At 38.5% G+C, this 288,358-nt stretch overlaps 1 protein-coding gene, 1 long non-coding RNA gene and 1 pseudogene across 2 annotated transcripts; all 3 read left to right on the top strand.

The window, feature by feature from the left end:
* Window positions 1–18,109: 18,109 nt before the first annotated feature.
* Window positions 18,110–62,019, top strand: LOC147578443 (uncharacterized). Its single transcript, XR_015255196.1, has 3 exons — window positions 18,110–18,289; window positions 18,587–18,718; window positions 58,207–62,019. It is a non-coding gene; the product is annotated as an uncharacterized LOC147578443 (long non-coding RNA).
* Window positions 62,020–88,376: 26,357 nt separating this feature from the next.
* NXPH2 (neurexophilin 2) lies at window positions 88,377–201,230 on the top strand. Its single transcript, XM_086718487.1, has 2 exons — window positions 88,377–88,522; window positions 198,708–201,230. Exons 1-2 carry the CDS (start codon window positions 88,472–88,474, stop codon window positions 199,449–199,451), a joined length of 795 nt encoding a protein of 264 aa, XP_086574613.1. The 5' UTR covers window positions 88,377–88,471; the 3' UTR covers window positions 199,452–201,230.
* Window positions 201,231–232,156: 30,926 nt separating this feature from the next.
* Window positions 232,157–232,622, top strand: LOC112869615 (peptidyl-prolyl cis-trans isomerase A pseudogene; annotated as a pseudogene).
* Window positions 232,623–288,358: the final 55,736 nt, after the last annotated feature.

Below are 288,358 nucleotides of genomic sequence, written 5' to 3'. Positions count from 1 at the left end.
TCCTTTGTGAGGCTGGAGAGAGATTAGAACTGGGATAGAGCTGGGGCACCTGGGTGGCTCAGTGGGTTGAGGATCCGACTTCAGCTCAGGTCATAATCTCACAGTCTGTGATTTCAAACCCTACATCTCATGGTTTGTGAGTTCAAACCATGGTCTGTGAGTTCAAAGCCTGCTTCAGATTCTATGTCCCCCTCTCTCTCTGCCCTTCCCCCACTCTCACTCTGTCTTTCTGTCTCTCTCTCAAAAACAAATAAACATTTAAAAAAACTGGGCTAGAGCTCAATTAAAATTAGGATTGGGGGGGCACCTGGGTGGCTTAGTCGATTAAGCATCTGACTCGATTTTGGCTCAGGTCATGGTCTCATGGGTTCATGGAATCAAGCCCCATGTTGGGCTCTGCACTGACAGTGTGGAGTCTGCTTGGGATTCTCTCTCTCCCTCTCTCTCTGCCCTTCCCCTGCTCCCTCTCTCTCTCTAAATAAATCAATGAATAAGCCTCTAAAAAAAAAACGATTAGGGTTTGAAAAGGTGACACTGCATGGTACATAGAAAAGTTAAGAGAGTAAATCTGGAGCATTCTTATCATAAAGAAAAACATTTTCCCCTTTTTTCCTGTCTTTTCCTCTTTTTAAAATGTTTATTTATTTATTTTGAGAGAGAGACAGACAGAGAGTGTGAGTGGGTCAGGGGCAGATTGAGAGGGAGAGAGAGAATCCCATGCAGACACCATGCTGTCAGCACATAGATCCCGAGGCAGGGCTCGATCTCACAAACCGTGATGAGATCATGACCTGAGCTGAAATCAAGAGTCAGTGCTTAAAGGCTGAGCCACCCAGGCACCCCTTTTATTTCTTTTAATTATATCTTTATGAGAAGATGGATGTCAGCTGAACCTGTTATGATCATCATTTCATAATTTATATAAATCAAATCATCAGAATGTATGCCTTAGATTATACAGTGATATATGCCAATTATTTCTCAGTAAAACTAGGGGAAAGAAGATTAGAGTTGAAGAGATAACAGCTATAAAGATGTGCCATCTTGCTCTTTGTTCTCAGCTGGAAATTTAAAGTTCAGACATCAGCCGGGGTGAATTTTGTCTTCTCCTGTTAGCTACTAGAGTCACAAGAATATTGCATGCTTAACACATGAGTAGTTATTTGTTGAAACCTAATAATACACGCCAGACATTGACAACCAAATATTAAAATGAAGAATGTGAAATAGCTCCATAATTTTTATATTGACTTCATGTTGAAAGAGTAACATTTTGGATATATTAGGTTTAGTATAATATATTATTAAAATTAATTTCAGTTATTTATTTTTGCTGTTTTGGGGTTTTTTTGTTTTCTTTTTTTTTTTACTTATGTATTTTGTTTAAGAGAGAGAGAGCAAGTGGGGGAGGGACAGAGAGAGAAGGCGAGAGAGAAAATCCCAAGCAGGCTCCATGCTGACAGACACAAGGCTTGATCCCATGGCCCTGGGATCATGACCTGAGCCAAAATAGAGAGTCGAATGCTTAACTGACTGAGCCACCCAGAAGCACCTATTTTTACTCTTCTTAACCTGACTACTAGAAAATCTTAAATGATGTATGTGTCTCATACTGTATTTCTACCCAACAATACTGCTATACTGTTATCACCTAGTTATGTTTGTCTCTCTCTCTCTCTCTCTCTCTCTCTCTCATTGCATAAATTTTAGTTCCTTACATTTGGTTACTCTTCATAATGTCCTTCCCTAAGTTCCCTACTACATGTTCACCATTCCACAAGTCTCTTTCTATAATATTCTCTGTCACTCTTAGTGTCCTCTATTTTAACATCACTGCTTTGATGCAAAATACATGGTCCACTGAAAACACAGAAAGCCAAAAGTATAATGACACCCAGTCTATAATCACTCCTGTTTGGAACACACGCTCTGCTTCTAATTTACATTTTTCATATTCTCTTGCAGCACTGAGAAAGTAAGAAATGCTAATTCTTTTAAAGTGCATGTAGCCATTCAAAGTGATAGGAATTTTCACAGGCATTCTATTGAAGGGTGAGCAGATTTTGGCAAGATGGCTACACTCACAAATTATGTTCATGTAAAAATATCTCATTTTTAGTGAGAAAATGACATACTGATTTCATACTCTTTTATAATGTAAGAAATGTATTCATGGTATCTTGATAATAAAACTGAGCATCAAATAATTGTTACACACATTTGCGGCAGTTATCTTAGTGCTAGAAATACTAACCCTAACACACAGCCTTGCTAAAACTATGCCATATGATGTGACATGAACTTCCAAGCAGAAGGTCTGCCCTAGCCCCTGTAGCTCAGCAGGGTGAATCTGTTACCTTCAACATGATGGGAAAAAATACATACAACCACACTAGGCTATTTTTATGAGAATACTAAGATTTTCTTTTGATACCAATGAATTACACAGAACTCTCGGTGGCAAATAACCCAAATCTAACAGGCCTTGGTGGAAAAAGGGACTTTATTACTTATAATGAAAAAGCATTCTATTGAAGTCATATAAAATCTGTTTCTTGCTATCTCTCAGTTCTTTCTTTGGTATTACCTTAGCTTTCAGAAAACCTCTTTCCATGTGTTGACAAAGATGGTGACAAGTCAATAAACACATATAGTCTACAGCTTAGCAACACAATCAGAAAGGAATCATCTCTTTCTGGAAAGCTCCGAGGAGAAGCCTCAGACCAAACTCTCACTGGGCAGAGCCCTACCCTTGAGCTAATCAATCACTGTGACCCTGGTTGACCAGGCTGGGATGACGAGTCCAACTCTTGAAAAGGAAGGAAAAATTATTCTTGAGAATGTGGAAGTAACATTTCCCAAGAAACAAGGGGGACTGTATCAGCAGAGTAAGGGATATCAGACCTGCCAAATTATCAGATGTGCATAACAACAAGGAGATAAGCAAATGAGAAGCTAACATGAAAAATAAAGCCCTCTTTCTTTTAATCCAAATTGCTTATGATACTTCATAGGCCAAAATTCTTCAATTCTGTTTAGCCATTTTTACAGAGAGAGAGAGAGAGAGAGAGAGAGAGAGAGAGAGATTTTATCAGTGAAAGTTTGAGAAAGGGTGTTCTTTCCTTAACCATTAAGACTAGACTTGATTCTGAATAAGAAATGGGGGGGGGGGGGAGGGGACGAAAGAGGTGCTCTAAATGTATCCTGGAGAATCCTGATGAGTAGGAGTAGAGGATGTTAACATTTTCAAATCTAAAATTTTAGGTTCAACCCAGTTGTGTCACTCAACCTGATTTCTGTTTGATACTTTGCTAACTTGATGATCTATCTTTGTCTAGCAGCACAGAAGCAATCCTGGACCCAGAATGCTGACTGTGTTCAGATTATTGTCAATCCACAAATAGGCTCTTAATGTTTGCTATGGGACTGACACAATGCTCAGTGCTCTGAGCGATGCTAAAAATGTCTTAGACATAATCGTTACCTTTAAAGGGCTCCCCTTCTGGGGCGCCTGGGTGGCTCAGTTGGTTGAGTCCGACTTCGGCTCAGGTCATGATCTTGTGGTTCATGAATTTGAGCTCCGTGTAAAGGTCTCTGCTGTCAGCACAGAGCCTGCTTCGGATCCTCTGCCCCTTATCTTTCTGCCCCTCCACCTCATCTCTCAAAAATAAATAAACATTTAAAAAGCACACCTTTAAAGTGCAGAAATAAATCTAACGTGCTTGAAACAAAACTGGACAGTCTTGAGCGATGACAAAACAGGGCTAAGTGTAACTGCCACAGGCCACTGCTCTGGAAACTCAGGGCAGAAGAAAATCAGTGGTAGTTATAACATGAGAGTTAAGAGGCCACTACTTTCTGCACTTGATCAGGAAAGAGTGAAGAGGAATGGCTAAATTATTAAATTCTGACTTCCTATCATTTAGCACTTTATTTCCTAACTGTTTACAAGAAGTGCATAAACACTTTTCTAAGCATTCTCTTTGTTTTTAGATTATTTCTATGCCCTTGAGCCTGTTAAACATTTATAAATACAAGATAAAGTGAGGTGCAAAGAAACAAAGAATCAAAGATAAAAATCTTCAAGCAGATTGTTGACATGTAAACAAATTTTTTTCTTAGAGTCGTAGTCAATTCACTAATTTTTATTTAAAAAAAAATTACATCTGCAATAGCTGATGTAAGCAAAGGGTGGGCTTTTGGTACATATTTATTGCATACAAAATTTAAAAAAGTCGTTCCGTAAGAAGTCATCACACCGGTTAGAATTTGGTGGGTATATTGTGTATGTCATCTCTTTCATTGGCTGAAGCATGCATCTGTTAGGGTTGCTCCTAGGTCAGGTCATTTGTCTCTGGTCTCTGGAGCTGCGGAAGGTCCAACCTGTTATTGATCCATGTACTAGGCTGGTATTCTCTACAATGATTGGCAGTCTGGAAATCTTCAGTGGGATGTACATAATGTGTAAAGCTTATAAAGGTAATTTGCTAACTAGCAAAACTGTATTACTGTTTTGAAGACAATAATTGTGAAGAATCACAAAAGCTACTCTTTACCCTTAATTGCATTTCTACCTGATTGCTGAAGATGATCAGGAACCTCGGAATGTGCTAATTAATATGTCATAGACATATTAACAGCCAGAAATATGAGTCTTGATGTTCTTTTACTTTTAACCTGTCATAATAACTTTTTTAAAGTCCTTTCTTAATTTATTATATCAAATGCAAATAAATGTTGCTCAAGGTTAAAATAATTTTATGCTGACAGAAATCAGATACTTATGCATTATTTGATATAGAGCCTAATATTATATAGTATACAGCAGCTTGCACTTATTTCTATTTAAAGCAGCACTAAGTGACTAGTAATATCATATGATTTATATTTTCGTATGTATAGTAGAAAACCTACAATTTTATATACTTAAGGTTTAAGTATGGGTTACAAACTACAAATGTTCTCCATTAAGAATCATATTTTATTAACAAAATAAATATTTCTGTCTTATTCTTAAAGATGCACATTAGTTTTAAATCTAATCTCTTGCCCACAGAATTGATGTAGTTTCATTTTTATTTAATAAGAAGTTTCTTTAAGAAAATCTATCATTATCTTTTGAGTGTTCTGCTGTATTCTGATAAGCAGATATTTAAGCTTTGAGTATTATTTAGCCAAGTCTGCTGCCTGCTCATTTCTTCTATTCATGGCTCTCCCTAAAAATGCATAAAGAGATGATTTTTTGGTTTTATAAATGCCAGCCCCCAACACTGAGGTTAAAGAATGAAGTTGGCTCTTTTCAGGTTAGTAAGAGCTCTAACTTGCCTTTTGAATCCAAGCAGTTCTCAAATATTTTTGAACACAGTCAGATTTAAATTGGGCAGAACTCAACTGATCCAGTACTGAACTCAGTTGCACACGCCAGTAGTGAAAGAACAGCATGAAAAAGAATTTGAAAGGAGCTCATACAAATTATGTATCATTTACTTTTTAAAACAAGGGTCACAAACCTGTGATCTCTAGACCCCCCTGGCTCACCAACTGCTTTTGTAAATAGTTTTGTGGGTTTTTTTTTCATTTTACCACAGCCATGCCTATTTGTCTACATATTGTCTGTGGTGGCTTTTGTGCCACATCAAAGTTGAGTAGTGGTGATAATCTCCTTACAGTCTGCAGAGCCTTCAACCTTTGCTAGCAAGCTTTTTACAGGAAAAAAAAAAGTGCATATCCCTGGTTTAAAACAAGTGCAGTAGTATGTATATACACTGATATTATATGAATAGTAATTTTCTATGAACTTAATACTAACTAATTAACTTTATAAAGCATATCTTGATAGTAGTTTCAAGATACTTCTCAGCCAGACCATTGCCAATGAGCTGTCATAATAGAAGCAAAGTATAGGAGCACTGTGAATATGTCTGCTTTGAGAAGTTTCATACGGGTGGAAGAGTAGAGCATATATATCTTAAAACTTCATTTGGAAAAATGTAGAAGGATTATGCTGAACGATTAGCTATGCAAGAATTAAATGGTGATGATATAATGGCAATTTATAACTACAAAGCAAAAATAGCCACTGAAAGCCATCACTAAGGCATTATTGATGCTACCCTACTAATATGTAAGAGATCATCCCAATGACACATGTGTCTGTGCCCAGAAGCTTTCCAACAAGGCTTTGAGTAGAGTCCTGAATTCTGGGTCTCAGTAAACATACTAGCGAGGCAGTAGTTTTAAATTAAGAGGAGATGTTGGTAACCCTTATTAACATTCTGGTTTGGTTACCGGTAGGTGACCATTAGTCATCTGTGAAAGACGAAGTCTTTAAAATTATGAATTAGTTGCCTCTAAAGATGCAAAAAGTCTTGTCCGTGTCCATAGTTCCTAAATTGTGTACCAGTATCTCAATCAAGGCAGCTTGACTTACTAGGCCCTGATGAGGGAGCATAAGGCAAGCTGACAGGCCACAAACACCCCCCACCCCCACAACCAGGTGGGATATGTGCGATATTCCTCCGGCTGCCCAAGAACAAAGGAAAGGGGAAAAACAAAGGGTTAACTGATAGAGATGATAGTCCTGCAGGACCTAAGTCTCCATCACCCTTCCATAGTGATGTGGGAAACAAAGGCAGAAGGAAATGGCAGATAGAACTAAATTTCCTCAAGACCTGCAGTCCACTGACAAATACTTGAGGCTGGCAGACTAAAATGTTTCTCCTGGAACTCCTTACTGTCTTAATGTTAATGCTTTTCTAGAGGGAAAAACAACTTTAGTTTGACAATAGCCAGGCCTCCAACATCCTGTAAGTCTTTAGTATATGAAAAGCTCACTGGAAACTTTCCTTGGACTTTACCTCCCCCCAACTCCATAGTATAAAACCAGTCTCTCCTCATGATCCCCATGGACAGCTCTTCCTCCCCACGGGTCCTGTCCCCATGCTTCAATAAAATCACCTTTTTTGCACCAAAGACATCTTCAAGAATTCTTTCTTGGTCATTGGCTCCAGACCCCACGAACCCCACAGTCACCCCAAAAAACCTCATCAGCCTCGAGCAGGCTAGTTGGCTAAATTTAATAGCATATTTGAGGAAGGACTACAATAAGTCACCTTTATTACAGAGATATAGAAGACTATTCCATACTACTCCTCTGTGATTCTCAGTCATCCCTATCTATCAAGCCAAGACCTAAATGGAGAGAACAGTCCAAGACCTGGAATGAACCACAGCCACACTCCCAGCACATTTTCTTTTATCATGTTTCTTTGTAGTATGAACTCAGAAGAGATAACATCTCCACAAGCCCAGAATGCAAAAGTTATAAGGTTGTTTGATCGTGCCACAGGATGAGTATTCACAGCCAAAGAAAAAGTGCTCTCCTCAACCACAAGTCTCCTGACTCAAGGCTTATTGTTTTTTCTGCTACCAGTGGCACAGCCTTCTGGATGGCTTGATTGCTCAGCACCCAGAACACAATACTAGCTCTGAATTCTAGCAGGGAACACTTTGCCACCCCATTCTCTCTATCTACCACTGTTTTACCTTCCCATTTCATTAAATTCAAACTGCTCCAAAATCCAGCGAGACTTGGTCTATAAGCATTTTTCGGAAACTCAGCTACAGTCTTCTTTGTCCTGACACACTGTGGGCTTTATATTTTATGCATCAACTAAAATTATACATACTTTTGGATTTATTTTCTTACAGAAATTTGGAGAATTTTTATTTATTTTTTTATTTTTTTAATGTTTATTTATTTTTGAGACAATGTGAGAGACAGAGTGCAAGCAGCGGAGGGACAGACAGAGGGAGACACAGAATCCGAAGTGGGCTCCAGGCTCTGAGCTGTCAGCCCAGAGCCTGACGCGGGGCTCAAACTCAAGAACCATGAGATCATGACATGAGCCAAAGTCGGACACTCAACCGACTGAGCCACTCAGGCGCCTCTGGAGAATTTTTAAACTGCCATGCATTATTTTTTCATTTGGTTTCAGTTCTTCTTTGAAATGGACTCTTTTTCTTAAATCCTTTGGTTGATTGTCCCATGGCAAAAGAATCTTTGTCTTGCACATTCTCTAATGAAGGTTATCTAGAAGGGGTGATGTGCATTCCACTGTCTTCAGATGGAGTGCTGCAGACGGATGGAGGGTGCTCAGGGGAAGAAGAGAAATGAGAAGCTGGATCACACTGTGTATTTCATTAGTATTTTGTAGAAAGATTATGGTTCAGTGGGTTGAGAATATCACATACATCTATTTCCTAAATGGTGAATAAATTCAAAGACTGTGCTTAAACTAACTTCAATTTTATAAATGTAATTTGAAAACCTTCAGTGTGCACATGGTGGCATATACTTGCACTGCCCTGGATCGAATATATGAAGCAGTAATTCATTCGTTGGAGGCAGCACAGGGTGGTGAACAGAGCACTGGCCTGCTAGATAGAGCACCAGAACTCTCAAGCATGCCTGCCACCAGCTGGCTTTAGGACCCTCAGCAAGTTGCTTGACTCACCTTGGACTCAGAGTCCCCGTCTTTAAAATGAGATAACTGATTAGCGATAACCACAATAGACTCTTTCCAGCACTAACATTGTATAAATCTGCAAATTATCTAAAAGTCTTTGCCCTGAAAGAAATCCGGACCCGACCAAAACAAAACTAGGCAGTGCCTGTTGCTAATATTCCCAGAATTACTGAAATGATTCCAGGGAGTCTGAGAGGGTAATGAAATTTGTTTCAGTCTAGTGAGAGTCAATTTGAGCCTACTGAGTAGGTTAGTATAAATGAGTAATCACCTTGGGAATACAAGTAGCCAATTTGATACTGAAGCCACATAACTGGGAAGGGAAATCACTTTTGATTAAAGCTTGTATTTCAGAAACCAGAAAATTATTTTAGTAAGATGATCACCTGAATTTCTACTACACAAACATTCTCAGGGCACCTGGGTGGCTCAGTCGGTTAAGTGTCTGACTTTGGCTCAGGTCATGATCTCACGGTTTGTGGGTTTGAGGCCCACGTCGGGCTTTGTGCTGACATCTCAGAGCCTGGAGCCTGCTTCAGATTCTGTGTCTCCATCTCTCTCTACCCATCCCCCTACCCTGTTCATGCTCTGTCTCTCTGTCTCTCTCGAAAATAAACATTAAAAAAATGCAAAAAAAGAATCCTTGTACATTCTTAAATCAAAGTCTATATTCTTTCAGTTGTCCATGTACTATAGATGTATGAAGAGGATCTGGTAACAAAGGGGTGACTGGTCAAACCAGTAAATAGCAGACACTCCATAGATATCTTTTGGTAAGGTGACTAATGCCATCACTTTAGAAATTTTGCTACAATTATTAAATTTTTGATCAGCATCTTTTATTTTCATTCTTATTGTTTGGTTATGAGATGCCCATAAACTCCAGTGCTGGTTTTGATACCATTCAAGAACAAAGCTACAGGAAATTTATTCTTATATTTGTTTATTCATCCAAAAGAACACATTGTTGAAATGTGCCAGTCTATGCATCTGGTAAGACAAGTAGAAAAATCTCTCTTTTCCACCATGGAACAGAGGCGTATCAAATGACAGCAATGTTATCAGTGTTATAATAAAGATATACAAGAGGTTGATTAACAACCGAGGAGGATGCATTTGATTCTTTTTGGTGTGGGCAGGAGGGCTTCACAGAGGAGGTGCCACTTAGTGTTAGAGTGTCAGGGATTCTACACAAAGGAAATAGTATTTACAAAGGCGAAGAGGGAATTCCTGTAAGTAAGGCACCATTAAAGAACTGTTTGCATTTAACATCGCTGAAGCACAGGGACAATTGTGGTGCCAACCGTGAGAGATTATCCTGGGCAAGAAAAGTCTCAGTCAGGAAGGTTTTATAGACTATGCTAAGGAATTCAGATCCCATCTATCAAAAGGGAAAAGATTACATCATCCAGTATGCAGTTTAGAAAGAATGTGGAGGGAAGATGTGGAAAACAGATTGCAAGTGAGACAGCTGAAGAGATTACTTTACTTTATGCCATGTTTATAAAACCAAAAGAAACATTCTTTTTCCTGTAGAAAATGACTATGGAAGGAGCATTGTCTTTTACTCCATTCTGCCTGAATAAAAAAAGTTACAGCCACAGGATTGGTTGAAGCCCACTTGCTACTATTGATTTTACCCCTCAAGGATCCTTCCTGGGCTGTCTTCATCACAAAGGATGCCCTGGGGGTATAATGACTCCTATATTGGTCAAAGTCTCCATCTGAGGGGAAAGAAGAGAGTGGACATACTGCATTTTGACTCTTGGAGCTGAGATTTGGAAAGAATAAAGAGAAGATAAATAAGAATGAACCCATTAAGGCAGGAGTCAACTAAGCATCTCTCCCCAGTGCGCACTCACTCGGTTGCTTTCCAGAAGAGGAAAGGCTATTTTAATTCCTCACGCTGTCCAATGGATAGTGGAAATAGGCTTGAAACTAATAGCTAGATGACACTGAACGTGATCTGTAGAATATTTTCTATCTCCATTTGGTAGAGAGATTCTTGTGTTTGACTATAAAAGTAAATTTTTCTGCATTTAAAGATTTATATTTTGGTCTTGGTAATATAAAGTTCTAAGCATAGAAGCAGGTCCTCTATCTAATGGCATATACTTTTTATTGTAGTAAAATATGCATAATGTAAAATTTACCATTTTTAACTATTTTTAAGCATTCAGTTCATTGGTTTAAGTACATTGATATTGCTGTGCAACCATCATCACCTCCATCTCCAGAACTTTTTTGTCTTCCCAATCTGAAACTCTAAACTCTCCATTCTTCCCTCTCCCACAGCCCTAACAACCACCATTCCATTTTCTACCTTTATGACTTTGACTACTCCAGGTATCTCGTATAAATGGAATCATGCAATAGTCATCCTTTTGTGCCTGGGTTATCTCATTTGACATAATGTCTTCAAGGTTCATCCATGTTGCCCCATGTGTTAGAATTTCATCCTTTTTTATGACTGAAGAACTTTTCATTATACGTGATTGCAGTATAGCCACATTTGGTTATCCATTCATTAGTTAATAGACTCTTGGGTTGTTTATACCTTTTGGCTATTGTGAATAAAGCTGTTGCAAACATTGATGTAAATAATTATTCAAGTATTCAAGTCTCTACCTTCTCTTCTTCAAAGCTTTCTAATTCACTTAAGTGGAATTTCTGGATCATATGGTAATCCTACACTTACTTTTTTTTGAGGAACCACCATACTATTTTCCACAATAGTTGTTTCCACAATACATTGCCACCAGCAATGCACAAAAGTTCTAATTTCTCCACATCTTGTCAACAATGTGTTATTTTTCTCTGTGTGTGTGTGTCTATTTGTGTGTGTGTGTGTGTGTGTGTGTGTGTGTGTGTGTGTGTGTTTAAATAGCCATCCTAATAGGTGTGAAATGTTATCTCACTGTGGTTGGTTTTGATTTGCATTTCCTTAGATATTCTGCATCTTATTGTGTGCTTTTGGGCCATCTCTATATCTTCTTTGGATAAGTGTCTATTCAAGTACCTTGCCCATTTTAAAATAGGGTGATCTGGGGGGTTTTGTTGTTGTTGTTGTTGTTGAGTTGTAGGAATTCTTTGAATATTCTGAATATTAAGCCCTTATCAGATATATGATTTACAAGTATTTTTCCCATGCCTTTTCATTCTGTTGATAGTGTCTGATAATGCACAAAAGTTTTTAATTTTGATTAAGTTCAGTTTCTCTATTTTTCTCTCTTTTTGCTTATGCCATGATGTTATATCCAAGAAATCATTGCTAAATCCAAAATCATGAAGCTTCCCCCTATGTTTCCTTCTAAGAGTTTTATAATTTAATTCCTACATTTAGGCCTTTGACATATTTTTAGTTAATTTTTGTATATGGTGTAAGATAGGAGTCCAATTTCACTCTTTTGTATGTAGATATCCGGTTTTCCTAACACCATTCATTGAAAAGACTCTCCTTTCTTCATTGAATGGTCTTGGCACCCTTGTCAAAAATCTTTGACATATACTTTTAAATGACTCTTAACTTGAGGAAAGTAGGAGGGCAACAATATTGCTTTTGCTTAGTTTATGCCTAACAATAAGAAAGTAAATATGTCTCTCTTAGCTGTGGCCCACTCCCTCAAAAATGTGGAACACTCATTGCTAGGAAGTAGAAAAGAGAGGATGGAATGATGGGAGAAATGTTATTTGTCGTAAGATGTCATTTGCTCCAATAAAAGAGTAAAATCCATAGCAGAAGAATAAGGCTACTTCACACAGCCCCACCTCATTCTATTCATTACCAGTTTGTTCCCTAGCTATGACTATTGTCTTCGATCCCATCTTCTGGTCTGGAAAATGGGGTTAAGTTTGTTATCCCACAGGATTAGTGGGGATAAATGTTCCTAGATATTCTGTAAAAAACAAAAGGCCCCTCAAATTTGATATCATTGTTGTTGATTTGTTGATGGTCTATGTAAATTGTACTATCTCTTTCATTATGCTTCTATTTCCTTACTTAAAAATCAGAAACAATAATACTACCTTCTCAATAATGTGTACCATGTAACTACCTGTTGGACAAATATTAAAATGCCTCTTTCATATGTGACTTGAAGAAGCATGTCTCCTGCCACTCAATTTCAATTGCAGTAATATTTATTGAGAATTTACCTTATGCCAGACATGGTGATAGTTGGCTGAAATCCCAAGCTGAAAAAGCTAAAGTATCTGCAAATTATACCTGTAGTGTAATTTAATCCCTTTAACTTCTAAAAAAAAAAAAGTTTTACTGGCTTTTACTGCATAAATAAATACTTTCACTATCTTCAAATTTTATAAAGAAAACCATCATGTATATTTATGGATATATGCAGATATGCCCTTTTAATCAGTTGTGATTGATTTCAAACTTTGAATTCTGAACAGTTGTACCAATTCAAGTATTTTTAAAATTGTAGCTTTTAAATAAAAGGATACCTGCATATTGAAACTAGTTGTGTTTACTTTTTCTCTTCTGACAAAACACAAGGTTCATTGATTTCTCTGTATTAGATATATGAAAATGTATTCTGTAAACTTAAAAAAAAGTTTGAATTAACAACAATGAAAGTTTATTTCCACTTACATAATTTTTTTTTCTTAAAATAGACTGTGAGAGAAGATTCCTTTCCTGAGATTTACTTTGAAATCAATCAAAAGAAGTATAAAATCTAATGCTCTTCACAGAGAACAATGTGACATTGACAGCTGAACTGTATTTTTCCAAAGATTTTTTATAAACAATACAGATTTGGTGCTGTTTGTCTCTTGCAACTTGGGAAATCAGTTTTTAACCTGGGAATTCTTTCTAAATACCAGAGACTAGCAACCATTGTTCTAGTAGCCTAAGAAAGGACATAAAAGCATGGCATTTTTTATTACTTTTATATCCTTCACCTATCTGACTTCCTTCTTCAGTACAGACTCTATTTTTGAGAAATCTTCCTGACCTAGAATAATAGCCTTTGCCCGAAGACCAAGTATTTAATCTTTCTTCCACTTCTTTGACATTTATGCATTCATATGCCTTTACTTTCATTTCTTTATGTCTTTCTCCCTCACTAGACCAGAATCTTGTATTTATTTTTCATAGCCTCTGGCACACAGTAGGTACTTGATGTGCTTCCTAATGGTCCTCTTCTTCTGGGAGGTACCAACTGAGATAGAAGGGGGAGAGGTAAGGCAAAGAGTAGCTAACAGAGCTTGCAGATATAAACATAGGTCCATTTATTCATTCAAGTGATATTTATTATGCATGATGTTTTTAGTGTGTCAGACACTGTTCAAGGAATTGGGAATATATCAGGGAACAGAAAAACAATGTCTCCACTGTTGTGAGTTTACACTTTCGTGGGGAAAGATGGACTGCAAAATATGCATGTAGTTATGTACACATACACACACATTTCAAGTGCTGATGAGTGCTGGGATGAGATCTATAGAGAGATAAAATATTGTCGATGGCTGCTTTTTATATAAGGCACATGGAGGCTTGACTGAGGGCAGCAAGAGAAGAAGCTAAAAGACCACTTAGGAGGCTACTGTACCAGGAGGCTGTCGTCCAATGAGATGCATCAGATTGGAGCACTGGAGGTGATAAGAAGGGATCATATTCTGCGTGTAATTTGAGGATAAATTTAACAGGATTTGCTTATTGGATGTGAGACGTGAGAATAAAGTCAGAGTTGACATTAGGATTTTTGGCCTGAGCACCTGGAAGGATGGAATTTCCATTTACTAAGATAGTGAAGCTCAGGGAAGAAGCCGGTGTGGGGAACACAATGAGGATTTCTGGTTATGGACTGAACTGTGTCCCTCCAAAATATGCTTAAGCACTAACTCTCAGTATCTCAGAATGTGTATTTGGAGATAGGGACTTTTAGGAGGCAATTAAGATTAATTAGGTCATAAGGATGAGGCCCTAATCCAATCTGACTGGTATCCTTCAAGGAAGAAAAGGAAGACACACCAGGGATAAACACACAGAGAAAAAGGTCCTGTGGAGACATAACACAAAGACATCTATCTATAAACGAAGCAGAAAACCAAACCTGAGAAAACCAAAGCTGACAACACCTTAATCTTGCAATTCCAGTCTCCAGAACTGTAAGAAAATACATTTCTATTGCATAGGCCACCTAGGCTATGGAATTTTGTGTTAAGCCCTGGAGACTAATGCATCTGGATTTACTGCCTCTACTCACCACTTACAATTATTTAGAGGCTAAATGAATTCTGATGTTATCATATTTGTTCACTTGTTTAGTATTTGTTCACATGTGCTTGCCTAACTGTCTGGGAGGGTCACCCCTATCTATGACATGCCACAGGAAGGGCACACAGATACAAAAGCTTCATCTTATCAAGGTATCTTCTTCACCAGATAACATGTATTTTCTCTTTGCCTTGTTTTTAAATGTTTTTATTTATTTTTGAGAGAGAGAGAGAGAGAGAGAGAGAGAGAGAATGAGCAGGTGAGGGGCAGAGAGAGAGAGGGAGACACAGAATCTGAAACAGGTCCCAGGCTCTGAGCTGTCAGCACAGCCCAATACAGGGCTCAAATGCACAGACCAAGAGAAGATGACCTCAGCCAAAGTCATGATCTTAAATGACTGAGCCACCCAGGCACCCCGCTCTTTTCCTTTTGCATGAACTGGCTTTGATTTCTTGCTTCTCAAGTTGGTAATCATTTGCCATTGTCTTCACAGGGTATAGTTTTACAAAAGCATCACACATTTCCCCCCAGTGCATTCTTTCAGATAGGTTGCCAGCAAAGTGTTAACACTGAATTCTGGACATTAGCACAAATACTTGATAAACTTTTAAATCTCTGATTGAATGTCAAAGCTATTGCTTGCCTATTGTATTCTTAGTTATCTCCTGGTAAACACACACACACACACACACACACACACACACACACACACACTCACACACACTGGCTTTGACTCTTCTGTCTTTCTTGTATTATAATTTGAACTCATATTGGCTTCAGTATTTCTGGCCCTTCAGAGGAGTGTAAATTGTATCAGAGGTTGTAAATTGTACTGGAGATAGACGCAGGAGGCAAGAATGGGATGACACTATTAATTTGCTACCAAAGTAATTCAATTCTCCACCTAACTTAGCTTGTGCAAACCTGGCTTAAAGACCTGGTTTTTAGCAGCACCGTCAAGGCCATTCCTAGCAACTGGAGCATTTGCTAACCCAGACGTAATGGTTTCATCCCATGTGCCTCTTTCAGTATTGCATTCCAGAGGGTGCATAATTGCTTTGGTGAAATATTGCAAAATGATCTTATAGTGTGATTAAAATATTTTCACAACTGTTGTCAAGGGAACAGTGTAAATAGATTTTTTCGTGTGATCAACTAGATAACCCTGAAGCTTAATGATGTGTCCCTGGCTTAGAGTAGGTTAGCATGAAATTTAATTTGTGGTAATCTGCCTCAGACCAATGGAGGACAAACTAACCTCTAACTGGGATTTACCCAGCTTCCAGCACATATAACTCAAGGGTGGCATCTCTAGAATGATGCCTCCCTATGCAAGGAGGCAGAGGAGGCTGTGTTTTGCCATGAGAAATCATTCACCAAATTTTGTCAATTCTCCCTCTGTTATAACTCTCCCATTCACAGCTTCACCTTACCATCACTGTCACCTACTTGAGACGCTTGTCACTTTAACTGTGGGTGAGGAAATAGCCTGCATCTTGGTTTACCTACATCTCTCTGCAGTTCCTTTTATTCCACCAGATGAATCTTCATAAAGTATGTATTTTTTTCATGAGATTTCTTACTGAAAAACACTCAGTGGCACTTTTAACCTGGCACTTGAAAACAACTACCTTTCCAGACTTCACATCAGCAAGTCAAGTTTTTAGCTGTTTTTCTCTAGCCTAAGTGTGTAAGAACAGTCTACTCAAAACGTAAACATTTTAGCTGTTTCCAGGTCTTTCTCCCAGTGTCACACCCACCTTCTTTGCTTGCCTTTCTTCCCACCCATCCTAAAGGACAGCTAAAATTGTGCCTTAAAGCATTTCTAATTCCAGACTTGGCCAAGAGTAAATTTATCCTGGCTGCAACTGTTGTAAATCATTCCGTTTTAAGTATTCAGATCACAACAAGGCATTACTTCTACTACCTTCACCTTAACAAAAGACATATATTTTAAGAGATTGGTCTTTGTGATTCCAGCAGAACACTAGAAGTTTGTTATCTATAGAGGGTGAAATAAATAAAGATCAAGGATGCTGTGTTGAAGGCAGAGATTTAATTAATGTTTTCAAAACGAAATTTGAAACACTCTTTTGGGAAGCATCAGTCAGCATTGGCTTTCCACATAGCCTCTTGAAGATTTGTCTTTGAGAAATGTGGCCAAAAAGAAAAAAAGTCTAGATACTCTGATTTGAAGAATCTCCAATGAAAGATGCTGGTTCAATCAATCTACAGCAAAGACTACAGTCAAATGCCCCACATATGGACACAAAACTTGGAGCTTTTTATGATCCTCTCTTAAGTATAATGAGACAGTAGCCTAGCATTTCAGGAGAACTCAAATAATAAAGACAAAGCCTAAACCAAAGAGCAAGAGGAAAACTTGGAGAAAATAGAAATATGAAAACAGAAGAAAGATTCACATACATATAATTCTTTTTATTGTCCTCAGAGATAAGAAAAAGGATACCATAAAAACAAATATTCAGAGAATACATTGGAGTTTTTAGAAATCATAAGATAGGATACGCCTGGGAGGATCAGTTGGTTAAACCTCCTACTCTTGATTTTGGCTCAGGTAATGATTTCACCGTGCATGAGATCAAGTCTTGCCTTGGGCTCTGCACTGATGGCACAGTGATGCTTTGGATTCTCTCTCTCCCTCTCTCTTGCCTGTCCCCTGCCTTCTGTCTCTCCCAAAAAATAAAGTAATAAACATTAAAAAATAAAATATAAGATGAAGAAATTTAAAACTCTGAAGAATATTTGGGAGATAAATTCGAGGAACTGTGGGAGGGAGGGAAGAAGGAAAGAAGGAAAGGAAAGAAGGGAGGGAAGAAGGAAGGAAGGGAGGCAGGGAAGGAAGAAGGAAAGAAGAGAGGGAGGAAGATAAAAATGAAGGAAACCCATTAATGGCCCTCAAGACCTAATATCTGAATCCCAGGAGTTTCATAAAGGGAAAAGATTGAAAACAGAGAGAATAAATTGTATCCAAAAAAGAATGAAGTTAATTCTGAAGAACTGAAGGGCTTGTGCTTATACAAAGGGAGGGACCGTCATAAAGGATACACAAATGCAGGCAGCACAAGAAAGGAAAACAGGCACAGACAGTGCTGTCTCATCATTATAACATTTCACAACCAGCGGGCGAAGAAAAGATCCTCAAAGCTTCCAGGAATAAACATACATACCCTACACAAAGAATTGAGCAACATTGTTGCAAGAGGTCATCTGAATGACGTGACTGCAAATTGACCTGGGAGCTGAACGCTGGTAATGGAAGTCTCCTCGCCACCCCCCACCCCATTCATCAGGCGTGCTTGGGAAATGAGTTCGGCTTGCCTTCCCCATTCCCAGAGGCTGCCCCAAGGACACAGCCTGCAGATAGTGCTGTGGTCCTGAGACTCTGCGCGGTACTCGTGACTGAACCCAGTGAAGGCCTCTATATAGTCTTCTAAGATTTGGCAGGCGGGTGCAGAGATCTACCCCTCTCTAGCTAAAACCCCCAAGACAAGCCTCCCAAGTAGGTTCCCTTTTGCTTATTAAAACTGCCGCCACCGATCTGGAGCGGCCTGCCTCTTTCTTGGTTCTCTTCCTGTCTTCCGTGTACACTCGGAGAACACTGCAGAGGAAGGAGCTTGTGAACAAACAGAAACTAAAATACGCTGGAGGAGCAGCGTCCTTGAAATTCTGAGAGAAAATAATATCTAACTTAGGATTCTACATTCAGCAAAGCTAGCAGTAAATGGAAGGATGATATAAAGAGATGTTCGGGGATATGCAAAGTCTCAAAATTTACCTGGCGGGCATTTTTCTTCAGGACACGACTGCTGGAGAAATCCAGGAAACAGGAACGCAGGATACCAGAACAGCAGGGAATCCGATAAGGAGAGAGGAGACCCGCGGCAGAAGGCTGGTGGAGCAAGATTCCAGGACCACGGCGCTATACAAGGTAGGAGTGGAAACAGACCAGATTGGAGCAGGTTAAAAGGCTCAGGAAGCAGCTCTTCAGAAAATGAAAATGATAATATTGACGGTGTCTGAATATACTGAATGCTATTATACATCTGAGAGAGGATTGGGGAGTAAATTAGTCTACATAAATAAAAATAAATAAATAAACAGGGGCGCCTGGGTGGCTCAGTCTGTTAGGTGTCTGACTCTGTTGGTTTCGGGTCAGGTCATGACCTCAGGGCTGGTGGGTTCCAGCCCCACCTCCAAGTCTGCGCTGGTAGTGTGGAGCCTGCTTAGGATTCTCTCTCCGGCTGTCTGCCCCTCTCCATGTGCACTGTCTCTGTCTCTCTCAAAGTGAAGGAAGGAAGGAAGGAAGGAAGGAAGGAAGGAAGGAACAAACTTAAAAACAACTAAACAAATAAAAAATAACAGAAGACTGTTACTCCATACAAATAAAAGTTGATCAAGTTGGGAAAAGTCATCCTAATCAACTACAGAGCTCAGCTAGTGATTGTATTTACATAATCATAATAATGTAAATCCTGCATATTAGTGGAATTGTAATGATAATGGGAGTTTATTAAAAGTAATAGAAGACAGGTGCATGTATATGTGTGCAACGTTCACACGTGTGTGTGAGCATTTGTGTGTGGCTGTGTAAGATGTGTGAGAAAATGTGCTAAAGCCTCTTCTTTAGTAGTGGGAAGTCAATAGGTAATGCCTACCACAGAAAAATTCAGAAGTTGATCATTTATTATTTTGAGACATAGATAAAAAATTTTTTAAGTGTTTAAAGAATGGGACATATAGGAGATGTTTTGGGAGATTGCCAGAATTTCTGTAGAATAAACCATGTTCATGTATAACTTGGATAAAAATTAAAACTGAGTTTAAAAATTCAATTAACGATGCACACATGCACACACACCCATAGACACAGAAGAATGGAGAGCTTCCGAGGGCAAACTGGATTAATTCCGAGCATTAGAGCAGCTTGTCCCTACAGCGTTAGATCAATGCCATATCGATTTGAAGTTGGAAAATTCCCACAAACCTGCCTGGCCTGACTCCAGGGCAGAAATTGCTTACTAGCCCCAGGCCCTTGGCTGCCCTCCGCATGGGCAGAGTACCTCACCCTCTAGGTCACAACACACTGGTGTAGAAAGATCAATTAATCTGTGTGTCCTAAAGAATTTGTTAATAAAATACATTAATTTGTGAATGATTTTCTTTTTTGTAAATTATTACAGATGCAAGTTTTTGCACATGTTTTTATTATATTTTATTTCCTTAGGCGGTAGAAAAATGTGTGTACTGTAATTACACACATTATATACTATATACATATGTACATTACACACTATATTACAGTAGTTATGGCAGAAAATTGGCTTAAGCTGAAACATATCTAATGTTACTATACCAAAACATGAGTAGTATGAAATATCATCCATCATGTGTGTTTTATCAACTTTGTTTTTAAAAAGTGAGTCTCTTTGATGTAATTAGATGCATCAGTGTATAACCGTGAACTTTATTTGTTGCAAATGACAGAAACTGCTAAAAATAACTTAGAGGAAAAGATATATTAACTTTTGAAGTTTGGAAGTCAAGGAGTTATCCTTCAGGTATGGCTGGATCCAGGTGTATAGATTATATATCATTATGATTCTTTATCTATATATAGCAATGCCAATTCCAATTGATTGTTTTCTTTCCTAAAAGGGAAATATTTCTTCCATGAAGCTAAGATTGATGGCAGTTATATAATTCAGAGTTTCCTGACCTTAATTTAGCAACTCTAATAGGGAAAATAGGTTTTTTTTTTTCACGTGCTCATGTATGAATTTAAGTAAAGAATTCTGATTGATATGTATGAGCAATATGCCTACCACCTGGACCAGTCACTCTTTCCTGGGAGACAAGTTTCAGTGATTGACCAAGCCTATATTATGTACAGTCCTATGGTATACTAAGATTGACAGTTCCACCAAAATTACACATAATGGGAGTAGAGCATTTCTTTAAAGGAATGGATTATAATGTGCCCTCAATCCTATCACCCACTCCTCTACTGATGTATGCCTATCATCATATTATTAGAATTAAACACTTTGTTAAGGTTTTGATCTCTTTTAAAATATAAATATCACCAGGACAGGAACCTTTTTAAGCTATAGGCATATAAATCCTCTGTTCCAATCAAAGTGCTAAGAGCAAGTTTGACAGGTTGAAGGAGGAGCAGTGGGGATTTTTCATGGTCAAATTCTAAAGCAGAAGGAGAGACTACATGAAATTACTAGGAGTGAAGACACTTTAAATACTTTATTATTTTGCCTTGATTTCTGTTCTGCTTAGCTATGAATGCAAATGGTCCTCAAACCTAGGGGCTTAAAATGACAATAATTTTTCTCTTATCTCTTATGGGTATGAGGATTTATGGGTATCTACAGAATGATTCTCACTTGGCATCTGTCATCCAAGCATATGCAGATGGTCGTGGTGGCTGCAGTTCCTCAGAGCTCCTTCACTTACATACCTCGTACCTGTCCTGGAAGAGCTGGCAACAGGTCCACAACTCTCCGTGTAGCCTCCCCTACCCACCAGGTAGGGGCTTCTCTACAGTGTGCAGGGTAGTCAGGGTACTCACGCTTTTCACATGGCATCTGGCTTCTACCACAGTGTGTGACCCGAGAGAGCCAGGAGGAGCTACCACTTCTCTAAGAGGCCAGGTTGGGACCTGATTGGCATCACTTTTGCTATATTGTTCAAAGCAGTCCCAGACCAGCCATATTTAAGATGATTGACGAATAGATTTCACCCATTGATGGGAGAATGGTTGACACAGACAGGGATGGAAGGAGTTGAAGGCTGCCATTTTGTAGATAAGCTGCTACAACTACCATGTTCTGGAATATTTTCTGTAAATAGCAAGGATGAAATTACTTTGTACCCACCTAAAAGATGCAAACGACTATTGATTGTTCACTTTTAGCCCATTCTTCAATGCATCCTTTCACATTCTCTTTACTTCAGAGAGATAGATGTAAATTTTCATAACCAAAAGACAGAATTGTACAATACAGTAAAAAAATTGCATTTATTACAAATTTTAAAATAATGCAATTTTTGATGGGATTTTTTTTGTTTGTTTATTGATTTTATCACCCATCAAATGAGCAAAAGTTAAAAAGCATATTCAGAAGTGAAAGCATGATATGAAAGATATAGTTTCATATTTTATAGTTGGGAATATATCAGCAACATGGCAACGTAATGATGAGTGGAAAGAATATAAATTAAAGTGCCAATTTTCTTTGTCACAATAACTCCCATTTTGGGAAATCTATCCTTAGCAAGTTACTTGATAAGTATGGAGAAGAACGAAAAAGTTTTCATATAAAAAAGTTATTGTTGCATCATTATTTATAGTAACAAAAGTTTAGACTAATTTAAGTGCCCAACAATGGAAATATGGATAATAACTTTGATACACCAACCTAAAGGAACTTACGTCATCATAGAAAAATATATTTATAAATAATTTATAATATGGAAATATTTTTGCTTTCATTTTAAAAAAGAAAAAGAAAACAGAATACAAAATCATATATGGACAGCATAATCGCAGTATGCAATATGAATGAAAAGCTATGCCAACAGAAAAAAAGACAGAAACAAAACCTTCAAAAGATCAACAATGTTTAAATAGCTAGATGATTGAACTATGAGTAAATCATTTTCTTTTTCTGACCTTTTTTTCTTCTTATTTATTTATTGAGAGAGAGAGAGGGGGGGGGGGAGAAAAAGAGAATGAAAGCAGGGAGGAAGGGCAGAGGGAGAGAGACTCTCAAGCAGGCTCTTTACGGTCAAGGCAGAGCCCAATGTGGGGCTCAATCCCACCACCCTGGGATCATGACCTGAGCTGAAATCAAGAGTGGGATGCTCAACCAACTGAGCCAGCCAAGTGCCCCTCCAAATTTCTTAATGACACTTGATCTTAGCCAAAAGACTGAGAAGGATTTTTTTTACCTGCCAATCTGAATTTGGAAAGAAAGAGGTAGTGTGAAATTCTACCTTCCTCTCGACCAGGACCACAGATAAGGATATGGAAGAGCTGACTTTGGTAAGATTCTCACCCTTTATAGCTTCTGCCAGTTTTTTCAGAACCCTGTCTGCAGGCTCTCGAATGAGGGATCCCATCCTGGTCACCCAGAAACTATAGAGGAGGACAAAACTTACCCTCTTCCCTCAATGGTGAGTGCTTGGCTGAGACCCCTTTTTCTCCAGAACACCTAGTAAACAGCTTATCTAGGTTAAAGCTGCTCTGTGTGGGCACCTGGGATGAACTCATTTCGTTAAGTGCCTGACTCTTGGTTTTCACTCAGGTCATGATCTCATGGTTCGTGAGTTCTAGCCCCTCATTGGGCTCCACACTGACAGCGCAGAGCCTGCTTGGGATTTGGGATTCTCTCTCTCTCCCTCTCTCTCTCTGACCTTCCCCTGCCCATGCGCTCGCTCTCTCTCTCTCTCTCTCTCTCTCAAAATAAATAAACTTAAAAAAAATTTGCTCTACTCTGTGACCACTGTAATTCAAGTTTATCTTTGGTGATGCTAACCTGCATGTGCAGCCTTAAAACATAATGCTGTTCACCTGAGGCTTCACAGTGGACCCAGACCCAGTGGACCCAGTCCATTTCCAAGTCAGATCCCGTCCAACACAGCAAGTTTCCAGACCCAGTCTGAAAAAAGAAATGTTCTGGTGAAGTATGAAAGCCCAGAATGCAAACGCTGTAGAGGCAGGGTCTTACCCATCCTGGCATGAAAGCAGAAAACCCCAGGGGCTCAGTAGGCACCTTTGCCTGGTTGCCGTGGCTCCTGCCGGCCAATGGGGCTCTGTTTGGGTTTCCTCTTCTGACACGAGAACTATTAAAAAATAAACTGGGACATTTTAAACATTTTGAGTTTATTTGGAACAACAACAACAAAAATCAACTCAAATCAGTGGTTAGAAACCTAAATTTCTGTAATGACAAATGTCATTCATGTTCTTTAAAGAATGTGTGCAGCTTTTCTCACTTTGATTTTCATGTAATCAGGCAGCCTCCAAGAAGACAGCACCATGGCAAATGAAAAGAGATCCTTTTCTCTAATCATTCCAACTGGGGGGAAAAAAAGTCCAGATGAAGATGTCGGGGCACTTGACCCAATGGGAAGCAGAGTCTTTCCCTCTATCCTGGACCTAAAGTAAAAAGTGGCCTTTCAATACTGAAGTGTAAAGCCATTGAACAGAAACTGCAGGCATTTGTTAAAAGTTAAAAGGCCCTGAGGAAAAGGAGACAGATGGGCTTTAAATCATCAAAACACTATTTCATAGGCTGATAGCAAATCATAAATGATTCTGGAGTCTGAAAATTTTGCTGCTTTATAGACCTTGGCTGTAATTTGAGCAGAACTTAGATGAATTTCCACTGAAAGTTCAGAGTCTAAAATGTTTATGAACATGTCCCAATTCAATTCAAAAAGCATTTATTAGATAGCATGAAAACATTTTGTAAACCTGGTGTGTTAGACAGACATGAGGAATATATAATAAACCCTCACTGTGGCTGCAAGCTCTGCCCAAGCCACCAAGGCAGGCAGAGGTCATCCAGAGAGACAGGAGTGTCCCCATAACCTAGTGCAACCAAAATATGGCAGTGGGGTGCTTTCACCCCTCTGAGAAATGAGGGTAGAAATAGTGTAAGCATAATACATTGTGTCTTTAGTTGTGAAAAGCAAAGCATTGGCCATGTCCCGAAAGAAGGTGATATTTTCTGCTTAAAGAAGAGAAGCAGAGATTCAGTCCCATGTTTTCACAACAAGGACGAAAGTTTTCCCTGTTTTCTTTAGCACCTTAAAATGAAGTAAAGCTAGGTTTTTTGCAATTTGCCTTCTCAATTTTCTGATGAAAAATTATGTGCTAAACTATAACACATAGTCTCTTGGTAGGATATATTCCAGGTCTTAAAGCAGGCATTTAAGTGCTGTACCTATCAATGTTTGAGTGTATTGGGGGTGACTGGTGGCCATTGTCCATAGGGACAGAGTCCCACTCACTCCCACAGGGCAGAGCTGATGTTACACTCAAGACCCATGTATTTTGTAGGGCCCAGTATAAAATAAAATGTGGAGTCTCTTGTTTTAAAAAACTATTAAGAATTTCAAGGTGAGAAGAGCACTAAATGAAGCATTTGACCCTTCTGATCATGGAGCCCTTCTTAGCATGAGACTCATTTGAGTCAGGGGCCTGTATGACAGCATGGCTCACATGCCCATGAAGTTGGCCCTCATGACATCTAGCCTTCCAGGCTTGCGTTCCATATTCTTTCTTCTTCCAATTCTCTATATTCACACCTTAGGCTAGCCCTCAGCACATTTATAACTAGTGATTTCTGTTTCTGGCTCTCTTCTCCCTCTCGCACTCCTTCCCATGACTCCCACAAGTCAGTGGTGCTCTGTTATTGCCTGATTCCTGCAGTCTTCCTTTGTGACATCCCATACAGGCTTGACTCTTCAAAGATCCCTACTTATAAACTTTTTTCCTTAAAACTTGGCCAAGTTGTACTCCATTTTTTCACAGTAGGAAAAAAAAACCAGTTGATCATGCCAATGAAGATGTCTCCCAGAATATATACATTTACCCAAAATCACAGCATGTACAGAACTTAATGTGAGTAGACAAAGATGGCAGAAGTGCTGGTTCTCCCAAAGATCAGTTGGGAGGATTCTTACGAATAAGGGATTTGATTACCCCTAATCGTACTTCCATCTATGGCCGTAAATAACCACATTTAACCATGCCACTGGGTCTCTTCTCTTAAATGGCCTTCTGCTATGAGCACAAACAGGGAGATAAGCACAGAGACCATTTAATTGTCCCCAGGCAATTAAATGATGAGCCACTTTGTTGCAAAGATGATTCATTCCAACAGAATTGAATTCTCTGATTTCTCAATAAATATTCATTGAGCCCCTATTTTTCACATTAGCCATTACTTTAAAAAATATGCACAAGATAATAGTCAGCCCAAATAGTATCTAGACGTGGTTTACCACACCAGTTGTCTCAGGTCAAGTACCTTAGAAGCAGATTCTGAGATGGTGTTCTTTTTCTTTCTTTCTTTCTTCTTTTTTTTTTTTTTTTTTCAGTATCATTGATACACAATGTTACATTTGTTTCAGGTGTACATCTTAGTGATTTGACAAGTTCATACATTATATTATGCTCACACAAGTCTAGCTGCCATCTGTGCCGTTACATCATTAACATCGCTAATACAATATCTTTGTATTCCCTGTGTTTCGCTTTGTAGTCTTGTGAATCCCTCATTCCATAACTGGAGGCCTGTATCTCCCACTCCCCTTCACCCATTTTGCCCAGCCCCCCACTCCCTTCCCCTCTGGCAACTATCAGTTTGTTTTCTGTATTTATAGTTCTGATTCTGTTTTTTTGTTTCTTTATTCATTTTTTTTTTAGATTCCACTTATGAGTGCAATCATACGGTTTTTGTCTGACTTACCTCACTTGGCATAATATCCTCTAGGTCCATACATGTTGTCGCAAATGGTACAATCTCATCCTTTTTGATGGCTATGTAATTTTCTTGTGTGTGTGTGTCTCTGTGTGTGTGTGCGTGTATGATTTTCCTTATCCATTTGCCTGTTGATGGACACTTACGTTGCTTCAATGTCTTGGCTATTGTAAATAATGCTGCAATGAACATAAGGGTGCATATATCTTTTTAAATTAGTGTTTTCGTCTTTCCTGGTAAGTACCCAATTGTGAAATTATTGGATCATATGGTATTTCTATTTTTAATTTTTTGAGTAACCTCCATACTGTTTTCTACAGTGGTTGCACCAGTTTGCATTCCCACCAACAGTGCATGAGGGTTCCTTTTTCTCCACATCCCCACCAACACTTGTTTCTTGTCTTGATTTTAGACATTCTAACAGGTGAGAGGTGATATATCTCATTGTAGTTTTGATTTGCATTTCTCTGATGATTAATGATGTTGAGCATCTTTTCATGTGTCTGTTAGCCATCTGTCTTATTTGGAGAAATGTCTATTCAGGTCCTCTGCCCATTTTTTAATTGGATTGTTTGTTTTTTGGTATTGAGTTGTATAAGTTTTTCATGTATTTTGGATATTAACACTTCGTTGGATATATCATTTGCAAATATTTTCTACCATTCAGTGGTTTGTCTCTTAGTTTTGTTGATGGTTTACTTTTCTGTGCAAAACCTTTTTATTTTGATGTAGTCCCAATAGTTGATTTTTTTATTTTATTTCACTCATTTTAGAAGACATATCCAGAAAAATGTTGCTATGTCTGATGCCACAGAAATTATTGCCTGTGCTTTCTTCCATGATCTTTGTGGTTTCAGGTCTTATGGTTATATCTTTAATTCATTTTGAGTTTATTTTTATGTGTGGTGTGAGAAACTGGTCCACTTTCATTCTTTTACATGTAGCTGTCCAGTTTTCCCACTACTATTTATTGAAAAGACTATCTTTTCCCCATTGTGTATTCTTTCCTCCTTCATCATCATTTCTTTCATCAGTGTGTTTTATATTTTTCAGAGTACAGATCTTTCACCTCTTTGGTTAAGTTTATTCTTAGTTATTTTATTCTTTTTGGTGAAATTTTAAATGGTGCTATTTTTTAAACTTCTCTTTAAACAAATTTTTTGTTAGTGTATAGAAATGCTACTGATTTCTTGGTATTAATTTTATATCCTCCCACTTTACTCAATTCATTACTTCTAATGAATGGAATAGTGGAGTCTTTAGGATGTTCTATATATATATAGTATCATGTTACCTGCAAATAGTGACAGTTCAACTTTTTCTTTACCGATATGGATGCCTCTTCTTTTTTTGCCCAGTTGCTATGGCTAGGGCATCTAGTATTATGTTGAATAAAAGTGGCAAGAGTAAGCATCCTTAAGGTCATCTTGACCTTAGAGGGAAAGCTGTCAGTTGTTCACTTTTGAGTATGATGTTAGCTGTTCATATATGGCCTTTATTATATTAAGGTATGTTCCCTTTAACCCCATTTTCTTGAGAGTTTTTATCATGAATGGATGATAAGTCTTATCAGATACTTTTTCTGCATCTGTTGAGATAATGTGATGTTTTTATCCTTTTTTTTCTTGATGTGGTATATGAGATTGATTGACTCATGAATATTGAACCAGCCTTGCACTTGGGAATAAATCCCACCTAGTTGTGGTGAATGATCTTTTTAATGTATTGTTGTATGCAGTTTGCTACATTATATTATTTATAATATATTTAATATTATTATATTAATATAATTATTAATATTTTGTTAAGGATTTTTACATCAGTTTTCAACAGAGATATTGGCCTATAATATTCTTTTTTGTGTGTGATGTCTTTATATGGTGTCATATATATATATGTCTATATATATATAAAGTATATATATATATATACTATATATACCCTGATATAAAGTATCAGGGTAATCCTGGCCTCATGGAATGTATTTGGAAGTTTTCCTTTTTCTATTGTTTGGAATTGTTTAGGAGAATAGATATTATCTCTTCTTTAAATGTCTGGTAGAATTCACTTGTGAATCCATCTGGTCCTTGATTTTAATTTTTTGGCAGTGTTTTTATTACCAATTCCATTTTGTTATTTGTAAACAGTCTGTTTAGATTTTCTGTTTCTTCCTGGTTCAGTTTTGGAAGATTTTATGCTTCTAGAAATTTACTCATTTCTTCTAAGTTGTCCGGTGTTTTGACATATAATTTTTCATAGTATTGTCTTACAATCCTTTGTATTTCTATGGTGTCAGTTGCTAATTCTCCTCTCTTGTTTCTGATTTTAATTATTTGTGTCTTTTCTCTTTTTTAATTGACAAGTTTGACAAAAGGTTTGTCGATTTCATTTATCTTTTCAAAGAACCAATTCTTGATTTCAATGATTTTTAATTTTTTTAGTCTCCATATTATTTATTTCTGTTCTGACTTTTATTATTTTGTTTCTTCTATTCACCTTGGGCTTTGTTTATTCTTCTTTTTCTAGTTCGTTTAGGCATAAGGTTAGATTATTTATTTCAGTTTTCTCTTTTTTCTTGAAATAGGCTGTATTGCTATATACTTCTCTCTCAGAACTAACTTTCACTATATCCTAGAGATTGTGGACTTTTGTGTTGTCATTTTCATTTGTCTCCATGTATTTTTTTGTTATTCTTTGATTGCTTTATTGACCCACTGGCTGTTAATAGCATGTTATTTAGTCTCCATTTATTTGTGTCTTTCTGGGTTTTTTTTCTTGTGATATATTTCTAGCTTCATACTGTTGTTATAGGGAAAGATGCATTGTATGATTTAAATCATCTTAAATTTATTGAGGCTTTTTTTGTGGCCTAATATGTGATCTATTCTGGAGAATGTCCCATGTGCACTTGAAAAGAATGTATATCTTGTTGTTTTTGAATGGAATGTTCTATACAGATCTGTTACGTCTATCTGGCCCAATGTGTCATTCAAAGACACTGTTTCTTTACTGATTTTCTTTCTTTCTTTCTTAATGTTTATTTATTTTATTTTGAGGAGAGAGAGAGTGGGGGAGGGGTATAGAGAGGAGGATAAAAACAATCCCAAGCAGGTTGCCTGCTGTCAGCACAGAGTCTGACACAGGGCTTCAACTCACAAATCATGAGATAATTACCTGAGCCAAAATCAAGAGTCTGATGCTTAACTGACTAAACCACTGAGGCACCCCTCATTATTCATTTATCCATTGATATAAGTGCAGTGTTAGAGTTCCCTACTATTATTGTATTCCATCAGTTTCTTTATTTATGTCCAGTAATATTTACTGTATGTATTTAGGTGCTCCAGTGTTAGATACATAGGTATTTAAATTACTATATGCTCTTGTTGGACCTATCCCTTTCTCATTCTGTAATACCTTTCTTTGTCTCTTATTACAGTCTTTGTTTGAAAGTCTATTTTGTCTGATATAAATATTGGTACTCTAGCTTTTTTTCACTTCATTTGTTTGGTAAATATTTTTCCATCCCTTCACTTTTAGTCTGTATGCATCTTTAGGTCTGAAGTCAGCCTCTTGGAGGCAGTATATAGATGATTTTTGTTTCTTTTTTTTTAATTTTTTTTTAATGCTTTATTTATTTTTGAGACAGAGAGAGACAGAGCGTGAGCAGGGGAGGGACAGAAAGAGAGCGAGACACAGAATCCGAAGCAGGCTCCAAGCTGTCAGCACAGAGCCCGACATGGGGCTCTGATTCATGAACTATGAGATCATGAACTGAGCTGAAGTCAGATGCTTAACCAACTGAGCCACCCAGGCACCCCACGATCATTACTTTAAATTCTTTATCAGGCATATTGCTTGCTTATCTCTGTTTCATTTATTTCTTTTTCTGAGGTTTTCTCATGTTCTTTTTTTTTTTTTTTTTTTTTTTTTTTTGCATATTCCTCTGTTTCCTCATTTTGCCTGACTTTCTGTTTTGTTTTTGTGGATTAAGTGAAACAGCTACTTCTCCTAAAGTTGAAGGAGTGGTCTTGCATATGGTATCCCCTATGCAGACTGTGTGTGCTTGGTGACTTTAGCTAGCTGGTTGTAGCTGTAGCTATACATTCTAGTTACTCTTTTAAACCAGGCTTTTTATAGAAAAAATAAAGAAAAAATAATAAAATTTTTAAAAAGAAAAGAACAGAGAAAAAAAAGAAGAAAAGAAAAAAGAACACGAAAAAAAGAACAAAACCAAAAGAAAAAATAAAAATAAGACAAGACAAAATTTTAAAGTTAAACACACACACACTCACACACACACATGCAACTATGGCTTGTTTTCTGTGACCCAGCACCACAAGGAGGCTGGTGTGGTCTTGGGGACCCTCCACTCCCTGAGGTCACAAGCTCATTGTGAGCCAGATCTTGCTCCAGTCTGGACCTTTAGGGTGGAGGGGGAAAGAATGTTCCCACAGTTGTTTGAAACCATGGCTTTTTTCCATATGCCAGTGTACTTGGGGCTGCTGTGGGCTTGAGGACTCTGGGCTTGTTGAGATTGCAAGTTCCCTGTGACTGCCAAACCCACTAGTTATGGTGTCTGGATGCACTGTTGGGACCCACCAATTATGGTGTCTCAAGCTACCCCTTATGGCTTCCAGACCCTGCTCTGGTCTGGGCTTTTAAGGTGGAAGGGGGGAGAGCCTTACCACAGTTCCTCAGCCCTTTTAAACTGCCACATTTGTTTTCTGTGTCCCAACACTACTGGGTCTGGTATGAGCTTGTAGTTCCTGGGCTTGCTGAGGTCACCAGCTATCTGTGACGATCTTACTCACCTGGACTCAGGATCCATGAATCATGGGGTCTGAACCTGCCTCTTATGGCAGCCAGACCCTGTTCCAATCCGGGTTTTTGAGGTGGAAGGAGAGTGCTCCTACACTTCCCTGGCCTTTTTAAACCATGGCGTCTTTCTGTATCTGTGACTAGGGCTAGTATGGATTTGTGGAGCCTGGGCTCCCCAGCTCACTGAAACAACCGGATCCACCAGTTATGGCGTCCAGACTCTGCTCCAGTCTAGGCTTGTAAGGTGGGGTGGGAACATAAACCCTGTTGATCTCCAGTCCCTCTGACCTGAAGAGATTTCCCTGAGCTCCCCTGCCACTTGGCAGAGTTCTAGTGTTCTCTCTTTTATATGCTAACTGCTCTTTTAAGTTGCAACACTAATTTTTATGTGCCGAAGGACAGGAATCTGTTTCCGGTCCCTCACTACTATCCCTCCTCACTGCCCTTGTCAGCCTACGGAGAGGAAGTTCCCTTTGTTACCATGTCTCCATCTATCTTTTTTGCTCTTCTCTTGCCGTTCTCTCTATGGTTGTTCAGTAGCTGTTCAGTCAACCCTCAGTTTTTCAGGAGGAATTGTTCTATTAATAGGTGTAATTTGGTGTGCTCTGTAGAAGTGAGTTCAGGGTCCTACACTGCCATCTTGAACTGGACCATCTGAGATGCTGTTTTAACAGGTAGTTCACTCACTAGGGAAGGCCCTTGAGATCTCACTGAAGGGAGAAAGGAGAAGAAAGAGGCATTAGACAGAAGGAGAAATAAAGCTGCAATTCAAGAAAAATGTCAACTTTAGCCAATCCCGTGGGGTCTCTGGTACTAGAACTCCCACTCAGAGAAATCCCAAGTAGGAGCTAAAAGGCCAGACATTTATATTCCATCAGTCACAGTGTGCGGTCCTACTAAGGGATGGCTCTTTTCAACTGAGACAATACCCAAAGAAACTAACAGTCACATCCACTACACCAGTTGTTAAAACATTGAAATACTCTATGCTTAGGGTTAATCAACCACTGTTTTGCTGCCTGGGCCACCTCAGCATCTTCTGGCCTCCAAAACTCATCTAACCTTATAACTAGTGTCTGTTCTGACTGATCAGTGCTCATGCTGTACCAATTATCAAACGTTTTGGTTTGGGGTTGTTTTTTTTTTTTTTTTAATAAATCTTTTTGTTTGAGAGACAAATGAGAAGCATAAAATGAGGAAAGAGGTGAGCAGCTCTGGAAATACATTGAATCTAAAATATGTTGAATTCAAATTGTGGGAAATCCAAGTTTCCCAGTTCAATTTTAGATGATGAACTCAAAATTTAATTCTCTTTTTTCAATTCAGTTTCATTGATTACATGAAGTGCTCTGCCTTTCTGTCTTAATTAGAAAGATTGCTTAATTTAATTTGGGTCTACTGACCAAAAGACTACTGATGGGTATTTGAATTCATAACGCACAGTGACAATCAGGTTATAGGGATTTTCTCTAGAGTATTACAAGATAGATTCATTAAATAGCATTCAAAACATTTCATTAAACAAGAATTTCTGAATCACAACTAATTTTAAAATTTACATAAAATATTTCAGAAAATTTCCAAGGTCAAATATACATTTCATGATTAACTCTGGAGCTGAGGTTAGAAACCAGGTATCACTATAAGGTTGCCTTATCTCTATGAAAGAAATATTTAGGAAGAGCAGGTCAGAGATGAACATGAGACAAAAAGCTCTAAACACTTTATTGTCTCATTGGCAGACCCCATCACCTCAACTGCATTATTCATTCATTCTCAAATTCAATGCAGAGGCCTTCTGTAAATCAGGGAGAAATATGGAGCCTGGAACAGTTTAAGGCATTATTTCCAAATGGTGGTCCAATGAGCTTTAGGAAATATGCAAGATGCTCAGGGGAGTTCAGAGGGACAGAGGTGCTTCCCAGTGGGCTCCAAGCCTCCATTTCAAGCAGAAATGCTCTCCTGTATTTAGTTTTTAGAGAGAGACCTCTTACAAAATATTTACCTAAAATAAAGCAAAGTAGATTCTATGGTTTAAAAAATAAAAAAGGTTTGCAGACAATTGTCATAAAGTGGCTTAAATTATAATTAGAATAAAAATTACAAATACATGTCATTTTAAGACAACTAAATGTATGTAAGTTAGATGAATTGAGAATTTGTAAACTCATCATTTATGGCAATTCAATCTTAAATTATGACCACATTGCCTTTTTCACTATATGTGTGGGGGGGTGTGGGGGGGGAATAGGTCAGCACAGAAAAGTTCTGACTAGTCAAGAAGGAAGTTTCAAGAGAGTGACCCAATTTCAAGCTAACTTTACATACAGTTTGATATTTATAAGTGGCTCTGATTAAAGCAAGTGAGATGAGCCCTTATTTATTGTTAGTAAAGAGTCACATTTGTGTAATTGGTTTAAATGAAATATAATGACATGTCAGCATGTCTAATATAGGGATTTTTTACATTGCTGAGAGTAAACTTCCAATTCAATCTGAATTAATTATACCTAAATGTAGGCTAACTTAGTTAACAGAAAAAATATATAAATAAGTAATATAATCATTCAGGCAAAATCAGAGTACCTGACATTAGCAGCCATGGTAAGCCATAAAACCCTAAACTGAAGAATGGGAAAAACAACATTTGATCATAATAATGTTTGTTTTATTTAGAAAGTATCTGTTGAGTATGACACAGAAGAAAATGAAACCCAGCAGCAAAGTTAAACTGTGTGGATTTCAAATGTCAAACTGCTTGAGATTTGAAATGGCTATCCTTTGCTTCTGAGTACTTTTCTTTTTATTTTTTTTTAATTTTTTTAATTTTTTTTTTTTTTTTGAGAGAAAGGGGGGGGAGGGAGGGGCGGAGAGAGAGGGAGACACAGACTCTGAAGCAGGCTCCAGGCTCTGAACTATCAGCACAGAGCCAGATGTGGGGCTTGAACTCACGAACTGTGAGATCATGACCTGAGCAGAAGTTGGATGCTCAGCTGACTGAGCCATTCAGGTGCCCCTAAGTATTTTTCTTTAACTTTAAGTTAAGAAGGTGTTATCTTCCAGGAACAGTTTACAGGGAAAATAATAGTTAAATTTATTCTTAATGAATTATTTCAATATCTTAAAAATAAAAAATCATTAAATTTGAACCTAAATCTGATCATGACTTCAGTTCTAACAGTGAGCTTGCAGGATAAACCAGCCGCAGAGAAACATGTGCAATGAAACCATGGAGATGGAGACAGCAAAGTGCAGAATATGGGAAATGCTATTGAGCCTGGATTTATCAGCAAATAAACCACAAGGAAAAACAAAGAGAGAGGGGACTCTGTAGATTAAAAGAGATTTAAGAAACACCAATGAATTACAATGTACATTTCTTATTTGGATCTTCATTTAACAACCTGGACAAAATTTATACGATGGGGAAATCTAAATACAGCCCAGGTAAAGATTCTGAAATGTTAGGGATACATGCTAAAATATTTATGAACAATTGTAAGATTTCATAACTATGTTTCAAAAAAATCTTGCAAAAAGAATGGCTATTTCTATAAATGAAAAAAGACTGGCCATGTGTTAACAAATGTTGATAGTGAGTGATGGGCACATGGGGTTTATTATCTATCTCTCTGCTTTTGTGCTTGAAATTTTCTATCACAAAAAGTTAACAATAAAATGAAATAACAAGACAAGTAATATTTTCCTATGTAAAAATAAAATGATTGAAATTTCTATTTAGTAGAAGGATATTTTACATGTCTTATAAGCAGTGGAACCAGTCTTACTCTGTTTTGATTTCCATTGGTTATTTTGCATCAGCTTCAAACCCTATGACTTCCTTGCCTGAAGCAGGACATGGGAAATTGACATCAGACTTGGATCTTCCCATTAATGAAGTAAGCAGCTAAAAGCATATTACAGATAGACACACAATATTTCCTGAGAGTTTTCAGAACTGGCCTGCCGAGGGACCCCTAATTTAGTATTCCCAAACTCAATCCATGACTTGGCTCATTCTTTTCTCTTGTCCCCTCCCTGTCATCTCCTAGTCATTTCAATTCCGTGTGGACAGGTGTCTAGCCCAACCAACATTTAAATGTGCTTGGAAAGATAAGCCCAAATGACACCTGATAATATTCTTAAAAACTGCAGTATTGAGTGTAGCAGAAAATACATTTTCCCTTTCTTCCTTCCAACAGAACTTCTACATGCTTAATTAAAGGTCCTCACCTTTCCAGAGTCTCACAAGACTCTGACATATGACATAGCCCTGGCCAAAAAAACTTAAGTGAAAGATTTTGAAAGGGGATTCCCAGAATATTCTTTCAAAAAGAACCAACTCATTCTGTTCTTTATTTTCTCATTTTTCTGTATGGATTACAGCCTGATACCTGGTGCTACAACTGCCATATTAGAACCATGGGAACAATACCTACAGGCTAAAGATGACAGAGCAGGAATAGGAAGAGTGTCTCATTCTTTAAACAGCTGACCAACCATGAACAACTTACCCCCAGTCCTTATGACATGAGAAAAATGGATCCCTATTTTATTAAGCCACTGCAATGAGGTTCCAGCTATCTAGAGCTAAATGCAATCCCTTACTGACGTATATCACTTATTGAATGGCCAAAATTGAAAAATGTGATTCTTACTACTAAATTCTCAGGGAAAAATATCAAAGTCCAAAAATTAAATCTACAATATTTTGTAAGTATAAATCAAAGTGTACTAAAGTAAAAAATGCTATCCTAAAAATTTGTCACTTTGCTTAATCTCAATTAGAAGGTCCTCAACCAGATGCCTGGGAATGACATTTTCTACCATTTTAATATTCTCTGTGCCCATAACTCAGTTTAACAATCTTTTATTGAACATATACTACATCCTCACCTTTTATTTGTGCTGGAAGTAAGAACAGATGTGAAATGTAAGCTTCTAATAAGAGAAACTCATACTTTCATTGGAAAGAGAAACATGCAAATGTACTGATTTAAATAAACAATGTATTGAAGTATCCTGTTACCACACTGTAACATAAAAGGCTAGAATAAGGGGGCACCACTACTAGCCCATATCCTGGCTTAGTGCAAATTGTTTGAAAACTGTGCCTCTTATATGGAGCATCTCACTTTTATCTAATATGTATTACTTAAATGTACAAGCATCCTATACAAAATATATGATGCCATTAGCTCCCTTAGAGGCATGCAGTGACAACCTGCACAGGGTTCTGCCAAATCTGGAATAAGGAGAAGTCACCGTAGACTAAAGAAGTCAGAGAAGACACATAGGGGAACAGTTTGAGTCAAACCCACAATATATTAGTAAGACAAAATAGACGAAAAGTTAAATTTTGTGTTTGATGGATTTTAAATCACATTTTCATTATTTCAAGGAAGAGCATCTATCCACAGAAAACAGTAAGCCATACCTCCAATACTGATCCCTGTATCCTGCTAAGTCTGTAAAAGTAAAGAACTGTTTAATTTTGCTATTAGAAATCCACGGATGCCTACTTTCCCATGCCATAAATGAATTCACTCACAGAGTGGCAGTAAACCAAATTATAGAAGGGCTTTTTATGGTCTTGAGAATCACACATTTGCAGGGGAATGAACATATGTAGTGGCAGCAGAGGAGCAATTACGCATCCTATGATACTCCACATGCAGCTGTGAATATCTGCGTTGCCACCGGTGAGTCGACAGCTCTCCTGGCTGAAACACCCAAGCCAGGGTTTTGCTTTGTTTTGTTTTAAAGAATATAGCTTTCAACCCCCTCCTGAACAAGACTAAACAAAGCAGAGGGCCTCGATTGAATGACTCTTTCCAGTAAAATGCTCACTTGAGTGCTCTGGAAAATGCCCTTCTGAATATCCCTATGGCTCCTTTAAAACAAAAAAAAAAAAAAAAAAAAAAGGGAATGATCTCATCCTTGGGTGGGATCAGGTGGAAATTCATTTCTAGGTAGCTGGAGTCAAGAGTACTGAGATTGATAGAGCATCCAGAGCCCTGAGAAGTTTTCAGTGCAAAAGTTTTCAATGCCTACCTCACTCCTCTCATCCCTATATGGAAACAGGAGCTGTAATCTTTTAAGATCCTCATATGATTCAGGTTTTAGTCAGTGTGGCACTGGACTGATAGATCAGTTAACCTTTTAAAAACATAAACCATATAGTTATCCTGGCTCACATTTATTTTTCTTTATAGATGATTTTTTTTTTAATTTTTTTTAACGTTTATTTATTTTTGAGACAGAGAGAGACAGAGCATGAGCAGGGGAGGGTCAGAGAGAGAGGGAGACACAGAATCTGAAACAGGCTCCAGGCTCTGAGATGTCAGCCCAGAGCCCAACACGGGGCTCGAACTCACGGACCGCGAGATCATGACCTGAGCCGAAGTCGGACGCCCAGCCGACTGTGCCACCCAGGCGCCCCTCACATTTATTTTTCTATAGGAAGATGTTTCCCAGTCTTTCTTGAGCCATGTTCCTCATTGACAATAACAATATTTATAAAGCACACTGGGTAAATTGATGAGGTTGTTCACAGCCAGAGGCAAAATATCTGGGGATCTTGACACTGTAGTTTCAGACCAATCCCCCAAATGTTGAGAAAATCAGGAACCTATAACCCGTTCAAGTAAAAGGAAGAAATTTCATTAGTGTCTTGTAACTTAGAAAAAGAAAGAAAGGAGCCAGGACATTGGGGTCCAATGAGTTTTCCTTTCCTCCTCAGTCCCAGAAATGTCTTTAATCTTCTTTAAGCAATAAGAAAAAAAAATGTATGCCTAATGTTGTTCTGCCTACGCTATGATGTTTAGAAAATATCTAAGTTGCATTCCCTCTGGTTTGGAGTATATAAACCGAGCTGCCAATGAAAGTTGGCTATTAAAAATAAAAAGCATTGATTTTAGACTATTATCTAGCTGTAGACTTTAAAACTCTTAAAAACTCTACTGTGAACCTCAAAGACTAAGGAGGCTACTTTGTTCTGGATGGAATCTTCCTTCCACTTCCCTGGACAATACTTTTTAGCTTCAAGGCAAATGCCTTAACATAGAATACAGTGAGGTAATTTATTAGATTGTATTATTTATTCATTTATTAGAGATGGTATTTCAGTAGGCTACAAAGACACAAACACAATAAACCTTGATATGAACAAGAACATTACATATACTTGAGGAGAAGAACGTACCAAAGATTCTTGGAGGTCCTTAATTGAAGTGATTTTCCTAAAAGGCAAACAATATTTTGGGAGATATTAACCTGATATTTACTCATAAACATTCCTTATAAGCACATTACTTTTCATTTCAGAAACTAGTTCCATATGCACAAGACATAGCAATGCTCTATTAATTTAACCATTGTCAGTGAACAAGAATTGTGGTATTTGAGTTTTCCAGACAACTACAGCCTACCTCCTAAACATGTGATTCTAATTTTCTGCTTTATTATTTAACTTACAAATTTTTTCTACAGAATATAGCAAGACATGCTCACTGTGGGAGAGGTAAGGGGGGAATCAAAGCATATAATACAGTATAAAAGAAGAAAAAAGTACATAAAATATCACTACCTAAATATTAATAGCACTTTAGATATATCCTCCAGACATTTTTACACACATGGATATTCATGCAGAGTACTAAAATTTTTTAAAGTATTATTTAATATTGATGTTTAGTAACCTGCTTTTTATATTAAACATGTAATGGACATTGAAAGAGTGAGACTTTGAAAGGTTATCCAAACTTATTTAAACAATCATTTGATTATAGATTGGTTTTTAGTTTTTCATATTATAAGTAATCTGGTTATGAATATGTGTGCATATAGATCTTTGCATATGCCTTCGGGTGTTCCTAGAGAATTCAGAGTCCTAGAGGTAGGGTCTCTGGAGCAAAGTGCATTTACATTTAATAATTTGATAAATATCACCTAAGTGACTCCTAGACAGGTCAGCAAGTAATTGAGAATGATTGTAGCCCAATGCTGCCACCAACCCAACATTTCTTTTCAAATAGTTTGTTAGTTATACCAAATCCACTTAATGACAAATTTTATCTTTTGCCACTAATTTGAAAGGCCTCTTTTATCACACACTAATTTCCATATATTCCTGCAACAGAGCTCCATAATATGTATATATCCATATACACACATATACACATGTATACTGGTGTAATTTATATTTATATATGTATTATATATATATATATGTGTGTATATATACATATATATATATATATATATATATATATATCCTTCTTTTCCTGAATTAAAATTAGAATTTTGATTAGGATTATATAAGAATATAGATTTATTTGTAGAAAATTAATATTAACATTATTTCTTATTTCCATTCAAAAACATAAAATGTATAGTGCTTAGATAGTTCTCACATAGAGTTCTCACAGATACCATATTAATTACATTAATACACATATAACTTTTTTCTAACTGCTTATTTTGGATATATCAGGAAGATCATGATTTTAGGAGAGTTCACTTATAACCAATCACTTTACTGAAGGTCCCATATTATTTATAATGGGTTTCAGTATACTCTTCTGCTTTTTCTGGGTCAAGGATCAACGACTCCAAAATAATGATAATTTTCCCTCCAACCTTATAAAAGTTTTGAGCTGCTTCTCTCTATTGTAGTAATTACTCAACTGTGAACCAATTTTATTAAGATTGGGTATAAGTTCATGTTTTGGGGGAGCAGGAATGACTGTTTCCAATTTGTCCCATTTTTTGAGGGTTACATTGATAAATAAATGAGTATACATGTGGGGTTTGATAACTTATGACCTGATCTCATTTTTTAAATTATCTTTTTTTTCTAAATCAATCTACTGTCCAACAGCTTTTAATTTTGGTTGCTATGTTTTTCATTTATAAAAGTTCTGTTTGGTTCTTTTTTTCAAATTTGCTAAGTCATTTTGAAAGTATGTTAAAGCTCATCAATTTTTTTTTTGTTTGTTTGCTAATTTTTTTTGAGAGAGAGAGACAGAAAGCAAGTGGGAGAGGGGCAGATAGACAGGGAGACACAGAATCTGAAGCAGGCTCCAGGCTCTGAGCTGTCAGCACAGAGCCCAACGCAGGATTCAAACTCACGTACTGCAAGATCATGACCTGAGCAGAAGTTGGACGCTTAACGGACTGAGCTACCCCAGCGCCCAGTAAAGCTCATTGATTTTTAACTATGATGAGCTGAGTTCAAAATCTGCATATGATAATTCCACCATTTGAATTATGCATCAAACTTTTTCTAAAGTCTGTTATTTCTGCTGGTTCTTTTTCTGCCTCAGTTTTATTAAAAAATAATTGACATATAATATTGTGTAAATTTAAGGTGTACTGCACCATGATGATTTGATACATGTTTATATTGTGAAATGTTTGTCACAATAAGTTTAGCACATCTTTCACTCCACATAATTACCATTTTGTTCTTGCTGTTTTTATGGTGAGAACATTTAACTTCTTATAACAGTTTTCAAGTGTGTACTACAATATTGCTAACTACAGTCACAATAGTGTAAGTTAGATCCCAGGAACTTACTGATATTATAACTGAAAGTTTGTATCTTTTGACCAACATCTTCCCATTTCTCCCACCCTTCAGTCCCAGGCAACCATCATTCTACTCTGTTTCTATAGAAATTCCACATATAAGTGAGATCATACAGTATTTGTCTTTGTCTGACTTATTTCACTTAGCATAATCCCCTCAAGGTCCACCCATGTTATTGCAAATAGCAAGATGTCCTTCTTTTTATGGCTGAATAATATTCCCTTAGGGATGTGTGTGTGTGTGTGTGTGTGTGTGTGTGTGCATGTGTATCACATTTCTTTATTCATTTATCCATCAGTGGGCATTAAGTTGTTTTCATGTGTCAGCTATTGTAAATAATGTCGCAATGCACATGGGAGTGCAAATATCTCTTCAATACAGTGATTTCATTTCCTTTGGATAGCCACATTAGAAGTGAGATTACTGCATTACATGGTAGTTCTATTTTTAATTTTTTGAAGAAACTCCACAATGTTTTTCATATTGGGTACACATTCCTACCATCGCTATACCAAGACTCCCTTTTCTCCACATCCCCACTAGCATTTGTTATTCCTTCTATTTTTGATAATAGTCTTTCTAACAGGTGTGAGGTGATATGTCACTGTGGATTTATTAAATTAGTAAATTATATGTCCATGTTCCCTTGCAGCTCTCTGAGCATCTTTAAATAATCGTTGTGAATTCTTTGTTGGGAACTTCCTGGATTTCCATTTCTCTGGAGTTAGTTAATGGAAGTTTCCTGTATTCTTTTGGTGGTGTCATGTTCCCTGATTCTTTATGATCCCTGTAGCCTTGCATAGGTGTCTGCATATTTGAAGAAGCAATCACCTCTCCCTGATTTCAGGACTGACTTCAGTAAGAAAAGGCCTTCAGTTGTAGGTGGGGGGATGCCGGGAGATGCTGTGACCTAAGGTCTAGTGATGTGGGGCACTGAGTACAAGGGTGTGTGGTGGCTCAGGTTCTGGGGGGGGGGGCATGGTGTCTCATCAGCTCAGACTGCTGGGGTGCACAGCAAAAACAACTGCATGGTCCTTGGTGGCACAGTTGTGGAGAGGGGGTGCACAGTGCCTGCCAGAACTATTGGGTTCCTCAGCAGCATCTCCAGATCCAGTCATTCGGGGCTAAGGCAGATAGTGATGTGGGTTGGAGCTGGTGGTGTATATACACACACCAGCTGTGGGGGCTAATTACAGATGCTTGTGTAGTGGCCAGGGCCAGTCACAGACACACACATAATGGTGGGGGTCAGGGCCAGCAGGAGGGGCCAGGGCCAAATGCAGGTATGTTGGCAGCTGCAGAGGCTTTGGCTGTAGGAATATACCCCTGTGGCTGCAGGGTCTCCTCACAGATGAATGCTCAGCAGTGGAAGAGGTGAAGGGAATCAGGCCAGCATGAGCAAGTGCACAACTGGAGGGACTAGTTGTCAGGCCAGTGACTGGAGATAAAGCAATATCTGGGCCCACAGCAGTTGTAGGGCCTTGGCTGTCAGCGTGTACTTCTATGGATTCGGGATCTCACCACAGGCATACACACAGCAGTCAAGGCCAACGAAGGGAGTCAGACCAGCAGCAGCATACAGGTGCACAGCTGGTGAACCTAGCCTCAGTTGCACTCACAGTGGTGGGGGTGCACCACGGTGTCTACACTGGCATCTTGCACTCACTCAGCTGCAGAGCACTGGCTGACTGCCTGTGCAGATCCCAGGCTCCAGCTGAGGGGAGGGAGGTGGGCAGGGAGTCAAGTGGCTGGCATCTGTGAACGAAAATACCTGTAGGGTGAAAACTAATGAAATCTGCAGGAAGTTCATGGTAGTTATGTTGGCCATCAGTTTCATCAGTGGACAGAAGCTGTTGGGGTCCTTTCCAGAGCAGGTCACTGGGAACTATAGTCACTGTTGCCGTGTGGCTGATATTCGTAGATCTTGTTCTTCCTTGTTCCTAGCTATCTCTATGTGTCACCTTTGCTGTTTCCTGGGTGGGGTGAAATGGAAGCAGGTCCTTAACGAGGTGCCCTGAAAGGCTGGGGATGCTGGTCACTCACCCTGCTCTCTTTTCTGGTCTTGAACTCCTTCTGCCTTGAGAGTTCTTTCTTGGCACCAAGCAGTACTGGCCCGGAGGATGGGATGATGCAAGCACGATAGAGCCACACTTCCTTCCCTTTTTGGGTGGTTATTGTCGGGATTTTTGTTCCACTGTCTTGCTGAAGTTTCTTAAGTAGACTCCTGAGCAATCGCAGAGCTCACACATTGTTGATTTTTGCTGGGAGTGGGAATGGAGTCTGGGGTCTTCTTTTTTTTACCATCTTGGTGACATCACTCTTGTTTCTACTGATTATTTTTCACGTTGCCTTGTTTCCTCGTGCTCCTAGTTGTCTTTGATGGTTTGATGATTACTGCTCTTGGGCAATTATTTGTGAGAGTTCCTTGGAACCAGGATTTACTTTGCCCTCTGCCAACAATATATTGTGACTGCTTTTGCCAAGTGCCTGGGACCACTATCACAGGTGGCCTTTTTAATCCGAGTTCAAGGATAGGAGTTCCTTGACCAATTCCAGCAATGTAACCTATGACCATAAAATCCTAGAAGTTATTTTCTTTTTTTTTTTTCTTCTGTTCTACTCAGAGCAGGATAGCTTTCTTTGAAGTTCGAGGTATGAGGTCAGGTAATGGATACATGGTCCAGATTTAGCATTGATAACTAAAGTACTACACAGTAAAATGTGAATTGCAGATTAACAAAGAATCATTTTTTTAGGCATGGGTATCCCCTCAAATATTACCTGGAACATAATTATACTGAGAAATTTTTCATTGTTCAGCTGAAATTAAAACTTGACTAGATGTCCTGTATTCTACCTGACAGTCTTAATAATAGGTTTAGTTCCTGTACTTATCCTGGTAGTACCCACCCCAATCCTCAGGCCTTGGCTTTTCTCTGCCCTGCCTCAGAAGGCTGCAAATAAACTAGGGGTACAGCATGGACATATTCCCCCCAAAGCAGTGGCATTTGTGCTTGGATATCGTGCTTACATATCTGATTCAGGCTGTCTTCGCAAAACTTCTCTGGCAGGTAGCCACTATTTTTTTTAGCTTGTCAGTGTCTTTAAATAAATGGATTTTGGGGGGCGCCTGGGTGGCTCAGTCAGTTAGGCGGCCGACTTCGGCTTGGGTCATGATCTCGCGGTCCGTGAGTTCGAGCCCCGCGTCGGGCTCTGTGCTGACAGCTCAGAGCCTGGAGCCTGTTTCAGATTCTGTGTCTCCCTCTCTCTGACCCTCCCCCATTCATGCTCTGTCTCTCTCTGTCTCAAAAATAAATAAATGTTAAAAAAATTTTTTTTTTAAATAAATAAATAAATAAATAAATAAATGGATTTTGTTTTTTGTTGGTGGTAGTTGAGTTAGCTCACTATTTTGTTTATGTTGCTTAAGCAGAAGGTTTGACTGGAATAACCTAGTCCAAATTACCCAGGATGCTGGCGGCGGGGGGGGGGGGGGGGGGGAGAGGGCATTTTCCATCACTGAGGACTGAAGACTGTCTTCTAAACAGCGGTACAGTTGCATATGAAGTGTGTAAAAAGGGAGCCACTCCACAACAGGCATAGCTTCATCTGGCAGATATTTTTTTCATATGTGAAGCACTAGTAAACTCAACATGTAAAACTGGAGCTTTCCTCCCAGTTGGAATTCATTCCTCCTTCCTCAGGGCTTTCAGAGCAATTTGTAACTCTAATGTGTCACAGAACCCTTCCCTTGGGTTGTAGATTTATATATACATGATGTCTGCCTTTCCTCTTCAGCGGAGAGCTTCTTGATGGTATGGCTTTGTGTCCTCAGCCTCAGACCCCAAAGAGCCCTCAGAATGGTGATGGCTGATATACTTTCAGTACTCAAAATATGTGTACTAAATTACATTGAATGAAAGGAAAATTGGTATAGATTTTATCCAAAAACAGAACTAATACACTTCCTAACATTAAAAAAGTAGAGATGCAAACCGGCAAAGCCAAGTTGAAGACAGCCCTTATATGAATTCTCTAAGACAGGCAGCAGAGCTGATATATAGTATTAACACCTCATTTTGAATCAGTTCACCAGTGACCTAGAGGGGGACAGGACGGTGAGAGGATGACACAGAGGACAGATATGTTAATGAAGTCAGAGAAGGGGTATGTTTGGGGACTGGGAACCACATGACCTGTTCGGGTGCACAGTATGGGACTGGAGAAAACCATTGACTGCAAACTAGAGACACTAGGAAGCAGGATAGAGCAACAGACAAGAGTGTATAGAATTGGAATCAAGAATTTAAAAGAAAAGCCCTTTGTATTTGCATCTGAACCTAGAATGTGTAACCATCTTCTAGCCAACTGACTTTATAATGCTGGCTGAGTAAGGGCAGGACAGGAAGTAATGATAAGGGCAGGGTTCCGGGAAACTAGATCTAAACCTCCTTCAGCTTATCTCCCTATGATGAGGAATTCAGGTCCTGGGGAGCTATATGGTAAGTCATCTGTAAATCTCTCTGCACTAATGGCAGTCTATCTCACCATTCTATATCCCTGCCTTGATCAGACGAGTTTGAAGGTAAGCCCCTGCTTTAGGGCTCAGAGAAATATAGAACAACAAAGTGAAAGAGAGGATTAGTGTCTTAAAGGGCATCACAGGAAGTGCCCAGAGCAGAGCAGCCATGATTTATCATCCTACACAGGGCAGGGGAGGCAGGATGGACACCACCTGACCCCAGATAGAAGACAGCAGGTAGTGCTGCTAGACAGCAGGTAGTTTCCAAAAGGAGACTTTCCTTTTGGAAAAATGCATGAACCCATAGTTTGTGGCTGTTGCATGTGTGGCTGGTGTTCTAGGTATTACCAAATGACAACTGCACTCCTCTGCCTTAGGTGCGATAGATAACTTTATGTGTCAACGTGGCCAGGCCACAGGTGCCTAGATGTTTGGTCAAACATTATTCTGGGTGTTCCGGTGAGGCCACTTTGGGATGACACTAACATTTAAATCAGAGGACTTTGAGGAAAGCCAATCACCTACCATAATGTGGGTGGGCCTCATCCTACCAGTTGAAAGCTTGAACAGAACAAAACATCAACTTCCTTGAACAAGAGAATTCTCCAGCAGTTGGCCTTCAGATTTCATCTGCATCATTGGCTCTTCTTGGTTCTACAGCAGACTGCCTACATACTCAAACTGGAATATTGGCTTTCCTGAGTCTTTATTCTGCCAACCCAACCTGCAGTTTTGGGTTTGCAGGCTTCCATAATTGAATATTAGGAATGAGCTAATTCCTTATATTGCATCTCTTTATATATGCACATTTTATTTGTTCAGCTTATCTGGAAAACCCCAACTAATACAGAAGGGATGTTTACAGAGGATGGGGAGATGGCTTATAGGCAAACATAAGAAAACTGGCTCTACCCTGCACCCCAAAGAATGGCCACATGTATTATTTTTAAGTAATTTTTATGTCCCATTTCTCCATTTCCTTCCAGCTGTAACTCCATAAGTCCTGTATTGTCTTTAAAAGACCCTATTGTGTGGCACAATACTGATGAGTTCATTGGACATGTAGTGTCCATTTCAAGGGAATTCAGTCTCTTATCAAGATTGACTCCAAGAGGGGCACCTGGGTGGCTCAGTTGGTTAAGTGCCCAGCTCTTGATTTTGGCTCAGGTCATGATCTCACATTTCTTTTGTGAGTTCGAGTCCCGCGTGGGGCTCTACACTGATGGCACAGAGCCTGCTTGGGATTCTCTCTCTCTCCCTTTCTCTCTCTCCACCCCTCCCCCAGAAACTCATTCTTTCTCTCTCTTTCTTTCAAAAAAAAAAAAAAAAGGTTGACTCCAAGAGATTTTCACAAAAATTTTCGTGAGCATCATCATCCAGAAACACTGCTAACTTTGATCACTAGAGAGAGTAAACAGTTTTTTAAATATACTACTCTTTGACTACTCTGTCCATGTGACTTACAGTCTTTAAAAAAAACAACAGCACTATTTTCAGAAATTTTACCCCACTGGGATGGTTGGTCCCCCACCCTGTGTAAGGAACAGGAAGTGGTGAAAATAATGTACAGGTGCTAGCTCATCCTTTATGAAGCCTCACACAGAGACCTTGCAGCACATGCCCAAACTTCAAAAATCCCTAATTTTAAATGTTTCATATATTAGAGAGAAGAATACAGTCTGTTTTCACTTATCTTGCCTATACCCAAGTTTATAGAGGGTTCTACCCAAACCCCAAATCTGTACAGAAATGAACCTTCTCAACATGGAAAGAATAAAAGAAAGTCATGACACAGATGCTAGTCCATACGAAGGCATTGTCTCAAAGGCCACAGGAAGTGACAGAGCCGAGGGTCTACCCTGAAAAGATTATTTCATGTCTAGTTCAATGGAGATTATATATATATACACACACACACACACACACACACACACACATACATAATACTTACACATATAAACATTATAATTCTACTAATTTACTCCACCATTTTGGAAATAACGATCATCCTGGTTCTGGATGGATTGGGAACTGCAGGACGTATTTGTTCAGCACACACAATGTGGTATAACAGTTAGGAGCACAAGCTCTGGTGTTGGACAACTGGGTCCAAACCCTGAGTCCACCACTTGCTGGGTGTCTGTAGGTATGTTATTTATCGTCTCCAAGCATCAGTTTCCTGTTTTGAGAAGAACGAATGATAAAGGACAAACTTCAGAAGATTTCTGTAAGGATTAAACAAAACAACTCATTCTAAGTGCTTAAGACTTAGGAAATGTTTAATAAATACTATTCATTATTGGAACCATTATTATGCACAGGAAGTTCATGCAAATCAATGGTCCTTGAGCAAAAGGTTTGAACCGATAATAAACTAAACAGGTGGGAGCCCTGCATGAAGTCTCTGTGTCATGAAAAGATAGACTTGCCTAGCATTCCTTTAAAAAAAAAAATCCCCTCTGTAAACTGTTTTGTGCTTACTACTATACAGAGCCTGGTCCATCTGCAGATGGCTTTGGGCCTTGCTTCAATGTGGAGAAACATTAGGGGTCATTCAAACCCTGAGTGCTGCTGGCTTCACCTTCAAATATGTCAAATAAATAAATTCCTGACCAATTAGGAGCCAGCTTTGGCTGGGAATACTCGACAAATTGATTTATCAAAGCTGGTCTGAGTCATTGCTTCACAGCTTCTTTATTGAGCTTTTTACAACTATAGAAAACTTTTCTTATTGAGATGATTCATAAATATATTAATATTTTAGGGGTGCCTATGTGGCTCAATTGGTTAAGCCAGGTGAGTTCAGCTCAGGTTATGATCTCATGGTTCACTAGTTTAAGCCTTACCTCAGGCTCTGCACTCCCAATCTCTGCTTGGGATTCTGTCTCCCTCTCTCTCTGACCCTCCCCCGTTTGCTCTCTCTCTTTCTCAAAATAAATTTAAATAATAATAAAAATAAAATAAAATATATTAATAGTTTAGTTGGAACGAAATATTTGTATGTTTCCAAAATTTAAACTGATTGTGCCTATTTGTAAATGTATCGTTACGTACCCATGTGCTAATGCGAGTAACAAAAAACAAAAGTGATGTAAAGTGGGCTTGATTTTTACCATACCAGAAAGAATTAAGTTATCAGGGTTCTCAAAAGGCTTCCCTGCTTGGAGAACAAAGCTCCAGTGGGAAGTAACAGTATGCATTTGTTTTGTCTGCTTTGTTGGATTTCCAGGACATTCTTCTGTTCCCTATCTTAATTCTTTATAAAAAAAAAATTGCCTGATAACTTGCTCTTCTTATCCAGATCATGTATTCTGCCTACCAGCAATTAATAAGTAAGTTTTAATTTCCCTGTATGCAGGAGAAAGGATTTTGGAAAAAGATTCCACCAGAGAGTTTCCGATGGCACGTTGAAAGTGAACTAACGCCCTGCTATCTGTGGTGCATATGAATTCTTATTTGAAAACTATAACTATTGGGGTTAACAAAGACTCTGAGCCTGCCAAGGTCAAGTTTAGTTATGAGAATCTGCTATGAACATCTCACCACAGGAAAAGGTCATTCTTTATGTCCTCAACTTGCTGAAGGAAGAAATTCCAGAGAGGTAATCTCTGCTTCCTGACTATGAAGGAGAAAGGTGTCTTGGAGGCAGGTCTTTCCTGGAGAATGTTAAGATGGCGATCTTCGTGAAGAAGTAACCTTGCAGTTAAGAAAGGATGAACCATGGAAAGGTGCACTGGAAGATGCCCAGTCCTTCTTAAACACCCTGTATCGGTTTCATTCTAGTTTTTCTTGGTATTTTATGATACTTTCTGAAAAGTTCATATTGAAAAAGAAGTTAAAGTATCTTTACTGTCAGACAAATGATAGTGTATGAAGAGCATCCTAAGAAATCTACAAAAGCTACTAGAACTAATAAGTGAGTTTAACAAGGTTCAAGAAAAAAAGTTGAAAAATAAAGATTAATTACATTTGTATATATTACAATATATAAGACCCTTGAAAAGTAAAATTAAATTAAAAATTCAATTTATAGTGATATCCAAAAACATGAAATACTTAAGGATAAATTGAACAAATAAGTAAGAACTATGGAAACTACAAACCATTGTTAAAAAAACTTAATGACCTAAATAAATGGAGAGATACACCTTTTTTGTGGCTGAGACTATATTGTTAAAATATCAAAGCAATTCCAATAAAAATTTTATCAGGTGGTTTGCACAGATTGGCAAGCCAACTTCAAAATTTAATTGAAAATGCAAAGGACTGGGGCACCTGGGTGGCTCAGTCAGTTAAGCATCCAATTCTTCATTGGTCATGATTTCACAGTTTGTGAGATGGAGCTCTGCATCAGGCTCTGCACTGATAACATGGAGCCTGCTTGGGATTCTCTCTCTCCCTCTCTCTGCCCCTCCCCCTCTCATTCCCTCTCTCTCTCTCCCCCTTTGTCTCTCTCTCTCAAAATAAATCAATAAACTTAAAAAAATGCAAAGGACCTAGAATAGCTAAAACGATTTTTTAAAAGAAGTACAAAGTTGAAGGATTTACACTCTTAATTTCAAGTCCTACATTAGGGCTAGAGTAATCAAGAGAGTGTTGTATTGATGTAAGAATAGACATACAGAAGCGAATTGAGAATGTAGATATAAGTACAAGCATTGATTTTTCACAAACTACTTATAAAAAAGGGGTGTCTTTTCCATAAATGATACTAGAAGAAGTTGAAAAAATTAACCTCAATCTTTACCTCACTCTACATACAAATTAATTCAAATAGATTATAGACCTATATGTAACAGTACATGTAAAACTTCTAGTTGGAAATATTGTGATGTTGAGGTAGGTAAGGATTTCTTAGGCACAAAAAACTCACAAAGCATACTAGAAAAATTACATATTGCATTTTATAAAGATTAGAAACATTTGCTATTCAAAAGACACCATTAAAAAAAGTAAGGAGAACCATAGACTATGAGAAAATTTCCATAATATATATATTTATGACAAAGAACTTGTATCTAAAATGTATTCCATCTCTATTAGCAGACAACTTAATTAAAAGCACAAAAAAATTCCAACTGACACTTCCCAAAGTAAGGAATGTTTTTTTAATTTTCTTAAGCTTATTTATTTATTTTGAGAGAGACAGAGACAGCGTGAGTAGGAGAGGGGCAGGGAGAGAGGGGAAGAGAGAGAGAGAATCCCAAGCAGGCTCCGCATTGCCAGTGCGGAGTCCGATGCGGGTCTTGAACTCACAAAACTGCAGGATCATGACCTGAGCCAAAACTGAGATGCTTAACTGACTGAGCCACCCAGGCACCCCAAAATAAGGAATTTTAGTAGCCATGAAGGACATGTGAAACTGCCCATCCTTATCACTCATCAGGAAAATCAAAATTTAACTATGAAAAGCTCCCACTTTATACCTGGTAGGAGTATGAAATGGTCCAACTACTATGAAGAACAGCCTGGCAGTTTCTTTAACCCTTGCACATACAACACCCATATGATCCAGTTATTCTACATCTAGGTATCCTCCAAGGAGAAATGAAGCTATATACCACAGAGTCTTGCACACAAATGTTTATAGAAGCTTTACTCATAATATCTACAAAGTGGATATGACCCAAATGTCTATCAAGAGTTGGATAAACAGATTGCAACATGTCTACATACAATGGCATACTGCTCCGCCATAAGAAAGAACAAACTACAAATACATGCAACATGAACAAATCTCATAATCGCCATGTAGAGTGAAAGAAACCAGGCTCAAAAGAGTATATGCAGTTGCATTTACTTCAAACTCTAGAGAAGACAAATCTAATCGGTAATGACAGGGGCAAGTTCATGGTTGCTCTGGAGCTGAGATGTTAAAGGAGTTGACTGAGAAGGAGAAAAGGACTCTTTTGATAGTGATCAAAACATTCCGTATTTTGATTGTCCTGGTTATTACATGGGTATATATATACCTTTGTCCAAACGCATTAAACTATGCTCTTAAAATGAGTGCATTGGATTATATGTAAATTATATTTCAGTAGTCAATAATCATAAACTTTACTGAAACATAAGTATCCAAAGTAGCCCCCAAAATGTGTTTCTCCCTTCTTTTCCCACTGCCACTTTCCCTTCCTCTGGCAGCCTGTCCATAACCCCTATACATACAAATACAATGGTACCTCACTGTTAGAGTTAATCAGGCATGTATGCAGGAAACTAAACATCTTCATAAAGTAGGGGGGGAAATCAGTCTGTCATGAAAGTCATTTAAATTTTTGGATGCTTAGAGCTAACCACCATAAGCATCATTTAAACATTTATGAAATTTAACTATATTTATTTTTATTCAGTTTTAGAAACAACCAGGGAAAGGCAGAACTAAGCAGTAAATAAACATATAATTAAAAAAATCAATTGCCTGAGTGCTTTCAAAGATAGACTGATTTCATAAACACTGGGAATAAAGGTATAGAATAACAAGGCGGGCTATTGTACTAACATGGGATCAGTCATGGTTCTTGGGCCCCTCAAAAGTGCAGGTAACACGAGGAAGAAAACTGAAATCTCCAATCACCCTGCCCCCCCCCCTTATCCATGACTTATATACCAACTGTGAGCCTTAGCACTTTCTCATGTTTTCAACTCTGCATGCACAGGAGCTCAAAATGACCGTCTGCTGTGCAGCAGAAACTTAGTTGAGGTCTAAAAAAAAAAGGAAAAAAAAAAAAACCTGAGCAAAATTGGCTGCTATTTCTTCTGATTCCCAGCCCCTGGGGCTCAGATTTTATATGAAGACACAGATGCTAGGAAGATCAGTGGAGATATTTGCTAGGACAGGATCTAACAAACACTGTTGGGATTCCCACTGTCTGGGAGATAAAACTTTCTGCTTGATTAAATGGAAGAAGTAGCAAATATGAAAAAAAATAACTTAAAAATACTAGTTCACTCTTGCTTTTTTCAGAAGTATATTTAATCTAGAAAATTACTGTTCAAGTTCTCTTCCAACCAGATTTCACTCCCTAGTGCTAACTTGCTACTATGTGAAAATGCTGTTCCTGTAGTGGCTAAAGGTCACAAAAAAGAAAAATTGGAAACCAAGAAAGATCTACAACAGTAACTGCAAATAAGAAGAAAATATATATAATGGGAATGTGACCAGGCTTTCAAAAGTGAACCTAGCAACTCCTATTTGGGCTACAGATTCAGGATTGCCCTGTCCTCTCCTCTTTGACCAATGTTGTGGACCTGTTCACATTACTGATCTCTCATGCATGTACACACACACACACACACACACACACACACACACCAGGCAACATTCTTGCCCTTATTTTTTCACTAACCTGAAGAACAAAAGCAACAATCTGCAAAAGTACATTCCCAATTCTGTAACTGCCATCACACAGATTCTGCAAAGAATTAACCCCCAAATTGAATCATCAATATATTCATTTCTTTAACACATTTTTAAGGATCCATTAGATAATTTACTGACCTTGATTCCAAATATTTTTCAGCACATCCATAATGCTTCTGGTCTTTGGTTTTACAAGTTCAAAGGATTTTTGAAATTAATGGATTTATAAATTTTAGCATAAATGTAAAGTGTGCTCTAAAGATGAAGAAATGGGTAAAGAGGGAGGAAGAAAAAAGAAAATATGTCAAATGATATCACTTTCCACTGCCCGAGTTCGGTCTTCCAGTAACATTCAGGTGAGGACCTCATTCTGGACTGTTTCCCTGGGGAGGACCATCAACTCAAGACTACAGTATAACTTTGTATGAGTGACTTTGTGTAAATGGTCGCTCTCTCCTTCCACCTGCTGCCTTCCTCCTTCACTTCTTTCCTCCTTACTTCCTCACTCTTCCTCTCCTTTCTTCCTCTATCTTTTGAAAATTCATATCACATAAGTGTGAATTCACTTACATCTATAAAATACTGATGCTTATTTTGTGCATATTTATATGTTTCTTTGTAATGTTTCTCTGCCATTTTGATTACCATATGGTTTTTCTCTCCACCCCTTATAAGTACTTGGAGGACAGAGTTGACAAATTCTTTTTGTCAGTCTCTTCCCTTTTCCACGTGTTTCACAGTCCAATTTATAAATATAGATAAAATCTTACAAAAGATTCTGCTCAAGACTGGTTCTTGGTAAATTCTTATTCTTTAAGTGAGGGGTATCAAATAGACCAAATAAAATTACTTAACCATGTGAAATCATGTAGATATCTTAAAATGATTACATTAAAAAGAACAAATCCTTTTTCAAATGCCACTGAATTGTCTAAACATAGGTTTGCATTTATCGTGTTTTCTAAAGTTGACTCCACAAGGAGAGTCTTTTTCTAATCCTGTATGATAACAAAATACTCACAAGATTAATTTAGTAGATGCAGTGTATTGCATTAACAGCCAAATGTCATCCACTTGATATACACGTCACTCATTGATCATATTAAAATACCGAGACTAAATTTGAATTACCTGTAATTTTGAGAATTTCAGAAATATTCATGTATTCCACACTTGCAGCTTTCAAGTCTTGAGAAGATCAAAGAGATTTGTTCAACTGGGAAAACCTTCTTAAGAGCTTTCTAAGACTCTACACATCATACACATTTCATATATAAGACAAGATTTAGGAGAATTTAGGCCACAGTGGTATAAATGTCAGATTCATTTGCTTATAATATAAATAATGCAAATATTCTTTTATAGCAGCCATGATCAAATTCTACTTTTTGATGAAATATAGAAGCAGATGGCCCATTCATGGTGATTAAAGCTAAGTAAAGTATTTTAATATGACTAATTTAGCGAAAGAAGGAAGGGAGGTAGGTGGAAAGTTGAGAGAGAGGAAGAGAGAGGTCCTATTTAAATAATACCTATAATTAGAATAACTGGTGATGATCTGACGCAAACAAATTTACTTTTTCAGGTGGGGAAACTAAGGCCCAGAATTTAGAAGTAGCTTGCCACTTTCCTTATGTTCCTATAGTGATTAGGACACCACAGCCTCATTAAATATGTGCTACAATATCCTAAAAAACAATCAACCTGTAACCTGCTGCATTTAAAGAAGGATAAGTCTTCCTTCTTCTTACTGGAATCCCAAGTTAAAGTACTTTCATTCTTGTAAAAAAAAAAAACAAAACACTGAGTATATTTAATAAATAAGATAAAATAATGAGCCTAGAATCAATCTCTAGATCTCTAATGAACATGAAAGGGGGAAACTGGTATATTTACCCTAATGTATTAAAGGAAACCATAGATGCAAACTGAATGCTTCCTTAGGCAAGAGTTCAAGGAGTTCATGGTAAAATAATGGAAAATAAATAGGGTTTGGAATTAAAAAAATATAATAATAACTGAATTTTAGTTCCTCATCTAATCACTAATGGTTATGTGTTACGGAGCAGGGAACATAACTAACTTGACCTCAGTTTCTCTCATCCTTAAAATTAGTATAATAATGTCCATGTTATGCAATTATACTGCAGATTGTAGGAGACAACACATTTAAAAAGACAGTACACGGTCTAGCATGTAAAAATCCTCAGTCAACTTTATTTATTATTGTTACTTTTATTACTATCTTCATCTTTTTAGTATCATCGTCAATCACAATATTATTGGTTCACCTTCAGAAAATCACCTAATTTGTGGTCTGATCCTCATCTTTGCAGCATATTATGAAGCTTAATTGTTTCATATCATCTAAACTAACAAGTGATAGACCTGAATATTAGAATATTAATATTTTCATTTAAAATGGAAACTGGTTATTTATAGGGTGTGCCACTATACTTAAGAGAACAAATTATATATCAAGTCATGTTTGATAGCCATCTCAAAAGGAGATGAAAAATAGTTCTAATAGTAAATAGCAATTAGATGGTTACATTGTGTGGAAGCGTTTTCTCATTTTTTTTTTTCATTTAATCCAATATAAACCCTGTGACCTAGGCACTTTTGTTATCTCCATTTCACAGATGAAGTAAATTGAGGCACAGCGCTTCAGTACCTTGCTCAAGTTGACATACCACGCAAGCAATGGAGCTGAACCTGCACCATTAACCTTAATACAATTCTACCTTCCTAGGCCCTGGTATCTATTTCTAGTAAGATAAGATACTCTGATAAAATACCCTGAGGCACTTGTATTAGTTTGGATACACACCATAACAGAGAGCACAGAGACTCAAAATTCTGATTCTTCAAAGTTATTTTATTTCTCCATCATATAAAAGTCCAGGTGGGTCTTCCATAGCTGCTAAGGCAGCCCCATGATCATCAGGAATTTAGTTCCTTTCTCTTCTGTTGCTATACATAGACTTTCCATGTACAAGCACATATGCCTTTCTCCACATACCCCTTTTGTGTAATGGTACAGGATGGCTGCTCCAGCTCCTACCACCACACTTGCTTTTCTGCTGGTGAGAAGAGGGAAAATGTACAAGAGTTAGGTGGGCATTTCAGTGTTTGGCCCAGACTTTTCCCACACTTCTATTTCTGTTCCATTGGCCAGCACTTAGTCACATAGCACAACTAGCTGCAAGAGATGCTAAAAAATATATATGTTCGGTTGCAGATAGCATGTGCTCAGCTAACATTATATTAATGCGAAAAGACCTATTCCACACCATCCTATTTCTGTCTGTTTAATGTAGGAGTAAAGATTCAGAGTATCCTCTCCCTGAGATGTTGTTATAAACACACTGACACATTCCATACTCTGCACTTACATAGTCCACCATGATTGAATTTGCACTGGTGTTAACAGTGATCTGCTACTGGCACATGATTATAGCTCATTGTGCATTAATCATTATTTAATATGAGTCTTTCCTTTACCTAATGTGGGACATGCTTTTATTTCATGTCAAGGGAGTTGTTCTTTCTAAGCCTAAGTGCCTCCCATCTAATATTCTTTGATCTAAGAAGATCTCCTGTGTTCTTTGCCAGAAATTTGCTAGTCTTGGGAAGATCACACTTAGATAATAACAGAACTTTCCAGTATGAGAGTTTCCAAGAACGGGGCTTCAAAAGTTGTCTATTGAGGGGTAAATTATCTGGTTCTCTTTTGATAGCTGTCTTTGGTTCTCCACTGGCCAGTGACTACTTGACTAAGGACTTGCATTAGTCAGGGCCCCAGAGAAACACACACACACAGACACACAGACACACACACACACATGTCTGTATGTACAGAAAGAGAGAGAAAGAGATTTATTATAAGGAATTGGCCCATGTGACTATGGACACAGATAAGTTCCAAGATCTGCTGTCTGCAGGCTGGCAATACAGAAGAGCTGATGTGTACTTCCAGTCTTTGCATAGGAGAAGACCAATGTCTCAGCTCAAAAGTAGTCAGAGAGAGCGAATTTTTGCTTACTCTGCCTTTTGTGCTATTCATGCCTCCAAAAGATTGGAGGAGGCTCACCCACACTGGGGATGGAAACCTGCTTTACTCATTATACCAATTAGAATGTCAGTCTTACCCAGATCTTTAACATGCCTGGAATAATGTTCAACCAAATATCTGGGCACCCCATCTCCCAGTCAAGTTAACACATATAATTAACCATCACAGTGGCCAACAGACACATGAAAAGATGATCAACAGTACTTATCATCAGAGAAATGCAAATCAAAGCCATAGTGATACATTACCTCACACCTGTCCAAATAGCTAAAATTAACAGCTCAAGAAACAATAGGGGCTGGTGAGGATGTGGAGAAAGTAATCCTCTTGCACTGTCAGTGATTGACAAAGTAAACTTGTGCAGCCACTCTGAAAAACAGTATGGAGCTTCCTCAAAAAGTTAAAAATACAACTACCCTACAATGCAGCAATGGCACTATTCAGTATTTACCTAAAGATACAAAAATACCAATTCAAAAGGATACATGTACCATGATGTTTATAGCAGCATTATCTACAATAGCCAAATTATGGAATTATCAGGTGCCCAGTTCATTGACTGATGAATGGATAGCAAAGATGTGTGTATGTGTGTGTGTGTATGTGTGTGTGTGTGTATACACACACATATGTATGTATATATGTGTATATATGTGGGTGTGTATAATGAATATATATATAAAATATATATAATGAAATATTACTCAGCCATAAAAAGGAATGAAATTTTGCCATTTGCAATGATATGGAAGGAGCTAGAGAGTATTATGCTAAGTGAAATAAGTCAGTCAGAAAAAGACAAATACCATATGACTTCACTCATATGTGGAATTAAAGAAAAAAAAACAAACAAAGAGGAAAAAAAGAGAGCAAGAGTGATAGAGGGGGGCAGGAACCAAGAAACAGATTCTTAACTATAGAGAACACACTGATGGTTACCAGAGGGGAGGTGATGGGGATTAAAGAGGGCACTTGCTGTGATGAGCACTGGCTATTGTATGCAAATGTTGAATCACTATATTGTACACCTGGAATTAATGTTACACTGTATGTTAACTAACTGGAATTTAAATAAAAACTTTAAATTTAAATTAAAAAAAATTAACCATCACAGGACTGAAGATACCTCAGGATAAAAAGGTGAAAGTAGAGGTCTTGATGAAGGAACTGCTAGTTTTCTAAGCTGTTGGAAAAGATGGCAGCATTATGAGACCAAACCACAATCATCTAAACTGCACTGGACAAGCAATTCTCTGGTGAACTGAGACTTATTAGACAATCTTCCTGTTAACAGTTAGTGAATGGGATTATTTCCTTCCGGAAAAAAACAGAAAAACAAGAAACAAAACGAAACAAAAAAAACAAGACACAGCCAAAATGAGTGGACAAACAAAAACACTTTGAAACACTATTCTACACTGCCTGTATAATTTTTATTTTTCTTACTCTCTTAGGCAATACCTTCAGTACAAGCTCGTAAAATCATAGCCTAACCTACTCTTGACTTTAAAGTAATCAAGCTATCTGGTGTCTTTTAAGCTCTGAAAACAGGGAGAAGAGCACCACAACAACAGGATCAACTGTGTTACCTGGAGACAACTGCAAGGGTCAAAAAGTGATGGCCATTCCAGTAGCAGTATGTATTTAGAAAGTAACTCCATTTTATTTTTCATGCCAGAGACAGAAAACAATGCAACCGTCTCACTTCAATAAGGAACTAAAAATCAAATGGAAAACCAGACAAATACAGAATGGGTTTGGAACAAAGTTGCAGAGTTTCTGGGCCTCACTGTGCACAAGGTTTCAAAGATCCACATCATGCTGTTCAGAAGCAGAAGTAAACATTGCTGTGCAACAATCAATATTTTTGTAGTTCTGCAATGGCAGAGCACTCAGAAGCTGAATGGGAAGTGACACAGACTCAGCCTGATCAGCAATCCTAAATCAGAGACCTGGGCGTGACCCCAGTGGAGAGCCCTGCTGCCCTAAGAGACACAACCCTTCCAGAAGAAGGATAGAGCTTTTGGCAGCTTCTCACCCTGACTCTGATAAGGATAGCTAATTGCACTTGCTTTACCACTTGAAATTGTGTCTTCTTGGTGCACTGTGGATTTTCAGAGGGTCTCTGAACGCTGCTTCAAATGACATCTCTTCCTCAAATGGTAAATATTCATCATGACAGATGATGGACCCGGAGGAGAATGGCATCACAGACAAGTGGAAATACAAGCAGTTCTTGCTGGAAGCTGACAGCAACCTCACACTGAGGCTGAGATATTGTTTTATTGAACATGGGAGAGAGTATCTGCTTAACAGCCTTGAAAAGCAAGTATTTCAGAGATGGGGTGCTTTGGTTTATTAGACTTTCGGTTATCTGAAAGCCCTTGATACTTCAACTCTTATCCCCGGAATTCTATGAACTTGCAGGAGTCAAGTTCCCATATTAGTATGTATTTTAGAAGTACACTCAACATGACTGAACTAGTGGCTGGGGATTTGGCACAGAAGTTTGAATTGTCAGTAGATATGGATGAGGAACTTAGGAGGGATTGAAGCTGAGTGATACTGACCCTAGGACGTATACCAAAAGGGCATTTGTCCATTAATCAAATAATTATTCAATTTCTATTCTCTGCCAGGCATGGAGATCAAATCTGCCTGAGTGGAAGGGAAAGAATTGACAAAATATTTCACAAATAAATATTTAACCAGAGCCAGCTGTGTTTAATGCTATAAAAGCAGTGAGCAACTGACAAATTAAACCAAGGGGCCCTTCCTTTGCTGGCAGTCAGTGAAAGCTTACTTGAGGAGCTGATGTTTAACCCAAAACCAAGCAGAACAAAGAGCACTTACGATTATGTTTAAAGCAAATTTCTGTTATTTTAAACTATTTTTAATATAAGCTGCAAAAAACTACAACATACAGAATAACAGAATATCTTTTTCCATAGTCAAATATTGCATCCGAATAGCACACTTTATTAGTAAAGTATATTTGCAAATATTATAATTGTTTTAATTTGCATTTTTTATTGCTTCTGAGCTGAGTATCTATTCAAATATTTATTGGCTATATGGATTTTCCCTTCTGGGTGTACCTATTCCTAGCCTTCATCCATTACTTTGTACTTCATTTCTTCCTTGTTGATTAGGGAATTTCTCCTGTTCTAGAGATGAGCCCTTTGCCTATACACTGAAAACCTCTCTGATTCTGGTGTTATCATTCTGTTTATGGTCTTTTACCTTGTGCAGAGATTTTAATATTAACATGGCCAAAATGAACAGTCTTCTTAAAATTGTGAGTGTTTTAGGCTTTGATTATCATTAGTTACTTTAAGGTTGCAAAGGTATTCTGTCCGCCTTTAAATAAAATGTGTTGTTTGGTGTGAATTATGCAGATTCTTTTATTTATTATTTTGGCAAGTTAACCGATCGCCACAGCATCATTTATTGAAAACATTATTCCTTATTGATGTGAAATATTTTTTCTGTCATTTATCAAGTTTCAGTAGGGGTTCCTGAGCTCTTTAATCTGCCCCCTCCCTTTATTTCCATTTGCTTATCTTATGACCAATATATATTATACTATAGTTGTATCACCAGTTTTGCTATGTAGAAAGGTTGTGCCCTAACTTTGTTGCTTTTTAAAGACAATTTTGGTTACTTTTGGCACTTGATTTTTCCATCTGAATTTTAGAATCTCCTTATTAGCATTTTGATTGGAATCGTACTGAATTGGGGGACAGAATAACTATCTTTACAATATTGAGACTTCTGGTTCGTGGATCTGGTACATACCTCTATTTTCTCATTTCTAAACTTTCTGTGATTTGATTGTACTTTAAAAATATTAAAAAATTAAAATTCTGCTTATCTTAGTTTTCAGTTATCTGAGATTTAAATCTCAAAACAAGGGGCTTCCAAAGAGCTTGATAAAGTTGCTGGCTTGGACTTGGAAAAGTTAAGTCCCCTGTTCTGAAGTGTCTATAGGTTCAGGAGATGATGACTTCGGTAAAATCATGTTTCATAGCAAGTACAATGTTTTCTGAGCCTTTCTTAAGGATTACAAACACCATTTTATCTTGGGAATTTCCTTTTACTGTGATCTTTGTCTGCTGTGCCTTGGGAGAATTTTTCCCTATTGCCTTTCTTATTTCTAAATTGGTTTTAGCCAAGAAGAAAATTGCACATCTGCAGGAGATAATGCTCAGCTTCAGTCTGATTCAGTACTACAGCAGGTATTTGATTTCAGGCCAAAACTTCTAACAGCGAGTATAGCAAATGTTGAAAAGAAAATGAAAGTATAGTATAACTTCATTACATTTATTTGCGGTCATTTTGGCTTCAAAATAATCCTTTTGGGCTTACTTTTCCAGCATACAAACATCTGTTATGTTTCTTTTTCTTTCTGTTTTTCTAGCTCTCTGTTAATTCCGTTTTACAACATTTTCTAATAAATACGTAGGGGAAGCATATTCTCTAGAGTTCCAGTAGATGGCAGCATAGAGCTATTGTTCCAGCTGATACGTGAATTCGGTTCTGCTGAGCAGAATCAACCCTGCTTAACAGTAGTGAGTCCCAGATACAGAATCTGAGTTCACTGTGTAAGCCAAGTCCAACCCAACTGACAAATATAACATCTCCAAATTTCCTGAGCACCAGCCAATGGGCCTTCAGAGTGAAAACTATAACATTGCAAATAGCAAATAAAATGAAAAGAAATGTACTTCTTACAACACTGGCTGGTTCACTGGAATCATTTGGAAGGCAGTAAAAAGAACATTTGTGAATTTGAATATTCTTTATTGGTCAGTTAGGGGAAAGAAACTAGAAGCCTAAGTGCTTCCTGGTGATTACTTTGTTACCAGGACTGATTAAAGATAGTAACTGCTGGTATGACACAGGGCTCCCAGCCATCAAAAAGTTGCCTGACCAGCCAGCAGAAGATACAGAGACTCATCCCCTAACTGTACTTGAGGGCTGAATTTCATCCCTCTTCCTGGAAATAATCAAAAGCTGGGGGTCTCACTGCAGGGAGACTTGGGGATAACCTAAAGATCTTTCCCTGATGGCCATCTTTTCTGACCCTCAATTTTTTTCACTTGCCAAGTTGTAATAATAGGTCTTTCTCTGCTTCCTTTATAGAGCTTTGATGGGGACTGGAGGAGGCTAGGAGCACAGTGCCGGGTATCAGGAGACAGACAGAGGCAGCAGAATCTGGCACACAGCCATGGGCTCTGTGGCCACCAATGAGGTCTTGAACCCACATCCATACCATTAACCATTCAACTATGGACAGATTACTCAAGCTCTCTATGCCTCGGTGACCCCCACTGTAAGACAGGTTTAGCTTCTAAGACTAGAATATATTTATTCTGTTTTCTCTGCTTAATGCATATTTGCTATTATCATTAAGAAGCATAAATTTTGCCCTGTCCTTGCCATTAACATCTCTGTGGACTTGGGTATATCACACAGCCTCTGAAGCCTGGGCTTCCTCATTTCTAAAATAAAAAGTTGGACTTTAACCCCATTTGATTCAAAATATGTCATATATTTGTAAATTGAAAAACACCATATAAATGAAAAGTATCCTTACTAAGTGGAAATCTGAAGGAAATAGATTAACTGAGCTGACAGGTGTTTTCATGGAAGTGGCCAGGTTTGGGGACTGAGTTTATTAGAGGCTTATTGCCGTGATCCATAAATACTTCTCCAGGTAATCAGAGTACAGTCATGTATTAGATGGAACAAGTGACAAAGGCCAAGGGCAACACCAAAGCAGCTAGGCCTGGAACACTGGCCAAGGCTGGGCGATTCAGACTTGAAGAGCTACAGGTGCTTCCTAAGTGGAAGATATCTCATCCAGCCACCATTTGACACCTGCACACGGAGGAGACTCCACTAGAGACTTTGCCACAATTCTATGAGTGTCAGCCCTGGGTAATCCATGGCCTATCCTGGATTATCTAAGGACATGGATTTGTAGCACTTATACCGCCCTCCTCAAATCAACCCCATAAACCTGCCAGAGGTTTCCAAAATTAAGTCATCCTCAGGAAGAAATGGGATTCTTATAAGTCAGACACAACAAATCTGGAATATTTCTTTACTATTATTAGGAGATCAGAGCCTGAGGAAACATCATGCACACCTTTAATGGAGTGGTAGAAAAGGTCATGGTGAGGAGTTCAGGCTCAGGCCGGGTCGGTGGAATGCTCTAATGAGGAGCCCAGGACACACGGAGGAAGCAGACACCCGACAGGTGTGTAGAGTTCACCTCGGTTGGAAGAGAAAATGAGAAACTGACTAGCACTTGTCAGGGCTGCAGAGTTTTAGTCTGTCATCACAAGTTGACAGAGAACTCAGTGATCGAAACAGAAGATGTAAAGTCCTGATAAAATAAATCATAGTGGTTAAACTTCAGCCAAGAGCAAATCATATCTTAAGATGTCCCAGGCAAACCGAAATAAACCTAGAAGGCTTCTTGGTGACTCTAGCAAATTAGAGCTAGAAAGGCATCTGGAGGTGGTCCAAGCCAAGGACACTGAGGAGAGCACTCACCACTTTGGGCTAGGGTCTGCAGACACCCCCAGGATCCCACTGCCCTTTACTGAGGGACAGTTGACCTCAGGGTCCTCCCATGATCAGCACGTGAGGGGAAGGATAGAAGAAGGAAGGCTTTCTCACCATCTTCTCCACATGCCTACAACATGCTGGAAATGCTTCATTAATGGACAGCTTCTCATTCCTGCTTGCCCTTATCTCTGACGCCATCAAACTCAATCTCTTGCTTTTAGTCTCTGATAAATGGCAGTAACAATTGGGGAGCATTTACAAAACCCTTTAATATGTGTTAATTTAATAATCACAAGAACCCTATGCAAATTATAAACCCCACTTTATTCATGAGGAAAATGGGACTCAGATCATTTAAATAGCCTAATGTATGATATCTGGTAAACAATGTACCAAGATATGAACCCAGAGGGATGGATTTCTGAGCTCTTGTTTCTAACTACACCAAGAAGCAGGCAATAGCAAAGCTGCCCTGATACATAAATAGAGAATGAAGTGAAATATGTGCTTTAAAATCCCTTCTTCCATTCCCTTCAGTAATCATCTCTATGTTATCCCCTGAAAATAGCAATGTTATCAAGCCAATCTAGATTAAATAAATGAACAAGCAGGATTATTCATCATATTAAAAACTTTAAGTATTGATACATATGGGATATATTGAAAATGAACAAGCAGGAGTTTAATGTATGAAGTTAGTGTTTCACTCACAAGCTTTTGTTCAATTATATTGCAGAATGACCCAAAATAGGTGTATAATAGTGATCCTCTATATTAATCATCTTATATGCACAACTGGAAAGAATAATGAGTATTATTCTAAATTTTTCATTCTTTTTTCATGTGTTTCTTTTTCTTTTTTTTTTAATTTTTTTTTTTATTATTTTAGAGAGAGAGAGAGAAAGCACGAGTGGGGGAGAGTGGCAGAGGGAGAAAGAGACCTTTAGCACACACCAAGCTCAGTGCAAAGCCCAACCTGGGGTTCAATTCCATGACCCTGATATCATGACCTGAGCCAAAATCAAGAGTCAGACACTCAACCAACTGAGCCACCCAGATATCCTGCTTTTTCTTAATTCCATTGATTAAACTATAATTTTGCCTGTTAAATCTAATAATAAAGAATTGGGATTTGCATTTCTATGTTTTATTTATTTCATTATTCTAGTAATTAATTTTCAGTTTATTTTATGAAAGTGCCCACCCAATGGCTTGGGGGGGCAGCCTGGTGCTTCAGCATAGATAATTAGAGAAACACTAGTGTTATATATACAAAGGTGAGTTAGACTAAGAATTTTCCTGTAAGAGTCTAATGGATCTATGAATTAAGTAAAAATTTGTTTGCTTATGAACAAAACCAAAATAGTTGTTTTTTTAAGTTTATTTATTTTGAGAGAGAGAGAGAACACAAGCAGGGGAGGGGCAGAGAGAGAGAGAGAGAGAGAGAGAGAATCTGAAGCAGGCTCCATGCTATCAGTACAGAGCCTGAAGTGGGGCTCAAACCCACGAACTGGAAGATTGCCACCTGAGCCAAAGCCAAGAGTCAGGCATTTAACCAACTAAGCCACCCAAATAGTTGTGTTTTAACCAAAATATATCTCAAGATCGTTTCCTGGCCCAAAATGGCTGGTGCATTTCACCTGCTATCTTCATTCCAGACAGCACAAATGAAGTAGAAAAAAATGGCTTGCCTCCCAGCTTTTATGTAGATTTCCAGATTCTCATATAGGTCAACAAATAAAATTAACATACAATCTAAGGGCCATGAAAGAAGTACTGAGAAAAAGCTAAGGGACTTAAGAGGCTAATTCCTTCTAAGGGGAAACCCTTATCCAACAGAAAAGGAGGTAACACTGGTATATACCATTATCTACCAAGTGCTGTACTGGGTGAATTATATGCTTTACCTCATTCTTTCCCATAAGAATCCTACCAGATACAGTAAGTAATATTTTTAAAATTACACAGTGAATAAGTGGTAGAATACTGATTATTAAAGAAGGTATAAGAATATTCCAGCATGAGAAGCATAAGATGAGAAAAGATGGAAAATTGCAGGACTTCTGCACCAATGACAAGGATCTCAGTTTCTCTGGAACACAGAGATCCTAAGAGGGGATAAGGCTGCAGGGTTAGCCTGAGGCTGGATCCTGCATAGAATGGATTCCAGCCTCCAGAATTAGAAGTTTAGTTTGTCTCAAGACAGGATTGTGGAAAATGCCACAGACTTAGGCCTGGGAGAGTAAGAGGATTTGGGGTGGGGAGTAATCATTTATAAAAATAGAGTCAAGGGGAAGGAAAGCAATGTAAGTTAGAAGACATCTTATTCAATAGTCAGGAACAATACTTAGTCACATTTTAGAAATGGGCATAGGGGGCAATGATATAACGTGCCACATACATGCATTAAGCATGTGTCTCAATATGCCCAAAAGTGAATTATCTTTTTATAGAGGGTGGTTAGAATTCCTCCTCCTTTCTTCCGTAAACTACCTCAAAATGCATCATCTATAATTTCCAGGCTTTTCATAGATCTTAATAACACTGTGAAGCAAAGGGAGTACAGAATCTTTGTAGATTTTTACAGTTCCCCAAGAAACTTGTAGACACAATGTGACACTATGTTTTGACAACTTGGCTTTATTGATTCCAAGCATTAAACTGATTTTTCATAGAAGCAAGTTTTTTTCACACTTACATTTCATCAGTTACTTAGTTATAAAATTATAATAACAAGTTATAGAATTACAATAACAAGTCCAGCAGGCATAAACAGGCTTGGGAACCAACACTTGTGACCCCTGGTAAGTATATGACTCAGCTGATGGGTGCATAACTTTTGGGAACATGATTAGTCATGAGATAAGTAAGTAGGGCACTTGTGCGCCTCAGCCAATATAATATGTTTTATAGAAAAAGAGACGCTTGTCAAACAACTTAATTGGTTAAAGAGAAGTCAGGTAAGAGACCGTCCACTGCATTAGATATGAGGTATCACTATTGTTTTTCCTCATATTTTTTTCCATCATTTTGCTTTTTTCCAAACACTTTCTTCAAATAGTTTCAAGCACCTATAAAAAGTTATGTTACTTCTATTCCCCCAAATTTAACTCATGGATTGCTTTTGCATGAAACCCAAGATGATACGTTCCATCGTGATCCTGTCTTATATGTTGACACATTGTTCACACATTCTTCTCAATTCACAGAACGGTTGACCTAGAAGGATTTTAGAGACCATTAGGTTAAATGCCTACATCTTCTAAATCCATGTTGCCCAGTGGAAATATAATGCAACATACAAATATAAATTTAAATTTTCTAGTAGTCATATTTAAAAAGTTGAAAAGAACATGAAATTAATTTTAATGTATTGTTTAATCCAATATATCAAATATTATCATTTCAACTTGTAAACAATATAAAAACAATTATCAATAAAAGTTTTTCCTTCTTTTTGTACCAAGTCTTTGAAACCCAGCATGTATTTTACATTTACAACACATCTCGCTTCAGACTTAACACATTTCAAGTGTTCATTGGCCACATATGACTAGTGTCTACTATATTGGACAGTGGAGTTCTAGGTGACTGGAGATGTTGAATCTCTTGTTCAGGAAGTTTAAATTACTTGCCCGAGGTCATCTAACCATGATTAGTCTTAGCCCAGTGAGACTCCTCACTCCTGCCGCCAACATCGTGGGTAAAGAATGGTGCTGTGCTAATGTAGCTTACCAAACCTATCAGAAGATTTACAGATTTTTTTTTTTAACTCTTTGGGTTTTTTTTATTTTGGGGGTGAGGGGCGGTTAGTTTTTCTTTTATTGCTTCAAGTTTTTATTTAAATTCTAGTTAACATAACATTGATTTCAGAATTGAGTGATTCCTCACTTACATATAACACCCAGTGCTCATCACAATGCCCTCCTTAATACCCATCACCCATGTAGCCCATCCCCCGTGAACCTCCTCTCTAGCAATCCTCAGTTTCTTCTCTATCATTAACAGTCTCTTGGGGCACCTGGGTGGTTCAGTCAGTTAAACATCTGACTTCTGTTCAGGTCATGATCTCATGGTTCGGGAGTTTAAGCCCCACATTGGGCTCTGTGCTGACAGCTCAGAGCCTGGGGCCTGCTTTAGGTTCTGTGTCTCCCTCTCTCTGTCCACCACTCTCTCTCTCTGTCTCTCTCTGTCTCTCTCTGTCTCTCTCTCTCAAAAATAAACACTTTTTTTTTTCAACGTTTATTTATTTTTGGGACAGAGAGAGACAGAGCATGAACGGGCGAGGGGCAGAGAGAGAGGGAGACACAGAATCGGAAACAGGCTCCAGGCTCTGAGCCATCAGCCCAGAGCCTGACGCGGGGCTCGAACTCACGGACCGCGAGATCGTGACCTGGCTGAAGTCGGACGCTTAACCGACTGCGCCACCCAGGCGCCCCTCAAAAATAAACACTTTTAAAAAAAGAGCTTCTTATGATTTTTCTCCCTCTTTGTTTCTTGAATTCCACATATGAGTGAAATCATATGCTGCTTGTTTTTCTCTATCTAACTGACTTACTTAGCTTACAATAATACTCTCTAGCTCTGTCTGTGTCTTTGCAAATGGCAAGATTTCACTTTTTAAAAAATATTTATTTATTTATTTATTTATTTATTTATTTATTTATTTAGAGAGGGAAAGGGGCAGAGAGAGGGAGAGAGAACAAGCAGGCTCCATGCCCAGCACAGAGCCCAATGCGGGGCTCGATCCCACAACCATGAGAACATGACCTGAGCCAAAATCAAGAGTCAGGCACTTGACCCACTGAGCCACCCAGGTGCCCCAAGATTTCATTCTTTTTGATGGGTGAGTACTATTCCATTATATATATAGCATATTATATATATTCTATTATATATATCATATATGTGAGATATATATATATATATATATATATATATATATATATATATATCACATCTTCTTTATCCATTCATCAGTCAATAGACATTAGCTATTGTTGATAATGCTGCTATCGGGGTGCATGTGCCTCTTCAAACCAGTATTTTTAAATCCTTTGGGTAAATACCTAGTAGTTTTACAGATCTAATGACTTACCTAATATTGCATTGTTCTGATTATAGAATATAACCTTATTGTAGAGAATGTAAAAAAAAATACAGAAGTATATGTGGAAAAAATTTTAAAAATCACTGCTGAGAACAATCACAAATATAAAAAAAAAAACTATGAACAGTATAATACTCGTGTTAAAAATAACTAAATATACTAAATATTATTTTGAGATTTATTCCCTTTCTTTCCTAGTCTTTGACCTGTGTTTCTGTGTTCTCAAAGTTTTCTCTTTTTTTTAGTTTAAATTATTTCCTCTCTCTCTGCATTTAAAATGTTGTATAATTTTTTAATCCTACTATCAAAAGAGCAGCTGTCCAAAATATCAGTTTATTAGCACAGGGGCAGAGAAGCACAGCTAGGATCTGGCATCATTGTATATTTAAATACTTCTAATGATCCAAATGTAGCCCTGCCAGAGTCTTCCAGCTGTTAAGAAAGGTAGACGCCAGGTTTATGAATTCATCTCTCCCAAATCAACTTATTCTTAGAGTAAAATAATTTTTTCAATAATCCTTCTGCAGGACACAGTCTGAAATGTGGCTAAAGTATCTTGTAATTTAAACATACTATGTTCCTTATATTTAGTTTTATACAACCACCCAACCAAAGGCTACGTGTAGTAGAAAGTCAGAATGAGCTACATAAGAATCACATTCTGCCACTCACATAAAGAGCCACTCTGGGTACTTACACACAAGAATAAAGTTATGACTTAAATATAAAAATGAAAAAGGAATGATATAGAATGAAAAGATTTTGGAAGCACGTGGTATGTAGGAGAAAATGCAGAACATCAAATCACAGCAGATAAATATAAAGGAAATTGAAAAATTGAATTAGAGGGGGTAAGATGATAATTGAGTTATTTCCAGCTAATATCACAGAAATTTGTTTGCACCTAATCGTGACCAATCCAGACAATACCAAATGCTTATGCTGACCAGCCCCTGGTTGCAGCTGGGGAATAACTCCGCATACATGGAAGCGTTATTGGCCACATTTGTAGGAGGGGACAGAGTTCTGCTTTTAAAATTCTCCCAACAATCAACAAGCAAACCACTCCCTGAACGATGTGTGGTGCAGCACACGGAGCCTAATTCTCTTACAGCCAACTACTCACCACAATTCATCATATTTGGCTTCACGTTTCTCAGTCTGTTCTGGAACATTTGACCTGGCTTTGATTGTGCATTTAAAGGCGATCTGTTCTGACTGGGGCTCCCCAGCTGGGCAGGAAGATTTTGTGGCCTCAGGCCATGCAAAACAGGCTGCTTGTCTACATCTCTGCTTACAGACCTTCAGCAATTGTTTTACAAAGGAAAAGAGGTCAGGGGAACCCTTGGGGGGAGGGAGGGTAGGAATTTCTTATATATTTTTAATGATTTCCAAAGTTTGAGGAGGTTGTTAATTAAAGCAGTTTGAAAGGTAATTTGTAGGGGTTCCTGGGTGGCTCAGTCAGTTAGGTGTCCAACTTCTGATTTCAGCTCAGGCCATAACCCCAGGGTCGTAGAATCAAGCCCCATGTAGGGCTCTGCACTGAGTATGGAGACTGCTTAAGATTCTCTCTCTCTCTCCCCCTCTCCCCCTGCTCACACTCCCCCCCCCAATTAAAAAAAAAAAAAAGTCACAAAGAGTAATTTCTGATACCTCCTGCACTTAACTAGAAAAACAAGTCCGGTACTCAAGGCTCCCTGAAATTTACCCAAGTATCATCATAAATATTTTAACATAACCCTTTTCTTGTCATACTGGTTTATTTAATATCACCTCCATACACAACACCATTTTAACTTTTGCACCTTCATTCAAGCATGAAATATCTTTCCAGTCTCATGCTGCTGCCCAGGGCTTCCCAATCCTGAAGGCCCAGCAGAATCACTCATATGTGAAGCTTTTCAGAGTACCCAGAGTGGAGCCCAGGCACCTGAAGTTTCCAAAGCCACCACCGATGATTCTAAGGCACAATAAGTTACAAATTACTACTTCATGCCAAGTTCCCCAAATGTTGATGTGTGAGTGAAATATAACACTGACACAGTTGTTCAGCAGAAAAAAAAAAAAAAAAAAAGTCAGTTAGCCATTTCTGTGTCACTCTTTCACAAGTAATGGAAGAAAGAGCCACTGGCAAATCCCCCGTCCTACGGTGGCAAAACCCTAGAGGCAACAACACAAAGTAAGCCTACTTCCTTATGTCCTCAGGATAAAATTTACTGAACTCAGAAGTGTCTTGTTATTTTAGTTGTTGAGGGAAAGCATCATTTAACTATCAAGATGGTGCATAAGTTTGAGAATAAAAATAGCTGATAGCATTACAAGTGTTGGTTTTCTTTTATAATAGATTTTTATTTTTTTTTGAGTTGTTCATTTTCCTTTCAATGTATGTCTTTTCCCCCTTTACATATCCTAGTGAGTTGCTCATTGATTTTTCACTGGTGACTACAGAGGATGTTTTGGAACAAGTCCTGTTACAACTTGGAATCAGCCAAAAACTTGTTGATTTAAGAAATCTGTTTGATTTCCTAAGCCAGACCTATCTGGTGATGCTGCCTGCTGGGAGAATGCCCATTGTGAGCTTGCAAGACTGAGGAGACTGCAAAACTATTGTCTCTCAATGTCACAGCTGAAGGAACTAAAAGACCTTACATAGCTCTTAGCATTTAAGAATCTCTGTCCTGAGAAGAAAAAATAAAGTTGAACCAATATGAAAAATCCAAAATGAGAAATCAAGAAATTCTCATCCTAAACCATACAAATAAAACAGGGTCGGGGGGAGGGAAGCAAGAAAAAAAAAATCTCACCCTACAATTCCCATTTGTGCACCAGTGATTGCCCAACATCTAACGGTCTAGTCTGGAACACAGTAGGTGCTTCTGTAATATCTGTTGAATGGTGAATTAACTCATAGATAAGTTAACTACTTCTGAGAAAATGCTGGTGGATACTATAATAAAGTTGGAACTTGAATATTAGTAAGACCAAAAGAAAATAATGTAGATGGATTTTAATAATAAGATATATATAATTATCATTTACATGGTTCTTTTGTTGCAAAAGACAGCTTAGGTTAATAAAATAGTATAGCAGTCTAGTTAATAGCATGGGAATAGTAAGAATTTTAGATTTGACACTTGTTAAATGGATGACTGGGCAAATTACTTAACCTCACTGAACTTCATGTTTCACAATAAATATACATCAATTTTAAAATTATGAAAATATTAATAAATTTTAAAATTAAAAACTGTGCCTTATGTAAAAAAAAAAAAGGATAGCTATCCCTAAAATAGCATATAAATATGGTAAAGTGCTAGAACTACAAAAGGCGTAACTATTTGAAAAATGAGACATTGACCAGAAATGAAAGGGCAGCATTAGAACAGTTTCCCTCCTTCCCCCCCCCAAAAAAAAAACAGAAAAGAAAATAATTTAAAGAAAGAAATGTGGCCAAGTGGGAAACAAATTTCTAGAACTGAAAATGGTAACCCTAGTGGTTATAAAGACATCACATATGAAAATTCCTTACCTAATAGGATTTTGGCTGGGTGAGGATTGTTTGGGCTCCACGCTGAGTGTAAAGCCTGCTTAAGATTCTCTCTCCCTCTGCCCCCTAGCCCCCTTGTGTGCGCGCTCTCTCTCTCTCTCTCAAATAAAAAATAAATAAAATCAATGGGAAGCACAGCCACACTGGTCACCCAAAGGAACAGAACCCTAAAAAGGACAGCTATAGACGTGCAGGCAGTAGCTCTGATTAGGAATAGCCATGTCCTTTCCTACAGCCTCCAACCCCACCACAACTAGAAGAGAGGTGGACTTCTTGTGAATCAAGCTGTACCATATTTAAAGTGTCAGTGGAAATAACATCAGTGACGGTGTTATTGTGAAAGACTTCACAGTGCTTCTTGATTAATTGACTATAAGGAATCAGGGTAGAAAAGGTTCAGCAGAATTCTATGAACATACAAATATATCTTGCCCAACTAAAATATATTTAACAGACTGTAACAAGATATTACAGGTAAATGCTTCTTGTGATATGGTCTGAAGAAGAGAGGAAAATCCGTGCAACTTAAAATATGTCCTCTACAAGTTTGCGTGATGTTGAATGTTCCCCACTCTTGACTTCACACATGAAATTTCTAATGAGGCACAGTGCATATAACCAGTAAGATACTGTATAGTAACTAAAATCCCAGGTCTTAGAAGTAATCAAATTGAGATTCAAATGCCAACTTTACTACTTTCCTATCTTATGACCTTACAAAATATTCTTTAAATGAAGTCTTTGCTTGTTCTTAAGAAAAATGGTATAGTAATTCCAGAAAGTTAGATTGTTTCAAGGGTTATAATAAAATGTGCATAAATCACTTAACACTGTTTCTGACATATAAACAATGTTAAATAAATAACAGCCATTACTGTATTCTCAGAGGAGTATACAAAAACAGGAACAAGGAAACAAATGTGGAGTGTGTTCGTCATGTTCTGGAAATACTACCTATGCTTTTAGTTAAACTTCACAATTCACCCAAGGTCACAAAGACAGTAACTAGTAGAGTTTGGATTTGAATATAAGACTATCTGCCTTCAAAGACCATGCCCTTCTCACTAAAATTCCTAACCTGAATTCTGTTAGTATATCATCAGATAAAAATCCCTTTTCTCTTTCTTTTCTCCACACATCACTTATAAAAGATGATACCTTTGTGGACATGGTACAGCTGAGAGGAAATGTTTGATCAGAAGAATGAAATAAGCAAAGCCTCAGAAAATTTGGTCCAAAAAGAGGAGACTCCCCAGTACCATGTGAGCTCACCCAGGTGCCAAGGGAGTGGGGGTAGATGAAGAGGAATGAGGAGAAAATAAAACAGACTATTGAGAACCAGGAAGATGAACTACACAAGCAGCCCTGTCCAACTCCAAACGCTTCCCAGACCAAATATTTAAATTTGGAGTCATATTAGAAATCTTAACATTTTATAATTATGTATCAAACATTGACAGTTAGTTCATTCCAGTTAATTAATATGTAGGGATATCAGTCACGTACACTGCATACTTTCACCTTCTGTAGAGATAGAAAGGAGCATAAATGCAGTCTCTCTCTTCAGGGAGTTTGCCAGGTGGCGCTTCTGTTAAGACATTCTCAGATAAAAATGACACTAACATACACCACAACGTTTCAGAAACATTTCATGAGTGGTGCTCACAAACATCTATGGAAGGAACTCAGAAACCAAGATATGACTACCAGTTGGATAAACCAGGGAAAGGTCCACTTAAGTGGAACTTTGAAAATGTATTTGAAATAAAGGAGGGGGGGCTCATATTTTGGAGGAGGCAAAGCAATAAAGTAATGGGCATGAGGATAGCGCTGTATGTCAGAACAGTAGTAATTTGCCTTGGCTGGGGATGATAATCTAGGTTGAAAAGTTATAAAATAAAAGGCTGAGAAAAATAAGTTGTTGCTGAAGGATAGAGGACTTTCAGTCTCAGGCTATGCTATTTCATTTTCCCTTTCTAATAGGAAGAAAACTTTGAAGTTTGGGTTTTGTTTGTTTGTTGTCTTACTCAAGGAATGATGATCAATAGGCTTAAAGATATTCTCTACTGACAAAAGTGTTCTTTATCTTCATTCAAGCTTTCCTCTGGGTACCTAACAGTGTTTTAAGGACATTGATGATTCTCATGTCCCCTCAAAGAGAGGATATATAGCCATTCACTAGGTAAAGACAAAGATGAAAGTATTGTCCAGCTCACAAAACAACCAAAAGGAGACATCAGATTGCTAACAGTTTCCAATTTCCAGGTTTGAAAAAAATCTTGTTCTTGAAAATTTAGGAAAATTACTTGATATGTGAACCTCAGTTTCTTTCTTGCCCAGCACCCCCCCATGGGATTTATAGAGATCTAGGCAGTGATTAATATGAAAATTTTTAAGGGGTGCCTGGGTGGCTCAGTCGGTTAAGCGTCCGACTTCAGCTCAGGTCATGATCTCATGGTTTCGTGGGTTCGAGCCCTGCGTTGGGCTCTGTGCTGACAGCTGAGAGCCTAGAGCCTGCTTCTGATTCTGTGTTTCCCTCTCTCTCTGCCCCTCCCTCACCCATGCTCTGTCTCTCTCTGACTCTCAAAAATAAGTAATGAAAAAAAGTTTTAAAAATATGAAAATTTTAAAAAAGAAATGCTTTGTTGACAGCTAAGTAGTAAACAAATGCAAAACATTGTAAAAATTATATCAACTATTGGAACAGGGAGCATTTGCTGACAATACATGGTCACAATGTGGTGACACGAGTGACCATGAGTCACATGAGTGTATTGCCCACACTTCCCTTGAGTCATCATCTTCCCTGCTCTGCCACTTTCGTAGACACACAAACAGAGGCTCAGAGACAGGGTAACTTGTTCCATTGTCATAAAGAAAATACCAAATAGATAGCCCCTATGGAAAACAGTAAGGAATTTCCTTTAAAAATTACAATTAGAACTACCATAAGTTCCAGCAATTCCACTTCTGGGACTATATCTGATGGAAATAAAAATGCTATGTTGAAGAGATCTCTGCACCCCCATGGTCATAGCAGCATTATTTATAATAGCAGAGATATGGAAACAGCCTAAGTTCATAGATGGATGAATGGATAAAGAAGTTGTAGTGTAGATAAAGATATAGATATAGACATAGATATATAGATATAGATAGATAGATAGATACACACTACATGTGGTAGTATACATATATATGTGTGTGTGTATCTATCTATATATATATGTGTGTGTGTGTGTGTGTGTGTGTGTGTGTGTGTGTGTGTGTATCTGCACACACACACGCACACATACACAATAGAATATTACTCGGCCATAAAAAAAGTGGAAAAACTGTCGTTTGTGACAACATGGATGGATCCTGAAGACATTATGCTACATGAAATAAGTCAGAGAAAGACACTCTCTATGATCTCACTTATATGTGGAATCTAAACAACAACAAAACCAAATTCATAGAAAAAGAGATCAGATTTGTGGTTACCAGAGATGAGGTGAGGGGGAATTGGATGAAGCTGATCAAAAGATACAAACTTCCAGTTATAAGACAAGTAAGTACTGAAGATGTCATGTATAGCATCATGATGTACTACTGCTGTATGGTAATATTTAAAAGAGTAAATCCTAAGAGTTCTCACTACAAAGATAAGGTTTTTTTCTTTTTTTATATATCTCTATGAGATGATGGATGTTAACTAAACTTACGCTAATCATTTCATGACATACGTAAGTCAAATCATTATGCTGTACACCTTAAACTGAAAAAAAAAAAAAAGATAGAAATGGTAGTCAAAACTCCACTCCTCATTTCTTCTCTCCAGTTTGATCTTTAAATCCAAATTTCAGCCCCAGTATAACTCTTAGGAAGGTTTTTGGTGGGTTTTTTTTTGTTTTTTGTTTGTTTGTTTGTTTGCAAATATTGACATGCTGATTCTAAAAATTTACACGGGAAGGCAAAGGAACTAGAATAGCCAATTCTGAAATTTTGGGAAAAAAAAAAAAAAGAATAGTCAGAGGCCTCACATTTCTGGATTACAAAATTTACTCTAAAGCTATCAAAGCTATTGTCATCAAGGCAATGTTTTGTCAAAAGGACACACACATAGATCAATCAAACAGAATGGAGAGCCAGAAACAGATGACACAAATATAGTCAACTGATTCTTGACAAATGTTCAAAAGCAAGTCAATGGAGAAAGACTTTTAGAATAATTGGATATCCAAAAAGAAAAAACAAACAAACAAATAACTTTGATCCATACCACCTACTGTATTTAAAACAAACAAACAAAAAACTTAAAATGATCATAGACCTAAAACTTCTTCTAGGAGAGATCTGCATTACATGGGGTATGTCAGAGAGTTTTTAGATACAACTCTAAAAGAACAACACATAAAAGAAAATATTGATTAGTTGGGCTTTCAAAATTGTATACTTTGGCTCTGTGAAAGACCCTATTAAAAAGATAAAAAGACAGTCCACAGAATAGGAAAAAAATATTTGTAAATCATATATCTGGTAAAAGTTTTATATTAAGAATATATAAACACTACCCAAGTTCAATAATTAAAAACAAAAACACCAGATAGAAAATGGGCAAAATATTGGAAGAGACACTTTACCAAAGAAGCTATATGGAAATCATCCTCATTATCCTTAGTGTTTAGGGAATAACAAATTAAAAACACAATGAGAATTTGCTATATACCTATTAAAATTTTAAACTATGACAATATCAAATGTGGATGAAGATGTGGAAGAATTGTAACTATCATACACTGCTTGTGGGAATTCAAAGTGGTATAGACACTGGAAAGCGGTTTGTTACTTCCTTTTAAACTTAAACAGACCTTTGATATATGATCCAGTAATCCCACTACTACGTATTTATACCCAGCTAAATTGAAAAACAAATGTTCACACAGCTTTATTCCTAATTGCCAAAAACAAGAAAGAACCTAGATGTTTTTCGCAGGAGAAACAAACTCCAAAATATCTGTACAATGCAACACAGAAATTATCTATTTATTCGTGCGACAATATGGATGAGACATGAAAGCATTTTGCTAAGTGAAAGAGGCCAGATCCCAAAGGCTACATATTTTTTTGATTTCCAGAAAAAGGGAAAACTATTGGGATGGAAAATAAATTAGTGGCTGCCAGGGTTTGGAGTTATGGGCTGAGTACAAAGGGATAGTTTAAGAAATTTGTGAGGAAACTGAAACTGAATACATTTGCCAAAATCCATAAAACCATACATTACAAAGAGGCAGTTTTACTGTATGCAAAACAAAAACTAAAAAACACCCACTTCTATTCCACACTGATTTTAATTTTCTGGTTTCTTACCAGGTCACATACATAAGTCTAACTTACAACCTTTGCTCTCATTTTTCCTTCCCCATGATCAATGCAGAGACAAAAATCCAGACACATTTGACTTTTCTCATGACTCACTAAATCTCACCTGTGTGCAGGAAGACGTGGCTATTATGCCACGTGGCTATTATGTGCTTCTCTTTGTGTCTCTCAAAATATATTTTTGGTTACACTAGTCACAAAAGAGGCACTCAAAAAGTTCCAAGAAAAAAAAATTAAGGCCTTTAAATAGTCCTTAAATAAATCAATTTAACTTTATTTTATCTAGACTGCCCTAAACTTAGTTGAACTCAGGATTTTTTGTTCATATCTACTAACTTTCCTTGGAGGTGGTTTAGTAAAATATACTTTGAGAAACATTTATGGATGTTGAAATACATTTTTGCACTTTGGATAATAATTAAAAGATTAATTTTGGACTCAGAAAAGGTACTGAGGTCTTAAGAAATTTCAAAGATTGGGGTGAATTGTTTTGACTGCCAATTTAAAGACCATGTGATATTCATGAAGCCTATTATATACTTGTAACCATTACAAAGCCACAGTTCACATAGTCCAGTCCCACAAAGGGGTCATAATTTAAAGAATCCAATCTGTGTGATGAAATTAATTTCAAGATAACTTGTTATTTATTTAGTAACTTATTTTTTACTTAATAATTTATTTGCTTAATATTAACTTAATATCTTGAATACCATGAAAAAGCTGCATTGTCCGTGTAATATTTTTTTAAATCCCCTTTTTCCCTTTCCACTGCATTTATATACTAAAACTTTTTCCAGCTCTTTCTTCTTAACTGCTCCTGAAAAACTCCTCACACCTTCACTACCTCGTCTCTTTTGGTTCTGCTTCACTCACCATTTACTCTTGAATTGCCACTGAGGTCCAGGGAATCTGGCCAGGAAGGACTTTCTTCAGGGAGGCAAAAAAGGGGAAGCAATCAACAGGCCCAAGCAGAACCCTCTTAGCAGGCAGAGGAAGGAAAAGCCAGGAAATACTTAGTAGTAATATTTATTCCATTAACTACTTAAAGAGGGGCATAGTGCTCCCTGAGAAAGACTTTTTAACAGTAAATGATCAGGCAGTCAACGTTAGGGAAACTGAGGGCCTCCATCTTTTGGCCCCGTTGTGACCATTGTGGCCAATTTTCAGTTGGGTAAATTTAAAAAGGAGTATAAAACTAAGAGACGATGCCAGTCAAGGTTCAGTCAGGATGGGGTGCCTGGCTGGTTCAGTTGGTAGAGCACGTGACTCTTGATGTCAGGGTTGTAAGTTTGAGGGTGTAGACATTATTTAAAAATAAAATGTTTAATTTTTTAAATGTTTATTTATTTTTGACAGAGAGAGACAGAGAGAGAGAGCGAAGGGCAAAGAGAGAGAGAGACACAGAATCTGAAGCAGGCTCCAGGCTCTGAGCTGGCAGCACAGAGTTGGGGCTCGAACACAGGAACTGTGAGATCATGACCTGAGCCAAAGTCAGATAAACCGACTGAGCCACCCAGGCACCTCAAAAAATAAAATCATGAAAAAAAAAAAAGGTTCAGTGAGTATATTTTGAGAAGCCAAGCAGTTTCATGAAGGGGAATCCATGGAGTGATCTAGGGAAAGATGTCCGTGTGACCACCACTCCATGGATCCACACCAAGCTTCCAGAGAGGGGCTTAGGGCCGTGACTGCCCAGTAGGCACAGCTGCTGGAAAGAAGAGCTGGATACAGATAGAGGAGAGTGAGGGCAGGCTAGAACTCTTGGTCTAGTCTGTGTGTCTCTCTATTAGAAGCTGAAGAGCTTGAGAGAGGAATGGCTGCCTCCGGGCTTCAGACGTTCTGGATCTCATGCAGATATAGATCTCTTTGCCCAGCTGTAACACACAACTTTGTAGGGGAAAGGATCCTAGGAAATGTGGTTCCTAGCTTGATGGAATCACATAAAGAAACCTAACACAGGGGTTATTAGTGAAAAGAAAAAAGGAAGACATCTCCTTTGTGGTTGAAAACGGCATTTGCGTGATTCAGATTTAACAAGTTTTGGGGGGATTTCCACTCAAAATCAGACATGATGGCAGTTATTTTCACATAATGTACACACACATACACACAACTTCTTCAGTAATATCACACTATATGCTACTTTTCCCCATTTCTATTGGTTATAAATGAGAAAAATGAAGAGTTTGAGTAGATCTGGAACTTTACTGACAAGATGTAAACAGCAATACTCTGTGAGACAATATTGTACAATGGTTAAGAGATATAGTTCCAGAGTGTCTGGGTCTAAATCTTGGGTCCTGTCATATAACAGTTGAGTGATCTTGGGAAAAAATACTTAATTCCTCTATTCCTCAGCTTTGTCATTGCAAATTTCAGATAATACCCACCTTACAGGGTTGTTTTAATAATTATATATGATAATATATGTACAGCACCTGGGGTTAAAAAAAATAGAAAGTCCAATTTAGGAATGATTAAAAATAAGTGTTAGTGAGATTCCTGCTTATGCCTATAAATATAATTTTTTAAAGACTCAATTGCTAAACAGTTTAGAAGGGTTTTTAATTATACTTATGCATTTTTTTAAAGTTTATTTATTTTGAGAGAGAGTGAGAGAGTGAGTAAGGGAAGGGCAGAGAGAGAGAGAGAAAGAGAGAGAATACCAAGCAGTCTCCACACTGACAATGCAGAGCCCGATGCAAGGCTCAAACCCACAAACCATGAGATCATGACCTGAGCTGAAACCAAGAGTTGGACGCTTAACCGACCGAGCCACCCAGGAGCTCCTATACTTAGGTATTTTTAACTTATGTTCTCTCTTTTTTGCTATCAATCAAAATGCTTATATCTATCATTATTTAATAACATACAGATAACTGAATATGTTACATATATCATACAGTCCCAGAATCCAGAATATTCAGTTTCTAAATTATAATCTGAAGTTATACATAGATATGAACTGACATAAATAATTCCAAATTACTGAATAAACAACTGAAAATAATTGAGTTAAAGGGAGCACAAATTATATTTTAATGACTTAAAAAATAAAATGGGACATTCTATTGCCCTGTATATTGCTAAATCTATATGTCTGCATGAACTTCCTGCTAACACAGCTTTATAATCTGGATCTCTGCCTAAATTAATGTCAAACCATTAGGCCTTTCTCTTTATTATTTCTTGATAATCAATAGTGATCTCCTGTCCTTGGTTCTTCCTTTATAGCTATTTATCCTAAATGGGACAATCATTCATTTTGCTACAATAAGTAAGACTGTGTCTCCCAAGTTATATGGCGTTGACTGTCACTTGTTCACCGTTTTTCACTCACATGATATGCTCTTTTCTGCAATCCTAATTAAAGCATAATGTACTTCTCTAGATCATTTATAAGATTCTTAAAAAAGGAAAGACCACGGACAGAAAATATGGTTTGATTAGCATAAATTGGATGAATTTTAACTCATACAAAATATTAGCTACCTTTCAAGTGTTCTGATCAGAACTATTAGCATTGGCATGTGCTTTTTACCTAGTAATAGTGCAAATTAACTGGAAAGGGTTTTTTTATTAACTTCTCTGTTCTTCCCTTTTATACACATGAAGACATGGGAATATTGACTGATTCTGTATAGCTTGTTTTAAATTAATGGCTTATTTTTATCCATTCACATTATTCAGCAAAGTGAGAATCAGATTTAAGCTATGGATAGTCAACCATTTCAAGGAGCAATGAGCAGGCGGGGGCCCACCCGTCACATTTCACTTATATTACAACCATATGACTCCTAATTGAGGGATTCTCTGATCTAGAAGACAATGAGTGATCCTTAGCAGCGATATCCTTCAAGAATGCAGGTCCTCAGTATGTGTCAGCATGTGCTACAACATATGGTATGTATTCAGTCCCTAGACAAAGTTATACTTAAAAGAGTTATGACAGTTGGCTAGCTCATGCTTTATGAGGCAATGCCACATTTGGCCAGTAGATAGCACTCAAGATATTTCAATAAATGAAGAGAAGGCATCTTGGTGTGATGATTACTCTGCTAAGGAAACAGACAAGTTCATTTTAGATCAGCAGAGGGGCAAAATAGATGCTTCCAAATGCTTAGAAATTGGGATTTTCATACCAAATCTCAATAGCCTTTTAATGTAAACCTGTACTTTATTAGGATAGGAAAATTACCCCACTTGTTTTCTAACAGTTTCTGTTTGAAGACAAGGAAAGTACCATCCATTTGACACAGCTTGAAATAAAACATGAGAGCAGCACTTGAATAGAAATGCTGGGGTCCAGAGGGACTACGAAGTGAAATATGGCAGTTGTATTTTACAAAAAGGCTCAAAATGCAACCCTGTAGGATTTATCCATCCTGCTAAAGAGCACAGTTCAAAAGCTATAGGTATTTCCAAATACAATGTTTAAACAAATAAGAACCTGGCTGTAAAAAAAAAAAAAAAAAGGACCCTAATTGCTTGAAGCTGGTAGACAGTGCCTTGGTGTGGTTAAAACCACTGGTATATGTAGCTGCTGCTATGCTTTGGTAAGTGATGGCTTTCATGGTGTGTACGGAAGAACTCTTGTACCTTTAGAGGTGGGAATAGCTGCGGGCTACTCCTGTGATTTTGCACCATCTTTCACAGGTTACATTCCCAGTTCATCTGATGCAGCAAGTATGGGTCTGTGCTGACAAACAAGATGCTGGGCATGGAGGTGTTGTCCAGGCAGATACAGAAAAGCAGAGTGTGAGAAGTTAGGAGATGAGAGTCATTCGAATATCTAGCAAAGAAAACTGGAGGCAAGAAACGACCACGTCAAGGAAAAAAGACATCTGAAAAAGAATCTGTGAGAAAACTAAAGAAACAACTTCAACTTCCTTCTGCAGAAAATCAGTGGTGGTTGGAAGGTGTCAGGCTATTTACAAAAGTCAGCTCCTGGGAGGTTTTATTCCTTGCTCCCTGGGGCTCCAACCTCAAGCTTTCTGCAGCTGCTGCCCCCAGCCTACTTTAATGCACTTACACACCCAGGATGGCCAACCCAATATTCTGCCCAAAAATTTCTTAATCTAGCATCAAAATGCCTGAAACTACCTTCAGACTTTGAACTTGCTATTAATGGGAATCATTACAATGCTTCTCTTGTCATTGTTTGATTTGAGCTGTGTTTGGACAGCAGCAACCAAGAGTGCCCTGTTAATATGTGAGGGAAGTAGGGGGTCCTCTCTAACCTTTTTTCATCCAGGATTTCTGTCTTCCCTCTTCTAGGAACCCTAAACATTCCATTCAAATTGGAAATTTTCCACTTAATTACTTAAGATCGTGTTATGTAACTGTGGTTTTCCTTTGCTGTCCCTTTCTTAACCATTACGGATCAGCTGTAGGAACTCCGCAGCTCCACCCCACCCGAGTAAGCCTAGCATAGTCAAAGTCAAAAAAGCAACTGGAGTCTGGTCTTCTCCTGCCATGGTATGGCTGTGTGACCTTGGGAACATCACTTTCCCTCTCTGTGCCTCAGTTTCTTCATCTATAAACTAATGGGCTAAGGAAGATGCTACAATTCTAACCTTCTATGATCTGTTCTCCTGCCTTCACTCCATCAATGAAGCAACATTCAAAGCAGGTTAAATAATTTCCTAGTTATGACACCCATCATATTTGATGTACAAGTAGAAAAGGTGTTTATTCAGTTAAATAATCACACATATATGGACAGTGCATGGAAACATACATGGAAAGATAATGACAGGTTTATAAAAATCAATCCAATTTGGTAGAGATGTAATATTAGCACTCAGGGAGGAACTCTCTCCTGCCTTGTCAGTCTTGAGTGATGTTCTCTTCACCCAGTAACCCTCTAATCACAGGACCCACTGGGAACCCCGGGCGACCTCCCTCCCCTCTAGATTCTCCTCTTGATTGCTGACAGTGGCATCAACCAGTACATTCCTGGTAACACCTTTTAACATCCAAGGAAGAGATGGTGAAGAGATACTGTTGTGACAATCAACGTTGGAGAAAAAACAATTCCCTACAGAGGAATCCTTTGATTTGTGTTTGAACCAGGAGCCACTGATAAGTTCATGTGATAAAACTTTATAAATCCTCCAGTCATGCCCAAATATCTACAAAGAAAATGTCTAGCTTTCTCCTGAGAAGCCCTATATAACTAAGAATAAAAATAGGTTCAAATGATATTCTGTTAAAACCTCAGTGCATTCTAAATGGGAGGCAACAACTCTGTAGGGGAAGGAAGGAAGGAAGGAAGGAAGGAAGGAAGGAAGGAAGGAAGGAAGGAAGGAAGGAAGGAAGGAAGGAAGGGAAAAAAATAAGTTACTGGTAGAGCAGTAGTTCTCAACCATGACTGTATAGTGAAATCTCCTTGGTGAAAAATATCAGTGCTCAAGTCCACTTTTAGAGACGTTAATGTCCCCAGTGATTCCATGTGCAGTCAAGGTTTAAAGTCACTGTAATATGGCATCATATTTTATTAAATAGTAACTCAAGAATACTCAATTACTCAACAAGAATGGCAACTTAAAAGGATTTTAGTTGTTCAGAACTGCTACTAAAAGCCCACCAGCTTATTACAGAGGTCTAAGAGTTCCAAAGGCTTCCTGAGAATTCCCTCTATCCTTGGGGTAAGTAGTGCCATATTCCTGAGTCCTGAATCCCACTTCCCTAAAGGCTGCAGAGTAGCCCCATGCCACGTAATTCTCTTCATGTCTCACTCTTCTAAAATTATTACCAGATCAATGCTTCAGGCTCAGTCCAGTCAAGCTTCTTTTCCTAATAATAAGATAGATTCTGGGGCTTTTAGCATCCATAGATCATTCCCACAACCCTTATTAGCTAAAGGTTCATTCATTCACCACATCAAAACTTTTATAACTGCTGGCCAGTTGAAAAATACCTGAGGAAGAGTGATGAATTGAAAAGAGCACTGAACTATGAAGCCGGAGGCCTTGAATCAAGTTTCGGATTTGCCCCCACCTCTCCAGATGACTTGAAGCAAGTCACATAACCTTTTGAGCTCCCATTTCCTTAAACATAAAAGTGAGAAGGTTGGTTAATGTCTAATATCTACCGCAACTCTGATATGCTATCCTGTGTAACATGTTCTTACCCACATGCTGGTGATGATGCTAATGAACAGTAGAGACTGAGAAAGTAAGTACAGAGGAGAAGCACAAGAAGCAAGCTAATTGTCCAGATGAGCAACAAGTTGACAAATTTGCTCTCAAAGCATTGACAGCCTTGTAAGCTGCCTTTTTAAAAGACAACAATGGAGTCATATGGCAGTAAAATTTGTTAGGCTCTACTTTCTGCCACTTGCCTGTATGAGAAGACTATTTTCACTCCCCTCACACTGTGAAAACCACCCTTGCAAAATGAAAAGGCAATGATCTGATTCTCTAGCTGTTAAACTGCCTATAAGAAAGAAAGTGGTGATGTTTAAAGGGGGAAAAAAAATCCTCCAATATGCCAGGAAAGTTTAAAAATATTCCAACCCCAAGTTCAGTTCACTGTTCCATTATAATAAGCTCATGTACCCACGTCTCTCCATTCTTGTCTTTTCAGCTACCAGGACCATCACATCATGGGACCTCCTCCTCAAGACCACCCTGCATGTATATATCTTTATGCCACTTGGTGTATGACTTTCCTCCTCCAAAAAGTTGTAAGATTCCTTATTTCCTACAGATCAAGCTAAACTATTTAGCTTGGCATTCTTGGATCTCTACATTCTGGTGCATAGCCCACCTTTCCTCTTGCTTTTCCTCAACACATGTCCCCCAGCTAGTCTGCTGCACTTACTGTCCATCCTTCAATTATGTCACATGCGGTCCCCCACACTGCCTTTGCTCATGCTCTTCCTGCCACATGAAATGGCTCTTCCCCTTTTCTCCCCGATAGACTCATCTTGGCCATTCCTGGAAACTGAGCCAGTTCCCATTTCATGTCTGCTACAAAACATCCATACTGGCCTACAATGATCTTTCTTCCCTCCAGCTGTACGAGGCAGCACTTAAGCTTACACTTTCCTGTAATGTCTGCTGTGTTTTGTTTATTGAATGTTTCCTAATTAGACTGTATATGCTGCAGGACAAAGCAACGTATTAAATGCTACTTTCTGCCTATCTTTCCTCCTTCCTCCCTCCCTCCCTCTTTCTCTCCTTCCTTCCTTTGTCCCACTTTCCCATGTACGTGCAGCCAAATTTAGAGAATACAATACATTATCGGCAGTCACCTTATAAATGAACACAGTAATACCAGACCTTAATCAATGAGGCCCTTGTTGCTTCTCTTACACGGCCTTATCAATGGGACAGAAAAGTTCTCTCATGTCCCTTAGTTTTTAGCTTGGAATTCAACACCCTTCAGTATGTTCCTTTGTGAGAAACTTTGTACTACTAGGACACATGTCCAAGTATAGCTTCCTTTAAAATTTTCTGTATGTGGGGCGCCTGGGTGGCTCAGTCGGTTAAGCGTCCGACTTCGGCTCAGGTCATGATCTCACAGTCTGTGAGTTCAAGCCCCGCATCGGGCTCTGTGCTGACAGCTCAGAGCCTGGAGCCTGCTTCACATCCTGTGTCTCCCTCTCTCTCTGCCCCTTCCCTGCTCATGCTCTGTCTCTGTCTCAAAAAAAATAAACATTAAAAAAAATTTAAAGTAAATAAATAAAATAAAATTTTCTGTATGTTTCTCAAAAGTGCAGAAATGGTGTCAGAAATATGAACAACTTTAAAGAGTGAAGTATCCCAGTAATTAAATCCCTTAATTATTTATTTCAATAGTGTGTTAAGTCATACACTCATCATTTAGAGAGTTAGTAGTAACAGAATTGGAAACTACTAAGTCAGAAAGGGATCTCACCCTCTGGTGTTATAGATGAGTCAGCTGAGGCTCAGACTCTAAATGAGTCGAAATCTTGCAAAGTCCTTTGCCCTCCCCTTCCTCTTCTAGCAGCACACCTCCTAACAGGGGTTCCTCTATGTCTGCCAAACCCTTCCCCATTGAGTCCATCTTGTTTCCCAAAGACTGTCTGTGAATAAAATCCTTATTCAGGGACCTAAAGTAGAACAAGGAGATCTTCTAATTTTCAAAATGATCTTACTTATGCTTCGAGGATAGAATAACTTTCTAGAAGTGGGCTCTAAGCCTCGGTAAAGAGAGAATTCTATGGACCTGAGGGGTGGCTCTAGGAAGTGAGTTATAGATTTACATATGCAAATAGCGATTGTGTCTAAAAGTCTGTTGCAAAGAATAGTAAGAGTCTGAGGACAAGCAAAAGCGGGAAGGGGCTGCTGCATCCTTTGCCATAGGGCCCTGGGACTCCCAGTCAGTCTTGGCAAGGGGTTAAGAAGGATACATGACCCTTCTTGCCTCCCTACCTCTATACACAGAATAGAGTTGCATTTGAGAGATACCCCACCTACAGCCTCAGGAACAACGTGCTTTCAAAGTCGCACTGGGATCTCAGAACACTGGAATAAACTCCCTCCCCATCTGTACAGTCTTGGCCTCCCCAGTGAAAGGGTGGGACCTTGCCCTGCCCAAGTCAATTCTATTATCCTTGGGACCTACCACGGAGGCTGCTCTGCTTCAAACCTGGTCCTGGACCATTTAAAGACTTACAAAACTCCTCTTCTTTTCCTGTTTTGGGGTGGGAGGTGGGCAGTAAGAAGAGAAGGGTTTTCTTAAAATTCCCCTAGGAATTTCCCCTAAGATTCCATCCCAAACTTCACTTTTTGTTGTTTTATTTTTTGAAGGCTGGAAATCAATCGCAATTCTTCTCCCTTGCATCAGTATGTTTTTCTTCCGTAAGTAAGAGCTTTGTGTTTCTGGGTGTAGGAAATAACCTTGTTTTGCTCATTCTTGTCGAAGCAGCTGCCCAGAGACTCATCCCTGGAAAAGTGACTGTACTTCTCTGGACCTTAAATTTCCCACCTGTTCAATAAAAGGGGTTGATGAATGATGGCTACATTCCCATCCACCGTAAACATTGGAAGAGCCTGAGGCCCATTGCCCTTTGACTTTTCCCCTCGAATATCCAGCACAGAGATGGTTAAAGGTTCAGGATCTCTCCAATGGCGGGTTGTTAACATGGGGGTGAGGTTCACTAGCTGCAGGTGTGCAGCCTCACCCGGCCTCAAAGATACCCCTCTCCAAGATTTCCCGAGTGGGAGGGGCTGCAGTGGGGTTTTCTCCGTTCTTCTCCCGCGTCCCGGCAGGTTTGCGCGGCGCAGCTCCGTTGGTCTCTGGGCCACCCAGCTGTCTACACCACCTTCAAACCCGAGCAAGCCCCGACCGCACACCTAGCTTGATTTCTCCTGGCTCTGCCGCTACCCCTTCTCCAGGTCCCTCTCGGTTCCCCCTACTTCCCACTTCCAGAAATCCTTCCAGCCACGCCAGCCACACTTCGCACCCCTCGCTCAGGGCTCAGGAGCTAGGCGCTGCCGCAGAGTGGGGCGCTCTCCCAAGGCGTCCGGGGCTCCAGCCCCACCTCCCCGCTTCAGCCTTTCTTGTTCGCAGCCCCCCACGCCCCGCCCAGGACGCTGCTGTTGCCTACGCTCCAAACTCCTTGGGTGTTCTCCCGGAGCCCTCTTTCTCGCAGCCATACAGGGAGACTCCCCCCGCCCTACTTCCCCAGTAAAACGAGAGCGGGTCAGTGGGCACCGGACAGGCCCTCTGCTGGGCGGGGACGGGGGCAGAGAGGGCTCCGGGCCTCCCCCGGCTCCGGGGCGCGCTCAGCTCTGCTGTGCAGCTGCACCGTGGGGCCGGATCCCTAGAGCAGCCTCGCGCGGGAACCGGTACCAAAGCGCCCGAGCCGCCGCCTCCGGCCCGCAGGCGTCCCCCGCTCTCACCCAGACCCCGGAACGCCGGAGTCCCGGGCACCCCTGGAGCCCCGCGTAGCGTGCGGGTCTCGAGCGGCCCCACACGCTCCTTTCCAGGCCCCCTCCAAGGAGTGGCGCGCGGGGGGCCCCAGAAGCACCTCCCGCCAGCCCGCCCTCCCCCCTTCACCTTGCCCGCCCGCCCACCCGGCCCGCGCGGCGCGGCGCTGCGCTTGGATTCCGGGAGGAAAGCGCCGCACAGTGTCCCTGGCGTCTTCAGTCCTGCCCCTCGAAGTGGAGATGCGCGAGAGGCAGGCAAGGGCGCGCAGCTCGTGAGACGCCGCGCCAGCCGGCACCATGCGCCTGCGGCCGCTGCCCCTCGTCGTGGTCCCCGGCTTGCTGCAGCTGGTGAGTGTCCGGCGGGCTGCGCGCCCCACGCGCTGGGGACGCGTTTCGGCGGGAAAACCGCGCGGGTGGCCGACTCGGAAGCCGAGCCTGGGGCTTCATGGGACCTTGGGGCTAGGAGTGCGCGGAGTGGAAGGAGTTTGGGGTTGCTTTAGGGGTTAGAGGGGAAGGATCGCAGAATGGAATAGAGGGGACCTGGAGGCGGATGAGGGGCTTAGCAAGGGTTGGGACTTGAGAGCTGGGGTAAAGTAGGCGGAAAGTGGCCGGGAAGAAGGTGCGAGAGGGGATGAGGGTACCGGGATACGATGAGAATGGTCTGAAAGATTTGCCTCCAGCCCAGAGTTTGAGGGGCTTGGTGGTCTTTATATTTCACATGGTATTTTGCCCAGATGTCCGCAGACACTTCTTTCAAACCCTGACATCGTGCCTCCTTGTTTTTAGGGTCAGAGGCTCCAGGCTAGGGGAAAACTTAAGCAAAGGACCGATTGGGGGGTGGGGGGTGGGTGGGAACGCAGACCGGATTTCTCTTCGTTTTCCGTCCAGCGCTGGGGACTGGGATGGGGATTTCTGCCGGTGGGGATGCAGGATCCAACTTTCACGCCAAAGTCCACCCTGGAGCCCCCTCTCGGGAATCTCCAAGCAGTATGTTACCAAAGACCTCTGCTGCCTGGTCTGGCGCCTGAAGGGGCTCTAAGGAATATGAAGGGTATTAGAAGGTGGTTCAGGGTTTGCCAGCGAGGCTTTGGGCGACTGCTCGCGTTGTAACTATCTTCTCTCCTCGCTTTTCCCGCGTGGCGCCGTGCTCGCCTCCTTCCGAAATATACCTACATACTGTATGTATTGCTAGTTAATTCTATGTCAGGGAGCCACCAGTAAAAGCGTCAAGAGGACCACTTTTAAAGTAAAATTACAGAAAGGGACTGCTTTCGCCTGTGTGATGGTTTTCTCCTGCTCTCTTGGCACTTACCTTGATACGGTGCTGTTCAAGAGAGCTTTCTCCAGATCCCACGCTTTTTGGTCCTCATACTTAAGATTTTACCCAGTTAGCTCCGGGCTGTTAAAAAAAGGTTAAGGAAACCAAGCGCTTGGAGAATGACGATGTCTTTCTTCTCTTCTCTTCTCTCTTTCTATTATTTCCTTCTGGAGGGTAAGAACAAGTAACTTACGAAAGTTTCTCTATCAGATGTATGATACTGTAGATGCAGAGATACTTTGCAAGTTTGGAGAATGGAAGGGATTCTAAAAGGTCTTAGTGAAGGGGAGAGGATAAGAAAGAGCCTGGCCATTCTCCTTACAACAGAGATTAGCTCCACTTGCACAGCATTAAGTGAGAAATTCTTCAGTGACATCAAGAGGAAAATGCAGTGGTGTTCCCAGATGTCCTTCAGTGAACCATCACATGCTGCCTATATACAATACTGCATGTTACAAGACATTTTAAATCTAAGGCATTGTGCATGCAACATATATGCCACATCAGACTTTAGTGTCACTTGCTTTTTCAAATGTTTAAGCTGGATTCCAATAAAAGGTGATCTGGTCAGCAGCATTTGTGTGGTGTGTGTAAGTGAAACTAAAAGCCTGAGGAAATCAGGTACTTAGGTAAGGTCTTCAGGATATCTTCATGAATCTCTTAGTTCGTTAATTTAATTTTGCATTCAGTGACCATGAACTGTGTATGTGTACCACTGTGTTAGACTCTTAAAGATGAGGAAATACATTTGGGCATCTGTTGGGAAAAAGTTCTCCCATCAGCTGCTATACTGGAAATGTTAGATTCTTTTTTTCTCACACCACCATAGTCAATAGGGAATAGGAAATACATCTTGAAGGGATTATATACCCTTCTTAAGAGCTAGATTCTAATATTACAGCATGGATTGATTGATTCATTTTTAAGGAAGCTTATGTCAAATTCTAATCCGTTTTTGGATTGTGCTTGGGTTGTAATGTTTTTTTTTTTTCCTGGAGCACTTTATCATGGTAAGTGAGGTGGGAGCTGCAGCCCTGTGATAAGCCCACATTTCTTACACTGCCATCCTTTTGGACAATAAAAGGCTGTTTACATTCTCCACATTCTTAGAGCTGTTTCCAGCCTTATAACACAAGGAGGTTACCGTGTAAAGGAAAACAGAGTGGCTTAGGAGGGTGGATCTAAATGAAAACATTCCCCAATCCCATCATGTACCCCACCCCAGCAGGTATAAAAAAGGGCAGATCTAATTCCACCCTTTGGGTGGCTCACAGCTTTAGTCTACCTTTTCCAGCTGATATTGAACTGATTTGCTAAGTCCTAACAGCAAGTGGATAACATGTTTTCTAGATTTGAAAACTAGTCTTTTAATTTTCTAGGAACTAGAAACATATGTAGTTAGTAGAGGTGCCATTGGGGAGGTGGGGGGGGGGAGGGGCGGGGCAAGGTTGGGTTATTGCTGGAATCGGCTTTTACTTTTTCATCCATACTGGCAACCTGAAGAATATACTTTTTAAAAAATGCTAAATATTTTAAGTGAGTAGTGCATTCATTTGGGGATGTTGAAATTTAATTTTAAGAAAATTGCCTTTTTCATCAAAAGCAGTCACAGGGAGTTGGGTCTAAATAAGTCACTAACCACCTGATACTGGTACAATAGCTAGAATGTTTTTACTTGTTTTTTTAATACTTAAAATTTTTAAGAAAACAATAAACTGAATTGATAAATATTGCAGGCAACCTATGAAGTATGTGTGTATGTTACTTGTCCCTGCCCAGTTTTCCTTGCCTGCGTGTGTCCGGTGTTTTAACAGATAGGTTACTTTCCCTAATTAACAGGATTACTAGGCATTTGCAAAATTTAAATATCAATCCTGAATGTATTATTTTCTCTGAAATCCTTATTCAGCAACACATTCTTTATTACAGTATTAACAGCGCATTATTTCTTTTCTGCCATCTAATGATGAGAAAATTAGCATTTGAAATTAATATTATAATACAATGAGTGTTATTTCCTGACATGATACAAAGACTTTGCCAGATGACAACTTCTTACAGATTTACATGATAATGTGTAACTCATAACAAGTGTGATTTTTGCCTTTAAGTAAAAAGCAGATTGTAAAAAGATTAAATTTGAATTTAAATGCATTACTAGCTTGAGTTTAAGATAAAATTCAGTGATCATTTTTTAAATAAGTTTGTTACACATTTCAGCTTGTTTTCTGTGATATAATAATTTTATAAAGTAAAATATAAATTAGAAGTGATGTAAGGTAGCGAATTTTTAGAATTCTATAAAATCAGAATATTTGTGATGCAGGTATTACAATTTTAAGTTCATCCTCGTAGAATATCATCCCACATAAACTTACTAAGGGTGTTTTGTTTATCCTTTAACAAGTTAATAATTTTAGTATTTGTTTAGTACAATATTTATACTACATATTTATTCTCAGCTCTATATTTACAAAAAGTGGTAACTCATGACTGTCTTCCATTCAGAAATCACAATTTCTCTCTTAGAGTTCTGATCAATAAACATCAAAACAGTATTTTCTAGTGTAGGATCAATAGTTGTCTGTTGGCTAGATGGCAATGCACAGTAGAACTACTGCCATGTCATGGTTACGACTTAGAGTTGGCTGGGCATTAAAATTAATTCCTCATTAAAAGCATCATTATCTTAGACATTTTTAAAGATGAGACTCAGGATCACACAGAAGCCCTCCATTCTAGCCACTCTTCCAGTGTAAGTTGTGTCCCCTTGGTCTGTTCTGAGATTTATGTTATCTGGTTCAGTTTTAAATGCCTTTCACACAGGAAACTGACTCCTCTTGGGAACTTATTTTATAGCTTAATAGATTTCCAAATGGAAAAGAAAAGCTTTCTTAATCTTTGTTCTGTTTTGCTTTGTTTTTTAATATTCTTTTCTCATTGTTTTTGATTAATGGTCAAAATGCTAAATAAGGCAGAAGGCTTTCTGAAAAACCTTTTAGAGGTTTTACATTGTCAGCTTAAAATGTGTAGCTCTTGCAAATCGAATGAATTAAGAAATGTTGATTTTATAATACGTTGCCCACCTTTTACCTATGAAGGATCTAATCAATACACTTTGAATGATTTAGACATTTAGCGGTAGCGATCAACAGTGAATATCAATGTGTCAAGGGTTGTGATTTCGTAAAAGCTCTCTGACGTCTCTTACTGTTTACATATTCTGCGGACTCCTTTACCTGAAGCATTGCTGGGTAAGATTTGAAAAAAGAATTATAGCTGCACACTCAAGTGCCTACAGTTAGGGCTGTGTCAGCGTTTCTGTAAAGAATCTCATTTCTATCTTAGCCATAAGCATTATTGCCGGTAAGAAGTTGGCATTTAATATCTGGATTTGGGAGTCAATTATTTTAAAGCTGCTTTAAAAAATTGGACCAAATGATTTTGGGCACTCACCCATGTGAGGCTACTCTTTCAGTACTCTTATAGTATGCAACAAACTAATTTCTATATTATTTTGGCCCAGAGGTTATAGTGTTTAACGTATTTTAAATAATCCTTTCCCAGTTAACCTGTTTATTGCATCATTGTAGGATTTTGTAACATGACTTCATCAAGAGTGTTTTTAATGGTGTCAAATTCAGATGCCCTAATGATTGTTTTTATGAGTCTTTATTTGCTAACAATCTACTTAAATGTTTTACTATTTTTGATATGACCAATGGTGTTGATGACATCTCTTTATGTTGATGGCATTCTTTATTTCAAAACCCTGTTCAATAAAAAAGGATCTACAGCAATTTACAGCATGGAGTTTCATACTATAGAAAGAATCCTAAGATAGAATTGATTGAAAACTTCTATTCTATGTTATTTTTAATGTATGAAAATCTAGAAAAAAACCTTAAAACAAATGTTTGGTTCATTGTGCTCTAAGATCAATATATAATAAGGAATTCTGTTTCTTTATGGAACGACCATTAAAAATTAAAGTTTCGTTATTTAAACCCAAAAGCCATAGAACATATTTTCCTTTTTCCTAGCCAGTCATTCAAGAAATTAAAATAGTGTCTTTAAAATTGCATTCTTGTGAATTTTGTCTTTCTTAGGCAATGGTCATATGGTAAGAGACAAGGGAAGTTTTGTACTCTTAAACTACAATAATAACGTTCTCTGAGATTTGCATATACTCACCCTTTTCAAGTTTCTTTTATATGGTTTATCACGTTCTATTCTCCCAATAAAACTATAAGATCTAGAAGGATGTCTTAAACGTTTCCATTTTGAACAATGCATTTGGTGTTCCATTTCTAAATAAATTGTACCCTCAACAAATATTGACTGACTGACTGTTTGAACCCGGACTACACACCGAGACAATAGCAGATGTTGAGGACATAGCAGCCAACAAAATAGGACTGGCCTGAGAGTGTGAGTGTGTGAATGTGTGCACATACATGTGTGTGTATGTATCTTGGGCAACTCATTTAACAACTTCAAACCCTTCATCTGTAAATGAAGTCATTAATGATAAAGTGGTTGAAAAATGATTTCTGGCATCACTCTCCTTTTTTTAATACATGGTAACAGTGTTTCTGGATTTTTCTTTTTAGGAATTACATCTTTAGTTACTGTACAATTTAAAGTATGTCTTACAAACATATTGTTTTAAATATAAATTTTACTTTGAGTTTATGCTGTTAACCACATCACAAAGGATATGTATATTTAGAAGTAGATTTAAAACGCTGCAAGATTGACTAATGTTATCCCTGTTATGGGAAGGGAAAATTAGTTGAAAGTAGGCAAAGGGAATTGATGAACATTTATTTAACCCATATAATCAACCAAATCAATAAAATTTAAATTAAAATTGTGCATTCAGGCTCTTTCCCCTCTATACTATTTTTAAATTGTAAACTACTAACATCTAGTGATTACTTTAATTTAAATAAATAGTAAATTGACTCTCAGTAAAATTCTGATTATTAAGATAAACAACATTACAGTTTAATACTGTACTTCAACCAGAAAAAAGATCATATGACTTTTGTGTGCCTCAATAGAATCCAGCCTATTTGACGCAGAAATACTTTTAATTACTAAGATTTCAGGAGTTCAGATGTAAATAGTACAACACTTTTAAAAGAAAACCAATAAAGAGCTGGTATGTGAGACCCTATCAAAGATGGAGAAAATGTCAGTGGTCATAACTTTAGGCAACAAGCCATCTGAAACAGGCTGACTAGTCCTGGGGATCAGTCCAGCTATACTTGAAACAATGTAAATGTCTAAAAACGAACCCTGACTTTGTGATATTGCTGTTTGGACCAAATAAGGTGATTCTAGGGTCAAAAAAACACTCATTTAAATCTCTTCATGCAAGAATATGCGAGATTGTGATTTTCAAGCATTGTAATATAATACTGACACTTTTAAAATCTCTCTCATCAATTTTACCTTAAGTTACCTAGCATGTATATATATTCATTCAAAACAGTAATTAATTTAAGAAATAGTCTAGATGATTTGCAAGGAAAGACCACATGTTTAATTTATATGGTTATATGAAGTCCACGTGATTTCCATTCCAGAATTCTACCCCTCTTTTGTGTGTGCAGGCTTAACCGGTGAAAGTGCTCTATTGAGTCTGACAATCTGCACAACATTTTGAACGGATAATGTCTACAGTAAGAGAATTGAGACTCAAAAGAACTGTTTAACATTTTGTAGTAATGATAACGATAATTTTTATTAGCAAAGTTTTGCATTTTGATAATCCACGATAGAAGACAGTTGGGGTCAGTATAAGAATATTGCTATGGAAATAAAAAAGGAGGTGAAGTTTTCAAAGGTGTGTTTTCCATAGTCGTGAATTTACGTGTTGCTCCTATGTTGATGACTCCCAAATTTGAACCTCAGTCTCTACCCTGTTGTTCAGGATCCAAGGCCACATCTCCAGAGCTTACTGTTCATTGTAACTTGGATGTTTTACTACTCTCTCAGCTTAACATATTCAAAGCCACACACATCTTTCCTGAACAAGTTCCTTACACTATTCATGGGTTTAGATCTTGAGGTCACCTCTTCCCCCTTTTTAATGTCTGGTATCCTTGTATTCAGACAAGTGACTTGGAATAAAGCACTACATGGTTTACTACAGTCTTTCACACATGTGATCTCATTTTATCTTCACATCAGCTTGAAAAGGTAACCAAAATAATAGTTACTGCATCCACTTTACAGACGAAGAAACAAAACCTTTGAAGGTTTCAGAGATGGACTGTAGACCAGAAAAAGATAAAACTTGAATCATGTACCTAGTCCAGCTCTTAGGTCAGGCAGCATCCATTTGTAGCAGAAGACTGTGAGATCTGTCTTTGATGTCCTGAATGATAGGCTTGAGAGACACTTCTAGGAAATGTCTCATTCTGTTCAGTGTCCATGCTGTGGTAGAAACCTCAACTCATTCATTTTAGGAATGTTTTAAACAGTTTCTCATAAAGTCAAAGAAGGTAAACACAACAAACAGATTCTTGGATCATGTCCCTTAATCAGGAGTTCTATTTAGGACTTAGCCTCATAGAGTTTGCCAAGTACTTTGGCTTTTATACAGCTTTAGGGTTAAGTTGTTGGCTAAGTAAATATGGTTCCAGTTAAGATCAACAGAGGATTTGAGAGTTCCTCTAATTTCTCAAGATCTCAACCTGTACCACTTCAGATTGAAAAGATGAAAAGGAAGAGAGTGAAAAGTCTTAATTTCTATTAAAGGCCATTTAATCCTGGTTGTCTAATGGGCAGGCAGGAATATGAGAAGGAGCCTGGGGGATGGGGCGGGGCTACCTAGTAGGTGCTCACACTGGTGCAGAACTTGCAAGCATTCATATTTAATTTTGCTTTACCAGTAGCATACTTCCTCTTGCTCTCTCTTCCCTTTCTTACATTTTATGAAAATATGTATCTTATCATAAAGGTAATAATATATCATAGTAGATTTTGTTGGCTGTCCACCCAGATCTCTTTGAAATGTTGAAAAGACATTTCTATGGACCACCCCTGTAACCTTCATTCCCCACCCCCAGCCTCCACCTTTTGGTTTCTATTCTAACACTGGGCAACTGTGACTCTCCTTCAGAGGAGCACCCCAGGTGTTGGTGTTGATGCACCTTGCCGGAGAGCACTCAGAGTCGCATTGTCCTGTTCCCTTCCCACCCCCTTCAGCCAGCTCTTAACAGATAAGCGACTCACAGGTGCCAGGGTGTGAAAAGCCACGTTCCCTTGCTCTGAGATGTAGCAGAATGTTCTGGAGTTCCCTTTGAGGCAGCACGCCGAATCTACCTCAAGTGCATTTTGCTTGAGATCACATAGTTCCATGGCTACCTTCCATTCTCTGACCTGCGGCCTCTCTCCCTTACCCGACTTCCCTGAAACCGCTTCATGATAAATCACTTGCATTCAAACACTTGTCTCAGGATTTGCTTCTGGAGAACTCAACCTCAGATTTCTGTTTAAATTTTTTTTTTAATATTCATAAAATTTAAAGTAGCCATTCTCAGCCTTGTCTGCTTTCTGCCTTCTTGCAGTTAGAGATAATCACTACTAATAATTTAATGTATATTTTTCCAGAAATTGTGGGTATATATGCTTTTATCATAATTATAACAATACAATATTCTGTAACGTATTTTTAATACAATAATATATTGTGGCCATTTTTATGCAATATAGAACAACTTGTATTTTTGAGCATTCATAGTATTTCACAGCATTGACATACCATAATGTATTTGATTAGTCCCTTATTAATATTTTGATTGTTTTTAATTTTTTTAGTATATTTGTGAATATATAAAATGAATTCCTAGAACTGAAAATACTGGTTCAATGCTGGGAATGTACAATATGGTTTTTGGTAAATATAAATTACCCCCTAAAAGACTATACCAAAATACAGTACCACACACAGTGTATTTGCATATCTATGTCCCTATCTGAATAGTGTTTTCCCTCTTTTTTTTTTTTTTAACTTTGCTAATCTATTAGAGGAAAACACCTCATTGTTTATTAGGAAGGTAACGTGTGTTTTCATATTTAACCATTTGTATTCTTACTCTTATAAATTTTCTTAATTTTTCCATTTTTTTCTACAGCTTTAAACTTCAATGTTTTTTTAATTTTGCTTTTGCGCAGTTGTTTATTTTATTATTCTTGGACATTTTATACATTGTAGGACTGTTGTGGACACTGTTTTTATGCCTGACATTTAAAAATTATATTTTGCTGGAATATAAGGAAATATATTTATTTTCATATATTTGTGTTAAATGAGTAGAACTCAGAAATGTAATTTCTGAAGTAATTTTTATTTTTAGTAATTCTTAATTTGATTCTCCTGGATTTTATGTATAGACAATTATATTATCTATAAATAATCTTATATTTGGCTCTTTCTATTAAACACTGATGCCTCTTGAATTAAAATTTATTCTCCTAGCGTATGGAGTAGAAGCTTCAGAATATTGTTGACTAACACTGGAAAGGTAGGTATTTTTTTTCATATTTCCAACTGTAATGTAAACTTTACTAAATATGATGTTTCCTTTTAGCTTCTGATAATCAATCAAGATTAAAATAAATTTGTTGATCATAGAGGTCGATATGAGATATGTTTTCAGCATCCTTCAAAATGATCATTTTTTTAAAAAAATGCCTACCTCTTTATGTTTCTTATTTATGAATAGTTATCCTAATAAACTGCTTAAACCAAGTTAAATTCTCTGTATTTTACTGTATTTTTTTTTAAATTTTTTTAAAGGTTTATTTTTGAGAAAGAGAGAGATAGAGTGCTAGCAGGGGAGGGGCAGAGAGAGAGGGAGACACAGAATCCTAAGCAGGCTCTAGGCTCTGAGCTGTCAGCACTACTTGTCAGCCGGGCTCAAACTCATAAACAGTGAGATCATGATCTGAGCTGAAGTCAGACGCTTAACCTACTGAGCCATCCAGATGCCTCAAATTATCTGTATATTAATACACTGATACATGTGTTTTTATATTGTTAGTATTTTGTTTAGGAACACTATTCATAAATAAAATATAGGAAAAGTGTAACACAGCAGGTTTTGCATTAGGATTATTCAAGGATCATAATTAAGACTTCTATTTATTTTTCTCAGTTCTGGGAGATATTAAAATAGTTGAGAATTGCTTTCTCTTAGAAGTTTGTTAGGGGTTATTTAATCAATTTGAGCCTTTTTGTTTTAGGAGAGATCTTTTATTTTCTTTTTAGAGAAGGAAAGCGCGAGTGCGAGCAGGGGAGAATGGCAGAGGGAGAGGGAGAGAGAGAATCTTAAGCAGGCTTCATGCTTAGCATGGATCCCGACATGCGGCTTGATCCCATGACCCTGGGACCATGACCTGAGCCTAAATCAAAGTCCGATGCTCAGTCCACTGAGCCACCCAGGTGCCTCAGGAGAGATTTTTTTTTTAATGTTTTAAATTTTTTTTTTTTTTTTTTTTTTTTGGCGGGGAGAAGGGGCAGAGGGAGAGACCCACACACACAGAATTGGAAGCAGGCTCCAGGCTCTGAGCTGTCAGCACAGAGCCCTACACGGGGCCTCAAATTCATGAGGCGTGAAATCTTGACCAGAGTTGAGGTCTGACACTTAACCAACTGAGCCACCCAGGTGCCCCAGGAGAAACCTTTTATAAACATTTCATTGTCATTATGGCTCCTTCTCCTTTCAGATTTTTTTCTTCAGCCCTTATGGAATCGCTTTTATTAATTTTAAAAGAAAATTATGCATTTTTGCATATCTTCAGATTTATTTAGCATAACATTATATATGTTCTTAACTTAATTTTTAAAAATTTACTCCACACTTTTGTGAGTCCAATATTTCCCCCTCAAGTTTGTATGTTTTGTAACAGGAGTAGGGAACTGCCTTCATTCCCTCTCTAGGTCTACTGCTGTAACTGGAAGCTTTCTGTGGCAGATTCCATGGTTAATTCTATACAGTCCAAGGTGAATGAAGCCTCACATTAAGGGGTGAGCCTCCAGGCCGCGTCCTCTTTTTGCTCATTAGAGGACTTTGCGGCCACCTGGGAGCTGGCCTGGTGCCTGCATGCATTCCTAGCTCCTCCTGGGCTGAGCGTGGTGGTGAGAAGAGTGTATTCCGTAGGGGGTAAATCCTAGCTTAGTGCTCAGGTGCTGTTCTCCTTTGTCTTTGTTGGTTGCAGACTGCTCAGCATATCCGGCTTTTGCATCATTCTGATTCACTCTTCTTTCCTTCCTCTAGAAGTTCTCAAATCTTGTGGACTCTTGGCATCTTTGCTTCTTTCTAGCACCGCAATGCATTCAGTCTTATTTTTGCATTCCTAGTTCATTTCATTGGAAATTTGGGAGGGAGGCAAGGTAAATACATTCACTCAGCTTTCCCCTGCAACTGGAAATCTTTTAGTCATTTTTGGCTCATTTTCTTCATCCCCTACAATATCCATTCAGTCACAAAATCCTATGAAATTTCCTTCCAAATCCTTCTGTAAACTGTCTCTTCCTCTCCACCTGCTGCCATTTCATCACTATAGCAGCCTCCTAGCCAGTCTACTTTATTCCAATGCAAGCCTTCTAAATTCACACCACATGTCATAGAATCATCTTTCTTAAATCTTCCTTTGATTTACCATGTCACTCGACTTTTAAGAATGAGATTGTGATTCCCTTTTTCTTAACACACCTAGTCTAAATGTTTCTACCTGCTTTTGCGGCCTTAGATTTCTCATCAAATATTCATCACACACTGATACCGCAGCCAGGTCTGTATCTTTAATACTTCATGAATACTTCAGATGAGGGGAAAAAAGCATACATTTAGATGTCAGATTGACTTGGATTCCAGTTCTTTTTTTGGCATCTTGGACAAGCCAATAAATCTACTCAATTTCAGTTTCTTCATAAAGTAATGTCAATTATAGCTATTTCATAGGGTTATGGTCATTATATACAAAAATGTAAAATGCCCAGTACCTAGCGTTAGCTTAACAAAGATCAGTTTTCCTTTCCATCTGCAACACCGTCAGTTCTTGGTGTTCAAGCAACAGAAGCTAACAATGACAAACTTAGGCAGAGAAGAAACTCATGAAAACAGGTGGCTCATGTGAAAGGTTGCAGAACCAGGCATGTCTAGAGCAGAATCAAAGGTCTAGGTATCTGGAAGGTATCAATTGGGCAAGATGATGAATAAATGCCAAGCTTTTTTTTTTTTTTTTCTGCAGTTCTTGTTTTGCTTCGTTTAATATGTCATGCTCTTGGCTTGGGTCATTTGCCTTAGCTTGAAAAGGGTGGGATACTTTGATCAACAGTTCTACACATCCTAGGGAATTAACACTATATATTGTCACTAGAGATCTTGTAATTGGAACTCCCACTGAAGGAAGAACTCCATTAGAAAGAGAGACCCAAACACCTACAAAGAAGACCCATTCCAGTTCTTCATATTAATTAGCATGATTTTTCACTCATAGACCTAGATAACCAAAGATTACCAGACATTTGAGAGAAATCATTAGCAAGAAGGAGGATGAGGAAGAAGAAGATGAGGAGCTACCCTGGAGGAAACAGATAATATAGGGGACAGATTTCAACTTTAAAGACTCCTAATTAGTATTCTTAGAAACTCAAGAGTATATTGCATCCTGAAAATAAGAACATGCTGCTATGAAGAAAGATCAACTGAGCAATGAGAAAAATTATTAGAAATGAAATATATAACTGATAAAATTTAAAAGTTGGGGAGAGGGTTGAAAAGAAAGAGCAAAAGTTTGTGCTGGTGAACTGTGTGACGTGAAGTCAAGGAAGTCTGTCATGACAGAACCAAAAGACCAAAATGGGAAATAGGAGTTAACAGTGAAGAGACACAGAGAACCAGTTCCAGAAAATCCAGTGAGGAGCCCCAGAAACAGAGACTGTGAAGGGAGGTGACCTAGTCAAAAAAATAGTGTTGAAGGGACTGATTTAAAAACAAGAGAATCTGGTGAAATTTCTGAACTCAAAGGAAATAATAGAAAACCCTAAGAGCTAGAAGTTAGAAACAATGGAATAATGCCTTAAAAGTTCTGAGGGGGAAGGGATATTGAGCCAACAGCCAAATTATATTAAATATGAAAGGGAAAGAAAAAGAAAAAAGAAGAGAAAATCAGAAAAAACGAAAAATGACTTTTGGGGCATGCAAGGATCTCTGGGGAGTTACCACTCACACCATATGGAATAATCTTCAAAGACCTAGCTCAGCCAAGCAGGAAGAAATATAGAACAGGGGAATGATGTGGGACACAGTGGTGTCTGAGTATGACTCAGAAGAAGTAAAGAAAGCAAAGAAAGGAACGGAACGGTTAGCTTCTGACCTTGGGAAGGTGTCAAAGGTGTCGGTTCCGTTTCCTTCTCTGTGTCTGGCCACACTGTGACTCTACAGGGAAGCCATTTCACTCTTTTCAGTTTTATAAATGCTGTTTGTTTACTGTGTTTGGAATGGATTTACACACAAAGCATGAGTGATTTCAATATAGTCTAAGAATGGAACGTAAGCATAATAAATATTAGTGAACTAAAGTAATAGAATATGATAAAAATTTGGAAGTAAAAGGAATACACAGGTAAAGGTAGATGAGCATGCCAGTTTCCTTACCTTTCATAGTAAGAAGAGAAGCTGTCTAATGTTAATAAATTAAGAAATAGGGTTAAAGTCTTAAAAGCTACCAAGTAGAAGACTTAAAAGTAATACAACCAACAAAAATTCTGCATATAAATTTATTTACAATGTGCTTTTATTCTTTGTCAAATAAACAGGTTAGAATAATAAATTTAATATTAACAACTGGAAACTGCATTTTGACCTTCAAATGTGATTTTGGATATGTGCACTTGTTTTTGTGAAGTGCTTTTGGCATATACTATCACTGTGAATTTCAAAATAAGGGTGTTCTTTTTTAGTGGAGGGAGCTGCCCGGCAGTTATAAAGGCATGCTTGTAAGGTCCTGAGTGTGCATTCACTAGGATGTGATGGATATGTGAATGGCAGAGATGGTGCTGATAGTTTCATGAGTGTATACTGATCTCCAAGTGTATACATTATACATATATAGTATTTTGTATGTCAGTCATGCCTCAATAAAGTGATTTGAAAAAAAAAAAAAAAGGTAAGCAGAGGCAACCTATTTAGTCATGCTATATGGCAGGGTTTCCCAAACTCAGCACTATTGTTGACATCTTGTGCCAAGTAATTACTTGCATGGGAGGTTAGGGGCAGGGAAAAGGAGGCTGCCCTGTGCATTGTGGGATGCTCAGCAGCATCCCTGGACTCTACCAGCTCACTAGATGCCTAGTACACTCTCCCAATTGTGACAACCAAACATGTCCCCAGACATTGACAGTTGTGCACTGGGGAGCAAACACCCCCTGATGAGGACCACTGCTGTAGGCGATTCCTGGCTGTGAAAAGCTGAACCAAATGACCTCTTTGGCCTCTTCCAGTTAAATGCATTGTTGGAAAGGGGTTAACATTTTGCATAGACCTAGTTTCTTAACACTGTTTTCCCCATATCTCAGGCAAGTTTCCTTCAGTTCAATTCAATTCAAACAATATTTTTGAATGCCAACTCTGTTAGGCACTCTGCCCAGGGTACACATCTCTGTTAAACAAATTTCCCTTTTTAAGGGAAATGGATGAGTGATTCGCCTGATATTGCTCTCCTGGATAGGATTTCCCTCTTTAGTAGAAATTCACACATTTCATTTTGCCTCAGGTGCAGCTCTTACCAGTTGTTAGGGCTGGCTCAGAGAATTTTAGTAAAGCCTTTGAATTTCCATATTTTAAAATGCAGTAATAAGAAAAAAAAATTACCTCGTAGAAGATAGAAGATAGCAACTAAAACTGAAAATGACAATCATAAATAATAATTGGTTAATAAAAATGTGAACTGAATCACATTTGATGTGTGTATTTGTTACAATTAACATATAGTAGGGTTACATTCTTCAATGAGTTTATCACAAACCCAGATTATATTATGCATATCAAAACTGGAGAGTAGCACTTTTGAGTAGGAAATTCCATTTAGTGTTTTTGACATTTTAAAAAGTAGCTTAAAACTATTAAATTCATACTAAAATATAAACTCTGAGTTACTCTTTTTATGAATGGTATAAATCACTTCTACATTGGAATGCATTCTTTCAAGTTTATTTATTTTTATTTTTGAGAGAGAGAGTGAGCAGGGGAGGGGCAGACAGAAAGGGAAAGAGAGAATCCCAAGCAGGTTCTGTGCCATCAGTACAGAGCCCCATGTGGGGCTCGATCTCACCTTGTGAGATCATGACCTGAGCCCAAACCAAGAGTCAGACAATAAACTGACTGAGCCACCCAGGCGTCCCAATTGGAATGCATTTTTAATTACATTTCTTCTTTAAGGCAATTCTCATTTTTTTTTTTATAAATAATTCTGAAACATTCTTTTTTTAATATGTTTTTTAATGTTTATTTTTATTTTTGAAGGAGAGAGAGACACAGTGTGAGCAGGGAGGGCCACAGAGAGAGGGAGACACAGAATCCGAAGCAGGCTCCAGGCTCTGAGCTGTCAGCACAGGGCCTGACGTGGGGCTCGAACTCTCGAATGGTGAGATCAAGATCTGAGCCGAAGTCAGACGCTTAACCAACTGAACCACCCAGGCGCCCCAAGGCAATTCTCATTTTTAAAAAATGTACCTGTGAAGGTATATACACTGTAAGAGTTGTTTCTTCTCCTCCAGAGATAAACATGGTAATAAATAAGTACACAGAATCCTTGCTGGTGTTAAAATTTGAAACATAGTATGTTTTCATGAAATTATAGCTAATTTCTATAAATAATGACTACTTATTGGGACAAAGTCTGAGAACCACAGTGGACTACAGCTCTTTGCCTTTATATCCATGGTAGATTAACCTGTGCATAGGCTCCTGTAGCCTCTGGAGTGCGTGTTTTGAGGGCACCGTGGGCAGGCCAGTACATCCTTCCTCCTGCCCTTATACATACACACATGCCCTGCACAGAGAACACTCTCCTACTGAACTTTCACCACCACATCAAAAGTGGTATCTTTTCATTGGCAGGAGGATGTTTTTTCTCTACCTTGAAAGTTATAGACCTGTTTATATTGTGCTAATGTCATTCTCTACAAATGCCTGCACAAGCCATTATTTACTGATATTCTCCTACCTTCTGTCAAAGGTTAATGTAGGATATAGCCTTAGAAAAACAGGTGTTTTTGTTGTTTTTTTTTTTGCAACACATATATTCATATTTTCATTCATGGCTTCATATGCCAGTTTAAGTGTCTTGTAGGCATAGTACTATGCCAAGCTTTTCCTTAGAATATATTCCTAGGAACAAAAGTATTTTTCCCTAAATCAACTATCATGACTTAAAGAATAAGAGTTTCAACTCAGTGTTTTCTATTTACTTTTTCTACCAGGAAAAGCAGAGCAAATTTATAGCTCATTGCAATGAGTACCTTTACTAAAACCAATTTTCTTGGAGGTTTTCTCTCCCACTATATGGTTCTTGACCTTGTATTCTTTTACATATGGTCCTATGATATATAGCTTATATCATGTGCCTTGAAAATACTTTTTGAAAGTATTTGTGCTAAAAGTTTCTTGGCCAGATGTTTCTCCATTGCTGTTCCTGAAATTTGATGGAGTCTTTTCATTTCTGCAGGTATGAATTTCCTCTAAAAGTTTCCTTCTGAAAATTGAGGTGGTTGGATTCAGTGATTCCCAAATGCTGGTCTATGTATGCCGACTGCAACAGCCACAATGACAGAGTGTGTTCAGAGCCTTCAGGCATGTTATATCAGTGTCTGTGGGTTGGGGCCAAGGCACCAGGTGTTGCTGGGGCCCAGCCAGATTTGGGAACCCCTAAGCCAGATGGTCTCTTAGATGTTCTTTGGCTTTATGAATTTATGATGCTGTTGGAGCCTTGGCCTCTGATGGGTGGAATATACGCCAGCCCCTAGAGAAGGAGCTGCAGTTATCCTGGCCACCATCACAGGAAGGAGATGGCCTCAGGTCACACACCAGGGGTTTTCCCAGCTTCTGCAGACCTTTCCTCCAAAGGCATGTTAAGTGCTTCTCTCTGGGCTCCTGCATACTGCTCACACCTCCACTGGAGACGGAAGCATCTCTTTGTATAGTCCACTTAAATGAAATCTATAAACACTGAGAACGTAGATGTCAGTTTCTAACACCACAGCCAACCACCCAGTAGGCATCCAATAAATGCTCAAATGACTGAATGAATGAACTTTTGAGAGAAATCACTCAATAACCTCCTTGATGAGCCATGCTTCAAAGCCAATGGAAAACTACCTGTAACAGATTACAAGGAAGAAATTTGAGTGACAGATTAAATCTAAGTGCTATATGTTAGCATCCCTGAACTCCTTCAGAGTGCACCCGAACCCCCTTTGTTTTGGAACTCTGGGTTTATATGGGAAAAGGCCCTTAACTTTTCTTAATGGTATCATCGCAAGGATCCTCTGGGACAAAACTTTTACACCTAAGTTACAGCACCATAAAAAGATAGATTTATTTGCTCTGTGTGATTATTTTAAGACTAAGTCTGTTATCTTCTATTAGAACAAAGAAAGTATATTCTCAATAGCCAAGGAACTGATTGATTCCAGTGTTTACCCTTTTAGAAGTAAATACAGATAGGCACAAATAAAATTTGATGTTGGTTCACAAACATGCCCCTTACAAAGCTTTATAATCCCTTCTTTTCATTATTATTGACTCCTGTGTTTTTAATAAAATATGCTGTGCTGTTGCCCTTTTTAATACATTAAAATTTATATACTTAGAGAAATAGATAACAGGGAAATTTTTATTTCTAAAGTTTAGAGTTAAATCATGTGATAGAAAAATTTAACGAAAATAAGGATTTAGACGTTCAACAATTTTAAATTTATGATCAAGATTTCTGATCTGGTTTTTAACTCTGAAATTTCAAAGACCACACACTGTTTTAACAGTCATCCCTTTACCTATCAGTAAGCATTGTAACCTTCTTGTAAAATGACATGTGCCCCAACTCTCCCACTTTAAATATAAGTAGATGTAATGTGAATGGAAGTAGGCATGGCCCGACCTGAGGAGCCAAGCTTGGTTCTGTAGGATATGGAGCCTCTTCTCATTATACTAAACAAGCATATTTCCAGCAGATAAAGAAGCAGATCTCCTTTCGGTTGAAGAGTATTATTTGTAGACAGTTATGGTTTAAGCAGGACACAGCTCACAAGCTCCATGTGATAAAAGCATCTTCTGTTTATTCATAGGGAAGGTTCTTACACTTTCACTCAGGAACAGCTTTTCTTCTGGGTTCTAACAACACAAATATTATAGTATAATAAGCTCTTTTTATGTGTTGTAGAACATTTAAGTTAGCAGACCAAAATTGACACGGTGAAGGCACATGACCAAATCGTTAAAAAATTCCCTTATAATATTTGGCTTTGGGTTTATATTGGGCAGATGTAGAACCAAATCAAAATGTATCCCAGTTGTTATTAAATGATACACCTGCAGTAGGAAAATAGTATTTTATGAGTCCCAGTAGTGAGCAAAAGCTGTCATCTTTGAATGTGATTAATGAGAGACTTAAAGTTTTTATTAAGCATTCTGGTGTGCTAGAGGCTTCTGGGTAAAGTGTGAATCATGGGGAGAGATGCCAGAATTGGTGTGAAATCTGGTTTCTTTGGCGATGTCATACATAGCATAGCTTGTGGACACCCATGATCTCGATTGACCTTGTTGATGACATAATACAGTGTCGTTCAAGGCTCTCATCTCCAGATATGTCAGGGATAGGTTACACGTTGTGCTATAAAAGAAGCAAAAGTCATGCTTTTTCTCTTTACATCTGTTCCCTTCTTTCACCTCACATACACTCAGCTTTGACTCTGCTTAATGTGCTTTCTAACAGAAACTTCTGCTAAGCTCTTTCTCTGGGGACCCAAGTGGTCCTGGCTACTTCCCAGTTCTGCGTATACCAGAACTGCGTATATCTCTAATTCAGGAAAGAAACTCTCTAAATTTCAGTCGTGTTTAATCCTTATGCTATTCTGGATTTCAACAAGCCTAATCTAACCTCCACCTTTGTAACCCTGTACTCTGAAATGTGATGACGTTTTGTGTGGTTAGCACTACTCCCCTGACACCCTCTTGAATCCCGCAAGCATCTTAAATGGTTAGCTTCAGATGCCTGCCTTTTAATTTTCTAATTCTCAGAGCTGCTAGGTTTCTCTTTAGCTGAATCTGCTAACCTTTTTTATCTTCAGATAATCCACACATTTGAATGCACATGATGAAGCATACTTTGCCTTAGATATGTAGTTCAATCAGAATCTTTGAAAGTTAAATGTTCTTGTATCTGCAAGCGACCAGAAAACCACTTTTCCAACTTTATTTTAGTGAACTTTGGGGGTGGAGGAAGATGTACTTGGGTACTAAAGCCCAAGCCAGGATCCTCCTTCCTCAGCTTCAAATGGCACAGGAAACCCCCTTCAGATTTCCAGCATGCTGTCTCAGAATAGCTCTCATTTCTGTGCCACAGAACACGCTTTGGCTTCTCACTGAGAGCCAACAGGAGGCACAGCAGATGTATTAGTAAATCACAGAAATTACAAAACTATGAGGAAATACAGCCACATAACGTTGAAGAGCTCCGAATGCATAAATGTAACTGGGAGTGTGCTGTGGCCCCGACTGTTGGGGACCTGGCCAAGAAACTAGGTGTCAAGGTTGCCCCATTGCTAGAATAATTGACAGCCATAGGTGAGTGGTGAGATCAGGTACTACAGATCAGAAAAAAATGTTTGGTTTGGGGTTAGCCATGTGTGGCCAGAGAATATTTTAGAGACTGGTGAAATAACTGAGGTTAGGCAGAGTATAAGCGGGGAAGACAGGAATGACCTGAACAGGTTCAAATGGAGGGGAGGGTTGGGCAGATGGCTGCTATAGGTCAGACATAAGGACAAAAACTTTGGACCATTGTGGCTCTCTGAGCTTCAGGTAAAGCTAGCTCTAGCACTTGAAAATCACCTTAGGACAGACGTTTACTTGGCAGCAGTATTAATCAGTTAGAGACTTGTACGTGCCACAGCCTGGTTTAGTCAGGCAGCCACCCTTGCCCTGGATATTTGCTTAGCAAATGGAGCTCAGGCCTTTGTCCTCAGCCTGGGTCCTGCAAACACGTGAAGTTATTCTTCTTTCTGCATTTGGCTTCAGAAAGAAGGTCCACGTCTGGTCTGACTGAGAACTCTTCCAGCATGTCTACTCAGTCCATGAGTCTGGCATATTAATCTGAGAGAGCGCTTCTCAACTTTTAGTTTACAACCACCTGGGAAGATGGCTAAAACTGCAGGTTCTTGGCTGCTGCTCAAGGAGATAGGTGAGTAAGGGGGTGCCCAGAAGCCTGAATTTTAGGCAGCATCTAAAGGGTTTCTAAAGCAGGTTTTATAGTCAGTTGGAGGAACACTAGCCTAAAGGGAACTGGTTCTACTTCCTCTAGAGACTTTAATGGCAGAGTATTACTTAAAAATCCTGGCAGAATTTGTCCTGTAAAGCAGGGACCCTTTGTGAAGTGGTTGACATGTGATTGCCCATACTCTCCATATATAAACGTCACAGGATTTCAGCATTGGAAAGTGTGTTGTTAACACATATGGTTCTTTCTGTTTCGGAGGGTCAGGTTGAGTCATCTTAAAAGTTAAGCTATTCTGAGTCTGTCCACATACTCAATATCTGCAACAGGACAAGAAGGAGAGTGGCTTGCAGATGGGTTTATTACCATTCACCAGTAGTTAGGGAGCTGGTAGCCCACTTATTCTACTGTTGTGTCTATTAGATATATGGTATTTATCCCATACAGGGTTGGGTTTCTTAATTTTTTCAGTTGCCTTTGAGAATGAACCAATTGCAGGTGAGTTTTAACTTCTTGATTTGGGGGGAAAAAGTTTAAAATGGGTTATGATTTTGAAGCCTTTTTCAAAATGATTGTTAATTCTGAGGAAGAGTGGCATAAAAGTCTATGGCAGACACTACTGGGCTGGCTGTCACAATCACCATCTACAACCTCTTTGTTCTGTGTAAAATTCTAGCACAGTAGGATTGTAAAATTCTCACAATTCTTAGAAGACATTGCTATGGCCAATGGCATAAAAGTCAAATTTTTCTGAGTGCTACTTTCAGGGAAAAAAATAAATAAATGAGTAAAATAAAATAAGGATAAATTGGGTTGGAATGCCTTTTGCCCTTTGGCATTTTGCCCCTTTTCCACTTGGATTATAGAATGGTAGCTAGGGGGTACAGCAGCCATCCTGTGAACATGAGGCAGCAAGCATGGGCAGAGGGCTACATCTCAGGGATGGAAGAAAGGAAGGATGACAAAGACTGAGTCTCATGGCTTTGTGGAGCATCTGTGCCAGCCCTTGCCTGCCTGTTTCAGGACTTCTTGTTTCTTCTTTACCTGCCTACTTAAGCCACGTAGTGTCCTAACTGATACAGGATACTCAAACATTTTGTGAAAAGTTCCACCTTAGTAAAAACACCCATTATCAAAGATTGTTGTGAATCCAGGCGCTTGGGTGGCTCAGTCTGTTGTGTGTTCACCTCTTAATTATGGCTCAGATCATGATCTCAGAGTCATGGATCAACCTCTGCGTCAGATTCTTAAGATTCTTTCTCTCTCTCTCTCTCTCTCTCTCTCTCTCTCTCTCTCTGCCCTTCTTCCCCACACATTCTCTCTCTCTAAAATAAGATAAAATAAAATAAAATAAATAATTTAAATTAAAAAATATAGTTGTGAACCATTGTGAATGGGACAACTTAATTAAAAAGAAAGGAAGAAAGAAAAATGCCCTCACAAACCATACACCAGACTGATGGGATTCAGAAAGAATTACAAGGGGTTTCGAATGATAGTCTGTTCCTCCTACAGCATACATGGCCTCAGATTGCTTTGTAACTTGAGGTAGGGGCGACAAAATGTCTCAGGATCTGAGATGGTGAGTTCTGTATCTTATAGAGTAAGCAGAGGAAACACTTTCACGACATGAATGTATTATGATATAAGAACTAGACCAACTCTCATCCGCTCAGAATGGGAGACTGAGAATGGAATGTGTCAGAACCACTTTTCATGAACTTTTTGCTGGCATTCTTGGTGAGGTACAATTGGTGTAAACAAAATCTGAGGACTTAAGAGTGCTCCAGACATGGTAAACCAGTCAGAGAAACGGATCCACAAGGCTGTATCTCTAATTATAAGTCTTTCAATTTTGAGAGCTGGAATTTGGAAAGGCAAGCATGTGACTTAACAAAACTTAGGACATTTCATAGTGTGGCAGGACATGTTTGTGCCAGAAGGCTTATGTAGGAGTTCACAGAGCTCAATCAGGTAGAGAAGGCATGAGTTGAGCACAGAAACCGTATTGTGTAAGGAACTCTGGATTGAGGGCAGGAATTTGAACCTGAAAATTAAATTCTTCTTGTTGACTAGCTGAGTGATTCTGAGCAAGTCACAATGTCACTCAACCTCAGTGTTTTTCCATGAAAATGTTATGTGAACTTTAAAGTTATACCTAGACCTAAAATTCTGTGATTCTACAGTAATTTCATAAGGATAGAGGGTTGCAGTCCTTCAGGTCAAAGCAGATTTCAAGCAGAGGCCTCCTAGGTACCTGAAGAGCTCCTTGGCAATAATATTTAATAATATTATAGAGAGAACCCAGGTGATATTATTCAAATCAGTGACCAGTTTTTTCAAAAGAAATTCAGTCTTATTCAAGTATGATTTTTCATTTTCCTGGAGTCTTCCGTTGTAAAAGGGTTATGGCCTCTCTTTTTGAGATCTAGTCTGTGAAATATAAGAGATAGAAATTTCCTTAAAAACTTGAGTGCGAGCATCATCCCTGATTCATCCCCTTTCTCATCACATAGCTTGTTGAAAGCTACATCATAACAGTGGTCTTTCTTGGACCATCACTCGTCACTCAGACACATGACTCTGGGAAAAAGCTCATTGGTATGTGTATTAGTCAAGGTTCAACCACGCAAGCAGAATCAATGGGAGATTAGATGGATGGATGGATGAATGGATGGATAGATAGATAGGAGGATAGATGGATGGATGGATAGATAGATAGATAGATAGATAGATACACATACATACATATGTATCCATCCAGCCATATATGTGTGTAAGCACACACATTGTTCAGTGTTCATTGATACAAAATTAAGGCTATAGTTTAATAATACAATAAATTACCTTGTAACCCACTTAACTAGTTTGCCAGCCGAGTTAGTGGCTTTATCTCTCTCTGTCAAACACACTGACTAATCCTATGGAACACTGAGAGTTTGAATCCCTTAGAAACCTTTCTGAGCACTTTCTTAGTACAATAGAGCTTCCATTGCCAAGTCTGTTTTCTTTTGCACCCAGTTTATTCATGTCCCTTTAAGTGTTATTGATTCTGTAATTTAATTATTATCATGAATTGTTAAAAATTGTTTCTGAAGAGAAGGCAATTTCATTTATTAAAATTTATTTAAGTGTCTTTGAAAGAGTAAATAAAGGCTAGTTATTATTTTTCTAATAAATATGGGCAAGGCAACTAAAGAAAAAGGCAAATTGTCTTCTAAAATTCTAGGCAGTTTCTGCATATAGATTACTTTGGAAGTGTGTTCATTTTGAAGGTACTTAAAGGAATTGGTACTGAAAATCTTAGAGAAAGTGTGGTTTTTATAAGAAATAGAACTGCCATCATAAGGCCATTCTCAAAGAAACGTTCTTGATCTTACAATGAAATATTGGCATATTTATATATTTTGATCAAAATAAAATATGTTTAGGGGTGCTTGGGTGGCTCAGTTGGTTAAGCAATCGACTTCGGCTCAGGTCACGATCTCATGGTTCATGGGTTCGAGCCCCATGTCGGGCTCTGTACTCACAGCTCAGAGCCTGGAGCCTGCTTCGGATTCTGTGTCTCCCTCTCTCTCTGCCCCTCGCCCGCTTGCACTCTGTCTCTCTCTCAAAAATGAATAAACGTTTAAAAAATAAAAATAAATAAATATATAAATAAAATATGTTTATATTAGAATCCTTGCTAGTGCATTAAGACAAGGAAAATAAATAGTGTTCATATTAGAAAAGAATGAATAAAACAGGTGACATGATTATGTAACTAGAAAATTCCCCCCAAAAGTTAATAATGGCAAAAAGGCCTGGAACTAAGAGGTGAGTCTAGCAAAGCCTCAGGATACAAGGTTAATACACAAAAGTCAATTTCTGTCTTACATACCAGCAAAAATCAATTGAACTTTGAAATTTAAAAAATAATACCATTACAACAACATCAAAATTAATGAAGTACTTAAGTAAAAATCTAACAAAATATGTCAGGATCTCTCTATGAAAAACTACAAAACACTGATGAAAGAAAACAAAGCAGAACTAAATAAATGGAGACATGTGCTGTATTCATGGATTGGAATTCTCAATATTGTTAAAATGCCATTTCTTACTAATTTGATCTACAGAGTAATCTAATACCATTGAAAAACCCCAGCAAGCCATTTTGTAGACATTGAAAAACTGGTCTTAAAATTTATGTGGAAAGACAAAGACCCAGAAAACCAATATAGTACTGAAGCAGAAGAACAAAGTTGGAAGACTGACACTACCCAGTTTTAGGAATTACTCTTAGGCCATGGTAATCAAGACAGTATGGAAATGTAAAAGAATAGACACATGGATTCCTAGAACAGCATAGAAGACCCAGTAATAGATACACCTAAATATAGTCAACTGATCTTTAACAAAGGAGCCAGGGCAATTCAACAGAGAAAGGACAGTTTTTATAACAGATGGTGCTGGAACAATTGGATATACATATGCAAGATATATAACTAGACACAGAGTTTACATCTTTCACAAAAACTAACTCAAAATCATAAACTTAACTATAAAATGCAAAACTATAAAACTTCTAGAAGAAAACATAGGAGACAATCGAGGTGACCTTGGGTCTGTTGATGAAATTTTTAAATAGAAAGCCAAAAGCACAATCCAGGAAAGGGGAAAAGATGATAATTTTGTCCTTATTAAAAAATAAAAACTTCTTGGTGAAAGCACTAATGAAAGAATGAAAAGAAAACCACAGACTGAAAGAAAATATTTGTGGAGTGAATATCTGATAAGGGAATTGTATACAGATTATACAAAGAATTCTCAAAACTCAACAATAAAAACAATTTAAAAATGGGCAAAAGATCTGAATCTCATCATAGAAGACATACAAATGGCAGGGGTGCCTGGGATGGCTCAGTCCATTAAGCTTCTGACTTTGGCTCAGGTCATGATCTCGAGTTCGTGAGTTCGAGCCCCACATTGGGCTCTGTGTTAACAGCTCAGAGCCTGGAGCCTGCTTCCGATTCTGTGTCTCCCTCTCTCTCTGCCCCTTCCCTACTCACACTCTCTCTCTCAAAAATAAATAAACATTAGGAAAAAAAATTTAATAAAAAAAGAAGACATACGATGGCAAATAGCCATATGAAAAGATGATCAATATCATTTGTCGTAGGAAATCACATATTAAAACAACTATGAGATACCACTACACATCTGTTGAAATACCTATAATCCAAATAACTTCCAATACCAATTGCTGGCAAGGATGTGGAAAACAGGAATCTCATTCATTTGCTGATGAGAATTCAGAATGGCACTGACACTTTGGAAAACAGTTGGCAGTTTCTTACAAAGCTAAACATAGTTTTATCATAGGATTCACAACTGAGCTTCTACATATTTACCCAACAGAATTGAAAACTTCTATCTATGCACAAACCCCTGCGTGCAAATGTTTATAACATCTTTATTCATAATCACCAAAAACTGGAAGCACACAAGGTGTCCTTCAATAAGTGAGCAGAGAAGCAGATAATGGTACATCTGTACAATAAAATATTATCCAGTAATAAAAAGTGTGAGTTGCAAGCTGGGAAGATATATGAATGAATCTTAAATGCATATTGCTAAGTGAAAGGGGCCAGGCTAAATGTCCACACACTTTATGATTGCAATTATATTACAGTCTGGAAAGAGGAAACTATAGAGACCATAAACAGATTAGTGATTGGCAAGGGCTCGGGGGCAGGGGAGGATATGAATGGCAAAGCATAAGAGACATTTTAGGACAGTGAAGTTATTCTGCATGATATTGTAATGGTGGATATATGACACCAGGCATTGTTATAGTACATACAATTTTGCAGCACAAAGCATGAATCTTCATGTATGCAAAAAAAAACAAAAAAAAACAAAAAAAAAACAACATTTAGGAGGTCAAGAGATTCTGGGATGGAATGCAGAATATGACAAAATAATCTAATTGCATTACCAATGCATGAAACAACCTCACTAAAGAGGATGGGGGTCTGGGAGAGTTGCTGACCTAAGTAACTTCACAAGTGAGTGGGGTCTGTAAAGCTAAAGGCAAGAAACTGTATGTAGGCACTGTACTCTAGTTGATAAAATTGTTTCCCCTGAAGGTCCAAGTCAGCAGTTCTTACATCGCTATGCATGTACACTGGAATCAATCAATTAAGGAAGTGTGTGGTGCATGTGGGAGCTAGATTTCTTACTTTGGAGCTGGAATCTGCTGATCAGGAAAGGCGGGAGGCTAGAATGATCCATGTGATAATGGATTAGACTTGGAGTCATCAGTATAAACTCATGCTTAGTATAAATATAGATGGTTGCACTTAGAAAGATTTGTGTACATACACAGGTTAGTATATACACATGTATCCCCTTGCTCTGCCAGCTGATAGAGAGCTTAGCAACAACATCACCCCAGTAGCAATGAGCACACATAGTAACCACATCTTAGTTTCTAATACCTCTTTTTTTCCCCAGTAAAAGGAACCAGGGCTTCTGAGATAAATGACCGATTCTAGAACTAAGGCAGGAAATATCCAGTTCATGTCTGGAGCATCTCGTAGTGCCAGAGGGTAAGAAAGGGTTCAAAAAGAGAAAAAAAATCCTCAACAATGGTGTATGTCAAAAGGACATAAGAGCCAACTGAAAGCTTCCAGTGGTCAAAACAATGTGAGCAGCGAAGTAAAATAATATTGGATTATAACCCAAGGCTTAAAATAAATGAGTCCTTACTGATATAAATTACTGAATAAACAAATCTCCCAGGCAGGAGGGTTCCAAATGTTGTGTGTAGATACTCCACCCTCAAGGAGGGGTAAAGTGTAACTCCACTCCTTAAGCTTGGGCTATGCATAGTGATTTCCTTCCAAGCAGTTCTGTATGGAAAGGGGAAAAACTCATTTGTGGTGAAAGCTGACAAACACTACCTTGGCCAGATAAAGTTAAAATCAGTGTGGATAGTAGATTTCCTTGATACAATGAGATGAACATGGCACTTTAGCTGTTAGTCTTCCTCCCAAAAAACAGTCTCATCACGAGAAAAACATGCGAGGGGCACCTGGGTGGCTCAGTCAGTTTAGCGTCCAACTCTTGATTTCAGCTCGGGCCATGATCTCACGGTTTGTGAGGTCGAGCCCCACGTTGGGCTCTGTGCACTGATCATGGAGCCTGCTTGGGATTCTGTCTCCCTCTTTCTCTGACCCTCCTCTGCTCTCTCTCTCTCAAGAAATAAATAAACCAATAATTTTTTTTTCCAATTTTTTTCTGAGGTGCCTGGGTGGCTCAGTCAGTTTAGCGTCTAATCTTGATTTCAACTCAAGCCATGATCTCACAGTTTGTGAGGTCGAGCCCTGCATTGGGCTCGGAGCCCATTTGGGATTCTCTCTCGCTCCCTCTTTTCTGACCATCCCCCACTTGTATTTGCTCTCTCTCTCTCTCTCTCTCAAAATAAATAAATAAACATTTTTAAAAATCTGACAAATCTGAATGGAGGGCCATCCTACAAAATACCTGCCGAGTACTCCTCAAAACTAAGGTGATCCAAAAGAAAGTCTGAGAACTCATAGCCAGAGGAGCTTAAGACATGATGACTAAAAGTACTATGTGTCCTAGATGGGATCCCGGAACAGAAGAAGAACACTAAGGGAAAACTAAGGAAATCTGAACGAAGTATGGGCTTTAGTTAATAGTAATGTACCAACATTGGTTTATTAATTACAACAAATATACCATACTGATGTAAGATGTGAATAATAGTGTAAATCAGGTACGGGATAAATGGGAGCGCTATAGTAACTTCACAGTTTTCTGCAAATTAAATACTTACAAAATATATAGTTTATTTAAAAAATGTTTAAGGTGTGTGTCATATTTAATGTACATATCTCTTTTAAACTGGCCGAGGGCGAGAGCTAATCTCATCAGATGAGAGGGCTTCTCCTGAAATCTCTGCCATTAATTCAGGAAGGGGAAATTCCACTAGAAACGTTACTTTTGTTATTTCATTCAGTCCCTACCACAACCCCACGGGGATAGTGATTTTCTTCAGATCTATGAATAAGGAGTCTGATGCTGACAGGAAATGGGGGGCTTGCCAGAATTTTATTCCTAACAAATAAGATTTGGGTTCAAAATAAATCGCATGTGGGCTTTTTCTCCTTACATTTCCTCTTCACATTGTCAGATACAGGGAGCTCTTAAAGCCGTGTTGTTAGCTCGAATTAAATCATTCTTTATTGCTCTCTTCTCAAAATTTATTTTTTAATCCCTTCAGGCCTCCATTCCATTAATGTATCTTTGAGACCAAACTCAAAGTAATTTAGGCATCTCAAATATTCCTAAAGTCATCTCCCTACAATCTCAATGATGTCTGTTACTCAATTTAGTATATTTAGTGTTGACTATTAAATTTAGTATTTAGTATTACAATTTAAATTCAGTATTCCTCACAACCTTTCAAGTAAGAATTGAAGTTACCCTGGAAAGAAGAATATAGTAAAATTAATTTAAGAAAAATCTAAACAGAGTTATGAGGGGATAAACAAATACTTTAACCATAAAAGTTAATAGAGTTGTTAAAATTCATCATGAAAGCTGCCACAATTTTATTTGGTGGCCAAGAAAAACAAGGAAATGTGATTAAATTATATGTCCCCTTTGAAGAGGGAATATACCAGTTTCTCAGAGAAGCAAAACTTTCCCTTGTTCCAGATTCTGAGAGAATTTATATTTAGGGCATGTCAAGGGGGTAAAATAAAGAATTGTTCGCAATCGTTTCACAGCCAATATGGAAATAAAATTTATATGGTTGTTTCTCATAAAAACTGACTAAAAGATTGAAGCCATAATAATAAAAAGCAATTCAATGCACATAGTTATTTGAGGTGATATTGTAATGTAGTCCAAGTATATTGTAGTAGATTCCAAATTCTAATTCACTTGGAAAATATCTGAGACAGTAAGAGTGGTATATACATAGTTTGTTCCTCAAATTGTCTTCTCTAACTACTATCTTTCTCATCTGGGTGTCTGTGAGGAGCTGGGTCTCAAAGAGAGCATGGTATGTTCTCTAATATGTGATCTTTACTACTCGTTGATTTCTTGCACAAATATTACTTTCCAAGTACCTTCTATATCCCCAAATATCCTGGTTCATTTGGCAACAGACACCTGCTATCATGAGTGTACGTTCTCGTGAGAGAGACAGAAGGGAGCAGGTCAATAAACCATCAAGAGATGGTCAGACAATAACAGGTGCTATGCAGGAAAAATACCCAGGGTAATGAGACAGAGGTGGGATGGAAGAGTGTCAGTAGGGATGCAAGGGGGACTGAGCAGGGGCCAAAGTTTTATAGAGGGTAGTAATAAAAGGCCTCTCTGACTTAACATTAGAGGTGTCACCAGAGTGAAAGAAAGAAGCCAGACATGGGAATACCTGAGGAAATAGAATCTATTCCCAGGGAGAGGGAATAGAAAATGCAATGGCTGCCATTTTTGCCCATTTTAGGCATTAATAGAATGAGTGACAACAATGTTGAAATAGTACAATATAGGGTTTTTTATGTTTATTTATTTTTGAGAGCAAGAGAGAGACAGAGCATGAGTGGGGGAGGGGCAGAGAGAGAGGGAGACAGAGAATCCGAAGCAGGCTCCAGGCTCTGAGCTGTCAGCACAGAGCTTGATTTGGGGCTCGAACTCACAGACTGCAAGATCATGACCTGAGCCAAAGTCGGCGGCTTAACTGACTGAGCCACCCACCAGGTGCCCCTTTTTTAAATATTTTTTAAAATTTTTAAATTTTTCATTTTTTACTTTATTATTATTATTTTAGTAAAATATAAGGTTTAAACAAAGGAGGCTTAGGCTTATTCTGACATTGCAATTTTTAGCATTATCTGGTTCAGCAGGAAGCCTTTTTGCCTCCCTTGATGGTGGTGATGTTACTACAATCACCTTTTGAAACAGCTTTTGAAAGAGTAGTTAATAAAACAGGAGACTGTGACTTTGAAAGATGTAAATACTTACATTTTGCTTGGAATATTTTTCCTATAAGATGAGAAAGATTATAATGAGAACAGGCTTGCTTCTCCTAAAATAAATATTAGATTGAGAGACATAAATTTGCTACTAATTAAAAATAAAATTTTTTAAAGCTAGGAATAATACTGAAGTACAGTATTGAAAGAATTTGGTAAATTAATGGGCCTACAATTGTGAGGACCAAACTTATGGCCGTTTTAGTTATATTTGTAATTTACGTTCAGGGAATTATTGCTAAACTAAAGGGTAAAATGAAGAAAATAATCTGCGAAAGGCCAATAGAAGGGTTTAGGTGTTAGCAGAAAGAAGTATTTAACAGGTCTTCTTGCCTTATCTAGCAAGAAGCTTAGGATCATGGATTTTGAAGCATATTTCCTGGAACTAAAAGCTTTATGTCATTACTTTAAGATTATGTCACACATCATTCACCAAGTACATATCTTCCCAAACTTATTGCATTCTAAGAGCTAAGCCAAGTGCCTCCCATGGGCTTTTATTTTATACTTTTTAAAGTAACAAAGCATTTGTTACAAAATATTGAATAAAATAAGCTCTGTTTAATTTAACTCAGTGTATATAACTAACTCTTGGTTAGTTTCTTCCTTTTTTTTTTTTTTTTGAGAGAGAGAGAGAATGTGAGTGGGGGGAGGAGGGGCAGAGGGAGAGAGAGAGAGAGAGACAGAGAGAGAGAGAGAGAGAGAGAGAGAATCCTAAGCAGGCTCCATGCCACATGGGGCTTGATCTCACAACCCAGAGATCATGACCTGAGCGGAAATCAAGAATTAGACGCTTAATGGACTGAGCCACCCAGGGGCCCTTCTTCTGTATGCTTTTAAAACAACCTAAAAATGTCTTATCATGTTCAAGAGGCACATTCAGCCACAAAATGTTCTCAGTCAGGCTGGCCAGGTCTTTCAGCCAAAAGATCTATCCTCTGCCACACTATGTGAGAAGCCACAAAATATTCTATGGCAATAGAAACCACCACTATTATTTGTCACTTGGAATGAGAGATTCAACACTTCTGCTTTTACTGTAGCTTGTAATATTTAGATTTTTATTTTTGATTGTCTTCAAGTTGCTGAGGCTACACATACATCTCTTTTTCCTTTTAATTTAATTTTTGAAGTCACGCTATTGTCCAATAGATTTTTTGGACAATATCTATTCATTAACTTGTCTGTAAGGCCTTCAGGGTAAGAACTGGTTCTTATTCACCTTTGTGTCACCAATACCGATAGTCTCTGTTCTTGTAGCAGTGCTTGCAAATGTTTGGTGGACAGATGGACAAATGAATGAGGCCCCACTCTGCTGCTACCCAGTTAAAGCTCTGATTGCTGGGCTGCATCCATGATGTTTGTGTTATCTAAAATATATTCTAGATAGATTTTTTTTCTTATTTCATGAGCTTCTTTTATTTTAATGTCCAAATGAATTATTTAATTCTTCATGTGCTTATGTCATTGGCTGAATTTGGACTTATATTAATGTTTAGAATTAAATCATTTGCACACATTCCAAGATTTTGTTTTTGTTTTCTTAATTTTTACTGCATGAGAGATACTAAAAGCAGAATACATGGATGACTTTCACATTCACAAAATGTTTCTTTTGAACATAGTAAATGGTGAACTATAAAAAGAAATATCACTTTAGTCTTCACCATGGAGAAGAATAAAATAAGACCTACATTCTGGATGCAACAAAAGGTTGTATTATTATTTTCATCCTGTAGGAGCCTCACATCATGCTGAATGTCATTATGTGTGTATCTCGTGTGTTTTCTGTTTGAGACCAAGAGTAAAAAAGTGTTTCAGCTGAAATGCCTCCTAATCAATGAAATGCCCACTATTCCCCTATCTTTCCTGAGATTCAAAGGGAATGGACAGCTGTTCCCTAGGTTCCTGGCTTCTACCTCACATGTCAGCATCTTTTGAAATGAAACACAAAACAAGTCCTTTACAGAAGCAACATAGTCCCTGCTATTGATTTGATTTAAGATACCGGGAAACGCTTGCACTGGTCTTAAATTAAGTTGGTAGAGGAATCTTTGCTCATTTAAATTCATCCTTATGAGGAACAAAACGTAAGTGTGGTGTTTTTATAAAAGAAATACCTCATGTCAATAAAATTTATTATTGCATCCTGACATTATAAACTGTACTCTTAACTATTTGTGATTTAAAATTATCACTTTTTTTCCTCTGTAGTTCAAGCAACTGTCTTCAAAACTTTGAATGCTTTTGCTGTTTTCCTTTTTTTATTTTTTAAGTTTATTTATTTTGAGGGAGGTAGGGGCAGAAAGGGAAAGAGAAAAAGAATCCCAAGCAGACTTTGCACTGTCAGCGCAGAGCCCGACATGGGGCTCAAACCCACAAGCCAGGAAATCATGACCTGAGCCAAAATCAAGAGTCAGATGCTTAACTGACTGAGCCACCCAGACCCCCCTTTGCTGTTTTACTTTTTAAACTAAGAATTCAGCTTGGGATAAAAAGGCAGGTGGAAGTAAAGTGTAGGGAAACCTCTGATTCTTGAATTCATTTAAAATTTTCTCTTTTCTTAATAGTTTGTTCTTTGAATATATGTTCAGGATCCATCATTATAAAATTCAAACACATTGATAACATGAGACAAAGTATTTGAAAGTAATTTGATAAACATAAAGGAACATATAAGGTATTATCATCAATAAAAACTTTACTAAATCAAATCTGAAAATTCAGGACTGAAGGAACTAAGTCATATATTTCAGCCTTTTGGTAAGAGAAGGAGTAGAAACAAGAATGGAAAACTTTGTTTCTTTTATTCCATTTTATTATACAATCACAAAGGAGTCCTTAAGCTTGCTGACCACAATGCACACTTTTCTTTTTTAAAAAACTTCCATTCTTGGGGCTCCTGGGTGGCTCAGACAGTTAAGTGTCAGACTGTTGATGTCAGCTTAGGTCATGATCTCATGGTTTGTGAGATTGAGCCCTGTGTCGGGCTCTATGCTGACAGCATGGAGCCTGCTTGGGATTCTCTCTCTCTCTCTCTCTCTCTCTCTCTCTCTCTCTCTCTCTGTCTCTCTCTCTCTCTCTTCCCCTCCCCAGCTTGCACATTGGATGCATGTGCTCTTTCTCAAAATAAATAAATTAAACATCAAAAAAAAAATTTCAACTGCCATTCTCCAAGCGCTCTGTTTTGTATATTGACTCCCTTTATCCATAGGGTTGCGGTAACATGCCATCTTTGTTTTCTAAAAGCAAATCGAGTAGTCGTTAAGTAGAAATTTCATTTCCACTATTTAGATATGACAATGTCTTCTTCCTCTTCTAATAAATACATTTTCCACAGTATACTATTGTGTGTGTGCACGCATGTGTGTGTACCTCTCAAATCAGGCATTTTCCATGTCTAGCTCATCTCTATCCACTTTAGTAATAAATGTATTTAGGTGGCACTGTAATACTTGCACACTTTTTTGTGGTTTACTTTGTCATTCTGATCCAGCGATTGGACCATGACAGGGAGGAAGCTCTGGGAGTGGCCCCTCTGGGCAAAATGTTGCGTCACGCTGCGCTGACCTGTAAAGGATATAAATGATGACACTGAGCTAACTTTCAATGAGCGCTCACTGTCAACCACTATGCTGAGTAAGAGCTTTCTGGCAGTGCTCACCATAGTCCTCTGAGGTTGATGCCACCTTTTGTTTCTGTGTCACAGAGGAGGAAACAGGCTGGTGAGGTTAAGCCAACTAATTGATTGTCATTCCTCTTCCTTGCTGACACACGGCAGTGTCACTAGCACCACCACAGTTCCAGGCATCTAGCAGCACGCAGGTAACACTGGATGAATGAATTCATGTAGTAACTTGCCCTGGTAAATGTCAAAGCCACAAAGGAATCCATAGCATCCGATTCCAAACCCAATCACCTAACCTCAAAAATCACGTCAGAGGGGGGCTGTTAACATCAGCCTGAGACAATGAGAGGAACAAGGAAGGCCTCAGGGTGAGAAGAATAAGAGTTAGAGGTGTGGAGGTAAAAACAAGTCTAAGGTGGAGGAAGACAATAAGCTAAAACTGGAGAAAGGAGAGGCACTGTAACAGCTGAAACTGTGTCCATAGCTTTGCCAGCCACACATAGAATAGTGATATCTTGGTACACAGTCCTGCATTTGCACCCTAAAGGTTGCATAGCTGAGAATCCTAAACTCTCATGGAACAGGTGTCCACTATATGAGGATGTGGAGATGGGAGGAAGTCTCTGGAAGCAGCAGTCTGTACTCAGAGATCCCCCACCCAACCTGGGAAGAATGAGCCTGGCTCGCAGATCCTCCCATGGTGGGGATAGAGCCAGGGAGAACTCTCCCCCTCACACAGTGCAAGAAGCCAGACCTCAAGGATCAGAGTTATGCCCAAGAGAAAGTAACAGGGAAGCATGTTTGGGCTGGTCTATGAAGGAAAAGAGGCTTAGAAGGAGGAGGAGGTCTGGACACTTGAAGGAGGGAGCTCTAGGGAAGACGATGGCAAGGAATAGCAGATTGAGGGCATCAGGAACTACATGGAGGATCAGATCGACACCTACCCAATCCCAAAACATTGACCTAACCAAAGCAAAGCTTAGTCAAAGAGGTGATGGTGGACACTGGTAGAGCAACCTGTTTATACAGTCCTCCAAGGAGTAATGTAAATAGTAGGACCAGTGCCAAAGACAACAATAAATTACTGTCTTCCCTACCTTGGAGAGAATCTTTCTTTTGTCCTTTTCTTCTTTTCACTTTTCCTTTTTTTGACAGAAAAGACATCCATTATTAAGCCAATCCATTCACAGATTATTTGTCTATACTAATTAGGGGGAAAATGCTGTCATCTATTTTATATACGGAGACAAAATTCTTAGAAGAGTATATTCTCATGGTCACAGCAAATTCTTAACATTATGACCACTGAAAACATAGTTTTTATTATGGCCAAGTCACTCCCCTACTAGTAATGTTTGTAAAGAGAGTTGGATATTTAAAGACATGGTAAAAAAAAGAATAGATTAAAATAACAGGATACCTTCAGTCATTTCTATAACAGTCTCATTAAGATATAATCTCAGACCATGAAATCTACCCTTTGAAAAATGTACAGTTCAATGGTTTGTAGTAAATACACAGAGTTGTACAACCACCACTATCTAATTTTAGAACATTTTCATTACCCCCCAAAAGATATTCTATACCCATTAGCAGTCATTCTCTATGCCCCACTCCCTCCAGCCCTAGACAACTCAATTTACTTCTTTATGGAGTGCTGATTCATTTCATACAAATGGAGTCACATAGTACCTGGGCATTTATGACTGGCTTTCTTCACTTAGCATAATGTTTTCAAGGTTCATCCATATTATAGCAGGTATCAGTACTTCATTCCTTTGTTTGACTGAATAATATTCCATTATACCACATTATACCACATATACCACAATTTATTTATCCATTCACCAGTTCAAGGACACTAGTTTGTCTTTTTCCAACTAGAAGTGGAGTCTGTCCAGATGACCATGACCTCAAAGAGATACCTCATGGCTTATGTAAATCCATTTCTCCCTGCACTGGGTAGAGACTAACCACCTTAGTCACAAGCAACCAAAAGAACTACTTTGACACTATGGTAAGTCTCTTGAAATATATTTGAGAATGCTTTGTTTTAACCAGTTCTTTGAAATGAAATATTTACCATAATTAATAGTCTTGCAAATAAGAAATGATCTCATAGGCTTAATACCAATATGTATTGATTTAGAACCGAAAATGCATGATAAAAATATTGTTGCTGTTTGTGTTTGCCATATCCAAGAGCAGGCAATATTTGTTACTTTGAATCACTATCATATGTCTATTGTGATGCAGACCATTCTGTTCCAGGCTAGTCTGTATGCCTCCGTGGTTACCTTTGGAACCTGAACTTCAAGAACACTGTCGACACCACAAAACTTGAGTCAGGATTTAAATGAGGTCTCTATTTCCTCTTATTTGGGTTCATCCAATAAAGGTGACTTGTTCTGGGCCCAGCAAAGGTTGGGGTGCCTTCTTGCTGGGATTGGTTACAATTTCAGCCAATTGAGGGGTCTGCATTGCTCATTGTGTCCTGCTGTGTCTTACACACACTCCTGTCACATTCATACATTATGGCATCCACTGTTGTCCATGGACACTTACTGGTGTTTTGAGAATCTTGGAAACAAACCTTTAATCTCATTTTATATGACCCCCATAATAGTACCAGAATTTGTTTTTTGTTTGTTTAACTGAAGTATAGTTGACACAATGTTACATTAGTTTCAGGCAGATAGTGGTTTAAAAACTCTGTAAGTTGTGCTATGTTCAGTTCACCACACGTGTAGCTACCATCTGTCACTATACATTGCTATTACAATACCATACCAGAGGGGTTTTTTTGAAATGAATATTCACCAAAAATATTAGCAAGAAAATTCCTGTCAAAAATACATTGATATTTTCCTATAAGATCCAAATTTGTCTCTTCATTATCAATATGCTCTATTAGTACCCACCTTACCCTAGGATTCCTCACTATTTTAACCTATGTAGGTTCCAGAAAAAAAATCCACCCTGCCCTCAGGGCTCCAGCCCCTTATCCCAGAGGAACACCCAAAGATAGATTCAAGTGTTAGCTCAAAGACATCTCACATCTGCAAGGCTGTCAGACACCCAGCTCTGAAGTTGTTGAGGATAAATAAAACAATCTGAATTCTCAGCCCAAGACTCATTATTCCTGGGATTAATACCTTAGTAATGAACTGGTTCAATTCCAGCCAAATTTTGTGTTGCTCTCTTTCCTTTGGAATGCTGACAGTTGGCTGGAATTATGGGCTAATGATGGCATGGGATTGACTTTTCAGGCTCGTAAATAGAGAGCAATATGCCAGCTTCCATGGAATGTGTAGTCATGAATTAGCAATAGTGTATTTTACCATGGTAACATTCTTCCCATTAATGCTCAAATTGAGTGCAATACAGGGCTTTGTCTGCTTTGGGGATCCTCTACTTCTCTCTATTCTGCATCTAGGTAATTCTATAAGGGCTGGAAGGAAACAGAAGTAAATGCAGTTGATATCCAAACATCTCTAGTTGCAATCCAGAATGGAATTATATGTAACCACTACAGAAAGTAACATAATACACTAAATACCTTGCTTTCACATCAATTTTTGCTACTTTTGTTGCTTTAACCTAGATTTTTTTTTTCTGGTAAATTAGGGTATTGGTGTCTAGGTTATTTCATTTCAGGACTCCACGTAAGTTATGAGTGGTGCAACTTCTGCAGATACGGAAATTAGTTCAATGACAAGAGGTGCCACTCCTAATTGAGAAATTAGGTTACTTGTTTATCTCTTCCAGAAGTAACTGGGATTTGGATCATACAATTTCAGAACTTCAATAGGGAGAAATATAAACCAAAAAAGTGGGGGATGATTCCCTATTTTTCTAGCATTCTCAGAAATCACTTCAGAGAGAAGGTTAGCAAAGGTAGCTCTCAGGGTCTCTGACCTAACATTTCTCCATTGTTTCCGAGCTCCCCAGTGCTAGTCCCTGTCTGAGTGGCCGCGTGAATGAGTGTGTGCACGGCTGTGCAGGGTATCCATCTCTTGGGCCAATGGTGCCCGTAGCTCTGCCAGTGCTCTCTTGGCTGGAGATGGTAATGCTCTCTGAACATCATGCTACCATGGACTGATCCCCCCTCCACTAGTTCCCATCCACAACAAAGTGGAACCGTCACCAGCACTCATGGAGAATCAGGCCAAGTTGTCAAACAAAGGTGTTTCCATTCCCGTTCTCAGATCCGTTAAGTGGATTTCTGCGTTGTTATGTTTCAAAAGAAGTCATTTTCAACGGTTGATACAACGCCTATTACTTGCTAGGAAGAAGGGAAGGGAGAAGTGGGACACAAGGGAATTGTCCCAACACGGCTCTTCTCTCCAAGGATCTGTTTCAAGACATATTTTTCCCCACCCCAACCCCCACTCACATCTCGACTTTTATTGGCTGCTCAAAAGTACAGGAGGCAACAGCAACGGCACTTGTTTCTAACTCTGCTTTAGCCAGTTTGCCCCAGGGTTTCGCGCTCATCATTTCAGATCCGTTGCATAGCCTCCCTTTCCCCCTCAGGCCCCATTGTGAACGAATTCTTACTGTGATCTATAAAGCAAGCAAGAGACTTTAAACTTTATAATGCAATAAGAATTAAAATTTTGGATGATAAAAGTTATTACACATGAGTGAGTTTGTCTCTCCAAATCAAGGAAATAAATTAGGTTCCCTGCTTTGTAGCATATGGTATCCTCAGAATTGCCTTCATATAATTATAACTCTGTTTATTAAAAAGAATTATGTAACAGTATGGTTGATTTATTCTGATGTGATTGGCTTAGTAACTTAATTGGACTAAAGCAATATACCCGAGATAAAATTAATTTAATTAGCTGATTCATTTCAAGATGACTAGAACCCCTCATTGCACTTTGATAATCCTCTGAAAAGGTGTGCAAGCAAACAAGCAAAGTTCAAGAACAATTGGATACCTGTCTGGCATGTAGATTAGAGAAAAACAGAAGGGGTGCCTGGGAGGCTCAGTCAGTTAAGCATCTGACTTGTTAAGCATCCCACTTCAGCTCAGGCCATGAGCTTGTGGTTTGCCGTTTGAGCCCCACATCAGACTCTGCTGACAGCTCAGAGCCTGGAGCCTGCTTCGGATTCTGTGTCTCCCTCTGTCTCTGCCCTTCCCCCACTTTGTCCTCTCTCTTTCTCAAAAATAAATAAACATTAAAAGAGAGAGAGAGAAACAGAAAAAAACCAAGTTCCAGAATACCTCTAGCCAGAGAGTTGAAAAATAATATTGTACCTCATGCTCTTAACTGCAACAGAGATTTTCTCAGACGTCTACATACCCTTTTTTCCTGAGTTAACCAGGACCTAGTTACTAAAATCTACTCCTAACTTGTCCCTCCCTTTCCTACTGCAGATCATAGTCATGATCTCCAGCTGGTAAGGTCATTCGTGCCACTAGGGCCCTAAGGTGAAGAACTAAGCATGAACTTGAGCCCCATATGATCAGTTTGCATGGTTCTTTTCTGTGGATTGAGAACCCAGTGTGCAAATTTGTACCATTTTGCACAAGAGGATTTTAGTGAGCAGATATGAATGGATTAGGGGGAAATTGCCACAGTTGTTACAAAAGCAACTCCAAGTGTACGTATCCAGATAATTCTAGGGTCAAGGATTACATCTTCCCGCCTGCTTCCTGTCTGTTCTCCCTGCTCATGATTTCTCCCCCTTCACATTCTAATCTATTCTGTGCAGTGCCACTGTATAATATATAATATATATATTATATCTTTTTGTTTCTTTATGCATATGTACAGTTCCTGCCTCATCCCTGAGGAAGATTCACTACTGCTAGGTTAATCTCGCACTGCATCTTTGATCATATGTCATTTCCCTACTTGAGAGCAGATGGCTTTTCATCAGCTAAACTGCAGAGGAAAAATCCCAGTTCTTCAGCCTGGTGCTCATGTCCCTCTGCAACCTTCTCCCACCATATTCCTCTGGCCTTGCCTAATGTGACCCCACTTGTGGGTGACAGGCACTTGGGACTTCTTGCCGTTTCTTCCCTCAGCCTCTCCCTTCCTCCTCCTTCATGCCCTACAGACCTCAGCTCATTCCATATTCTATTTCCAAAATAGTTCCTCACCACATTTCATTACTGTTTACCATATGAAGCCTTTTCTGATCACTGGAGTCAATGCTTATTTCTCCCTCTTCTGAAAGTGTGTGTATGTGAGTGTAAAATTTTGGTGGCAGATATTTTGGTGTTTGTTTACCTAGGGGCTGTGACACTCCTGTCCCCTGTGCTTCCTGGTACAGCAATCAAATCTGGAATCTAAGGTGGAATTTGATGATTCCTTGTTGCATGAATGAAAGCACATTATTATGATTGTGGTTGTGCTTGTTCTCATTTTTGTTGATATTTTGTTTTTATCACTGATACAGACGCATCTCAGAGATCCTGTGGGTTCGGGTCCAGACTACTGCAGTAAAGGGAGTATTATAAAGCTAGTCAAATGATTTCATTTTATTTTTTTTTTAGTTTCCGAGTGCATACAAAAGTTATGTTTAGGGGCGCCTGGCTGGCTCAGTCAGTAAGCACACGACTCTCAATCTCAGGGTTGTGAGTTCAAGCCTCATGTTGGGTGTAGAGATTACTTAAAGATAAAATCTTTTTAAAAAAGTTATGTTTACACTATACTATAGTCTCTTGAGTGTGCAATAACATTATGTCTTTTAAAATGTACATCCTTAACTAAAAAATACATTATTGGTAAAAAATGTTAACCATCATCTGAACTTTTAGCAAGATGTTGATGGCTACTCACTAAACAGGGTGGTGGTTACTGAAGGCAGAGGTGGCCATGGCCATTTCTTAAAATAAGACCCCAGACAAGTTTGCCACATTGATGGACTCTTCCTTTCATGAACAATTTCTCTGTAACATGTGACACTGTTTGGTAGCATTTACCCACAGTAGAACTTCTTTTAAAGTTGGAGTCAATCCTCTCAAACCCTGCTGGCGGTTTATCAACTAAGTTTACGTAACGTTCTAAATCCTTTGTTGTCATTTCAACAATCTTCCCAGCATCTTTACCAGGAATAGATTTCGTCTCAAGTAACCACTTTCTTATCCATAAGAAGAAACTCCTCATCCGTGAAAGTGTTATCATGAGATTGCAGCACATCTTCAGACTCCACTTCTAATTCTAGTTCTCTTGCTATTTCAACCACATCTGTAGTTACTTCCTACAGTGAAGTCTTGAACCCCTCCAAGTCATCCAGGAGGGTTGGAATCACCTTCTTCCAAATCCCTGTGAATGCTGATATTTTGACCTCTTCCCATGAACCGCGAGTGCTCTTAATGGCATCTAGAATGGTGACTCCTTCTCAGAAGGTTTTCAATTAACTTTGCCCAGATCCATCAGCAGAATCACTATCTATGCTTTGCAAACTATGTTGTTGTTGTTGTTGTTGTTTTTAAATAATAAGACTTGAAAGTCAAGACTTGATCCAAGGGCTGCAGGATGGAGGTTGTGTTAGCAGGCATGAAAACAACCTCAATCTCATTGCACATCTCCCTCAGAGCTCTTGGGTGACCAGGTGCATTGTCAATGAGCAGTAATATTTTGAAAGAAATCTTTTTCCTGAGCAGTAAGTCTCACAGTGGGCTTAAAATATTCAGTAAACCATCTCGTAAACAAATATGCTGTCATCCAGGCTTTGTTGTTCCATTTATAGAGCATAGGCAGAGTAGATTTGGCATAATTTATAAGGGCTCTTGGATTTTCAGAATGGTAAGTGAACACTGCCTTTAACTTAAAGTCACCAACTGCATTAGCTCCTACCAACAGAGTCAGCCTGTCCTCTGAAGCTTTGAAGCCAGGCATTGACTTCTCTAGAGCTATGAAAGTCGTAGATGACATCTTCTTCTGCTAGAAAGCTGTTTTGATTAAATTGAAAATCTTAAGTGTAGCCACCTTCACTAATTATCTTAGCTAGATCTCCTGGATGAGATGCTGCAGCTTCTATATCAGCCCTTCCTGCTTCATCTTCTACTTTTATATTATCAAGATGGCTTCTTTCTGTACATTTGATGAACCAAATTCTGAAAGCTTCAAACTTTTCTCCTGAAGCTTCCTCACCTCTCTCAGCCTTCATAGAAATGAAGAGAGTTAGGCCCTTGCCCTGGATTAGGCTTTGGTTAAGGGAATGTTATGGTTGGTTTGATCTTCTATCCAGACTAATGAAACCTTCTCCATTTCAGCAATAAGGCTGTTGTGCTTTCTTATCATTCGTGTGTTCCCTGGAGTAGCACTTTTAATTCCCTTCAAGAACTTCTTTTTTGCATTTGCAAGTTGGCTAACTGTTTGGCATTAGAGGACTCACTTTCGGCCTATATGGCTTTCAACATGCCTTTCTCACCGAGCTTAATCATTTCTATCTTTTGATTGAAAGTGAGAGACAAGACATTCGACTCTTCCTTTCACTTGAACATTTACAGGTCTTTGTATAGCTATTGATTGCCCTAATTCCAATATTATTGTGTTTCAGGGTATAGGGAGGCCTGAAGGGAAAGAGAGATGGGGGAATGGCTGGTTGGTGGAGCAGTCAGAACACACACAGCATTTATCAATTAAGTTTGCTGTTTTATATGGCATAGTTTGTGGTGCCCCAACACAATGACTGTAGTAACATCCCAAATCACTGATCACAGATCACCGTAACAAATATAATAATGATGAAATTATTGCATAAAATAATAATGAATAATATTATAGCATGAAATAATAATGCATAGTAATGCAATAGTGAAATAATGCAAGAATCACCAAAATGTGACACAAAGACATGGCATGAGCAAATGCTGTTGGAAAAATGACATCAATAGACTTGCTTGATGCAAGGTTGCCACAAACTTGCAATTTTTAAAAAAACAAAATGTAATAAAGTGAAATGCAATAACATGAGGTATGCTTATACAGTGCTTTGTAGTTTCTCTTCCTCAGGCAATCAAACGTTGCCCATGGAAGCAATAATTGCTAACTTATTCGCCATCCCATATTCAGTCTGAACTTTAACCTATTGTTTTAAGAATTTTTTCTTCTTAAAATAGTAGACACTGTTTCCCAAGAGTTCATTAATTTTCAAAGCCTAGATGTCTTTGAGGGTTTGTTGACTTCCATTGTACTGTGTAGTGGTGAGTTTGTGAGTTGCAGGCAGATAAGTCTCTGAGGATGGTGTCATAGGTATGTTATAGATGTTATAGCTTCCCAAAGAAGCTGATGAGAGACAAAATCCCCAGTTCACCTGATTCTGCCCCCTTTGATGCTGCAGTACATGTGGCCTGTGTGATAACATATTTCCTGCAAGCAGCACTCACCGGGCAGAGCAAGGAGAAAAATTCAGGCAGTCCCTTCGGTTCTGACTCTTTGTTTCAGTGAAGTTAGATTAAGGTTTCTCTGCACTGCATTGAACTTGGGTGCTTTGATTTCTTTTGTTGTAGGAACAAAACTGTAAAAGAGAGAATAGAACAGAGGTGCTGCTATAATGAGCATTGAAGTGATCGAGGAAATCTATATTGGACAAAAGACCCATTTATCAGTGCCATGAAAATCCTTTGAATAACCACAGTGTTTTTTTCCCCCCTTAAAGTCTTTTATCCTTGTAGACTGAGGTAATAGGTATATCTCTAAAGATTAGATAGAGATTTTTGCACACAATGAGGGAAGATGAAAATATGTTTTCCAAAATAAAAATAGAAATAGCAATTACCATTTGGGAGTGAGTCCACTAAGTGTCATGCACTATTCCAGGTGTTTTTTTCTCCATCATCTTATTTAATTGCAAGAACAGCCCCATAACCTCCATAGAATCACCATTTGACAGATAAAAAAAAAAATAAGTCATAACAAGTGATAAAATGGAATATGGAGCCCAAAACCTAATCCAAACTCTGCTTTCTACCTCACTGGACTGTGTCTACATATGAGAATGAAGATCTTCAGTTTAACCAGACAATAGAACAACTCCTTCATGTTGATCACTGGATTATTAACCACAAATTAGGCTGGCAATGTCTTTCAAAGAATGACAGAATACATAATGATTCAAAGAAGCACTCTTATTAGTTGCCTGAAAGTCGTGTATTTTACACATACTGGTTAGGATACCCACAATTTGAAGGTCTGGAGGGGGTATCTGACTAATTCCAACACATTGCTCTTGACTTGAGAGAGAATAGCCCTGAAAGGCTGAGACATTCCAGAGACAGATGGACTCTGAAATACATATTAAAATGTGTGGGGATTGGTGACATGGAAAGAAAGAAAGAAAATAAGGACACCATAATGGGATTCCAACTCTAAAACCTCCTACAAAAATCAGTCTCAACCATCAGCTCTTTTTGTATTTACAGAATCATAGGAGATTTATGATCTTTTGGGTTATAAAACCCAACATTTCCAAGTTCAGGCATCCATTATCATGGATTTTCCAGAATAGCACCATATTTATATTTAAGCACAGCTTCTTGCCTGCCACAAACCCCTTTCCCACCGAACCTCAAACTACTGACTTCCTCAAGATTTTGTTCTTGGCCTTCTCACTTGGTAAAATATCTACCATACCCTGCATAATACCTCCCACTATCAAGACTAATTACCACTTAAGAAACTGAGGACTTCTAGATCTACACCTGTGACATTGATCATTTTTCTGATTTCTATCTCTTGATTCTACATTTTTATCAAGATGCCTCTGGGCTGTCACAAACTCAATTCACAAAACACTGAATTCCCTCTTTTCTCTTCTTGTCCCTGAACATCTCCTGCTCGCCATATTGCTTCTTTCTGGTAATGGTACACCAGCTATCCAAGCACCCAAATACAAATCTGTAGAATTATCCTGGGTGCATTTCTTCTTCACCTCCCTTACCCACCCCCATCAGCACTAGGTCCTATTCATTCTGCCATTTCTAAATCTTCCTCCACTCCTGACATGTCCCTCTGGCTTTTTGCTGTCACCTTTCTAACTGGCGTTCATTCCCTCAATCCCATAGTCCATCCTTCTACAAGCACACATTCACTTTTCAAGGTTTAGCTCAAACATATCCCTTTAACTTTCCCTAGCTGGGACATAAACTTTCCCTAGCTTGGACATTTTTTCCTCTCTGCCACCCATCACATTGAATAGTTACTTTGCTTAACTCATTGCCTCCCCATGATATTATGAGTTATATGGAGTATGTATTTGGTTATTCGGGTGACCCAAGTATGTTTCTCATACATATTTGGTCTTCATTTTTGGTTCTTGACTTGCAGCTTCCCAAACCCTTGGAATTTCCTCAACAATAAGAGCAATCCTGTCCTCTATTCCTAAAAACCACTCCAGAGCCATACAGGTGTAATGGGTTGTCTTGTTGTTCATAACAAGCCCCTTTGCACCACAACTGGATCTATGATAATGAGGTGACTTCTCTATAGCACCTAAGGAGTGGGGCTGGTTGCCTGTGATTAAAGGGTTGGCCATTTCAGTCCCATACCCCTGACCTCTGGGGAGTTGAAAGGAGATAGAGGTTGAAGCAGTCAACCTGATTGCTTAATGAATCATGCCTGTGTAATGAAACCTTCATAAAAACTCAAAAGGAAGACATTCAGAGAGCTTCCAGGTTGGTGAACACATGGGGATTTGGAGAGAGTAGCACACTTGGAGAGGGCATGAAAGCTCTGCACCATTTCACTTCACCTTGTCCTTTGCATCTCTTTATTCTGGTCATTCCTGAGTTAGGTCCTTTTATAATAAACCAGTGATCTAGTAAGTAAAACGTTTCTCTGAGTTCTGCAAGCCATGCTAGCAAATGAATCAAATCCAAAAAAAGTCACTGGAACCTCCAAAATGTAGATAGTTGGTCAGAAGCACAGGTCGTGACCTGAACTTGCAACTGGCATCCCAAATTGGGGAGGGGGGCAGTCTTGCTGGACTGAGACCTTAACCTGTGGGATGTGATGCTATGTCTGGATAGCTAGTGTTAACCTATAAAGGAGGCAAAACTGAAAAAGAACAAAGGCTTTATGTAGGGGTTGAGGATTGTAATTCAGGGAACACAGATTCCAGCAGTAATGGGAAAAGTGTCCAAGGTAAAAGCAGGGAAAGAAGAAGGGGAGCAATTAATGACTTGGATAAAAGAGGGGAAAAATTGTCAATTGAGACTAACAGGCAGAGTCACTTTTGGTTACACATCGATCAACTATTCTATTGGTGTTAGCAAATGAAACTACTCTTGGTGTTCATTAGTTAGCTATTAGGTCTTTGAAATGTCCACAACCCACAGCCTTAAGATCAGAATGTCCATTGTCCTGTTGACCTTACCAACAATTGCTTCTAAAATATTTGCTGTTTCTGGCCCAGTCTGAAGGTCTTTTTGCCCATTTCACAACAAGTTCATTTACCATTTGTTTTAGAACGGAAAATGGGGCTTTTTTTCAAAATGGAGTCTCTCATGTCCAGAGGTTTTACATAATTCCACAATAGTGTCAGACTTAAGTTAAATTCTAAGACACCCAGCTGGTGCCAGAGTATTGCTTATTGGGCGGAGGTGGGGAGGGGATAACAACCTCATAGGTTGAAATTGCATATTTAGATGTTTGCTGCCCTTCTAAAATATAAAGTTGAGGGGCACCTGTGTGGCTCAGTCAGTTAAGCTTCTGACTTTGGCTCAGGTCATGATCTCATGGTTTGTGAGTTGGAGGCTTGCGTCAGGCTCTGTGCTGACAGCTCAAAGCCTGGACCTTCTTAGGATTCTGTCTCTCTCTCTCTCTCTCTCACTCAATAATAAATAAACATTAAAAAAATTAAAATATAAAGTTGAGAACAGAGATTGAGTTCTATTCATCCTTGTATTCCCCATGCTCAGAACATAATAAGTAGTTAAGCTTTTCTTAAATCAAATATCCCCAAGCTGAGTTCTGCTTTTCAATAATTTCCATGCATTATTCTAGACCTACCCTTTAAAACTACCCAAATGCCCTTTTTTTTTATTTGACACCTTTTTCTAATATTTACAAATAGCGCTCTGATTGTCTCTGATATCTGCTTGCTTCTTGATGTATAACTACAAATCCTTCCACTACCCCTGATTTCATATTCAGGAAACTTCCAGATCCTGGTCACCATCTTCTGGAAACAACTCATTACTCAATATCCCTTTTAGAACCAAGTATGAATATCAAGACATGATCTGAGTCCAAGGGCACAGTAACCTCCTTTGATGGTCCCGTATGATCTACTTCTATAATGTAGCTAAAAGTTGGGAGAGTTTTCTGCTGCTTAAGTGTAGCTAGAGGACAACTAAACATACAGATATTTTTTCACATGAAATGGCAATTTCCACTGAAACTTTTTCCAAATATAAGTGCAAGACTTCACATTTCCCTCCATTAATTTCATATTCTTTCCTTTTTGCCTTTCAGGATCTTTTTGATTCTTGGTTCTGCAATCTGACATGTTAATAATTTTTCTTATCTTGGAGTGACCTGAATATTTGATAGATGGTTTCCCTCTTGATTTATACAGATGTGAAATATCTAGATGTTTATTCAGTCCCTGTTTTAAGTTAGATATTCTCTCTAAAATTTTTATAACTTTCCCTTCTTTCCTTCTAAGTTATCCCCCATTAATAAAATGGCCTTCTGTGTATCTTGATTTCTTTAGATACGCTTATCACAGGACCACTCATACAAAACAATCTCATAGAAATTTTTCAGTCAATATGAAAATCATCTTTAAGGGAATTTCTCCCTCAAATCACTTAATTATAGGTCATGTTGATATAGTGAATGAAAGAATTTTTAGAACATACAATACAGGTTACTTCAATAAATTCACTTTTCTCAACTTCTTAAAAAAAAGAAAAGAAAAGAGCTATGCAAGGTATTTGAAGGATTTGTGTGCGTTAAACACGACAAGAGATGATTTAAGAGCAAGAAGTCACAGAAGCTGCATTTTGAAAAGGTGGAAATGTAATCAATTGCTTGAAAGTTTATTTTGCACACTACCAAATATTTGTGATTTGCTCAGGTTTTTTTTCCATTTAATCTGGAGGTTTGGGCTTTCTATAAAATATGCCATTAGGTATATAGTCAATAGCAGTCAACAAACCTCTAAAAGTGGAATAAAAAGAATAAGCAATGGAGCTAGCAAGAGCCATATTATTCAGAATTATAAAGAGCCAGTTATTAAGACTTCAAATAAATGATTAAGGACACAAACTAAACCTGAATGCCAGCAGAAGGAACATTTGAAAGACCCTAGGTTCAGAAAGATAGGTCAATGAGATGACAGCACAAGCTCATAAAGCCAAGGTGACAAGGCAGGAGGAGGGCAGAGTCTTTAGAGTGAAGCTTTAAGGTGCAGGACTCAGAAGGCTGGGCCAGTGTACCTGAGGTTCTCTCTCCATTTATTTTATTTTATTTTAATGTTTATTTTTTTTGAGACAGAGACAGAGCATGAACGGGGGAGGGTCAGAGGGAGAGGGAGAACAGAATCCGAAGCAGGCTCCAGGCTCTGAGCTGTCAGCACAGAGCCCGACGCGGGGCTCGAACTCACGGACTGTGAGATCATGACCTGAGCCGAAGTCGGACGCTTAACCGACTGAGCCACCCAGGCGTCCCAAGGTTCTCTCTCCATTTAAAAGGAAGTCCACAGCCTCAGGCCTGACACTGACACAAGTTTGTTTGTTTGTTTGTTTGTTTGATTTTTTAGATGAGACCTTCTCCTAAAAGGAGTCCCCACCTTGACACTTTAAGAGTTAGGTTTTCAACTCTTTTTTTCTTACCTATGAAGGTGCCTTTTAAAAAGTTCAATTATGGGACACCTGGGTGGCTCAGTCAGTTGAGCATCTGACTCTTGATTTCTGCTTGGGTCATGATCTCATGGTTCCTGAAGTTGAGTCCCACGTCGGAGTCTGTGCTGACAGCGTGGAGCCTGCTTTGGATTCTCTCTCTCCCTCTCTTTCTGCCCCTCCCCTGCTCACTTTCTTACACTCTCTCAGTCTCTCTCACAATAAATAAATAAACATTTTTTTTAAAAAAGTCCAACTGCACATCCTACTCTCCTCCTGGGCCATGTATATGACAGGTCACCTAAGTAGCTTCCCAATCTCCTCCTCTTCTCTAGGACTTTCCACGGACCAAATTTCTCTCCAGGATTCTAAAAACATGTTTGGTTGCCTGAGATGATTATATCCCTAATCACAAAGTTCCCCTTTCTGACACAGCATGTATGAGATCAGCAAACTTGGAAAGCAATACAGTCCATGGTTTCTTACTTTTAATTTGACATACTTTGGATGTAAACCAAGATGTCTGAGAACAATCAGCCAGTTCCTTAACCTTCTTTGCCATGTTAGTCACATTTTTATTTCTGTTTCCTTTTATCCACACATGCATCCTCACCTGCCTACTCAGAACAGCCTACGCAGACATCATTTTCAGATTTTGGCAGAGGTGCATACACACAGATCATAGGTTGAGGCAATATATAAATCATGAGAACTGAGAACCATAACTGGAAACAAATGCAACACTTTGGGAGCAAGAACAACAAAGAAAAAGGTACTATTACAAGAGGAAGGGGGTTTAGGAATTGTGACGCTGGACCTGTCAAGGCCATGATACCACCTCCTCCATGTGATGGCTTAATGGTGCTGCTCACTGTAGACCAGAATGCTGACCTTGGGCCCTAAGACTCCAGCACTCTCCCTGGGTTGACCTCCATGGTTTCTAGCAGACCTATCTATAGATTTGCTTAAATATTTCATCTTTAGTGTCCACAGACTCTTAATGGCTCCGCCTGGTGTTTATGGAAGAACATAGAAACAGCCTCATCCACCAAGGGCACACTCTCTTGGGCATTTTTAGCCAGTAGTTTCATCACTTTGACTCCCATGTTAAGTTGCCAACACCCTGGGGAGACTATGCTAAAAAGCAGACTATTTGTGAGTTGACACAGTGCTGTCCCCTGGAGGACTTATTTAGCATTTGGGTTTCCTTGGTGGTCATTGCACTATCAGTTCCTAGATTAGAGTTAGCAGGAACAGGTACTCAAAGCACCCTGCTTAAGTTTAACCACGTCTCTTCCTAAATCCCATCATTTACTTTCAATGACTTTTTCCAAAAAGAACAGAGCAACAATGAACCGATAGTCATCTATCTATATAATAAGTATTCCACAGCTTCTGATTATGAGCCCATAAAGCATATCTGATCTGGGCGAACAAATGAAAAGTGATTCCTACTCTTAAAAACCAAGGAGTATCGTGGAAGAGGCAGAAACTGAATAATAAAAATAAGTGATTAAATGCTGTTTAAGTGTTTATATGCTCTGAAGGAGGATAAGGAACTCAAGACAAATGAAAGGGGACACTTTACGCTGGCCATCAGAAGAGACCTCTTTCAGGAGGTGATGCTTAAGGATGATGGTGGAGAGCAGAGGGAAGAGCATTCCAGGGAGACAAAAGAGCATATGTGAAGCCCTGTGATGGTGTTACCCTTATCTGTTGCTGTATAACAAACCACCCCAAACTTAGTGGCATAAAACAACCAATTTACTGTGCTCAGGGGTCCTGTGGGTGAGGAGTTTGGATAAGCTGCAGCCTGCAGGATGGCTTGTGTCTGCTTCACAAAGTATTGGGTGCCTTGGATGGCTAAGGGCTGAAATCAGCTGAAGTTATTAGGATTTCGCTCCCATGACTGGCTCTTGTGCTAGCACAGCTCAAAGGTCAGGCTGAGCTGAGGCTGTGAACCCGAGAATCTACATGTGGTCTGTCCAGTGGCTTGGACTTCCCCACAGCATGGTGCCCCAGGGTAGTCATATTTCTTACATAGTGGCTTAGGGCCTCAGAGTGAACAGCATCTAAAAAATGCCTTTTAGAACCTGGCCTCAGAAGTGTTATGGGCTGACTTATGTCCCTCCAAATTCATATTCTGAAGTCCTGTGCTCCAGTACCTTGGATGAGACTATATTTGGAGGTAAAACTACTTTCAAAGAGGTAATTAAGGTAAAATGAGACCATAGGAGTGGGCCCTTTCACTCTGGTATCCTTACAAGAGGAAATTAGGACTCGACAATGCAGACCAAGGGACAACCAGGTGAGGACAGAGTGAGGTGATGTCTGCTTCCAAGCCAAGAAGAGATGCTTCGGAAGAAGCCAACTCTGCCGGCACCTTGATCTTGGGCTTCCTGCCTCCAGAACTGCAAGGAAATAAATTTCTGTTGGTTAAGCCACACACTCTGTGGTATTTGTTACAATAGTCTTAGCATACTAATACATCACATAGTGTCACTTCTTATATACTCTCTTGATCAGAACAGTCACAAAGCCACCCAGATTCAAACAGGGGAGACATGGACTTCTCTTCTTCATGACAGGAGTGTTGAAAGATACAGGGCAGTGTTTTAAAACTCCAGCATGTTGGAAGGAGCTTGGCAGTTGGAGGACCTAAAAGCCAGTATGGCTCAGACATGGTGCACAAGGCGTCACATGGTAAGAAGTTATATGTGAGGAGGTAGGCAGGGATCAACTATTTGAAGACTTTGTTGTCCCAACAAAGAGTTCAGATTGTGCTCTAAGTGCAGCAGGATTTTATTTTTTTTTTTAATGTTTATTTATTTTATTTGAGAGGGAGAGAGACAGAGCACAAGCAGGAGAGGGGCGGAGAGAGAAGGAGACACAGAATCTGAAGCAGGCTCCAGGCTCTGGGCTGTCAGCTCAGAGCCCCACACAGAGCTCGAACTCACAGACTGAGAGATCATGACCTGAGCCGAAGTTGGATGCTTAATTGACTGAGCCACCTAGGTGCCCCAAAGTGCAGCAGGATTTTAAAAAGTTAATCCAGAGAAAGAGGTTTTGATTTATAGCTTTGAATAGCGCTAATACAGCTGTGAAGAAGAGGACAACTGGAAACAGAGTGACTGATTATTTTTTTTAACTTTACTTATTTTGAGAGAGAGAGAGAGAGAGAGAGCAAGAGCAAGTGGTGGATGGGCAGAGAGAGGGAGAGCAGGCTCCAAGCAGGCCCAACATGGGGCTGAATCCCACGAACCATGAGATCATGACCTGAGATAAAGTTGGATGCTTAACCAACTGAGCTACCCAGGTGCCCCACAGAGTGACGACTGAGCCACCCAGGCACCCCAAGGAGTGACTGATCATTACACTAACTGAAGGGTTCAGGTGAACAAAGCTGTTGGCTTGGAGAAAGGTATTGGCCATGAAGATAATGGACAGATGGGTACAAAATAGTGTTTGAAGGTAAAATTGGCAAGACTTGATGAAGAATTGAATGTGAGTATGCAGGGAACTGAAGGTATGAAGGATCACTACCAGATTTCCAGCTTGAGAACGTAATGATGCTATTTACTGGGATGAGAAAAGAGAGATAGACCTGGCAGGAAGGTACATGCAAATCAAAGCTTTATTTCATATATATAAAGCATCTTTTGAACTTCCTTAAATCGAATTTAGCAAATCTCCCCCTAAAACAAAAACCCAGAAATGAAAAGGCCCCCCTAAGTTTATTCACACTCCTTTCTTTTAATGTGAGTAGAAAGAAATTACCTCAGGGCACCTGGGTGGCTCAGTTGGTTAAGTGTCCCACCCTAGATTTCAGCTCAGGTCATGATCTTATGGTTCGTGAATTTGAAGCCAGCGTCAGGCTCCCAGCTGGCAGTGCAGAGCCTACTTGGGATTCTCTCTCTCTCTCTCTCTCTCTCTCTCTGCCCCTCCCAGCTTTCTCTCTCTCCTCTCTCTCTTTCTCAAAGTAAATAAAGTTTTAAAAAAATAATAGCTAATATTTATTAAGGTCTTTCTATATGTCAGGTACTGTGCTAAGTAACTGAAATGACTTTCTTTTTTATCCAAATACTTCTTGGGTATGTGCTATTTTTGTATCTAGTGGATTAAAAACTGTTTTAGACATTGTGTTTGTCTGCTAGGGCTGCTAAAACAAAATACCACCGACGGGGTGGTTTAAACAACAGAAATTCATTTCTCACAGTTCTGGAGGCTTGATGTCCTAGATCAAGGTAGGGTGGTGTCTGGTGAGACCACCCTTCCTGCCTTGCAGATATGCATCTTCTCTCTCTGTCCTCACGTAGCCTTCCCTTGGAGGGTGCGCCTAGAGAGATCTTTGAAGTGTCTTGTTTCTCCTCCTCCTCCTCCTCCTCCTCCTCCTCCTCCTCCTTCTCTTCCTCCTCCCCCTCCCCTTTCCCCTCTTCTTCTTCTTCTTCTTCTTCTTTTAAAGATTATTCATTTTTAGAGAGAGAAGAAGAGTGTAAGGGGAGGACAGAAAGAGAGGGGGAGAGAGAGAATCCCAAGCAGGCTCTGCACTGTCAACACAGAGCCCGCTGTAGGGCTTGATCTCACAAACTCGTGAGATCATGACCTGAGCTGAAATCAAGAGTCAGACTCTTAACTGACTGAGCTGCCTAGGCTCCCCTCTTCCTCTTCTTCTAAGGACACCAGTGTTATCAGAGTGGAGTTCTAGTCTTATGACCTCATTTAATCTTACCTTGCCTCTATGAAAACCCTGTCTCCAAATAGTGTCACATTGAGGTTTAGGGTGTCAACATATAAGTTTTTTGAGGAAAACAGTACAGTCTGTCACAGAGATATTAAGAAACTTACATGAGGTCATGTACCTAGGAAATACAGGAACCAGGTTAGGAACCTAGTCAGTCTGACTCTAGAAGTCTATGTTACATTTTCACTTACTTTGCCTTATATAGGAACATCTGTCTCTGTCTTCCAGATCTTGGCAGGTACACAAGAATTAGAAGTAATAAAATCCACAGAAATTTATTTGGATCAAATAACATGAAAACACATTTCATGTACTCAACCAATAAATTTAGTCTTTGGTACTGTGTTGGAGATATTTTGTGTGTGTATGTGTTTCTTTTTTATTGTTTCAAATTGATAACAAATAAAACAGCTTACTTTAGTATGGATTGAATATTTTTAATCTCCAGAAATCCTAAGGAAGGAATAGCAGTAATAATAATGGTCCATTTCAGTAACACCATTTCTGTATCTAGGTTAATAATCTAGGGGGAAATATATCAACATTATGTTAATTAAACTCTCAGTTGCCTATACCTTGGGACATGTTATGAATGGTGCTGAAGAGAAAAAGTCAATATGCAAATAGTTACAATATCAAGATGTAGTCAGGAAATTGTGGCACAGATGAGACAAACTCATACATGCATGAAAGAATATAAATGTAGATAATGTGAATGGCAGTAAATACTAGAAGCAGGCATACTGGAACAATGACAATACTTCTTACTTGTGCTTTTGAAAATTCTTTACACACAGCAAATGGGGTTTTTAATGCAGGAAAATAAAAAAAAAAGCACAGAGACTGTCAGAGAAAGCCACTGATCATTGAAGCTGGAAAATACAATTCATTGTCAGAAGACTATTTTTAAATACAAAGAACAACTATATATATAGCTTGGTGGAACAAATGCGGGATAAATTCAACAGAAAGCAGTGTATCTACAATGCCAGATACCATATAACAGAAGCCTAGAATATCCTTTCACCACAATCTTGAATTAAAACTATCTATGAAAAAAAAAACTTGCTTTCATGAACTTCACCTAAAACAAACAGTCACAATTTAACATCTATTCTTAATTATTTGCCTTCAAGTCAACATACATTTACTGAATAATCAGACCCTCAGATAAGAAATCATAGCTTTTTGGATTCATCTCCTTTCTCCATCCTCTCCCATGGACCTCATATCTATCCCAAATTGAGACACTAGTAAACTATGGTAAAATCTGAGTTCAGATGGGTAGATACATGAGTTAGTCTTATCTATTTGGGGACTCAGAGTCCATTTAACACAGCATCAGATGAAAAACTCTAAAAGCAGCCACTTGGTAAATATGTGTCGTACATAACCTCAAATACCCGCAGTTTAAAAACTTGCAGAGGTTTAAAATAGTAGGATAAAATATTCAATAATTAACTGTCCTCTCCACTCTTTTGTTCTGGAGTAGACATAATCCATGTTTATCTTTCAGACTCCATTTTCAAAGCAAATACAAATTGTATTCTAACCACGCTATGTCTTAGCTCATGTTTCCTGGCTCCCACTTGTTAGCACAAAAAGTAGTGAACCGTCACAATGTGGAATGCCAGAAGGGAGGGCTCAGTAATAGTAGCAGTAGCAGGCACAGCAACGGCTGTCCTTAAGTAGAGCTTCTTCCATTCACAGATTGACTTTCAGCTATGTGTAATCCTATTGTGTTATGAGTGCCTAGCTCCAAAGAGAGCATGTAGCACAATGCCTGCTGCATAGTAAGCACCCCACTGCTGTTGGTTTAATTAATCAATTACAATATTCATCTTCTTGAGCCGCTAACAGACTAATTTGGACAGGAAACACATACACACACAAACAATTACCGGTAGTGCAGTTTCATCATTTCACCAAATCCCTTTAGTATTAACAGTCCGATTATGAGCTACTCCTATTATGAGCTCCTCCGAGTGTCTCCCACCTTCTCCGGCAAGGTTATCTTTTCTTAAAGGTGGAAATAGCAATAAATAGTTTGGGAGGAAAACAATTAGGAAGGAAGAGACAGGTATCCAACAGCGAACAATGATCTGCTGAGCTCTGCCCCATCGGGCCTTACATGGTGCCATATACAACGTTATTAAGTCCATGCGCATGCGCCTGCGCTTATCCCATCAGACAGCAGTGTTTGGGGGAAGTTAGGTCCAACATGAATTCGTGCCATAGTGTAGCCATGTCACATACTGCAAACTCTGAAGACATGACAGAAAACAGGCTAAGTGTGATGTGGTGCCCCTAAAGTTGATAAAACGTCTTATCTACCTGATGGTTTAAGAGTAATGGTGAAAGAATCCAGGGGCTCAGGGAGCGTAAATACTAGCCAGTGATGGAGAAGGACATCTGAGGCCAGAGAGGAGAGGCTTTGGGAGGCATCTCCACTCAGTTGTACCGCAGCTTCATGGTGTACCAGCTGCGAGGCTTAGGGCCAGTCTCAAGTACAACCTCTGAAAAATGGGGTAATGAGAGTTAGCCTAGAGTGGCAGTGTGAGAACGGAACTGAATGCCAAGGACCTGATAGGAGACAGATGCCCAGTAAATGTAGGTTTCCTTTTTTTAGTGTAAAATCTAACGGCCTTTCAGATGCCTTAGAAAAGGGCCAGGTTCAGCCTTTTCCAACGAGATACAGCTAAGAAAAGCTAGGATACTAAGAAATACCAAGGCTGGACCCCTAACACTTAGCTTAACATGAAAAAATCACTTGGAGAAGAGAGGCCTTTTGGTTTAATCACTGAAAACTAGATTTTAGGGACAGGTTTGAGCCAAACTGTTTTGTTTCACTTCGAATGCCAGGTATTCTGCTAAGTACTTAACCATGGCTTTTCCATCCATTTTCCAGTATTTATAATGTTCAATGAGTTTCCTTTTTTCATTGATTCTTTCTGGAATGAAATCCTCTACCACTGTCAATTGTTGCTTTTCAAGGCTTCATTAAAGCTACTTGGATTAAGGCTTTGAGCCTTGAGAAACACTGTTTGTTTGCTTCACTTGGCTGTGCTTTAACATGAAGGCCTATAATGAATTTCCTCAGAGTTGTTCTGAGAAAGAAAATATCTTGTCTCAAGCATTTCTTGTCTCTGCTTGCCCTGGTGATAGATATTAAATAATGTGGTGCTTAACCTCTTCATTTTTTTTTTTTTTTACCCAGAAAACATGCAGTCAAGGACATAGGAGGCAGTAGGTAATAGCTGAAGAAGCACCCTGTAGCACTATATTTTTCCCTTTATTTTACTCTTCTTTCTCTGTTTTTTGATTTATGATTGAGGCATCTACTGATGAGGAGGGAACTTCTGGCGAAAAATTGAAACTCAGATCTAATCGATACGGGGCTTCATGCTATTCTTTCGTCCTCCTGCCCACCCCCCGCCCCACCTTACCCCTTGTGCCACTCTTGACTATGTATGTTCTGCATACGAACACCTGGAGAGGCTAAAGAACTTCAAAGGAAGGTGGAAGTGAACTTGAGTTTTTGAGCAACTATTAAATTTTAGGCATTTTTTTTTAACTTTGTTTTATTCTTATAAGACCAGCCAAAATTTCTTGAGCCAATGGTCACACCTTGGCCATCCATCAGCAAATCCTGGTAGTACCACCTTCTAAAACATCCAGAATATAACCACCCGATCACCCCTTCAACTCCTAGTCTCATTTTCATTGTTTGACTGACCGATCTCAGTTCTCTTTGCAGTGGGATTCTCTCTCCTCCTAATGCACCTGCAGTTGGTACTCAGCAAGGCAGCCTCGTGATGCCCACGCAAGTCAGATGGCGCCTCTGCTCTGCTCAGGACGACTTCCCCTCTCTCTGCCCACCCAGAGGGATGCTGGCTGGATGCCTGTCTACCCTCGCTGACTGGCTGAGCCTCCATGCAGCCCACATATCCCACGTGGTCTCCCCTGCACCACCTGCTTGCTCTCCACGGCTTTCTATTCCCATCTCACACACCTCCTCAAGATTCCTGCCCCCATGCCCAGCTTTCTTCCACACCAGGACCTTTGCACTTGCTGTTTCCCAGACCCAGAATTCTTTTTTCCAAATATGTTCAAAACTCACTTCTTCACTTCCGACAAGTGTGTGCTCAGGTGGGACCTTATCAGAAGATGCCTTCGTTGACCATTTTACACAAAAAGCAGCTCTCAGTTACTCTCCATCTCTTCATGCTGCTTTGTTCTTCTTCACTACACTCATCATCTTTGGTATATACTTATTTATTGATGTCCGTGTGTGTCCATTAGTGTGTAAATTTTATGAACGAGAGACCAGCAAATTAGATTAAGTTTCTGAGAGAAATGAACTTACCCATGATGTACATAGAGCAGCTAGGCTGGCAATCTCTGCAGCCTAGGCTCTCTCTGCTATAATCACACAGCTGACTTTGAAGCAGCTTCATCCATTGTTATTACAGGTCTGCACATTCAATAAAGATGGGATGCTCAGGGCGCACTACCCTTTTGTATCTACCTGATGCATCTAAATCCTGCAAACTCACAGTGTTATCCATTTGCTGACAAGACTACTCAGCCTGGGGAGGTTTAAGCCTTTGTCAGTCTTAGGTTTGCAGGAGAGAAAAGAGGGGTAAGAGAACAAGACGGAACATAATGCAGGATTCGTTAGTTCCAGAACTCGTGTCCCCTCTCTAGCTACTCAGCATGCTCTTTTTTACTAGCTTTTTTCTGCACATGCCGTATCTCTCCCATTGTAAATATAAATACATACATACATACATACATACATACATAAAAAAAAATAACAGGTCTAAATGCTTTTTTTGAAATCAAATGATCCTCCTGCCTGCTGTGTTGCTGAAAAGCCCCACCTCCAAATTCCTCCAGCACATCTTCTGTACTGTTGCCAGGAGGGTTTTTTAAAGACATGAATCGTACTATTCCATTTTGAGAAAGGAAAAAAAAAATTGCACTAACATACAATCATGATTCCTTGACTTAGCATACATACTAGCAGGATTTCTTACTGAAATCCCATGTCCCTCGCAGCCCTCTGCTCAGGCTTGCCCCTCTAGCAGCTTTTAATTTCACAACACAGAAATATCTAGAAGACCCCATATACATCATTCAGGGTCATGTTTTAATACTTTTATCTACTCCAGAAACACTACCTTCTCTGCCTGATTTCTGTCGGTTGTACATTTCTGATTGTTGTTAACACTGGCATCTATTGAGAGCCCTCTGTGTCAGGCGGTGTTCGTCGTGAGGTATATATTGTTCCATGCTCACAACAGCCCTCGTCACAAGGATTGTCAACCCATATTTTACAGGTAAGGAAGTGAAGCTCAGAGAGTCCAAGGTCCCATGACTAGACAATAGGAGAGCAGGGATCTGAGCCACATGTTCTTGTCACAGCCCCATGCCTGTCATCTTTCTGCACTGTTGGGTGCCATGCTTCTGCTCCTGTGATTCTATCTCGTCCTAAGATCGCAAGCCTCTTCCTGGCAGAACTTTCTCTTTCCTTTTGTAGCTACAGTGCCTCAGCTACCGACCGGGGTCATCAGTTTTGTGGTTACATAAATAGAATTAATTATCTGTGAAAAGGACCATGACTGAGAATTACATCTGAACACTAACAGCCTTGGGGCAGTCAGCTCTCATCTTGACTGTGTGGCCTTTTCCCTCATCCCCCCGCCCCACCCCCATTCAAAGCTAACAAATGCCCACATTTTGCAGGAGTTTGTTCAGTTTATGGTGACCGCAGGTCTATGAACACAGCCATCCATAAACACTAATGCTTGTTCTGGTCTGCCTATGAGGAAGTTTACAGGCATACTTTTTTTCTGTTACAGAGGAGTTTGTTTTATGTATGAAGATAAGGTTCTCTAATACTTACTTCTGGTGTTCTTCATACAGTCAACAGCAGACCTTTTTTACGTTGTCCTTTCTAGGGTGGAGATGACCTTTGTTGATTTAAACGTACTGCTTTTTTTATTTAGAATTTTTTTATTACAGTGATAATATATTTTCATGTGATCCCCCCAAGAATTCAATAGATTTATATTTTGTACTGGACTCAATGATTTGAAAGTTCATAAGGAAAAAAATAAATACAAGAATTCTCAAGAATGTGAGAGGGAGAAAGAATAATGATGCATTCAGGTAGTACCAGATACTGGTATTTACTTTGAAGCTAATGTAATAAAAAAAAATGATATTTACACAAGAAAAAGCAAATAGAGCAGTAGAATTGAATCAGATCGAGAAATGTATGTAAGTAAATGTGGGAAGTTACTGTATGATAATAAGAGTATTTCCATTCCAGAGGAAATAGAGAGTTTATTTAATAAATAATTGGCATTATTTGGTTATCAAAATAAAAAAAAAGTTTGAATTTTATGATATACTTAAACGTTCAGTTTTAACCGAAGAAAGTAAGGAAAAATCACACTATACATTTATAAGTTTAGATTTTTCGACTTGTTACAACACATATTGCCTTTGTAATGTACAATAATTAGAATTTGTTTTAAAAGTAATATTTACATGTTGCAAATTATATATTACATGTTCCCAACATTAAAACAATTCAGAGATTATAAAAGTAAATATTGAGAGACTCCTTCATCTTTCCAATACCCTCAGTTTATAGTTTTTCTTCCCTGATATTTTTATGTGCATTTACATATACCCATGCAGAGATACATTTTTTTTTACCTTAATGGGATGACATTATTCTGCAAATTTTATTTTTTTTTTGCATTAAATGTATCATTGTGGACAACCTTCCAAAAATATATATCTTGACAAATGTCAGTCTTTCCAAAGGCTACACACAGTGTTCCATTATATGATTCTAACTTAAATTTATTTAAGTAATCCTTTATCCCTATCAATAATATATTGTTAGAAATCTAATCACACAGAAGGGACAGAAATGAAAAGTCAAGTTCTCTATGACTCTATTTCCAATAGATGGCCCAAACCTGAAGGTCTAATGGTTTCTCTTAATCTTTTGAGTTTTTTTCCTCTTAAGTCATGTCAGCTGCTACTCCTGTAGCTCATGGCATACTCTTTTTTAATTATTTCTTTTTTTGTTTGATCTGCTGGGGAGCCTTATTGAGTAAAGCTTTTGGAACGCTTGTGAGGGTGATAAACTTTGTGACAATTTGCATGACTAAGAATGTTACATAAAGAATAGTTTAAGTACGGAAATTCTAAATTCATAGTCATTATTCCATGAGTTTTGGACAGTCTTTGTTCTTTCAAGTTTTAGCGTCCAGTGTTGCTGATAGAAAATTCTACTATCAATCTAATTCTCCTTTCTTTATGGACGGCATCGTTTTTTTCTCTCTCTGGAAGTTTTTAAAATTTTCTTTTCAGAGATTTCAATAAAGCATGTTTAAGCATGGATCTTTTTTTCATCTACCTCACCTCAGTGCAGCTTTCAATATGAAGGATCTTATGCTTCTTCAGTCTGTAATATTTTTATTTCATTATTTCTTTTATTATCCCCCCCCCCCCTCTTTTCTGTCTTCTCTTGGAACTCCTTTTAATCAACTATTGAGCCTCTCAGACCCATTCCTCATATTTTCAAACTATCCCTTTTCTTCCTTCCTTCTTTTCTGTTTGTTGTTTTAGGTTGCTGAAAATTTCTTTGCTTGAGCTTCCAAATCAAAAACATGGTTTCTAACTCTCTTAAAATGCAGTGGTCCGTTGATGTTTAAATTTTAGCCATCACATTTTAATTTCTAAAATTCTTTCTTGTTCCATAGGTGCAGTAGCCTCTCTAATTTTTCTAAGGATAATATTTAGAATTTTTAGGGACATTTGGGATCATTTTGTTTCCTCACATTTCTGCTGATCTTCCGTTCTCTGCTCATATTTGTGAATCACATAGGTTGACCTGAGGTGCCATGCTGTCAGTTTTGTAAAAGTTCTTCAGGTGATTCTCATTTGGTGTCAAGATGTAGAGGGATCTCTGCCAGGTAATAGGGCAGGTGTGTGACTAGGTACATGCTTTTTCACTTTGTCTTCTCTCATCTAATAACATGTCCTGCAGGGTTTTTTTCACCAGTGTATGGAAAGCTCCCTCCTTTTTTAGAGCTTTATAGCATTCCATTGTGTGGATGTCCCATAGCTATTTCATTATTTCCCTATTGGTTTCAAACGCTTGAGTTGTTTCAAATATTAGAGCAAGGAATTCTTTCCTCTAATGCTGCAATAAATAATCTTATCCATCTGTCATTTTGTACCTGTGCAGTTACACCTGCAAAATAAATCCTCTAAAGACTGAATGGGTAAAAAAGTTAAATGTATTTTTACTTTTGACGAATTTTGACAAATTGCCCTTCAGTTTGAAACATGAGGAAACATGGGCGCCTGCATGGCTCAGTTGGTTGCACATCCGACTCTTGATTTTGGCTCAGGTCATGATCTCACAGTTTGTGAGATCGAACCCTGCATCCGGCTCTGGCAATGCAGAACCTGCTTGGGATTCTCTCTCTTTCTCCCTCTCTCTGCCCCTCTCCTGTTCTTACCCCCCCCCCAAAATAAATAAATGAACTTTAAAAAAAATGAGGAAACAGCCCCAGAAAGTTGAGGTGACTTAATAATAGGTGCATAGCAAATTTATGCCAGTATGGGGAACAGAACCATCACCTCGTGACATTCAGTTTAGTATTTCTTCTGCTGTATAACATTTCTCTCACTGTGTTCTATAAGCAGGGACCAAAGCTATGTCAGGTAATTTGGTGAACTGATTGATCATCAGGGGTCATCCAAGATGAATCAGTGCCTGGAAAAGGACTAAATACCCACATCCATTCCCCATAGCCTCACAGAAATAATAGAAAAGATATAGGCATATGAAGACAATGCAACAATGATATGTAGATAGCACAAAGCAAAATAAAAATGGAATTAGCAGTGGACCTAAAAGTTCAAAGAAATGTTGGAGAGAGAAAGCAGGATAGGAAAAACTATAGCCAGAAACACCAGAGACAAAATTAGTTCTCAAGATAGCTTGCAAGGAAACTCCAAGTATAAAGTCAATTAGGACAAAGGCAAAAGTTGATCATCAGGCAAACAGCAAGATTTTTAAGAACTAAATTTAAAACTGCCAGTTCAACTGTCTTCCCAGCTCTCACTTCACCCCAATATACAGAGGCTACTACAGAGCTGGTATGGGAAGTTTTGCTATTAGTACTGAAGACCTATTCGTCCATCCACTTATTAACCACACTCAACCCTGCTTAGCTTCCAAGATCAGATGAGACCAGGTACGTTCAGGATGGTATGGCCATAGACTGAAGACCTATTCTCTAAAGAACAGGTGGCTGAGGAGATTGGGGAAGAGTCTTAGTACATGTACTGGACTTGAGAGAGAACAGAAATGGAGATTTAGGTATCCCTGCATGTCTATCTACTTCAGAGAGCATGAGGAAACACGAACAAAGCAGTTCTGGCCATCAGTAAAAACAGGAGAGCCTTCTAACCATAAGAATAGGGCCCTGGACTGTTGTGGGATTCCAAGCCTCTTGTCTGCTCCAAGCCAGCATGTCCTCCTGGGAAGCCTGCCTCTCAGAATGCCTGGATACAGTCACAGGTGAATTCTGCCCTCCAGTTCAGAAAGCATTTGGTAAGCCAGCCTGCCCCAGGAGTGTGTTTTAATTCATCCAGATATGCACAAAAAGATTGTGCAATATTACATACCTCATAAAAACTCCCTCCCCAAGTAATTATTTTTTTAAGTTTATTTATTTTGAGAGACAGAGAGAGAAAGAGAGAGAGGGAGAGAGAATCAGCAAGGGAGGGGCAGAGAGAATCCTAAACAGGCTGCACACTGTCAGCACAGAGCCTGATGCAAGGCTCAAAGTCATGAACACTGAGATTATGACCTGAGCCAAAATCAAGAGTCAGATGCTTAACCAGCTGAGCCACCCAGGTGCCCCAAAACTCCCCAAGTAATTCTAAGTGGCATCCAGGATTGAGAAACCCTTGTCTAAACAACTGACTAGAATAGTTGTACCTGTGTAGTATAAAATATTCTCTGCTCATTTAAAATCGAGTTTAGAGTGAAAAATCAAATTCTAAATCTGTTTAATAAATGATTGTTTTTGTGCCAAGAGAGCTATTAGCTTATAGTCAATTATAATAAATATACAGAGATTGTAGTGAAAACCAAAGCCACTGTAGTGGACCCACAATAAAATATTCTTTTCAGCATGTTTGAATGAGTGTACCTAGAGTTGATGGAACATCCTTATCTCCATCACTGACAAGTAACATATATTTTGCTTCAAATTTCACCTCTTTGTCATTGATGTTTGGGAATTTCCACTCCGATGTATCTACTCATGGAATTGTTTTACTCATATGCTTTGGATTATTTTCTGTAAATTAGTCTTTCATCCAGTCTGGAAAATTCTCATTTTCCCTTCAAATGTTTCTTCTCTTCCATTCCTTCTGATTTGTCTTTCTGAGATTCTAATAAGACATATGCTAAGAACTTTTCATTCACTTCATATTTTTAAACTTTTCTTTTGTATTTCCATCTTTTTCCTCTCTGTGCTGATATTTTCCTCAGATATCTCTTTCTGTTCATTAATTCTCTCTTTAGCTCTACCTAAATGGCACTTCGCCTTTTCCTTCCCCAAAGTATTTCCCCTTTTTAGAGTTTCTGTTTGATCCCTTTACAAGTCTACCAGGCAATTCCTTCTTTCTTGCTTGTTTTTTTCTATTCCTATATTATTTCTTTAAATTGTTCACACATTCTACATTCTATATCTGATAGTTCCAATCTCTGCAATCCTCAAGTGTCAGCTCTGTTCCTTGTCATGTACTCCTGGAGCTTGGTGCACTTTGATTTTAAGCTTTTTGTTTGTTCTTCCTCTGTGGGGATCCTGTGGAGATGCTTTCCTGAGAAAAGTATCTATCTCTGCTTCTTCTGTGAACTAAGGGTCTGCGCCAACCTGGGACCATTTCATCCCTCTGAGAGTGACAGTTCAAGACAGGATTCTCAGGCTCAGCTTGTCTATGGTGTTGGTCCCAAGGCTCAAGGTCTAATTTATGACATAAAACCCCAGGGAGACCCTGCCCCTACCTGCCACTCCCACTCCCAAGTAGCTTATGGTTTGGGGTTTTTGTGTACCCTAACTAGACTCTTTTCTACAGAAGGAGAGTCCCTCCCAACAATATTGCCCACCATATTGCTAGAGGCAGTTATCATTATGAAATATTTTTAGCAGTGTTCTGGGGAGCCGAGCCTGATTTTATCAAAAGTAAATGAGCACAGCATGGAGGAATGTTTAGTGAATTAGGATAAACTGTAATTGGCTGGTTATCATATTAATATAGTGAAAATAACTTTCTGTCTGATGTCTTTTATATCAGTCCAACATTTCTTTTCTAACATCTCTAATTAATTCCTAAATTAACTTGTTTGGCCACAATGTTTTATGAATTTTCATTAAAAAGTGTGAGAAAAATGTGTTAATAAGTCTATTAACTAATTTTGCAAGTAACTTTACCGCACATATGTAATGCTTCCTCTGATTTTCTGTGTTTCTCTGGTTAAAAGAATCATAGAGGTCATACTGATGGACATCAACAATCAAAAAAATGTATCAGTATCTATGTATCTATTGATATTGTATATGTGTATGCCTTTAGATGTTATAATACATGGCACAAGGTTAGGTTGTTTTAGTACGTGGTCTAATTTCTTTCAGCTGCTGGACTTTTGCACATGGTAGAAATAAAGTCATTCAAATGACTCAATACCATTATCTCAGAGGTGGACATAGTTCTTCAGTACCTCACCTCATTTTTTATCAGTTAATTAGCAGGAAATCTTTTCCAGTTTGTGAGGAAGTGAACACAGCCTGTTTCCTGCCTCTGTGATTAGTAGAGTCCAGCATTCTCCTTGCATATCATCTTCAAAAAGACTTCAAGTTTTTTTCCTGAGGTGCTAGGAATAGGGAAGTCTTATATTAATGTGAGAAGTGTCGCTCCATTTCTAGGAATTCAAAGAAATTCAGGACACGAACTTCAACTCAATGAGGGTATATCCAGCATGGAGTGAAATACATGACAGGCACTTAATATTTTTTATTTGTTTAATGAATGAAAAAAAAAATGAATGAATCTTTTAAGATAGGGAGCCAGTACAGGCACCTGGGTGGCTCAGTTGGTTGAGCGCCCGAATCCTGATTTTGGCTCAGGTCATAATCCCAGGATTGTGAAATCAAGCCCCACTTCAAGCTCTGTGTTAAGTGTGGAGTGTGCTTGGGATTCTCTTTCTCTCTCCCTCTGCTCCTCTCCCACTCTCACACACTCTCTCTATACAATAAAAATAAAATATAAAATAAAATAAAATAAGGATCCAATAATAGAAAACTATCCCACTAGTGGTGATTTCATGGTGAGATTGTATTTGCTCTTTTATTTAGTATGCCTTCATCCCACCATATACATACACATACAGCAAAAGAGAGAAGCAGGGGTAGAAAAGAATTTAATTTATTCCAGTGAATTTGGAGGCCAGAAATAACCAATAATTATAGTCCAAATGAGTGACCTATTGCATTAGGACATACATTTAAGCTTCTATACTTTTATAACAACAAGAAAAAAGAAAGAAGCTCTTCTCACTGATTTTTCTGGCTTATTTTGTTCTACCAACTGCAGGTTTTTTTGTTTTGTTTTGTTTTTACATAATTTGAGAGTGGTGCACTGACTAGGAATGTGCCAGTAGGAACTAAAATTTATCTTGTGAGGAGATAAAAATGAGTATCTGGAGGATTGTTTGGTAATTCACACTGAAAACAGAAAGGTTTGATAAGAAACACATTGGATTCCCCTGGCGGGTACATTGTGAGTCTGTGCGAAACAAAGGCTGGGAAGGATCCCCTGTGCCCAGTGTCCTGTCTCAGGCCTATTGTCTGGGCCCACAGCCTCATCACAGAACAAACGTTGTGATAGCATTTCTCTTGGGATCCTGGGCGAATGGAAATTCTGCCTGCACTAATTTTGCAATTTTTGAAAAAGGCTTCCACAATTGACTTTAAGTGCAGTTAAAGCCAGGTTTTAGAAAGCGTTTTATATTCCTTGTGTTCTCATTTCCTATTCATTCCATTTCCCTCACTGAAATCAGGAAGTGGATACTGAGCATACCCGATAACCCAGCACTGTGCAGCAAAGCTATGACCAAAGTTTGCTCAGTTTGTATTTAGTCCCCTGTCATTTGGAGGCTTCTAAAGATGGCAGAGGGGAAAAAAAATTAATCTGTTACTCCTAGTAGAAAATGGTTTCTCTTCAGACTGAGTCGGCATCCTCTTCAGCATGCTGTCCTGTGACTTCTGAGGCTTGCTACTTGAATGAGGTAGGTCAGACCCCAATCAAAAGGGCAGCAATCAAAGTCAGCTGCAGAAGGAGCAGGGTGGGGGCAAATCCTCAGTGGCCGCCCAACCCAGGTTCCTCTCAGCAGGAAACCCCTTTGGAATTAGCAGGGATGGTTACTTTACAGTTGACTATATAAGGCTTGAAACCATTGGTTTATTTATTTATTTATTTATTTATTTATTTATTTATATTCAGAGCATTTTTGTTAGCCACCAATATTTAAAACTGTCTCAAAACAATTAGTAATGGTAGGCATAGCTGAGAAAAAGAAGAATTAGAGGGAATTTATCACAGAGTGTTTGCTATGATGGTCTCTGCTTGTTCCTTTATGCAATAGTACTGGCTGAATACCTGCTATGTGGTAGGCCATGTAGAGTGTAGACAGATACACAAGACATTGGCCTAGTTTTCAAAGAGTTTTCCATTCACACGTGGAAATAAGGACTGAGCCCAAGTACTTATAGTGCAATGGATCTTCTGCTCGTTGGCACAGAGTGATCAGTGAATGGCAGAATAGTAAAATAATACCTAAGAACATGGACAGGAGGGGAAATAAGCTTTGCTTTCTCAGAGTTAAGCTAGGAAGATACACTCAGACACATTCAAAAGGTTGAACTTGATTTGAGGATAAACCAAAGACAATATGCCGCTGCAGATTTGGGGAAAAGTAAAACTAGATTCACAGGTGTCTGAATATCTCAAGGACAGAGAGTGGAAGGTTGGAGGAGGACAGGTAGGGTAATATTGTGGCAAACTGCATTTAAGCTGTTGAGAATAAAACTGAATCACGAGAAAGTAGTCAGCCCAGAGAGGAGAGAATTCCAAAGTCCATTTTTCAGTGGCCTAAGGAGATGAGCAATTCAGCCCCTGGGACAGAAGAATGAATCCCCATTTTGGTATTGATTCTATACTCATTTAATATTATGATTATAAATTGGCTTCTAGGGGCACCTGTAGCCCAGTCGGTTGAGCGTCTGACTCTGGGTTTCAGCTTAGGTCATGATCTCGTGGATCATGGGATCAAGCCCTGCGTGGGGCTCCATACTGTCAGGGCAGAGCCTGCTTGGGATTCTCTCTCTCCCTGTCTCTCTCTGCCATCCCTCACTCACACTGGCAATAAATAAACAAAGAAACAAGCTTCTAGTTTAAGTCTACCCATCATGGAGACACCCTTCTACTCATGTGACATACCTGCTTTTATCTATGTAGGTTATAGCTGTCATTGTTAATTAACTAATATAATAGCATTCTGCAATGCACATACACCCACACTAGTTCCATGAGCTCAGGTAATGTGTGTCCATTCCTAAGAAACAATTCTTCCCAGCATGCACTGTTCAAAGTCAGGTGCTCCATCTACCATACTGAGGATTAGACCCTGGCATTGGTGAATGTCCCAAGGTGAACTAATTGAGACCATCTGGCAGGCAGCCATCTTCCCTCTTGTAATGACACCTCAAGCTCACTGGATGCTTTTCAGATTGAGCTAAAACATAAAGCAAATGCTACAAACTACATGAGACCAGCAAAGGATATACATTTCTCTTGTAGCTGGAATTATCATGGAACCTCTACCCCTGAACAAATGTAGAGGTTTATTAAGCAAAGGGCTTTGGTGAATGGGAAACTAAAGGCCAGGTCATGAGCTAGATGCAGAGGGAGGTGCACAGCCTGTGCAGATGGGAACTGCTAGGAAATAGTGGGAGCTGGTGTGGGAAAGATGGATTGGGCCAGCCACTGTGGGAGGCCTGAACTGCTAGAACCAAGTGTTTGAATCCTACTGAGTAGGAACTAAGGAACAATTGAAGAGTTTGAGTACAAGAATTTGTGCTGTAAGAGATACAGTATGATTGCAATAGACAAGTTAGATCCGACTGCATTAACTGAAGCAATGATATCCTGCAGTGCACACACACACACACACACACACACACACACACACCAGTTCCGTGAGCTCAGATAATGTGTATCTGACTGAGATGTAGTTTAGAGGCAAAGGGACAAGTATGGACAAGTTTGGAAGCTGTTGTCATGAGGTAACTCTGGCCTCAAGTAGGATGGAGGCAGATGGATGACTGAAAGTGTAAGTGCTAGAAAAAACATAGAGGAAATTCCTGTTGAAGTGCTCACTAATTAGTTAGGCTAAGATTTTCAAATAGAATTATGCCAGTCATAAGACAGCACTGTGCATTTTCAGAGTGGAAAGGAGCATGTCAACCTCATTTTATTAAGTGAGTAGCCAGCCCTAGGAAGAGGGCAGCAAGATGCATGAACTGAGGGGCATGGAGAATATCAACAGGAAGTGCTGAGTTGCCCAGCGGAGCTCAGGCAAAGCCTGAGGAGGGGTGGGGGTGTCAGGTTGGTTAAGTGTCTAGCCTGAGTTGTTTAGCTACACTCAAGTCTGAGGTGGATGAAACACTTCAGAGAGTGAGTGAATGTGGGATGGTGAAGGGCCTGAGACAGAGAAAAGGAAGTCCCAGTGAGGGGAACTCCAGGGGGAGCTGTAGCTCCAGGGCTGATAAACTGTAATAGCTTATAGTAGAATTTATCTTACAGAGCCTGAGGTGGAGGAAGGATGCCAGGTACCTTCAAAGTTACCCTCCAGTAAACGAACTCTTGTACATGGCTAGTGAAAATGTGAAATGGCGCATTTGCTGTGGAAAACAGTTTGGTGGTTCCTCAGACAGCTAAACATAGAATTACCAGGTGATGCAGCATCCCATTTCTAGGTATTGAAAATAAGAAAATTGTGGGCGCCTGGTGGCTCAGTCGGTGGAACATCTGACTCTTAATTTTGGCCCAGGTCATGATCTCACAGCCGTGGGATCGAGCGCTGCATTGGGCTCTGTGCTGAGTGTGGAGCCTGCTTAAGATTCTTTCTCTCTCTCCCTTTATCCCTCTCCTGCACTTGCACTCTCTCTCTTTCTCAAATACATGAACAAACAAACTGAAAAGAATTGAGAACAGGAACTCAAACAAGTACTTGTACACCAGTGTTCACTGAAAAATTTATTCACCGTAGCTAAAGGTGGAAACAACCCAAATGTCCACCAACAGATGAACGGATCAACAACACATGGTACATAGGTACAACTGAATGTTATTTGGTGATTAAAGGAATAAAGTTCTGATATATGCTACCTAACGGATGAATCTGGAAAGCATTATGCTGAGTACAATAAGCCAGGCACAAGAGGACAAATACTGTATGAGTCACTTATAAAAAAAAATATCTAGAAGAAGTAAATTCATTGAGCTGGAAAGTAGGTTACCAGGGCCTTGGTATGAATAAAGTTACTGCTTAATGATTACAGCATTTTTCTTTGGGTGATGAAGAAGTTTTGGAAATAATGGTGATGGTTGCATGCACAACAACATGGATGTACTTAATGCAACTAAATTACACACTTAAAAAACATTAAAATGGTGGATTTTATCTTATACATATTTTATCACAATCTAAAAACTTTTTTTTTTTAAGAGAAGTTGCAAAGGCTGTTTGTAGGGCTAAGAGTGAGAGAGAAAATGCAGTTTGAGCCTCCCAGGTCCTGAGAGTCCTCCTCAGGAATGCCGAGCCCCACAGCTGCCCCTATGGCCCTGAGAGGATGGCGGGTGCTCTTTGTACCACCGTAACGCACAGTCACAACTGCCAGCTCCATCCCAGCTTCCCCCAGTGGCTCCCAGAGTCAGCTCTGTGGGGTCTAAACACCAGTTAACTCCACTGTCAGTGACTGCTGCTAGAATACACATGGGGACCAGGGGAATATTGAAAGTGCTGGTTTCTGCAGCTTTTGTTTGGTAGAATGCCAGAGAACACAGCTTTTGCTGTCATAATTGGTCTAAATTTAAATACTCGTTTTTGTTTCACATTGGTTTGTGCGTGCGTGGACACAGCCTAGCTTTGTGGGCAGAGAGTGTATTTTGTCAACACGGAGAGAGTGAATCAGGAGGGTTTGCTATCTAAACCAGCCCTTGTTTTCAGTCTTAGTTTCCCTGCGCCTTGATAAATGTCCTCCAGCCTTTGAGTCAAGGAGAGGTTGGAATCCAACCACTTAATTGGAGGTTTTCCAGTTCACAATAGTTAATTTTTCTACAACTTGCCTCCTTAATTTAGAACAACATTCAAAGAGTAATGAGTGTTATAGCTCACATTAGTTTGGGCCTATTTCTAGACTGCTGTGTAGAATATTCAGAAGTAAAAGACATTTATTGTCTTTCAAGAGTTTTCAATAAGATTGTGAAGGAAAAAAATTGTCTTGAGGTTTATTAGTTAATTTCAGTTAAATTGTTAAATGGGGTGATTTAGTATTTTTCAGTGAGTGCAGCATTAATTTGCATATTAAATCACATTACATCTGCCTCCATTAATGAAGTTATTTTTAGGAAATCAATACAGTCTTCTGCAATATTCAAATCATGATGTAAGAAGTAGCACTGGCTCAATTGTATGTTCAGATACTTGGTAAAACATCTTAATTAGTCTATGCTCATCTTTCTGCCAAGTTTAGATTCATGGCTTTGGTGATCATTGGAAAGTGGTTTGTGTGTATGACAGCTGGGGAAGGTAGCAGCTACTTTTGTTTTTCCAAATAGGCCTTGCTTGAAGGAAAAATACGATAGGGGCACCTGGGTGGCCCAGTCGGTTAAGCATCCAACTTGATTTCAGCTCAGTTCATGATCTCATCGTTTAGTGAGTTTGTGCCCGGGTCTGGCTCTGGCTCTGTGCTGACAGTGCAGAGCATGCTTGGGATTCTCCCTCTCTCTCTACCCCTCCCTCACTCACGCAATCTCTTTCTCTTTCAAAATAAATAAATAGACTTTAAAAAACAATAGGATAAAAACAGAGGAAGGCAAACCATAAAAGACTCTTAAATACAGAGAACATACTGAGGGTTCCTGCAGGGTGTTGGGTGGGGAGATGGGCTAAACGGCGTTGGGCATTAAGGACAGCACGTGTAAGGATGAGCACTGGGTGTTATATGTAAGTGACGAATCACTAAACTCTACTCCTGAAACCATTGTTACACTGTATGTTAACCAACTTGGCTTTAAATAAAATTTAAAAAAACAACAACAACAAACAGGGCTTCCTTGTCATCCTATGCCAGAAAAAGAGTTAAATTCTCTGATTTAAACACATTTATTAAATACCCTGTGTTTAGACTAAATGCACTTGTGGATGAGACACGCACAGTGCCACGCATGAGGCTCTGCCGGAAGATAGCCCTGGCACCTTGGGACAGCCAGAGTTGTGACTGCAATCACAAATTATTCCAATGAGGAGGAAATGGAGACCATATCTGTAGTAATCAGCTCGACTGCCCAGGGAGCCTTCTGACAAGGTCAGATTTTAAAAGGGCAGGTGCAAGTCTTACTTATTAAATTACCTGATGACATGAGGCTCAGAGAGAGGGGGGGACGTGTTGGCTGACAGGATTCAGAAGGATCTCAGCAGGCTAGAATGATGGGCCAAATCCACAAAGAAGAAAGTTAAAAAGGGATCATTGTGAAGTCTGGTACTTGGATGCAAAAAGGACCACCACCAAAAGGATGAAGGATATATGGTTAGCAAGTATGGAAAAGTTTTAACTAAAATAAACTGAAGTTGTGAGTCATCAATATGGTGAACGCTTTTCAAATGTGCATGAGCTTTCCAGAATGCTTATGCAATCCTAGACTGTATTAATAGACTATGGTATTTAGTAAGAGAACAGCGATAGCATAAAGCATTTGCAGGCAATATACACAGATGTCAAGCAAATGCTCTTTGGGATCAGACAACCATTTTTCAGATCCCATCTCCGGCTCATTGTGTAGTAGAAGCTCTTTAGGAGTGATTCATAAAAATATCAAGTGTACACTAAACTTTTTAACTTAAACTATGAATGTTCATTCTTCCATGCATTTTTTGATGTAGGGTCAAGCCTTTTCCTTTGAGAGTAGATCTTACCTCCAGCCAGTACACACTTGTGTGGCCAGGCCTGTGATTGGTGACGGACCCCCATTCGCATGGCTAGGTGGGTGTTCTCATTGGTTATAACAATATTTGCAATATTATTCCTTTGAATAGGGGTCCCCTGGCTGGAGTTTTCATTTTCACATTTAAATAAACCCCATCCTTTAACAAATTATCTAAGATTTCTAGCTGCTGCTTTTTGAAAATGGAGGATGTACCTAAAGACATCTTCTAATCCAAATTGTTCTACAATTTTTGCATTTTTTTCCTTTTACAGTTGTCTTGCTTTCACTTATTTCAACAGCAATATTTTAAGAGACTCATCTGCAAAAAGTTTCTCCAGGCATTGAACTTACTTTTTATATAAATAGCTTTCTTTTCTCACTCATATTTCATCCGCTTATGTAATATTTTATTAAATTACATAATTAAAATGCCCAATATAATGGGCGTAAACAGGGTGGAGACAAAAGCCGTGTCACATACATAAGAAGGTGGGTACCAGAGAAGAGCCCACTAAATGGTGAGCGGTCAGTGTACTGTGTAACAGGGTCGTAATCAGAGGGAAGGCACCAGGAGGGTTATGGGAATTGAAAGGTGGCTCATGATTGATCAAGTGGAGGCATTTAGTCTAAAAAGGGGCTGATTCAAAAATGTCCTCAGCTGCTGGAGTGTTTATCACTCCATGGAAGATTCACCAAGCTTTTTCCCTAGGACTGCAGAGAGAGAGAGAAAGAAAGTGGGAGAGAGAGAGAAAGAAAGAGAGAGAGAGAGAACACAGATCAGTGAATAACGGTATAGGGAGATAAATTTCAACTCATACCAGTATGAATTTTAGTAGAAAATTTAAATATGACTTAGGGCCTCTTGAAAATACCCGTCACTGGACATGTTCAATGTCCAGGCAGGATGACCAACTGGGCAGTGATGGTATAGAACAAATTCAGGATAATGTGGGGAATTCGATTAGGTGATGATGACTTCTCAAATCGTAATGGCAATGCCAGGAAATCAGTAACTCAGGACAGTCTGCTAAAAAGGATTAGGTAGAAGACATTCCTTGGGCTTTTACGTTGCCAAAAGAAGGGCAGTCCTAAATGTCATTGTTTCATATTAATTTTAAAAAATCAACACAAACTTGTTTCGAAAGAATGATTATTGTGTCAAGATACCTGAAATACAACTAAGAATATACATACATATATGTATACATATATAGATACACAGATATACATGTGTCTATGTGTATATATATTCTTGATCAGTACAAGACTCCATATCTGAAATCAAAGCAAAAAGAAACAAAGAAACACAGATCTTATTAATATTATTAACAATAACATTTCCTGGAATAGGATTATTTTACATCTCCACTACACAAAGATATGTTAAGTGAATTTGTTATATGAATTTAAAATGACTTACAAATCTGAAAAGAAATATATAAGGTTGATAATGCTTAATAATGCTTACTTTGAAAAATACGATGGATCCTACTCTGTCGAAGAAAATCCACTTGATAGAGTTACAGATGTCAGAGTATAGTAATGTAAAAGTATAGACATCTTTTATTCTGTTATTAGGAGACAAGATACAATAGCCACATTATGGTAGTCTTTAACTCTAGACAGTTGTCACATCTTGAGGGATGTAATTTGAGCCCCAGTATGTCTTTGCTCCATTCCATAAAGGGGTTTTACCCTACTTCATGGCCACTATGAGTCTATCAGTTTCCAATTTAGAATCCCTTTAAATACATCTGTAGGGGCTGGAAAAATATCTTCCCATTACACGGGGCTGCACCTGTCTGTATTAACTCAGCCTTCTTCACGAAGAGATGCATCCCACTTGGACCCTCTAATCGGAAAGGCTGATCTTCAGCTGGTACTGGCACTTGTAGTGCTTGTTTACAGCCTGTGTCTGTTCTGATCAGAGGCCACTGACCAGCTTCCATTCTGGTCACTTAGGAACTGTGCTGAACCAGTTGTTAGATCTATTTAGTATTGCCGCATGAGAATCCCCTGTGGAGCATAATACCCAGGAGATGCTCAAGCTCCACGTCTCCTTCATTCTGATTTGATTGGTCTGAAGTGGCACAAGCTTTCTAGGTCAGTGTTTCTCAAACCATCTTTGTAAATAACCAGTGGTTGTTTTGTTGTTGCTTGTTTTAAGTTCTGATACCTTTATAAAATGAAAAACCATATGACTGAATGTTGTTACAATGTCAAATTGCTATAGAAATTTCTAAACAGAAAAGTATTTATCTTGGGGGCGCCCGGGTTGCTCAGTCAGGTAAGTGTCTGACTTGTGATTTCGGCTCAGGTCATGGTCTCATTGTTCATGGAATCGAGCCTCACATCAGGCTCTGTGCTGACAGGGCAGAGCCTGCTTGGGATTCTCTTTCTCCCCCACCCCTTCCACCCCTTCTCTACTCATGCTCTCTCTCTCTCTCTCTCTCTCTCTCTCTCTCTCTCTCTCAATGTATAAACTTTAAAATAAATAAACTTAAAAAAATGAATTATTTATTTTGGACTGGTAACAGTTTGTGAATCATACTTTAAGAAGCACGGATTCTAACCCAAAGTGAGAGTAAGGAACCACAGGTTTAGAAAGCCTGAGTTGTCTGTCAGTCATTGCTTTCCATGTAACTTCTTACATTATCTACTTGTATTTCACACTCCAGTATCCTGAAGACAATTTTAGTCAGGGCCATTTATTATAAGGAATTGGCTTACATGGTTATGGATGCTGACAAGTGCCACGGTCTGCAGGGTGAGTTGGCAACCTAGAGACCCAGGAGAGCCAATGGTGTAGTTCCAGTCCAAAGGCCAGCACCCTAGAGACCCAGGAAGAGCCAACATTCCAGGCCAAGTTAGAAGGCAGGAAAAAGGCCAATGTTCCAGTTTGAAGGGCATCAAGAGGAAAGAACTCTCTATACTTAGGGGAGGGTCAGCCTTTTTGTTTTATTTAAGCCTTCAACTGACTGAATGAGGCCCACTCATATTGGAGACAGAAATCTGCTTTACTCAAGTCTACTGCCTTACATGCTAGTCTTACCCAAAAACTCTATCACAGAAATGCCCAGAATGTTTCACCATAAATCTAAGCTCCTTGTGGCTTAGTCAAGTTGACCATAAAGTTAATCATCAGATCATGACACATAAGAAAATGCTAGCCCTTTATTAAATATTTTGTACCACAGGCATTGGCTAAGGCTCTCAGGGACACCAGGTGACTCAGATCTGGTCTCACTCTCGATAAGCTCCTTGGATATGAGCAAGGGGAATGTATCTAGTTAGCACCCATTCACACCATTACCACACAATTTAGTAAGCGTTGCAATGAAGTCATTTCCAGTGTGTTGTTGTAGGAGAAGCTTGTAGCTCCCAAGGGTTCTGTAAGTTTGGAATGAAGCCTATTTGTATTTTTTCAAAAGTCCCCCTAACCCACCTTGTTAAATGAGAAATAGGAATCAGCACACAGTAGATCCCCAGTAAGTACATGTTTCTCAATTCGGAGACTGTTTGCCACCCTTCTTACAATAGCTTAGTCACCATGCTAAGCACCCATTACAATGTGTATGAAGAATCAGTGTTGGGGTGCCTGGGTGGCTCAGTTGGTTAAGCGCTCAACTCTTAATTTCAGCTCAGATCGTGACCTCTTGGTTTGTGGTATCAAGCCTCACATCAGGCTCTGCTGTCTAGGATTCTCTCTCCCTCTCACTCTGCCCCTCCCCTGCTCTCACTCTCTCTTTCTCAAAAATAGATCAGTAAGCATTAAAAAAAAAAAAAAAAGAATCACTGTCATTTGTGTTTCGTTATATTGGTCACTTAGTCATGTTTACTCATATCATGTCCCAAACATGGTACCTGAAGTAGAATCTTTGAGACTCCCTTAAAACAGAAGTAACAGTAAAAGCTGTTCTTACTTAAAACTTAGTGTGGTTAGAAGCTGTGATAGTTTTTTTTTTTTTTTTTTAATGTTTATTTTTGAGAGAGACAGAGACGCTGCTTGAGCAGGGGAGGGGCAGAGAGAGAGGGAGACACAGAATCTGAAGCCGCCTCCAGGCTCTGAGCTGTCAGCACGGAGCCCGACGCAGGGCTCCAGCTCCTGGACCGTGAGATCATGACCTGAGCCAAAGTCAGATGCCCAACCGACTGAGCCACCCAGGCGCCCCCCTGGGCTAGGTTTTTATAATATACCTCTCACACACCTACTGGGCTGCTAGGTAATGACCCCCAGGATCTGTCTTTCAGTTGTACTCAAGTGCCTGGGAATAGTTTGCTGTGGCACCTCTGCCTTTAAAAGGCACTGGGGACTTATTATTTTAATCCTTGTACAGCCTGATTTATCCCTTCAAACATCTGTCAGCTGTTCTTTGTCTTGAAATTGGTACCAATGCTGTTGCTGATTTTTCAACAGCAGCTGGGAGACGTTCATTAGTTAGACTCTCAGAGGGTGTGTATGGCTGTAATATTTTCTTTTACTAATGATCTCTGAAGCCTTAAACATTATGCATCCCATATCTACAGGAAATCTCAAATTTTTATTTCGCTGCTTCAAGATTTGAAGCACTAGGTTTTACTCAATTAGCTAAATTATTAACAACCTTGTCCCGGGGTCCTGGAGATATAAAAGAAAAATGGACTTTTAGTTCCTAGGTTAAACACTTGTTATTTAACACAGGGGAGAGAACATGGCACATTCTTTCCAGCAGATATAAATAAGAGCTGAGGCACAATTTTTCTTGAAAGATTTTCAAATTAATTTATCAATAGACAATCCCTTCACTTAGCCCTCATTTCCTTTTACATTCTATACTCACAACAGAGGACAGGTTTTTGCCCTCCTAGGCTTCTCTATCCTACTTTTGGTTGGCCATTGTTAAGGTTCTTATTTGTCTGTGCAAAGATCTTTCATGTTTCTTGTTCTTGGCACCTGGCAACTTCTCATAGGTGAACTAAGGCAGCAGCATTTTATACTGAACTTGAAACTTTGAATATTCTGTCAAAGAAGTACACTTTCCCTCTGGCCCCATTGTTCCTGCACTTCCATCATGAATTTTTGTTCCCCAAGTTTATTTATTCAGGCTATTTGGGGTGGGTGCAGGTGGAGTAGGAAGGAAACTCACGAAAACTTTTGAATCATCTCTAATTCTCCTGGGAGTGGATGCTGTGAGTAGGAACCCCAAGATGATATGATGCCAAGGCCAAATTTATAATATTACTCAAGGCAGGACCTGAGTCTGGAATATATTAAAAGGTAAAAGATCGCCTCTAAAAAAATCATAAAGTAACTTCTGTGTTGCGAGAATTCTCTCAGTATTCCTGGAGGACACTGCTTTAAGATGTGTACTATAAGCCATGACGTCTTTAAGGAAGGATTCATGTCTTACTCATCTTTTTCTCTCTGAAATATGGAGAAGCATCATGTAATGGAAAACACATAGAGTATGACATTGGACAACCAGGGTCTCAAATCCAGATTCTCATCTCTCTAAGCCTTAGTTTCCTCATCTGTACAGTGCAGGTGATCCTCATCTAACCCATAGACCCTAATCGAGCACACAATAACATTCAGTAAATGCTCATTCTTATCGGCCTGACTCCTCTAGTGAGTTGTGAGTAGTTGATGCTTAGGAGATACTGTGGCATTTCCCCAGGATGTGTTTTTTTCCTTCCCCTTACTGACATCCTCTATCCTATCCATCTTTTTATTCCTATCCCCTTTTTTTAAAAACCTATTCCCTTTTGCTGGTTTTTTGTTTGTTTGTTTGTTTTTTAGTTTGCCTTTTTTCCCCCCTTCCTCACTTCTTTATACCTTAAGTCTGAGAATTGCACTCAGTTCTGCCAACCAGTGGGCATTCCCCAGGCTGGTGGATGCCATTCCAGGGCAAAGATAGCACTGACCTTTATCCTAAAACAAGGAATAACCCACACCACCTCACTTCCCACCCACTTGGGCCAGCAGATTGCAAATGCTCCAGGAGTTAGATCAGCTCATGCAGTTAAAATCCTCCCAACTTGACCACAGGACTATTACCTGCTGTGCTTCCTATTTGATTGCTTCCTCCCCCCACCCACCCACACACACACACAGAAGGTAGGATCATGAATAGTTTTACAATTGAGTCTATTTACCATATTTACAATTCTTCCTGCCTGCCTTTGTTGCTTTTCTTAAAACACAGTTCTCTACATCTCTTTCAAACTGCCTACTTTTTTGAGTGCCAAGGTAACTCTTGCTCAAGGCTCCAGGGGATGAGAACAGATGTGAAATTCTCCTGCAGTTAGAAGATAGCACCACTGCGGTTCAATCGCCGATATGAACCAACAGATAATTACAGTTTAAAATTAGTATTTTAATGAACCAGTCTTAGCAAATGTAAAGTGAAATCTCTTAGGCTTTCAAGAAATGAGCAGGAGGGAGGACATTAACTAAGAAGTCCAACAGACGGATGGCCAGCAGGTGCTGGTCTGATAGAGTGTTGAACGTTCCAGTTTTTATGTGCTACACAAGGCAGGGAAAAGCCCATATTTAAAGGTGAACAGAAATACCTAAAGAGCAATGTCAGATTCTAACCAATCATAGATCTGAGGCTTCAATCCAAGAACTACAAATTAAATATCAGTGCAAAATATAGGGAAATAAATTCCTTCTTCATTTAGGCCTAATGTCAAGGTTCTCTTTCAGAAATTAATGGCGTCATTAAATATTTATGTAGCCTGATACCCAGCAGTAATTGTTAGCATTATTATAAACTGTTTCAGCAAAATAGAAATATTAGAAACCAGATGTAGGGAGGTGAAAAGATCGTTCAGTTGTTAAGGTTTAAATATTTATAGTGCTAAATGTTTAAATGTTTATAGCGTTAAACATGTATTTTACCAAGGGCTTGGATGTTATACCACCTATTCAATTAAAAGAAAAGCCATGGATCATGTTAAAAATGTTTTGAATGTTGGATGAAAATGGACTATTAGATGCATCTCTGTAGGGGCAATAAAAGGAGCAGGATTCTGTTTATTTTCCAGGTTCACTTGCTAGAGAACTTGGATTAGTTGCTTAAACTCTCTGTGCCCTGATCTCTCATCTGCAAAATGAGGCTATTACCATTTGCCTACATGGCTTACTGGGAAATAGGGAAAATGGAATTCAGCAATGTCCTCAAACTGCACCAGCCAGCACAAGGACATGTCCAGCACATGTGTGGAACAATGTGGCATTATTGCATTGACAAGACTTACCACACAAGCCTCAATTTCTATTTTAATACATTTGGCCTCCTGTAGAATCTTGGATTAAAGGTTGCTATTAACAAGAAAATAAGCACAAACGTATTTCCACAGCCAGTGCTTTGCACCCAGCAGGAGATTGGCTGGGATCAGGTAGGATACTTGCTCACCCAAAGCCCTGACTCTAATCCCTGCAGAAGAAAACCCCCTCATGCTGGCATCCATCATCTGTCATCTGTCCTCCCAGAAGCTGGGCACAGCAAGATCTGCCCTCACTCTCACCCCACCTTAGGCTAGCTCCTTTAACCTGCTTAGATCTTGAACCCTGATCATCCGTTCTCACTGCCGTGTTTTCAGGCCAGCTCTTATCCCAGTGACTGGATGCTGCTGTAACAGGAAGTAGTTTCTGGATTAGATAAAGCACAAAGCAAAGAGGGGAATATTTTGCCCTCTCTTCCCCTGCTCCATTAAGAATGATTTTTCTTTTTTTTTTTTTTTTTTAATTTTTTCGAACAAGTTACCTATGCTTGCTGTTCTTTTTTTTTTTTTTTTTTAATTTTTTTTTTTAATGTTTATTTATTTTTGAGAGAGAGAGATAGAGTGCCAGCAAGGGCGGGGCAGAGAGAGAGGGACATGGAATCTGAAGCAAGCTCCAGGCTCCCAGCTGTCAGCACAGAGCCTGACGTGGGCTGTGAACTCAAACTGTGAGATCATGACCTAAGCCAAAGTCAGACACTTAACTGACTGAGTCCTCAGGTACCCCTTTTTAATTGTTTTAATGTTTATTTAGTTTTGAGAGAGAGAAAGACAGAGCATGAGTAGGAGAGGGGCAGAGAGAGAGGGAGACCCAGAATCTGAAGCAGGCACCAGTCTCTGAGCTGTCAGTGCAGAGCCTGACGTGGGGCTTGAACAGTGAGATCATGATCTGAGCCAAAGTCGGATGCTTAACCGACTGAGCCACGCAGGCGTCCCCAAGAATAATTCTTGTTAATGAACTGTTCACAAGGTATCAACTGGTAACCCAGTTTGTATTGTTTCTTGACTTTTATTTTCAACAGCTCCCCAGTGGGCAAGCGAGCTGATTGGATAAGGAAATCCACCTTCCTCCCAGGGTTCTTTTCTCCCAGGGCCATGGGGCAACACTTATATTTCAGTAGACACTTACTCTTGCTCACATAGGATTAAATTTGCACTTCACTGACAACTCCAGAATGAGGTTGCATTCATTCCAATTTTCTCTGCATATATTGTTGAAACTTTTTACACACTGTTGATTAATTTGGGAGATTGCTTTATATCGTGTATTTATGTGCATACACATTCATGTACATCTTCAATATGTTTTTCATTTCTGTTCATTGTAACTCGCACTTATTTAGCCATCATGTCCTAGGTATTATGCTAAGTGTCATATGTACAAATCTAAACTTGTTGAGTGCCATATTGTTTACTGTCCAGGCACTGAAGTAGTTTGATTCCCAAAACTTATTACCCTTTTCAATTTCACCAGACACTGGAAGTCTAAAAGATTCTACCTGAGATAGCAAATTGCCTGAATGTATTAACCTTGATCTGGGCATATTTTAACTCCAAAATCTTATTTGGGACTAATTATTATATTTATACTATACTATATATTTATACTGTTGACTGTTTTCAAAATATACAAATGCATTAAAAATAGGGAGAAAATTATCAATGACCTTTCTGCCTAGTTGTAACCTATAAGTATTTTAGGATATTTATTCTAACTTGTACCCATTTATTTATTTTTATTTTTTAAAAATGTTTGTTTATTTTTTGAGAGAGAGAGCAAGAGACAGAGTGGGAGCAGGGGAGGTACACAGAGAGAGGGAGACACAGAACCTGAATCATAGGCTCTGAGCTGTCCGCACAGAACCCAATGTGGGGCTGGAACCCACGAGCCATGAGATCATGACCTGAGCCGAAGTCTGAAGCTGAACCGACTGAGCCACCCAGGTGCCCCTTTCCATTTATTTTTAATATACAATGTAGTTGAAATAATACCTTATATACAATTTTGTAGCTATTTTAATCTAACGTTATAGAAGTAAGTATTCCCCCAAGTTATTAAAACCTGCATCATTTTTAAATGTCAGTTAATAAGCTTTTTAAATAAGTGTATCTGGGCACCTGGGTGGCACAGTCGGTTGAACATCCAACTTTGGCTCAGGTACTGATCTCGCAGTTCATGAGTTCAAGCCCTACATCGGGCTCACTGCTGACAGCACAGAGCCCACTTCAGATTCTCTGTTCCCTTTTTGGCTCCTCTTCCATTTGCGCTGTTTCAAAAATGAATAAACATCTTAAAAATAAATAAATGAATAAATAAATAAGTGTATCAAAATCACTTAACAATTTTCTTAAATTTTTAGAGATTTTGGTTGTGTGCAGTTTATCATTATATAAATAACACTGTAGTGAACATCACTGTGCATACATCACAGGTATTTTGAAAAAATTTCCTATTCCTAGTACTTCAGAAGTGCAATTATTACATTAAAAGGAATGAGGAATTTTAAGGCTTTTTATTCATATAATAAAGAAATGCTCTACTAATTTATATTGCCCTAACAAAGTATGGAAAATATTCTTTCCAGCAGTAGATAATCTTATTCTGAAAACATATTTCTTTTCATGCATTTTATATTTGCTAATGCGTTAATCACAGAAGCATCTGTTTTTTTAATTTGTGCTAGTTTGGTTAGAAATCAGGTTGAACGTGTTATTGAATGGATAATATATATTTACTCTAAAGAGAATTACTTTATCAATTTATAAATTTTATTTTGTTTTTCTTCAATACCTGCATTTTTAATTTTTTCAAATTAGAAAAGTAATACAGATTTAATGTATAAAATGAATCATAGTGATAAGTATGAAGAAGAAACTAAGAAACACCAAGAATTCACTATCCTGAGACAACTCAGTAGTGTTTTGGTATGTGTCCTGCAAATATTTTTTTTTTCCACTTGTGCCACTTTATTTTTTTATTGAAGTATAGCTAACATACAATGTTATATTAGTTTGAGGCATACAATATAGTGAATTAACCATTCCATACATTATTCAGCGCTCACCATAAGTGACCATCTATCACTATACAAAGTTACTACAGTCTTATTGATTTTATTCCCTATGCTGTACCTTTTATCTTCGTGACTTATTTTATAACCAGAAGTTTGTGCCTCTTAATCCCCTTCACCTATTTCACCCATTCCCCCACCCCCTTCAGCTTGTTTTCTGTGTTTATGAATCTATTCTCTCTTTTATTTGTTCCTTTGTTTTATTTTTTAGATTCTACACATAAGTGAAATCATATGGTATTTGTCTTTCTCTGGCTTATATCACTTAGCGTGATACCCTCTAGGTCCATCCATGTTCTCATGAATGGCAAGATTTCATTCTTTCTTATGGCTGCGGAATATTCCATTGTGCAAATACACCACATCTTCCTTATCCATTCGTGTTATCAGTGGGCACTGAGGTTGTTTTCCTATCTTGGCTATTGTAAATAATGCTACAATAAGCATGTCTTTTCAATTACTGTTTTTGTTTTCTTTGAGTAAATACCCAGCAGTGGAATTACTGGATCATATGGTATTTCTATTTTTAATTTTTTGAGGAACATCCATACTGTTCTCCACCATGGTTACACCAATTTATATTTCCACCAACAGTGCACAGAGGTTCCCTTTTCTCTATATCCATGCTAGCATTTGTTATTTCTTGACTTTTTGATACTAGCATTTCTGACATGTGTGAGGTGATACGTCATTGTTGTTTTGATTTGCATTTCCTTGATGAGTAGTGATGTTGAGTGTCTTTTCTTATGTCTTTTGGCCACTGTATGTCTTCTTTGGTCCTACCAATAATTTTTCACATGTATGTAAACTATTTTTCCCAAAAATGTATCACTTTTTCCCAGTTAACAGTATTTCATTTCTCATGTTATTAAATGTTCTTTATTTACATTATTTTGATGGATCCTCATACAAATTATATTTTATTGCTTCCATTAAATGTATATACTATATATATTGCTATTATGAATAATGCTATAATTAATATGCTTGTATAGAAATTGTGTGCATCATTTCTTGTACATTTTTAATCTTTTAAGAGATAGACTTACACATAATAGATTTAACTATTTTAAGAAGACAGTTCCAAAAGTTTCGACAAATACATACACATGTGTAATTACCACCACAATCAAGCTATAGAACTTTTCCATCAGTTTGGAAACTTCTCTGAAATCCCTTTGAAGTCAGCACTACCACTAGCCCGTGGTCAAAGACAGTCTCTGATCTGCCTATAGATTAGTTTTGCCTGTTCAATGGATCATGAATTATATATAGACTCTTCTATTTTCTGAGTAACTAGTTTGTTTTTTATGCTAAGTGGTATTTCACTGTATGAAATTATCCATTTATATTTCTCTTTGGAGAATTACTTTTTTATCTAATGGTTTTATTGTTTTTCTTTTCAATTTGATTATCCATTATTTTCCATTTGATTATCCATTATTCACTTATTCATATTTGATCGTACATGATCTGGACATTTGGATTGTTTTCACTTAAGGGCTATTATGAATAAAGATGCTACAAATATTTTTGTAAAAGGCTTTCTCTGGATATGTACAGGCAGGACCACATTTCATTCTATGTCACCATATTGCACTTTACTGATAATTGCTTTTGTTTTACCAAATGAAGGTTTGTGGAAACCCTGTGTTGAGCAAGAGTATCGGCACCATTTTTTCCAACAGCATTTGCTGACTTTATGTCTCTGTGTCACATTTTGGTAATATGTGCAGTATTTCAAACTTTTTCATTATTGTATTTGAATTGCTGCAATCTCATGATAAAACTTTTATAGGTAAGGAGTTGCTTCCTGTGGGTGAGCAAAGACAGTGGTTTCTTGAGATGGAAACTACTCCTGAAGATGCTGTGAAGATTGCTGAAATGACAAAAAAAGTGTATGGAATATGACATAAACTTAGTTGCTAGAGCAGCTGGCAGGATTTGAAAGGATTGATTCCAATTTTGAAAGAAGTTCTACTATAGGTAAAATGCTATCAAACAGCTTGCATGCTACAGACAAATCGTTCATGAAAAGAAAAATCAATCTATAAGGCAAACTTCACTGTTGTGTTACTTTAAGAGATGACCGCAGCCACGCCAGCCTTCAGCAACCACCACCCTGAGCAGTCAGCAGCCATCAACATCGAGGCTGGATCCTTACCAGCAAAAGGTTACAAACTCGCTGAAAGCTCAGATGATGGTTAGCATTTTTTTACCAATAAAGTATTTTTAGATTAAGGTATATACATTTTTTAGACATAATGCTTTTGTACACTTAATAGATTAGAGTATAAACATGACTTTAGAAAAAACATAACTTTCATATGCACTAGAAAATTTTTACAATTTTTGGCTTGCTTTATTGCAATATTTGCTTTATTGTTGTGGTCTGAAACCGAATGCACGGTATATGTAATGTATTGCTATATATTCATTTCTCTTGGATAAATACCTGGGAGTAAAATCACTGGGTCTTAGTGTAGATATGTCTTTAACTTTATATGAGAGTGTCAGATTGCTTTCCAAAGTTGCATTTTACATTTTACTTTCCCAACAGCAATGTACAAGAGTTTTAGTTAATCCGCATCTGATACCAATGTTAGGATCTGGTAGTGTACGTTTTTTTTCATTTTCACCATTTGGGTATGTAGTGCTATCTCTTGCAGATTTCATTTTAATTTCCCTAATGGCTAATGAGGTGGAGCATTTTGTAATAAGCGTATTGGCCATTTGTATCTCTCTAGTGAAATATACCTTCTTTTGCTCAACCATTTCCCATTTTTAAAAACTGGGTTGTTTGTCTTATTGAGTTGAGTGGGTTCTTTACCATATTCTGGATACAAACCCTTTGTAAGATAATTATATATTGTGATTATGTTTTCCCAGTCTGTGGCTTGTCTTTCACTTTCTTAACAGCATCTTTCAAAGAGCAGACCATGTGAATTTTAGTGACATACAATTAAAAAACGTTTTTTTTTCCTTTTATACTTTTTGTTTTTTATATCTTATCTAAGAAAACTTTGCTTTATGCCAAGTTGTTGAACATTTTTTTTCTTTTCCTTTTTCTTTCTTTCTTTCTTTCTTTTTTTTTTTTTAGAAGTCTTATAATTTTAACTTTTATGTTTAGGTCTAAGATCCATTAGTTCCAATAATCATTGGATTTATCTCATTTATTGAGTTTGGTGTAAGAGAATCTTTTTATCCATGTGGATATCTAGGTAGTTCAGCACCATTTATTGAAAAGATGGCTCTTCCTCCATCTAATTACTTTGGCACTTTTATTGAAAATCAATTGCTCATATATATGTGGGTTTACTTCAGGGCTTTTATTCTGTTCCATTGCTTTGGGCATCATTTTGCCTTAAGGTAAATTCTTAAACATGAAGAATTGGGCTTAGGGTATCACAGTTTTTAGGGCTATCAGTTAATGTGCTTAAGTGTCTCTCTAGAAAGAGTGTATCCTATTTATTTTTCCAGACACGTTCCCAACCTTCAGCATTTATTGTGTCACTTTAAAAACTTCTTGCCAATTTAACTTTTGGAAATATTATGTTATTATTTTAAGTGAATACTTGTCTTTTTTTCCCAATATTCATTAGCTATTTGTTTATCTTGTGAAATTTATGTTTTTATCCTTTGTGTTTCCATTGTGGTTTTTACCTCTTTTCTTAATGATATCTAAATCTCTTTATATGATAAGATGTGAATCTCTTTTCTACCATGTTTGTTCAAAATAGCTTACCAGTTCATGTTTGTGTTTAACTTCATTAATCAAGTTTTTTATATCAAGAGGGGTTTAAAATTTATTTCTAAATGGACTTTAAAATCATTTTTTCAAGGGGTGCCGAGGTGGCTCAGTTGGTTAAGTGTCCACCTTTGGCTCAGGTCATGATCTCGTGGTCTGTGAGTTCAAGCCCCACATCAGGCTCTGATGATAGCTCAGAGCCTGGAGCCTGCTTCAGATTCTGTGTTTCCCTTTCTCTCTGCCCCTTCCCCATGTGCATTCTGTCTCTGTCTGTCAAAAATAAATAAACATTTAAAAATAAATAAATAAATAAATAAATGACTTAAAAAAATCATTTTTTCACATTCTCTAAAAAACCCTGTTTGAATTTTTAGATCAAATTACATAAAATGTATATACATTTATTTGGACAGAAGTGATATCTTCACACAATCCATTCTTCCCAGTCAAGCACATGTTATGTCTCCATTTAGTGCAGACTTCCTTCATTTCTCTTGGAGAGTTCTATAAATTTACTCACAGAAGTTCTAGATATTTCTTGTTAAAGCCGTTTCTACATATGTTAAACTTTATGTTTCCACCATGAACAGCATGTTTTCAACTTACATCTAACACTTTTAATATTAAAATATAGAAAACTATTTATTTTTGCTTATTGATCTTTTATCTGGTCATTTTGCTGGACTAGTATCAATTTTGAATCCTTTTTATTTTATTTCCTTGGAGTCCTTGTTTATGCAACTTCTTTCACTTTTCAGGTAGTGATAATATAGTCATTTCACGGCCAGGAGCTTTTCCAATTATCTTCCTTATGCCTTACTGAATTGGTCAGAACTCCTGCAACAATTTTATTCTTTTGTTATTTTTTCTAAGTTTTATTTATTTAGAGAGAGAGCGAGAAAGAGAGGAGTGGGGAGGGGCAGAGAGAGGATGGAGAGGAAGAGAGAGAATCCTAAGCAAGCTGTGCCCTATCAGCACAGATCCCGATGTGGTGTTCGATCTCAGGAACCGTGAGATCATGACCTGAACCAAAACCTGGTTTTGTTGGATGCTTAACTGACTGACCCACTCAGCCACCCCAGAACTTCTACAGCAATTTTAAATAATAATGACAATAGTAGGTCCATGATCTCAAAGCCTCCAGTATCATTTACGGACCATAGAAAAGTATATTAAAAATGAAGGTAATTTGAGACTGGAAAAAAATATAAAAGCTGTCTAAGTCAATGCTTACTTACTTTATGAATTTCCCTCACCACCTCAGATATTCTGCTTTAACATCTGGAGTGATGAGGACAGAGAAGTTCACTGTGTTCGTTTTCTAGGACTGCCATGACAAAGTACTACAAACTGGATCAGTTAAAACAACAGAAATTTCTTCTTTAGCAGTGGGCAGGCTGCAAGTCCGAAATCAAGGTGTTGGCAAGGGCAAGCTCCCTTGCAAGCCTCGATGGGAGGATGCTTCCTTGCCTGCTTCAGGTTTTCGTAGCTTCAGGTGTTCCTCAGCTGGTGGCAGTGTAAGTCCACTTCTGCCTCCATTTTAAGAGATTGTGTCGTTTTGTCTATGTCTTCACAGGGTGTTTTACCTGTGTGTTTTTTCTTCTCTTCTTATAAAGACCCCAGTCATGTTGGATTAGGGCCCACCCTAATGACTTCATCTTAACTTGATTAAATATGCTTAGACCCTATTTCCAATACAATCCCATTCACAGGTACCAGAGGTTAGGACTAAAGTCTTACCTTTGTGGAGGGGACACAATCCAACCCATAACACTGTCATAGGAGCAGATTCTTCTATAGATGAGCAGTCCTCGTGGTTAGAAATCCCTTCCTTTTACCAAACCTTGGTCTACCTACCTCTTGTCTCCATACTCGGACCTAAGGCAAACTACTATAAATCTCACCTGGCTTCTGGTAGACAGCTCTTCAGATGTACCAAAACCTCATAGCTCACTGTTTAGAGATAGTCACACCTTTGAAGAAAGAAAGAAAGAAAGAAAGAAAGAAAGAAAGAAAGAAAGAATTTGCCACAATTAAGAATTTGCAAAATACATAGAAACTACTTATCACCAGTTCACAGAAAATACTTCAGAGGTACACAAAATAAATGTAGGTGATAGGACTTGTGAGTTTTAAACATCCTGCTCCTGACCCTCATCAGTGACCTCCTCAGAGAGTAATCTCAAATTCTGTCTATCTGCATGGTATTGGAGCATCTGAACTGATCTGTAGCATACCTGATCAGCATACTCACAGACACATACCTTACTTTACATTTTTAACCTGACCAAGAGCCAGTAATAGAGAAACTCCCGTGCTTTTGTAGCCATGAGTTCGGTCCTACAGATGCATAGTTGGGGAGGAAGTGGATGATTCCTATTTTCTTAGCTACTTTTTCCCTGACCACAGTGGCCTGAAGCATGGGGCAAACCATGAAAGTAAATCAGGCAAAGACAATGAAGAGGGGATAGGATGAAAGAGAGACAAGCAGGTTCTTCAGTGTTATTAATCATTAAGTCTTTGCCTGAAACTTCTTTTAAAAAGAGAATATGTGTAAAATGGAAATACAACTTAAATGCACTGTGTAAGAAGGGGGAGAAAGTTTAATTTACTTAAAAAAGGCTTTCTTAAGGTTCTGACAGCTGGCTTAAGAAACCAGGTCTCTTCTAATTGTTTTCTCCTCTGCTCTCCTCTGTTATTGATGTGACTCCTTCATTAATATTGCAAATCTCCAAGTATTCTGAAGCACCTACTTTTTAGAATTAGGTCATATCAAGATGAGAAGTGAGATATATTAAAGATCAAATAAGCTCTGCATAAAAATGATGTCTGTTGTGAGTATATTAAAAGAGTAAAAACCAGCGCTCCTGAATTTCACCTGCTTTCTGTTGGCCTGGTTTAATGTTACCTACTCAATCACTTTCTTCTATTAAGGTATCCACTCAGAATTAACATTTAAGCATCTTCTTCAGGGCAAAAACGTGCCTGAATAAGACCCAAGACTGATAGAAATTCTTAAGCAAAACTAACAGAGGTGGTTACTCTTACACCTATCTTGAATATCATTGAAATATATAAATTGACCAAAGCTCTGCATTGTCTGGTGAGGAGCTGGCATTGATTCCTTGGTGGTACAAACATGTCTTATGGAAGTCACACCAACAGTCTGGACTCAGGTGGTTATGTTCAGTGTTGCCCAGGGATTGGTTATGGACTTTTCAGGAGCTGCCTTAGTGAGGACTGTGAAATCCTGGAGGCAGAGTTTAGGAAGGCCCTGGGGCTTTGTGTAGGATCCATACATCAGAATGACTCAGGGCTGAATCATCCGGGCTAATTCTGCAGGTCACTCCAGATGCAGATAATCTTATCTACAGGACAAAGTTGCAATTATCTCTTTAGCACTTGCACATTGTGGTTCCACCTCTATCATCTCACAGACTTACACGTGCCCTCCATGTTTCAGCTATTGACTGCATCAAAAACTACCTTCACAATTTGAAATCTTGAGGAAGCAGCCATTTTATTATATCTCATGATGTTGTGGATCCAAAATTTGGACAGGTTTTAGTTGATGGATTCTCTTGTTCTGAGTAGCATTTACTGGGATTGCTCAGAGATACTCCATGACACTTGAAGAGGTCTGAAAGGTTCAGGATGACATCTCTCTCATGCATCGGGCCTGGGAAGGGATGGCTGGACATTTGGACTCAACTGGGCTCCTTTCCCTATCCATGTAATTTCAGAGGTTCTACACACAACGTCTCCAGCAGAGTAATTTGACTTGTTACCTGCCTGCTCAAGTTTTAAGAGTGCGTATATTAGAGAGTTATAACTCAGTCCCAATAGTGAGGAAAAGCTTCCTTGATGTACAAAATACATGGGGCGTAATCAGCCAAAAGAAGTTCAGGGAAGGAGGAGCATCCAGGCAGGGACCAATATTTGTTCCTAGAATTAAGATAAACTCAGGAAAACTATCAGTAGCCATCACCCATTCTGATAAAAGACTGTCGATTAATGCATGTCAATCATGTTCAATCTGTGCATGATAGAAACTGGAATTGTCATCTTTAGATGCTGACATCTCCACACTACTTCTGTGTCTTCATTTAACTGTCTATAGTGGTACTTGAAAGGGCTCTCAACAAGGATGTGGAGACCTTAGTTCTAGATTTTTTTCCCTAAAGAACTCAATGTATTCACCTGTGTAACTTTGCAGTTGGCATAGACTCCTCTCTTGAAAACTCAACAAATATTTATTAAACATTTCTTTTTTTTTTTTTTTTTTTTTTTAAATGAGCAGCAGTTAAAAGTTTATTAGAGTTTAAGATCAGAAAGTAAGAATAGTATGAAAGTTCTCTTTACAGAGGGCTCTTTACATTTGAAAGTGAATGCCTGGAACTATACACATTGGCCTTTGGTTTATAAGGTTCTGGTCAGGCATCCCGCTTCCCCTTTCCCCCTTGTTCCTTCTCAGGTCCTTCACTTATTGGCTTGATAACTCTAGGTGCTGGGTTGTCCATTCCTGATTGGCCCGATTCCATTGTGTAAAGAGTCTTAATGGTGACACTTTGCTAGGGGCAAAGGAGAACCTTTAAACATTTCTTATAAGTAAGATGCAGTGCCCAAGTGATCTGACCCTTGCCTGCTCCTCCAGAATGGCCTTGTGTCCTTTCTCCTGCCACTGAACGCCTTCATAGAACTCTTGGAGTCCACCCAGCTTTATCTGGTCATGAGGCCTTTCGTGAACTGCCCCTCTGCCCAGAACACTACTTCTGAACTGTCCCTGTAATTCTGTCCTTGTGAGCTTAAGTACTACCCACTCTAAAGTGACCTGCCCTATTCTCTGGTGCATCTTTTGTTGGTTTTCCTCTCTGCACTCCAACGATTTGCTTCTGTGTTGTAAATACATGTGTTTACAAAGTTTCTGTCCGTCTTCCACACTAGGCACTATGCTCCATAAAGTGGGAGGTTTGTCTTACTCACTGCTGTACCTCATTGCCAAGCCCAGGGCCTGCAATGCAGAAGTGCTTCCCAAAACATGTGTGGAATGGACGTTATGGAGACCCAAAGTCAATTTGCAATCTAGTGAGAGAAAGCAAATGAGGCAGAACATTAATGTGCCTTAAGATAAAAACTATGAGCAAAGTTCCCTGTTGGTTTCAAAAGGAATAGACAGAAGGTCACAGAAAGCTTCTGCCCAAGAGAAAGTGGAGCACACTTTGGAAAGGCAGAAGGAACCATAGCCAGAGGTCCTTGCTCACCATTTGAGGGGTCTGAATTTTATTCTTAATGCAGTGGAATACGCTGACAAGTTTGAGCAACAGAGGGATGTGGCCGGGTTGTGTAAAGGTCACTGTGTGGAGGATGAGTGAAAGATTGCACACAGGAGATTCTGAATGTGTCCAAGAGAGAGACCACCAAAGGAGGTGGAGGAGACAGCGAAGGTGAAGAGAGGGAGACAGATTTAAAATAGATTTGGGAACAGAATACAGGAATTCGTGATGGATTGGATGTGGGAGCGTGAAAACAGGGAACGGCTCAAGCATAATTTAAGGTTCTGGGTTCAATTACCGGTGGAGGGCGATGCACTAGGTGGGAAAGATAAGGTGGCAAAGGGAGGAGAATATGTTTGCAAGAGGGAATCAGAAAGGAACTAAGCGCAGATGACCGTGTCCTCACATAGGGGATGAGCACTGTTGAAGATAAGTTTACAGTTCAAGTTTCTCAGTCTGTGGATATTTGCTTTCTGACCACTTCCTTCCTCTGCCACGACTTCAGGCTACCCATTCATTTCACTGCAAGTTCATGATGAGGAAATGTTCCCCAAGTGATCTTTACATCAGAGTTGCTCAATAAGCACCAACGTGAAGCAAGTTTAATTAACAGGTTAATTAGTTCTTTATACTTATTTGTACATTAGGACCTAGTGAATCACTGGTTTTTCCTCCCTTGCCCAATAACACATTGGGAAGGCATCCACTGGTTATTGAGTATTCTGACTTACTTAATACAGTATTCTGGTTTACTTAAATAGATTGTTAAATATGTCTACAAAAACCAAGTGCAGTATAGTGAGAAATGGAGCATTTACCTACGTGCTTTAGGTCCAGAGCACTTTTAGTCTAAAATAATCAGATCTCTCCACAACACTGTAACTTATCTAAGTAGCCTCTTCCCTAGTCCTTTACTTTGACATGGACACTACTAGACGAGTGTGCTCTCTCTCTCCTTAGCAATTCAGTGGATGCTGCACTAATTCTTCCCTGGACACTGAAGGACACTCTTCACAGTAGTCTTTTCCCTTCCCCTCATTAAATAGGGTAAGCCACAACATCCCTTTTTCAGACTCCTTCCTGAATATGACCGTACTCCTGAACCAAGCCCAACAACCCTTGTCTTCTGGATCCCAGGAGTTGGGATTATGCTGGAGTCTCCAAGGCAGGTGGTGAGGATCTCATCAGAAATTGTTTGCAGCATCCCATTTTGTTCCTTTCTCAATTATGGCTTTTCTCCCCAGGTTCCCTACAAAAACCACAGACAGTTAAACTTTTTGAATTTGATCCCCAATAATTTAAAAATATTATATGGTCGTTTGGGTACAGGCCAGAAATGATTTTATAATGCATAAAACCTACTGGGAAAATTTAACCAAGTCATTCAGTTAATACTGAAATTATATCAGCACTTTAGGGAAAGGGTTACACTTTTTTAGCAATGTATGTTTACTCAACTTGTGTACTTTATTTTAAACATTGTGCTGGGCTTTCGGAATATAACAAAGAATACTAAAATGTCCGGATCTCTAAATAATTTGGCCTTGTGAAGGGATACCGACCAATTCTGGGGCTATTGTAAGAGTATAATGGCGGGCCCACCAATAGTTGGAGAGTGACCAAATCCTCTAGATTATCAAAGACATTCTATGGTAGAGATGTTGCCACAAACTATTTTGAGGCTGAAATGACTGCAACAATCATCTACTACCTCTGATTTCAAGTTTTGTGTTTGTTTTAAGATCCTTATTGCTCTCATTCATGAAGCTTATAATAATAATTGTTAAACATTTGAACTCACATATAATTGTGCATTAATAAATGGCATTGGTGTCTCTTGTATATACTAAAATTCTACAAAAGCCTACTTTAAGGCAAAAAAAAAAAAAAAAGATTACATCGCTTTGTAATTGTGAAAACACCATCCTAGGTAACAGGGAGTTATTTAAAGGCTCACAATTAGAACACAGATTTTAGAAAACATACTGGGCCAGATGCCTGATAGGTGTGGTTTGACAGGAAATGTTTGCAAGAAAGAGCCAGGGCTACCGCCTGTAAGCTTGAACCAGCATCTAATCCCAGGACAGTTCTGTTCGACTTTTCCCAGGACTTCTGAACCATTTGATGGGAGAAGGGTGGGGGGAGAATGGTGGAAGGCTACTCAAGAGTTTGCCAGAGAGACAGAAGAGACTTTGATTTGACCTTATTTGCAAATGATTGCAGACCAAGAGAAAGAAGCCATGACCAGTCTTAGCCGGTATCAGATGACTGAAAGACAACTCCCTTGGTGTCTACCTCACTGTGCCAGTTGTCAGCAAGGCACAAAAGCCCATGGGGTTGTGCGAACACAACATCAGCCCAGTAGAGATTATATGAGGCAGCATTGTAATCATTTGACTTGTAACAAAGAGTTCCTCTGCCCCCACCTCCCATTAAAAAACTTCTACCTTCATTTTCAACTGCTACGTACACTATCATGGAAGAATCATATCATGTTTTGCAAAATGGGAGGCTATTGTTGTGTACTTTCCATGGCTCAATTAAAGTGAACCTATCTGTTACAGATCTAGATCCATAGATCTTAAACTGCAGAAAAATTCCGGGCTAACAGTGGACATCTGCGAATGAATCTCAGCTTCTACGTAGAGGACAAAGTCCCAGAACAACTACCCCCTTGAGAGTAATAACATTCAGTCCCTTTTATAATACTCTGTAAGTTAAGTCTTCCAGTAATTACTGCCAACCTTTTTAAATGTTATTTTGAAATTTTTTCCGTTTAGTTTTTATTATTCCTCTATCAGATGATCGTTACTTCTTATTCAGTTCCATTCTCCCAACGTGTAACTCCTCTTTCCCCATCACCACTGTTTTTTCTAGTTGACTATTTTATCGACTACATTTTATTTAGGATTTAGAACATTTTCCAAAGTGGCCTAAGAGTAAAGCCTAGGGAAATAAAAACTTGTGAAAGGTCCAGGATGTTACACACTGCCATTCAGATTTATGTAGTCCGTTTTTATTAGGCACTTATTGTGAATCAAGCACAGTGATAAGTGCTAGAGATATAAAGGCGAACAAGATCTAGTAGCTGTCTTCAAGGAGTTTGCAAGAGGAAGAGTCAAGTAAAAAATAAATAATAATGGTAATAATAAACAATATGACAGGTGAAAGTCTATCTGAACTTTCAGTTTACTCTTGGAAGAACATGGAGACAATTGACCCTAAATCTGACCCAGTGATGAGGTTGCAATCAAGTATCCCCTATATTCTGAGGAGAATATAAGACAGTAAGAGACATAAATGAATCATGAAAATAAAATGTTCACACATGAACATAATTATTAAAATTAAAAGGCAGTGTATTGGAGTTCTCCAGGGATACAGAATCAGTAGGATAAATAGATGATAAATAAATGGATGGATAGATGGATAGATAAATGGAAACCCAAAAGCTATATTTCCAGGGATAGGTTCTTGTAATTGTTTTAAGATGTTTCAACTGATTGTATAAGGTCCACCCACAACATCAAGAATAATCTCCTTTACTTAGAGTCAAACTGATCTGCTCTGGAGAAAACACCAGAGGTGTGGCTAGACAACTTTTGCTAAAGACACTAGGTCTATGACTCATGGATCCAATCAACTATCTCAACAGAAACCAGGAATAGACAAACAGTTATCCAGAAAAGATGTGTGGAGGGCACTCTTGTTAATGGCTTAGAACCCCAGTGAATGACACAGGAGACTGTCACAAGGTTTTAAGAAATTTATACCACCAGAAAGGTTGTCAGCCTGCACTGAAAGTTACAGGGAAAGGGCAGGATGAAAAAAGAATGACTCTGAGGGCAGAGCCATGGATGCAAAGACCAGAGCTGACAAAACCTCCTTGGGCTTCAAAAGGGTGGAGATACCACACCAGCCAGTCCAAAGGACAGTGACTTTGCTCCTGCTCAAAAAGATCCAAATGACTCTGATTTGCACTTTGATGACAAATGATGGAAAAGCAAAGTATCCAAGATTTAGGGAAGAGGTCTACAAAAAATTGACCCTGCTTTGGATTTAGATTTTACTGTTTGTAATAGTGAGATTTTTCTCTTCTACAGCATTTGAACTAGTATTCAACTGAATACAATATTATTTTCCTTAAAAGTAATTAAAGGTAATATACAAAAGATGATTATTTATATTACATAAGGTAAAAATATAAATGCATATTAAAATATTCACAGTCATCTGTGGGACGCCTAGGTGGCTCAATCCATTAAGCATCTGACTCTTGATTTCAGGCCACATCATTATCTCACAGCTGGGGAGATTGAGCCCCACATCATGCTCTGTGCTGACAGGCAGAGCCTGCTTGAAATTCTCTCTCTCCCTCTCTTTCTGCCCCTTCCCTGCCCTCACCTCTAGCATTCTCTCTCTCAAGATAAATAAGTAAACTTTACGATAAAATAAAATATTCACAGTTATCTGACTTTAATTTTCTTCAGTTTTCTTAGTTTCATTTTCTAGAATAAAATTCATTTTGTAATGAAAAGAATTTTTTTCTTTGTAAGGTAAATATGTTATATTTTTATCATATTATTTATATTATATTGTCCAAGTTATTTTTTGGTGTCAGGCCCCTTAGAGTATTTTAAAAAATTTTTATTTTAATGTTTATTTTTTGAGAGAGAGAAAGAGAGAGAGACAGAGCATGAGTGGGGGAAGGGAAAGAGAGCAGGAGACAGAATCTGAAGCAGGCTCCAGGCTCCCAGCTGTCAGCACAGAGCCCAACGTGGGGCTCAAACTCATGGACCGTGATATCATGACCTGAAGTCAATGAGCTGAAGTCAGACACTAAATCTGAACCACCCAGGCACCCCAGGCCCATTAGAGTGTTAATGTGGAAAAAACAGTGACTTGATAAAAAAAGACCTGATTCCTAGATTTATTGCTGCCTTTCAATATGTGGACCATGGACAATCCCTCTTAAGCTTTTTAAGGCTATATCCTGCCCTACACACCTCACAAAGTAGGCGTAAGAACAAATGAGGTTATTTATGTAGACAGTAGTTCTCAGTGTAAAGGTTAGGAATGGTTATTGCAAAAAAAATTTAACACAGTAATCAGTTTCATATACACAAGTAATATGCATTTGTGTTTTTTATTAAATAGATATTTTATCATATGGAAACTATCACTGATTTTATAAAACATTTATATCATGTCATAATAAAGCAACACATTTTTGTAGGATCATGTAAAAATCCCCAATCGACTATAAATGTTTACATTTAAAGTGAAATATCATACTATGTATCTAAAACCATTTGAAGGTTTATTTTAAATTAATAAATGTCATGTTTGGTGAAAGAAGGTTAACCAATAAACATTATCATTTTGAAATGAAAAAGAGAAAATCAGCTGATTGTGGATGTTAATCACATCTACAATATACCTTCACAGCTACACCTAGATTAGTATTTGAATAACTGAGAACTGTAGGTTGGCCAAGGAGACACTTAAAACTAACCATAATGGTGCCTGGCTGGCTCAGTTCATAGAGTATGTGATTCTCAATCCTGAGGTATGAGTTCAAGCCCCATGTTGGATATAGTAGAGTGTACTGAAAAAGAAGTAAAAATTTAAAATACTAACCATCACAGGCAGTAATTGTTAATTGCAGACTAATGGTACCAGAAGATTGAAATAGCAAATGGATTTGATGGTAAAATACAAAGCCATGCACCTGTGCACTTTTCCTAACCCCCATCTGTTGCCTCTCTGCACCCCTCCCCTGCACCCATGTTTCCTCATTGAAACTCTGCCTAAACTGACATAGAACTACAATATCTGGCATTTCTACTCCTCATTTGACTGTTCTTCCCTCTTTTGTAACTTTCCTTTTTAAATGCTCGCTTTTAGAGGTCAGGACATATTCATGTTGTTTCTCCCAGGCATTATATTTGAGAAGTCTTGATGGGTTCCTATCACATGAAGCTCTTCTCTCACATTGAAAACTTGGTTGAGGCTTATAAGGACACGTGGGTGAAAACAGACAGTACCACTCACCATTCTGAGGCATTTTGGTCTTTTTTGTTTTTTAATGTTTGTTTATTTATTTTTGAGAGAGAGGGAGGGAGGGAGAGGCAAAGAGAGAGGGAGACAGAAAATCCCAAGCAGGCTCCGCACTGTCAGTGCAGAGCCTGATGCAGGGCTCATACTCACGAACCATGAGATTGTGACCTGAGCCGAAACCAAGAGTCAGATGCTCAACCGATTGAGCCACCCAGGTGCCCCTGAGTTGTTTATCTCTTAACTGCTAAAAGACTATTTTTTTTCTGTTGGATTATCGAAAGAATACCTTGTTTGACTTTGCAAACCTTGCATTAAATGAGACTGCCATCTGCCCCTGTTTCATTCTGGAAGTGTGGTCACATCATAACACTTAGCAGCCCCCTAGCACAAGGCATGTTCAGTATTTGGTTCTAGCATGTTCATTATTTGTTTAAGAACCCCTTTTTTTCAGCTTGCTAATACAAAATGAAGTCTAAGTTACCTTTCACACCATTTCCCCTAAACATTTGCAGAAGTTATGGTATGTGCATGCACACATGTGTTCATACACATGATATTTCTGTGTATCAGTGTGTGTGTGTGTGTGTGTGTGTGTGTGTGTGTGTGCAATTTTTTGCAGAGGTTGTGTCATTGATTTTCCAGATTACTGTCATCAAGATAAAATAGGAATTGCCATATTTAACCTTAGCAATAAAAGTACTGCCAAGCATTGCAATCTAGCTTTTTGGCTCTTACTGCTAAGATTTCTGTCTTCACATTTATGTTTCCTGTTAGTTCCTGTATCAATTTAGAAAAATGTAAAGGGTAGCTATTAAAAGATATCTGGGAGGTAAAATGAATTTGCTACTCTCAGCAGAAAGGAAGGATGTCCACTGTTAAGCTTTCTTCTCCTAAGCAATCATTTGTTTTTCAACTTGCAAAATGAATTTTGAAACAATGCCACATTATGCCACAAGATATTAATAGGCACAATTAATATATTGATGTATGTTTGATTCTACCATCCTTCATCCCCTTTATGTCATTCTTCTTTTAATCTGCTGTGACAGTTCAGTAATGGAGCCCCAGAAATATGACTTTAGGGCAAGCTGTACTACTAATCATCAATACAACATTGTATGTTCCCTACCAGATACGTAATACCTGTTTTGTCAGCGATGATGATACTCTGTAAAATTTCTACTCAGAGAAAATGCTTTCCAAGATTCGTTTACAAGCAAAAAATTTAATGGGATGCTGGGTTTGATCATGACAGGGATTTTTTTTTTCTTTCTTTTTTTTTTTTTTTTTTCTGCTGAGCAGGTTGTCGTTTTAGTTTTAACTACAGGATGCAGGATAGAATTGTTAAAGCAATCCAATTATATAAGCTATATGAAGGCAGTAAAAATGAGGCTTTCGACCACCTTCTTCATTGGCTCTATAATTCTTCAGCTATAATGGGACCTGCAAGCCACCTCTAAATTGTATAACAGTGGTCACTTTTGGGGTTCTTGGCTTAAACTAATAGCCCCAGTTAAATAATTAATGGCTAGCTACATGGATTCCATCATGAACAACATTATAAACAGATCTATTAAGCAAACCAGTTATTCTTCCAAACTGGCACTTAGCAGTGATTGTCACTCTGAAAGAACATTAATGAATGCTTACAGGATATCCAAAGGGGGCAAGCCAGCTGCCTTTAAAAAATATTTGTACACATCTGTATCAATTTATCTCTTAGAGTGTATGCCACTCCTGTTATTAAGAAAAAGACAACACTCCCAGCTTGGTACCAATCCACTAATTTGGAGCATTGAGTTCATTCTGCCTGGTTCTGGAAAGTCAGAATTTTTTTTCTTTAATGGACAGAGGACTACATATTTTTAGTGCAGTGTAAAACAGGGATATGGCCTTCCTTGTTAATGGTAGGTGATCTATTCAATGTAAGAGTGGTGTTTTATGTATATTTTGGCAAATGATTCATGGAAAAATAGTATGGGCTGTAAGTATTTTATATTCAATCATAAAGACAGAAAACTGAAAACATCCTCTTGAGGCATAGACGTCTCTTCAATGCAATGATTATGGAAAAACAATTAGGTTGTTTTGTTTCACCTTTTATTTAGAGCACTCATTATTTCTCATGAAAATCATAGATGCCAGCCAAATTTGTTGTGTATTAGTGTATTTTCACACACTTAGAAACATAAAGACAAACCTACATTATTTCAGAATATTGTTATTTATCCAGAGCATACTTAGCTCATTACAAATCAACATTAATATATGTTGTATTAATTACATACAATTATAGAAAAAGGTTATAACACAATTATGGCAAAGGTCTGACTGTCCCAGAACCCAATAATATACTAGTCTACCCTTAAACAACACAAGGAGCTAGTGGTGCTGACCCTCATGCAGTCAAAAATCCACGTATAGCTTTTGACTCCCCTAAAACTCAACTACTTGTTTTTTTTTAAGTTTTTATTTTTATTTATTTTGAGAGAGATACAGAGAACAAGCAGGGGAGAGGCAGAGAGAGAGGGAAAGAGACAATCCCAAGCAGGTTCTGCACCGTCACCACAGAGCAAGATGTGGGGCTGGAACTCACAAACCATGAGATCATGACTTGAGCTGAAATCTAGAGTTGGACGCCTAACCGACTGAGCCACCCAGGTGCCCCAAAACTCAACTACTAATACCTATTGACTGGAAGACTTACCCATAACATATACAGTTGATTAACACATATTTTGTACATTATATGTATTATATACTGTATTCTCACAATAAAGTAAGCTAGAGAAAAGAAAATATTATTAAGAAAATCATAAGGAAGAAAAATTCATTTACAGTAATGTCCAGTATTTATTGAAAACTACGTGCATATAAATGGACAGAGTTCAAACCCATGTTGTTCCAGGGTCAGCTATATTATAAACCTTCAGCAGCTCTTAGGAGGTTTAAGGGTGAAAGACAAGGCCTGCGAGGGTGCCACCTGCCAGCACTAGCCCTCCTAATCAGGAATTCAGCACTGACTGAACACTGGAGCCTATTTACGGTTAATAGAAGTGGCCATGTATTTTCACTTATAAGATGAATAAGTTCTTTGGCTCTAACGTACAGCATGGTGACTGTAATTGATAATACTGTGTTGTATAATTGAAATTTGCTAAGAACCCTTTCTTAAGGGTTCTCATCCCCCTCTCCCTCCCATAAGGTGACTGTGAGGTGATGGATGTGTTAATTAACTGGATGCTGGGGATCCTTTCACACTGTAAACGTGTCTCAAATCATCACGTGGTACACCTTAAATATATTACAATTTTGTTTGTCAATTACACCTCAATAAAGCTGGGGAAAAAAAAGGAAAAGAAAAAAATTAACCTTTCACTGGAAGAAATAGAACTATTGTCTTATAATGTTATCACACTCTCATTAGTAATTATAAACAAATCGATATACAATTTGGAACAAGAAAAAAGGAATATAAATACCAAGATCGATTCGTTTTCTTGACACTGATTCATTCATTGTCAACCATCAACTAGTAAATCTTGGATTTCATTTCTCTCATCAGAATAAAGGTATTAATTACTCAATTCTATTCACTCCCTGTACTGTTGCTTCCCCTGTTAAGAACTAGCTCTCTCTACTCCCTGTTATACTGATGTGTGTACATATAGATAGAGATATAAATTTCCAGGACCTCGTGACAATTATAAGTAAGTGAGATGTTTATGTATGATTAATGCTTCTTTTCCCTGCTCTTCTGCAATTCCCATGAAGGCAGGAACTCTGTTCCTTGAGCAATGTGCTCCCAATACCTAGTGCCTAAATGATGTACCTGGAAGGCATTCAATAAAATGTGTTGAATCAGTGATTAAAGATGAACGTGTACATCTGGCCACAGTTCCGGGTCACCTCAATCCTCTGGACTACAGAATTCTCCTCATTACGAGTGTCCTGCCCACAGAGCCACCTCACTCTGATTCACTTTCTACCTCACAACCTCCTTTTTCTCCCTCAAGTGTAACTCCACCCTTTTTTTTTTCTCCCCACCATTTTACCCTGGAGAAAATGGTCATGGTTTCCCCAGGATGATGGGACCATAAGTGACAGTGCCAGATTACTATCCCAGTGTTTCTGACGCCAACTCCTTCCAGCAAATCAAAGCATTGCTATTTCCATCTCTCGCTGTTTCCCACTGCAGTTTTTAACGTATTGTGATTGAGTTCCTTGTGCCTGCCTCTTTCATTCATTCCTTCACTCAGAATCGTTTTTCTGTTTGGGCAAATTCAGCCACTGAAGGATGTGCCAACAGATTCTTTCTACAATGCACAGACTTGCTTGGGACTCTCCATTTCTTTTCCCAGTCCAATCATTGACAAGTGCAATGTGGGAACAGAGTTGCATTCATCTAATTGCAGGTATGGGCTAAAGTCAGTGAAGCAATAAATTTACTCTTACAAAAGTAAAATAAATTTTTGTGGGGGGCGCCTGGGTGGCTCAGTCGGTTAAGCGTCTGACTTCAGCCAGGTCATAATCTCACGGTTCATAAGCTGGAGCCCGGTGTTGGTCTCTGTGCTGAGAGCTCGGAACCTGGAGCCTGCTTCGGATTCTGTGTCTCCCTCTCTCTCTGCCCCTTCGCATTCCCACTCGGTCTCTCTCACTATCTCCAAAATAAATAAACATTAAAAAAATAATAATAAAATAATTTTTGTGGAAATATGTCCAAGCTGTCTTAGGCTCCCTACTTTCTTAAACAAGGTGTGTTAATGTCATCCAGTCTGGTCTTGCTAAGTCAGGAGAACTGTATATAGAAACTGTGAGCTTCAAGGGCTAAGCTTCAATTCCTTAAGAAATCCAAGCCTCTCCTACTCCCCTGGTGCCATGTAAGTGAAGAGTGAATGGGTATTAAATAAAAGTGTCAGCTATAATTGTTAAACACTGGACTAGGACAGCAAGGCTGGTGGGGATATCTCCTCCCCTGGCATTTCTTCAAATAAAAACAGCATCTGTTAGAAGCGCTATAGGATAGAACTATCTGGACCGATAATGGCATGGCATACATTGAATGGAATTTGAACCCCAGAAGCTCAAAGCTTTAAAGGTCTTTCACTTCCTTTCTGTTATTTGCTGTGTGTAAAGAAATCTTCTCCCTCTTCTCTACTCCCAGCCCTAGAGCATACAGCTACAGGGAAGAAGCAAAGCTCTCACAGTATGGACATATAGAAAAGAATTATCCCATAATTATGGCAAAGGTCTCACTGTCCCAAATCCCACAGGAGACCAAGTAGCATTCATGGTAGTGTAGCACCAGAATACTAAGAATATAGAACACCCTTTGTGAGGTTTTCTTTCATTAGCTCCATTCCCGTTGCCAAACACGTACAAAGAAAAGTTGATACTGACTCACTGGATATGGAGAATCAAGTACAGTGCACAGGCTCCAAAACTGAGAAAACAGACATTTGAATCTGATGTAGTCGGTGTCTAATTCTACATAAGATATTGATAGAACAAGCTCTTCCTATTGAGCTACCAGGTATCGAAATGGACCCAGTTTTTAAGAAATTAATATTAAATAAAAATAAAATAATAAATAATGAGGACAGACATATTTATAGCACATAATGTTGCTGAAATGCTTTATAAGTAGTGTATTATTTCCTAAGCAACTCTGAGGTTATTTTAGATAATTCAGGGATGCACTAGTTATAAATTAAAATGCTTGAGAATGCTTCACTTAAAAAAAATTTAATCCTAACCAAGTGCCACTGAATTAAGTGTAAATTAAACTAAGCTTATGGTAGGGACACTTGGGTGGCTCAGTTGATTAAGCATCTGACTTTGGCTAGGTCATGATCTCACGATTCATGAGTTCGAGCCCCGTGTCGGGCTCTGAGCCAACAGCTCAGAGCCTGTTGCCTGCTTTGGATTCTGTGTCTCTCTCTGCTCCTCCCTTGCTTACACTCTGTCTCTCTCTCTCCTCTCAAAAATAAATAAACATTAAAACAATTTTAAACTAAGCTTATGATAACAAAAATGAATAAGCCTTGTGAAAATTCTGAAAGGAAAAATTTATTTTTTTTAATGTTTATTTATTTATCTTGAGAGAGGAAGAGCTCAAGCATGAGTGGGACAGGGGCAGAGAGAGAGGGAAAGAGAGAATACCACGCAGACTCTGTGCTATCAGCACAAAGCCCAACACGGGGCTCAATCTCACAAACGGTGAGATCATGACCTGAGTTGAAATCAAGAGTCAGAAGCTTAACTGACTGAGCCACCCAAGTGCCCCCTGAAAGGAAAACTTTAAAAAGAGGATCTTCTCTCCCTAAGCCAAATATTAAGAGTAACATCAATAGTCATAAAAATGTGTTGCTAACATGGACCCTTGAGATGAAGTGATGAAAATGGTACCTTACCTCTGTGTTCTTCCTCCCCAAATCTGTAACTCCAGTGTAAATATGAGAAAAAATCAGACAAACTCAAATTGGAGGACATTCTACAAAATGCCTAACCAATACTCTTCAAAACATACAAAATGTTATCAAAAACAAGGAAAGACAGACAAGACAAACCTAAGGATTCATGATGACCAAATGTACTGTGGCATTCTAGATGGGATCCTCAAGTAGATAAAGGACATTAAGGAAAAATGAAGGAAATCTGAGCAAACTATGGACTTTAGTTCATAATAATGTGTCATTATTGGTTCATTAGTTGTGACAAGTGTGTTGCAGTGTAAGAAGTTAACAATATAGGAAATGGGGTGCAGGGCATATGGTAACTCTGTATTACACAGCTTTTCTCTGTAAACTAAAATTATTCTAAAATAAAGTGCTTATTGAAAAATACATGACAAATGTAGTTTTTAAAAGGATCTTCTGATATAGTATTTGCAGATGAAGATGCTTTTTGGTTTATAAATTATTTCCATAATTCGTGACAGTTCTCACATCTGCTACTATAAAATTCATTGCAACTTCTTTGCCTCTTGGGGAAAAAAATGCATTTAATTATCAGCGAAATTCAACTCCAGCTTGTTATGATGAATGATTTGAACCTGTCAGCTTCTTTCCCCCTAAAAACAAAGAATTGAAATGAAATACAGTCTTCTTCCTCTATTCCCTTCCTTCCACCTGCTTCATTTAATTGATGAAGGTTTGAGCTTTTATTAATCTTTTTGAGCTCCTCTGTAAGATGCAGAAAAAGCTAATATGATATCATTGTATCTCGCTAATGTGTGTGCTTTGTGAAATTGATACACTCTGCCAAGACATAAATTACTTAAACTTTGATAAATGTGTGGAAATCAGGGAATGTTCAAACAGATAAAGCACAGCAATTCCTCTTTTTTCTCCCTTTTTTAAACTCCATTTGGTGCTTGCAGTTAAATGTTTTTGCATTATTATTGCAATATGATGGGACAAAAGACAGCAGTGATACCGACAGAGTCCCAGAAAGTACAAAAGTAACCAGGGGGAATATAGCCATGTGTTTCGTAGATAACATCTAACAACATTGTCTTGGACAGAGTGGTTTGCCAACAGGTTCAGAACCACCTGCAGTGTCTCCCAGCATGTTGAATCATGGAAATTGTCTGTTCAGGAACGAGGGCGCCTGCCAGACACTTTGTACTTTCAGGTCCCTTTGCTGACTCATTCAGTAGGTTGGAATCAAAGATCCACAAACACATTTTGTTGGCAAAGAGAGCTTACCTGTGCCTGTGATCTGGCTATAACTCAGATGCCAGCAAGACTGGAAATAGGAGGAAACGATTGATTGATGTTCTGGGGCTGAGAAGGGTATTTTCTACTCAGTCATTAATTTGTCATATGGCACTGAACAAGTTGCTTGATTAACCATTAATCAGTTTCCTGGAGGCCCGAGAGTTCATACAACCCTTTGAAGACAGTTCTTGAATAGGAAACATGGTACTATCCATTGGACCATGCAAGAGCCATCAGTCATTGAATGACTCTTGCCAGAGATTGGGCTCAGTAATTTCCATCCATTCTTTCATTTTGTCCTTACAATCGATCAACAAGGGAGATATAGGTGAGAAAACGGGTTCACATCAAACACTTAAGTGAGGGGTGTGAGGTCATCAGGCACCAAATCCCTGTGCTTTTTCCACCATGCTGATTCTATACTGGGAGTGTATGGATGAGTGTGGGGCAAGATTATATTTCCTCCAACCCTTGGTCATCCCTGATTAGGTCTCTGAGGTTAAGCATGAGCTTTGGGGACTTAGATCATACAATACTCCTTGTAGACCGGGTCTAGGGGAGGGTGCCCTCTCAACAGTGATGTATTCATTTGAAGAAAACATTCCAGGGGTGAAGCCAAACGAGCTATACCAAAGGGAGAGTGAATTGGAAGGAGAGGTACAGCCGTCTTCTCTTTAGGACAATTAGCAATATATTTATCCTTTTAATGACACTCTTCTGCCAATATATCATTATCTAATAACGTCTTGAGATTGGGGTTTATGTTTGGAAATCAGTATTTATGATAATAAGTAATAAACAGATAAGCTTACACACAGCTTTTCTCAAAGCAAGCTAGACATGTGATGGTCTAAGGCAAAGCAAAAAAATTAAAACATATGTACATCTACTTTTTATCTAAGGAACTGTCTGAGTATTTTTATGAGAACAGAGGCCAATTATAGATCTGTGCTATTCGTTAAATTTTATTATTTTTTATATAAGCCAACCTTCAAATCAAGAGCTTCTTGAATAAGTTTGAACCTGAAGAGTATTGTGTTAAAATATATTTTTTAGAAATTAAATTACATTTTAAATTCATGTGAGAAATCTTTTCTGAAGAGTTGAAGAGCTTTTCTAAAAGCAAGTAATCACATCTAAGTTATCTGCTTGATAAACTAGGATTTTTTTTTTTTTTTTTTTACATACTTATTGCTCAGGGTTTGTCAACATATGTTTGGGTCAAGTTGTTACAACATAAATTACTACAAAGAAAATCTTCATTTTTTTTTAAACTCAGTAAATGATCATTTATTATTATTCTTGTTTTTGTTATCATTGAGTAATCTCAGAACCATCACAGCAGAAGTCCTAGAGAAAGAGGAGTTCTTAACATCTGTCTCATAACGGCTTCTGCAGTGAATAAGCCAATACCAGTTAACTTGCAAATTTACTTGTCATTGAATGATGGGTTCAATGTTTATAGGTTTTCAATAATGGAAAAGTAAGGAGAAAGCCAGGCCAAGCACTAAATGAGAACAAATGACCCAGGTAGAAAAAATTCAGGAAAATGTATAATGTAAAACAAACATTTTTAGGGGAAAATAAAAAAGATCATGTTGCTGTTGGTAACAAAAAATGTTCTCATACTTCTGAGCAAGACAAATGTTTTTGAATAGAGAATGGGTCTTAGTTCCACTAACATAGTATTGATCGGCAGCATGGTACATAAACGTAAGAACCAAGATTGTTTAACAATTTAGAAGGGGAAAATGTCAGAAGGGATTTATCCTATGAAAAGAGAGGAAGGAAGGCAGGAGTGAGAAAAGAAGTTTGGAAGTTGTACCACATAGGGGAGTAGAGATCAGGAAGTAAAGTTCTTGTTTACAAGATTCTAGTAAGTGGTAGGTATGTCTGTCAGCATTGACCAAACAAGGCACATCTCATGAAATACTGGAAATGGATGAAAAATAAATAATAGAATCTGGACAACAAGAATCATAATCACAGAGAAGGGAAATTGGGCCTTGATCAGCAAGGGGTTTCTTATCTGCCTACGTGTCCTTGTCCTTGCTGGGGAGAGGCTGGACACGTCAGTTGGACCAGCCTGCAGCAGTCAGTTCTCAGGAAACTCAAGTTATAACTGAAGCCAGTACTGAACTTCGTGGGTTATTACCAATGGTTTTGAATGAGATTTGTGCACATCATAGTTATGAGTATTCAAAATCAGAAAGCTAGTTACAGTATCAGAAATACGCAGAATATTTTGAACCAGAAATCCAGACTAAGGATTCTTTTTTTCCTGGTGAATATACTAATCTTTCAATGCCAGCAAAGGAAAGAAGTATCAACTCAGGATTCACAAGCTCCTAAGAAGGCGGTATGCATTTAGGTTCTGAATATAGTAAGAATGTGCATTGTATCAATTTGCCCTCCTACCAAACCTCAGTAATTTAAGGGAAAAGAATTTTTAAAGATAGTAGACATGAGGAAGGAAAACATTCAGGAAACTAATCAGAAGCAAATATATAGATTATGAACTCTGCCTCACCGCCCAAAGTACAAAAAAGGGGAAAAAAGCACACATGCATTGAAGTCCTTGGTTTCTGACTCTAAAGTGATCCTGGGGACAAGGTGTAGGTGAAAACACTTTGCACAAAGCTCTATTAGAACTTCTAAACTTTTGTGAATATATCAAAGATAACCTCAGGTTATTAAACTCTACCATACAGTCAAGTGAAATATTTATAATCCAAGCTATGTCTCTTTTTTTTCCCTCAAAATTGGATTGAAAGTAATAATTTTTTGTAATGATCTGAGACTATTTTTACCAGGTGCTTTGCCAAGTTTGAAAGGGTTGGGGAAACAGTTCATAAATACAGCTTCACTTCTTTCTCATCCTTTTCATCATGCTGACAGTTTTCTGGAGAATCATTACCAGAGTGGTTTGTGCCATTAGAGATAAGAGGCTATCTGTGTTTCCACCAGAAGCCTCTATTTTCCGGACTTCATAAGTCATCCATAAATATTCACTCCAGGCAACAGTTTCATATATTATGATTCTGTCCCTCCAAATCAATATTGACTTAACTAAATGATTTTTAGAAATTATGGGGACTCTTACACTACAAAAAGAATAAAAAGAAAAATCAGATGTAGATTAAGTGCTATGTTTCAGTGGGTGGGATCTGAACCACGTTCTGTGGAATCCATAAAACATTTGCATCCTTTTAAGCAATTCTCTCGGGGTATATAATTCAGTTGTAATAACATTTGTTGAATAATACATAGTCTGTTCCTAATTAAAAATATACATTTGCAATTTGTGTAAAGACCACAAAATTTGAAATTATATTCTTTCAACTAAAACGTTTGTGGACCGTTCTATTACTATTCATGCTCCTTTTTTGTTAGAGAGTTTGAGATGGAATTATCAAAAGTTATGAAATGATATGACATAAGCCTTTGAATATAATACCCTTAATATTTCTAAATATATTTAAGAGACTTATTAATATTTTATATTTGGATGGTTGCTAGCTTCTTAGTAGAAACCTTCAGCATTCTGGAGTTGTCTTCTACCTGAAGTAGAAGACCTCACAAATTGAATGATTTTTTTGTTTTTGTCATACAAATTGAATGTTTTTATTGAATGAGATACCAAAATACATTCCTTCCTCCAATCTGGAAAGATAGTATTGTAAAGATTAGGAAGCTGAGACTAAAACCACATCAATCCATTAAAATAAAATACTCTCTTCCTAATTACATTTTAATTTTGGTACTCACAATTTTACAGTGTTTGAATGAAATGCCCATCTCGTTGCACTGTTGAGCCCAGCTGTGTGTGTGAAATGCTATTTATCAAGAATCGAAATAATACTGCAAGCATTTCCCCTGTGCTTTAGCTTTAGTGTGTACGCTCGAAGCATAACCTAAAGTTTATTTCTCTTTCTTCTTTTCAAACAGTTATTTTGTGAAAGTAAGAAGGTGGTGCATGCCACAGAGGGGCTGGATTGGGAAGACAAAGATGCTCCGGGGACATTGGTCGGAAACGTGGTGCACTCAAGGATCATCAATCCTCTGCGCCTGTTTGTTAAACAGTCTCCAGTCCCAAAGCCTGGACACTTGGCGTATGCGGACAGCATGGAAAACTTTTGGGATTGGCTGGCCAACGTCACCGAGGTTCAGGAGCCATTGGCAAGAACTAAACGGAGGCCGATAGTAAAAACGGGAAAATTTAAGAAGATGTTCGGATGGGGTGATTTCCATTCCAACATTAAAACTGTCAAACTCAACCTCCTCATCACAGGGAAAATTGTTGACCACGGAAATGGAACCTTCAGTGTTTATTTCCGACATAATTCCACAGGCCTGGGCAATGTTTCAGTGAGTTTGGTACCCCCCTCCAAAGTGGTGGAATTTGAAGTTTCCCCGCAGTCTACCTTGGAGACCAAGGAGTCCAAATCTTTCAATTGTCGCATTGAATATGAAAAAACAGATCGGGCGAAGAAGACTGCCCTGTGCAACTTTGACCCCTCGAAGATCTGCTACCAGGAGCAGACTCAGAGCCATGTGTCTTGGTTGTGCTCCAAACCCTTCAAGGTCATTTGCATTTACATTGCCTTTTACAGTGTTGATTATAAACTTGTGCAGAAAGTCTGCCCTGACTACAATTACCATAGCGAGACTCCATACTTATCTTCTGGCTGAATTTTTCCACAGTGATGTAAATGAAGGACGACTATATATTTAATTAGAATGACCAAGAACCAAGCCCAGCTCTTCATGATAAAGGATCCCTTTTGTTTCTGGCAGTGAACCTTAGTTCCCTATTAGATTTCAAATTTAAAAAACAAACAAACAAACAAACAAAAAGAAAGAAAGATCTTTAAATGTAAAAATGTGTTTGTTTCGGTCTTAAGTACCTTAATCTAAAAAGTCAAACTGTGTATGAAGCCATCGCTTTCATGAAGGATGGCTAAGTCCTAGAAATATTGTTGTTTCTCTAAAAGAAGCATCAATGGTAGCAACATGTAATGAGAAAGAACCGAATTATGCATGTGATAAACATTGCTCTTGAAATGAGCCTGCCTTTGAAATATGTTTTGGAAGGTTACCTTAAAATAGCAGATTCCGTAAAGTAACTGAAAAGATTGTATTTGATAGAGGAATCACATTTCTGACATCAAACTCTCGTTTTTATTGCTGTCTTTCCTCCCACATCTATGCTGTTATTGATATGAGAGATGAAGGGGTAAAATTTGTTTCAGACCTCATGTGTGAAGTTACAGTGCCACAATGGAACAGAATACATTATTATCTGAGCTTGAGTGGGATGTGACTTAAACATTTAGCCCTTTGCTGGTCACCATCCTGAGGCTACTCACCTGAGTAGTAATATTAGTGGGTTGGGAAAGCTAATCTGGTTATATTTTAAGTGAGTCCCACAATAATGAGGGTCATGATGTTTTTAGATTCATTTGCCAAATTCAATGCTGTGAGATTGCCAAAAATACCATTAAATCTGTATCCACCCTATAACCTGTAGCTTCATTCTATTCATTTGATAGTGTGATTTTTATACACATAGAGAACAACTCTGAAAGTGAAAGTGGTTGTTCCCTAGAGGTTAGAATAAGGAAAACAATTGGAAGTGGACTAACAAAATTCCAGGATTATGGATTCATTATTTCTAGCCTCCCAGATTCAGTTCTCTTTGCATTTAGTTAATTATTTGAATGAGGGATTAAATTCTATGTAGAAATGAAGAGTATATTTAAACATTACTGATTATTATTAAGTGCTAACAACGAAGATACCTGATGCACCAGGCTTTTGAAATCACTTCAACATTATTGTGGCTTCACTGTTGGTGTCCTTGCCATCTTCTCTGAGGCGGGTGGACAGTCATCCTACATTATAGAACTGGATGATCTTTGCATTAGTCCAGGAAGAGGGTCTGGCTGGCCAGTAATGTTTCTAGAACTTGTAAGACTCATGGAACAGCTACTCTTTTTACAGTAGGTATTAACTTTACCCAGCCCCCACTCCTTATTTGTAAAATATCAGTTGAAGTAAAACATTAAACTGAAGGAAGACCAGTCTAACCAACAAAAATGCTCTTACTGCATTGTTTAAAAAGCCAACAGCTCTTGTCCTCTATTTTGCTTTTCATTCCTTTCCTTTTACTGGTGATACCTGTACAGTGTTTGATTTTGTCTTTTGAAAAATTGTACTAGGCTTAGTGTGTGGTAGTACAGGCTTGAAATTTTTGCTCTGAGTTCATCAGGTGCTTTTGCAATTTTGTGGTTGGTGTGAAATATTTTAAGGCATCTTTTTATTTTCATCTAGAAACAAGATTAAAATACTATTTATTGTAAAATATGTGGGAACCTATATGTATATATACTTAGAATTTTCTGTGTACAGAGAAAGTATGTGTACACATTTCTATGTAAATAAAAAGAATTTGCTAAATCTGTCACATGACTTCAGGTTTTTTTTAAGACTCTTCTTTCTTTTCTCAGGGTGTGTGTGTGTGTGTGTGTGTGTGTGTGTGTGTAACACCAAGTGAGCATTAAGATTTTCCTTATGCATATATTAAATAAAGCACCTTGGCTATGAGGACTTTAATGTAAAGTAAAAGGATAATTCACATAATCACTTGGCATATAGTCTGGTACCTGGTAAGAGCTCTGTAAGCGTAAGCTTCCATAATGATTGGAATAATAATTATTATTATTGCAGCATGAAATATGATTAAAAACTCTGGTGTTCAAATGTTGAGTGATATGAACATATCCATGCAAAGGGAAAAGTATAAATTGGTTTACAAAATTCTTGGATTTTAGCAGGGTTTGTGGAATTAAAAAAAAAAGAAAGAAAGATAATTTCCTTAGGCATATTTTTTAATTGGAGTAGAACATATGTCACATACATTTTTAAGTCATAATTTTATTTCAAAGACTACATAATTGTCAGTAATGGTACTTGGCACCATATAAATCAGATCCCATTTAAACATGCAAATGCATACATTTCTACAAAACCATTTTTACCTTTGAATATTGCAGTTGAGGTAAAGGACATTCATGTAAGCTAACTTTACACTCAATTATAAATTCATCAAAAGTTAAAGGATAGACCCTTTAAAAATAAAAATTAAACCAACAATTGTACACCTGAAATTACAATAATGTTATATGGCAATTGTGTTTCAATAAATTTTTTGTAAGTTAAAAAAAACACACTTAGCAGAAATTTAATCTTCAGGGAGATGTCAGGCATCTTTCCAGGGTCTCTCTAGGCTTACTGCTTACTAGAAAGCAAACTAGTTTGAAGACCTTTTCACCCTTCAGCAGAAACAATCATTTTACTCATCACACTGAATCAGGAAAGAGACTGTATTTCCATGACTAAGAACAATGTGATCATACCAGCCATAGACTCTGTAAAATCTATGGAAGGGAAATGAGAGAACGAGCCAATGGACAGCATGCGGGAAAGCAGCAATCAGTAAAAAGGAAACAATTTTCTTCTTACTGCTTGGTTCTTGGAATTTCAATACATTCTTATGATTAGAATAACAGCAACAATGAGTGTGGTTCTCTGATATGGCCACCCAAAAGAGCACCTGATACATATTACATCATATTCTTTAATCTTTATTCTTGCAACACCTTTCTTATTTACATGACTCAGATGCTACATGCTACATTTAGGCATGATCCTTATTCTGCCTTCATTCAAAACATGGTTCTGCGAGGTTGGAACTGCCATTACAGCTTCAAGAGCCTTGCTCTTCAGTGTGGTGGACAGATCAGCAGTTGTTAGAAACGCAGAATCTCTGGGGGCGCCTGGGTGGCTCAATCGGTCAAGCATCTGACTTCAGCTCAGGTCATGATCTCACGACTCGTGAGTTTGAGCCCAGCAATAGGCTCTGTGCTAACAGCTCAGAGCCTGGAGCCTGCTTCAGATTCTGTGTCTCCCTCTCTCTCCCTACCTCTCCCCGACTCACACTCTCTGTCTCTCAAAAAATAAATAAGTGTTAAAAAAAAAAACAAAAAAAAAAAAAATGAAGAATCTCAGGTACTACCCCCAGACACACTGAACTGGAAGTTTTCCTTTTTAATAAGATCCCCGTATGACTTGTATACACATTAACCACCGAGAAGTATTTCCCTACAGAGTCTGATCTGATTTAGTGAATGTGCTATAGGGATTATACATTTTTTATAGGGAACCTACATCTCTTTTTAACCTTTAAATTTTTAAAAAATTTAATAATTGACACACAATGTTACTTGGGTTTCAGATGTACAACATGTGATTCAAATTCTCTATACATTATGCCATGCTCACTACCTGTGTAGCTACCATCTGTCACCATACAGTGCTATTACAATGTCATTGAATATAGGATTCTACATCTTAATAAGCATCCTAGGTTATGCTCATTCAGATAAGCTTCTGACAATACTTTCCTAAAAAAAAGGTTAAAGGAGCAGACTCTTTTAACAACGAAAATTAAAGTAGTAGATTGATAACCAAATAAAGAAAAGTAAGCAAGATATGAAGATACAGAAGAGTAGTATTCCAAAGAGAGTGCACCCTACCTATCTTCTAGTTCAACTCCCTCATTTGAGAAACAAGTAGACCAAGACCCCATCAGAGTAAAGAACATGCCCAGTATTAAGTGACAAACCTGACTGAATCCTAATCTCAGGTCTTGTGTCACATAAGAAAGGTAAATTGAAACATATTCAGGACAAAACAAAAATAATTGTAGTGAGTGTATAACAAGACATGATTCAGAAGCCAAACTAAACATGAACATGGCTAGAAATGCACTCCCTCCAAAACCTTCATAGTTATAATTTCCCCATGAACATAAAATTTTTAAAACTAAAACTATAGAAAAATAAAGTCAGGATAGAGCAATCATATCCAAGGATAAGAGTCGTGGGATATATTAGAGGTATGACTGGATAAGAATTAACATCAGTAAAACACCACATTTGGCAGAATTTTCCAGTGATTTTAACACCTGAAAATATATTTTTACAGAACTAGGTAAATTGTGTGAAATAGTTTAATTGCCTAACGGTCCGATTTTACCTTATAAAGAATCTTAAATTAATTGGTTTATAAAATAGAGGATGGAGTCATGCATTTTTACTTTCAGTAAAACTAGTTAACCTCAGCTTAATTAATCATAACTTTCAATGAATGGAAATGTAATATGTTCAATTATAAGGGACAAATTATAAGGAAACATTTATAGGAAAATATTAGAGATATTTTTCTTCACAAAAATCTTACAGAAGATATTCCAGGGTCATTTCATATTTATGCCTTCATCTCCTGCCCCAAACTGTGAGGTCTAGAATCCTGGGCACATAAGTTAGTCTGCTTCATTTTTAATCTTCCTTTTTCTTCATCCAGCTCAGCTCCTCCATAAATAGTATGTAATCTATTCTCAAAAAGAATGAATTAACTTCTTTGTGTCTTCCAGAGCACCTGGCTCAAAGTGTCTGGTATGGAGTAGTTGCTTGATCAATATCTGTCACTTGATTTTTTAAAAAAAATTTCTGGTGCAATACAGGGATTATTCAAGACCCACTCTACCCACATAAGAGTTACTGTGCACCATTTCGAACATGAACACATTACTCCACCTGAACACAATACCCATTGAATGCTAGCTCCCAGAACCACAGAAGTGCAAAGGTGGAAACAAGTTTAGAAATCATCTGGAATAAGTTTTGTTTATTAGATAAAGAAATGGAGGCTTGTTCTTCCTGCCCGGGTAAAGCCATTCATTCTGTTTTTCATCCTTCCCAATCATTGATGTTCCCCAAATTTGTGACAGAGATTGTCAACTGCCCACCAGAATGGACCTTCCTCCTTCTCCCATTGCAAGAGGTCAAATATGTGGCTAGCCAACTGCATGCCCCTGCCTCTCAGTTAATGAAATGTGGAAGGAAGGGATGTCTTCATTCCAGGAGTAGACTCAAATAAAAGTGCTCTCAGGCTTCTCTGCGCTCTCTTCCCTTTGGGTGTCTCAGAGATGCCCTGTGGGTCCTGAGATACTATACAGTGAAGAAGGCAAAGCAACTGCCAGTCTGAGTGCCTTTCCCACCATGGAGTAGAGCCACGCAGCTAACCAGAAGCCCACCCTGGACTGCTACATAAGAAATAAACCAACATATCCCTCTCACAGTCGCTGAATTATTAGGATGGATTTGTTACTGCACCTCAGCCCTACCTAACGAATACAAACGTTGCATAAAACTTCTCTGTGAACTCAAGCCCCACTCTGATCTCCATCTGTTTATTTTTTTTTTTAATTTTTTTTTCAACGTTTATTTATTTTTGGGACAGAGAGAGACAGAGCATGAACGGGGGAGGGGCAGAGAGAGAGGGAGACACAGAATCGGAAACAGGCTCCAGGCTCCGAGCCATCAGCCCAGAGCCCGACGGGGCTCGAACTCACGGACCGCGAGATCGTGACCTGGCTGAAGTCGGCCGCTTAACCGACTGCGCCACCCAGGCGCCCCTCCATCTGTTTAAATTGTGTCAAGTCTATGCTAAGCATTGCAGTAATAATTCTGTACACACACTTTTAGCTTGCCTTATTATTTATACTTCTTCATAGGTCCTAGAAAGAAAAGTAAGCTCACCAAAGCCAGAGATTACATTTTGTACTTAATTTAAATGTCTCACAATGCCCAGATAAAGCCATTGCCTTTTAAGTGGATGATAAGTTGCACTCAAAGATAACATAGGAAGTTATTTACTTAAAAAATTGGTTTTCTGAATGACCCATGTAAAATACTGATGGGAAATTCTTAAAAAATAATGAAACAGCAATTTCAGAACCATGCTAATTCTATTTCACCTACTGAGACAGGGAGAAATGTATATGTTTTCATTTTTATTTTATTGTTAGTAATCCACTTACATGGATTCATAATTCCAAATTTACCAGTACAGTAGATGATACAAGGCCTGTTTCCCAGGCATTTTCTATAGCCAGCCTTTTCCATCTCTAGAGGAAAATCATAGTATCAACTTCTAGTGTATCGTGACAGAGATACATTAGTATGTTTTGGAATGTTTTAAATTTTTTTTTCCAACGTTTATTTATTTTTGGGACAGAGAGAGACAGAGCATGAACGGGCGAGGGGCAGAGAGAGAGGGAGACACAGAATCGGAAACAGGCTCCAGGCTCTGAGCCATCAGCCCAGAGCCCGACGCGGGGCTCGAACTCACGGACCGTGAGATCGTGACCTGGTTGAAGTCAGACGCTTAACCGACTGTGCCACCCAGGCACCCCTGTTTTGGAATGTTTTAAATGATTAAAAAATGTTCTCTTCAGTTTTACAAGATGCTCCCTTTGATGCGTATTCTGGCTTTCTGAAGCATTATGGTACATTTATTTGTTGTTGTTTCCTTTTTTAATTCAATAAATCACTTTCAAATACTCAAATTTTTAAAAATTAAAAATACTACCCATCATCCCATCACTAATAAATTAAATCTATTTATTCTTATATTTTCCTCCTCATCTTTGTCCATATATATGTATGTGTGTGTGTGTGCACAGCTTTTATAGAGTTGTAATTATGTACAGCATGGTAATTAATAAATAGATCATTATATCTTATGTATAAAACTCTTGACTGAAAGACAAAGAGACTAAGAGCATTTCCTGAACAAACCATGTGGGAAATAGTGTATGGCTCAATATGAACTAAAAAATGGGATATCCTAGGACTAAGTGAGTAATGGGATGTCCTCTGTCTTCTCTCTTTCTTGTCGTCTACTCCATGACAAATAGAGTGAAGAATGATTCTAGTCCCTGAAACGTAAAACAGTTTTGCAGAACTTGCTGTGTCAAAGCATATATTACAAATTTTAGTTAAAAGGATTCCACTCATAGTAGATTCTATGAAGCCAACTCACTCTCAGAGCCCCTGTGACATCTAATGTGGTAAATGGAGCCTGTCATTATTGCAATCCCACTGCCCTCACTTTCTGAAAGGACCTTGTAAATTATAGCATTATATAAATGAAAGAGTCTTTACAGAGAAAGAGTTAATGTTTATCAATGCTATTATGGGTCCAATACCATCCTAGATACTTTATAAATAAGCAGAGTTTACAGTTAGTGTAACCTGGATTTAGGACTTGACTTTGTCACTAGCAGATTCACACATAGCTGTGTGAACTTGAGCCAGTCACTCAACCTCTTTGAGCTTGAATTTTTTCATCTGCAAAACGGAGTTATATGCCTGGCTCATAGTAGTGCTGAGGTGAAAGTAAATGTCACATAGATTGTGAACAGTAATGGATGACAAGAACCTTAAAGCACAATATCTTATTATTTTTTTTGCTACCAATACTTCTTATACATTATAGATATACCAAAACCAGTGTAAATAGTTAGACTTCATTATTTTTATTCAAAATCCATGTCTACACTTACCTGGTATGTCGGTGAGAATATCCTTATTACCAGGATCACAGCTGTATATGCAGGTAGACTTGGACTTGGACTTCTCCGGCGTCTTCAGAGAGATGTCTACTTAAGGTGTATTCTTTCTTTCTGTATTTGAGAAAAATTGAAAATGTAGACATAGTGTCTTGCGTAAAGAAAATCAAAGATTTTAAAAATAAGACATAATCGTCTTCATAATATTCATAATATGAAGCCCAGATTTCTTTTAAGTAGAGAATAGATATTGAAGTAAACAAAAGTAAACTAATTGTAGTTAATTAATAAATGCTATTTAACAAAATAATCATCGCAAAAGGAAAACTTATAACTAAAATGATGCCCAGATGTACTGGGCACCTAGTGGGTGGTCTTGCCAGCCCCTTCTTTTCCTAACAATTTTATTTAACGTGTCATAAATCATGCTGGATCCCAGCAGCTTTTTTGTACAGTACAACCTTGCTCATTGGATTGTTTCAACGGCACTAGGCATGAGCATGTCTTGCACACTGGGCCAGTCAGAAGCTTTCCTAGGAATTTAGAGTTAGGACTAAGAGATAGTTCATTATGGAATGTTACACCTAAAGACTGTTGGCCATGTTTTCCAACATACAGGTAAAGAAGCAAATGAAACTATCCTACGGAAGAAGAGGGAGGCAAACAGAAAGGAACAGAGAAAAGAAAGCAAGTCCTGAGTGTACTTAAGTCTCTCATTCTGGCTTATTTCCAGGGCAGGCTGCAATCCCTGCCTTTGGGCTCAGTAAGACTACTCAATATATCATTGTAATAAATATCCTTTTTTTCCCCTAGAGATAAGTGTATTAGTCAGAGTGCCCGCAGAAAACAGGTCACCCAGTCTAAAAACCCTGTGGGAGAAGCTTATGTCCCCACTTGTTTGACTTGAGGCTTGGTCATGTTACATGCTTTGGCCACTTGGATGTGAGTAGACTTGACCTTTGCCCTATCCACACAGAAGCTTAACATGTAATTGTGGGGTTTGGATTGGGCTCTCCCTTGAGTTTCTCCCCTCTATCATGAAAACATCAGCTAGAAGCCATTACCATCATTAGGCTAAAGAAATAAGGGAGGAAAGAGTATGTTGACAGCCAGTGGAGCTGGAGTACTGAAGAAAGGGCTGCCTAGCCTGGCGGGAGCTGTGGTCAAAAGAATGCAGCCACTGCTCAAAGGAGAGCAGAGGGAAGAAATGAACATCCAGATCTCTCTCGTCTTGCCCTCATTCATACCTAACAGCACCTCCCAATGTCACACCCAACCAGATATCAAGCAACAAGATGGTTCAAGAGAATAAGTCTCCAGGGCTCTACAATCCAGAGCACAGAGCAGCACCATGGCGCACACTAGCCACTACACAAAAGGACAGTGAATGGATGGAGAGAAAGAACAGCAAGTGTAAAATAAACCACGAAATAGCTCAAATAGATTTATATTACATGCAACCAAGAGGCCTCTTAATGTGAAAGATAAATTTGGCTTACACAAAGAATTAGTGAAAGAAACGTCACAATTTGAGATAAATCTCTCAATAAAAAAAGAACATTTGCATGTTATCAGTAGGCTATGCGCTACATTTTGTGGGGGGAAACAACTTCATGGGAACAGGAATCACATTGTATTAAGCAGATTCCATAATAGCATGTTCCACGTACTTTATATGTTACATAAGTACTTGTTCAGAACAATGACAGTGATGATAGATTTGCTTTCCTTCCAGCATCAATTTAGGTGATGTATTTCTATTTTCATGATTATACAATGTAGAAAAAAACTTTGTACTGTAGTACCCAAAGATTTTAGGTAAAGAAAAACAGAGAGTGTTATTTTGCAAAAGACAATCCTGAGATGTGGGATTCTACAAGTGATTTATTCTGCTACGTCATGGGAAAATAAATGTCCTTTCCAACTGACCGAGACTCTTTTCATTTGTCAACTATTGATCCCCTCCCACAACCTCTCTTCTTAGCTCCATGATTCTTCTAGAGGTTAAACCAATGAAGCCCAGTCCCATTTATTTCTTCCTACTTTATGCTGTGGTATCACCATCGATAACATCAGAGCAGTCAGCCACTCATCTTCAGTGAGCAGCACAGTGGCAGATCCTAGCTAGAGAGAAGCTTTTAGAGGTTATCTGGGCATTTCCTTTCAGGAACCAATAATATAAATTAAGCCTTAAAAATAACTATGGAATGCATATTTTAAAAAATTATTGTCTTTGAATTTTATGTGTATCTATAACTGCATTGCCCCTTTGTTTGCCATTCTAAGGAAAGCAACAAGGAAAATCATAATGGGCATCAGCGTATTGCCTGTTAAATAGGAGAGAGAATGAAGGGAATGGGCCAAATCAAAAGTCAAAGAAAAATCTCCATGACTCACAAATGTCATGCTCCTGATAATTTATTCTAGGGTCCCCTGACTATGTTTCCTTTACTTTTGGTTTCTCAAATCCTGCCGAAGAACTTTTTGCTCTCTAAAGGTTTGTACTTACTGTTTCTAATTCATGAATCACTACTCCTTATTGCTGAACCATTGTTGCAGAGATGCTCACCTCCCCTTCCATCCTCCCATGAAGTTGTCATGGGTCTGAATACCCCAGGTGTTCTGACTCCTTCACAAACACTTGGAATCTTCAAACACTAGCCTATATAGTAGAGGCAAGAAAGAAGATGTGTCTAAATAATGAGTGATTTTGATATATGAGTGATTTAGATATATAAGTGATTTTGTCATTTGACAGATATCATCATTTGAGTTGTATTTTCTTGTTAGACTGGAAGCTACACAATTAAAAGAAATGTTTCTTCTCAATTTCTTTTCTGGTCTATGAAATTTTAATAGCAATTATCTGCTTTTAGTGGTGCTTGACCAATATTGTTAATAAACCAGTAGACCAGTCTATCTCTTTATCTACTGATGCTCCATCTTGTCTGAGAAATGACTTAAGGTGGCACAAAGGAATGGATTTTTTAAAAATACAAACTACTATAAATCAAGGATAGCAAATGAGTTTTATGCTACATGAAACTTTATTGTTGGTAGAAGAGGCCCAGATAGGGCTAGTAGCTAATAAAATGGCTAATAAAGAATGAGTGGCACCATCAGTTAGCAATGTCTGCCATGAGTGTGGGAGGGGAAGATAATGGATATGCCATCCTAGTTTTTTAAAGCAAAATATAAATACATGATCATGTACTAAAAGTCTTCCCAAATATGACAACAAGGCAGAAACCATAAAATGAAAATTGATAAATTTGATAACTGAATTTTTTAATAAACAGACCACACAAAAAAGATAAAAATAAATTAGAAACTGGAAAATATTTGAAAATGCTTTTTTTTTTCTAATCTGAGTATAGTTGACACATAATGGTACTTTAAATTCAGGTGTACAACTTAGTGATTTGATAAGTTCATACACTATGCTATGATCATCACAAGTATAGTTATCATCTATTCCATTACATCTCTATTAAAACATCATTGATTGACAACACTTATTGAATAGGTGTTCATACCCTTTACGTCTAAAGACCTCTTCCAGATCAATAACTAAATTATGGTCTTCACAATTAAATACAGGCAGAGAACATTATCACCTGCACCGATAGAAATCCTAACTTAGAATGGCTTAAGGAAATAGAGGTTTTGTTTTTCTCATGTCATATAAATCTGGGGGCGAGATAACTTGGGCTGTTATGGAAGCATTATGATTTAATCTTGCCAACAGGGATGAGGACATTATAGAAAGGAAGGAAGGATGGAAGGGAGGCATGGGTGGGAGAAGGAGAAACAAAGTTAGTTCAAGAGGGAGGGCAGGAGGAAGATTAGGGAGAAAAATGGCTAATAAATATCTGAAAACAGTTTTCTTTCTCATAATTAATCAAATTAATACAAATTAACAAAATAGAAATTAATTTTTTTATATTCAAGCTAAAATGTATACAGGAAAGAAAACTGTGCATGGTCCACCTTTCTTGAAAGCAATTTGGAAATATCTTCCAAAGCCTTTATGGTGTTGACCCTTTATTCTTTGACCCTGCTATTGGACTGCTTAAGAGCAACTCATAGATAAGAGCAAAGATTGAGCAACAAGGATATTCACTGGAGCACCATTATTAATATGAAATACTAAAACAACTGAAATTTTCAAAAAAAGAAGACTGATTAAGAAAAATGAGGCATATCTATGCAATAGAATTTTGCGTAATAGTATAAAATGATGATGTGAAAGAAGATCCTGTTGAAACAAGTTCAACAAGGGCAGGTGAACAGCAGTTAACAGAGGTTATTTTTAATTCTTTCCAGCACAGAAAATCATGAGCTTTGGGATCCTCAACATTTTATTCCACAAGCAAGGTTACAATAGTTTGAATCTGAAAATCATTCAAAGGCAGAAAAAAAACAGAAGGCTAACCTTCCCCAAACAGTCTCAAAAAAGCACCAATTCCCCACCATTCAGCAACACTATTGTCTGATGTTGTCTACAAAACAAACTATTTCCAAAATGTATGCCAAAAGAAATAAAGTTATTTTGCAATATTTTTCCCCCTCTCTGCCTACCTTTATCCTTCATTCAGTGGTCATAGTGCCTGCTTTCCATGCTACACATCCACAGACTCTTTGACATGATGACATTTATGGTGCTCAAAGTCCTCTCTCTTCTTTGCCCTCTATTTTTTTGTCTTTTCTGCTTGTCCTTCACATGTCCCCCATGTTACATGCTTTTAGGTCCTTTAACGCATTCCCATGCCTCTCCCCAAATGCAGTACAATATATCTGTGCTTCTCCTTTAAAAGTTATCCTATAGCAGTCAATGTGGTATGGACCAGTAATGAATCCAGCAAGAGAACTACCTCCCTAATCTTAAATTTTCTTCTTAATTAATGTCACTTAAGATTACACCAATATTCTTAGTAATCATGCATATTAATTCATGTCAAGTTTACTGTCAACATAAACCCCCAAGTCTTTTCTATATCCCCCCATGCTAAACATGCATAGTTCCATTTGCTTTGGCCCTAAAAGTTCATGTATTTTGGCCCCAAGGTTCCAGTTTAACCCTATTATATTTCGGTATATCACACTAAAACATTTTTATTCATAAAGGACACTTACCAAAAATAACAACTTTAGTTAAGAAATAAACTATAGCCTTTCTTTCTGGCAAAAATCAAGAAGGAGTTGTTTCTTCAAGTCCTTTACAACTCAGTGTAATAAAATCCTATCAGCTGAATATAAAAGAACAGTCATCTTTCTGTTCACCGTAGTGAGAGGTGGGGAGAAAACAGGCAAAATGCAATTAACTCACAAATTTTAAGAGTGTATAAGAAACAAGTAAAGGAGAAAACATTTCAAAACACATCCTGGTGTTACCCAAATGAAAATTTTTAACTCTTTCATCCCCAAATTTTCCCAATTAACACATGCATAGGTCCTATTTGAGTATCAACATAGAAGGTCCCATGCTGAATATTTGCACCTTAGGCCAAGGACAGGTGCATTAAACTATAATTATCAAATATTATTTTTACTTGATTTTCTTATGAGGTGATAATGAGTATAACAGTCTATGGCGAAAGAGCTGTGCCTAGAGACTATGTGCTTGTTAATAGATATTGTCTTGAGATGCAAACTTAGTTATATGATATCTGACCAGGGTACAATGTGGATGCAATAATAAATAATGTATAAATAATGTATAAAGCATTGTCCTTCTGACTAGACTGTCAGCTTGTTTGGGCCATGGATCTCTTCTTCATTATTCTTGTTCATTGTTCTTCCCTGTCACTTAGCAAAGCTCCTGACCCCTGGTATGCTCACTTATGTGTGTTATAGTCAATTGAGAATAAGAGAGACTACGTTTTGGGTCCATCCATTCGGATCTGTAATTGTAGAATTATCAAAAGCCCTCCTTTCAAAATGGTTCTTTAAAAGCTTAGGTGATGTATCTATCAGTCAGTATTCCAGGAGGAAACAGAAGACACCTGAAGAGGTATTTTGAAGAAAATTTAATAAAAGGACTATTCCCAGACATGTTGCAAGGGTAGAGGAACAACAAAGGGATATTGAGGCATGCAGGGAAGGCATCAGTGGGACATCCCTACTCTTTCTAGGCCTGAAGAGGAAGGAAAGGAAAGTGTTACAAAAACCCAGTGAGTTGAAACTATTATAGAAGAAGATATGTTAAATAAGAGCTAGAGCCGGAAAGGGATGCTGGAGTCTTAGCCTGGGGTGGAAAGAAACAGAGAAATACTCCAACATATATGTACTTTATCTATTATAAATAGCTATTAAAATAATAATGAGATAAATATTTTTGTGCTCTGATTATTTCCCTACTATAAATTCATAATGGTAGAATTGATCAGTCACAGGCCAAAACTGTTGAAATATGAATTGTCCTCCAGGAATATTGTGCCAATTTGTGCTGTACAACAGACCATTATTGTATGACAGTGCTGTTTCTTGATATTCTTACTAATTAACACACACTCCCCAGGTGTCAAGTTCTCTGTCACCTCAATGAGTTCACTTCTATTGTATACTCAGTCTGGCTAACTCTACTTTTCTCCTAATGTTCATGACCTGGTCTTGAAAGCATTTCCTCACTCATCTCTGCCAGCAATTTGTTCTACATTTCTATCATACTCCTGGCACCTCACCAAATATAATGCATTGCAATCATTTGGTCATTTGTTTGTCTCTTAAACTATGCAGTGAGTTATCTGAGGAAAAGAACTATTTCTTAATAGTAGTACTATTAATATTCAACTCTGTAAGTGCTGTTTAGCACTATCTGAAATGCAGAGCATACACAGAGCTACGTTTTAAATGAAAAATATATGGAGGCTGACCACCATCATACTATGATCTGAGGATGATCCATCAATCCTCACAGCTTTGTTGTTCCATTCAGCCTGGTTCTAGTGTGAGTCACATATGGCTGGCACAGCTCTGGAAAAGAGTATTTCTCTTGAGAGTTCCATGGGGGCTTAGCCAGTTATAAGAAGCTGCCCAGCCCATTCTTTAGGAGCTGTTATTAGCCTATCCTTTAAGTATTAAGAGTATAAGAGATCATAAACTCAAGGAGATGGGGATCTGGCTGGGGATTGGCCGAGCTCTAGACCAGATGTCACTCCAACCTCTTTCTTCCAGGATCTGTTCACATACATCAATATACTTGGTGCATATTTTGTTATTAAGAGAAGACAGGAGAATCTGAATGTTATAAGAGTAGGAAGTGGATGGGTAAGCCTGAGGGGGAAGTTAGAAAAGCAGGAGCAGAGGGACATCACTTCCCATTCTGCCAATAAGCTACACTTGATTGAGTCTCTATGACAAAATGTAAAGGCAAGAACAGACAAGGCTGTTTTTGTTAGTGTATCTGTTATCTAATGAAAGTATTGAAAAGTCATCAGGGCATTGGTAAGAGCCAGAAGCTGAGGGAACCCTGCACTGCTGAGTTCAAGCTGAGTGGCCTTGGGGCTGAGTGGTAGAGGCAGAGAAGTGAGGATAGGCACTGTGCTGCACGGCTGCAGGGTGCTCACTGAGTAACACTAGTTCCTGACAACTAAGTTCTTATTTACCCTATGGCAGTTGTAACAGTGAGGTCTTGGCAAGTGGCTCTTCAGGTGATGAAAGTGGACAATAGAGGAGGAAACAGAGTATGAGTAGGGCAAATGCTTTCTGCCAACTATAGCAGATTACATATCTGAGAACCCTCTTCAATGTCTCCTACCCTGGAATACACAGGGGGCTTCCTTTTTCCCTTTCTTTGGGTCCAAACTTTTAGCTAGTTCTCAGTGAGGCTTGAGGTATGATAGGAGGGACCAATGTGCCCAGGGTCAAATTTTCAGCTGGCGTAATCAGGAGATGAAGTATATAATAATACATTGAGAATAATGCAACCTGGGTATTTTATTACCAGATAAGGGACTACAATTAAGGAAAGGGGAATGCTAATACATGTTATTGTGCTGGACTGAACTGGCTTGTGATAGATGACAGATACACAGATAGTCACACAAAGAGATAAAGAGATGAAGGTGTATATGTATAGGTTTCCTAATGCTGCCTTATGAGAGGATCTAGCAGCAGAAACACTCTGAAGGTTAGATCTTGGCTTCTTAATATCATTCTCCATTGAAAGGAACCAGGGGTTCTTGAACTAATGGTTCTTGGAGTGCCTGGGTGACTCAGTTGGTTGAATGTCTGAATTTTTTTTCAGCTTAGGTTATGATCACAAGGGGAAGAAAGAAAGAACAAAGAAAGAAAGAAAGAAAGAAAGGAAGAAAGAAAGAAAGAAAAGAAAAGAGAAAGAAAAGAAAAAAGAAAGACAAGAAAAGAAAAGAAAAAGAAATAGGCCTCCCTAGGACTAGGGTAAGAAAATTACATAATAAGACTAAAATGTTTTGTGCCAGAAAGCAATAAAATACTCCAGAATGATGGAGACCTCAAAAGACCACACAAATCAATTTAAAGGGGCTCCCCTTGGTATAGCCCAGGACAATTTGAATATGAAAATAAAGAATAATCGTAAAATATTGCAACCCTTTGATTAAAATAGGAAGTCATGAGTACATGCTGATAGAAATGAATAAATAAATGTAAGAGAAGGGAAAGTTCCATCTTACAATATGTTGCCGATTAGTAAATCTAGAAGGGATGATGGAGTCAGGAAACTACCATTTGACATTACATGATTCAACCTTTATTTATGTATGTATGTATGTATTTATTTATTTATTTATTTATTTATTTATTTATTCATTTATTTTAATTTTATTTAAATTCAAGTTAGTTAAAATACAGTGTAGTATTCGTTTCAGGAGTTGAACCCCATGATTCATCACTTACATATAACACCCAGTGCTCCTCCCAACAAGTGCCCTCCTTAATGCCCATCACCTCTTTAGCCCATTCCCCCATCCAACACCCCTCTAACAACCTTCAGTTTGTTCTCTGTATTTAAGAGTCTCTTATGGTTTGCATCTCTCTTTTTATCTTATTTTTCCTTACCTTCACCTATGTTTATCTGTTTCTTTCTGTTCACTATGTGTACTTTATCATTCTGGATATTTTCTTCTCAGTATCATCTATGTTCACACCATCTATAATTATTTTTCAGTCCCCATATTTGACTTCTTGCCAGTTTGGGTTAATGGGATCTTCCCCCTTGAGACTATGCTTCTCCTCTGGGCCTCCATTACTTCCATCATGTGTCTGGCCTCCTTACCTTTCCTCTGCCCAAATCCCCAACCACAGCCCAAATCCAGAGGTCTCAGGGAAAAAAAAGGCAAAACTTATTAACTTCTGCTTTTGGATATAAAGACAATGGATGTAGTTTTTCCTTTTTTTCTTCCAACAGCTCTTTCTGCCCTTTCATCTGAAATATGTTTCAGGATTGGCTACTGTTCAATATTCTCCCAGTCTCTTCAGAGTTGAAATAATATGAAAGTGACCTAATACCTTATCCTTTATATAGAATGTGTTCTGCAGTGATTAGAAAGATTAAGAGGGAGATGGGAAGGGGGGTAAACATATTCTCCAACACAGTTTATTTCCCTCCTTTTCTCTTTCATCTCACCGATTGCCCCTCTTTTATTTTTATTTATTTACTATGTTTTTTAGAGAGAGAGCACATGCAAGCCAGGTCAGAGGGAGAAAGAGAGAAAGAGAGAGAGGAAGAAAGAAAGCAAGAAAGCAAGAAAATGAAGGAAGGAAGGAAGGAAGGAAGGAAGGAAGGAAGGAAGGAAGGAAGGAAGGAAGGAAGGAAGGAAGGAAGGAAAAGAGAGAGAGAGAATCTTAAGCAGGGTCCATGCTCAGCATGGAGTCCCATGCATGGCTCAATCCCACGATCCTGGGACCATGACCTGAGCCAAAATCAAGAGTCGGTTGCTCAACCAACAGAGCCATCCAGGTGCCTCTAATTTCTCTCTCTTATCCTTCACCACAGGAATTATTGTTTTGATTATGAGATAGACAAAGACGCAGTGGGTAAGTAGCCCTAACATCTGGATTGTAGCCAAATTCTGCCAACACAAATGATGTGATCTTAGTTATGCAATGGCATCATTTGAGCTTAGTCTCTTCACTGAAAAAAATAAGAGGTTTGACCTGATAACTTCGTAGAGCCTTGTTATATCTGAGTCCACGAGTCTATGATTTGAGCTTTAGATCTTGAAATGCTCCTGAGCAAGGCCTCAAAATTTGTCTCTTCTTTATTGAAATTAGTGACCTCCTGAAATCTCTTGGTTTCATATACTAATATCCTGATAACCCCAGCCTGATAAACCTGATATCTCCAGCTCCAATCACTCCATTCCTGCCACCATGAGCTTTCCATCTGCAATTGCTACTTAAAACCTTCACTTGGCTGTTCAATAGGCATTACAAATATAATATCTGGAAGAGAAGTCTCCATTTCTGCCCCCTCCTCCTTTTCCAGTCTCTTCCATCTCAGTAAAGGGCAAAACTATCTACCCAGTTTCTCAGACAAAAAATTTAGTAAGCTTCACTGATTCTTTTCTTTCTTTCAGTCTCCACATTCAATTTAACAGTAACTCCTATTTGCTTTTCTTTCCAAACTATGTTCAATGAGACCACTGTTCAGCTCTTCACCACAGCCATGACTTAGCCCCAGCTATCATCACCTCTCCCATGAATTATTATCCTCGCCTTTTTTGTCCCCTACTTTATAGTCTCTGAAGAGCTTTCAAGATCTTTTTTAAAATTGAAATCCAAGCATATCACTTCCTTGTTTAAAATCTTCCAGTAGTATGCCAATATACTCAGGAAAATAGTACAAAGTCCCTTCTGTGACCTAAAGGCCTTATTACCTTCCCCTAGCACATGCCCACCTCTCAAATATCATCTTCCCTCAGCAACAGTCACTCTGCCTCCTCTGTGTTCTTTATGTATGCTGGAAAGAAATGGGCTAGGTGCTTCCCAAACCTGGACCCTCTCCTTCTCAAACACAGCTGGGTTGCATTTCCCAGCCTCTTGTACCGATAGGAGTGACATGTGATGGGTTCTTGCTGGTGAAATTAAAAAAAAAAAAAAAAAATGACAGGCACATGCCATTTTCAGACCTGGCCAGTAAAAACCTCCCACACAATCTGTTTGCTTCATCTTCCAATGGGATAGAGAGGACTCAGGATGCTAGAGAGTGGTAGAGCCACCAGGGGAAGGGTCCTGAGAGCCTGAAACTACACAGGGATGCACATCCACTAAACCCACACTAGCCTCTGCTATGAGCAAGAAATAAGCATCCTTTGTGTTAAACCACTTGAGTTTCCATGGTGGGCATGGGTGATATTGGCATTGGTTTCTAATCTCTTTAGGAACTTCCCTGGTGTAATCTAAAATCAGCCCATGAATAGGGCAGAGAGAGGCCAGAGAGAGGCAACCACTCCTGATTGATAAGTGGAAGGTTTAATGTGCAAGGGAACTTACTTATGAGGTTTGTTTTGGGTGGCCACATGACAAGTAGATCTCTGCACCCACTTATCAAGTCTTAGAAAATTACATAGCAGCCTTAACTGGGATCAGTCACGTATACTATCTAGATGGTCTCAGCAACACATCACTGTCTCAAGAGTGTGTCCTTGGTGCAGCTTCCAGGAAGCAGAATGCACATTGCAAGGACAGAGAAGGAAGTGAGAAGCGCCTCTGACTGTTGGGGTTCAGTTCACAGGTCATCCAGTGGTCATATCTTCCCAATGACCTCCTCCAACATTTGTTAAACATTTAGTCTCCCAGGGCACATGGGTAGCTCAGTGGGTTAAGCGTCAAACTCTTGATTTCAGCTCAGGTGATGGTCTTATTGTTCATGAGTTCGAGTCCCACATTGGACTCTGCACTGACAGTGCAGAGCCTGCTTGGGATTCTCTCTCTCCTTCTCTCTCTGTCCCTCCCTCACTCTCTCAAAACAAATAAATAAACTTTAAAAAAAAATTAGCCTCTCATAACTAAAGCATGAACCAAATTTCTTTGTATGTCACTTATTTCCGTTTGAAATCTTTCTATATTCATGTGGCCTATTTCATTAGATCTTTCCTCAAATGTCACCTCAAAGAGGCCTTCTCTGACTACTCATCTAAACTAACCTAGCCACCAAAAACAGACACATAGACCAATGTAATAGAATAGAAACCCCAGAACTAGACTACAAAAGTATGGCCAACTAATCTTTGACAAAGCAGGAAAGAATATCCAATGGAAAAAAGACAGTCTGTTTAACAAATGGTGCTGGGAGAACTAGACAGCAACTTGCAGAAGAATGAAACGAGACCACTTTCTTACACCATTCACAAAAATAAACTCAAAATGGATAAAGGACCTGAATGTGAGACAGGAAACCATCAAAACCCTAGAGGAGAAAGCAGGAAAAGACCTCTCTGACCTCAGCCGCAGCAATTTCTTACTTGACACATCCCCAAAGGCAAGGGAATTAAAAGCAAAAATGAACTATTGGGACCTCATGAAGATAAAAAGCTTCTGCACAGCAAAGGAAACAATCAACAAAACTAAAAAGGCAACCAACGGAATGGGAAAAGATATTTGCAAATGACATATAGGACAAAGCGCTAGTATCCAAAATCTATGAAGAACTCACCAAACTCCACACCCGAAAAACAAATAATCCAATGAAGAAATGGGCAGAAAACATGAATAGGCACTTCTCTAAAGAAGACATCCAGATGGCCAACAGGCACATGAAAAGATACTCAACGTCACTCTTCATCAGGGTAATACAAATCAAAACCACACTCAGATATCACCTCACGCCAGTCAGAGTGGCCAAAACGAACAAATCAGGAGACTATAGATGTGGAGAGGATGTGGAGAAACGGGAACCCTCTTGCACTGTTGGTGGGAATGCAAACTGGTGCAGCCACTCTGGAAAACAGTGTGGAGGTTCCTCAAAAAATTTAAAATAGGGGGCGCCTGGGTGGCTCAGTCGGTTAAGCGGCCGACTTCGGCTCAGGTCACGATCTCACACTCCGTGAGTTCGAGCCCCGCGTCGGGCTCTGTGCTGACAGCTCAGAGCCTGGAGCCTGTTTCCGATTCTGTGTCTCCCTCTCTCTGACCCTCCCCCATTCATGCTCTGTCTCTCTCTGTCTCAAAAATAAATAAACATTAAAAAAAAAAAAAATTAAAAATAGACCTACCCTATGACCCAGCAGTAGCACTGCTAGGAATTTACCCAAGGGATACAGTACTGATGCATAGGGGCACTTGTACCCCAATATTTATAGCAGCACTCTCAACAATAGCCAAATTGTGGAAAGAGCCTAAATGTCCATCAACTGATGAATGGATAAAGAAATTGTGGTTTATGTCACAATGGAGTACTACGTAGCAATGAGAAAGAATGAAATATGGCCCTTTGTAGCAACGTGGATGGAACTGGACAGTGTGATGCTAAGTGAAATAAGCCATACAGAGAAAGACAGATACCATATGTTTTCACTCTTATGTGGATCCTGAGAAACTTAACAGAAACCCATGGGGGAGGGGAAGGAAAAAAAAAAGAGGTTAGAGTGGGAGAGAGCCAAAGCATAAGAGACTCTTAAAAACTGAGAACAAACTGAGGGTTGATGGGGGGTGGGAGGGAGGGGAGGGGAGGTGATGGGTATTGAAGAGAGCATCTTTTGGGATGAGCACTGGGTGTTGTATGGAAACCAATATGACAGTACATTTCATATATTAAAAACAAAAAGTAAAAAACAAAAAAAACTAACCTAGCCACATTTGCCTATTATCTCTTTACATATACTGATTTTCTTCAAAGTGCTTCTCATCACTTAATATTGTTACATGTTTAATTTTTATTTGTTTATTGTCTCTCTCCCACTAAAATATAAGATACAAAGGTTAGTGCCAGCCATTTTTTTCATTGTTGTATATTTCATGCTAAATCAGGGTTTCTCGCATAAAAGGAGCTCTATCACCACCTGAATGAATGAATGAGTGAATGAGTGAGTGAATGAATGAGTGAGTGACTTTTAGTTGCTCTTTAGCAGTGTGGCCCTCTTTCAGCTGTTACTATCACCACAAATCCAATTTCCACTCACACACCTCATTTTCAGATACACAGTAGCACCCACCTCGTCACTCTCCATCAATTAAGCTTTTGCTTCCCTTATCTTAACAGCTCCAAATGAGGCAGTGTGCCTCCTGAAAGGTGATATTCTGTCATGGCTTTTTTTTTTTTTTTTTTAAGTTGAGAGAAGTGGAAAAACAAAGGTAAACTCGAAACCAGTCTTGGAGCCTGATGGGGAGGAAGAACACAGTGGCCTTTGAGCATCTGGGCTGAGACCAGCCCCCATGGTAGATGCTTCCCAGCTCTTGCTTCCAGGAAGAACTCCCAGGATCTCAGAACTTCCAGTCCTCCACTTCTCTCTGGTACCTGGGTTCGCTTTGGGCCTGAGCAGCACCTTCAGAAAGAGCATTAATGTAGTTAAGATTTGGACAGCCTTGGGTCCAAAGCCAAGCTCTAACCCCATCAGGTCCAACATTCAAAGTGAGGTCACATTCATTAATTCAACATTTATGGAGTGCTTTCTATGCACAACCCCAGACTAAGTGATGGAAAAACATCCACAAGATAAATGTTATAGAATGCTATCTCTGGGAGTTTATAATCTAGTGGGAAAGATAGGCATGAGTTCATAATCTCTTGGTTACAACTGTAGTAAACTCCCTGTTGAAGAAGTCACTTGTTCTGTGATGGTTGATATCAGTCCCTAGACTGTAGGATAGGAAGGAAATATTTCTGACATATAATTGAGCTGAAACAAAAAGGTTGAGAGTTAACCAAAACTTGGCCAAAAGGCAGGAAGGCAATGAGAGTGTGCAGGTTGAGCATGGGAGATGCTTGGATTATTTAGAAACATGGCCCAAGATCAGAGTAGCCAGTACACAGTGAGCAAGGTGGAAACCAATAGAAGGGAGGCAAGGACAAAATGGTACACGGTGGGCCAAATTTAGGACCTCAGTATGGTGCTAAGGACAATGGGAAATTAATGAAATACTTTAGCAAGGGAAGGACAGCAGGGCATAATCAGTTTTGCATTTTGTAATGATTTCTCAGGTCTCTGTAGAAGATGGGTTATTAGAGAGCAAGTGTGGAAAAGAGGGTCAACCAGGTAGTAAGTACTACAAGATCCAAGTAAAAACTAATGACTCCTTGGACTAGAGTGCTAATAAAGATGGAGAGAAGCAGATGGACTTGAGAGATATTTAGGAGATAAAGTCACTAGGCTCCTGATGGATTGGACATGAGCAGTGAGGGAGGAGAGTGCCTCCAGGAAGACTCTTGACTTTCTTTCTTTTTTTTTCCCAAGTCTGGTTATTTATTTTGAGAGAGAGAGAATGCAAACAGGGGAGGGACACAGAGAAGGGAGAGACAGAGAATCCCAAGCAGGTTTTGAAATCCATGTTGAGCCTGATGTGGGGCTCAATCCCAGGAGTGTGAGATCATGACCTGAGCCAAAATCAAGAGTCAGACGCTTAAGTGACTGAGCCACCCAGGCACCCCAACTCTTGGCTTTCTAATTTGAGCAACTGAGAAGATGCTGCTACCTTCACTGAGATAAGATCCATTGGGCCCAGAGCAGGATGAGGGGAAATATCATAACTGTGATTTTGGACATTGTGACTTTGCACTGGCAACAACTTATTGCCTGTGAGTCTTGAGCTGATGTGTGCGACGGTGAGGACCTTGCTATCCTAAAGAGTGATTGTATAGCCTGGACCGTGGCCCAGCAGAGCAAGTGCTCAGCAATGTTACTTCCCTTTCCCTTCTTACCACCAGCCTTTGGTCATTAATTCATTCCGTACCTGTCAAGCAGTCACCTAGATACATGAGTGAACTCATGAGGTCCCTGTTGTGTTGGGGTATACTTTCTAGAAGGATAGACAGATGATAAAATAAGCAGACAGTAACTATTCTAGCTAAACTCTAGGAAGATGAATAGAGCAGGTTAAAGAAGAGAGATGGGTGCTGCTTTATGTAGAGTGGCCAAGGCGTCTCTCTGGGAAGGTGACAGTTAAGCACAGACCCAAGTGAAATGAGGAAGCCAGCTTAAATGCAAGGATGCAGAAGAGGGATCGAGGCAGAAGGGACACAAAATCATAAAGACTCTGATGGGCCTTTGCTTGGCTTGTTCTAGGAGCAGCACAAAGACCTGTGTGACTGGAAGCCAGTAAGCAAGGGGGGCCTGGTAGGAGTTGATGCTAAACAAGTGGCCAGGGTTCGTTCATACAAGGTGAGCACTTTGGCATTCACTCAGAAGCCACTGGAGGACTATGAGCTGGTGAGTGACAAAAGCCGTGTTCTGCAGGACAGAATGGTTTAGCCTATGACAGATGTAGAAGTCTTCAATAGAACCAGCTTTTTTTTTTTTTTTCTATTTCTACCTCGACTCAGTGAGTGAATATAACACAGCTGTAGAATCCAATTAATTTTTTTAAATGACATTTATGGAGCATTTGCTATGAATCTCTTGCAGAGCCTTTTACATGTTACAAGTGGTTCAGATAGCAGCCTTCTTGTGGGCGATCAACCTAACATGCTTGTAGAGTATTTCATTTGGTGTTCAGATCAACCTTGGAAGTGGATTTGACTACCTCCCTTTCGCAGATGAGGAAACTGAGGGTCAGAGAAGTTAAATAACTTCTGTAAAGTGCCAGTAAATAACAAATAGTGGAGTCAGGATTCACCACATGTGAATGGAAGCCCAAAGCTTCCAGACTCCAAGTCCATACTGCTTCAATGGCTTCATGACAAGGTGGCACCTGATTATCCCCATGAACATGTTTTTTTTTTTTTTTTTAATTTTTTTTTCAACGTTTATTTATTTTTGGGACAGAGAGAGACAGAGCATGAACGGGGGAGGGGCAGAGAGAGAGGGAGACACAAAATCGGAAACAGGCTCCAGGCTCTGAGCCATCAGCACAGAGCCTGACGCGGGGCTCGAACTCACGGACCTCGAGATCGTGACCTGGCTGAAGTCGGACGCTTAACCGACTGCGCCACCCAGGCGCCCCTCCATGAACATGTTTTATATTGAAAGGAAAGGATCTGAAAACAAACAAATGACCAACCAGCACAAAGTAAGTTCACATTTCAAAAAAAAAGTGCATCACTGACAATGAATGGAGAGAGAAATTTTCAAGCACAGAAGTGGAGAAAGCCTTCCCACCAGAAAGGATGGCAGAGTACACATATACTGTTTAAGGACCCATTAAACTGTCCTTACACTCATATGTTCACACATGCACATATGGGCTGTGGCCCTACGTAAGATCAGGTAAGGCACTATGTTTTAAAAGACCCTACATCTATTCTATACAGCCAGGATGGAAAATGTTATTATCTATCAGTTGTCAAACTGTATCACCCACATTCTTGGCCACCTTCTTTGTTGGGTCACCTGTGTGGAGCTGGGGGGTATACAAGATAAATAATCCAGGTGATTGGAACGCTGGCAGCACAATAACTGCGCTCTCTGACAACCACCTGAATCACAACACAACAAATTGTAGCAATGGTCATATTTGCCGGAGGCAATCATTGTGCCTACAGGCAGGAAAAAAGTCAAAGGCAGGGTAAGTGTTAAAAAGAAAAGGCTGCCAGAAGTTAACCAGAGTGGAAAAAGCCATGACCCAGCAGAGCTCAATAGGGACTTTGAGGGGACTTCTGATTTCTAATCTGCCCAGTCAGGGGAAAAAAAAAAAAAAAAGGAGTATCCATTACTACAAACAGGAAGTATGGAATTCATAGAAGTTCAAACATTCTCAGAAAAAAAGAACTACCTCTTTTCAGAGTTTCCATTTTCCAAGTGGTTTCTAAGTGCTTTTAACATGTAGGGCAATAACTCGGGCTTTTTTTTTTTTTTTTTAATAGTGCAGAGCTAATTACCAGACGTAGCTGTACTGCAAGCACTTAATGCCTACATAAAACATGGGGCCATAATGAAGATAATTGAAAGTATGACTTTCATCAATATTTAATTAGCATTTGGTGCTAACTCATTATTTCGGTACAATTAATTTGACATCTTGCTATAAGTCCTGAACAGATTTCAATCCAGAGGGCTGTTTTATTGGCGAGACATGTGTAACATCACACATGCCCCTGCCCAGAGGAAACAATATGAAATATGGGGGGATGATTGACAGTTTAATCTAGTTCTGAATCACGAAGCCTAATATATTAAAACCAAATATGCATGTTTACTTAGCAAGGCAAATCCAGTATTAATGAAACTCCTGGCCTTGCTCGCCAGTCAGGGATAGAACCCCACTGTTTCAGGTCAACTTTCTGGGGTATCATCTGTTGCAGTAATAGGAGAAACATTCAGAGTAAGAGCACTCTGTTGGTCACCTCCAATCCAAAGTTTAATAACCCACCCATTTGAACCATCTAAGAAGCTCAATGTATTGTCCTGCTAAAGACAAGGGAGTCCACAGCAGGAAGGGAGAGGCCAGCATCCAGGGATCTGGGTTTTATGCTGGTCCTACAACATAACCACTTATTAGCCTTTGGGTAAGTCCCTGAAAGTTCCTGCGGCTCAGTTTATGTATGTGTGAAATGGTAAATAAGCCCCATTAAATCAGTGTCCCTCAAACTATCTGTGGTAAAAGGGCCAGTTTTGTGTCTTACATTTTGTTTTTTCTTATTTTCCAGTGGTTGTGAATTGATATGTCCTTAAAATACAATTTTAAAAAAATGAACAGAAAAATACTATGTTCCCAAACACTGTTCTGGGCACTGATGTGATGAAATAGCAAATAAAAACACAAACAAATTTCCTGAGTCCATGAACCTTATATTCTAGTGGGAAGAAGAAAAATAGCAAATAAGAAAACCAATAGAGAAAAAGAGAAGTGGGGACAGTGGTAAGAGATGGGAGGAAGGAAAGCAGGTAACATGCCAGAGAGCGATAGGGCAGGATGGGTTGTGTTCACAGCAGGGGAGGGGAGGGAAGCAGGAGGAGGGGAGGGGGTCCTCTGAAGGGAGGCTCTGAGGCAAAGACTGAAAGTTGAGATTGGATGGCAAGAGGAGCCAGGCATGCCTACCCCCTGGAGAGGAGCGCTCTAGGCATCTTTACTTAGTGCCAATTCCTCACCAGGCACCAGCACTGAGAATAGGGTTGCAAAGATTGATTTGATATAGCCCTCACCTCTGAAAAGGTCATTTTCTAATTAATACTCATAAATAATTAAAACATTTTAATGTAAGGGATTTGGGTACTTTATTGACCTCTCAACGTGACTAATTGCTCAAAAAAATTATTAACAGATAACACCTTTACTGAATACCTGCGGTGAGCCAGGACTTCTTCAAAGCAATTTTCATAGATTTCTAGACTCTATATGGCAGGTTTCATGATGATGATGACTATATTGTTACTATTTAATAGTTAAAAAGGCACAGAATAGGTAATTTCCCCAAGTCAGTTAGCAAGTGTGAGAGGCAGAAATTAAACCCTGTAGTCCTTTGCCAGACTCTAGACTTTTGATATTATACTGAAACTACACTTTTTTTTTTAACGTTTATTTATGAGAGAGAAAGAGACAGAGCATGAATGGGGGAGGGGCAGAGAGACAGGGATAAAGAATCCATAGCAGGCTCCAGGCTCTGTGCTGGAGCACGGGCACCCCTATACTGAAACTACTCCTTATGGTGTTCTTAAAAATGTTTTCCTATACAGAATTCAGAGGTCAGTATGTTTTTTAAAATGTTACTCTTTTTATTTTGTAATTATAAATATTTTTCTATGCCAATATTCAGTTCAATTATTTTGCAAACGGAAAGTCATATACTCTATACAAAAATAATCTATAACTTCAAAAAAGAATAGAAAAATAATAAAAAGACATATAAAATAAAGCCCCGATTTTTAATTATTAGGTTTAATAGATGTACAATTACTCCTCAAAATTGCTATAATGCTTTCTATACTCTTATTCTCAACTTTTGTATGTATCTGTTGTGGATCAGTGAATATTTGTGGACCATACTTGAGGGGCACTGCTTTAGACTTCTCTCAGGAAGAACTAAGAAAATAAACAGATTTTATTTTTTTGTTATTTTCTAAATATTTATTTTTGAGAGAGAGAGTAACAGCATGTGAGTGGGGACAGGGCAGAGAGAGAGGAAGGCAGAGGATCTGAAGCAGGCTCCTGAGCTGTCAGCACAGAGCCTGATGTGGGACTTGAGCCTAAATGGGATGCAAACAAGTCGGATGCTTAACTGACTGAGTCACCCAGGCACCCCAGGAAATGAAGAGATTTTAAAACAATATGAGGAAAAAGTAAAATTACTCCAATTATGAGAGGCTACTTCTGAGAAAAAAAGGCAGCAATAGCATTCGGATATAGGGAGGAGACTGGCTTTTCTTAGGATTTAAGTAAGAAACAACAGTGATCCCTAATTTTGAGTTAGTCACCCCTCTGAGACTTCTTGGGTCACACGTTCAAGAATAACACACTTACTTTATGTTGAATTCTACTATAAACAGAAGGGGAATCAACTAACTGGACAAATTGAGAAGCTAATAGTATGTATGATGTATCAAAGCCTTTGAAAAGCAGAGAGACATCTGCTTTATAATATCCAAAGATGGATGCTGTGTGTGAAACAATTTTGTTGAGGTTAAACTGACATAAAATAAACTGCACATGTTTGAGGTGCACTTTATGATAACTTTTGACATGAACATACCTATCAGCCCCAAAATTTCCTCCTGCCATTTTAATCCCTCCCTCCTTCCCTGCATTCCCTCCCCTCTGCCCCATCTCCCAACCCCAGATGACTGTGGCTCTGCTTTCAATACCATAGATTAGTATTCATTTCTAGAAATGTGTATGATTGGAATCAAAAGCATATAACTTTTTTTAATCTGGCTACTTTAAACAATTTTTTTTAAATGTTTACTCATTTTTTGAGAGAGAGAGAGACAGACAGAGCATGAGTGGGGGAGGCGCAGAGAGAGAGGGAGACACAGAATCTGAAGCAGGCTCCAGCCTCTGTCAGCACAGAACCCGATGCGGGGCTCAAACTCATGAAACATCAGATCATGACCTGGCTGAAGTTGGACGCTAAACTAACTGAGCCGTCCAGGTGCCCCTTGAATAATTATGTTGATATTTATCCATGTTATTATATTTACATATAACATATTATATATAATTCATATATATATATATATATATATATATATATATATATATATATATATAATACAAGTCCTTTATCAGTTATATGCTTTTAAAATGTGAATATTTTCTCCCACAGAGGTGTGGCTTTTCATTCTCTTAATGGTATCTTCCAAAGACTAGACATTTATAATTTTTATGAAGTCCAACTTATTTTTCACTTTATGGATCACGCTTTTAGTGGGATACCTAAGAAAACTTTAACTCAAAAGCACAAAGAGTATCTTATGTTTTCTTCTATAAATTTTATAGTTTTAGGTTGTACATTTTGGCCTATGATCCGTTTTAAGGTAAGTTTTGTATATAGTGTGAGGCATGCATGAAAGTTCATATATTTTTAAATTTTTCTTTAATGTTTATTTATTTTTGAGAGAGAGAGAACACGAGAGAGAGAGGGAGACCCAGAATCCAAAGCAGGCTCCAGGCTCTGAGCTGTCAGCACAGACAGAGCTCAACATGGGGCTCAACTCACGAACGGAAAGATCATGACCTGAGCCAAAGTAGGACTGCTGACTGAGCCACCCAGGCACCCCATAAATGGAAGTATTTTCTTAAATTTAATTTGATTGTTGGCTACTAGTATGTAAAAATACAACTAACTTTAAAAAATATTCTCACTCAGCATCTGTCCAAGAACACTAAACGGAGTTCTCAAAAGATGATAGATATTAGAAAAGGCAATTGACTTTGCGAAAGAAGATGGTTCGCAGTTGTTGTCATGGAGAGACCTAAGGTACTGACTGTCTTTTCCCTGTGCCCAGAACAATGGTCAGGGGTGCCTGGCAGCCCTGGATATGTTGGAAATGACCCCATGGATAAGAACTGCTTACTTCCACTGGGGAGATCAACTTAATGCAGTGTTAGTTGTTATCCCTGTTAATGGAACTGGTGCGGAGTGTTCTGAGGAGCCTTGGTCTAAATACTGAGTTCAAAAGGCAGCAAGAAGATGGAAAGTGAGGTCTTGAGAGCACACAACCAATTTGAGCAATTCTGGCCTTCATGTAGAGAGTTCTACATCTCAAGAGGAGGGAGTCCTGGGCTGAAATCTTTTTGCTGGAATAACCAGCTCAGTGAGAACAGCTTCAGCTATCATCCTGATTAGGAGAGATACCAGCTCCCCAGTTACTTAATGCTCTCAAGTTGTGGGTGCCTGAAGAGTATGGAGGAGGCTGAGAGTCAGAGTCTTACAGGTAGCGTACAACAGTCTGAGTCAGCAGAGGACTGGGCTGCTAGCGATGTGGCCAAAATAGCAGTAGGATCAACCATTGGACATATCATGCCATCGGAGGGATGTGGCTGATTCTGTTGAAGCAGTCATAAGCAGGGAACACCTACTTATTTTATTTTATTTTATGTTATGTTATTTTATTTTATTTTATTTTATTTTATTTTATTTATTTTATTTTTATAAAACTTTTAACCTTAATTCCAGTATAGTTAACATACAGTGTTTTATTAGTTTCAGGTATACAATATATGATTCAACAATTCTATACATTACTCAGTGCTCATCATGATTAGTGTACTCATAATCTCCTTTACTTATTTCACGCATCCCCCATGTACCTCCCCTCTGGTAACCACCAGCTGGTTCTCTAAACTTAAGAGCCCATTTCTTGGGGTGCCTGGGTGGATCAGTCAGGTAAGTCTCAGACTTCAGCTCAGGTCATGATCTCACAGTTTGTGGGTTTAAGCCCCGTGTCAGCCTCTGTGCTGACGGCTCAAAGCCTAAAGCCAGCTTTGGCTTCTGTGTCTCCCTCTCTCTCTTTCTGCTCCTCCCCTGCTTGCATTCTGTGTGTGTGTGTGTATCTCTCTCTCAAAAATAAATAAACATTAAAAAAATTTTTTTAAAAAGAGTCTATTTCTTGGTTTGTCACTCTCTTTTTTTTTCTTTGCTCATTTGTTTTGTTTCTTAAATTCTATATATGAGTGAAATCATATGGTATTTGTCTTTCTCTGACTTATTTCACTTAGCATAATACTCTCTTAACTCTATCCATGTTGTTGCAAATAGCAAGATTTCCTTCTTTTTTGTATATCTTCTTTACCCATTCATCTATCAATGGACACTTAGGCTCCTTCCATAATTTGGCTATTGTAAATAATGCAGCTATAAACATAGAGGTGCATGTATCCCTTTGAATTAGCATTTTTGTATTTTGGGGGTAAATAAACAGTAGTGTGATTCTCTGGATGGTAGAACAGTCCTGTTTTTAACTTTTTGAGCAATCTCCATACTGTTTTCCACAGTGGCTATACCAGTTTGCAAAATTTGAGGACATACCAAAAAGACTCAGAAATAGAGATAAACAATATTTAAGTTTATATTTTAAAAATAAAAATTAATTAAAATAATCTATGGCAGGGGCACCTGGGTGGCTCAGTCGGTTGAGTGTCAGACTTCAGCTCAGGTCATGATTTCATGGTTCATGAGTTTGAGCCCCACATCAGGCTCACTGCTGTCAGTCTGTCAGCACAAAGCCCACTTCCAATCCTCTGTCCTTCTCTCTCTGCCCCTCCCTTGCTTACACTCTCCAAAAAATAAATAAATATTTTTGAATAAGTAAATAAAATAAAATAGCCTATGACAAACAAAATATCAAAAATTTAAATGGATGGGAATGCAAGCTAGTGGAGCCACTCTGGAAAACAGTATGGAGGTTCCTCAAAAAACTAAAAATAGAACTACCTTACGACCTAGCAGTTGCACTACTAGGCATTTACCCACGGGATACAGGTATGCTGTTTCGAAGGGACACATGCACCCCCATGTTGACAGCAGCACTATCCACAATAGCCAAAGTATGGAAAGAGCCCAAATGTCCATCGATGGATGAATGGATAAAGAAGATGTGGTATATATATATATATATATATATATATATATATATATATATATACACACACACACACACACACACACACACACACACACATACAATGGAGTATTACTCGGCAATCAAAAAGAATGAAATCTTGCCATTTGCAACTACGTGGATGGAACTGGAGGGTATTATGCTAAGCGAAATTAGTCAGTCAGAGAAAGACAAATATCATATGACTTCACTCATATGAGGACTTGAAGAGACAAAACAGATGAACATAAGGGAAGGGAAACAAAAGTAATATAAAAACAGGGAGGGGGACAAAACAGAAGAGACTCATACATATGGAGAACAAACTGAGGGTTACTGGAGGGCTTGTGGGAGGAGGGATGGTCTAAATAGGTAAGGGACACTAAGGAATCTACTCCTGAAATCATTGTTGCACTATATGCTAATTAATTTAGATGTAAATTAAAAAAAAAAAAAAAAAACTTAAATGAAGACAATGTCATATTGAGTTCTATTGGAGCTTGAGGTAAAAGGAAAAATGTGCCCCCTATATCCATGTTTTTATCTATTTTTTAACAGCTAGTTTTTTCCCAGAATATTAAAGTAGTTGAAAAAGTATTGAAAAATTTAAAAGTATGTGTAATAAAAATTTTAAATATTGTTTTAAGTATAAATATTTTATTTACACTAAAATAATTTATTATAATCTAACTTTAATTGAAGCAGGCTCATCAATAATATTTTCAAAATCTACTTCTGGAGCTTGCAGATGCCACCATCTCAGAGCCACCCATGCCACCCAGACATGGTCAACTCCACCGTGTTCTTTGACATCACCAGGAATTGCAAGCCCTTGGGCCACATCTCCTTCAAGCTGTTTGCAGACAAAGATCCAAAGAGTGCAGAGAACTTTTGTGCTCTGAGCACTGGGAAGAAAGGATTTGGTTATAAATTTTCCTACTTTCACAGGATTATTTAAGATTTATGTGCCAGGGTAGTGACTTCACATGCCATAATGGCACTAGCGGTAAGTCCATTTACAGGGAGAAACTGGATGATGAAAATTTCATCTTGAAGCACACAGGTCCTGGCATCTTGTTCATGGCAAATGCTGGACCTAACATAAATGGTTTCCAGTTTTTCCTCTGCACTTCTGAGACTGAGTGGCTGGATAGCAATCATGTGGTCTTTTGCAAGGTCAAAGAGAGCATGAATATTATGGAAACCATGGAACAATTTATGTCCAGGAATTGCAAGACCAGCAAGAAGATCGCCATTGCTTATTATGCACAGATCTAATAAATTTGACTTGTGTTTAACTTCACTAGCAGATTATTCCTTCTGTAGCTCAGGAGAGCACCCCTTCACCCCCATCTGCTTGAACTATCTTATAATCTCTGTGCTCTTGCTGCAGTTCTATGGGTTCCATATTTTCCTAAGTCCCCTCCAAATCTAGCTGGATTGCAGAGTTAAGTTTGTGATTATGAAGTAAAAACTAAATAAGGATAATAAAAGACAAAACTAAAAATCTGATTCTAGGAAAAAAAGACATTAAAATGTATAAAAATATGGATAAATGGGGGGGACACACTTTTCCTTTTGCTTCAGGTTCCAACATGTTTCAACATGGAATACTTCCTGAGAATAAAACCACATGAAGAAAAACAAAACAGAGAGATGTCAGGGCAAGGAGAGAGGTGAAGAACCAGAGAGAGAGCCACAGAAAGGCTAACATCCTTTGCACGTGTACAGCTGACTGCATCAGAAGCCAGGTCTGTACCTGGACTTCTCAACTTTGTGTGCATTAGTTTCTGTTGTTTTCATTGTGTGATTTGTGTTTCTGTCACTTGAAATACAAAATCCATGTTTAATCAGGGGCTTTGTCTTAAGTTGGGTTCCTGAAGCAGACCCTGAGACAAGATGTGAGTTCAAGTAGTTTACTTGTCAGGGGATCCCCAGAAAATAACAGGGGAGAATGAGAACGTGAGATGGGAGAGGGAAGGGAGGGGATAAAAGGAAGCTTTGTGAAGCAGTGTGTCACTTGAACATCTCTGGGGCTCTCTGTAGAACACATCTCAAATTTGCCTCCCCCCGCCCCAGGTGATAAGGCTAGAGTATTTAGCTGTAGCTCCCATATGCCATTGGCTCCTGGGGGCTCTGACTCCCTGACATTTAAGTCTGCCTCTTGCTCAGATCAAGAGAAAGATGTTAAACAGAGAATCTTAGGTGCTTGCAGTAGAAGTCTGACCAACCACATATACTGGAAAGATGGTGTTCAGGACTATGGTGAGAACACCTGCAATGTGTACCACAGTCTTGAAGGATGAGTGCATTGACTAAAGGCACATAGAACAAAGTCTCTCTCTTTACAGGCCAAAGTGGGAAGCTGGTAATATATAATGGAAAGCTGCTAGAATTTGGATTTGGAAAGAGCAGACTTGAAATGTTATCCCCAAACCTTACTGGTTGTGTGGATTGGACAAATCTCTTAATGTCTTTGATTCATCTGTATGTTTCCTCATCTGTGGAATGAGTAGAATGATAATAAAACTGACTTCAGAGCAATGCAATGAGGACCAGACGAGGTGCAGAATGGATGAGAAATGCCTTTAAACAATTGATTTTAATTTTTCTATTAGGGAGTCTTAGAAAAGAAGTTTCCATGTTGGAGGGTATTCAAAAATTACTTGAAGAACTTATTAAAAATAGAGTGACATCTAGAATTTCTGATTCAGGTCACCTAGAGTGTGACCCTAGACTCCTCATTGTTCAAATGTCACTCTATAAGACTAAAACACGTGGCTTGTGGGTCATACGTTGAGAAACGCTGCAACTGGACAGAATATATTGAAGGAGAAAGCAACAGGCTGTGACTGAAAGATAGGCCTGAGAGAGGAGCTGAAGGTCATGCAGGAAACTAAAGGGAACTCGGGTTTACCCTGTGAACAAAGAGGCAACATGTTAAAGGCTTTAAAATAGGGGAGGAGCACCTGGGTGGCTCAGTCAGTTAAGTGTCTAACTCTTAGTTTTGGTTCAGGTCTCGATCTCGTGTTTGTGAGATGGAGACACATATTGGGCTCTGTGCTGACAGTACAGAGACTACTTGGGGTTCTCTCTCTCCCTCTCTCTCTGCCCCTCCCCAGCTCATGCTTTCTCCTTCTCTCCCTCTCTCTCTCAATAAATAAATAACCATTTAAAAAAATAATAAAATAGGGGAGTGAAATGATTAGTACCACGGGAGAGAAATGCCTTTGGCTGCAGCACTGAGAAAAGATTAAGGAGGGTAGCAAGGTGAGGACTAAGAAAACAAGAGTGGGGAGGCTGGTAGGAAATGAGATCGGGAACTGGGGGAATGAACCTGAGAACAGAAGACATGGGGGTGGAGAAACAAATGCTAATAACAGATTTTAAGAGAAAAAGCAGAACACCAAAATGTATATGCATATTCTATGTTCCTATTTTGTTCATACATTTGTGTGTATATATGTGTAAACACACACATACACACACACACACACACACACACACACACACACACACTTAGAGAAGAAAAGGAAATGCAACCAAATGTTAATGCTTATCTCTGAATAGTACATTACAATGGAGGTTTTAAGTCTTTTTTTAAAAACAGATTTTTTGGCGGACTTCTGGGTGGCTCAGTTGGTTAAGCATCTGACTTCCACTCAGGTCATGATCTCATGGTTCATGGTTTCAAGCCCCGTGTTGGGCTCTGTGCTGACAGCTCAGAGCCTGGAGCCTGCTTCAGATTCCGTGTCCCCATCTCTCTCTGCCCCTCTCCTGTTTGCTCTCTGCCTCTCTTTCTTTCTCTCTCAAAAATAAATAAACATTAAAATGAATAAATAAATAAATAAATAAACATAAATAAATAAATAAATAAATAAATAAATAAATAAAAACATATTTTTTCTTCCATTAATAAACATGTATTACTTTCATGATTATATAAAAAAGAATATAAAGAAAGAAAGGGGGAAACATTTCATTATAAAACAATTTCACAGAAATGACTAAGGAACAGCCAAAGAGGAAAATCTACAAAAGAACAAGTCATTCTTCGTGAGGACTTAGAAGCAAATTCTGGTGAAATCTTTAGCACTATTAGTTAACTGCTATGTGGTTATTTAAGCTTTTTTTCAGCTCCTACTATTACCTCATATGCCTTTAAAATATAATTAAATAAAAGTTACTGCAGGTTGATTGATGGCTGGAATCTTGCTCACTTGCAAAATGGGTAGAACTTGAACTGTGTATATATTGCACATTCAAGAGGTGAAATGCAGGGCTCCTGGGTGGCTCAGTCAGTTAAACGGCCAACTTCGGCTCAGGTCATGATCTCGCGGTCCGTGAGTTTGAGCCCCATGTCGGGCTCTTTGCTGACAGCTCAGAGCCTGGAGCCTGTTTCAGATTCTGTGCCTCCCTCTCTCTGACCCTCCCCCATTCATGCTCTGTCTCTCTCTGTCTCAAAAATAAACAAACGTTAAAAAAAAAAGAGGTGAAATGCTTTTCTGTTTCTTTAATGATTTTTAACTTTAAGGTAGAGTCAGATATGCACAAGGGAGGAGAAAACAATCCGTAGTTTTTAGAACTGACAAAAAAATGTGTAAGGCTTAGTAAAAATCATGCCAAGAAGCATGGTGTGGTAATATATCTAAGAAAATCCAATATATCAAGTAGTTCTTAGATTAGCATATGTTAATTTTGGTTGAATGAAACTTGATGGTTGTTTGGAAGTGTAAAAGAGTAAATGTAATTCATGACTGCAAAATTTGGGGTAACATAGCATGGAGCATTCAGGATTGGCTATTTTTCTACTTTTAATGCACTTCTGATGAAGCTCTCACATTCATACTGTCACTTTAGGGAGGGGGTCCAAAGGTTAGTGGGCTCCCAAAAGCAGCCCTTAAAAATCTTCACAGTGCCTTTCTGTTGACATCTAATACAGGATAGGAACCAGGATAACTGGGTTCAAATAGGTAAAGGACTAGTCACCTCACAATGTTAACAAATGGTTCAAAGAGGGATTTTCATGAAAAGCTAGGTTTAGCAGGGGCATCATCATGGTAGAGGAGGATAGGAGGGTTTGTGCTCTATCTACTATCATTCTAAGCAAAACAAATGGCCGAGAAAACTTACCAAGAGAAAAAAGCCTGGTGCATATTTAAGCAAAGGTTGTAAATAGGATTGCAGGGCACAGTTTGTATTCTAGAGAACATTGGGACTTGGGTAGAAATTAAAACAAAGCAATAAGAAAAAAACCAAGCAGATCTCAAAGTCAATACTACAGAAACACCTGCTATTTGCTGTTTACTGCCCAAAAGGTCAAAATGTCTCCCTACAGTCTTGTCTAGGAAAAGAGATACTTAAATCCAATGATTCCTACTTTATGGACTGTGGACTTCTAAGGAACCAGGGATTTTGCAAGGTGGCTTTATACCTGTAGAAACACAAGTCTTAGATAAGAAGATATAAGAACATAGAATTACCTGCAAAGAGGATTTGCATTGCTTCCCACCTATATTCACATACCTACTACTATTTTTCAAATGTATATCAATTTAATTGAAATTAATTCTTAGTAACTTTGGACATTTGATCTGTTAATAACAAATCTGCAATAAACACATACCAAAAATATGTCAACTGTGGTGTGAGAGATGGTAAAAATATTTAACATCAAAGGAGCCCTTCCTTGCTCAAAAAATCTAGGAATGCCTGCCTTAAATAAATATCAGTATATAATAAAGAGTTTCTGCTAATAGCTTAGAGCAGTGGTTCTTAATCTTGGCTGCATGTTCTAATTACCCAGGGAGTTTTCAAAAACCCCACTGCCCAGGTCATGCTCAGAATCTGTGAGATGAGACCCCACCATCAGAATGTTTAAAGCACATGTATTTCAATTTTAATTTCTTTGAAAACCAAAAGACACACATGGTAAACCTTTCCACATATAAACAAGCATATGCAATGAAAAGTCTCTCTCCTACCTCTTATTCCAACACCTATTATCTTGTCAGACGCTACCACTATTTCCAGCTTCTGGGCAATGATGCAGAGATACCTTAAGCATACATAAAGGTAAAAATTGATATTCTTGTTATGATATGAATTTTTAACAATTATCTTTGCCAAACATAGGACAGCCTATACTGTATGGATGGATGTAGTATAAAGTCATGATCCCATGGGTCGCAAAGAAACAAGCTGCTAACCTGAGCAGGATCAATTGCTTCTATGTTTTGCATGCATCTTCCTTTGCTATATGTTCATTAATTTTGCCATCTGTTAGCGCTCAGTGACAGACAAGCAGTAGTAGACACCAAAGGTTAAGAAATACTTTGGGAGATAAACTTTAGTTTGAGAAAATTCTATCAGTTAACTTAATTTGTATGCAAATAAATGTCGCTGCCATTGCCTTGAAGAATTTGAAGCTGTGCTTGGGTGGAGAAGACAGAAAGTGGTAGAACAGAGAAAGGACGGTTTGTTCTGGCTCTATGCCTTTAAATATCCAGACACTAGAAGAAGAGCGTGAGCCAAGCACAAAAAGCATGTCTCAAGAGTTGTCCGAGATTAATTAGAATTTGTTTTAAATGCCATGTCTTTATCTTTTCATTCCCTTTATCTCTGGGTTTCCCCTTTTAACAACCCACTGGACCCCCACCCCTTAAAGTCAGGGACAATGTCTTGTCACCAGTGCATCCCTAGTGCCTTGCACAGTGGCTGGGCTTGGAAGGCAAGAGCCATACAAACAGAGGAATCCCAGCAGATCTACTAGCAAAAAGAGATGACCCTCAAGCTTCAGTGAGAAGTGGGTGTGAGTGCCTGGAAACAGGGCAAAGGGAGATCTGCAAAAGTCACCAAAGAAAATGTTGTCCCAGGGATTTCTCAAGGAAAGAACAAAAATCAGAAGGGGTGGGTTCAAGTTCCAGTGCTGGTACCATCTATCTGGCCTTGAGCTGGACAATCTTTTTGCCCTTGGAACTGGGTTTTTTGAAGCCTGGGTTTCCTTAGAGATATGGGGTGGGTTGGAGTACTGTGAGAAGTGGCCACATGCGTCAGTCTTGGCCATTAGTCCCACTTCGTTCAGAACAGTTTTTGTCTTATCTGGTTGGGAGTTCTCCATAAAATCTTATTTTAACGAAGAGTTTTCTTGCTTTAAATTTGGTTAAATTCCACTAGACTGATCATTTCTGAGATTTAATCTGGCTCAAAGATTCTAGGGTTCAATAATTTCTAGATTTAGGGTCTACAAAATGAATATTTCAGACTCTTGAATTTTAAAATTTGTTTCTTCTTTGGCCTGGGAATGAATCATTTTCTAGAAGTGCCACTGAAAACATTATAAAAACGTCCTCATACTGAAACGCTAAAGGCACGTAAGCATAAATGCATTAATGGCTTTTCATTATTTCCTAAGAAAATCAATACTTCTCTTTTCTGGTTAGATTTGTATAACAGCAAATAGGATTTTCTAGGCTTATGAGTGGCCCACAAAGACTTATCTCTTACAGTGAAAATTTCCAGTCAAAATCAAAATGTGGAAAATATTTTTGCTTCCCCCCAACTTCCCAACAAGCCAAGGAGGAAGCACCACTTTTCTGATAGCGCCCACTTCACTTCATTTAAAGATAACAAATGAGAGAGACACTATCCTAATAGGAATCAGAGGACTGAGGATTAATTATTTCCCAGGCAGCTGACTCTCCCACCCTGTTGGAGGGCGGGCTCTTCCTCAGGGAGCCCTTCCTCACTGCTGATAATGCGCCTTATGCAGTGAAACAGCAGCAACTGCAGTTGTCACCCTAGATTTTCAAGTTCTCAGGGCTTAGGACTTAGAAAAACTGAGATTCCTGGGCATATTGGGAGGGGCACTGGACTAGCATCTAACAAACTTGAGTTTTGGTCTTGGCTTCACCATGTAACTTGCCTGAGTCTCAAATTTTTCATCCCAGAGGTGGGGATGATGATCCATGTTCTCTAGATCTCAAGGAGTCTTCAGGAAACAAGAGGCATGAAGGTTCTTTAATGAGGGTCATCTTAGCCCGAACTACTATAACAAAATACCTTAGAGGGGGAGGGGGCTTAAACATTAGACATTTACTTCTCACAGTTCTGGAGGTTTGTTAAGTCCAAGATCAAGGTGTCAGCCAATTCAGCTCTTGGTAAGAGTTCTCTTCCTGACTTTCAGATGGCCACCTTCTCATTGTATCCTTAGAGGAGGGAGAGAGGGAGGGAGAAGGGGAGGGGGAAAGGAAAGGGGGAAGGGGGAGATGGGGAGGTGGAAGGAGCAAGGGGAGAGAGACAGCTTGTACTTTGATCTCTTCCTCTTCTTACAAGGATACTAATCCCATTAGAGCCCCACCCTCATGCCCTCATCTAAAACTAAGCACCTCTCAAAGGCCCACCTCCAAATACCATCACATTAGTGGTTAGGGCTTCAATACATGCATGGGGAGGGGCACAAACATTCAGTCCATAACAAAGGTGAAGCACTATAGAAATTATGAAATGATGTTATCAGCATTTATTCCAGTCTTTCTAGGATGCCTTCCTGGATTGCAGGCCTAGAAGTTAAAAACAACATTTCTCAGGGTACGTGGGTGGCTCAATCCATTAAGCATCTGACTCTTGATTTCAGCTCAGGTCATGCTCTGGAGGTTCCTGAGTTCGAATCTCGTGCTGTCAGGCTCTGCATGGACAGTGCAGAGCTTACTTGGGATTCTCTCTCTTCCTCCTTTGTGCCCCTTCCCTGCTCTTTCTCTCTCAAAATAAATAAACTTTTACAAAAAGACATTTCTCAGATGACCTTGCATCTGATGATTGTGGGTATGATTTGGACTTTGCCAAACACATACGTTTATGAGAGACTTGAGTATGCAATTGGGTGTAGTTGTGACAGAGGAGGCATGGTTTAGCAGTGGACAGAGGGAGGGGCTGCCTCCATGCAGGAAAGGTAGTTTTGTAATTATGGTGGAAGCAGTGTCTCCTTGTCAGCAGGTTCTCCCTTGTCAGCACTTCTTTCTTGGAAGTTCCACTGGTTAGTTCCCTTAGTCCTTCCAGTGATTCTGCAAACCATTTAATAATCAGCTGTAAATCCTACCTTAAACTCACTGGACTCAGAAGATCTTGCTTTGTCTCTTTAAGTCAGGTGCCAAGGACAGTTAGGATCTCAGAGAGGTGGAAACAGGTGTTCAAGGTGATGTTCAGATGTTAAAAAATTCTGTGTGGATTATACAGAGTGTCTCCAGACAGACTGCAGGAGAAGTAGATTGAGGAACTGATCTTTGGACCAATTTGGTGAAGGTACTTGTATGTCATGCTAAGGACATTATGCTTTTATTCTCTTTTTTTTTTTTTTTTTTTTTTTTTTTTTTAAAGAAAGGCAGACTGCCACATGCAGCACCTCATTTGGACGTGTCTGGAGTCTTGGAAGCTTGACTACCCTACGTTCTCCTACAAATGGACCTTGAGAGCTCGTTTAGAGTTTCTAGCAGGGGAGCGCAGCTACTTGTATACCCTTGGCCGAAGAACAGTTCCCCTCTATCGGGGAAGGTTGTCCTCTTCGACCGAGCATGCAGCTTCAGGAGGGACACACATGGAGTGGTGAGGGAGGAAGGGGAAATCTGCCTATAGTCAGCCAGATCAGCCGAATCAACCCTGGCAATCAAGGGGGTGACAGATGTTGCAGCCAGATCGCCCTCACATCCCATTATGCTTTTATTCTGTAGCTGAGACCAACATATTTTTGTGCGTGTTCTGAATATCAACCTGGATAAAGAAGAGTGACAAACAACCCCAGAATGTTAGGGGCTTAGAACAAGGGAATGCTTATTTCTCGCTTATTCTTCCTTCATGTCTGATACAATTAGACACCAATTCAATTCCACTTGACTTTACTCTAGGACCTACTAATAGTGCACCTTCTTTCTACCTGGAAGATTGCAGGTCTTTTGGCAAAGGGAGAGAGAAGTTAGAAAACCACATGTGGGGGGCGCCTGGGTGGCTCAGTCGGTTAAGCATCTGCCTTCAGCTCAGGTCATGATCTCACACTCCGTGAGTTCAAGCCCTGCGTCAAGCTCTGTGCTGATAGCTCAGAGCCTGGAGCCTGCTTTGGATTCTGTGTCTCCTTCACTCTCTACCCCTCCCCCGCTCATGCTCTGTCTCTCTCTGTGTCAAAAATAAATAAAAACATTTAAAAAAATTTTTTTAAAGAAAACCACATGTGGTTTGCATCATGGGTAAACCTGAAGGACATGATGCCAAGTGAAATAAGCCAAACAGAGAAAGACAAACACTGTATGCTCTCCCTCAGATGTGGAATCTAAAAAAGTGGAACTTGTAGCAACAGAGAGTAGAACAATGGTTGGCAGGAGCTAGGAGGAGGAGAAAAAGGAGACATGTTGGTTAAAGGGTACAGATTTTCAGTTATAAGATGAATAAGTTCTGGGGATCTGACTGTAGTTAACAATACTGTATTATACATTTCAAAGTTGCTAAGAGAGTAAATCTTAAGTGTTCTCACCATACACACACACACATGCGCATGCACGCGCATGTGCACACACACACACACACACAGACAATGGTAACTAAAAAGAAAGAAAGAAAAGTGCATGCAGGCTCTTACAGCCTCTGCCTGGATATGTTACAGGACATTCCCATTCCCATTTGGTTAGCTGAAACAACTCACACAGCCAACCCTGATACCCTCGTTCCTCCTCCCAGAGTGATTGGCAGAAACATTTTTTAACAATAATACAATTTGCCATACTCTAGAAGACTTGCAGAGAGGAGATTGTGCTGAGCACTCATTGGCCAGCATACATTCTGTTGTGGTGGCACCAGAATGGAGTGGGTGACACGACAGGCAAAGTCTTTGGCTTCATGGAGTTTTTAGGCTAATACTTATGATGTGTCATAAGTGTTACAAACTTTTTCATTATCTCATTTAATCCTTATACTATTATTATCCCCATTTATAGATTAGTACACTGAGGCTTCCTGAAGTAAAATAATTTGCCCAAGTCCAGACAGAATGTGGCCGACCAGATCTGAACCCAGGCAGTGTGAGCCCAAACTCCATGTGCTTACCCTCCATGGTATGTCATCACTCAGCTGCAGTAGTGAGAAGGAAGTGTGGTGGAGACCAGGGTGATGGGGAAGAGTTAAGGGCGTCCTGAGCAGATAGCAAGTAGTAGATATGAGTAGTGAGTGAGAGGAGTCTCAGATGAGTGAGGACACTTCGCAGATGAGTGAGTGGTTTAACTCTTCCTAAATGTAAGTAAGTCAGAAGGAGCTGATTTGTGAGAGAAGATGGTAAACATGGTTTTCAGACCATTAGGTTTTGAGACATCTATGAGGCATCTAAATAAATTTTAGAAAAACTAGTTCGGAATCCAAAAAGGAAGTGAGGAATAGAAACACAGGGACATGGTCGTGTAAGGTTTTCATTGATGTTATGAAATAAGAGAGATTGTATCCTAGGTGCAGATTAATTTATATGGTTAAATAGCTAATTTCAAACTGCTACAAATCAGAGTAACTCAATGGATTTTTTTTTTCTGGAGCATGGGGGAGATTTTTCAGGTGTGGCTCAATTTGGAAGTTACCTTCTTCCAAAAGTCTCTCAGGGTCAGGCGCTAGATCAGACACTGCAGAGTATGTGTTAGAGAAAAATAAACCTCCTTATGTTTCATACTTACATGGATCTTTGCTGCAGCTGAGAGGAATCAAAATGAGGAAGGTATGAAGAGTTCACATATATTCTATACTTCATGTCAGAATTAGAAAATTCTCTACATCTGGAATATCAGAAGTAAATATTCGAATCCATAAAAGTGTGAAATATGGACCAGAGTGGATGCCAAAAATAATCACCAAATATTGAGTGAGACTTAGGGTCTGACCGGAAGGAAAGGGAGCAATTCCTCTGAACCACCCCGACGAAGCCTTTCCTCAATGCCCTGTTTGGATAAATGTGAGTTATTTCAGAAGGAACTGAGGGCACAGTGTTTTAAAGTTGGAAACGTGTCATAATGCAGTTCTTTGCAGTTTCTGTGTTCTGCTCCATAAACCATAATTTATCTTTGTGGCCTACTTTTTTGTTCTGGAAAGAACCCTTTTCAGTCCTGCAAATGTAAGGTAAGTACCCAAATACTGCCCTCAGGGAAACCTTGCATGTAGCAAATAAATATGTAAACATTTAAAACTGAAATACTAAGTAAACTGCATAGCAATGTAAACTGGAAGTTTTAGCAAAGTGTATCCCTGAGTTGTCAAATTCTTCACACTAAAATGGTAGATTGTCCTGTGCTTGAATATGTGGCTTTCTCACATGTGTGAATTCTCAACTAAACAATTATTTATGGGGTGCCTGGGTGGCTCGGTTGGTTAAGCATCAGGCTCTTGATTTTGGCTCAGGTCATGATGTCACGGTTTGTGCCCTGAGTAGGGCTCTGCACGGAAAGTGAGGAGCCTGCTCGGATTTTCTCCCTCCCTCTCTCTCTGCCCCTTCCCCAATTTCACACACGTGCGTGCACACACACACACACACACACACACACACACTCTCTCTCTCTCTCTCTCTCTCTCTCTCTCTCTCTCTCTCTCTCAAAATAAATAAGCTAAAAAAAAAAAGAAAGAAAGATAATATAACATCTGATTCAGTGGATCTGGCCTCATGTTTAAAAATAAAAACAAAAGAAGGCACCTGGGTGGCTCAGTTGGTTAAGCGGTTGAGCGACTGACTTAGGTTCAGGTCATGATCTAGCAGTTCATGAGTTTGAGCCCCACGTGGGGTTCTGTGCTGACAGCTCAGAGCTTGGAACATGCTTCAGATTCTGTGTCTCCCTCTCTTTTCCCCTTCTCTGCTTTCTCTCTCTCTCTCAAAAATAAATAAACATTAAAAATTAAAAAAAAAAAAAAACACCTATTTATAAGAAATAAGCACCAAGACCAGGCTGTTTCAAGAGACTAACACAGACCTGTTCTCTGTTCTTGGTGCTGGAGAAAACTGGTGCTACTGGCATGGGATTCCTGGTCTCCACAGGTGTGCTACACGGCTCAATGAACCAGACTGGGAAAAGAAGTGTGGGCCAGATCTCATCCTGAGAGGAAGGGAGTGATTTGCCTTCTCTAAGAGGACTAAATCATCTGACTGTCAAGTATCCTTCCAAAAGGCTAGTCTCAGGGCATGAACAAGGGGAGGGAAGTCCTCTCTCTCTCGCTCTCTGTCGGATTACAAGTACTTTGAAATTGGGGAAGAGGATGGTGAGGTCAAAATTCCCAGGGAAGTGGGGATTTGGGTACATTCTGGGGAGGGGGCATGTTGAGTGGTCTCTTCCCTAGGGCTGCAGGTCAGGACCTAAGTGATGAGGACCCACTCAAAGGACATTTCAGTTAGACCAAATCTCTGGAAGCTAAGATTAGTTCTTCTGGATGGAGTTGTTAAGTTCCAGTCTGCGTTGTGCTTCTGTTCTCCTTCAGTTTACAGCCAAGTCCCATCATGCTGTGTGTCTCACTCATGCTGGGAGGGCTGTAAGAGCACTGTGGGTTCTCCTAAGGCCACTGGGGATCTTAGCAGTGGTCTCCATCAGAGGAGAGCTGTGGCCAGCAGAGTAGCCATCACATGAGGGTAACAGCAACAGAGCCCCCTAGGAAGGATTGTGCTTTTTTCTAATTCACGCAAAGATGCACATTAGTGTGAGCTAGTGGAAACCCTGCCTTCTTTGCTGGGGAGAACCTCTATCCCTCATCTTGCCCAAAGATCCCTCCTGGGACTCTTCTAATTTCCCACCAGGAAAGCAGTCAACAAACCTCTCCTATGTCTCCAACTTGTCCTTTCTATCCAGGGAAGCCAAAAGGACTCTGGGCTTGATACTAAATTCCCCAGGGGGTACCCTCTGGCACAGCCTGCCTATTCTAACCAATGACCCCTAAATCACTTTCTTCCTCTTACTGTGAATGCCAACCAAACACCCCATAAGGAATATGTCTGAAAATGCTACCTTTTGAACAACACTTCAAATGGCAAAATAAAATTACAGACCCACAACTCCTGATCTTGAAAGGACTGTAGATGTCTTTTCTAGTTCTTCATTCTCTTTATGTTCTAAATCAGTGTTTTTCTTTCTGTTGGTTCCTCGATTTTGCATACAATAACTTGGCACAAAGTACCTGGACTCTTTTGTTACACCCATACATTTCAAGCCAAGCTATTAATGTCGTGTCATAGAACAAAGCATCCTGAACAGAAACAGCTCAAATGGAACACTTAAGTTATCTTCCAGGTAGCAGGACTGTATTTGAAATCTGAGGTTTATTTACGTTAAAATTGCTAAGTGAAAAATTACTTGAATTTTTCTACCCATCTGAACCAATGAGCTTGCTTTTTGCCTCCAGGTTCTTATGTGCATCTCTCTGTGTGCTTAACAGACTTCAGCCCCAAAAAGCAAACAGGAAAGCAAAAGGGGAGAAACCTTGGTTGAAGATGAGAAAACTTAGCTCATTTGTACCCTATTTGGGTGCCTTCTTATTATTTGTCTTTGAATGTGTCAATTCAGTCTCCTATTGTTCATTTCCCCTTATGTAAGAGTAGTATTAGTAAAAAGGTATAAAAACAGTAATCTGAAAAGTTCTTGAAATTATAAAGAGCTTGCTAATGAAAAATAGTAATTCTTTCTTCATATGGTCTACTTACTACAGTTCCTGGGAACACTTGCGCTAGCAGGAATCTGGACTTTATTTTAAATGAATTTCCATAGGATCCTAAAAGCATTTGGCCTTTCTTTATGTTAATTGGTATAAATGTGGAAAAAAATATGTGCAGCCAATAAATATTTAAATTTCATGTCATATTTTCCTTTTGATGTTTATGATAATTCCTGGGAGAAAATATTTACACAGTGTTTTAATCCTGCATTCCCAGAAGACAGAGCCTGAGGCAAAACATGTATGCTAATATTTATCAGAGAATATAATCCCCAGGTGGCAGGAATAGGGAGAAGGCGGTGAAGCAGGTAAGTGTCACCAAGCTGACTGCCACATGCTGGATCTCAAAGGACACTTATTTATGAAGACTTGTAAATGACTGAGACTCTGGAAGGCCCACTGTCTCAGGGAGAAAGGGAGAAGAGTGTATCGCTTCTCCACTTGCATTTCTCATTGGCCAAAAGCTTGCCTCCCAGGTTTGCATGAACTCCCCCACATCTGAAGGTTGTGCCTGCCTCAGTAGTCCAAGCATCTCTGACTGCAGTCAGGGCTGAGCACTGCCAGGCTGCACCTGACTGTGAAGTCAGGCTGTGCTGCAGGAGCCCCTGGCCAAGCAAGCATCCAAAGCCCCAGTGGAGGGTCAAGATGCAAGGGTCTTAAATGGTGCCTAAGTAGTGGCAGCTCAGGACAGACTTAATATTTACTTTAGGGATTATTTTATTCTGCAAAATGTAATTCATTTGTATTTACTTTCTCTTTCACTTTTCATAAGAATATAGTCAACGGTTGTCACCAAAATGGCACACCTATTAATTCTTACATGTCCTAGGGAAAGAACACCCAAAAACCATACAGCTTCTGGAGTATTTATAAATATTGCAAAGCTTCATGGAAATGCTTTTGGGGGACCACATTTGAAAACTGAGTTTTCCCAGGGCTGCTAGGTGGCTCAGTCGGTTGAGCATCCAACTCTTGAATTCGATTCAGATCATGATGTCAGGCTCCATGCTGAGCATGGATCTTGCTTGAGACTCTCTCTCTCTCTCTGTCTCTCTCTCTCTCTCTCTCTCTCTCTCTCCCCCTCTGCCTCCTCCCCCACTCACATGCTCTCTCCTTCTCTCTCCCTCTTTCTCTCTAAAATAAAAAAAGAAAAAGAAAGAAAGAAAGAAAGAAAGAAAGAAAGAAAGAAAGAAAGAAAGAAAGAAAGAAAGAGAGAGAGAGAGGAGGGAGGGAGGGTGGGAGGGAGGAAAAAAACTGAGTTTTCCCTGTGTTATGCTCTGCATCCACAAGTCTTACATGCCCTTGGTTAGGAAAGGTGACCTGCTAGAGAGTGCTAACCAGGAGATTCCAGGGATTTCTTAGCCACTTAACCAGTCTCAGATTTCTAGCACTGGCTCTAAGGCAAACCATGAGGGTAGGCTTTCCTTTTCTACTTTCACATGTTTTCTTTGAGAACAATTCTTCCACCTTCCTAGTCAGTCGCAACTCCAGATTCCTCTCGCTCTCATGCTGCTCCAGGCAGAACTCAATTCCCATCCAGTCTTGAGTTTCCAAATGCTGCGTCCATGTTCATGGGCAGTGCACTTCTCTCTTATTCATTCATTTAACAAATATACTATCAAGCATCTACTCTGTGCCAGGCATTCTTTTAGGCCCTGGAGACACAGTGATGAACACAGACAACTCCTTAGCTCCTGTGGTATACTATGTTCTAATGGAGGAAGCAGTTAATAAGCAGGTAAACTAATAAAAAAAATGTTTTACTAATGATAAATATATAAGAGAAATAAAACAGGGTGATGAAACAGTCTTGTAGGCTCTGAGAATCTAACTCTGGCCTAATTTGTTCATGACTGGCTACTGTTATAACGTGTCACTACAACTGTAAGAGAACTGCACTGTGAATGCCTTTAGGCATCATAGGAGTCTCCTATCTTCAGTGTCTCTTGAAGTGCCCATTAGCCACTGAATGCCAGTGAGAGACAAGGTCTTAGTCCAACAAATATGTGTTCTTGAGGAAGAATAGATGACCATTTGAGGTACAAGAAGCCTTCTTCCAACACACCCTCCCCAGGTAACATGATGCCTGGAGGTTCTGCCCAGGAATGTTCCCTGGGAGATGTCCTGTAATGAAAGTTCAGTGGTTTTGAAAGAAGAATTTGGCCTGTCCACTTTCACCAGGAGTTGTTTCTTTTATTATTAGACCTAGATTAATATAATTGGAATAAAGTGTCACAACCAAGTTCCAAATTAGCTCAATTTTTAGACAGTGATTTTTTTACCCAATGTACTCCTCACACTCTCAAAGGAAAGAGAAAAGACATAAGAAAAGGCCAAGCAATATATACAAAGTAGGGTTTTAGTAGGCTTTCTGCTCTTATTATATCCACACATTATTGGTCAGAATAGGCAAGTTCATGTTGCGCTAAGAAAGTATCTCAAAATCTCAGTAGTTTACTATAACAGAGGTTTCTTTCTTGCTCACAAAAAGCCTACTGTGGGTCCATATAACTCTTTAAAGCAACTTTCTTCCATGTGTGATTCAGTGACCCAAGATGGGCATCTCAACATGAGTGCAAATCAGGCAATGTGGCAGCTTGTCTATGCCTTGGCCTGGAAATGACACACATCATTCCCAGCCACAGCCCATTAGCCAGAACCAATCATGTAACCCTGCCTACCTGTGAGGATGCTGGGAAAAGTGGACAGCAACTGGAATGTTTGCAAAACACCTCTCTCTCTCCCATACCGGTCAGGAAGGGTATCAAGGAAAGAACACAGAATGAAAGGGGCACTCATGGGCCCAGGGAGCCTGGTCTCTGTGGCCTGACACTTCTGCCAGTGCCAACATAGGGAGATTTTGATACAATTTTACACAACAGGTAGAATTAGTTAGAAAGGACTCCTGGAGATGTATTTCATTTTCCTTCAAATTCTGCCACTACCACCTGTTATCTGTGGCTATGGTTACAACAACCTCTCCTAGAAGTTGTCATTTCCAAGACAGCTTACCCAAAATATCAATGTTACCTCAAAACAGTTTAAAATACTTACATGACAAGTTCTGGAAATAGGCCAAAAACATGTTTGCAAATAACCTATTTCAATCATTTTGTGAGATAATATGAATGTCAGCACTTTGATTTTTATCTTATTTTACATTTTGCTCAAATTCAGAGAGACTGGACATCATTATTTAATATTTTCCTTGGAAAACAGGAGCCTGGAATCTGCCCAGTTTTCACAGATTCTGCTGTGATAGGAATAGGCTCTGCAAATTACAAAAGACCCTCCTCAGGGGCCTATTCCTGTGGCTGAGGGAAGAGAAAGAAACTGTGTACATGGGTGTGTGTGTGTGTGTGAATGTGGACAGTTAGCATCAAAGTTTCTTCTCTTTTGTCAATTCTCCCAGCAAATTAAGATGGTAAGACTTAATTGTAAACTTCTGGAAAAGGAAGTAGATTGGAGTAATGGAAGAGATGGAGGAAAGTATGACCATTCTCAAGCTAATGCCTATCAAAGTATGGCAGATCATTTCTTCCCCATTCTTAGGCACTCTTAGATGTCATTCATTCATTCATTAATTCATTCATTCAACAAATATTAAGGACCAGTGTTAATCTTTAATTGAGGAATAAAAAGCACTGAGGAATCAATGGTAAGTAAAATGATCACCTTGCTTGCTCAAGGAGCTCAGTCTAGATAGGAGACAAGTAGTATACAGAGAATCTCCTAAAAATATATATATAACTTGCTAGTCATAGGCCTATGTTTGTTTGCTATCAGAACTATTTTTTGCTCTTCCCCTGATCTGCTGCATTTCCTTTGCCTTCTGGTTTCCTGAGAAGTTCAGCCAACAGAAGACACTGTCAAGATTGGAGGGTTATAAGAGGGGGAAAGCCACAGGATATTTCTCCTCTCTCACTATGTCTCCCTTGGACAGTCCAGTCTGTAGCTCTAACTTCCATTATGCAGCTTCTCCCCTCAAATTCCAGCACCCATCAGGCATCCCCAACTTCTGGGTTCTGATAATATTCTTTCTCCCCATAATCCCTCCAGCCCCAGGGATGGCAATGGTTTTCACCAACAGTTGCTTCCCTCAAGTACAGCATCTTTATAATGAGTTCCTTTAATTAATCTTCCTCTAACATGTGTTTCCTTCCTGGGCAATCACATAATAAAAAAACTGTGATGAGGGCCGAAAAGACAAATATGTTGTGCCTAGAAAGTATATAATGAGGATCCTGTTGTAATATTAATGATCAGAGGAAGCTTTTCTGAGGAAGTGACATTTGTGCTGAGATATAAAGGCTAAATCAAAGTTAAATAGGCAAATTATGTGGTCAAGAGGGTCCCTAGACAAGGGAACAGTGTGGACAAAAGCTCCAAGTCAGAGGAGCTGAGAGCTGTGAAGAAGTGGAAGTAAGGATGGTGGTACCTAAGTAGGGGGTGAGGAGGGAAAGGGTCAGAGAACAGGGCAGCAGAGTCAGGAACAGTTGGGATCATGTAGGCTCCATGGGCCATGTTAAGGCCTTCAATAGCTATCATGAAGACAATGGGAAGAAAGTGAAAGGCTCTAAGCAAAAGAATAAGATGATATGCATTTTTAAATGCTTACTCTCTCTATAAAGCAAAGCAGTAGTAGAAATAGGTGAGAATGGATATGAAGAGACCAGTTAGGATGTACCGCTATAGCTCAAGCAAAAGATGACAGTAGCTCCAGTAAAGGATAGTATTAGAAACGGAGACAAGTGGATAGGCTCAAGAGATATTTAGGAGATAAATCGATAGGATTTGGTGATTGATTTGTTGGGGGGTGGTGATGGAAAGAGGGATGTCAAGGATCACTTCTGCAGTTCAGCTTACACAGGTGGGTGGATGGATAGTGGTGCCACTCACCAACACAGGAAACATGAGAAGCAATGAGTTGTGTGTGCATGTATGGGGTAAGGAGGAGATAGATCATAGGTTCAATTTTGTTCACATTGAATTTAAAGTGCTTTAGTGGTACCCAAATGCATTTATCTCTGGTAGGCAGCTGGATAGATGGGGATAGAGCTCTGTGGCAGGTTGGATTTTTGTTCCTAATTCTTCACTATCCTGTAATAGAATTTTACACCCACACCCTTTGCCATGTAATTTTACAGTGACTCTCACCAGTGGGAGGAGCATTTTTCCCCATTGATCTTTGCTTAGGCCATGTAACTTTCTTTGATCAGTAGAATAGTAGCGAATGAGATGTAAACAGAGACTTTAAATACGCTTTCACGTTTGGCTTGTCCTTTTGTGCTTTTTTGATCTTCTGTGAGAAGAGTATGTTTTAGGTAGCCATTGGCCCCCAAGCCTAAGTCCCAGAATGAAGACATGTGGAGTCGACCTAAACACAACTTAAAGCCTGGGTCCAGCTTGGCCCAGCTGAGCACTGCCTTGCTAAGTTACTTGAAACTGTTATGCATCAAAAACCAAGGAGTATTTCCAAAGGGAAGTACCAGACAAGAGACTTAAATTCGAGTCATTAACCTGTAAATGATAATTATAATCATGGTATAGATGAGACCTCCCAGGGATCACATCCATTATAAAATATTTGGACACATCCACTTAGATTAAGTATATGGACAAAGTTTCTCTAACCATCCTTCTTTCTCTGGCTCAAGTAGTCCATCTCATCTTACTATCTTCAGCCCCTCCTTTTATGGCACTCCAATCAGGCCTGATAATCAGGTACTGAGGCTCCAAAGCTGTGGTCCCTGTATTTACATCCAAACTCTTCATTCTCTATTCATCTTTTGACTAGTACAGCTATGATGCATTCTGACTTGGTATATCACTGAGTGGCAAGGGCTTATGCCTCTCAAACAATTTGCTTTTCATATAGGACCTTCAATGCTTTGGGCCAGAGTCAATCAGAATATCAGGCTATGTAGAGTTGACTTTTTTCCAAGGGAAGCCTCCATCTATGTCATCAAGGTGACTGCCTACAACCATTAATGTAATATACCATTCAACTTTCTCCAAATGCCAGTGGGAAGATTGAAGCAGGATCTTTTCTGAACGCTTGGTATAGATTTCTGGACAAGGGGAAGAGAAGACGCATATTTGTGTTATGCAAGCCACTGCACTGGTTTGTTCAGATGAGGAGTTTACATGGTTGCTCCAACTTAGAATAGCTCATACTCTCATCTCTTTCTTTCTCTCTTTCTCATTTGTTTTCTCTCTCTCTTGTTTCTTTTCTCTCTTTCTCTACCCATGCTCTGTTCATTAATCAAAACTCTCTTTAGATTTGAATAAAGGAAACACAATAAAATTCTTAGATAAGTCTCTTGTCCTGTTCTGTGCAAATCCTCAACTTATTCACTACCATAATGGAAGTTTGTATTCATTTTCTTCCATTCCCCTGTTTCTCTCTGAAGAAATTCTTCATTACATTTGTAATCTATGTCTCTCTATTCAATAATTGATGCTTTTCATCTTTCTGAGGACTGTTACTAATAAAAATTTTCCTCTTATCCATTTTAAATCAACCTGAAATGGTGAAGTTTTTCAATACTTCTGATGCAAAGATCAGGAAAGACCTATGATATTCACAGCTTCTTCACTGAGTGTTTAAAGGGCACCAGGCAGGTATTGGAGAGACTGGCTTGCAGCCCCAGCTCTTGCACTAGGAGCGTTGTCACCATAGGTAGTGTTGTCCTTATCTTCAAAATGGAGATAATATGTTATTTGCCAAAAGTGACTATTGACTTAATTAAACTAAATAAAAAAATTTAATATGGTAAACATTGGGAGCTGTAGCTGTTATGAGTGTAATTGAACAAAAGAAAAAACTCAACTCACAGTAACTTTAGGAATTGAGTATATTTTTCTGATAGAACAAGTCTAGGCTTGGTTCAAAGATCAGTAGTCTCTTTCCCCTTTATCTGGATGGCATAAACTTTCCCAGAATGTACACCCAACAGACTTGCATTTATTTCTCATGGGCTAAAAGTAGGCCATGTGGCCTCACCTAGCTCAAGGAAGACTAAAAACTGAGTGTTTGGAGGTCAGCAAGTGGAAAGAAAAGGTTGGAAATATGGGGGGGGGGGGGCAGTCATTTACAATTACCCACCACAGAAAGCTTTGAGTTAAAGTCACATTAACCAATACACCTACAATCTGGTACCAATTCCAAAGCATAGATTTCTTCCCCCACATCAAGTAATTCTCTGACACCAGCTGGGTTCCTATAACTCAATTCTGACACCATCTACCTGGAGATAGCATAAGATCCCACAGGTTAAGGGATTAGTCCTACAAGGCTTTTCCCTACCCCCCACCCCCACACTTCAGATGCTAATCATGAATCCAAACCTGGGTTGTCCATGTACTTCTGACTGACTGACTACAGACTGGACCCCATCTTTGGGTTTGATTAATTTTCTAGATTGGCTCACTGAACCCAGAAACATTCTATTTACTAGATTCCTGACTTATTACAAAAGGATATAAATCAGGTACTTCCAGGTGGAAGCCATAGATGTATAGGGTAAGGTATGTGAGGGGCCATGCTCTCTGCAAGTGTGCCACTCTCCCTAAACCTCCACATGTTCACCAACCTGGGACCTCTTCAAATCCCATCCTTTTGGATTTGTATGAGGCTTCATTATGTAGACACAATTGATTAAATCATTAGCCAGTAGCAGATGATTCAGTCTCATGCCTCTCTCCTCTCCCCAGAGGTCAGCCGGCTGGAATTGAAAGTTCTAACTCTCCAGTCACATGGTTGGCTCCTCCACAGCCAGCTTCCATTCTTATGTGCTTTGCAAAAGTCACCTGATTCACATAAACTCAGGTGTGGTTGAAAGGAGTTTGTGATGAATATTAAGACACCTTTATTGTTCTTATTATTTAGAAACTTCCAAGGGTTTTAGGAACTCTGTGCCAGGAATGGGGACAAAGACCAAATATATATTTCTTATTATAAATCACAATACCACACTCCTAAAACCTCCCATTTGAGAAGCTGAAGTGCTTCCATAGGTACAAAAAGTCTGTTTGCTCAGAGAGAGCAAAAACTAGAAAGAGGAAGTTATATCTGTCCTAAGAACCAAATGCACACTGTGCCTCTCCCTCGGGCTGTGCTTCCCCTAGATCTAGGTTATAGGCCCAAAGCAATCAGATGACTCAGTTGGCTTCATAAATAGAATTTCTCAACAATAGAATGTTCTTCTCTGGCTCAGAGATACTTAACCCAGTGACTAAAAAGTGTAGGCTCTAGAGACAGATGGGCATAGATTGAATTCTGACCTTGCCCTTATCTAGCTATTGATCTTGGGTAAGTTAATGCTTAAAACCTTCATGTTACTCATTAGAAAATGAAAATAACAGTCCTGCTTAATTCCTTTTATCACTATGAAGATTAAATGGAAAGCACTAAATACAATAGCTTCTGTATTCTAGCCCTCAGTAAAGAGTAACTCTTATCAATAGTAACACTTTTCAAATTTACAGATTTCTCAACTTTATTTTAAAGATCCAAGTTAACTATAAAAGTTATGCCAAATAATGATCTCTTTTTCCTTTCCTCTACATCTAAAATTGAACTACAGGTTCTCTTGCTGGAATCCACCCTAGATTTTTAGTAACTGTTAGTGTTTAAATAACAAACTCCTCCATGCATTTACCAAGGCCTGTGAAGAAAACTATGCTGTTCCTGATCAGTTTGGTGATCAGTTCAGATAATATATCTAGTAGGCTTATTAGTTGCCTGCAGTAGTATCTTGCCAAATTCAATTTGCAAAGACAACAGCTTTATAGCCATTCCTTTTAATCTTGTTTGTAATATTGCCCATTAGATAGAAGACGTACCATGCCAGATCTTGTTTATTTCAAAGCAAATTATAGGAGGTGACTATTGTGCACTAAGAGAAAAGAGTCCAATATTTCACCAGCAGGGCCACAAAATCACACATCTGCTTTTTGACAAGCTGACAGATCTCAAGAATTGAAACTTGATGAATCTTAATGCTGTCTGTCACATACTACAATGTTCTTCAATTATTTCTTTGTGAAAGAATGACTAATGATAATTCCTACTAGAGGATCATTTGCATATTCAAGCTCCATGTTTTGCAGAGAAAAGAATGCTGATTTGTTAAGAGGGCAAACTCCTTCCCTCCAGATTGAAATATATCTTTTCTAATACAGCTACATTAAGCTTGCTGTTAAAACCCAGGGAGAGATAAAATAAAATTCAGGAGCTGAGTCCAATCTATTTTATTTCTAAGAAAAAAAACAGTATCTTTTTTTCATATTTTGGACTAGATTTCTTGAAAATGTGCTCTGCAGCTGCCATTGTTCATAGGGAAAAATTATCTGGATACAATTGGCCTAATCAACTCTTAATCTGAGAGCATAAGTGGATGATTAAACCTAGTGTTACCCACACAAGCAGCTGCTGACACCCGGGTCCTTTGGAAAACGCTGCTCCTGACTTAAATGCCAGGTAGGTGGCACTGAAGACTTCAGACACTGGGGCTCAGAGACAAGCTGAGCCATTGCATCTGGTGGAATCAGCTGCAGAGCAAAAGCCTGTTCTCTTGCCCAGATGAGTGAGTGCTAAGGTAGCTGTCCTTCCAACAGCATGAGCAGCTGCTGGCCAAGGTTGCCTCTTTCCAAAAGGTGGAGTTGGAAAGAATCAACCAAGGCCGTGCCAGTTTGATTTGTCAGACAGTTTGATACCGAGAACATATCAGGAGGACTGGCTGCTACCATGAGATTGTACATGGTTCTTCCCAATTGCCGAGGAAACAGTAATATGACACAAGGTTAGAGGAAGCAGCAGCATCCTCTTGTTGGCCACATTCTACTTTGGCATAAAGCCAAACCTGCCTTGGGTTGTCAATAAAGTCCAACAAAGTTGGAAGTAGTGAGTGGTACATGAAGGATGACAGGAAGTGTCCAAATGAACTAAGAGGACAGGGTATTTCTGGTAGGAAGAATCTCCTGAGTCCAGCCTACAGGCTAGAAAACACCATGACACTTGTATCACTTTTATAGGGCAGCTGTAGCAAAGCAACAGCAAACGCAGTGACTTAAAACAACAGGAATTTGAAATCAATTTGAAGTCTGAAATCAAGGTGTCATCAGAGCCATGCTTACCTCTGAAGTCTGTTGGGAAGAATCCTTTCTTGCCTTTTCCAGCTTCTGGTGGTTGCTGGTATTCCTTGGCTTCTCTCTCTCTCTGCCATTGCATGGCCTTCCTCACCGAGTCTCTTACAATCTTCTTACAAGGACACCTGTCATTGGATTTAGGATGTACCCTAATTCAGTATGACTTCCTCGTCTTACATGGATAACATCTACAAAGATCTTATTGCCAAATAAAGACACACTAGTATGTACCAGGTATTGGGACCTCAACATATCTTTTTTGGAGGGACAATTCAACGCACAACATTGACACATGAAGAACGATTAGGAAGCATCTAAGGGAATGTAAAGGAGAGGGTATTTCTGGTGGAAAGAATATCATGAGTCAGACTTGAAGCACCATGATGATCCTGCAGGAAAACAAGTAAGGCAGTAGTCGGAGCTACCTTCCCTCACTCTTAACTCCCAGCAAATATGATCTCCCATGCTAAGACCTCTAGCACTTAGAGCTACTCGTTTCTTGCATATGTAGAGAGGTCACTAATAGAATTCCAATGCACCAGCTCGCCCCAACATCTGTAGGGCTCAGGATAAGAATATAAACAGAGACCCACATCACATATGTCTAATTATTTCAGTTATATTTCATGCAACAAATTATTAAATAAAATGTGTTTTTCTCCTATTTTGAAAAATATACCATCATACTACAAAATTTTAAAAGAAATTGAGAAGCTATAGCTTTGATTAAACAGAAAGTTGGCAAAATGTCAAAGACGATCCACCTGGGTGTTCTGTTGAAGGATTGGTGATGTTAGGATGAGTAATAAAATAAAGACATACATAATCCATAAATTATCATATATTTATCCCATAGAATTTATTTTTCTTGCCTTAATTTCAGAAAATGTACTAATTATGTTGTTGTTATCAAGGTTTTCACATAATTTGTGTTTTATTGACAGGATTGCCCAATTAGACCAAATTCCTTGAGTGATTATTGTTCTTAGGTAGCTTCTATGAATTTTAATTTTGAAAAACTGCTCTGCTGAGGCAAGAGCAATTGATATTTTCAACAAATTGCTTAAAACAATGCCTAGATTTGGACATAAACCATGAATTTTATAGATCATGTTGAAACATAATTCATCTACATATAAAAATTTATCATTAACATTAAAAATGCTATATTTTTAATTTCATTAATAAAATTTTTGTCACACATATATTACAGGGTTAGCCATTATTTAAAGCAATATCTAAAGCCATTTCACATTTCTTTAGTTATTTCAAATATTTCAATTTTGGGATGTTTACAAAGAAAACTAAAAATAGTATGTTGTAAGATTAAGTCAGATATCTCTTTAAGCAAGACCCTGTCTTAATCTGTAATAGCCAGAGAACAATTCTCTCTTTCTCTCTTTTTTTTAAGATTTTATTTATTTTTTTAAATTTTTTTTTCAACGTTTTTAATTTATTTTTGGGACAGAGAGAGACAGAGCATGAACGGGGGAGGGGCAGAGAGAGAGGGAGACACAGAATCGGAAACAGGCTCCAGGCTCCGAGCCATCAGCCCAGAGCCTGATGCGGGGCTCGAACTCACGGACCGCGAGATCGTGACCTGGCTGAAGTCGGATGCTTAACCGACTGCGCCACCCAGGCGCCCTTAAGATTTTATTTTTAAGTAATCTCTACACCCAACATGGAGCTTGAACTCAGAACCCCAAGATCAAGAGTCACATGCTCTATCAACTGAGCCAGCCAGGAGCCCCCAGAGAACATTCTTCTTAAACATTAGTTTCAGGATTATTTATTTGCATATATTATTTGTTTCTCCTTAAAGACACTTTTGTTTCTAACTTCTGATTAATTTTTTTGTATTTTATTGACATGTAACTTTTGCTGTGTAACTCACATGTGGTTTCTTTTCTTTTGATTATAAAAATATATTCTGGGTATTTTAGGCCAAGATGGTGGAACAACATGGAAGTTTTTTTTGTGTCTCGCATCCATGAAATACAGCCAGACCAACATAAACCATCCTGCACACCTAGAAAACTGATCTGAGGATTAACACAACAGTCTACACAACTGAACCATAGAACTCAGCAGGTACGTGGCATGGAGGGGTGAACTGGGGGAGAGAGAAGCTGTGGAGGGCAGGGAGCTGTTTCTGCTTGTGGAGAGAGGACAGGGAGCGGGGGAGAATATGGGAAAAGCGCCACCCCCCCCCCCCCACCAAAAGCAGCTAGAGAGAAAGTGGAAAAGTGGAAACAGCCGCAGGGACTGAACTAAAAAGGGAGAAAGGAGAAAGGAGAGGGTTTTAATTCCATTAAGACTCTATAAACAGGGGGTGCAGAGTCTGAAACTCCACAGCTTGATACCTGGTGGTGCTCTGGTGAGAAGAGAGAATCCCCAGGAGCAAGAGTGGAGTCCAGGGTTCTTCAGGCCACCCAGAGAGAGGCTGTTCCCCTGCTAGGAGGACACCTGGTAGAGGCCATGTGACTCCCCCCACAGGCAAAGGCACCAGTGGACCTGGAGAACAGCCACATTCGCTGGTGCTGGAACAAGGTTGCTGGGGGTGAAGGCTGGTGCCAGATGTGTGTTGTGATTTGCCCTAATCCCTGAAACGCTGGTGCTACACAATCGTGTTAACTTTTTATGGGGTGGGCTGGCCACTGGCTGCAGTCTCTGGGCGTCGGCAGCAACACAGTCCAGAGAACGTTACTGGGTATGGCCAGCACCCAGCCATTGCCCTGTGAAACCCTCCCCCAGAGGGGCAGAATGGGTCAAAACCATAGTCCCTTAGAAATAAAGGGTCGGGAAACACAGCCACACCTGAGATAAATTCAGGAGGGAGGTTCTGCCTGGGGCTTGGTCACAGAAAGTGTAAAAGCAGGGAGTTGATGGAAGCTGAACACAAAGGACAGGTGTGCAATTGCTGATCGGGGAGAACACAGTTCCCACACTAGAGACTGGGTATCTGGACGATGCCATTTTCACCGCTTCCACGCATGCGCGCGCGCGTGTGTGTGTGTGCCCGCGCGCACGCACGAGCACACACACACCTACAAGCGCCACAATAATCCACCCTGGTAAGCTAAGCAGGGCCATCTAGTGGAGAACAGAGCCATTACACTAAGCCCTGCCCAACTGGGCCAATCTCACTCCTCAGGAACACAAGTCTCTCCGCCTGCTTAGTTTATGGGCTATAAAGCGTTTCATAGTTAGACTTCTAGGGGAAAACGAAGTAATTTCAATTGTATTTCAGTCTGTTTGCTGGTCCATCTATTCAATTTTCTTCCTTTTTTTCTGTTGTCTTTTTTCTCTTTTTCATTTCTTTCCTTTTTCTTAAATACAGAGAGAGAAAAAATCATTTTTATTTTCAATTTTTATTAAAAATATTTTTCTTTAATTTTTTTCTACTATATTTTTTTCTTTTGGGTAAATTTTTTCAAATTCTATCTTGCTTCCATCATTTCATTTTATTCCACCTCAGTGTATTCATTTTTTCAAATTCTCAAGCGATTTCCTTTTTTTTCTTCTTTCTTTACCCTTTTTTCTCTAACCTATCAAGACCCTTTCAACACCCATACCAAAACACACTTAGGATCTAGCATCATTTATTTGATTTTTTTGGGTGTGTGTTTGTTTTTAATTTTTTGATTTTAATATTTATTTGTTTTAATATTTTTTAATTTTTTTTTTACCTCATTAATTCCTTTTCTCCCTTCAAAATGACAAAACGAAGGAATTCAACCCAAAAGAAAGAGCAGAAAGAAATGACAGCCAGGGACTTAACCAACACAGATACAAGCAAGATGTCTGAACAATAATTTAGAGTCGTGAGAATAAGAAAACTAGCTGGAGTCGAAAATAGATTAGAATCCCTCTCTGCAGAGATAAAAGAAGTAAAAGGTAATCAGGATGAAATAAAAAATGCTATAACTGAGCTGCAATGTCGAGTGGATGCCATGGCAGCAAGGATGGATGAGGCAGAACAGAGAATCAGTAATATAGAGGACAACATTATGGAGAATAATGAAGCAGAAAAAAAGGGAGATTAAGGCCAAAGAGCATGATTTACGAATTAGATAAATCAGTGACTCATTAAAAAACAACAACATCACAATCATAAGTGTCCCAGAAAAGGAAGAGAAATAGGGGTAGAAGGGTTATGTGAGCAAATCATAGCAGAAAACTTTCCTAACCTGGGGAAAGACACAGACATCAAAATCCAGGAAGCACAGAGGATCCCCATTAGATTCAACAAAAACTGACCATCAACAAGGCATCATAGTCAAATTCACAAATTACTCAGACAAGGAAAGAATCATGAAAGCAGCAAGGGAAAAAAAAGTCTTTAACCTACAAGGGAAGACAGATCAGGTTTGCAGCAGACCTGTCCACAGAAACTTGGCAGGCCAGAAAGGAGTGGCAGGATATATTCAATGTACTTAATCAAAAAATTATGCAGCCAAGAATTCTTTATCCAGCAAGGCAGTCATTCAAAATAGAAGGAGAGATAAAAAGTTTCCCAGACAAACAAAAATTAAAGGAGTTTGTGACCACTAAACCAGCCCTGCAAGACATTTTAATGGGGACACTCTGAGGGGAGAAAAAATGTAAAACAAAAACAAACAAATAAAGACTAAAAGCAACAAAGACTAGAAAGGACCAGAGAACATCACCAGAAACTCCAACTCTACAAGAAACATAATGGCAATAGATTCATCTTTCAGTACTCACTCTAAGCATCAATGGACTCAATGCTTCAATCAAAAGACATAGGGTAGCAGAATGGATAAGAAAATAAGATCCAACTATATCCTGTTTACAAGAGATCCACGTTAGACCTAAAGACACCTTCAGATTGAAAGTAAGGGGATGGAGAACCATCTATCATGCTAATGGTCAACAAAAGAAAGCCAGAGTAGCCATATTTATATCAGACAATCTAGACTTCAAAATAAAGACTGTATCAAGAAATGAAGAAGGGCATTGTATCATAATCAAGGGGTCTATCCACCAAGAAGACCTAACAATTGTAAACATTTATGTGCCAAATGTGAGAGCACCCAAATATATACATCAATTAATCACAAACATAAAGAAGCTCATTGGTAATAACATCATAATAGTAGGGGACTTCAACACCCAACTTACAGCAATGGACAGATCATCTAATCAAAAAATCAATAAGGAAACAATGGCTTTGAATGACACACTGGACCAGATGGACTTAACAGATATATTCAGAACATTTCATCCTAAAGCAGCAGAATATACATTCTTCTTGAGTGCACATGGAACGTTCTCCAGAATACACCACATACTGGGACACAAATCAGCCCTCAACAAATACAAAAAGACTGAGATCATACCATGCATATTTTCAGACCACAACGCTATGAAACTCGAAATCAACCACAAGAAAAAATTTGGAAAGGTAACAAATAATTGGAGACTAAAGAACATCCTGCTAAAGAATGAATGGGCTAACCAAGCAGTTAAAGAGGAAATTAAAAAGTATATGGAAATCAGTGAAAATGATAACACCACAACCCAAAACCTCTGGCACGCAGTAAAGACAGTCATAAGAGGAAAGTACATAGCAATCCAGGCCTTCCTAAAGAAGGAAGAAAGATCTCAGGTACACAACCTTACCTTACACCTTAAGGAGCTGGAAAAAGAAGAGCAAATAAAACTCAAAACCAGCAGAAGACAGGAAATAATAAAGATTAGAGCAGAAATTAATGCTATTGAAACCAAAAAAAAACCAAAAAAACAAAAAAACAAAAAAAACAAAAAACAAAAAATACCAGTAGAACAGATCAATGAAAACAGAAGCTGGTTCTTTGAAGGAATTAATGCAATTGATAAACTACTAGCCAGTTTGATCAAAAAGAAAAAGGAAAGGACCCAAATAAATAAAATCAAGAATGAAAGAGGAAAGATCACAATGAACACAGCAGAAATAAAAACAAAAAAATCCAGTGAAGAAATGGGCAAAAGACATGAATAGACGCTTCTCCAAAGAAGACATCCAGATGGCCAACTGACATGAAAAAATGCTCATCACTCATTATCAGGGAAATACAAATCAAAACCACAATGAGATACCACCTCACACCCGTCAGAAGGCTAACATTAACAACTCAGGCAACAACAGATATTGGTGAGGATGTGGAGAAAGAGGATCTCTTTTGCATTGCTGGTGGGAATGCAAAACTGGTGTAGCCACTCTGGAAAACAGTATGGAGGGTCCTCAAAAAATTAAAAATAGAGCTACCCTATGACCCAGCAATTGCACTACTAGGCATTTATCCAAGGGATACAGGTATGCTGTTTCAAAGGGACACATGTACCCCCATGTTGATAGCAGCACTATCAACAATAGCCAAAGTATGGAAAGAGCCCAAATGCCCATCGATGGATGAATGGATAAAGAAGATGTGGTATATATATATATATACAATGGAGTATTACTCGGCAATCAAAAAGAATGAAATCTTGCCATTTGCAACTACATGGATGGAACTGGAGGGTATTATGCTAAGCGAAATTAGTCAGAGAAAGACAAATATCATATGACTTCATTCATATGAGGACTTTAAGACACTTAGCAGATGAATATAAGAGAAGGGAAGCAAGAATAATCTAAAAACAGGGAGGGGGGACAAAACATAAGAGACTCTTAAATATGGAGAACACACAGAGGGTTACTGGAGGGGTTGTGGGAGGTGGGGTGGGCTAAATGGGTAAAGGGAATTAAGGAATATACTCCTGAAATCATTGTTGCACTATATGCTAATTTGGATATAAATAAAAAAAATAAAATTAAAAAAAAGAAAATATATATATATATATATATATATATATATATATATATATATTCTGTAGTTTAAATACATATGTATATGCATGTGCCTGTATATAAAATATATGGATTATTTTATATAACAAAACGTTCATCTGTCACTATGTGAACCCTGAGGTAGATTCAGTGTTAATTCATGGATCCCTTCTGAACCACAAATTGGAACACAGAGATACAAGAAAATGAGCATTGGGCACTACTAGGAAAAGACACTTTGGTAGGCAAAATCTAGGGAATTTATGCTACCATAGAGAGAAGATTGGATAAATTAATTTATTCACCTTTTCTTTTATCTGCAAGTCTTCCTCAAACTCCAAATTGGTGTCTGTCTTCAAAGCTGGCAATGACTCAACCCCCAAATTTTCACAATCAACTATTCTTTCAAAGATATGATATTAGAAATTTAGTGTCTGAAGAAATTGCTATGTGAACCCTATAACATATAAGGCTCAGAGCCAGACGCTCCTCCTGCAGGTGTAAGGACAATATTACAATCATCAATGCCCTGGGACTGTGCTCAGCGTAGAATTCTGGTTCACTGGTTCAGTAACATAGGAACCTGACAGGCAAAAGTGGCCATTATAATCACATTTATAAAGTAGGACATGTAAACAGCATATGTACACATACACATACTGTAAAGTGACTTTAAATACTCCATTAATGTACATCAATTGAAATCATCAAAAATTGAGTACATCAATTTTAATGATAATAAGAATACTAATAGTAATAAAAAGGAAGAGAATGGGAAAAAAGGCAGCTAGTATTGATTAAATAATTACTATGAACCAAACACTGTAGTCTATGTTGTATACATATTATCTTATTTAGATATTGCTATTCTCATTTTACAGATAAAAAAGCAAAGATCCAGAGAAGTTACAACTTATACGAAGTAAGAGCTGGTAAGTATTAGAATCAGATTCAGATCATTAGATTAGTTTGACTATAAAGCTCATGTCCTTATCCACTATAGTGCATGGCCTTTAATTTAACAGGGCAAGACAATACCAATCATTTCTCTATTTTTTCTCTATGTTTTGATTCTGAAAATGAAAATAATTACACAAAAGACAACATTCTTGTGTTAAAAGATTCAAGAAACACAAAACTGTATATAGCAAAAAGCTAAGGTCATTTTTTACCTTCCACTAGGATCTTTTTCTCCTTCCCAGGTAGCCACAGGATATAGCTTAGCATACATAGACACATATATATGATTTCCTTTCACATCATTTAAGTCAAGAATTATGTATTGCTTGTGACTGGCCTTTTTTAAACACAGCAATATGTCCTGAAATATTTTTACATCTGTATCACTAGATCTACAATATTATTTTTAATGACTAGCATTTTAACTGTCCCTCTATCAACTGGAATCTACACCATTTATATTTTTTTGCTATTACAAAAAAAAAGCTTCATTGAATAACCTTACACATACAAACTGGCACGTATGTTGATTTTGAAGAGCTGATTAATAGGATTTGAATTGCTAGTTTGCAAGGTATACTTATTTTTAACATTTTGATAAAAATTGTCAAGTGCCTTCCAACATTACTAATTCATATTCACACCAACATCATACATGATTTTTTCTGCAATGAGAGATGATTTTATTTAAAGGGAGTATATTTGGAACTCTGTAGTTAAACCATTTCCATCTATATTCAAATGATGCCCAGAGTTTATATAAATTTGTTTAAGGCATCCAGCTATCAGTGGTTAAATAAATAAAAAATAATTTTTCCATAAATACTGCTCTTTGCACAAATCTTTACTATGACATACTGCCTATAACATTGTCTTCCACAAAAACAAAACCCTCAATTAATTGTAAACTAAATTTGAATTTTGGTTTTTTCAGGCTTAGGGATGGTAATGATAAAATCTGCATTACTATTGTGGCTTTTAAATTTTTTTTTCTTTCAGATTTATTGAGGTATGATTGACAAATAAAAAATGTATGTATTTAGGCTGTATAATGTGACTTTTTTCAGGTGTACAACATGATAATTTTAATATACATATACATTGTGAAATGACTACCACAATCAACTTAATTAATACATTCATCACTTCACATAGTTCCTATTTGTGTGTGAGTGTGTGAGAAAGCGTGTTGAGAACGCTTAAGATCTCTTCTCTTAACAAATTGCAAGTATTTATTTAATACAGGATTAACTATAACCACCGTTTTTACATTAGAACCTCAGAACTTATCTTTTAACTGAAAATTTGTACCCTTTGACCAACATATTCTTATTAGCATGCTCCCCCCCCCCCCCCCGAATTGAATCACCATTCTATTCTCTGGTCCTACAAGTTCAATGTTTTTAGGCTCTGAAGGTGTGGAGAAAAGAGACCCCTTGTATACTTTTTGTGGGAATATAAATTGTTACAGCCATTATGGAAAATAGTATGGAGGTTCCTCAAAAAATTAAAAATATAGCTACCATATTATCCAGTAATCCCACATCTGGGTACATATCCAAAGGAAACAAAATCAGTATCTCAAAGAGATATTTGTATTCCCATGTACGTTACACCATTATTCACAATACCTAAGATATGGAAAGAACCCAAGTGTCTGTCAACAGATGAATGGATAAAGAACTCCATTGTGTATGTGTGTGAGTATATTCAGGAGTAACATTTTCAGAGACCAAGTAGGTCATGTCTCTGAATAATAGTGCAAATCGGTATGTGCTCAACATCCTAAGAGAGAAGCTCTAAGCATTCTAAGAGGGAAAAATTAATTGTAGCCAAGGTGGTGCAGGAAAAGTAAAAAGAAGAAGAAGAAGCAGAAGCAGCAGCAGCAGCCAGAGTAAACACTTGTCAACCACTGTCATATGCCTCACATCCTTCCCTGACCAACTAACACCATGACTCATAACATTTCTTTCATGAGACAAAGTTTTCCAAGAGAACATGTCACAACTTAACAGTTAAATTACAGGAAGATGCTAGCACCCCCAAATAGTATTATTTTCAGAAGTTAAGAAAAAAATATCAGTAAGTCAAGACAATTCAATTTATTTGATATACACTGAGTATTTATTTAGTACAAGTCATGATTTTTCCAAAAGTACACAGTCCTTGACAGCTATTTCTTAGTGATTTATTGCATAGCCAGGTTGCTGTGGAAGGATTTTAAACATCACCCTAAACATACGCAGTCCTTTTATATTTAGAATATATATAAAGTAGGGGCACGTGGGTAGCTAAGTTGATTAAATGTCTGACTCTGGGCTTCAGCTCTGGTCATAATCTCATGGTTTTGTGAGTTCAAACCCCGCGTCAGGCTCTGTGGTGGCAGCACGGAGACTGCTTGGGATTGATTCTCTCTCTCTCACTCTCTCCCTGCCACCCTCCCACCCCTGGCACTTTCTCTCTTTCAAAGTAAATAAACTTAAAAAGAAAGAATATATATATAAAGTATAATATAAATAATATATATATATAAATATTATATACAGGCTATATATATAAATAAATATTCTCATATTAGGTAATTGCGTACCTCATCTCAAAAAATAATATAGTAGTCAAGAATAGTTACTGACAGGTACAAGGTGGCATTTCAAATCAACTATGATGGGCATTGAAACAATTGGTTATGCATTTGAAAAAAAAAAACTAGGTCTCTGCCTCTTCACACACACACAAGTAAAATTTATGTGAATTATGTATCTAAGGAACAGACTCTGAAGGTATCTAAAGTAGGCCCAAGATTGAGTTGCTCATGCTAAGCTCCATGTCAGCAAACCAAATAAGTTACTCAGCTCACCCAGAACCAGGAGGCTCAAGCTGACCAATCATGGCTTGTCTGCTTAGCACAAGTTACCTGGCCTGCTCTTAGACTACCGTTTGCTCCATATGAGGAAAGTAATTTTAGCCAATCAGCAGATGCCCAATGTAACTTCATTTTTCCTCTTCACTTTGGTCTATAAAAAGCTGTCTCCGGTGCAGCTCTTCAGAGCTCCTTTCTATTTGCTAAGATAAGATGCCGTCTGATTCACAAATGGCTGAATAAAAGTCTACTATTAAATTGTCTGTGGAAAATTTTCCTTTCACAAGAACAGCTTCACATTTGTTTTATTCAACGCTACACTGAGTGTCGAACACTGCATTCAACAACTGCAAAGTACGTATAGGCTATTCACCAACATAGAATATGTACATGCCATAAAACAAGTCTGGATAAATTTCAAATGAAATTACACAGAGCATGTTCATCAGTGACAATGGAATTAAGTTGGAAATCGATAACAATAAGATGTCTAGAAAATTCCTAAGTACTTAATAATTAAACAGCCAATTTCTAAATAATCCATGATTCAAACAATAAAGGAAATTAGAAAATATTTCAAGTTAAATGATAAGAACATAATCAAATCTTATGGAGCAACTAAAATAGTGCTTGGAGATAAATTTATAGCGCTAAATGGTTATATCTGAAAATGAGATAAACATAAAATAAATGATGTGAGCTTCCACCTTAAGAAGTTATTAAAAGTAGAGAAAATCAAAACTAAAATGAGTAGAGGAAAGAAAATCATATGGATAAATCAAAATCAATGAAATAGAAAATAAACAAAAAAATCAATAAAACCAGAAGCTCATTCTTAGAAAAGATTAACAAAATTGATAAACACTGTGCAAAACTGGATTGAGATGAAATGAGATAAAATACAAATAACCAATTCTAAAGAGGAGGTGTTAGTAAGAGCTTACAAACACTAAAGAGATTTTATTATTTATTTATTTATTTATTTATTTATTTATTTATTTACATCCAAGTTAGTTAGCATATAGTGCAACAATGATTTCAGGAGTAGATTCCTTAATGCCTGTTACCCATTTAGCTCATACCCCCTCCCACAACCCCTCCAGTAACCCTCTGTTTGTTCTCCATATTTAAGATTCTCTTATGTTTTGTCCCCTCCCTGTTTTTATAGTATTTTTGCTTCCCTTCCCTTATGTTCACCTGTTGTGTGTCTAAAAGTCCTCATATGAGTGAAATCATATGATATTTGTCTTTCTCTGACTAATTTCGCTTAGCATAATACCCTCCAGTTCCATCCACATAGTTGCAAATGGCAAGATTTCATTCTTTTTGATTGCCGAGTAATACTCCATTGTATATATATATATACCACATCTTCTTTATCCATTCATCAGTCGATAGACTTTTGGGCTCTTTCCATACTTTGGCTATTGTTGATAGTGCTGCTCTAAACATTGGGGTGCATGTGCCCTTTTGAAACAGCGTATATGCATCCCTTGGATAAATAACTTGTAGTGCAATTGCTGGGTTGTAGGGTAGTTCTCTTTTTAACTTTTTGAGGACCCTCCATACTGTTTTCCAGAGTGGCTGCACCAGTTTACATTCCCACCAACAATGCAAAAGAGATCCTCTTTCTCCGCTTCCTCGCCAATATCTGTTGTTGCCTGAGTTGTTAATGTTAGCCATTCTGACGGGTGTGAGGTAGTATCTCATTGTGGTTTTGATTTGTATTTCCCTGTTGATGAGTGATGTTGAGCATTTTTTCATGTGTCTGTTAGCTATCTGGATGTCTTCTTCGGAGAAGTGTCTATTCATGTCTTTTGCTCGTTTCTTCACTGGATTATTTTTCTTTTGGGTGTTGAGTTTGATAAGTTCTTTATAGATTTTGAATACTAACCTTTCATCTGATATGTTGTTTGCAAATATCTTCTCCCATTCCGTCTGTTGCCTTTTTTAGTTTTGCTGATTGTTTCCTTCACTGTGCAGAAGCTTTTTATTTTGATGAGGTCCCAGTAGTTCATTTTTGCTTTTGTTTCCCTTGCCTCCAGAGACGTGTTGAGTAAGAAGTTGCTGTGGCCAAGGTCAAAGAGATTTTTGCCTGCTTCCTCCTCAAGGGTTTTTGTGGCCTCCTGTCTTACATTTAGGTCTTTCATCCATGTTGAGTTTATTTTTTTGTATGGTGTAAGAAAGTGGTCCAGGTTCATTTTTCTGCATGTCGCTGTCAAGTTTTCCCAGCCCCATTTGCAGGAGACTGTCTTCATTCCAGTGGATATTCTTTCCTGCTTTGTCAGAGATTAGTTGGCCATGCATTTGTGGATCCATTTCTGGGTTATTTATTCTGTTCCATTGGTCTGAGTGTCTGTCTTTCTGCCATAAAGAGAATTTTAGAAGGATATTATAGGGGTGTCTGGGTGGCTCAGTCGGTTAAGCAACCAACTCAGTTTCCACACAAGTCATGATCTTATGGCTTTGTGTGTTGGAGCGCCATGTCAGGCTGTGCTCTGGCAGTGCAGAGCCTGCTTGGGATTCTCTTTCCCTATCTCTCTGCCCCTTCCCCACTTGCTCTGTCTCTGTCTCTCTCAAATAAGTAAATAAAGACTTAAAAAAAATTCATGTAATTCACTATGTGAAAAGAATAAAAAGAAAATTTGAACTATTACCTAAAAAGCTGCGCCAAAAATGTATTTAGCAAAGTAAATCACCGATAAATAATAATAATAATAATAATAATAATAATAATAATAAACAACCCTGAAAACCAGAAAGAGACATGAGCTTCCTCAATCTGATAAATAGTATTTATGAGAAGTCTACTAATATCAAACTTAATGATGAATATTGAATGCTATCCCTCTCAGATCAGGACTAAGGCAAGGATGCAACTCCCACCATTGCTATTCTACATTGTATTGGAGGTCTCTGCCAGAGCATTAGAGCAAGAGAAGTGTAATAATTGTATTAAGATGGAAAAGGAAGAAGAAAAATTGTAATTTGCAGATGATATGATTATACAGATAGAAAACCCTAAGGGAGTTACAGAAACTTATTTGAATTTGTAAGTATATTTTGCAAGGTCACAGGATTTAAGGTGAAATTACAAAAATCATTTGCATTTCTAAATACAACCAACAAAAAATTCTAAATTAAGTATCATTTTTCTTAGCATCAAAAAAAAATCAACTAGGAATAAATATGAGAAAATAGAAAACACTGCTGAGAAAAAATTTAAAAGCCTTAAAAAGTGAATAAATATACCATATTCATGGAATTTGAAGGCTCAGTATTGTTACGATGTCAGTGCTCCTCAAATTTATTTATAGATACAATGAAATTTGACCCAAAATATTACCAGGCTTTATTTCAATGGAAAATGACAACTAATTCTAAAATTCATAGTAAAATAAAGGACTTAGAATAGTCAAGACCATCTCATAAGAAAGCTGGAAAATTTTCACAACGTGATTGCAAGTCTTTCTATAAAGCTAACAATAATAATATTTAAAAAATGGGGGTATTGGCATACAGATAGGTACATACTTCAACAGAACAGAATCAAGTCCTGGACATATTGGTCAATTTGTTGATGATTTATTTTTAAAAAAAAGTATTTAGGGAATGGGGGGGCAACTTCTACATGGGTACAGGTCCCCTTTGGGGAGTGATTAAAAGGTTTTGGGATGAGATGGAAGTGATGGTTCACAACATTGTGAATGTACTAAATGCAACTGAATTATACACTTTAAAATGGTTAATTTTATGTTATGAGAATTTCACTTTAACAACAAAAAAGTACCAAGTGAATTCAGTGGGGTAATGGAAAGTCTTTTCAACACAATAACACTTGAGCAACAACAGGATATTCCATTGAAATTAAAAAAAAAAAAAAAAAGATCCTTGACATTTACTTCATGCCATTCACAAAAATCAATTCAAAATGAATCATAAAACTGTACAAGCCAAATTCCAAATGTTTTAGAGGAAAACAGAAAAAAAATGTTTCAGCAAACTTGAGACAGGCAAATTTTGGGGGGGGGGTGGGAGGAGACAGGACACAAAAGCACTAACAATTTTAAAAAATACAAAATGGTATTTCATCTACATGTATAATTTCTTGTGCATCAAGAGTCCCCATTAAGAAAATGAAGAAAGAGGGGCTCCTGGATGGCTCAGTCTATTAAGTGTCCTACTTTGGCTCAGGTCACGATCGCACAGTTCTTGGGTTTGATCTCTGCATTGGGCTCTCTGTTGACAGCTCAGTGCCTGGAGCCTGCTTTGGATTCATTGTCTCCCTCACTCTTTGCCCCTCCCCTGCTTGCTCTCTGTCTCTCTCTGTCTCTCAAAAATAAATAAATGTTAAAAAATATTTAAAATAAGATGTCATGGGGAGCCTGGGTGGCTCAGTCAGTTATGTGTCCGACTTCAGCTTAGGCCATGATCTTATGGTTCCTGAGTTCGAGCCCTGTGTCAGGGTCTGTGCTGACAGCTGAGAACCTGGACCCTGCTACAGATTCTGTGTGTCCTTCTCTCTCTGCCCCTCCCCCGTTCATTCTCTGTCTCTCAAAAATAAACATTGAAAAAATATTAAAAAAAAAAAGAAAATGAAGAAAGACACTATAAACTAGGATGAAAAAATACATATATTTGGAAAAGGATTTGTATCTAGAATACACAAAAAACTAAAAATCAATAACACAATTAGTGATAAATAAAAAATACATTAATTATATTGTATTAAAAATAAAATAAAAAATAAATTAAAAAATCTTAAAGTGAGCAAAACTCTTGAATACTTCACAAAAGAAGATATATGACCAACAACATTTAGTGTTCAATGTCATCCATTTAACAATTAAATCACCAAAGATACTATTTCACACACAATGGAATGGCAATAATTAGAAATGTGGGCAAGAATGTGGAGAAACTGTAACTCTCATACTTTCCTGTGGGAACATAAAAAAGTACAATCACTTTGGAAAACTGTTAGTGTCTTGTAAAGGTAAACATACACATATCCTATATTCCAGTAATTCCACTCATAGGAATTGGTCCAAGAGAAATGAAAATATTCCAAACTTACGAAGCAAAAACTTGTACAGCAATGTTCATAGCAGTGCCATTCATAATAGTTCTCAGATGGAAACAATTCAAACGTGCATCAACAGGAGAATTAATAAACAAATTGTTATATCAACATATAATAGACTACACTTAGAAATTTAAAAAAAACTACTGATACATACAAATTAATAAATCTGCAAAGCATTATGTTGAGTGAAGCAGACATAAAACAGTACATACTGTATGAGTTCATTAATATGAAGTCCAAGAACAGACAAAACTAGTGTATGGCAATAGAAATCAGACAGTGGTGTTGTCTCTGGAGCAAGAGGATGGGCTGAAAGGGGCAAGAGGATGGGCTGAAACACTCTGGGGTAATGGAAATGTTAAAAATTATTGCAGTAGGTTGAAAATAAGAAAAGCTCATTAAACTGTACGCTTAAGATCCATGCATTTTTTAATGTAAGTTGTACACCAGTTAAAAATATTGGAGGAAAAGAAAAGCCATCTGAAAAAACACTAGAAGAAATTTCTAAAGAAAATTAAAAAAATCAATGAAAGCTATAGAAAAATATGGATAGATTAATTCTCTTTAATATATATATTATACTGTACAATGTATATATATATATATCCTCTTTAATATATATATATTTTTCTTTTGAACTGCATATGGCTTAAAGACACCATAAAAGAGTGGAAAAACAGATGGCACACCAAAAAATAGAAAGAGCTGCAACATATGAAACAGTCTTAATATTCTTAATACACAGAATTTCTTTCAAATCAGTAAGAAAATAAAAGTAGTTCAAAAGAAAATTTATCCAAAACACTTACTCAAATAAAGTGCCAATAATATTTTCAGTCCAGAAGTTCCACTTTGCATTTTCTACATGGAAATATACACAAAGAGGCAATATGTACAAGATATCCATTGTTCATAAATTGAAAAATTCAAGAAATCAAAGGTAGATCTTATTATCATCCTTCTATTGACAAGCCACAGTATAACCATAATATAGGATTGCTCAAGGCAATTTGAAAAGAATGCAGTGGATGTATGTATAGTCACACTGAAAGATTTTTAATACATGCATTCAGTAAAACATAAAACCAATTAAAGACTGGTTTTGATTTCAAAATTGATGTTTGGGTTATTTTACAATTAAACAAAATTTAAAAATCTATCTATACTTCTTATTCCCTACTCCTTCCTGAACAATTTCATTTCTAAAGTCATTACATTACATGGGTACAACAAAATAGGTGACCCCAGAAAAAGAAGCTTCAGTGCACTACAGTGCAATATCACCCTACAAGGTGAAAATGATGCCCTTGTGAACTTGGGAGGTGGGGTGGTGGTGGAAATAGGAGATTGATTGCACTCTGGAAACACGATGAAATAACTAAACTTATTAAGGGTAATGTGAGACAATTTTATCACTAGCAAAAAGGGGTCTCTTCACTAAAATTTTGAATTATCAATATGAAACTGTGGTTTTCAATATACACATGGAAATAGAGTAAGTGCAGAAAAAAGATGCAGATATATAAATGCATATATATATGTACACACACACACACACACACACACACACACATATACATAAACATATATTCTCTAGCTTTGTCCATGAAAAAGATCTGGGAACAGAGATGCTCTAGCAGCAGTAAGCATACCAAGTGTCTAGATCCTGGCTTCTGAATACCATTCTCCACTGAAAAGAACTGGGATTGCTTGAAGAAATGGCTGATTCTAGGGCTGAGGCAGAAATATAAGTCTGAAACATCTTACTGTATCAGGAAGCAAGGGAGTGCTTAAAGACTATCAGGAGACATGACAAAAAACACAAAAGTCACCCTGATGAAGCCCTCACTGGCCAGATCAGGGACAAATAGACCATCAAAAGAAATGATGATAGTAATGGGTTATAACCCATTGAAAAAAATAGGAAATCATGCATGTTCATATGGATATAAATAACTACATAAACAAATTAGTAAAAATTTTCATGAAGAGTGGGATACTTACTTGGTTTCAAAATAACTCCTCACAAAATGCTAATTACAAAAGTATACCAGTAACATCACCATGGCAAAATCTTGCAGACAGAACCTTAATTAAATGATCAAAGTGAATATAATCAGTAATGGGACAAATGAGAGTCATGTACCACCAGATAAGACACAATGAGAAGAACACAGATTTACTTCTGTGATATTCCTGCCACTGTGTTCCTGGGTGTAACCTGAATTTAATTAGGAGAAAAAAAATCAAACCAACCCAAATTGAAGGAGATTGTACAAAATATTGGCCAGTAATCTTCATAGGAGTCAAGATCATGAAAGTCAAGGAAAAACTGAAGGAGACTAAAGACATTACAACTAACTGTAACAAGTGAGGCTAAACTGGATTCTTTTGCTATAAATAACATTACTGAGACAGTTGGTGAAATGCAAATGGAGTCTCAGGTTAGATGATTTTAATGTATTGATGTTGATTACCTGATTTTGATGATTCTCTTGGATAACATCCTTGTATGTAGGAAATTTACACTACTTCCTTTAAAATGATTCAGGAGGGGCGCCTGGGTGGCGCAGTCGGTTAAGCGTCCGACTTCAGCCAGGTCACGATCTCGCGGTCCGTGAGTTCGAGCCCCGCGTCGGGCTCTGGGCTGATGGCTCAGAGCCTGGAGCCTGTTTCCGATTCTGTGTCTCCCTCTCTCTCTGCCCCTCCCCTGTTCATGCTCTGTCTCTCTCTGTCCCAAAAATAAATAAAACGTAGAAAATCTTGAAAAAAAAAAAAAAAAATAAAATGATTCAGGAAAGCAAGTCTTTGTTCTGTACCTGCAAACTTCCACATCTGTGATTGTTTGAAAGAATTATTCTTAAAGACTATGATGTAAAATGATAGTATATAAAGTACATTCTAAATATGAATATAAAAAAACAAAACTGCATAATTTCACATATGTACCTATGGAAATATACAGAAAAAACTTCAGATGAACAGTGGGTTACATTTGAGGAAAATGGTTGGTTGGGGAAGTTAAAAAGGATTCTTGTTTGTGATTCACAATATTTCTGCATTGCTTGATTTTTTTATTCAATGACTAATATATTCATATATTGCTTGTATAAAATGGGAAGGACATGAAACTGTCACTATTTGCAAATGATATGGTAATATACTTGGGAAATAAAATTAACTTGAAAATTACTAGAAGGAACAAGAGAATTCAATAAGGTAGTAGAGTAGAAAATTAGTATTCACAAATCAATAGATTTCATACATAACAGAAACAAGTTACAAAATGTAATAGGAGGAAAAAAATACTGTTTCTAATTGCAACAAAGAAAAGGTATAGTTTCTAGGGGATAAAAGATGTTGGTTCTCCCTAAATTAACTTAAAAATGTACTGCAATCTCAAAAGTATCAACAGGACACTTTTAAAAACTGGAAAATTTATCCTAAAACATATGGGAAAATAAACAAGAAAAATAACATGGAAAATTTTGAAAAAGAGGAGCATTGAAAAGGGATTAAAACTATTAGATGCTAAACAGATAATAAATTTTATATAATGAAACCAGTGTGATATAGGTGCAAGAATAGACAACGGAACAAAATAAACATGGAACTATCTCTCCAAAGATAAACCTATATAAAGGTGCATCTGAAATGACAGGGGGCAAGATGGCCTTTTCAATAAACGATGTTGGAAGAGCTAGATAGGCATCTAAAATATAATGTTGGTTCAAATCTTACATTTTATAATATGATAAATTCCGTAAGAATCAAATAATTGTTTAAAAAAACATAAAAGTATTAGAAGAAAACTTGAAATCCTTTACAAACCTGGAGCCCTTCTATGATTTAAAATCTAGAAGCTATTAAAGAAAAGATAAATAAATGGATACACTCACTTCTATAAAAATAAAAACTTCTATTCAGTTAAAAAACTAAACTATGGGCAAAGTCAAACTATAAGTGACTACCTGGGAAAAATAGTTAAGGTTTGAAGAACTTCTAGAAAATGATAAGTATAAGAACCATAACTTAACAGTAAGAGGAGAAAAGAGATGAGTAGCCTCCTTCTGAGCAGAGGGCGGGGAGAGTTCCTTAAATGAAAAATACACTAAGCTTTATTCATAGTAATAGAAATACTATTTAAAACCATACAAAAATACTATTTTACTTCTGTCATATAGCAGAAATTCTAACCATTTAATGACATATTATGCTGACAAAACTTCAAGGATATGGCTTTTTTATTCATTGCATGGCAATGGTAAATAGGCAAAGTGCAAATATGTTCACCATTGGACCCAGCAACCCCATTTCTGAGAACGTATCTTAATCCTACATCTGCACACAAAGGATTGTAATGTCACTGCTATTTACTACTACATTGTTTATAATAGCAGATGATTTACCTGACGATGTCAATAGTCATCTTAAAAATACCACCAACTAGAAAAATCCATCAGTTGGGGCTGATAAAATAAATCAGATTCTTACAATGGAATATTTATATACAGTACTTGTTTTTTAAAAAAGGAGAGGTGCGGAGGACAAGAAGCTACTGATACATAAATTGTGGTGTTAAGTTTCTTTTTAAAAAGCAAAGCATATAACAGTGAGTATGGTCTACATTTTTTTTTATTAAAAAAAAGGAAAAATAAAGAGTATGTATTTTTTGGCTTATACTGAAGTAAAGATATTCTGAATGAAGACACAATTACCATTAAAAGGAGCAATGGGTTTGGATGGAGATAAAGATGGGAACAATTTTTCCCTATATTACTAAACTTAAACTAATGAGATATGATTTTATGCCATATGAAATTGGGCATATTTAACTATTTTGACCTACAAAAATGGAGAATTCTAATAGCTACTATTACTATGCCATTTTACAGATATTGCATATAACTGAGAGTCTTGAAGAACATGGGAGATGCTGATATTATTGGAATGTTGTAATCTGATCAATTACATTAGAAGTTGACATTTAAAAGACATCATCTGAGGAACTGGTACATTTCCTTTTATGGGATAATGTTAATTCATCAGATTTCTCTTTTTGCCTTGGCTAACTAGTGTCTCAAAAATATATTGACATTTAGTGATTGTCATGTTTTCTCTTGCTCTTTTCTTCTTAATTTTTGTGCATGCTTTAAAATATTTTTGACTACAGTATTAAATTTATAAAAGATGTAGTACAAAAACAATTGTAGTTTAAACAGCTAGTGATCTTCGCTATCTAGAGGAAATAGAAGATGTAAATAGTAGTGATATATGCCCAAATAAATTAAGCCTTGAGTTTCGATGGTCACATACGAGGTACTGATGAAGGTCAGTGAGTATACTGTAATCAGAGTTAAGATATCCACAAAATTGGGGCACTTGGGTGGCTTGGTTAAGCGTTTGACACTTGGTTTTGGCTCAGGTCATGATCTCACAGTTTGTGAGTTTAAGCTCCCTATTGGGCTCTGTGCTGACAGCCCAGAGCCTGCTTGGGATTCTCTCTCTCTGTCTCTCTCTCTGCCTCTCCTGTGCTCATGCACGTGGTTTCTCTGTCTCTCTCTCTCTAGATAAACTTTTAAAAATTTTTTAAAAAGATATACACAAAATTTTTGTTGCCACTTGGATCTCTAGAGATGTTTCACTTGCAGTTGGAATAATGACAGAAAGATGTAAGAGATAAATTATTAAGGAGAACACTGTGGACTAAGTGAGAAATGTGGATTAAATATAAATAAAAAATGGAGGTTGGACCTTGAGTTCAGGTGGCTGGTGAGACATCTATTCTAATCCAAAGTTTTTTAAGTTTTTTATACCAAGTAAATATTTTCTCAAAATATCTTACAGAGGATTGGAGTGGTAGCTCTCCCAGAAGAAGAGAGATAAAACTTAATTTCACAACTCTAAGAAACATTTCTCTAAGTTCACAATCATTTACTTCTACTGGTGGCTCACAAAGTGTCTGTTCCTTATGTGATGTTCTGATTTCACCAATGGTTGCAATCCAGGCTGAGATCCAAATGGTTTCTAGGCAGAAACTGTTCTCTTGAGTGACGCCATCAGTAGTCATCTTGTCAAGGTGCACCGAGTCCCCTTCAGCTCCCAGTAGAGAGTATGAGAACCAGCAAGTAACTTCTTGCTCTCCCCAGTCTTCCCTGAATGATAATGAAATCAAGGGGAAGGGACCAGGGAGAGGAAGAAAGAATAGAGAAATGGAGGGAAAAGGAGTAGGAGAGTATCAGCAAAAACTATGTCTGAAGACTCTAAGTAGAAGGTCACTTAATAACTGAGACAACTTTGGAAAGAGGTTCTCAGCATCTTTTTCACAAAACAAACTCAAAATCCTAAGAGATATAAACATTGACCAAGAAAACAGGAAGTTGCTAAACTTAAATGTAGATGAGATACAGAGAGAGATTTCATTCCACTAGGAGGTACAAAAGGAATAAATATAGCATTATGTAAAGCCCCTTCTATAAATATGAAAATAAAGAAATGTTTTGGAGGGGAAGGGGAGGAATGAAACACTGCCTGATTGGAAACCGCAAACAAGCAGATGTCTGATCCAGGCAGAAGGAAGATAGACCATGTGAGGATCATTTAATTTACAGATTAGCAAAATGCAGCAGCTTCATGTCTGCTCTGCTGTCTTTTCATTCCCATGGCTTCTAGCTCAGGAAGTTGGTTCAACATGCTTGTTTTGAGAGTTGAGAAACCAGGGCATAGATCTTCTTATTAAAAAGACTGACGATTTCATCCTCGATAAAGATGAAAGTCAAATTTAATATCCACAATCTTAATATTTCATTTGTAATCACTGTAACAAAGAGCACCTGGTTTTATCTCAGAAACAATTCAAGCCCAATTTGTAAGACATAAAGAGATTTCCTAGGGTTTATCCTTCATTAAAAAAAAAAAAAAAAAAAAAAAAAAGGAAAGAAATTAAGATAAACTCTTTACTTAGAGCAATAACAGAAAGAACATCATAAACTTTTCTTTTGGTATCTCTAGATCCTGTGTCCTGGCTGCCCCATTTTGCTGGGAGGAAACAAGGCTTGAGAGGTCTCTTGCTAATTTGAAAGAGAAAGTCATTAAGTGCAAGGATGCCCCAAGGCTTTAGCCAGCATCTGCTCTAGGATGCGGCTGATCCATTTCGGAGAATTAAGAGACCGTAGCTAGGTACTAAAAGAAAAGAAGTCAATTTCTGAAAGTAGCCCCGTCTGTGGTATGATTCATTCCAGTTTAGTGATTAACTGGAAGCTCTCAGCAGCATTAGGAGTGAACTAATGTTCCTTTCTAGAAAAACTGTTCTATCCTGCATTATCTCACTGTCCAGGCAGGGTCAACTTTTATAAGGTTTGAGGTTCATACAATTTGGTTGGGGGGTTAAGAGAAAAAAAGAACTAAATTATTACTACAATTTTTTTTTTAGAAACGCGAATATTTATTTTGAGTGAGAAAAGAAATTACAATAAATTAAAAACTTTTCAAAGCTGATATAAACATCACAAAATCAATATAAGCACAATATTTTTACTAATTGCCTGACATACACTATACTTCTTTTTCTTTACAGTGTGCATAACCTTTGCATACTTCTTCATATTGACAATTTTGTAATATAGTCTTTCCAATGAGGTAACAGAAACATAATTCAGCCTGAAACATGGCTGATGAAATTTGTTACAGTACTGATACTTTTTTAAAAAATGTCAGCTTCACAACTTCATTGGTAATGAGATGAGGTATATTGGGATGCATAAAACGTGACTTCACACCCAGTTGTACCGCATCTTCAATACTACCACAGGTTTTGTGCCTTACATACAGACATTCTGATAAATTTCACACAATTCCATCAAGAAAAAAATGATCATGCACTGATAATTATATATGGTGCATTATTGAGTATATTCTTAACACAACTTTTTTCGAGGTATTAATGAGAACTAAATTCGCCTCTTGAAAATGGACATATCTGAAGGCTAGACTCTTGCACAAGCCATTTGGCTCCATACTTTTTAAACATTGTTTCTCCTCCATTACACATTACTTCAATGCCAGGTGCAGTAGGAAATGTTTATAGCATGAGACAACACATGGCCCTGTGCCTTTTTTTTTTTTTTTTTTTTTTTTACAGGTTTTTAGGGATATTGCATAGTGGGCAGTAGGATTATTCCTGGAAACCATTCCTAACAGAACAGCTAACAATAACTTAACTGAACATGAGCATTTGTGACCCACAAATACTCATCCCACAAAATAAGCTAAATGTATTCCCAACTCATCTTTCCTTGGTAGGAGCCTCAAAATGCCTGTGGCCACTCCATCCCCATTTCCACCCCCCTCCCCTGGCCAATATGATGGGAAAAATGACAGAGAAAGCTGAAGTGAAAGGCAACTGTCTTAACCAATTGCAGTCCAATCTTTTGCAGATTTTATGAAAACACATGAATATGCAATCACATTACCAGAATTTCTCCCAGAGCCCTGGAAGGAGCTCACGTGTGCAAGTGAGGGAACTTTGAAGCAGAAGCTTTATTAGTTCATAATGAACCCGCATTTACACACTGGTCACGTGAGCACAGTTTGGAAATATTGGGTCTGCCCCTACATCTATGCTCATGACCATAAACCCAAGTTAAGACTTCAGCATCTTTGTTCTATAATTGCTCTCCTACTCTTCTGTCTCTTACTCTATCTCCTCTCTCCCTTTCCCTAACCTTCCACATTAACCTCATCTTTCTCCATTTTGTTTTCATGCTTCCTACATCAGAATCTTAAAACTGATCGCTAATTTCCTCATTGAAAGGATGAAACCTTGACTCTCTAAAGAGCAAGTTTCCTTAAATTTAGAAGAGCTGGTGTTTGGTTTAACTGCTGATTGATTAATTGATGGTGACAGTGAGCGATAATAGCTACTTCCTCCTGTAGCCAAGTATATGCTTGTATGTATGTCAGGTGTGATAGGTGCATTCACATCCACTGTGTCATTCAATCCTCACAACATTCCTGTAAGGTAATAAAGTTATCAACATTTTAAGGAATGAGGCAATAAACTCAGAGTTTACGTAAATTTGCCCAACACACAGCTGGTAAGCAATGGGGCATTCAACTGCAGTGACACCAGCTCCCAGTTGCTCAATAAAATCTACGAGGTCTGAGAACAGGAAACACTGGTGGTTAGTGGACCCAAGTTCTAATCATCAGGCTTAGTATCCTTCAATGTCTATGCATCTTTCTCCAGTCACTATCAGGCATACCAAATCCTCCCTCTAGGCTCAAAGCACATCTACCAGGCTCTTTGATACAGAAAGTTATGGACAGGAGACTTTGTTTTGCATCCCCATTTGATTTCAAGCTTCTTTAACATTTTGACAATATATTATCCAAAGCACAGAAGGAATTCAGAAATTATGGGGATAACATAGACATTTATAATTTTTCTTCAGATTTAACACTTATAATTTTCTTCAGATATTCATAAACAAAGCTTATTTTGGTTATTCAGAGAATAGACAAAGAACACATCTTCACAAGACTACAGAAGTCTTATGAGGGGAGTAAACCTGAGACTAAGTGGAAGAAAAAGAGAAATTATGAAAGGAAACACATACAGAATAAACTAAACAGTAAAGTATCAGGATATAAGGATGAACACAACAACAAATATAACCCAAAGGAAACTAATGGAAATGTTTTAAATGATTAAAAAAAAAAGTCCTCTCATCGTCATCACTACTGGGCCTCAGGAAAAAGCAGTGACACTTTGCTTCCATTTTATTCTCATGCTGACTTCTTCATAGAGAAGATAGAACCAGGATGTCCTTCAGTTTCCTATCACCAAACACAGAAACCTACCATCATCTACTCTGATCCTATCATCCTTTCCTCTTGTTCAATTGAGCAGAACAACTATCTACCTTTTCTTCTATTTAGGCCACTTACTTTGTTGATTATCATCCCAATGTGTGTAGTTGAAAATCTTACCTTGTCCATTAGCCTGTTTCTTCTATACTCATGTTTTTCCTCTCCACCGGGATATTCCCACTAGCTTTACAATTGTTTTAGTTATCAGATTAGTACATGTACATAATATAAAAAGGCAAATAGTAAAATTAAGCCTGTTAGGAGAAAGAGCAGTCCCCTACTTTACTGCCACTCCAACTTCCCAGAGTCAAACTCCGACAACTGTGAAATCTTCCATTTGGAACTATCTTCCCCTTTCCAAACTCCAAACTTGCTATTATGGCTATTTATTATTTTTTTACTTAATTTTTAACTTTTTAGTTTCAGACATTTTTAATTTCCCACTAAGAAATATTAAGAGCATAAAATCACAATTCATGGTTATGGCAATGTTCACTGTTTACATCATCGTGTTGGTATAAAAATATCATTCTCAGGTGAGCCACACAGTATGCTCAGGTTCATTCCCTATATAGAACTGTTTTGGTTCTCAGGAGTTAACAAATATTTTTTTTTGTACATTTGCTTACTTTTCAGATAATCAATCATTAACTTATCCAAAACTCTCTCCAGAGCTCTCTGAATAAATGCAACTAATAGATGGGAAAGAGAGATCTATGGGTTATTCCACAGAATAGTAAAGAGCATTGAAATAGTAGAAAATGTTTTTTCATTTTTCTTTTCTTAATTTCTTTAAAAGCACTACTGACTTTTAGAATAACTGTAACATGATATTGTAGGGTTTATAGTATATACAGAAGTAAAGCATATGACAAAAGTGGTGCAAAGGAGAAGGCGGTGATAAATGAGACAGTAGTATATATTTTATAGTTTACATGAAGTGATGAAATATTAATTGCAAGTAGACTGTAATAAGGACACATATTGTAATTAATGTCTGAGCAACTAACAAAAATGCAAAAAAAGGATAGATTAAAAAGTAAACAGAAGAAATAAAATAGAATATTAAAAACATTTTAAAAAACACAAAAAGAGCAGGAAAGAAGCAACAGAGGAAAAGAAAACAAGGCAAAGTTCAAACATATCAGTAATTAGATAATTCGTGTAACATATTTATAAAAGGCAGAACTTATTGGACTAGATAAAAAAGTAAGACACAACTATATGTTGTCTACAAGAGACTCACTTTAGATACAAAAACACAAATAGGTTGAAATTGAAAGAGTGGCAATATATATACCATGCTAATGTAAGCTTTAAAAAGCTGATGTAGCTATATTAATATGACTAAAGTAGACTTCAAGACAGCATTCTGAGAGATAAAGAGGACTATTTTATTATGATTAAAAGATCAAGTCATTAGAAAAACATAAACATCCTAAGTATGTGTATGTCTAATAAGAAGAGCTTCAAATACAAGAAGTAAACGTTGACAGGACTCAAAGGAGAAATGAAGAAATCCACAATTACAGTGGTGAGAACATTTACTAGGCTACTGCTACCTCTAGGATGCTGCATTAATCTTACACATATGATTTCATTTACTTTTTGCAATTTCCTAAGGTTACCTGGTTTATAGTAGCTTAAAAGAAAATAGTTTTCAGTAGTTACTTTAATTCACGTTATCATGGGGATGATCAGTTCCTAGGAAGTTTGAAATCATTTCCATATAAAGTCAACCTAATTCCAAACCTTTTGTGGAGGTAATATTTCCATTTTTAACTTGATCTAGTCAATTTGAGTTAGTCTTATTAGAATTCTCTCACTTGGATTTCTATCGCCAAGAAAAGACACACAAACAGAGACACTACACATAAACAAGAAGCACTACCCTTCAGCTCTACTGAATTTCAGTAAAATCATCATCCCCTCTTACCCCTGAGCCTTCACACTTGTTCCTTTATAAAAATGCTCTTCCTCCTCTATGTTGGGCTAACAGTTGTGGACTGTGAGATGTGCTACACAACACCTTTATTTCCCATTGCACAAGGCTTATTTTTTATTTTAAACTACTTAAAAAAATTTTTTTAATTTACTTTGAGAGACAGAGTGAGTGGGGGAGGAGCAGAGAGAGAGGGAGAGAGAATCCCAAGCGCAGAGCCTGATGCGGGGTTCACCCCAAGAACCATGAGATCATGCCTGAGCTGAGATCAAGAGTTGGACGCTTAACAGACTGAGCCACCCAGATGCCCGAAGGTTTATATTTTATGATTGATTTCATCAAACTCAATCAGAAAAGAGCATTTCTCTCTCATTACATTCCCAGCTAGCACAATCTGATGAATGAGATCATTGCTGAATAAGTTTTTCTTACAGTAGGTGTGTTTAACCTATTCCATTTGTCATACTAGTTCTACTACATCTTTGTAATGTTATCTTTGCCTTCTAATTTGTTTGGTGTCCTAATTGACTTTGCCACACACACAATGTTTTGTTTGTGCTTTGGAGGATGGATACATATACATATATATATATATATATATATATATATATATATATGTGTATACATATATATACATATATACACACACACACACACATATATATATATATATATATATATATATATATATATATAGAGAGAGAGAGAGAGAGAGAGAGAGAGAGAGAGGGTTTATTTTAAATTCTACCAGTGGATATAAAGCTTCTTTATTAAAAAAAAAAATCCTTGAATGTTTAGAACTCAAAATTTAAAAATCAGTAAGAAAACATTTTTACTTCCCATTTATGCAAGAGGAAGAATTTTAGACTTTTATTTCCCAATCCCAGTTCTCCATTTTCTTCCTGTCTGGTTTCCTTTTTATTTATAATAGATGACCACTTTTACATATGTATTTATAACATTTATATTTTTACACTTTATATAGTTTATACTTCTAAACCAGCCAGGGTTCATCAGCAAAGCAAGATGATCCCTCTGCAGGGAGGCTAAGAGCTATCACCCTGAAGGACAGGAAGGGTGGGGGGGGGGGCAGGCGGGCTCGGGAGTGCAGCAGATTGGGGTGAGGGGGTTGTGGTCAACTTTTAGATGTGCAAATGTTACAATAAGTTAGATTTCCTTATAATAGTTTAATACTCACTGCCAGTCCTTTTAAGCCTCAACTTCCTAAGCTTGAATTAATTTTTATCAATATTCAGCATTGCCTATGCTTTGGGTACTATGTTAATATACTACTTCTATATAATTTAAATGTTAACTTCAGAAATGAATCACTATAAAGCTAAGAGTTACTGAGTAAAAAAATTTTTCATGTAAACTATTGTCAGAGAAATAGGACTTTAAAGTATTTACTTCTTGGAGGCTCATACTACCCATCTTTCCAATTTACAAGTAACCCAGTGTGCCTAGGTTTGGATAATTGTTCATGAATTCTGCCTGGAACCTATATATTTTCTCATTTCCAAAATGTTTTTTTGTTTTTTTTTTTTTTTTTTAAGATTTTATTTTTAAGTAATCTCTACACTCAGTGTAGGGCTTGAATTTAAAACCCAGAAGTCGAGTTGCATGCTCTACTCGCTAAGCCAGCCAGGAACTCCAAAATTCATCTTTTTTAAAGAAAAAGGATTAATATCTTTAGTCACTGTTTGTCTCCCAATTATTTCCTTGGTAATATCAATTGTGCAGCAAATATTTGTTCTCCTCATCCTCTGTAAAGTCATGGTCTCCAATCGTAATTGGGCCATCCATATTTTTTAACCTTATCAGTTATTCCAAAACTCCTCTGGTCTCCTCAAACCTTTGAATTCAGCAAACTATAGCACAGAAGTCAAATCCAGCCCACTGCCTACTTTTGTAAATAGTTCTAATGGAACACAACCACATTCATTTGTTTACATATTGTCTAAAGCAAGGGCTTTCACACTATGGCATAGCTGAATAGGTAAAGTATTTATTACCCAAGTCCTTTAAAAAGAAAGTTTGCTGACCCCTGCTCTAAACCTATCACCTGCCCCTTTTACTGTGAATTCCTGACTTCACAAGGAATAAAATACATAAAATAAGTATATCAACTTTCAGATCAAACCAAAGTCTAAATCTGACTCTGTATCCATACATGTGTCCCTTGCACATGTTAGGGGCAATCTTCCTGTCAGGCATCTGATTTCCATTTCTCTTCTCTTCTGATTAGAACCTCATTAATCCCATCTGTTTTCTACTTTCTAACTCCTTATCATCATTGTAATATACTGATACTTCTTTTACCATAAAAGAGAACAAAATAAGAAACTGATTCTAAACTCCATCCCATAACGTCCCATGTTCTATACTTGGAACATCCATTTTCTCACTCCAATCCTACTTCTTTCCCCATTTCTGACTCTGGTCATGTCCGCTTTCAAATACATATGGAATTCATATTTTAGCTTCCTATTTGCTCAGCATGACGCTGTCTTGAAACATTCTTTTTTCCAACTTCTGGGATGGACCACTCTTTGTTTATCTCTGTGACTATTCATCCTCTTTTGTAAGCTGCTCTTTCTCTATCCTTGTTTCTGCCCTGTGCTGTCTTCTCATTACTAGCCTGCACGCACCTATTGTCTTCTGTATTGAGGATTCCTGACTTTATAACCCAGATCACTCTCCCGTTTAAGATTCACATACCCAACCAGAATGTCCCATAGGAACCTTAGGCTCAACAGGCTCCAAATTAAAATAATTGGTTTTTCTCTCAAAGCTTCTGCTACTCTTGTGATTACTAGGAGTCACCTGTCTCTTCCTTTTACCATACGCAATTTATTTCCAACCCCTTGCAGTATTTCATCATAAATCTCTCCCTTTTGCTCCATCTCCGCGCTCCTAGCCTAGCGCAGAGCACTAGCATTCCTCACCTCTTCAGGGTCTCCTTACCTTCTCCTTTAGCCCCATGCAATTCATTTGAAGATTGATGGTGTTGATCGTGACATAACCTCACTTAAAACCCCTCAACACTCAGGAATCTACTCCTGAGATCATTGTTGCACTATATACTAACTAATTTGGATGTAAATTTTAAAAAATAAAAAAAATCATTAACTTCACCTTCTGGTTTACTCTTCTTTTCCCTTCACTTACACATTAGCACACAGCCATGTTCATCTTCATTCCCATACACGTTCTATATGAACCTTGGTCAACCTCTGGGACTTCACACAAGTCCCAGTTGGAGGACACTCCCACGAAGCTGCCTAACCTCCACTCAATTTCAATTTAGACATCACTTCCTCAGAAGCTTTCTGGGATCTCCATCCCCGCCTCATATTAGGTGCCCCTCTTGTACTCCTATCACAATTCACATACTGTGTTATATAATTATGCTTTCCTCAAGAATATAGACTTAGGAGGATATGGACCATTTATACTTTGTTTACGTTATCAAATTCAGTACAGTGCCTGGCACTCCATTTGTTGTTGATAGAATTCTTGTCTTTGTGATCTGGGAGCATCTAGGAGCCTTGTCTTCTACTTATTCAAATTTCTGCTTACATTTCTGGTATTTATCAAGTTTAATGCATCTAATTTTACTAATTTTTTTCAACTGCACGTCATTTTCACTTTTCCTCATTTCTGCCCATTCCATTTTCGTAAACTGCATTATCTTTTTAGCTAAAATTAAGTATACATCTAATAACCTATGACAATAAATCTATTTTAGAGCCAAGTAAATATCACAATTGCCAGGTCACTATTTTTCTGGGGGGGTGGGGGGGTGTGTGTGCTGTATTGTTATTCCTAAATAAGGAAACAATCCTACAATTGTTTGGCTATACCTGAGTCCTTTAAAAAAAATTAAGGATGGAAGGCAAGAGAAGAAGAGAAGAAGATTCTTATCAGGAAGGACAAACTTTTTTGCCAATATTCACTGCAGATGCATACAAACCTCTCTGGTACCCCAACAAGTAGCAACAACATATGAAAGATTTTTGCCAATGTGCCTTCTATTTAAAAATAGTGATCTAGGTGGGGAGGAACCAAGATGGCGGAACAGCATGGAAGATTTTTGTGTCTCGCATCCATGAAATACAGCCAGACCAACACTAAACCATCCTACACACCTAGAAAACTGATTGGAGGATTAACACAACACTCTGCACAACGTGAACCACAGAATTCAGCAGGTTCGCAGTGCGGAGAGCTGAACTTGGGGAGCAAGAAACCGCAGAAGGTAGGGAACCGCTTTTGTGGGCGGAGAGAGGACGGAGACTGGGGAGAGGGGGAGAATACAGGAGAAGTACCCCTCCCCAAAAGCAGCTGGAGAGAAAGTGGAAAACTGTAAATAGCCACAGGGACTAAACTAAAAAAGGAGAAAGGAGAAAGGAGAGGGTTTAAATTCCAGTAAGACTGTAAACAAGGGGAACGCAAAGGCTGCAACTCTGCAGCTCCATACCTGGTCGTGCTCTGGTGGGAAGGGCGAATCCCCAGGAACAGAGTGGGGCTGGGAAGTTCTTGGGCCACACGGGGAAAAGCGGCTCCACTGCTGGAAGGACATTTGGTAGAGACTGTTGAA

The sequence above is a fragment of the Puma concolor genome, chromosome C1 (assembly GCF_028749965.1).
Source record: "Puma concolor isolate L17-30 chromosome C1, mPumCon1.1.hap2, whole genome shotgun sequence".
NCBI classification, from domain to species: Eukaryota; Metazoa; Chordata; class Mammalia; order Carnivora; family Felidae; genus Puma; species Puma concolor.
The sequence above is the reverse complement of the archived record's forward strand: the minus strand, read 5'-3'. Positions and strand labels throughout refer to the sequence as shown.

What these genes read in the sequence shown, in the direction of transcription:
- NXPH2 (XM_086718487.1), top strand. Translation starts at nt 88,472, where the DNA reads ATGCGCCTGCGGCCGCTGCCCCTCGTCGTGGTCCCCGGCTTGCTGCAG. An exon ending in TCCCCGGCTTGCTGCAGCTG is followed by an intron (nt 88,523 to 198,707) that starts GTGAGTGTCCGG and finishes CTTTTCAAACAG; the next exon opens with TTATTTTGTGAAAGTAAGAA.